The sequence below is a fragment of the Pinus tabuliformis genome, chromosome 5_1 (genome assembly GCF_031772625.1).
Source record: "Pinus tabuliformis cultivar Carrire ecotype Pingquan chromosome 5_1, CPIR1, whole genome shotgun sequence".
In the NCBI taxonomy this organism is placed as follows: domain Eukaryota; kingdom Viridiplantae; phylum Streptophyta; class Pinopsida; order Pinales; family Pinaceae; genus Pinus; species Pinus tabuliformis.
The window spans coordinates 519,485,587-519,773,944 of NC_142305.1; positions in this window are offsets into that span (position 1 = coordinate 519,485,587).

The window sequence follows — 288,358 nt, forward strand, 5'->3', positions numbered from 1 at the left end:
AATATGATCATGAGGTAGTTGACCAGGGAGGAGTTTCTCAATATTGGTGGACCATGCAGTAAAAATGAGTTAAGGAGGAAGGTTCTTTGGTTTATCTTCAAAGGACCTTGTGGACCTGACCACTCATGCATGAGTTACATAGAGGTGATGGAAGAGGTCAATCAAGAGGTGGTTCCTTCTCACCTTCTGAATGAGGATTCTGCTTCTATGGTTGAGGCCATGGGTTCTTACGAGGATTCCTCTAAGGAGCACAAGAATTCATGTGGAGTTGATGATAGTAGCCTAGATATGCATCCATGTATTGTGGAGGAGTATGATGAGCAAAATATTGTCCCCATGAGGGAAGGAGATGAGGGAGAAAATGATTGAATGATGATTCAACATGGAGAGCACATAAAGGAGCATGAGTTAGATGAGAAATATGATACACATAGTGTGCATGATGGGCCATTTTTGGAGGGTCAACTAGTAGCTCATGTTGAACCCATGTTGGAGGAGGATGAGAAGTCGTCCTTTGGGCCATCCATTGGCAAGGAGAAGATAGATGTACAGACAACCAACAGGGTTGTAGTACTTGCAGACACTTATCGTTAGGAGGTGTTGGATCCTAATAGGATACTTTTGCAGGAGGTTGATACACTGGAGGAGTGTGGAGTTTTGTTCAGATGAGGGAGAATATTTTGGAGATAGTGGTATTTCCATCTTTGGGCCTACCCATTTATGAGGTGAAAATAGGTGTAGTGGCAGTCGACAGAGTTGCAATATTTCTAGGCAACAAACCTCTCCAAGAGTACATAGATAGGGCTTGCAGCATGGGTTATCCATTTTTGTCCATTACAAAGACAGAGGCAGGGTTTCTTAGACGAATCTCATTGATTGACCAGGTGGAGCAACATGAGTTAAGCATGGACCAACATCACTGTAGTATACTTATTCCACGAGAAAGAGTCCATGCATTTGATCCTTCCCAAAGGTTGGATTGGTGAGAGATCATGTTTTGGTATCCTATTGATGGTGCAATATTCTTAGGCAGGGGCATAATACAACCGAGACCCTTAGACACAAGGAATACTACATGCTCTAGTTGGCAGTGGGAGTTAGGTCGATAACTCTTCAACATTCCATCCCATCATCAACATAGTAGGATTGGAATTGGTTTGTGTCAAGGGTTAGATTGGAGGGAAGTGATGAGTTGGTATTCAATTGATGGAGCAACATCTTTAGCCAAAGACATAGCACTGTTAGAGCCATGGGATAGGGGTGTTGATGATTGGATATGGTGGTAATAGGATCCAAGAGGATCTGTTGATGGCAAGATGAATCATAGTTTAGTCTAAGATCTAGGCATCAAGGATCCATTCATGGTTGGGTGGCACAAAGGCATGATATCACTTAGTGGTTTGAATGGCATCTAGGTATAGGTTCTCAGTTACACTAGACTGCAAAATTGGTCAAGGGATATCGATTGCTTGAGGGCAAGCAATATTGGGGCAAGAGGATTTGTGATGTTTCTTTTTCTAGTTTCCCTTATAGCATGGTCATGTTGGACTTCTAAGGTTGGAGGCAGCTAGGTCACAGGAGAAAGTTTACTCCATCAGCAGACCCAAGAGTTCTGGAGGGGATTTATGGGGTTTTGGAGAGTTATATGGGATCTAATGGATTTTTCTTGGCATATTCCATCATCTACACAACTTGGCTTTGTGATGTTCCTTTTTTGGTTTCCCTTATAACATGGTCATGATGGACTTCCAGGGTTGGAGGCAGCTAGGTCATAGGAGCAGATTTACTCCATTAGTTGTCCTAGGGGATTTTGGAGGGGATTTATGGGGTTTTGAGGAGTTTTATGGGATATGATGGCATTCACTTGGCATATTCCATCATCTGCACAACTTGGATTTTGTTTCATTGTATTTCGACAAATTTCAGAAAATAGGGTCACTATTGAGCTTAACACAATTAATTATGCTTAAGGTGGCGTTCTAAGAGGAATAATCATAAAACACATTAGTGTAATAGCTTGTTGGAACCAGAACGAGAATATCTACATCATGAGATGGTGGGAAGTGACTTTTAGTATCCTGAGGAGGGATGGTGGTCGATGTATTTTCCCAAATAAAAAGGTTATTTTAATTAAAATAAAAAGAGGGAAAAAGTACTAAGTGATTAAAATAATAATAAAAGAAAGGCTTCTAAAGGGGTCCATTAGATTTATAAAAGAGGAGGAGGAGACCATTTAAAGACATCTTAGAGTTGAGCATTTTTATTGTGGAGAGGTTTGGAGAACCAGGAGTTCCCAGCTTCAGCAATAGCCTCAGGACGGAAACACTCAGGTGATTTAGTGAGAGTGATCTACCCAACTCTCCCCTTGGTTAATTCATCCAAAATTCATAGGATAGCCTAGAAGTTTCATTTTAGTTTAGTTTTGGAGGGCCAGTGCAACATTGGAGCAGTTTCTTGAGGCCAGTTTTTCATCTCAGCTATATTAGTTGTATCTGCATGTAACCCCTATTCATATATTATAATAAAGATATGATTATTTTTGTTCATATTGTTATTTAATTGTAGTACTCTATTGTTCTATTTTACATGGAAATATTCTATTCAATGAACGAATTTTTATTTGAAGTGTTTTTGTTGAGTTAAATTCTGAGAATCTCCCAAAATTTCCCCTTTAGGATATTACAATATGGCACTTGATATAACTCCCAAGGAATGAAAATAAAGGAGGAAGACAAATGGGTATCAAGTGGTAGAGTGGTAAGCCACTGGTCCCAACCTCTTATCACAAGATTTAGTCTAAAGCACTTCGGTGCTTGACGAACAGTTGGATGCAGAAAAAATAATGAGGTAGAAAGCAACGAGCGACAAGTGACAGGGAAGCAAGCCCCCATTATACCCCTGTTGATGGTGTTGGACCTGCCAACATGTCAGGGGATCTCCTCAGTAAGAAGTCCCAATTAGACCTCAGACCATTTGGTGTAGGAGTCCTAGCAGTGGGTCATACAATAATGCCTTGACCACGATTTCGCATAGAGGCAAGTAAGATGTCCCTGTTGGTAGCAAGGATGTGACATATTCAGTAAGTCAAGGAAGGTGCATGAGTGGTTCTAACACACAATGGGTGAGGTGAGTGTGCCCCTTGGAAACCTGTGATAGCACAGAGTTAAGAAGGGAACACACGAGCAAAGACGCATCACAACATGGAAGGAAAGTTAGCAAGAAATCCAAAATGATGGTTAAACCAACAACACATTTCAGAAATATTCATACATACATATACATAAATAGCTACACATGCATGCGTAAGAAAATAAATACATATATCATTTAGTGTACTCAAAATAGCTAAAATACAATACAACATATGCATGAAACATGCTAGTTGTGTTATATTAAGAAGTGTAAGTTCCAATCATACAATACATCCATGTCCAATCACTAGTTCTGACAACAGAACGTTACAGCCACAACCGCTTGCTCCTCCAAAGAGATATACTAGCTCTGCACATTGGAGAAGCCAAGGCTCATTACAATACTATTCAATCTCTCTCTAAGATAGTCTTATCGAAAGCTTGGCTGAACAAAAGCCTATACAATGAGTTATGAGGGACCATATAGCAAAGGGTGGGGTGGCCCTTGACATTCCCCTTTGTGACAGTTCATCTACCTTCATGACTCTTCATCTACTCTATGACCGTTACATCCAATTATTGACACTTGAACTTACACTTGACAAGACGTTACATTACAATGCACATGTACCCATGTGAGACAAAATGGCTTGAGCAAGCCATGAAAGACATCACTATGACTCAGACAACTATTGGAAGACTAGCTCTTCGACATTCTCACGATGGTTGACAGTAGCGAACTGATGCCAAGCTCAGCAGTCCGCGATGGTGTTCGTGTACTCTAAGGTGACATATTTCTGGAAATGAACTCTTGCCTCCATAGCATTCGTGTACAATGCTCGGGCTCCTTTGTCCAACTCATCTGATAGCATGCGCATCATTGTCTTGAGTGCAACCGAACCAACAACATACTTGTGCATGGTGTCTGCACTGATTGACAAGTCTGGGATGGTGGCTATGCACATCAACTCGTAAAAGTATGAATCAAGCTCTAGTGGGACATGTGCCTTTGTCTTTGCCTGGGTGAGTGTCCCAATAGATGGGATCGCATGTGCATGCACAACAACATCCATACTCTTGAATACACATGCATGGGAAGCCTGTAGACTAGTGATGAGCTACAGGAGAACTTCATAGTTTCAGATTTGACTATGGATGCGTGCCTTCAGTTCGACTGCTCAGGGGCTTCATCATCTTAGGCAAGTGAAGCGGGGCTCCCTTGTATGTCATCATCCATGTTCGCATGTAATCAACAACAACATGCACGTTTGACAGGATACGTGCTCTTCTAGCACATCGTTGCTGCCAACTGTTGAGATGGACGACTGCCTTGTGCACGGTACCAAACTTGGAATACAACACCCGCACGACTGTGTCAAGGAATAATACTTCATCCAATATTTCCTTCTTCAATTCTTCTCAGGTAGATGTTGTAACCAGTTCTCCTCCCTGCTTGGACGTCTGTAGCTCCTTAGCCATTCAGTCGTATTCAGCTATCAAGAAGAGAACACTCGAGCTAGTGGCTTTGGCATATGCTTTGGTAGCATCGACCAATGCTGTTGGATGTTTGCACACATCAGACATGATCACTGGTTCCTTAAATTGCACAGGACATGTATGATCCTCTGGAGTTGACACTTTGTGAGATTGCACAACTCTATGTTGAGACTCGTCAAATGAGATGTTGTGCATCTCCTCCTATGGATTGTCTCCAAGGATTTCAGTGTCTCCTTGGTCACTTGGGACTTTCTCTTCTTCTAGATGTGGTGAAGCTGGTGGGTCAACCTCTTGGTGGTGAGGCATGAGGTCGATGTCTTGCTCTAACTCTTGTTGCTCCATATCTGTATCCATATGTTCAAGTGCTTTCTCTATCTCCTGAGCGAAGTCTTGCTCCTGCGATGGTTCACCCTGTCTTCCTGATGCCAGCTGTTGTGATGAGTTGACTATCTGTATGGGTGCAGTTTCATCTGTCTACACAAGTTGTGCCCCCTGCTATACATGTTCCTGCTGCGCTTCCTTCTCTTGTCTGCGCAACTCATGTTCCTTCCGGAGTTGCTCCTTCAACTCATGCAACTCCTTCTCTATTTCCTCCATTCTCCATTTCTCTCTCTGCCTTTGCGCATTTCTCTTGTCACGTTGTTGCCTCTTTGCCTCTATTGCCAAAGCTGCTTTTTGCACAAGTGAGTCTGCTTGGAACTGGAAACTTTTCTCTTTCTCCATGTTGTCGACAATCTTCCTCTTTCCCTTGTCGCGCAGTGGTATGTTCACCTCTGCTGTTGTTGCTGCTTCTGGTGCTCTCCGAGATGCTTCTTCACACTACTTCGCTATCCATTCCACAGCAAGGCTAACCAGTTCATTGAGTTTGGAGGATTTGTAACAATATCTCCATGGGTTTGCCTCCGCCCAATGACATGCCCCTTGGATCCAGTTAAACTGTACTCTCGCGCAGTGATCTTTCACAATACAATGTGGGTCATATAGATTGTAACTTCAGAGATCGAATGGATATTTCTTCATCTGCTTTTCTTGGACATCCGCATGCTTGAAACTCTATATCTCGTATAACCCGATCCGCAATGGAAGAGTGGGCCAAGGTGCCTTCTTCTTCTGGTGCAGCCTAGCTATCAATCTTGCCGAGATGTGATATGATACTTCCTGCATGACGAGCTTGTCCAAGGCAAACTTCGGTAGAACATGTAGAGGCTTCTCTGCACTGTACATCCATATGAAGGTGCCGGATGGTGAGGCATACCAATCAGCTATGTCAATCAGTGCCACCATTGCTACCTTCGACATGCAGGTTGGGTCCTATTTGAATATCATCTTGTAAACCGGGGTGAAAAAGTGATAAGATAACTGTGTGATAACTCCTTTGAAGTTGCATTCGGACAACATCATACAATAAGTGTTCACATAGCTCTCCTCCAGTGTCCATGCCCACTTCAAGCCCAGGAACTCCTAATGGGCACATATTTCATCGAAGATGTAAGAGGACATGTAGATTTATGTTTGCATACCTTTGGGTGGCTGTCGAAACCTTACCTGTTCCTTCAGCTATTGAGCCAACATGTTAGACTAGTTGCATGCTTTGCCTTCTCTGGCCAGTTGGTCCAACGCGATCACCCAACTATGTGGGAAGGTTTCCATGCTTTCTTGGCCATACAGACGACATGTGAAGATGACCAAGTATTGATATGCCTTGCGTAGTATCTTCGTCTTGTAGATCTGGTTGGGTGTCATCCTGAATTTAGCCGGCTCCTTTACCCATTTCTTCAAGATATCTCTGGAGTTGGAATTTCTATTGGGTAAGATGAAAGGTGTCTCCATGGTGATTACGGGATTCGACATCTGATACATCTCATCATAATCCTATGCCCTGAAGGTAGAAATATCCATCCCACTGACATTGCTTAATGTCATCATCTCAGGATCAATGTGTGAGACGATCCAATGTATCATGTCCGTGCATGACAGCATGAGATACCTGCATGCAATCCGGTACAAGCCGAACTTGTGGATGTTCACATAGACTTGGAGGTCTTCGAGGTCTTTCCCAAATGTGCTAGCAAATTCATCATTGAATCCTTGTCATTTTAGCTTGTTGTCCTTGTCTACAATCAACTTGGTGTCTTCATAGATTAGAAGACTTGTAGACACTCGCTCAACTACTGCTCTAGTTGCACTTCCATCAGTGTCCTATGATCCCGCTCTCTTGGCGGCCATTGATCCTGAACTACTAAGAGACGAACGAACAACTACTAGATCGGGAGACAAAGCGACATGCATGGCAAGAAATCTGCCGGCTAAAACCAAAGTAATCTTGAGGGACGACATGCAACATACTTGGGGATTGACTGGCAAGGATTACACAATTTTTCCTGGGAGGCTGGGAAAATGGTAGCCAAAACTATACAAAAGGTAGTCTGGGTTGTCTGGGGAGTTTGCCTTGCTGTTGGAATTGCACAATGTGAAATCTAGGCTGGCTTGCTGGCTACTGGAACTGTGTAATGCGCAATTTCAACTGGCAGTGGTTGCAAGCCTAGTGATTGCATTGCATAATTTTCTGGGCCAACAGTCACTATCCCTCAAAATTTCGCAATGCAAGGATGGAGGACAGTCACTGGGCATAAATGCGCATTTCTTGAGGGGAAGATAGAGCCTTCCCTCTTAGGATTGCACAATTCTGTGGGGTAGAGTCTGGGCCAAGGCTACCTAGACCCACCAACAGGCAACTGAAAGAAAATGTTAATGTGTATGCATGGTGATACTGAGTGTAAACATGAGTGAATGATCGTGCATGAAAACGGTGAATGAAAGTTTCAGAAAATGGAACAACAAGCATGTGGGCGAAGCGAGTTGATGAATCAGCGACCGTTCGTGCAAAATAGTTTCATGCATGCAACAACAGTGAGATGCTAACAAAAATTTAAAAGGTGCTAGTACAAGGTAGTATGCATGTAAATGACAACAAGCATTCATAGAAATCAAGAAAACAACACTCACATAAGCAAAAACACAAAAAGTGACAGAAATGCTGCAAAAGACAAGTTAAGACGGCTTACCTATGAATAGCTGAGCTGGATGTGTTGAAGAATCCTGGATGGGTTGTGGGATGTCAGAGCTCCAAGATCGTTGTGAATAAGTGAGATCTGAAGTGTCGAATAAATAAGTTTGAGGCTCATGACGCGCATGCCACAAATCTAGGAAACAATGACACTTGGAGGAAAGATTCTAAAATGACATTTGAATGTAACCTCCAGCTGCTAAAAATATCTCTCTAAAATCTAGGGATGCTTTTTGCATGTTGCTTTTTGTTATTCTGGGAAAAAGCAGCCATGCATGCAAGTCAAGTTTTCCTGGTCTCGAGTTGAACCGGTCAACTCAATGGCACATGCAACAGCCTGCCCAGTCGAGGGGGGGATGTACATTTCTGGGAGGGAGCTGGGCTGACTGCCGAGAAGGATTGTGCAATTTCTTCGTTGAGTAGCTGACTGCTGCCCATAATTGCGATATTTCTAGGCTGAGTAGTCCTTCTGGGAGGAATTGCGCAATTTTCTCAGTGAAGCTTGACAGGAAGATTTGCGCAATCCTGGAGCCCAGCAGGCTACCAGACAGAATTACACAATTTCTGGAGGGAAGGCTAGTTCCCCTCCAGAATTCCGCAATTTCTTGAGGGAGCCACTTAGCCTACAGCTAGACCAAGTCCAGAGAAACATCCTATGAGGGGGATGCAACAAGCTTTGATGCACATGCTAGCAATCTGCTAGAAAATCATTGAAGCTTGTGCACTTGACAATGCAAGACATGCTGTTGAGGAAGGTTGGTAGGGAGAATCCAAAACGAAGCTAAGGAAAAATTTTGGAGGGTGGTTGTAGCCGCTACAACAATCCCCTAGTCACAAGTTCCTTGACTTAAATACCAATGTGCTTATCAGATCGCTAGGTGAAAACTAAACTACATTCATCATAGTAATGAGCAACGATTGATGGCCAACAAACGTGGAGGGATAAGTGGTGTCTCCACGGAAGTTCTAGGTGGCACAATAGGTGGTAGGAAGATGACATGGCTCAATAAGGACATGACACATGGAAATGATGTGTATTGAATGACACATGGCACTCCGTGGTCCTTAAACATAGCAGTAGATTTAACCTTTCCGGGTAGCTAAGTGGGCCAATTACAGATGACATGTAGTTCCACCTAGAAGATGCCATGTGACATGATGACATCAACATGATCTATCAACATGGAAAGGTAATATGGGGAAGGTAAGTTGGTGAGGCATGTGATAGGTGTGATGAAACAACACAAGGTTGTAGAAGTACCATGTGTCATTCAGTGATTGGTTGAAGATAATGACAAGTAGGAAGTGGCGTATATCATGACCTCTCAGGCTATCAAGGCCTTAGAGCATCAGATTAACTAATACCAATGATGAGCGGTGAGTGGTGACTAGCGAGGGGAGGTCACAACCCTCAGTTGCAAACACTAGTTGAGAAAGCACCCAAAGGCCTATTGATCTATCATCCATCAAGGTATCAAAGAAAAATTGATGTAAACATAAGGTTGAGGAGCATAAAAGTGGTGACCCAATGGAGAAGTGGCTCTCAGCCGTATCATATCATTTCGTGCAACTAAATATAAGCCCTAAAGAGCCAAGGAACCAAGTCGTATTTGGTTCATCCATGCTATGACGATAACATAGATAAATGGAAAAGTGTGATTAGTCTACGATGTTGGCCTGGGGACACTCAGCTAAAGCTTAAGCTACCCTAATAAGGGATTATCCCTAATCCCCGATTGCATGGCCCTAAGTGAATAAGAAGTTTAATAAGATGAATGGGTTAGGGAATTGAGACCACGAGGATGTGACACGATGATGTGGTCCTATAGGCCAAGTTTTCATAGCCATTGAGGGCATTAGCTTCAATGTCTATTAAATGATGGTTGATGAGTTATTTTTTGACACTGTAATTTCCATGCTTTGAGGTCAACCTCGTTTAAAATTGTGATTACCCATAATTCAAGTATAAATATGTTGATTGAATGGATGGATAAGGGAGTAGTCTGGTGTGTGTTTAGGTAGTATTTCGTGGAGCAACACAATGATATTTTATGTAAGAACTATAGTGATAAATTACAAATAAGTAGGAATTCACAAGGTTGAGAGTGAAATTTTGGTTTATAGTTGTTTTTATGTTATGGAATGCAGGGTCAAATGTATTTTCGATCTACTGGGTTGAGGTAATTTATTTGAAGAGTTTGCTTAAAGGGCCAAGTCTATGTCTATTTTGAAGAAGAATAATCTATTGTATTACACAGGGCCAAGTCTAAGCTCATTCAAATTCATTAAGCAAGAACAATTAGTTCTCGTGAGTTTGAATTGAATATTAAACTGAAGCTTTTGGATCCAGTTTGAAATATTGTGAAAGGGAGGTCAATGGCATAACAAATTGAGAAGTTGGTGCCTTCAGTAGGTCGATGCCTACAAAAAAATTTAAAATCTTGTGGGTTTGATTGTGAAAATAAATGAAAGAAGGACTTGTTGGATAAAATAGGTTGGATCATATAAAAGATCAGGGAGTTGGTTCTTCCTTCAGGTTGGAGCTTGTAAAACATTAGGGAGCTGGTGCTTCCTTAAGGTTGGAGCCTGAAAGAATGAGGGAGTTGGTTCTTCCTTCAAATATGTGCTTGTAATTCATGGTATGGGTGTATTATTCTGGCTCGAGCAAGAAAAAATGATGTAACTATAATAATCATATATAAGTTTTGTGGTTTTCTCCCTTTATGGGTTTCCATTGCTGGTGTCTTTATGAATTTCTATCTTTTATTTGTATGGTTGACTTCTGAACAAATTAACATACTAGTTATTATTTATAATTGGCTGTAATACTAATTCACCCCCCCTCTCAATATTATTCTCGTTTCTAACAATGAATAGTTTCTTCTCATGTTGTATGGACCCATGATAAGTAGTAGTGTTGGTGTAGGTTAATGTTCAATGGATCCTACGGGAGGAAGGTGAGTAAGCAGAGGTGGATTTTCATCCCTAATGACATCATCTAAAGAAGAAACTATAATAAGATCATTAACAAAAAAATTGGGAGAGAAGATGACATAGATTCTAAAGATGGCTTGTAAGCTAAAGATATCACAAATGTTGAATTTGGTTCATAGGATAAAAGACATTCATCAAAATTAAAATATCTACTAGTAATAATTTTATTGAAATGAGGTTGAAGAAGTGTATAACCTTTTACATCTTCAGAATATCCAACAAAAATGCACTTCTCACTTTTAGGTTGTAATGCTTTCATTTTATCATCAAGAATGTGAGTCCATGTTTCACTACAAAACACACTAAGTTGGCTTACATTTGCTTTCATTTTACTCCATGTTTCCTTCGGTTTTATATTTTTTAAAGCATTTAAAGAGTGTGATTAATTATGGAATTGACACACTTAATGGCTTATGCACATAAATGAAAACTTAATCCCTTAGATTGAATCATATAATTTGTTATTTCCTTTGTATGTGGGATTATTTCTCATAGCAACACCATTTTGTTGTAGTTTATATGGAATTGTATGGTATATCTAAATGGCCCGTGTAGTTTAATAAGTTATAAATGTTTCGTTAGCATATTTAACTCCATTATCTACTTTTAATTTCTATAGTTGATGTGTAGATCAATTTTCCACAAAGGCCTTGTTGGCCAAAAACATATCTAAAGTTTCACTCTTTAAGTTTTAAAAGATAAGATCAAGTTTGTCTAGTAAAGTCATAAATGAAATTTAAGAAGTAATTGAACCCATATAAAGAAGGGGGGAGAATCATACCACACGAATCACTATGAACAAGTTGCAAATGTGTTTGGGCATGCCAAGAGGCCTATTTTTCAAAATTGACCTAATGATGTTTGTTGAGAACACAACCAACACAAACATCATCTTTGCAAGAATCAAGAGGAATACCAATCACCATATTTTTATTATATAGCTAAATTACTAAGCAATATTTTATATGACCAAATTGATGATGCCAATTTTTTCTTAAGTCATCACTATGAGCAATAAAAATTGATGGAAAAGCTAATGAACCAAAGTTGTCATATTGTTACAACCTCATAATGTTACCAACAATTCTACTTGCTGGGACATACTTATCCTTGATTACAAATTGGTGAGGTGAAAATTCTAAATTCCTGTTATGGAAATGGGGTCTTAAAATTTCATCAATTTCCAAAATCCTCGAAACCTAAAATAACATCGCCATTGCATTAATCTTGTCGAGAGATTTTTGAAGATATATAATTTTTCTCAATCTAAATCCCAGATCAAAAGTTATGACCATTTAAATATTTGGCCAATAACCTCTTGCCACATCATTAAAATCTTCCATGTGGAACCCACATGCTCCACACGTGTTTCCCATGTGGTACTCCATGTAACCACCATGTCATTCCCCAAGCAGGTTCATGTCAGAGCATCTCTCCCTTGGCATTCCATAGTGGCATATACCACATCATCACAACATGGTCGCACTGTATATGGTACTTAAAAAATGTTTCTGAGGTGAGACAAAAGTCTGCCCTCATCAAATGATAGGAAAAATTCCCATCTTGGCCTCCCATATCGGTGTGTTTCCTTGGATTCCATATCGTGCACAAAAAAAAGCTTGAGGAAATACGACTTTTCCACATCAAATGATAGGAAATTTCCCATCTCGACCCCATATCTTGCCCTATTTCCTCGTTCCTTGAACTATGGAATGTTGATTTTTGTGTAGCTTGGGAGGTACTCCAAGCCCTAGTATTCGAGGGTTGGAGGTCAAAGCGCCACAAGTAGGCTTGTGGGCTTAGAACCCAAGCCTAGTGTTTTTCACCCAATCATATTTTTGGAAATTCTGGAAGCACATTTCTACATGTGATGGCATGAGACGATAGAGAGCATAAGGAGAATCCAATGCTTCAAGAATCATTGAATTCTGAGTTGTACAAGTGGAGAAATAAATTTTTGAAGTTGACAAGTAATTATTAGTTTTCAAGTCATGTAGGCTTGAAGTAAAATTTGTCCAATAGATGTGTCTCTTCACTAATTCGTGGAGCCCTTTGTTGTGTATAAATAAAGGGTGAAGGAAAGTCATTTTATCATCCATTTGGTGCAACACTTACACATGTGAGGAACTTGTTGGAGAGGAGAATTTCTTTGCCCTAATCGCAACAAAGGAGAACAAATCAACATGGAGGAATAGGGACGTCTGAAGCCTATTTCAGGAGGTCATATTTCTCTTTGGAAGGCCGCAGGCCTATTCTTAATGGCCTAGGGTAGGGAGACTATTTGAGGGCTGAGTTGAGGGTAGGAAGACCCTATACTAGGCTGTCGCAAGCATGTAATGCCTTGCTATATCAGGCCATAGGCAGTTTAGGGCAGGTCGAGGTGATGGTAAGGGAAAGACTGCCAAAAATTACAACAAAGAGGGTCAACCACATAATAAAGGGAAATCCACACTCCTATATAGCTAAACCAACCAGATTTGAAGGCTGGATTTGGGATTGTAATGATGCCCTAACCAGGCCTACGTGGCAACATAGGAGTGGACCTCAAACAGTGAGTTGGAGATGTGTTATTGAGGTGTTGGATCCTAGTTTAGGATTAGTTTGATGGGAAGTTATAGGATACCTTAGGAATTGTTTGGAGGAGCCCACGTGGACTATTGGGAAGCCTACCAAGCAGGCAAGGTGAAAACATGCACATCAAATGAGAGGTAAGAGGACAACAACAAGGAGAGTTGCAGATGTTCCCTTGAATGATGGCTTGATGATGTCCTTGGTGAGGACATATTAATATGCCCAGATTTGTGCAGTAGCTCCTTATTATAGAGCAAAGGGTGGATTAGTGGAGTCTATGGGCAACCATGTGTAAGGGTATCCTAGTTGTGGGGATGCCCTAACTAGGAGCAGATGCTACAACATGGACTTGGTCACTCGTGAATTGTTGGAGGGCAGCGCGAGACAAGACCAAGTGTGTAGGTGATTAGGAACTTATGGTCTGCTGGAGGACAACGTGATATTGTCCAAGTTGGAGCCTGGTGAGAAACACCTTGATGGACAAAGGTAGTTGCGAGAGAGGAAGTTGTTGAGCTCACGGGTTGACAAACTAGAGGAGGAGTTGTGGAGCTCGAGACTTGTGTGTGGAGAAGGAGTTCTACAACAGATGATGGGTAGTCCTCCTAGCCTGTGATCATTGTGGGAGATGGCCATGTTGCAGTGATAGGTGGCAGCCCTTCATGCCCTTGTTGGTCTTCATTAGAGCAGCACAAGAAGACCATAGTGGGCTGAAGTCTGTGAGTAATTGAGGAGCAGACATGAACAACTCAACAAGAGTCTCGATGTGTTGCACCCTTAATGGACTAAGGCACAACTAGAGAGCAGATTGACAATCGAGGTTCAGTGGCCAGATGGACTTGGAGTATTGATAGAGGTAGGAGTTTCATATCAGGATTTGAAGGACCATGCAATTAGATGGTATGACTGAGGGGAGTTGAGAGAGTCGACTTCATCATCTAGATGGTCAAAGTATCTTGTTGAGGTTAGATTGGTTGTCGATGGATTAACACCTTGCCCAAATTTTGTATCTTGCACTAGTGGATGTATGAGGCCCATTAACCCTAGTACGAGAGCCCTAGACTATTGTATTATATCTTTTTTAATATAACAAAGTTGGGTTGAAAATTTTAAAAAAGTTGTCTATGTTCTGTGCATGTGTGATTTACTGTTGTTTATATTTTGCTGTGCAAAGTAGTATCATTGAGATTCTTGGTTTGGTAGCATCAAAGATTTTAAGACTCTAACCTAGACCCAAGGTCATATAAATTCAACATGGCACCCTTCCAAACTCCCAATACATAACCCCCTTTTACACAATTTGTAAGGAACCTCTCTCTGTGTTGGCATAAAATATCGTTGATGTCCCTTTAACATCACCCTTCCAAAACTCCCGAGACATAAACCCCATTGTAAGTCATTTGTTGAGAACCTTTCTCCATATTAGCATAAAATCTCACTGATGTCACTTACTTTTAGGACTTTTGACCCTCCAATATGGCCAAATTTGGTTTCCACATGGCACACCACTATGGCCCCACATTAGCCTCAGTACACATCACCTACTATCGTGGATCGGGTCCCACTGCTCTTGACCCTCTAGTGTAAAACAAAGATTTTATGTTGTATTACTTTGGTGTATCCCAAGTCTTGGGCCTCCATCCTTTGTAACTCTCAAATATTTGATGAAAGTTCCTCTTCACATTGTCTACTAAGCTTTTATCCATCTCGACCTTCCACAATGGTACACAATCTAGGGCTCCTTGAGATGGGACCCCTAGACATAGAAATTTCCATTATCTGTTGGACTTACCTCTTGTCTGAGCCTCCATCTCTTGGAAAAAACATATACCGCATTTGTGAAATACCCCGAGGTCTCGAGATCCCAAGGTCTCAAGAGGGAAAATGTCATCGTCCCTTGCCAATACAAGATCTCTGTCTCAACACGTAAAATAGCTCGTTTCTAGCGTTAATATGTGTGTGTTTATTTAGTGAGGACCCTCTAGCACTTAGTAATTTTTCTTTGCGTGACTCCATCCCGAGTTGTGTAATTTACATTGGGGCCTATCCCTCCCGAGCTTCGGTGACACACACACACACATGTTTATAACTTGTGTCATGTGGTTGACATGGCTATCCTTCATGAGCTTACATTTGATACAAAAGTTGTCTCTCATGAGCTTCAATTGTACGTAAATAAATAAATACAAATGCCTATTTCTCCTAAGCTTTACAACCCTCATTTTACCCTGCACACATATGATTATACTTGTATATGTATAACTATCTCTCTTGAGCCTACAATTATATACCTAGGATGAATTACACAAATCATATTTAATGAAAGAACTTAATCAACCACCAGGATTACACATCTTGTTGTATTCATGCAATTAGGCTAGATTCAGGATCAAAAAATAAGCATAGGAATTAAACCATTCCTAAGAAAATGCAGAATAGGTCAACATCCCATGTTCTTATAAGGAATCACATTCCTTAACAATAGTATATGTGCTTACCATTTCTCCAAAAATACACAGGACATCAACACTCCATATTCATATAGGAAATCACATTCTTCGGTGTTAATAAATGCATTCAATAAACACAAGAATATATATATATATCTCCAAGCTTAGACACACAACCTCACAACTTCCTTAAAACAATGTAGGGAACTCCATTCCATTATCTTTTGTAGGCTATACTAATGCTCAACATGCTCTCAAGCTTTCCCTTTCTCCAGTGTTTTTCTCATTGACATTTCCTTGTTCTAACCAACTGCTCCCTTGCTATCCATGTCCATATTTATCCCTTTTGTGTGATTATTCATGTTCCTCGTGGAACATTCTTTTGCTTTCATCCCTCTTTTCCATTCACAGGACTATTTGTGTCCCCCTGATCATTCTTGTTTCAAGAGGTATATTGAAACCTGGGTGTTTTTTTTAGAATCTCTCTTGTCAACTGTTAGATGGGTGCATTTTTTTTGGTCTTCGCCAACAAGCACAACTCAACTCCATCCACCCTCAGATCATGGATCTGTGTCCCACTCTTCATGTCATCAATTTAATAATCAGATTATGATTACATTACAAAATCAGGGGGAGTATACAAGGGGTGATACAGATAAGACGCTTTATCAATAAGTTATATATTAGAATAAGGAGTGGATGTTGCATTGAAGGAAAAATAAAAATATAAAGTGAATGTCCATGAGAAGAAGAGTTAGAAGAAGAATAAATAAGATGTATGTCGTGCTTCTTGATTACTGCATCTAAGTCTTCAATCTTCTTACAACATTTAGACTCTAGATGACCATTTCACCCACAAAAATTGCAATGTATTTTAGTCTTCTTGCTTTTCTATTTTGTTCTTTAGTCACCATTGGAGAGTATCAGCTAGCTAATAGGGTTTGAGGCCATTGTTTTGCATGTTGTTATGAGGATGTTGATATTTTGGATACTTGGATTTATCCTTACATTGGGCCACCAAGGCTTTGTTAGATGTGCTTGAAGTGTTAAACACTCCAAGATACAAAAGTTTAGCTTTCACTTTAACTAGAGAATCACAAAAGGGTTCAAAAGTGGGTGTTTTATAAGTAGCCTCTAGAGCTTCTCTAGTGGAGGAAAAAGTAGATACAAAAAGAATCTATGCACTACCAAACTTAGCAAGAATATCATATATACTTTGGTATTCCTTCTTTGGTATGTTTTAATCTTCAAGTAAAATTATAGGTGTTTTAAATTTATATAGATAATATTTAATATAAGAGAATATCACTAGGATTTAAATAAATCAATCAGTTTTCAAGCTCATTGGCTCAAATTTTATTGTGTTTACCAAAACTAGTTTCTACTATTGTCCAAGTGTCATCTAGTTTTCCAACTACTTGAAGGTGAAACTAAAAATCACTAGAGATGGAAATTTTGACTAATCCATATGTTTTGTCACTTTTATTATCCCATATTTCTATCTTTAAGGCATCAATGGGGGTTAGTTTCTTTTTCTAAAGGTAATATGATAAAGCCCTTTACTTCATATTTAATTCTCCATATGAAATTTCCATGAGAAGTATATTGCATTGGAAAGCAAAAATTCACTTGGAATACACATTAAAATACATAGGTAAGAAGGCTTCAAAACAAAAACTAATGGTTTATATGTGGAAAACTCTCGAAAAAGTAGATAGTTTAAAAAATAAGCACTGAAAACAATCTTCAAATATCAAAGTTATGTCATATTAATTAAGGCATAAAGAGTATTCAAGGTGCCATGTGGTAGTTAGAGATTGTCCTACGTGGTGATGGTTGCACAATTAGGTTGTTGAATTAAAGATAAATTTCATTACTTCTTTAAATTTATTTATAAACTCACTTTTATAAATACTCTAACTTCACCTATAAACTCAATTTTACAAATAAGTTACTTTTATAATAAGTGAACCACTTTATAAAACAAGTAATAGTTAATTTTGCAACGTAGTTAGTTTATAAATTAAAGTTGCAAGTAAAGACAAACTTGAAAAACAACAATAATGTTCTTTTTAGTGATTCACTTTTATAATTATGGTGAAATGTGCTTTAAAATAAAGTTATGTGATAAGGTAAAGTTGTAGGAATTTTTTTGAAACGTAATTTAATGAAAGGAAATGCTTAAAGTCACCTCAAGACTTATTATTTAATAAAGTAACTTTCAACTATGTTAACTAATACAAATATATAACAAATGTTATGAGGAAAATGGTTTTTTTTTTTAATAACTTTTTTGCTTGAAGTGTATGTTTACCTCAAAAACCCTTATTTTTGTCTACAAAAAGCTTCAACATAACCATATGTAAAAAGAAAGAAAATTAAATAATAATAATAATAATAATAAAACTGAAACTTTGGAATATCAAGGTCAAATATCGATTAGCTTCCTTGGAAGATGTAATTTTTTTTTGTTTTTGATATGCTAAGATCACATAAAGTGTAAAACAAATAGTATATACAAAAAATAAAATGCTTTCTACTATTTTTATAGTTTATTGAGATCACACACGGTGCATGGAAAAGGGCATACATAGATAAGAAATATAACAAATAGGGATTATAAATAGAAAAACTAAAATATTAACATAGTATAAATGGAAAATTTTAAACGCATAATAAGTTTTATGCTCCTAGATTTGACCAAATTGGCTATATCTTGGGAAAATTGAAACATTTTCAAGTGAAGGAAAAGTGTATCCAACTAAAATTAATGCTCCAAACATAATGGAATGGATCTTGTAGCCCAAGAATACTCATAAATAGTAGAAAACTAGAAATCATTTGATGCATTCAATGACATTAGTTTAGGATTTTGATTAACCAATGGAAGTGAGTCTTTGTATGAGCTTTAATACTATGTTCAAAAAACATATATTTCCACACAAGTTCAAACATTAATCAACCATCCACACAAATAGATCAAAGATCAATACACTAGTGTATTATGGGGTCAAAACCTCAAAGAGGGAAATAACCCATGAACCTAGCCAACACAACCACATGAGGAAATATATTAATGCAAAGGAAAAATAATTTACATATGAGTTTATCACAGTCGTTCATAAACAAATGACCCTCCATGCCTTTTAAAAAGAGATCATGACTCAATTAGGTGTTAAGCCATGAATCAATGTAGATGTTAGAATCGATGATGATATGAATGGTTAGTTCACTTTATGTCTAGAATATATAATGATCATTGGATTAGATAACTATAAATGCATATTAATGTATACTAAGGAAATGAACTTTACCTAAAGACTCAATAGGCGAAGTTGACCTTAACTACCTCCTAAGTGTCTAAACATTCTGTTGGGCAGAACAATTGTAACAACCCCAGGTTGATTTTCTATGTAGATAAAATAAAACCAAGGTCATAGGGCACGTATTCCAAGTTGAATGGTGGGTAAACATTATAATGGCATCACTTGTAGTTTATTAATGGCTATGGAAATTGGAAAAGGAAAAGAAGCAATAAATGGCAATTTAATTAAGGAAATACAAGAAAATAGGAGAAAAGAGAGATGAAATGACACAAATATGCAGGCAAGGGAAATTAAAGAGAAAATTAAGGAAAATGAAGAAACAAGGAAAAAATGAAAGCAAGAGACTGGACATCAATGATAAAAAGGCATCAAAGAAACAATTCACAACTTTTGTCAGTTTTGATTTTGATCACTTTCAGAAATTGAGCTCTAAGAGAAGAGAGAGGAAGCATTTGGGCAAGAAAGAAAGCAAAGGAAAGCAAGGGAGCATGGTACATGCATGTGGTTCTTTGGTTGTTTTGTTGTCATTTACATGTTATTTTCCTAGATTGACAGTGGTTTCAACCTTGCCTTGCCATTTCCTGGATAGCCATGATGTAATGGGTTGTCTATTTGATTTAGATTTGGATGGCTTGTAGATTTGGATCCTGGATAAGGTGGTCTTGGGAAAATTCCCAAGGGTCAAGGGTGGAGATGGGAATTATCTTGGAACTCTTGATGAATGGGTGGATATAAGAAAATTCCTTTGGAGTTTATGAAGGAAGTTAGAGGCATCCAAGCTTGTTTGATGTTAGTGATTTCTGGACTGATTTAGGTGAAATCACTGTGGTTGAGGGTTGAGGTGGTTTGGCCTCTAGAAGCCCTATTTGGTTCTATTTTGGTTTAACCCATATGATCCCACATTCATGCTTAGAATATGGCACGAGGGTGATTGGATGAAAGAGAGATTTGGTTCAATCCAATCTATGGTCGGGTGGTACGTGGAAGTCCCTGACTTGGTTGGATTTTGCATATGTTAATACGAGTTACTTTCTTATTGTGATTGATGAGAACATGTATTGGTTATTACGTTGATTTTATGGTTGAATTTTCATGGCTTCTATTCTAGTTATATGTTGGTTATATGGTGTGTTCTTACTATGGATCTTGTTCATGATTTGATAAGTTATTGAATAGTTAATGTATGCATGGGCTAACAAGTGTTGTTGCAGCTAGCTTGAGAGGGAATTGATCCTTATTAATAATTATTTGATGAATTTGAGAAGATTATGATCATATATGTATTCATGACTTGTAACTACTATGTTTACTACATTATTGATGAAATGTATATTTTATGACTAGCATGTTTTGAGCAAGATTTAGCCCTACTATTGATTTTTTAGACTTGTTATCATATTGGGCCTGATTTTAGAAAGTTATGGGAAGTTTTGGACAATGGCATATAGGCCAACCCTGAAAAAGTGGCACATATCTCACAATTGTTAGGACAAAACTGATAGATTTCGGACATAACCACATGCAGGAAGGCTTGTGGGTGTGGTTGGAGCCTTCCAACCACATGCACAACATGTCAGGGGTGTGGTTGGGATGTAAATCTTGTGAAAAGAATTTCTAGATTAGGGATTGATCATTAGGGGTGGTTGTCAGACTCCTGAGTGATCTGGTGTCCCTGAGGGGTGGAAGTATGTGTTTTGGTTAGTAAGCCCCACTTCCATAACTATAACTTGGAAGTCAGGTCATGTCATAGTAATAATCAACTCATGTTTACCCCGGAGAAGTTATAAAAGTGAGTAAATGTGGGGTGGAGTGTTATAGAGTGGTATCAAAGCAAGGTTGTAGAACTATGCCTTGGGGTACATGTAGATGGTTATGGTTATTATGCATGTAGTTATTATTATAACTTTGTATTATTATCATGCAAGCATCATGATGTTGATATGTGTTATTATTATAAATATATAGCTTGCTAATTTGGAATTAGTTGTGCAAATGCGATAGCCTCCCACAAGATTCACTGAGGTATGATTTCGATTATGTTTTCTATTTGGTTAATCTAACATGGTACATTTGCAAGAAATAGAATATCATAGATGAAGAGCAAAGTCATAGATTACAATTCACATGAATCCCCTTACAGTCTTGATGTGAAACCAGTGGAATGGGAAATGTCATTTGAGAAGCAAGGAGAAGAGTATTTTCCTAATAGCAAATACACCGAGGAGTCTGAGAGAAGAGATTCAAAGTTGCAAGGAAGATAATGATAGGTTGATTGAGCCAGAGGAAATAATTGCTAAGGCTCAGGAAAATCAAACAAAAGTTAATGTAGTGATTCTTCAAAGTCTTACAAATTTTCAGAAGTAGAGACATCTAAGAAACAATCATGGAGATAAGCAAGAGGATAAAACTAATGGGGAAAATGGTAGAAGCTCTTAGAGGATACACATGATGGAAAAACATGATACAGTCAGTGGTGGTAGATCTTTGGATACACCTGACATGCGGGCTAGCACTCATGGACTTTATTCTAGCTCTGGTTCAGAAAGACATCATCGTCATTATCACCCACATCCTTACAGGAGGAGTGAAAGGGGGTACTTTCTAGATGAGTTTAGAGAATCCAAGGCTACTGCTTTTGATGGGTAAGTGAAGAAATCAGAAGGTGTAGAAGCATGGTTGCTTGGGATGAATAATTTCTTCAGATTACATGATTATTCAGAGAACATGAAAGTGACAATAGTAATATTTAGTCTCAAGGGATGAGAAAATATCCAGTGGGAAGATGTTAAGCGTGTCAGAGGCATCAGGGAAGAGGAGCTGAGATGGCATGAGTTTAAAAGACCCTTTAGGAAGAAGTAATTGTCCAAGAGATATTATGATGGGAAGGCCAAGGAATTGTATGAGCTTAAGATGGGTTCCATGAAAAATAAAGAGTACATGACCAAGTTTATGTAGTTATTGAGTTATGTGCCCTACCTCAAGGATGAGAAAACAAAGGTCCAAAGGTTCATCAGTGGATTGGATTTACCGTTCAAAGATCAAATTGAGTATAATGAGCCCCAAGTATTGGAGGAAGTCATTGAGAAGATGAAGCATTTTTATGAGCAGTCTAATCACAAGCCTAAGTTTAAGCGTGACTGGAAAGGTAATGAGAAGACAAAAGGAAAATGGACTAAGAAGAAAGGAAGATCTCAGGATGCAGGTGATAATGAGAATTTGGGACTTCATAATAAGTTTAATGCAGCTGAGAGAGGACATGGGTCTCTGCCTGAGGAGCAACAGAATAAAAGCGATGGAAAGAAACCTTTGAGGTATTGGAATTGTGGTGGAGATCATCATAGGACGGATTGTCCATCACATCAATGTGGCAGGCCTCAGATTTACAATGCTCAGGAGGTACAAATAGTTGGAGATGTAGGTTTGGGTATTCTTGGGATTTATGTAGCAGTGGATAATAGGCAGGTAGATCATCAAACATCTATTATCGAGATGGAAGGTAAGCTTTGTGATCAAGTTGTTTATATTTTGATTGACCCTGGATCTAATTATAGTTATATTAGTGCTGACCTGGTGGATAACTATTACTTGAGTAAAGATTTGCATGCAGAATTTTGGTTGGTGTAGTTGGCTATAGGAACCAAGAGAAGAGTTCATCATAGGGTGAGATCTAGCGCATTTGAGGTTAATAGTATACCTACATTAGCACATATAAATGTGATTCCTTTGGGATCATATAGCATGCTTTTAAGCATGGACTGGTTTTCATTCATAGTACCAAGGTAGAATGATATGACAAGGTTATTGAGTGCCTAGAAGATGATGGGGAAAGGATAATCTTGCAGGGAAAGAAGAAACCTACATAAGTGAGATGGTTATGGTTATTCAGGAAAAGTGCAGTTGCAGTAAGGGATGTGTATTGTTTGCAATTCATATTTCTAGTGACAAAGGGAAAGATGCTGAGGATGATGAAGTCTTGAGGAGGTATCCTGTCTTGAAAAAATTCAGGATGTGTTTCCTACAAAGATTCTAGAGTTTCCTCCTCATAGGGAAGTGGAATTTTCCATTGTGTTGATGTTGGGAGCAGTGCCATCATCTAAGGCACCTTACAAGATACTCTGGAGTTGGTAGAATTGAAGTTGCAACTTAAAGAAATGCTTGATAAGGGATACATTAGGCCAAGTGTATCTCTTTGGGTTGCACCAATGTTTTTGGTAAGGAAGAAGGATGGTACTCTTAGATTTTTCATTGATTACAAGAAACTAAATAAAGTGACTATCAAGAACATGTATCCATTGTCATAAATTGATGAATTATTTGATTAGCTGAAGGGAGTTGCAATGTTTTCTAAGATTGATATAAGATTAGGTTATCATCAGGTGCACATCAAAGAAGAAGACATATATAAGACTAAATTTCACACAAAGTATGGGAACTATGAGTTTGTAGTGGTTCCTTTTGGTCTTACCAATGCTCTAGCCACCTTCACGTGTTTGATGAACAATGTGTTGCACTTATTTGGATAACTTTGGGATAACGTTTGTTGATGACATATTGGTATATTCAAAGAATGAGGAAGAGCATGTAGAGAACTTGGCAGAAATGTTGAGTTTGTTGAGAGAGCATCAATTGTATTCCAAGCTTAGCAAGTGCAATTTCATTTAGACTCAGATTCATTACTTGGGACATGTTGTTTCCAAGGAAGAGATAACACTAGATATAGAAAAGATTAAAGCTATCATTGAGTTGCTAACTCCTAGGAATTTGGATAAGGTTATATAAATCATGGGGCTAGCAAGTTATTATAGGTGAATCATCAGGAACATCTCTAAGATTGGCTATCCTATCACATCTTTGCAGAGGAAAGGGAAGAATTTTGAATGGACTGATAAGTGTGCAACTATTTTTGAGTAGTTGAAGCATTTTCTTACAAATGCTTCGATTTTGAAGATTATAGATTTTGATAAGGAGTTTGTGGTTTGTATAAACACTTGCAAGGAAGGACTTGGCAGAGTCCTAATGCAGGAAGGATGTGTGGTTTGCTATGAATCAAGGAAGTTGAATGAACATGAGAAAAACTATGTGACTCATGACCTCGAGTTGGCAGCCATCATTCATGCATTGAAGACATGGAGACATTATCTCCTTGGCAGGAGGTTCGTCTTGATGAGTGATTATAGTGGTTGTGGTATTTGTTTGACCAACCCAATTTGAATTCTAGGAAAGCTAGATGGTTGTCTACCCTCAACGAGTTTGACTTTGATATCAAGTACATTAAGGGCAAGGAGAACAAGGTTGCAAATTCTCTTAGTAGGAAAGTGTAGGTAAATCATATTTCAACCATGAGCTCTTATGGGATATATTTGCAGGCACAAATTTTAGATGTAGGGCAACATGATGAGAGGTACCAACAACTCAAGTAGAGGTTACAACAACAGGGTGAAGGTGATAGGGATGAAGAGTATCACCTGACGACAAATGGATTGGCTATATTTAAAAACATGATCTCTGTTCTTGACAGTCGCGAGTTAAAGAATCTTATCTTGAGAAAGTTTTATGTCAAGCCATATTCATGCCATCCGGGATAGAAAAATAATTTGACATATGTTAAGAAGTTCTACTATTGGCTGAATATGAAGAAATAGGTGGTTGAGTTTGTTGCAAGATGCTTGGACAATCAACAAATGAAAGTAGTGTAAGCATCTAGTTGGTTTATTGTAGCCTATTCCGATTCTAGAATGGAAATGGGAGGTCATTTCCATGGACTTCATTACAGGATTTCTGAGGACATCGAGACAACATGATTCCATCATGGTTGTGGTTGAAAAGTTGAGCAAGGTAGCTCACTTCATTGTAGTGAATTCTACTAATTCAACTAGTGAGGTAGCTCAGATATTCATCAGGGAGATAGTGAGATTGCATGGGGTTCCCAAGAATATTATATCAGATAGAGATGTCAAGTTCACTTCCAAGTTTTGGAAGTAGTTGTTTGTAGGCTTGGGGAAAAGTTATCTTTTAGTACAACTTATCATCGATAAACAAATGGAAATACAAAGAGGGTTAATAAGATTTTTGAGGATATGTTGAGGATGTATGTCATGCATAAACATAGGAGGTGGGAGGGGTATCTTCCACTAGTGTAGTTTTCTTATAATAATGGGTATTAGGAATCCTTGAAGATGAGTCCATTTGATGATCTCTATGGGTGGAGTTGTAATACTACTATCATCTGGAGTGATCTAGTGAATAAGGTGTTGATTGGACCAGATATGTTGACTGATATGGAGTATTAGATGCAGGTTATTAGGAGGAATTTAAAGGAAACAATGGACAAGTTGAAGAGTTATGTAGATCAAAATAGAAAATTCAAGGAGTTTTAGGTCAAGGAGCATGTGTATTTGCACATCAAGCCCAAGAGGATCTCCTTAAGGATTGGGTGATGTGCCAAGTTGGCACCTTGGTATTGTGGGCCTTTTGAGATCCTGGATAGGATTGGACTAGTGGCCTAGAGACTTGCACTACCTCCAACAATGAAAGCCCATGATGTTTTCCATGTTTCATTGCTTAAGAGGTATGTGTAGGATGTTGATCATGTGATTGATTGGTTTGTATTGCAGGTGGAACAAGAGGGAGAGTTCTATCTAGAGCCATAATACATATTGTAGCGAAAACAACTCATGCTCCGGAATAGAGCAATAGAGAAGGTTAAAGTGCAGTGGAAGCACTTTGGGCCCGATGAAGCTACATGGGAGATGGATGATCATATGCAAGCATTATATCCTTCTTTATTTGCTAGTCGAAGCAAATGAGTTTTTGATATATATGTATGTATGTATGTTTGTGTATGTGTGTCATTATAAATACCACATTGAGTTGTGTTATAAAGCTCCAATAAGTGATATGTTTGTTATGTTTGTCATGTTGTCATTTTTTTTAGTAGTTGTCATTGTAAATATTGCAACAAGTTGTGTTATAAAGCTCCATAGGTAGTATGTTTTGTTGGTCATAAGCATTATAGAACACTAAGGATGGTATTCCCCCAAGGGGGAGGGGTTTGTAACAGCCCCGAGTTGATTTTTTTATGTAAATAAAGTAAAACAAAGGTCATGAGACATGTGTTCCAAGATGAAAGCTGGGTAAACATTATAGTGGGAATCATTTGCAATTTATTAATGACTATGGGAATTGGCAAAGACATTGGCAAAGGAAAAGAAGCAATAAATAGAAATTTAATTAAGGAAAGAAAGGAAAATAGGATAAAAGGGAGATGAAGAGACACAAATATGCATGCAAGGGAAATTAGAGAGAAAATGAAGGAAACTGAAGAAAAAAGAAAAAAGAAAAAAGGAACGGAAGAGACTAGATATCAATGATAAAAAATCATGAGAGAAATTGTTCACAACTTTTGTCAGTTTAGCTTTTGATCACTTTAAAATATTGAGCTCTAAGAAAAGAGAGAGGAAGCACTTGGGCAAGAAAGCAAGTAAATGAAAGCAAGGGAGCACAAGGAAAAGCTTGGAGCATCAACTACAACAGGTGTACATTACAGATAACATGTTGCATATGTGATTTCCTTGCTGATATTTGGATGCATGGTACATGCATGTGGTTCTTTGGTTGTTTTGTTGTCATTGGCATGGGATTTTCTTGGATTGACAGTGGTTTCAACATTGCCTTTTCATTTACTGGATAGCCATGATGTAGTGGGTTCTCTATTTGATTAAGCTTTGGATGGCTAGTAGACTTGGATCCTGGTTGAGGTGGCCTGGAGAAAATTCCTAAGGGTAAATGGTGGAGATGGGCTTTCTCCTAAAACTCTTGATGGATTGGCGGAGACAGGAAAATCCCTTTGGAGTTGGTGAAGGAAATTGGAGGCATCCAAGCTTGTTTTGATGTTATTGATTTATGGACTGGTTTAGGTGAAATCAATATGGTTTATGGTTAAGGTGGTTTGACCTCTAGAAGCCCTCTTTGGTTCTATTTTGGTTTAACCCATATGATCCCACATTTATGCTTGGAATATGGCATGGGGGTGATTGGCTAAAAGAGAGATTTGGTTCAGCCCAATCTGTGGTTGGGTGGTACATGGAAGTCCCTGACTTGGTTTGATTTTTCATATGTTAATATGAGCTATTTTAGTATTGTGATTGATGAACATATGTACTGGTTATTACATTGATTTTATGGCTGAATTGTCATGGCTTCTATTCTGGTTATATGTTGGTTATATGGCATGTTTTTACTACGAATTTTGTTCACGATTTTATAAGTTATTGAATGGTTAATGTATGCATGGGATAACAAGTATTGTTGCAGGGATATTAAGAGGGAATTGATCCTTATTGATAATTATTTGATGAATTTAAGAATATTATGATCATATATGCATTCATGACCTTTTTTTTCCAACAAAAAAAGCAAGACTTCCTTCATTAAAAATGAGAAGCTACATATGTCTGTTACAAATTGATGTTTCCCTTGAGAAAGGGAATAAAAAATTGGTCTAATCAAGAGAGAACAGAGAACTAGAGCATAACAGATAAAGCAACAAAATTACATAGAAACAAATAAGAAAAACCAAACCCATTCAAGGGCACAGAGAGAATCTCACGAACTACTCTCGATAAAAAATGGGCCAGAGAAAATCCTACAAGACTATAACTCAAAAGATATTGAATTATGAATGGAACCATCTATCAAAAATTCAAAAAACATTCTTCCAAGGAAGAGAGGGATCCCACACTTCGCAAAAAACATGGTGGAAGGAAATATCATTGAAGGAGGGAAACAATGTTTTCCATCCAATGGTATAGCAAAGGAACCTGTAAAGAGTTCCAACTGTGCATCCAATCAATGAAAATCGTTGAGTCTCCTACGACTCTAATGTAATCTAATGCAAGCTAAAAAACACTATGAATTAATCCCCACATATCTACAATCTCCACCCGACAATTTGTACCACCCCCACCATGCCAATAGAAGCGAATTTCCCAATTCGGACAGAGTTTGATTAGAGCTCCACAACCATAGAGACCACTAGCTGAGGCTCCATTAAAGAAAACAAAAGGAAAGAAATCCCCCAGATCCTGGAAGTGGATAGTACTATGGGGATATCTAGGGGACCAAGGATCAATTTCAAGAAAATTACCAACAATTTTGACATTGGTGGAATGGCATTCTAGGGTCCAATTATCAAAGACAATGGCATTTCTAGAGTACCAGATCTCGCAAAGGATATACAAGGGAAGTTATCGATAGGGTCTTTATTTTTAGGCCAATACATGAGGCATTCAAATATGGTAGATCATTCCCTCTCAATCCTGATATTCAACAAATCCGTCACATAGTCTCAAATGGCCTTAGCACAAGGGAAATCCAAGAACAAGTGAAAATGTCTTCGAAAGTAGATAAACATAATTGGCGTCTACCAGGACTTTGAAATCCCCGTTTCATCAAATTCTCCCAGGTCAGGATGCGATTGAAAAGGGTCAACCACGTGAAGCATTTGATATTTAAGGGGGTTTCCCACTTCCACATAGGCACATTCCATTCGTCAAAGGGACTAGGGTGGGGAGATACATAAATGCATGAGTAGATTTCTTTGACAATTTTGTTTCCACCTGCAACTTGACCTCCCCATGCATGAAAATCAGGCCTATCAGTTAATATGATGTTGGCCTCAATAAGTTTGTGCCTATAAGCGTCCCATTCAAATTCAAACTCAGCAGAGGGACCCAATTCTAAATAATGAGGCCAAGAGGGGAAGGGGTGAGCATGAGGGATCCAATTCTACAGGCCAACTAAATGGTGGACACCCATCTAATGTAATGAAAGGATGATTTGGAGGGAAAGGTTTTGATCTCCATTCAGACCCTTGATCATATCCAAACCAATAAGGATCTTATCTCCATTGCTAACTTTCCTTCTGAGATTTCCACAAAGCCAATGTTTGGCTGACATCAAACTGCTCCAAATAAAAGACTTCTTGCGATTGGAGGGGGGCTCTAGCAACTACCCATTTCTTCAAACATTGATGCTAGAATTATTTCCCCTGGATGATTTCACTCCATAGACCTTGTACATTAAAATCCCTTCAAATATTATGTGATAGGAGTTCTAGGTTAAAATGATTTGTATTCCTCATGCCCTAGCCACTCGAATCTTGTAGACGAGCGACGAAATCAAAATTGATCAGGTGGATTTTTCTATAAGTTCCAACTCCTGACCAAAACAAATTGCAATGATAACATTGATTTTTTGGATGATTTCCAAAGGCAGAAGAAATAAGTGCATCCAAAACATTGAAACTCCTTGTAGGACATATTTGATCATGATCACTCGGCCTCCAAGAGTCAACCATATGTGGTCCCGTAAATATAGCATTTCCTAAATTTTGAATATCATCCAATCCTAATCCAGCATTTGATAGTTGCAAGGTTTTAGGAAGCATCCCAAATACTTGAATCCCGAAGACAGAGGGATAGATTTAATCACAAAGAGGGTGGCTATTTGTTGGTTGGTCTCAGAGTCTTCTCATCATTGATTAACTCAATTTTGACTTTATTGAAAATGATACCCGTGTATCTTCCAAATTTATATAGAATTAGATAGAAGGCTTCCCATTCATAAAATGTTCCAACACCAAAGTATAGGACATCCTCCAAGAATAGTAGATTCGTAGTAGAAGATGGGGAAGAGATCCTGCAACCTATAATGGCACCAAATATTTTTGCTGCTCTGACACCTCTATTGAGAGAATCCATGACCAAAATGAAAAGCACCAAGGATAGAGCAAATCCTTTCCTTAGTCCCCTAGAGATTTTGAATAAATATGTGGGATACCCATTGATTAACACTGCCATAGAAACCGAGGTCACACAAGCCATTATCCATCTGACATGACAATGAGGAAAGCCAATTTTGTGGAGGATCAAGAAGAGAAAATTCAAATTGACTCAGTCGTATGCCATTAGGAGGTAAATTTTCATGAGGTAGGCTTTTTTATTGATCAATTTGATCGAATGGATACTCTCTTGTGCAATGGATACGACATCTTGAATTCTCTTATCAAGAAGAAAGCCAAATTAATTCTGTTAGATATTATTTTTGAAATCAATTTATAGTTACAGTTGCAAAGAGATATATGAATGAAATAAAAAAAGCAGAGAGAATTTATTTTTTTGGAACTCAGCACCTGTTATATGTCCATAAACTCGAGATTCTTCAACCATTTGCAGCAACTCAGAATCCATAATGTCAAATAAGGAGATGAATAGCTCAAAAAACCATCCATATACACCCAAGAGTTTATCTTTGGACATTTATTTCAACAGGTGTAGGAGCTCCTCTTCAGAAACAGGGCAGTCCGTAAGACTGATGTCATCTTCATTGAAAAAATTAGGAAAAAGGCTTGCCAATTCTATTTTATCTAATATGTTATCCTCCTATGAATATTTGAATTGCGATTTGAAGAAATTGAAGGCCTCTTTGATTATGTCCTTAAGTGAGGTAAGTAACTTTCCCTCATCATTCCAAATATTCCAGATAGTTTTGGATTTTAGACTTCTGTGATCAGTTTTTTGTTGTAATATAATTTCCAAATCCATCGCATTTATAAAAGTTATGATCAAAGTTTCAAACCACTATAGTGGCTCATCATCAGGATGAGAAAAGATGTGAAAGACTGATCTCAAGGAAGGTTTAAATAAAGAGGTAAGGGATGGAAAAGAAGAGCTGACAGGAAAAAACCCTAAAATAATAAAGGTAAGGTCAAATAAATTAGAAGTGGCGAATGTATTTGATGTAAATGAAGGTTATAATGTAGTTTCAATATTATTATGAATCATAATAAATTAATAATGTTATATTATTATGATATTTGATATGTAATGAGATGTAAAGAGATATAATTAATATTATATGATATATGGTTGATAATTTTTTTTAGTTAAATGATATTAAATTAATAAAGTTATTAAAATGATGTAGTTAAATAAATTATTCATAAAGATAGAATGGAGAACATTATTGGGTGGTTTGATGTTTCTCTATGGAAAATATAATATTTTTGTCCCCGCCTTTAATCTGAGAAACCCTGCTCTTGAGGCACCAATCCTCCTCCTGGACTTTAAGAATCTTATTCTTTCTTTGTACAAGTTCCATTAAAGTTTTCATGAGGTATTCCAAGAATAAACCTGAGTTTGTGGGATCCATATCAGAGGAAATTTCATATTCAATCTCACAAAGTTCCTTGATTTGTTCCTCCTTGATTTGTTTATTGATACAGGCCCGAACCTTTCCCTTTAGTCTCTTGAGTTTGATGAAAATAGTCTCCATTTTTGAATTGATGACATAGCTGATTGGTTGATTCCAGGATTTTTGAACTAACACCTTAAAATCCTGCTCTTCAATCCATGAGTGATTAAATTTAAAGGGCGGGAGCTCTGTTCCACTACACCCCTCCATGGTAACAAGATTACATGATGGTTAGAGGCTTCTGAATAGAAGGATGAAGCTTCAAGAAAATCCATTCTCATTGTAAAGGAAGAGTGAACTAAGAACCGATCAAGCCTTTTCATAATGCCATCTTCTCTAGAATTCCCATTTATCTAGGATGATGTAAAGGATTTGGAATGATGTCCTTGAGAAATTTTCGATTAAATAGATCCTTAAAGTACTCAACCAGAGAATCCATCCTAGATTTATTCCCCCAACATTCTCATACATGCAAAGTTAAATTCAAATCCCCGACAACAATGAGTTGTTGCAAATCTAAGATGCCACTTCCATCAATTTTGTCCCAGAAATATGTTATGTTATTATAGGGTAATAAATGTTCAAGATTTGAATCATTTGGCTCGTCCCTTGACAATATCTTGATAATATGATTCTAGCCCCTATCTTATAAGATTTGAAGGAGCACCTTTTGGGATTGCATAAGGCAAGGAGCCCACGAGAGGTTCCAGAGGCACTAGTAGCACGAGAAATCCAAAGAGGGAACAATTTTAGCAGAATTTCACATGCCTTTTCCCCTAGAAATCATAGTCTTTTGCAAGAGAATTAGATTGGGGTCTTTAATTGAATAATGCAGTACAAGGATCTAAATGTTTGGGGAGATCCCAATCCCCTGATGTTAAAGGACATTATTTTCATCAGGAGAATGAAGAGTCGGGATGCTCCGCTCTAAGGTCTTGAGATTCTATGTTTCCCTCAGTTGTGATCTCATCCAATGATGGCCCATGATCAAAAGGAGGGAATAATATCTCTTCTAATGTCTCAGAAAAATGACCATTTAGCTTAGACTTTACAACTCTGCATAAAGAGATATTTTTGTATTTGGTCTCCTTTTTCTTTCTTATGGGAGGGTCTTTTTCCCTAATTCTTGTGGTTTATTTGTTTCTCTTTCTTGAAATTCCTCTTGAGTGACAAGGGCTCGAGACTCATTAAAGAGGCACCAACAATACACTCAAATTATGAATCCTCAGATGGGGGAGAAGGGTCCAAATTTAGTTTAGTTTTGTGTCTAATAGGGGATAGTAGAGATGATTTCCATTGCGCGTGATCAGAATAGACTTGTTGTGAAGATAGTGGTAGGGGATATTTCCCAATTTTTAAATGGATTAGGGCCTTCGATTTTGTGACATATCTACTTTTGAATCGATTATGATTGATCAATAGAGGGTTCAAATCCTGTTGGGGCGGAGTGGATAGGGAGATTCCGATTGGGAAGCTAGAGGAGCAAGGTCCCCAATGTTCCCATCTAGAATTCTCTATCTTTCAGGAAGTTGGTTGTCTCTAGTAGTCTTCTAATATTTATTAGAGTGGCCTCCATTCAATCGAAGAGGGAAACTCACAATTTAATGTCCATTTTTTTTGCATCTACTTCACCTAAATGGAATTCCCCAAAATTCCACCTATTACCTTATTGAAAAAGTGCCCTAGAACATTTCAATTTCCTATGGAAGACCACCTAAAATATCTACATCTACCAGGAACCACGCCGGCCTTTTATCTAGTAACCCAATGCAACCCTCATCCACATAATAAACTTTTGCAATCTTGTTAGCTATCTTTGTTATTGTCTTCTTAAACAATAACGCTAATGGAGAGTTTAGGGAGTTTAGCCCACACACTTTTTCTTTCAATTAGGGGAATTTTTAGATTGAAAATGGGCCTCCTAAGGAAATTATAAAATAATAGTGGAGATAATAAAATAAGATTTGATTACATCATCAAATTTTAGAGAGAAAAGAGAAAAAACTACTTTTTCAACTTGTATTTTCAATTTATCTTCCTATGGGTTTACTCAAATTTCGAGTGGTAACACTTGTTGGATGCAAAATTTGATTCCTAATCCAAGGAGTACCCATGTTGTATACTTTCGATGGACCCTGCTACACAAAAAATGAGAAATACATGAAAAACGTGATTGCAATCACATTTTTCATGTATTTCTCATTTTTCGTATAACAGTGTCCATCAAAAGTATGCAACATGGGTACTCCTTGGATAAGGAATTAAATTTTGCATCCAAAAAGTACTCCTTCTTGAAATTTGAGTAAAACCTTAGGGATATAATTTGAAAATACAAGTTAAAAAAGTAGTTTTATTATTTTATTATTTTTTAATCTTTTTACTTTTTTACCCCAAAAATGGTGAATCATCCCCCATGGTTGACAACATCATCTTCAATCCTATTGGTTCTTATAAATTTTATTTTGGTTGTACATTTTTCGTAGGAGGCCCATTTTAGACCTCAAAAGTTCTATAATGTGGGGTGTTCCATTATAGTGTTAAAACCTACGTTCCATTTCTATAGAATTAGTAAGCCATGTCCTTTGACCCACAACAATTCATGACTTGTAACTACTAAGTTTACTACATTTTTTATGAAATGTCTATTATGTTATTGGCATGTTTTGACCAAGATCTAGTCCTAGTGTTTATTTTTTATATTTGTTATCATCTTAGACCTAATTCTAGAAAGTTTTGGGTTATTTTGGGTAGTGGCCTATAGGCCAGTCGTGAAAAACTGGTACAAATCTTGCAACCATTGGCACATAATTGACATATTTCAATCATAACCACATGTAGGAAGGCTTGTGGGTGTGGTTTGAGCCTATTGACCACATGCACAATGTGTCAAGCGTGTAGTTGGGATGTAAATATTTTGAAAATAAGTTCCAGCTCAACGATTGATCACCAGGGGTGGTTGTTAGATTCCTAAGTGATCTGGTGTCCTTGAGGGGTGGCAGTATGTGTTATGTTTAGTAGGCCCAACTTTCATAAATGGAACTTGGACATTGGGTCATGTCATAGTAATACTCAACTCATGTTTACCCTAGAGAATTTGTAAAAGTGGGTAAACATGGGGTGGAGTGTTACAACAATTTTATTTTAAATTCAGAGCAATGGTTCCAACTCTCACATTAATTGTCAATCCGGGTAAATTTTGTTATTGAAAGACTATCACACAAAGTATATGCAAGAAGAAATGATGACTAGTGCTAATGAATCTCAAACTAAATCATTGTAATAACACTCTCAACAATCTAATCACTCTGGCTGTTACTCTCAAACTTTGCTCACACCTTTAGGAAATAAACACACAATTCAAAATAAAACCTCTCTGTCACACAATCACTCTTATTCAGAAAGAAATAGCACTCCTAGAAACCATTGACTCAAGCATATGTTGAAACTCACATTCAAATAAAATAAACACACAATCAATATATAACAAGAATTAAATAACAATCACACTAACAAAGGGACTAGTCCAGGACCTAAGTTGTTACACAATATAGAGGTTAGAATTATGCAATCATTAAACCATGAATAAGATTAACAATGATAGTAACAACAATAATACATGAATCATAAATGAGAGGAAATAAACCAATCAAGTATAGTACCTTCGTAACCAGTGATCCATGCTAAGAAGGAGGGCCCTTCATTCCTAGTAGGGGTTGGTACACTACACAACGCATAAACTAGTGAAAAGAAAGGTATGGCACCATGAATGATTGAAATTTGCATTAATCAATCATACATGATTACAATGTTGGTGCTCTCCCCCTCTCTACGTATGTTTATGTGTCTCTATATGTATCTCTCACACAGGTAGAGAACATACCTCTTTATAATTTTAGATTACAATGATAAGATCACCATGAGAATATCTTGATTCTCATGCAATCTAAATTGAGAATACATATTAACAGTTTGATAACAATTTCCAAAGTTAGGACAAAGTTGTAATGACTTTTCCAAATTACAATAATCATCTATAGAAAATCCTAATTGTTTCATCTGCATTGTCCATAAACTTATCCTTTGACAATTGAACTAACTTTGACCAACTAATTTCCATATTGGTCTTCATGACTGATTAAAGACGATCAACGTGTCCAAAATAAGTCTTGCATGTAACAATGATGCTTAGCGAGTCTTTGTCCTGCACTTGGAGAGATCCTGCAACAAAATTTAAATAGACCACAAACCCTGTAACAACCTAGTTGTCAGTTTTATGATTAAAATAGCCTAAAGTAGTAGTTCTAATGCCAAATTACAAGTAGAATTAGATCATAAGTATGACATATAAAAAGAGACATACTTAGGTTGTTAATGGTTGTTATGGTGACAAAGTATGTGTTGGGCTGTGTTATATTCTTTCCATGACAACCCCACACGTGGACCCTATATTAGGTGGGCGGACCTACCTATGGTTTTGTGCATGGATTTCACACATGGTTTTAGGCATGATGGTTTTCAGTCCATGGAATTTTGTAGATCCGGTTAAGGGAAGTACGGTTATGTTCTAATCCAGGTTAATGGATGCTTCGGCATGTATATATATGTATTGTAACATTGAAAGGAATATAATAAAAAATCAATCTGGTAGTCCCGGTTTTGGGATCCAGGGGAAAATATCTATGTATATCTATTTTATGTTTTATGCTCTCACCATTGTTTATTTTCTATTTTTAGAATTCACATCTAGGTAATTTTTGTACAGGGTTAAAACCTACATTTGGTAACAGAGCTATTTTGGCTTCAAGGGGATGCCTTTGCTGCTGAGGGGTTTTTCTTGGGCCTGTGGTAGACCTTGTTTAGTGGAAAGATAGATATCAACAAATTTAATGGTCATAGTTTTGAGTTGTGGAAAATCAAGATGGAGGATTTGTTGGTGGATAAAAATTAGTGGATAGCAGTAGATTCATGTACTAAACCAACATCAATGTCATCTGAAGGCTGGGCGAAGTTGGATCAGAAGGCAAAGATCACAATATGATTGTGTGTCTTAGATTCAATATTACTGAATGTATCAAGGGAAGCTTCGACAAAGGATTTGTGTGATAAGTTAGGGACTTGTTACTAGTCTAAGTCTGTGTTGAATAAACTATCCCTATGGAAAAAGCTATATAACATGAGGATGAAAGATGGAGACTCGGTGACAGAGCATCTGAACACATTTAATACTATGGTAAGTCAGTTATTATCTTTTGATATTAAAATTTCAGATGAAGATAAGTGCATCAATTTTTTGTGTTTTCTACCAGATTCGTGGGATAGTCTGGTTGATGCAATAGGTAGCAATGCAACTTCCTTGCAGTTTGATGAAATAGTCTCATCCTTGATGTCGAAGGAGATGAGACAGAAAAATATGGAGGGACAAAATGGTGATGCCTTGTCTATACAAGGATGGTCCCAGAGCAGAAACAAAAATAAGTCCTTGAGTGGGAGATCTAAATCTAGAGGGAGATCTGAATCTCCAGGAAAACTTGTAAAGGCATGCTAGAAATGTGGAAAGGAAGGGCACTACAAAAGGGATTGTAAATCTAAAGCTCCTGAGAAAGGAAAGGGATATGATGATGATCCTTCTGTAGAGGCGAAAACCACCTCAGATGAAGGTGGGGATATGTACTTGGCTTCTTCTTCAAGTACACATGTAGATCATGAGGCATGGTTGATGTAGAACTTTTGAATAATATGACACTTATTCACAGAGATTATCCCGATTATACACTATTGTGGAATACATGCATAATACATAACCTCCTCTACGTTGATCATCAATTTAGCAGCATTAAAAACAATGAAACATCAATCGCATGCGCACATTAACACAATATGTAACCCGGGGAAAGCATACAATGTTGATATGTGTGATTGATGCTTCTATGTTCGCATGTTATTGTTTCTGCTTCTGCAAATTGATGATCAACGTAGAGGAGGTTATGTATTATGCATGTATTCCGCAATAGTGTATAATCGGGATAATCTCTGTTGAATAAGTGTCATATTATTCAAAATTTTTACATGGTATCAGAGCTGGTTGATTTGTAGAAAAAGTTCTACATGGTATCAGAGCAGAGTTGATCATCAGATCTATTATTCAGAAAGTGTTTACATTTTATTTCTTCAAGCAGAGTCTGTAATCGGGCCAGGTAGCCTCTGGATTCATCCTTCTTTTGGAAGGTGAGATATCCGGTGAATGCCGATACAATCGATCTCTGTACAAGAAATACTTTGTTCTCACGAATTTTAGATCAGAAGCGGTTGAGTTTTGAGCTGGTGGAATGGAGCTCAAGGATAAACTCAGAAACATTAAGTGTGAGAATGGAGGCAGTATGCCCAGGTATCTCACGAAGTTCACCCAATGCCGGGATGAGCTGGGAAGTGTGGGGATGACTGTCGATGATGAGGACTTGGTGAGCTTGGCTGTCTTCCGAAGAGTTGGCATTCCTATCAGGACTCTGTCAATGGTCGAGAGAAATTGCCAGGATGGGAGAGACTTTGGTCGGATCTTGTGCAAGAGGAGATCAGACGGAGCACCAGAGACAGTTCTTCATCCATGCATGATGAGGAGAACTGTGCCTTAGTGAGTAAGGTGAAGAAGGGGAAGGAGAAGGGTTCTCTTTCCGAATCCAGTTCTTCCAATGATGGGAAGAAGGTTGACAAGTCGAAGGTGAGATGCTTTCGTTGTCATGAGGTGGGCCATTATGCTACTAATTGCCCAAAGAAGAAGTCCAAGAAGGGATTCGGGGAAGGATCTGAAGGTGAGGCACTTGCTTCATAGTTTGAGTTAGATTTCACACCCTTCGCATGCATGGTTTCATCCATGGTGGGAAGTGGTTGGTTTCTTGACAGTGGAGCTTCTTTCCACATGACTGGTGACAACGGTTTGTTCAGTACTTTGGAGGAGAAAGATCTCCAGATACTCATAGCGATGGGTAATGATGAGAAGTATAGTGTCTCAGGTGTAGGCACGGTTATTTTTCAGAGGGAGCATGGAGCTCGCCTTACCTTGACCGATGTCAAGTATGTACCAGGACTGAAGAGAAACTTGGTGTCGATCGTGATGCTGGAAGACGGAGGCTATGATGTAGTCTTCAGAAGGGAAAGGTTTTCCTTAGATACATCATCACTAGACAGGTGAAGCAGATTGGTTCACGGGTCAAGAACATGTATGCTCTTGAGGTTCAAGATGCATGCAAAGCCTTGAGCAGCGAGGCAACTGATGGAGACTTGGTGTTTGAGAGGGAACGTATATTACCTCTCAACATGTAGAGCTAGAAGAAGTCTCAGAGAATTGTGGAGGAGCCACGATTGGTGCAACGGCTTCAGGAGGTTGTGGAGCAGCCATAATAGGGGAATTTGAGTGGAGATCGAGTAGGGACATCTACTCATGCAGAGACCTCTAATAGGGGGAAACTTCGAGCCAGGTGGGTTGAGGGATCACATACAGCCATACCTCTAGGTAGGAGGTGGGGCGATATAGAGTGATCATCCCAAGGAGGAGGGGCAGGATCCTTGAGGTACCCAACCTCTTGGATGAGACCTTGCTACAGTAGCCCCGATGTGGAGTAGCAAGAACTGATTGATTGGGTAGAGATAGATGCAGATGGAGCGGCAGAGAGAGTGACAGTGCAGGGAATCCCAGGACAATGCATAGCTAGCAGGTTGCAGCAATGCGAGAGGCATAAGTGTTTTGCACAGTGCTAGGTGGCACAGAGAGGTGTGCAATGATGTGAGATGCATGGAGATGTTACAGTAGCGCAGATGTCAGAGAGGGAGCACTTGTCAGCAGCAGGTAGAGCTTCAGCATCAGAGTATGTTCCTAGCCCAATAGAGTGGTCAGTTGGGAGTGTTTTTGTTCCAAGTGTTGTTGGAGCAAGTGGAGCGGAGAATCATGTTGCATGCAGAACATTCCAGAGTTGCAGGATAGGGGTTGCAGATAATCCATATCTTGTTGAGAGGGAGTGTTGAAAATGCAACAAGATGATGGAGCTTAGTGGAAAGGAGTCACCTTCACTAAGTGGGCCCGCAGGCTATTTTTGGCGCAAAGTCTATTTTTAGACATATGGATCATGGTCTATGAGTTGTAGGATGCTGTTTATGGATGATTGGTCATGTCGGGAAAAATAGATGGACTTCTATTTTTGGTTCACAACGGAGTGATTAGAGTCTATTTTTAGACTGCCAGGCTAAAAATAGAAACAGTCAAATATTATTAGCCCTTAGTAATATTTGGACTATAAAATTTATCTTATCCTCTTGGAGCACTTCAGTTTGAGCTACAGATGTGGCACATGCAGCTGTCAGAAGGAAATACGCTTTCTTTGTGGGTCAGTTGAGCTATTGCATGCAGGACATCAGTTAGAACTCATGTGGTTGAGTTCGATGGAGTTGGATGAGCAGTTAATGGAGTTGTGTTCAGTTTGACTTAGTTGAACTAGTTGTATTTAGTCTAAATGATCAATAGACTAAGTGATGAGTTGTGTGAATTAGTTATTAATTAATTCACTAATTATTAACTCAAAATGTAACTGAAGAATACATCATTTAACTCAGTGCATGTACAGTTCAACAAGGACAGGTGTTAGAGGTTGAGATTGCTATCAGTTGTGACTATAGTTGTGCATGAGACTTTGCACAAGTGATGTATTGAGTATGCCCATGAGAATGCCCAGTAATATAGCCCGTGCTCATGTGATTTCCAGTGTGGGTGACTTTATCCAAGGTAAAAACGAGTTTGGTTCAGCCATTCTCATTCATTCTCAGCATGTATTGTGCAATGGAGGCAGACAAGCAGCAGAGGAGATTTGGAGATCAGATCTGAGATGTATTGTGTGTAACAGGTGGAGATAGTACTGAGTACTTGTGAGGAGTATTGTACTATGTTTGTTACATGTTCTCAATCAATATAATATACAGATAGTTGGGGTTTTTAGCAAGATGCTTTCCCCGGGAAAATACTGTGTTGATATGTGTGATTGATGCTTCTATGTGCATATGTTATTGTTTCTGCTTCTGCATGTTGATGATCAACGTAGAGGAGGTTATGTATTATGCATGTTTTTCTCAATAGTGTATAATCGGGATAATCTCTGTTGAATAAGTGTCATATTATTCAAAATTTCTACAGTTGATTGACTCCGGTGCATCCTTTCACTTCACACCCCATAAAGAGAGGTTCTGCGAGTATGAGAAATATGATGGTGGTTCATCATAAACATCAATTTAGACCAATTAATCATTTCCAATATTCTAATATACAATTTCATAAATACTTTGTCAATATTAGTAATAAAAATGACTATCTAGCTTAATGGGTTTGCTTAAGTTGTTAAGTGCTATGAATTACAACCAGGAGTCCAAACGGTCAAGTCCCTAGGTTTGGTGCCTTTGTGGATATTATTGAGCCTCACTTGTTGTCCCCACCAGGTTTGGATTCCAAAAATGCAACTGCTCGTTTTAACCCAGCTACCATCATTGGAATGAGAGGAAGTGACTGGATGGTCTCCTCAAGATGTGCAATCCATTTAAAAATAAAAAATGACTATTTACTTTGTTTAATATCCCATCTAACCATTTTGTCTTGTGGATGATATAATAAAATATATGTATCTACCCACTCATGTCGCTTTAGACGCTTGAGACATGAACCCCTAAGATACCTTGTTCTTGTACCTTTTGTAATTTGCATTGGTCATTTTCAGTCACGAAGAATGTCACCATATAAATTTAAATTAAATTAAGCTTTTATATATTATTCTAAGATAAGGTGTACTGACAATAATCTATCTAAGATATATTTTCCACTGGTATCTTCTTGAATAAGTCATCCTAATACAACAATGTTGTATTTTGTTTATTATAATTTAGATTATAGAATAAGTCACATGGAACCTACTTGAATAGGTCAACAAAATATCATAATGTTGCATTTATCTATTCATTTATATTTTAGAGAATGGAGTAAGTTAAAAAGTGGAGAAACTCAAATATTTTACAATAAGATATAACTCTACATGATTGATGCGAACTTTTACTATGAAAGTCTTATTTTTGATCTGGATTAGATCATTATATTGTTTTTCATCCACATCGATGCTCTCAGAGTGGAAAAACAACTCACATGACTATTTTTACCAGTGGGACCCAATTTGGCAAATTGGGGTCCGAAACCTTCCAAGAGCATTTTGAGGCATAAAATTATTTTTTTGGGGATAAAACTTTGATACTTTAGCCTGCCACATTTTTCACTTATTCTACACACAATGACCTTTCCAACGACACAAGAATCACCTAAATTAGAGACCATATGCAAAAGTTATACCACTTAGAAGTTGACCTTCGAGTTTTCACCACCACAATTTGAGAGGATGCCACATCATCCACCATTATTCATGGAAAATGGGATAGCCACATGATTATGATGAATACTACTCTAGAAAGAGTCCATATTGTAACTTTTTTTAAGATTTGAGGTAGTCAAACCTAACCACTAGTAGGCTATCGACCCGTGTTATAACCATACCACCAAGAGGAAAAGGGGTGCCATTCTTTTCGAGTGCATTTGTTCAATAGACGAGAAAAATATCCAGGAGGGATAGGGAGAGAGCACACTTAGAGGATTTTTGCACTATAGTAGCCCACAAGCCACATGCCATAATTATTTGTACTCACAAGCATTTTCTATTCAAAGAAAGAAAGCAAATTGACCTCACCTCCTAGCTTGGTTTTTCTCTCGAAAGGGTTTCCTAGGTTATGTCTTGTGTCAAATTATGGTTTGAGTGTTTTTATTTCATTTTTCTCTATTTTCTGCATAATTTTAATTTATATGAATACAAATTTAACATTATTTTACAAATCCAAAATATAACGAGAATATAACCCTAACAATGTAGATTTTAGATTTTTAAATATAGTTTTATCAATCTTGTTGTGATGAACTATCCTATGGAATATCCACAATAGTTTATGAATTATTTTTAGAGATTTTATCCCATTTTAAAAGGAACCTAAACCATCAAAATTGAAAGGAAATAAGTAATGTGGAGTTTTGGGAAAATGGGAAAAATACTTTCTACCTAAAACTTCAAAAATGTCATAGATAATGTTGTCATCAACAAATTATGAAGCTTTAGTCCTGATAACTTGCTTTAAATAAACCCTCATGACATTCATGTACATAGCTTATGAATTCAATAAATTTTAGTTGAAAAAAAAAATAAGAATCAATAAACTTGTGAATCTCCATGATTAATTCACAAATTCTCACTATTCTTCTAATTCTTTATAGGGATTTTGCCAAGCTTCTCGTCATCATCATATATTTTAAAATGAAGCCAATACAAAACATAACCATTGAGTTCTTTCAAATCTTTGTTGTGCTTTCATTAGGGTTTTCATCATCATCATAGGTTTTAGGACAATTGTCCTTCTTTTTGATTTGTAGAATTCTCATAATCAAATATCCTATAATAACCACATTATCCAATAAAACTAGTCCCGTTTTTCCCACATTCATCAATAAAAAATGATTTAGACAATCAACTAAAAATGGTTTAGGGATAAATAAGAAGAATGAAGCTCAAATACCCTTTAAGAATGGTATTTTCTTGATAAAGTCGACAACCCACCAAAAATAATAGAAACTCCAGAAAGAAATATAAGAATGCCGAATCATCGGCTGCTAAGGAATCCTATAAAGGTAGTGTAGATGCAAATATATCTCATGGAAATCTGCTCCATTATTGTGCAAAAGTGGAAGAAAACGGAGCTATCTTCTAAGGAGGAGGAAAAGAGAATTCAACATTTAAAGTACTCCACAAAAACTGTTACAAAATCATGGGGTTCATAGATGAGACTTTGACTTTAGAGATTTATAAGCGCTTGATTATTTTAATGAAATCATGATGAAATGGTCAATGGAAAGTGTCCAACGTGCCTACAAATTTTCTACTAGGTTTAACATGGTTGTAAATGGTAGTGCCTTCTTTCATAATCCTAAACTAATGCACCTACACAAATAATCAAATTCAAATTTAAGAACTTTTTTTTTTTTGTAAGAATTCCCTACTTGACACCTCTTCCTTTATTACCATCTTAATCTTCTTCTTCTTTTTTTTCTTTATTATTCCTTTAGTTGTTCATATTTTTTGCCTTCTTTGTCTCTAAATTGTGTAAATTATATTTGTTCTTATACTTTATTTATTCTTTATGGTCTTTATTTCATCTTCCAACTTCTACTTTGATTTATGCATTCTCTACAACTTTTCTTTCACTTCCTTCTTTTACTCCCATCTTACTTCAATCAATATAACCTACAAACCAATGCAACCTTTTAAATTTGCTTTCTAGCTTTGTGCAAAAATACATTTCACATTCATCTCTTAGCCAATTTGTAGCAATAACCCCTTTGTTGCTACAATCTTCTGACTTCAAAATTAAGCTTTCCAAAAAATCACAAAACTCAACATCCTCAGAGCAATTTGTTTCCACAAATTTCAACTTGATATTTTATTTCTCTTCCTTCCATAGATCCTGCTTCAAATCTACTGCAATGTTCTATGACAAAGAATGATAAAATACAACACTATTTGATGTAGCACATACATGACTAAGCCTATAATTAAGGCATCTTTAGACACACAATTCAGGGGATGGAAAGTATAGATTCAAATGAAATATAGATTATAGTATATTATTAGATTAAAATCAATTCTACTTATTTAGAGGCGATCTTTTATGAATTTATAGCTCCCACAATGGATTATTTCACACCTTTTTATGTAACTAGCCTTACACCCTTATGTTGTCAAAGCTTCATTACTCAATCACATGAATCTCTAAGACAATCCCAAGGCTCACTCACAAAGACTCTTACTTTACTTTGCTTCTAATTCTATCAACTACACTCATTCTAATCTACCACTTCTAAAAGTATTAATTCAATCTTATGTATTATTAAAAAAATCGTTCTAGCAAAAGGACATCGCAACCCATAAATTCTTTCACTATGTGGATTATTAGGAAACATGCAACTTGGCAGACATGTAAAAAATCCCTCATAAGATGTTAGCCATCTTTATTATGCCTCATCCATGATCTTCGTTGAGTATATTCTATATTTTGATGATTTCTTCATCCTACACAGTCTCTCTTAGTCCCTACATCATGACGAGCGAAACATTCTTTCCTATTGAGCTAGGATAATGAGTGAATAATTTCAGACCAGGTGATGTCTAGATGATGAGTGAAGTTCACCTCTATCTTTTTAACTCTTTGTGCCCAATGATAAGTAAATAATTCACATGCTCTTAGTGCCTTGATGATGAGTAAAGTGTTTTTCCATTTGTGGTGCCATAATGATGAGTGGAGCTAACTTTATATTCATATCTCTTGGTTTCCTAGTGATGAATTAAGTATTCATGCCTCTCAATTCCCCAATCATGAGTGAAGGGTTTCATGCCTCCTGGTGCCTAATTGCCTTAATGATGAATGGAATTCAATTCTATCTTATTGCCCCTTAATACATTGATAATGAGTGAAGTATTCATTCCTCTTTGTGACCTAACAATACCTGAAGTTTTTCACACCTCTTGATGCCTTGAAGATAAATGGAATTTTGATAATGCTTAAAGTTTTTCGCATCTCTTGATGCTTGGGAAGATAAATGGAGGTTTTTTATGCTTACCTTGGTGATGAGTAATGTATTTCAAATCTCTTGGTTACTCAAAACATCTTAAATATCTTGATGCCCAAATAATGAAAGGTGTACACTTTAATCTTTTTACCTCTTAATGCCGTAATAATGAGTAAAACATTTATGTCTTTTAATTTCCTAACCATAAGTAACATATTTCACACCTCATGGTACCTTAGTTATAAAGGCACCCAAAAATTCATGGATAATATTTTATCGATAAATACTCAAACATACACTGTGGCATGAATATTCTATCATTCTTTAAGATATTCGCATATAGTTTATGATGTCATAGTCACATCTAACATGTCAAACAATATGGGCATTTCAAACTTCGAGGGCTATTCACAAAAAGTAATCACATAGGATACCTATACATGCCCTTTTGTCGTATGTTTAGTCATTTTTCGCGACCAAAGGTTATTAATAAATAATTTCTTAGATTTTGATTAAATATTTATATTAACTATTTGAAATAAAAAATTAATTAATATGATAATTTATTTATATATTTTTAATAATATTTTTGGATTTTTTTTATAATCTCGTTGTAAGGGTTTTCTTCCATGTGAAAGTACTTGTACTTTTATAATTTTGTTTTCATTTTTGTCCTTATAGGGCTGCAATGTTTAGTTTTTTTCTGATCAAGGGGCGTTTGGATTTTCCTTCTATTTGTTTAGTATGTATTAATAAATAAAAACAATGTTAGAATAAGATTATATATTAGGTGATTATTACAGATAAGGTAATTGTCCAAAAAAGTATTGGTTTGATATGTATTCATAAATATGAATAATATTATAAAAATAGTATATAATAGTGATTATTATAATTAAGGTAATTGTTTATTTTTTTTTAGAGGTTGGTAGGATTATATTTTTATCATGTTTAATATATTACTTCAATTGGGGCGAGGAATTGGATTGGTGACTTTACATCAAGTGCTTTAACAAAGCACCTGATCACCGACTATCCAAGACCCCATGGATTTTTTTTTGAAAATTTAATAATATTGATTTTAGAGTTTTTTTTTTTTTTTTTCCCAAATAAACATTTAGGCAAATCTATCTGAAGAGTTTACCATCTTTCCGACATATTAGCAGAGCCTAACCTCGAGGGCTTTGAGGAGAATTGACCCATGGCCTCCCATTAACAAGGTGCTTTAACCCTGCAGGCTTTGAGGAGAATTGACCCATGGCCTCCCATTAACAAGGTGCTTTAACCCCGCGGGCTTTCAGGAGAATGGACCCATGATTTCCCATTAGCAAAGTGCTTTTAACCTAAGGGCTTTGAGGAGAATTGACCCCATGACCTCCCATTAACAAGGTGTTTTTACCCCAAAGGCTTTGAGGAGAATTGACCCTGTGACCTCCCATTAGCAAAGTGCTTTAACAACATGAACTTGACCAATTAAACTAACCCTTAAGAATAATTCATTTTAGAAATTAATATTTTTAAATAAATTAATATTTTTTTAGAATCTTAAAAAATTTGCATTAAAATTCTTCAAGTCAACACTTTTTTAATAATTAATTATAAAAAAAATCAAAAATCCTAATTAACTTAAATCTAACCCATTACAAAAACAACTACTAATTAAAATTAAATAAATAAAAATAAATCATTTTAAATATCTATCTTTCCAAGAATAGCATCCACCCTTAGCATCTATTTTTCCAAGAATAACAACCACCCTTCCCAATGTTATATCCCAATTGAAAGAAACACAAAACATCTTTTGTATATTAAAAACTGGACTAGTCCAAGCAAATATCCCTTTTTTTTAAATTTTTTAATATCTATCTTTAGTCAAAGCGAATATCCATTTTTTTAATTTTTTAATATTTATCTTTCCAAAAACAAATCTTATTATATTTTCAATTGATATTGTGTGTTTATTGCTATTTATGTTTATATTTTAAAAATAAATTCAATTGAAGAAATAAATTATAATATATTAAATTTTTTAATACATTACAATGTTTTATTTATTAATATTGGTGTATGGATCTTATTAAAGTTAATGTGAGTGATGAGTAAGCTCTTTCTATTTATATAATTTTTTTTGCTGAAGCAAGTATGGGTCTTTCTATATCATTGAGTCAAAAAACTGGTGTACAGTATATACAAACGTCCCCCGACGTCAAAGAAACAGAAAATAAATAAAATCTTAAGCCACCACGGGCTAAACCTTACAGCGTTACATCTAAAAGTTCGAGCCTAAGAATTAACTAAAAAACAAAAGTCTATCCCTCGGAAAGCCCGCGAACTTTTGCGTAGCCCCCCTTCAGAAAACCCAAACCAAAAGATTCGTCCCATCAAATCAAGAAGATCGACGGCAAAGGAGAAAGACGCAAAGCCAAAGAGACCAATGATTAACAGTCCTGCCCCACCAAGTTGCTCTGTCCAAGTCAACCGTTGATTCACTACAACTGAATCCAACGGATGAGAATGATTTCGCGCGGGACAAGAAGGTGCAACTTTAGTCAGCGATGGAGGGCGGTTTTCGGAACCCCCACCCTGCCACGTGTCGCAGGATGAAAGGGATCGCTGCGAAAACACCAAAACCATTACCACTTGAGAGCGGCGCGATCAGTCGAAAACCGCCTGGGAGGTGGTTTTGCAAATCTAGACCCCGAAATCTGAAAACACCAGTTGCCGAATAACCGAGTTCCTCTTGCAAATGTTAAACTTCCTCGCCTTGATTTGGGAAGTTGTGAGGGTAAGAGTCTTTCCACCGAGCAAAGACTTGTGGGAATCAAAGCGTTGCCCATGATGAACTGAGCTCTTCATCACGCTTACTCCTTGAGTCTGGGCGACCAGACAAGGATCTCTTCTCTTCAGAGACCAGCAACTCAGAAAATGAAGACACATGCAGGGGAAAATCAAATCGAGCTAGTCTCCATGGTTTTGAGTCTAAACACTTCCCTATCTTCTTCCGCCTGCTCGCAGCATAGAGCTCTTAGTCTGCTTGGCCGCAACTCCTGCCACTTCATTAACACATTATTCTCTATGCAGCTAACTCCCTGGTTGGCCAGAAGATCCACCAGCTTATTTGCCTTTCTACAAACATGGTGGAAATTGACAGTGCGTAGGTCCTGAAGATGGCTTTGAATTCTTTGGAAGACTCGAATTAATTTCCAATGCTTAGAGACTTTATCCGGCGCAGTTCCATTATGTATTTTTTGCACTTAGTTGATAATTAACTCCGAATCTGCCTCTATCATGACATTGAAACAGTTGTCCTGCTTCAGTAAATCCAGGCATTGTTCCATAGCCATTAGTTCAGCCATGTTGTTGGTGGCTGTACCTAGGTGGCAATGGAAGATAAAAACAATACTTCCCTCTGCATTTCTGAGGACACCTCCATACATCGCAGTTCTCGGGTTCCCTTTTGAAGCCCCATCAATGTTGTATTTTAAATAGCCTTCCGGAGGAGGATGCCAAAATTCCTTCTCCGTATCCAAAGAAATAACCTTCTTGTCTAGGCCTAGGAGGGTGAGCCCCTGCATCCCCAGCTGCCTGAGAATATTTAAATCTACATTTGAGGGAGGTTTTTTAGGGAAGTTGCGAACAATGGTTCCCACAGTCTCCTTGAGCTGTTTCAGGATTATCTCCAGCAGGTGTTGTGGGGGCTTTTTTTCCTCCTTAAAAATTCTTTTGTTCCTCTCCTTCCAAACGTTCCATATAATGAAGCTTGGTGTAAGAGCCCACGCCGAGTTTAGAATTTCATTATTCGAAAAATTTTTCCTCCAATTGATGAGGGTACTAATGATGCTTCCTCTGTCTCTATCAGATTGTTGAAAGATTGTAGCAAATAAGTCCCATAACCAGGATGTGAAAATGCAGTTGTTGAGTAAATGTTCCAAAGTTTCTTCTTGAGCCTCACAGAGCAGGCATCTTGAAGGCCCCTGAACACCTCTCTTCCTTATGTTATCCCAAGTCAGAATTTTCTTGTGGTATACTACCCACATGAAGAGTTTGATTTTCATCCACCCTTGGTGCCTCCAAAGGTTTTGCCAGATTTTGTCCGGAACCAGGGGATCCAGCTCAAGGAGAATGCTTTTTGCTTCCTTAAGATTAAAGGTGCCCTCTTTGTTATTTCCCCATCTCAGTTGGTCTTGTCCCTCTGCCACTAAGATTTTCCTTTGCTCTACTATTTTACGGAGCTCCTCTGCTTTTGTTTTCAGGACATTGTTATCTCTGCAATCTATGTTTCTCCAGATTCTCCACTTATCCGTAAGATGAGAATGATTCTAGAAATCCTTAACCTTTATTAAACCTTGGGAATATGACTCCTGTCTAAGATCAAGGAAGTCTTCTTTTAACATAATTGATTCTTGTTGCCACTTGTCTTCCCAGAAAAATGCAAGATTTTCATCTCTAATTTCCCAGAAGCTATTCTCTTGTACTAGTCTACTATTCTCTTGTACTAGCCCTCCATGGTTCTTGGGCTTACAAATTTTTTCCCAAGACACCAAGGCCCATTTCCTCTTAGTCTCCTCCCTGCCCCAAAGGAAGTTTCTTTGAATATTTCTAATTTGTTGAAGGACTCCTTTTGGAGCTGGGAGGGCTGATAACATGAAAATAGGGATTGCTTGAAGAACTGCTTTTGTAAGAACTAACCTGCCAGTAAGGTTTAAAGATCTGATAGTCCATTTACTGACTTTGTCCTGCAACTTGTTGATCAAAGGTTCCCATATACTTTTGAGCATTGGTTTTGCAGTTAGAGGGACTCCAAAATATTTGGAAGGAAGGGAATCCCTTTGAAAGCCAAGAATTCTAGAGATATTTTTCTGAATAGCAATATTGGTATTGAAGAAAAATATTTTTGATTTAGAGAGATTAACTTCCATACCTGAAGCCGAGGCAAAAATATTCATAATTCTTTTGTAGTTTGAAGCTTCTTGGACTGTGGGGATACCCTGTAACATGGTGTCATCTACAAATTGTTGGTGAGTCAGGACCTTACCATTATCAGTAAGCTACAGACCTTTGATCTTTCCTGATGTTTTCGCCTGCTTTATAGCTCTACCCAGTCCTTCCATCATGATGATAAAAAGAAAGGGGGAGAGCGGGTCACCCTGTCTGAGGCCTCTTGAGGGATTGAAAATCTTGAGGGAAAGCCATTAACCAATATAGAAAAACTAGAGGAGGTCACCAGTGCCATTACCCATCTGACCTGTTAGCCTCCTGTTGCAACAGGTGTTCATATTTCATGATTGACATTTTTACATGCCAAATATGTCATCTTTCATGCTACAAGGTTCCATATTTCCAAAAGAGGCCAAAGAAAAGGCCATGAAAGTGTGCCAGTCCAAGTGCCACTGCTGTATTCCAATTTTGATGAGTTTTTCAGTTAAGGGAAGGCCAAACAGTTTAATCTTGGCCTCCCTAGGTTTCAATTTCTTGTTTTAGAATATAGAGAATTGATATCTAACCAAACATCTTAATCTTGGCAGATTTGTAGATAGGTAGAGAATCAAAGGAGCCCAACTGCTTAATCTGGGCCCTTGGCAGAAATAAGGGTAGACTTAGATAGGAGGGCAGTCAAAAGAAAAATTGTAAAGTAGGGTCTGCAAGTCTAAGTGCACCCAATCCAAAAAGAAGAAAAAATGCTAGGTAAGTAGGCTGGGTAGGTAGTTTTTGAAGTTGCAAAATGTTGATATGTGATAAATTTTGTGTTTCAAAGTGTTATATCTTTTCAGATCACAAGTTGGAGGTAGTTTTCATCTGGAGGAGCTCAAGTTGGATATCTCTAACTTCCCCATTCTCCCTTATCCCCAAATCACTCACTAACTTCCCTGAAGAGGTCAAGATCTACTTGATTCCTCTTAGTTTCATCATTCTCCATATCAGTTGCCTTGGTGAAGATCTGATTCACTCAAGGATTGTTCATTCCTCCTCTATAAGTCACTTTTCCCCCTTAAAATAGCCTAAGATTCACACACTTAGCGCTTTCTAGTCACCTCCATATTAACTACTAATTCTATTATATAGCTCCCTATCTATCTCCCCTTCCCCTACAAAAACTATATAAATCCCAAAAAATATTATAAAATTCCCCTCCCTGGCACTATAGCCATATTTTCTTAAAATCCGGGAAAAAGCAGTCCATCTGGGGCTGTTTTTAGCCCATCTGTGTCCTAGTTGGAGTTAGTTTGACCTCTGGTCAAACTAATAACCTTTTCCCTTAACCCCAAAACCTGAAAAACCCATGTTTCCCCTTTATCCTAAGGTCTTTCCCGCAACACATTTGCCCCGCTCACTTTTAAAACCCCCAAAAACCCACATTTCCTAAGTTATTAAACCCCCACGGCGCTATATCAATATTTGAATTTGCGCGCGGGTCCTCGTCCTAACCTTCCGTCACCTTACCTGTCCCGTCGACCGTTAGATCTGGCCCGCCCAAGATCTATGGTGGGCAGGTGTATTCTCGCGCCAACCGCCCGAGGGTTAGCGTCCGGGAGTTCGGTGGTTTTACCGTCGTACTCCCGCCACGCGTCGCCCTCCCAGGTGTGGCAGAGCCCCCTCCTCCCAAACCGCTTCAGTGCAAAGGCGGTGCGCCCGAAACCGCCAAACCGCCCTCCCCTGAGTGACGTCAGCACCACGTCCTCCGCCCAGTGACGTCATTGCTGACATCATCAACCTGTGTCGGCCTCCTGCCACCGCACTGCCAAGTCACCCTGCCATGTCACTGCCACCGTGTAAATGCCACGTCACTGCCGTACTGGGTCCCACCCGCTGACGTCATCTTGACGTCATCAGCAAAAAAGGAGCAAAGGCGAAAATCGTGCTTAGGAAGCCCGGATTCAAATTCTGAGGCAGTTTTTCATGCGTGATTAGCGCCTAGCGCTAATCGCGCATGGCTACGGGAAATGGGCCAAAGTGGAAAGACCCTCATCGCGCAGCCCCCAGCAAGCCCGAAAGGCGCAGAATGACTAGTTTTTCTCCGCGAAGCATTTAGAAAGGGGCAAACGCAGTTTTTAAAGCAACAGAGGGCCGAACAACGGCCATTAACTATTGATTTGACAATTTCATACACAGCGAAAGAGAGAAAACAGCCCGATTCAACTGCGAAAGAGTATCAGAGGAAAGATGGAGCGGCAAAGAGTATCAGTTGGATGTTTTAATCAAAATCTTCATTGCCCAAGGCAGCTTAGCATTGAATGGCCTCCAACAAAGTCAAATAAAGCGGTGTAAGCCCATTAAAGCTCTCAAATCACAGTTAAAGCATTTAAAGCCGCTGAACAACAATGGATCAAAGCCCAAAGCACAGTTATTGCAGAAACACTGCACCAAGCCACCAAGGACAACACATTAACTCAGTTTTGATACGGCTGCCCTCAGCGCAGCTCAAAGATATTTTCTTGCATTTATTTCTGGATAGGATTAGGTTAAAGTAATCATTTTCTTTCAGACTTGTTTAGGTCAAGTTGTAATAGACAATTTTGGATATTTTTTCCCTATTTATACCACCCTCTAGATTGGTTTTAAGGGTTGGTTGGTTGATAATCTAGAGGAGAGACTCGCACGAGATATCTGAGATGTTTTACTTAATCAAAGATTGCTGAAAAGCTTTGGAGAAATGATTGTCTGCTCTGAGTCTAATGGTCTGAAGAATTGAATGTGGAATTCTTGTGCTGCAGTATGAATCAATAAGTGCTTCTTACCTCTGTTATTTCAATTTCATATAAGCTCAAGTTGCAGAACGAAGGATTGGTTTAGAATTTTCTTAGCTGCACTCTATGCTCAGTTTCTGTGGCTTTTTAATGTTTTCTTCTCGATTTAGGCATAAACATGAATTCCTTTGTGGCTCATGTTTGATCTTTTTCACATATGAATGACTGTTATCTAAGAATTCTTAACTGCTCCTAGATAGGGCTCATTTGTTTTCTTTCTGCTAATCTGAATGAGAGATTCTTAATTGCCCCTCATTCCTTAGCCTTTAATCCATCTCTTTTACCTTAAATAATTGTTTCATATACAACTAGCTTGCTCCATTTTCCTTCTGGCGACCAAGAAAATGCACCAGCAGTTCTACTCCTTGACTCCACGCCCAATGGTTCTAAAACTTTCATGCTGTCCCTGCCTCTTTACCTGAAAGTATCATCCTTCCCACCAAAACTTAAACAAAACCCCCTTGAACTCAATAGCTAGCCTAAAATCATCTTCAACAAAGCTAAATCAGAAAGAGAGAGCCCTCTCTGATTGCAGGTGGGCTAGAACCTATAGTCCAAAGACTGGTCTGTGGTTACCTCGGTCGTATCCTTTTGCGCTGATCAAAAGGACAACCTGAGTGTTAAAATGACCCAGTTATGATCAAATCCAAATGCAATTAGCATTTTCTTGAGGTAGACCCAATTTACCTTGTCATAAGCTTTGGCAATATCTAATTGCATGATCATACTCGACTGCTTCTTGCTAGTTAAAGAGTGCACCACTTCTTGCACTTGAATGTTGTTATCAAGAATTTGTCTGCCTTCCACATAACCTGATTTCTCCCCTCATATAAGAATCAGAAGCAAAGGCTTGAGTCTGTTAGCAACAATCTTGGATATAATCTTATAGATTACGTTGCATAGGGCTATGGGTCTGTATTTATCCGGTGTATGAGAAATCTCTTGTTTGGGGATTAGGGCTATGAAGGATGTGTTGAGCACTTTCAGAATGGTTTTGTTTGACCTAGAGTCCTCCACAACATTCAAAATGTCCTGCTTAACAATATTCCAGCAAGATTTGAAAAGTCCACATTGAAACTGTCCAGGCCCAGTGCTTTGCCATTCTGCATGTCTTTTAGGACTTCACTTAGCTCCCCTTCCGTTACTGGTCTATTAAGGTTGAAATTGTCCTCTGTGAACACCAGTTTCAGTAAATTACTAGTAACTTCCCTGATGGATTTCTCTCTATCTGAATTGTTCTCCTGTGTTATACCTTGGAAGTGGTGGATTAACACAGATTCGATAGCATCATGGGAGATCTGAAGTTCCCCTTCTTCATTCTTGATCGAAGAGATTCTGTTGTGAGCTCTATTGGCCATGGTGGTTCTATGAAAAAACTTGGTGTTACGCTCTCCTTCTTTGAGCCATTGAACTCTGGACTTTTGTCTCCAAAATATTTCCTCTTGTTTACATAGATTCTCCCATTCTTGATAATGTTTATCCGCTTGATCACTGATATCTTTATCAAAGCCTTCCTTGATTAGAGATTGGTTGAGAACCTGCATTTTGTTTTCAGCTACTCTATTTTCTTCAAAAATATTACCAAAATCCTTCTTGTTCCATTCCTTAAGCCGGAGCTTGATGTGCTTTAGTATTTTGTGAAGAAGATACATTCTGGTCCCTTGAATCTGCAAGTCTTCTAACCACCATTTTTCAATGTTGCTTGTGAAGTCTGGGTGTGACAGCCAGATATTTTCAAATCTAAAAGGTTTGTTCCTAGGAGTGCCTATACCCTTGATTTCCAATTGAATTGGCCAGTGTTCTGAGCCTCCAAAGGGAAGAACTCGCGCATTACCTCTTTACCATTCAACATAAGATTCTCAGAGATTAAGAATTTGTTTAGCTTTGAGGCAACAAGGGAATCTCCTCCCCTCCTGTTATTCCAAGTAAAGAGGCCAGTATTCCAATTAGTGTCAACAAGATTTATATTATCAAAAAAGGTTTGGAAATCCATGGAGTATTTACTTAGAGATCTTGTTCCTCCTTTTTTCTCTGAAAGAGATTTGATCATGTTGAAATCCCCTCCCATGATCCAAGGTATATTGCATGTCTATCCCTGAGATCCACCAGGGTGTCTAGAAACCTAAGTTTGTCCTCTAATCTCTGAGGACCATAAACATTTGTGACCAGAAAGGTGTCCCTTTCTCCAACTAGTTGAATAACATCCGATAAATAATTTCTGGAAGCCTCGTCATCCAGAATGCCTATTTTGTGGGGATTCCATAGAGTGAGTATGCCCTCTACTATATTCTCTGCTTTTACTTCAAGAAACTCATAGCTGCTGAGCCATTTGCTGTGAATTTGTCTTACCTTTTGAATGGAACATTTCATTTCTTGGATGAACACTGTATCCGACATTTCTTGTTTCATTCTATTACTAAGCATTCTCTGCTTTCTCTTACTCCCTAGACCTCTAATATTCCATGATCTCCACTTCATTATAAAAGATTTGTAAAGGAGTAGCTGGCTAGATCTTTCATATTACCTAAATCAATCATCAACTTTCCACACTCCATCAAGAGTTCATTCTGCTTTTTCCTACCTCTTTTCTTGCTTGGGTTTCTGGTAGCTAGTCCCAGAGTAGTTTCAATCGTTTTCACTCCTCGGTTATCCTGCTTATCTATGTTGTTCCCTTCCTCTAGCTCCTCAGTCTGCATTTTCCATAGAAACAACTGTTGTATTCTGCTGAGTTCTTCTTGAGGTAGCGAATCCACTCCCCCTATAGTTCCTTGCCTCAAGAATCCTTCTAGGTCTAGGTTTTCTTTGTCAAGAATTTCTAGTAGTTCATGGTCCTCTAGGTTCGTATCATTCTGGGTCATTTCCTGATCCATTTCTTGTTCAGCATCGCTCATAGTGGCTTCTTTCTGGTACTCAATATTTTGTGTTTGTTCCAGGTTTTCTTCCTTCTCCTTTTCTACAGAACTCCCTTCCATTGCTTGATCTTCTTTAGTAATCTCTTCCTCTTCCTGAAGCACCTGGAAACTGTTCTGCCTAAGATGTTGTCCTTCGCGCTGCTGATTTTTGGGTCCTCTTTTACCTCCTTTACTTCGATTAACCTCTTTCTGGAAGTTGTCTGATTCTTTCATTGTGTTGATTTTGCTTTTGTTTATTTCTTTGTTGAGCGGACAGTCTCTAAAAAGATGTCCATGTTCATGGCATTTGCGACATCTGAACGGAATGTGCTCATAATCTACTGTTTGCACCCATTCTTCATCAAAAACTTCCAAGATCACCTCCTCCTGTAGAGCTCCTGATAGATCCATTTCCACACATATCCTAGCAAAGGAGGTATATTTCCCCCTTCTAGTGGCTTCAGAGGCTTTAACATAGTGACCTAATTTATTGCCTATGGCCGCTAAAGATTCATTTTTCCAGTAATCAAGAGGTAGAGAATAGAGCCTTACCCAGACCGGTATTGAAGTGAAAGTTTCCCTTTCTGGAACAAATTTCATCATCCATGGTCTCATGTAGAGCCCCGCAGTAGCATAGAAGTAAGGCCCTCCTTCAAATATTCTGTCCTTGTCTTCAATATTTGTGAACACCACCGTAAAGAATCCCTTAGACCCTAGATGAAGATCTATGCTCCCTTTAGGTTTCCAGTGGTATTTAATCCACGACTGTAAAGCTTTTTCAGTGGGCCATAGTCCCATGAACTTACAGATGATGGCATACGTCCCCATGTGCTCCCTGTGCGCCTGCAGCTCTGGATTATTTAAAATAACCCTGGGAGTTATTTCTGCTTTGGGTTTGCAGGGTCCCTTGCTTTTCTTGTCTTTAGTTCCTTGTTTTTTCTCTTCTACCTCCTTATCTTTTGTGCCATATTGATCCTTAGCTATGGGTTCTTCTGTTTCCTCTTCCATAATTATTTTTCCCTCCACCCCTATTCCCCTAGCATTTTCTAGAGGCTTCTTGCCTTTGCTAGCCACGACCTCCTTGTAGGAGGGAGTGGAGCCCCCTCCTCTACTGCCCTTCATAAGTCTCTCTATCTGCCTCTGTCTACGCTGATCACTTTTCACCCTCCTCTGTCGCTAGCAACCCGTGGTGGTTTCTTTCTATTTATATAATTAGTTAAGAAGGAATTCGCCAATTAATAAAGTTATAGTTATGGTTATTGAATATGGTAAGATGTGATATATTTAACTTCAATGTTCAATGCTTTATATATATAATAATAATAATAATTAATAATGTGTATTTTATATTTATTTTTAAAAAATATAAATTTGATTTTTTTAAAATATAATAAAAACAATCTAAAACTAAAAAACTATATAGAATTTCTATATTTACTTTATTAACATTCACAATATCCATATTATATATAATTGAAAACATAGAACACATTACCTCGGTAAAAATATAAATAGATAAATTATGAAATAAAAAAATGAAAAGATTGCAAATTAAACTCAATTAATTCTCTTTTAATTTTCCTTTAGAGTAAAAATCTATTACAATGTGTTATAGTTTATTTTACCCACATTGAGTTAGTAGGGGAGACTTGATTTGTTGACTTTGATGCATAATTTTTTTATCTTGTTTTTGCCTCTTTTACAACAAACACGCTAGTCCTACACTGATATCCTACATCCAAACACTGCTTCACAGTCTACAACCCAGGTTCTTGGATGCAGGTTTGGCTTTCACAACTTGTGTCTTTGTTAAAACTTCTTGATTTTTCCATTTCCGAGGAGATTAACTCGACCTACTTGTCCATGAGTTGGCTAGGGGCCAATTATTGTAGAAGTTTCCTAACTTCTTGAGCCCCTAAATGTCCATATACATGCTCCCCGAGAGTGAAAAAGGCCTATATAATATGATCATGTTAAGAGGAGAAGAATTAGTCAGAATTTGTGAGAGAACTCTACCGTATTGTTTGGGTGCTTAGAGACTATCTCCAGGGGGAGATTAGGATTGGAAGCCAAGGAGGAGGATTCTCTTGTTGAAGGTATATTGTATTCATTTAGCTTATTAATGAAATACTATGATTACTCTTCCTTACATGTTGTGTTTATCATGTTTATATCTTGTTCATGCTAATCTGCCCTCTATGGAAGGAAAACATGTTTTGATTGGTTGTGCTTGTGCATAGGAGTTTTGGATCATAATTGCTAGGAGCGAGATCTTCAAGAAGAATCAAGTTCTCCGATCAAGGTTTTAGATCCAACAATCGTCATCGACCACTGAGGGTTCAAGTATGATTTATTGAGTTATTTAGCTGAAAGATTATGCATGAGTATGATTTACATCTAAGGAATTTCACTAATTTCTTCACACACATAGCCTGGTGGGTTTTGGGAAAAACCCATGGAGCAATAGCTCCTTGTACCAGATTCATTTTAGTTACAACACAATATATTAATTGGCCCATAAAAGATCCCCTTTGCTAGCTAAATTGTAGCTTTGGGAAGAACATTGACTTCTTTATTGAATTCCCCATAAACATGAGTACATAAAAATTCATCAAAATAATTTTCCGTCAACTTTAATTTCCAAATGTCTGGAAAAAATATTTGATAATTAATGTGCCCATTCATCCAATGGTTAAACAAATTATAATCATGATAAATAACCATTTAATTTCAATCGCGCGCGCTGCCTCTCTGCTGCAAACTAGGTCTGCCGCCTCTGCTCTGCGCACCCCCTGTGGCTGCTGCGTACAACAGCTCTTAAGCCCCTCGGCTCTCTAATGGACTCTAGCAGGGGTCTGCCTCCCCCACCTCTCCCCCCAGAGGTTTTGGCTTTCAAAATGATGATAGCAACTTGCATTAAGAGAACCACTTCCACCATGCAACAAAAATTCGTGAAGAAAATGGACAACATACCCTCTGTTGCACTCCCGGAAGAAGAAATGTGTAGAGCAGGTTTGAATCTTGCAGAAAGAGGCCTCATAGGCCAGTTCACTAGCCTCTGGCCTTCACCAAAATCTGTTGAAGAGTGGGTTCAGAGAAACTGGATCCCGTTAACCAAAGAGGCCATAAAAAGCTACTTTGTGGCAAGGGCTACTTCGTTTTCCTCTTCGAAAGTGAAAAGGAAAAAAGCTTAATCTTCAGGAACACACCATATTTTATGGGTCCACGAGGATTATATCTGAACAAATGGTCACCCGATTTTGACCCTGCTCAAGATGTTCCATCAGCTGTTCTCGTTTGGGTGTGTTTGCCCCATCTTCCCCTCCACTACTGGAACCAAAAGTCTCTTTAGCTAATCAACAACGCTCTAGGAAAATACATAAACCAAGCAGTCAAAAAAGATCAGTATTCATGTGCTTACATATGTGTCAAAGTCAATTTAGAGGAGGGACTGCCAGAAGAAATAAAGCTAACGGTTTCCAGATGGACGCATGTTCAAGAACTGGATTACGAACAACTCCCTTTTAAATGTAGACACTTCCATGGCCACGACCATTTTGCAAAACACTATAAGAAAAAGGTTGAGGAACAAGTAGAGATGCACAATGGCGAGCAATGGACCCTAGTCCAGAAAGCATCGTAGCAAAAAAAAGATAGGGGGAAAGTCACTCAGAAGGAGGCCCCTAACAGCGCCAAACCCACCGAAGAAAGGGGTCCAAACCGAAATGAAAAGAAAAGTAGTCAGGCCCAACCCTCAGAAATAATCCTAGAAAACGTAGACCAGGAAGGAACATCTAACTTCAACAAAGAAGACGAAGAAGCAAGCCACCCAGAGGCTTCCAAATGCAGCCCCTCCAATCCCTCGTATGCAGAAGTCACAAAGAAAAAGCCAGCAAATAGCTCAGGATCATCGGAGGACTAGATCAATGAGCGTTCGTCAAAAAGAGCCGAAAGGAAATCCCATAAAGAAGCAAGGGAGGAGGAAGCTGAAAGACTTAAAAATCAAGGCAACCATACCACAATAGAAATGTCTATTGGGAGAAATACTAGAACAAGGCCTCCTAAGGGAGGATCCCTCCCCCATCTGGTAAATAATGCATCTTGTTTCTTGGAACTGTAGAGGTCTGGGGACCCACATGAAAATAGAAGCAGTCAAGGATCTACTGAAAATCAAACCACCAGATAATCTCATGATCTAAGAGACAAAAATCGAAGGGCAAGCCCTCCTCGAAATCAGTAAGGTGAAGTGGAAGAAAATGCAGGCAAAGCAGTAAGCTCAAGGAGCTCTTCAGGGGGGCTGGCTACCCTATGGACAGAAGATCTCTTCCACCTGAACAACTCCTTCAAAAATCAGCACTGGATATTCACAGAATTAAAGCATTGTGCAAGTAACTCGACTATCTCACTCTTCAATCTTTATGTTCCAGTTCTTTACTCTGAAAAAAGAGAATGTTGGAATTCCCTCGTAGCATTCTTAGAGCAACATACCCCAATAAAATAATCCTTGCTGGAGATCTGAACATAGTTCTGAAGCCCAAAGAAAACAGAGGGGACAACAACAGTAGAGACCATTTGCTGCCTTTTGTAGAAGATCTCATCCAACAATGGGAGCTCCTTGATTTTAGCCCAATAAGAGGTCTCTATACATGGAAAAATAACAGGACAGGGGAGGAACACATATCTGCTCGTCTGGATAGATTCTTAGTTCAAAGCTCGATGATGATGAACAACAAGATAATCAATACAAAAATCCTCCCCAAATTAACTTCAGACCATAAGCCCATTCAACTACCCCTGGAGGATGAAGAAGACTTGGGTCCTCTTCCTTTTTGCTTCAGCCCCCTTTGGATTGAAAGGGATGGTTTCATGGAAACAGTGAAAGAAGCTTGGGCCAAAACAATCTCAGGATCACCATGTTATGTTTGGGAGAAAAAGCTCAAGGCAACAAAACAAGCCTTGAAAGAATGGATTAAAAAACCCGCTCCAAATCCAAACAACCAAAGGAAAGAAATAGTGTAGACTTTGGAGGACATACAAGTTGAAATGGAACACAAGGATATCACCTTAGAGATGATAGGAAAAGAGGCAGAAGCCTAACGCTCTTCCTTCTGCTCCTTTAGAATGGAAGAAGAGTACTGGAGAGTCAAATCCCATAGCCTATGGTTGAAGGCTGGGGATCGAAACACCTCTTTCTTTCATCGCCAATATAGAGCTAGACTCTCACGTAATCATATTTCGAAAATCACAACTGAAGAAGGGCAGATCTGCAAAGGGTTTGCACAAATAAAAGAGGTAGCAGAAAGTCACTTTAAAAGGCTTTTTACTGCAGGGACACAAGGTAGCGAGGAAGACTCAACGAAGCTCCTCTCAAACATCCCTTTCCTTGTTAGCTCAGAAGACAATCATGCTCTCATCAAACCCTTCACAGAGTAAGAAATAATTAATGTTATTTGGTCTATGGAACCTAATAAGGCTCCTAGGCCTGACGGGTTCACCATCCACTTCTACAAGATCTGCTGGGATGCCATTAAATATGACCTCCAGAAAATGATAAGATGGTTCTCGAAGAAAGCTAAGATAGGAGGAGGAACCAATTCCACCTACCTCACACTAATTCCAAAAGAGGTCAACCTAGAAACCTTTGCCAGATTCAGACCCATATCTCTATGTAATGCCTCCTACAAAATTTTGGTCAAGATGCTGGCAAACAGAATTAAACCATTACTCAAAAGGCTCATCTCCTCCTCCCAAGGAGGATTTGTTGAAGGTAGACACATCTTGGATAATATCATCCAAGTGCAGGAAACAATTCACTCAAATAAACAACGAAAAGAAAAAGGAATGTTGATAAAAATAGACATGGCGAATGCTTTTGATAGGGTTAATCACACCTTCCTCATCAAAGTATTACGCTCCTTTGGGTTCTTGAACTATTTTGTGAATCTTATAAAAGCCTATATTGACAATCCTTGGATTTCCCCCCTGGTTAATGGGTGCCCTACTGGCTTCTTTCATGCCTAGAGAGGCCTTAGGCAGGGCTGCCCCCTCTCTCCTTTTCTATACATTATGCTGGCTGAATCTCTGAGCAGAAAGCTCACTGCTGAGAGAGACGCTGGGTCACTACCTGGCCTCAGAATTTCCCATGGCATAGATCCCTTAAACCATGCCCTGTTTGCGGATGACTCTATTCTTCTCGGAGGAGCCTCTCTCAGAATTGCAATGGCATTTGACTCAGTCCTCAAATGCTATTGCAGGGTAACAGGAGCCTTAGTAAGTGAAAGAAAGAGTGAAATTTATGGCTGGAATATGGAACAACAAGAGCTCATGAGCATATCTCAGATCCTGGGCTTTAAAGCCTATGCAAAATGGGACAAGATCAAATACCTGGGTTTGCCCATTACAAATGGAATTAACAAAAGGGATCCGTGGAGTGACATTATCAGCAAAATCAAAACAAAAATCTCATCTTGGGGAGGCTACTATTTAACAAAAGGAGGAAAAGTAATTCTTATTAAAAGTCTGCTGTCTGCGTTGCCAATTTACCAAGCTGTTGTTCTTCTTGCTCCTAAAAATGTGATGGATCAAATATCTAAACTCTCGAGGGATTTTCTATGGCAAGGGGGGAAAGGAATCAGGAAAAAATTCACCTAATCAATTGGGACACAGTCAAAAGAGACATCACAGAGGGCGGTTTACAGATTCGTGATTCTGCGATGGTTAACCTTGTGCTTGGTGGAAAAATCTTGTGGAAATTGCATTGTGATCCACAGCACCCGGTCAGTCAATCACTCTTGCAAAAGTACGCAGATGGTCCTGTGCTACGGAATCTGCAAGCCTGCATCTCAGTTTACTACTCCCAAACTTGGAATTTATGCCGAAAAATTCTACACTTCTTCAGAGAGAAGGTGTATTGCGTGCCCAGAAATGGAAAGAAAACCTCTCTGTGGGACGATCGCATTATGGGTTGTGCTTCGCTATCTGAGTATGAAGACACCGCAGATATAAAGGAGTGGCTCCAATGTGCTAGCATCAATAGCATCTACAATCTTTTTAGGCGGGACATCAAAGGCAATTGGTGCTGCTGGGACTTCCATGGTGTCCCTGTTAGACTCTTGCAACAACAAAATCGACTCATCGAATTGCTTGAAGAGGCAGCACCAGTTCATCGAAGCATGAAGGACGCATGGGGATGGGGACACTCAGGAAGGTATACCACAGCTGCTGGTTACAGTGCCCTTCACCCAACAAAAATCAGTAATCATCCGCCGAGTTTCTGGAAAAACGTATGGGATCCTGGAGGTCTTCCCAAATTCAATTTTTTGCTGGTTACAGTGCCCTTCACCCAACAAAAATCAGCAATCATCCACCCCAGTTTTTGTAAAAAAGTATGGGATCCTGGAGGTCTTCCCAAAGTCATTTTTTTTTTTTTGGTTTTTGGTGCATAACAGAGTCCTAACAGGAGAAAATCTAGCCAAGGGAAGCTACGCAGGACCGCATAGATGTGCCCTTTGCAGAAGCAATACTGAAACAACTAAACACCTCTTTATTGACTGATATTTTGCTAAAGAAGTATGGGGCTACATTCTCCATGAACTCCAGATTGCTCCCCGAGCCATGATTCTGTAGCAGAGTTATTTGCCTCATGGAGCCACCTATATCCCCACAATATTCCCACTAAATCTCTATGGAACAGAATTTGGATCGCCATCCCCAAATACATATGTTGGCAAATTTGGTTGACCCGGAATGAACAGATTTTCAAAGAAATCTCTTATACTCCCTTGAAAGTAGCAACCAAAGCAAAATCCCTCCTTTTAGAAGCAGTCCAACAGTCTTACTTTAAAGAAGACCTCACTCTCCTTCCTAAAGAAAAGAGATGGTTGGATTCTCTTTCCCCTCTGCCTCGAAAGCTCCCTTAGGTCCCCCCCATTGCAAACCTTGAATGGAAAAGAGATTCTGACATCACTTTCCAAGATTGGTGGAGACAACAACATCTAACCTCGATTTTCTTTCATGGAGCCTCCAAAGGGAACCCCGGTGCTACTGGAGCAGGGGGTATTATGTACTCTCCGGATGGCTCAAGAAGGGATTGCTTTTGCTGGGGTATTGGGCAAAAAACCAACAATCAAGTAGAGATTCTAGCTCTCCTCAAAGCATGCCAAATTGCAAGGGAAAGAGGCATCAAATACTTTCAAGCATTTGGAGACACAGAAATTCTAATAAAAAAACTCAACACGGAGGAATTGTTCAATAATGCAAGCCTCAACAAAATTCTCAGTAGATTAAAGAGAACCCTCCTTGAATTCGACACCTACAAATTCTACCCATTCTAAGGAATTCGAATAGTGAAGTAGACCTCATGGCAAATAAAGGGTGCGCTCTTCAGAAGGGACAGCTCAACATTAATGAGGAGATATCATACAAATCTTGCTTCTCTTGACAGAATTGTAATCCATCCTAGCGTAAGAAATAGGAAAAGGAGAATTGTACTCTTGGTTATTTAGGCTTTGGCCCAACCATCTACCTTCAAATAAATAAAAAACATACCCGTTTCAGTTAAAAAAAAAAAACAAATTATAATCACAAAGTATATACATTTTGTTATTATTTTTCTTTTATATAACTCAAAAGAGATTAAAAAACCATGATATTAGCATGCTTAATAGACCCACCCTCCAAGCCTACTTTGAAATTCACCAAATGGTGATTCAAAAGATATAACCTATAAGACCTTAATTCTAAGCTCCATAAATAGCTCCATAAAAAACCACTCTTTGTATTCAACTTTATCCAAACTCATCATCTACTGATGGCTTTTTTGTTACGACATGATTGCCAATTAAAGTTATTATAAATCTTATTAAAAAAACTTGAAAAACATGAGTATTTTTTTCTTGAAAAATCGAGGCATTTTTAGCTCTCTAAATGCCCTAGGTTATAAAACATGGAAAAGTTTGAAATCTTTTCAATTCCTTTTATGAAACCACTTCTTCAAATATGAATCCAATGAGTCCCCAATCCATATTTTTTTGACAAGTATGTTTTGTTTAGCTTCTAATTATACTTATCATGCATACTGACATTTTGAAAACAAATGATCTATTATATTTTCATCTTCCCTTGATAAAAAGTATATCTCTCATCCACTCCCATTCTTTTTAATTGTTTCCATATCAAAACATGGTCCATTATAACAAACCATAGGAAAAAATCTAATCTTCTTAGGAGCTCCTATTTTCCAAATCTCCCTTCACTATCACTATCACTGTACTCCCCGATACTTCTAATTATACTTATCATGCATACTGACATTTTAAAAACAAATGATCTATTATATTTTAATGTTCCCTCGATTAAAAGTATATCCCTCGACTACTCCCATTCTTTTTAATTGTTTCCATATCAAAACATGGTCCATTATAACAAATCATAGGAAAAAATCTAATCTTCTTAGGAGCTCCTATTTTCCAAATCTCCCTTCACTATGACTATCACTCGACTCCCCGATATTATGAGAAACATAACTTTGTAACCTAAGGATGTAGTGTATTCACCTAACAATATGTTCTTAAACTAATCCAAAGTATCATCATCCACATTTAACATAATGCATCTTCTTTTTCAACTATTTACATAATCATTCCATAATACAAGATGATCCCCTCCTAATCCCATAGCTTGAGCATCTCTCCGTCTTTATTATCACACAATAATTAAATCATCATTTGTCATTTGATTTAAAGTATAATTACCTTGATTTTAAAGAGCTTTAGTTTTAGTTATTATTACTAGGAATGTAATAATTATAACCATTTTTGTTTGTTTGTCAAGTTGTTTGTGTCTTCTAGAGATGATTGCAGATTTAACCTTTTGCTTGAAAAACCACGACCCAAAAGCATCTATGCCATCAAAATCACCCGGGGATCACACCTGGCCTAAGCCACACTAGCCCTTAAAATGACTAGATATTTTCCCACAGAATTTCAAACTGATAACCTTCACATCACGAAATAACTTAAAAACATTCCATCATTGTTTATTCGATGTCCCATAAATAATTTAAAAAATAATTTTAAATAAAATAATTATTTTTTAATGTTTTCCCTTACTAAATTTAAAATTTATACTAAACTAAATAAATAACTATCATTTTTTTCAAACATTACTTTAATTTATATTTAACCTATAAAATAAAACTATATTAAATTTAATTTAAAAAATAAATTACAATACTTCAAGGTTTTAATACATCAGAATTAAAATATTTGTTAACATTGTTGAAAATGAGATATAATTTTTTTTTTTTACTTCATATGATCTTTTCCAAACTACTTCCATATTTGTACGAATGTACGAATATAGATGCATGGATCCTCCCAAGGCTAATGTCAATGATAGCTAAACTCCGCTAAATTTTTTATCAATGGAGGAAGTACGGTATCTTCCTCAACCCTAAGAAAAACATTTATGGAAATTTTGAATGACTAAAGTTATTGCTTTGATTTTTGAATGTGGCAAGGTGAAATGTGTTTTAATTTTAATGGTTTACTTGTAGATAAAGTTGTTTTTTTGGACATCTGGTTTTTAAATTAAATTGAATATATATATATTTTAATGAATAGTTGAGATATTAAGTTTTATATCTAATTAAATAGCTTACAAAATATTTTCATATAATTCAAAAGATAGGGTACATTGTCTTTTAAAGTTTATGTAGAAACCAAGACCAAGCATATTAATAATTCTCTTTTAAAATAAAAACCATTACAAGTTATTAATTATTCCTCAATTAAACTAGATTTACTAGAAATGTTATACCAGATCGTTCTTTTACCTCAATAATTATGGAACTCTCTACCGGTTGGATTATATCTTTAGACAAAGCATTAGCCTCTTTGTTTAATCTTTTATAAAAATGTGTGAATAAAAGTTCTTCACAAGATCGGTTACTAACTTTAGCTTATCACCTATGGAGTTGAGAAATTTATTTGAAAATTAAATGCGCCTATTTATCTAGTTGATAACCAAAGTAAAATTACCAATTATCTACATTTTGTTAACATTTTTCACCATTGCATAGTTCAAAAGACATTGAAGAGGCATTAGATCAACATGCTTATTAGACCCATTTTTAAAGCTTATTTTAAACTTCACCAAGTGATCATAAACAAGATGTAATGTTCCCTTTTTCTCCATTAAGACTTACAAAACCATGTTTAGCTCTATTAAGAAAACCCGCCCCTTGGGTTTGTCTATATCCAAACTCCCAATTTTCTTAAGTATTTTAGTTATACCATGATTGATATTGTAACACCCTCCTCCCACATCCACGCAAGTAACCATGCCAAACGAGGTAAACATGAGACAAGAGACTATTATGATTAAATTCGACCTCCTAGGTGCCCTTAAGGAAGTGGAATCAACGAAACATCACACATAGTCATCCAACATCATCAACATAACCCTCAGGAGACAAGTCAGCCACTTAGACAACCCGTCCCTGGGTCTCACTATTGTTCTAGACCTCTGAGGCCACAGTCGCTCTCATGCTATGGGCAAGGGAGTGACCATAGACCTAAAGTCGCTCTCATAGGCTTGCATGCCAACGACTGTGAACCAAACTTGCCAGTTTTGTGCCAATGACCTCGGGATTTAAGCCATTTTTTCAGGACCAGAGCCCAGGACATTGCCCATAATGGAATGAAAGCTTGAAATCAATAGAAGTATAGGGAAACAATGATGCAAAAGCAATAAGCTCAACAAGGCCTTAACCAGAACCCTACTAGCCATGACATGCATTTCGTCAAACATATCATCGACATGTAACCTACAGTTGTAAACAACATAAATAAGTGTAGGGATCTCATACTTATCTGAGAATAGCTATGAACCAGTGTTCCCTCATGCCATTTGTTGCGTATTCATCTATTAGGTCATAAACACATTATCCATTCATCTACAAGAAAAAACATGCTAAGCCATAAATAGCTGTTGTCACAAAATGTACATATAACCATCATAATAGCAACAGAAATACCATAAACATATGAACCATCAAAATTCATATATACACCAGTACATTTACACATGAAAATCAAGAGAATTCATTTCTCATCAACCAATGTAATGAACCAACCGGAGATGGGACTACCACGTTCCACCTGATCATAGAATGGTTGAGCCAAATCTCTCTTCAACCATTCACCCTTGTGCCATATTCCAAGGATGAATGTGGGACTCAAATCCAAAGAACTCAACCAAGGCATACTATTACAGATCCATTTGGGCACATCACTCCCATCATACAGATCAGTGTTTTAGGGTTCATCAAACCCTAATTCCAGTTGCTACATGCCCTAAACAAGTCACCCTTTTGAATGCCTCCTTCCCAGATAGTTTCATGACTAGAAGACATCCTGAAATGACCTCTAGAGGGACCAGCGCAGGTAGGCCCATGTAAGGGTGCGCTGCAAAGTAGTTGAGTCCATGCCAGGGTGCTCTGCAGAGCACTTAGGCCCTCTTTCACCTGTGCTAGGCGAGATTGAGTGAAATTCACATAGGGTTTGGGAATATTCTTATCTTTTGGAGTCATCTAGAAGTTTCCCTCACTTATCAACTCTTATGAGCTCGAAAATGGATGAGGAATGAGTTAAGATGCATCCTATCCTCTCATCCCTTTCTCCATGGAACTAATTCTAAGTATGGAAGGCCATTCAATACCCCCATTTATGACATAACCTCCTTCATCCTCCTATAAATTGAACACTCATCTAAGTGATCAACGGGCTGGAATATGTTGAATTGTAAGGAGATAATGTTGCTATGAGAATTGGCTTTGAAGAAAGTATTGTAACGCTACAAGTTTGTCATGCTTTTGATGTGATGTGGATGGGATCCAAGTTGGAGGAATGAATTTGAATTAGACGCAATGGTTGTAATTCCTTCTTCTATTCAATAAAGTATTTGAACCTTTTTCCATATGTTTGTTGTTATTGAACCAACTCACAAAAAGATAGAAAAGAGAGATCAATGCTTTAGAATTCAGCCTCTTCGAGGGGGCAACCTCCTTTACATTATACAAATGAACAATTATTCGATGATTCAAATGACAAAACCTCCTTTCTATATATAGGAGTCTAAGGAGTCACAATATAACCCAGCCGACCTAACAATAATAATATAAAGCCACAAAAATAACAATAGAGGGATTCTATGGGGCACAATAATAACAATATGGGGACAATAGGGGCACAACAATATTAATAAGGGATACAACTACAATAGTAATGGGGTAATCATTAGTATTATAAGGACCCAACATTCCCCTCTCCTCCAAAGAAGTGTTGTCCTCAACGCTTGAGTAGTTTTGGATGCTTATGTATAAAATTCTCATCCTCCCATGTGGAATCTTTAGCGGATAAGTTCTTCCACTTGATAAGATACTCCAAAATTGATCGATTTCGTAACTATCGAGTTCTTTTTTCTATGACTACTTCTGGTTCCAATATAATTTTTCCTTCCTTGTCAAGTTCTGGCAATATTGTTTGAACTGGGAGCTTGTCGCCTATAACCTTCTTTAAACATGAAACATGGAAAACTGGGTGCAATCGAGAAGCTGCAGGAAGCTCCAATTTGTATGACATAGTACTAATCTTTTGCAACACCTTGTACGGACCATAATACTTTGGTGATAATTTATTATCCTTCTTAGCTTGCTTGAGGGACATTTGCTTATATGGCTGTAGCCGTAGGAATAGCCAATCACCTACATCAAAACTTCTTTCACTACGATGTTGATCTGCCTGTTGTTTCATTCTATTCTGTGCCAACATGAGGTTATCCTTTAAGAGTTGGAGGACTTGTTGTTGACGTTCGATGTGATGTTCCACTGCTTAAACCTTAGAATTTTCTCTTAAATATGATGTGATGGATGGTGGCTGATATCCATAAAGTGCCATAAATGGGGTCATTTTTGTTGCTGTATGGAAGGAAGTGTTATACCACCATTCAGGCAGAGGCAACCATTTGACCCATTGTGTCTATTTATCAGATACAAAGCAACGACGATATCCTTCCAAATATTTGTTTACTATCTCAGTTTGCCCATCAAATTGAGGATGATAAGATGAGCTATGAGCTAACTGAGTACCAAGACAAGAAAATAATTCTGTCCAAAAATTTCCAGTGAAAATGGGATCTCTGTCACTTACAATAATCTTTGGGTTTCCATGTAGCTTTTGAATTGTTTCCATAAATGCAGTAGAAATTGTACTGGCTTTAAATGGATGTGATAACGCACAAAAGTGTGCATACTTGGTAAGTCTGTCAACTACCACCATGATGACACTCTTTCCCTCAGACTTGGGTAAACTGTGATAAAATCCATTGAAACCTCCTCCCAACGTTGGCTTGGAATGGATAAAGGTTGTAATAGACCCAATGTCTTAATTGTTTCAACTTTATTTTGTTGGAAAACCAAACATTCCACCACAAACTTTTGAATATATGATTTAAGGCCCTCCCAAAAAAATTCCTTCTTAACCCTGTGGTAAGTTTTTAAAAATCCTGAGTGCCCTCCTAAAGGAGAAGTGTGCAATTCCATAAGAATATTTTGTTTTAGCTGGGAATTCTTACAGAGGTATCAGTGATCTTTGTACCACAACGAATCATTTTTCCAGCTAAATGTATCAGACGTACTGGAGTCTTGCTGTAACTTTCGAATAAGTGACCACACTTCTTCGTCATTCTTCAATTCCTCCCTTGCTTCGTTTATCCAATTTGGTTGGATAATAGAAATGGAGCACAACAATGCTTCCACATCCTCATCCTTTCTTGAGAGTGCATCTACCACCACATTTTGCTTCCCTTTTTTGTAGATGATTTCAAAGTCATAACCCAACATCTTTGTGACCCACTTTTGTTGCTCTTCAAAGGATAATCTTTGTTCTAAAAAGTATTTAAGGCTATCATGATCCGTTTTTACCTTGAAGTGTCTTCCCATTAGGTAGGGTTGCCATTTTTTAAGTGCATGGAGTATTGCCAACATTTCCTTGTCATAAATAGCTTTGTGTAAAAACTTTCCCTTGATTGGACGACTTTCAAAAGCAATGGGTCTTTCATCTTGCATTAAAACAACACCAATTCCGTTTCCTGAAGCATAACATTCCACAATAAAGGTTTTTATGAAGTCTGGTGTAGCTAAGACTGGTGCTTGGCACATTGCCTCTTTAAGATGCTCAAAGGCCTTTGTTGCTTCCAGAGTCCATGAAAATGCATCTTTCTTCAATAATGTTGTTAGAGGTGCTGCTATTCTCCCATAATTCTTAACAAACTTACGATAATACCCTGTCAACCCGAGAAATCCTAGTAGATGCTTTATGGATGTGGGGATTTTCCATTCCTTAATGGCTTTAATTTTGCTAGGGTCTACATTAACTCCTTCACGAGATATAATATGACCTAGATATTCCACCTCTTGTACTCCAAAGAAACATTTGGATCTTTTTGCATATAATTGTTTCTTCTCCAATAGTTGTAGCACCCTGTCAACATGTTCAACATCCTTCCAAGACTTGCTGTAGATTAGTATATCATCAAAAAATACTAACATAAATTTTCTAAGGAATGGTTTGAAAATGGAATTCATCAAACCTTGAAATGTTGAAGGTGCATTGGTAAGGCCAAAAAGCATGACCAAAAATTCATAATGACCCTCATGAGTTCTAAATGCTGTTTTCGAAATGTCTTCAGTCTTCATTCTGATTTGATGATATCCTGAACAAAGATCCAACTTGGTGAAGTAAATTGATCCATGCAATTCATCCAGTAATTCATCAATGACAGGAATGGGAAACTTATCTTTAATAGTGAGTTTGTTGAGCTCCCTATAATCCGGACACGTGCCATGATCCATCCTTCTTGTGCACCAATACTACTGGAGCAGAGAAAGAACTTTGACTTGGTTGAATTATACCAGCCTCTAGCATTTCTACGGCCATACGTTCAATTTCACTCTTTTGGGCATAGGGATATCTGTACGGCCTGATGTTTGGAGGAACACTTCCTGGAATTAGATGAATAGCATGATCATGCTCACGAATAGGTGGGAGACCTTTGGGAGTCTCAAATACCTTGAAATGATTGTCCAAGACTTTTTGGAGATCTGGAGAAATAGATGATTCCAACATGGAAACATGTAGCGAACATAATTGTGCAATTACACCTCTTTGTTACTTTTTTAGAAGCTTTGTCATACCGTTAGAGCTGATTATCTTTCCCAGTTTCCCTGCAATACCCCTTAATTCAACTTCCTTTCCTTCCACAGAAAATTTCATGAAAATTAAAAGCTATTGTACCCAAGGATTTTAGCCATTGGACTCCTAGTACAACATCAGCACCTCCCATTGGAATGGAATGCATTGGGCTAGTCAATACATATTCTCCCATGGATGCTTGATATTATGGCACTTTCCAGAGCAATTTATTGTTCCTCCATTTGCAACCATCACTTGACACTCTGGTGCTGGATATAAGAAGCAATTCAATTTTTTTGCTACCTTACAATGAATAAAATTGTGGGTACTTCCTGAATCAATCAACATTATTACCTTTTTCTTCTTTGATTTGTCCTTCTATCTTGATGGTTTGAGGAGTGGTAATTCCTGCCAATGCGTTACAAGTTATAGTTGGATTCATTTCTTATTTATCTAGGCTTTGTTCCTGGAGTATATCCTCTTCTTTTGACCTTTCTTGCTCCTTTTCTTCTTCCTCTTCACAATCTATGTAGAATAATTTCTTCTTAGCACACTTATGACCTTTAGCGTATTTGCTATCACATCTGTAACAAAGCCCTTTTGCTCATTTTTCTTCCAATTGTTGTGGTGTCAACATTATAGGTTGTGGAAGGCTAGGAGCAACAACACTTCCATTTTTATAGTTGTGAGTGGTATGCTTCCTGGTTGCCATAATTTTGCTTTTCATTTTTCTTGCTAACCTAAATGCCTTCTCTAATGAATTAGGTTCCCAAAGGCGAACATCATGTTGGATATTATCCTTTAAAGACCCTATGAACAGATCAATCCTATGCTCCTCTGGAATATTTTTTACCCTTATGTTCAATTTTTGGAACTTCTCAATGTGCTCCATTATTGAACCCTTTTGTTTGAGACTTATCAATTGGCTAGAAAAAGTGTTGCTTTTTGTATCCTCATAATATGCTGTCAATTCTTTCGTAAAAATTTCCCAAGTGATAATTTGTTTACAAGAGAAAAGCCATTGATACCATACAAACTAATTTGGTTCCAAATATAAATTTGCAATACGTACCTTTTGTGTGTTTTGCACATTATTGAGATCGAAAAATTGCTCCATTTGTAATATCCATGTTGCGGGATCCTTGCCATCAAACTTCCTCATATTGATTTTTGGAATATGGTGGGTCTTCGATCCAACATTAGAGTCTATGGAATCATGATTAACATTTCTTTTGTTCTTATCATGAGTTTCCTTTACTACCCTTTCACCATTAGTGACCATTTCTTGTAGCAACTTATTCATATTTATCTTCAATTCTTCCATCTTATTATCCACGCCATCAATTTTAGCATCCATGCCATTCATCTTAGTTTCCATGCCATCCATCTTAGCTTCTACGCCTTTCTTTAAATAATCCATCTTAGCTTCTACACCTTTCTTTAAACCATCCATCTTAGCTTCTACATCTTTCCTTAAATCATCCATCTTAGATTTTGTTGCTTTTTGTGCAAGTGACACTTGTTGCACTTGGTCTCGTAATTTTGATATATCATGTTGCATTTCTTCCTTTTCCTCATGAGTCATGCAAGAGCTTTTAGGTTGCTTACTAGGTGTTTGCATTTTCTTTCCTCGGGGCATCAATTACCGATTCAAACTAATTTTTCAAACTAAGCTTATGCAAAAATTTAAATAAAACTACACACCATTTTTCACTTTGTAAAAGCTTGGTATTTAATCTGATGTATCTCTGTAATTTCGGATCATCTAGTTCTGAAATTGCGACCTGTAGTATCCCTCTGTGTCCTCTTTCCAATGCCACCAATCTAATCTATATTGGATTCTCCAAGGAAGAGTTATGCACAATCTCCCAAGATGACCTGATTATAGACTAGTTCAATAGAGCGAACTTGTACGACGTGCCACAAGTCACTGTTTCGACCTTTGGCTCTAAAAAATATATACAAGAAACTATAGTCTATCCTATTTCTATACCTTCTTACAAAATTTCAATTCGATTCTCAGAGAGAAAGTTATGATGATTTTCCCCAGGTCACTTGTTTGTAATATAATTCAAAAGTCTGCAAAAAGACCAACTTCCTCAGATCATATCTCCACAAATATAATGCAAAAAGATCTGAAATTCGGACCTTAGATTTAGCGTGATTTCTTCTCAAATGGTTTTTTTTTTTAGCTTCTGAAACGTCGTAGAAAAAAGTTATAGTGAAAATGCCACGATGACCTGTTTGGAGCAGCGAAACCCTAGAATCCAAAGCTTTGATACCAAATGTTATGAAACCAGCTCACAAAAAGATAGAAAAGAGAGATCAACACCTTAGAATTCAACCTCTTCGAGGGGTAAATCTCCTTTACATTACACGAATGAACAATTCTTTGATGATTCAAATGACAAAACCTCCTTTCTATATATAGGAGTCTAAGGAGTCACAATATAACCCAGCCGACCTAACAATAATAATATAAAGCCACAAAAATAACAATAGAGGGATTCTATGGGGCACAGTAATAACAACATGGGGACAATAGGGGCACAACAATATTAATAAGGGATACAACTACAATAGTAATGGGGTAATCACTAGTATTATAGGGACCTGTTGAAGCCCCGAAAATCGGGTCTACAACAAGGGGGATATCCACCCGGTCCAAACCTTGGTTAGCAGCTCCTTTTCCGTTTGGTATAGTGGGTCCGACTGGGGATATGGGACTAGTTTCCCCAATTTATGTGGGTGTGTGTGTGAAGAATTGATATTTCCTTTCTAAAAGTTCCTAAGTGAGATGCTCTAATTCTAACTCTAATCTAATAACATGCAAATTGTATTCTAATAAACAGAAATATCTAAGTCTACACTAACCCGGGGTGTAATCCTTCTGTTATGCGATCTAAAATGATTTCAGATAACAATCGGCAATAAAGATCATTCAACTGTTATGAGAAAATAATTCAATACAGATAAACCACTTCGTATAAAAAGTTAGACGAAACAGTTGTGAAAGGCATATCGCATAATAAGCTACTCATACATTAAGCATAAACAAATAGCTATCACCGTACAAAAGTGCCAAATGATAAATCAGGCATTCAAGCATCAATATATAAACAGATGAACATGAACATCACTTTTAACACAAAGGCAGAAATAGTTAAGAGATAGAAGTACCATTTATAACTAGTCCTACTCATGAGCTTCAAGCGATAATGATTTATCTCTTCTTAATCCAACATCCACTAAGAGTACAGAAGTGCAACATCAGTAGCAGATATTAAATACAAATATCAATAAATCCTGTTCCATTCATTCATCAAAACCTCCTCAGAGGGTACAAAAGTGCATGTTCTGGGGATAAGTTTTTGACAAATTTCAGGAACCTTCTCTAAATGCATGAGAAGGGTTTAAATACTACTAACTAAATCTAAAAATAACTTATTACAAAAATGTAGGATACGGTTTAAATGACCGTCCTCATTTCAGGCAAAAATAAAGCAAAATTAAAACTAATATATTGAATCTAAAACTAAAACTACTAACTATTTCTGTATCTGATCCTTGAAATCGCACGCGTTCAGCATTTGTTTGAGAAGAGTCGGCTGGCCGACTTCCGATTTTAGCTGTGCTAAAAAAACAGAATCGACAAGAGCTGGCGCCATCTTCTCGGCAGAATTGATGATACACTTGAGAGTCATGCACTGGCTATGTGGTTTTACCAAGTATGCCCAGTAAGAATCCCAATTCAACTTGGTTAATCTTTGGATTGATTCTGCCTTTTCTTGAGCCTTCTGTCTCCAACCTGTTTGTAGTTGTTGTACTTAAATACATACCATTTTGAAGATATTTCTGACAAATACCACTGGTTTTAGGATTCAAGTTTTACATTTTTATCTCTAGCGTTGCTTTCTTACAAATTTCTGGGCTTACAGGTGACTGGGCAATTAGAGGTTTTCCCTTTCAAGAATTTTTGCCCAACGATGCGCTAGGAAACTACCTTTGTTTCTTGATCCGGGCTTCCTTGGTGCGTTTTTCGCCTTTTGCACATTTTCTTTTAGCGGATATAAAGCTCAAATTTTGTAAAAATAATGATTTCGTAAGCTCTTGACCCTGAGTTTTAAACTGTCTATTTCTGATATCAGTGTTGTCCAGTATCCATTTAATCATGTCCGTGTATGGAAGAATTTTGGGCCTCGCCTCTATCTTGTGTAAGAACGAACAAGCTAGCTCTGTAATGGATGCCTCAGAAGAACTATGTGAGTCTGCAGTAGCCTCAACCTCCATCACTCTTGGATTCTCTTCCTCAAGTAGACTATACATGCCTTCCCAAGTAGCAATACCAGCGTCTCTATTACAGGCGGTGTCTGTATACAAGAGCACCATTTCTTTCTCTTCAGAGCTCGGGGCTTTGCCTTTCTTTCCCATAATATCCTTCGTACTGCTTTGTATATTTCTCTGTTCTCTGTTCCTGCAGTTTACAAGTGAAGTGAGAATAATGATAAGGAAAGGTGACGTTGAAAGTTTTAAATTCCAAAGACATATAAAATATACCACCTTACGTGAAATGGCTCCTTGATAAGCGCAAAACCATATTCCATTAATGACTGGCAACTAACTCATTAATTAGCATTAAAGCGCATAACCAGGTCTCGGTTTATGGAAAACACTTTTTTGAACAACGAACTTGAAAGATCTGCGATGAAGCGATTTTGCGATTTGCTTCGCAATATTGTAGATCGCAACATCGCAGAATCGCAACATCGCAAGTTCGCTCTATCGCTTTATCACCTGCTTGCTATATCGCAATGTCGCTTTGCCTCTCTATCGCAAAATCGAAATATCGCAATATTGCAGGAGCGTGGCATATGACAATTTTTGTTAATCTGTTTTCTGCGAAATGCGATTTGCGATATGCACCATCACATATCGGTAGTTTGAGGTTTTTTTGCGTAAGTGATTTTTTAGACATGCGATGCCATAAATGTTTTCTTAATGTGTAGTCTCACATTGCGATCTCGCAATCTTAGAATTCGGATTGCAAGGAGGTATTTATTATCTTTTTGCGATGTGATATTTCCTAAGGAATAATTCTACTTTATCATAAAACTTAGGCTTTTTTGATTTTTCAAAGGTATTTTCCTAAGTTTATGATGGTAAGTTTTATTAAAAAGGAAATACAAGCATTAATTAATTTTTAAATTTTTGACTAAGGGTCCTCACTTATTTAGTATTAGGAATAACACTAAATAAGAAGGGGGGTTGTTGCTGGCCACAACAATTGGCGATTCACTTGGAAGAACCAGTTATCTCTGCTTTTCTTTTTGAATTTTCTAAACTTCCAAAACAGAAAATTTTCCAGAAAATTAAACTTTATTGTAGAAAGACAAAGTACATTATGGTTTTACCTATCAATGATATTTTGTTTCTTCTATTTTCAACTTTGATTATCTACTCCCTCAAGGTAGTCCTTGTATCTACATCAGTCATTACTTGGTTTATAAAGATAAAAACAAAGCCTTCTCTGTAAATCAGTTTTGAATATGATTGTTTGTCGTAGGTAGAGCCTCTACTGCCAGCAGGCATTCATAGTCTCGACAGGGTTACTTGTTACCCAGCAATGATCCTGTATCCTACTTAGAGAAATATACGATTTTCAAAGAGAAATCAACATCCACACTTATCGCTTTCATTTTTCTTTTTACCCTTAAAGAACAATGTCTTGGTTTGATAGCCAATTTATGACACAGTCATTCACTTGATTTATAGCTTTGCTGAACAACCTGGTTCGTGATGAGACCCCTTGTCTTTTGATTGCAACAATATTGAGTCATTGCCCTATTGTGGTATGCAGTATTGGCAAATTCAGCAAGCTATAATATCTATGATCATGATAAGTCGGCTCGTGATGAGACCTCTTACTCTTTAAGTTAAAGTGTATCTTTGGATCATTCTCTGAACATTGTAGTTTCCTAGGTGGGGAGGAAGTCATTGTTTCCTTAAGATGGCTCTGGACGACAATAGTAGAGTTTTTGGAAAGAGATTTTCTACAGAGAATCTTCATTTTTGTTATTGATACCTTTCATTGGACTGATATAAACAATTTCCCACTAAAGGTTGCTTTTCATAAAAATTTACAAAGTTGAAACTAGTATCATTTCTATGCGTAGAGTCTTTAACTGTATCTTTCAATAATAATGATCAATTTTCTAAAAGAATTCTATTTATACAAGTGAAAAAACAAAATCTAAAAGAGAATTTGTGTCTTTTTCATGAATCTCAAATGTGACCATTTACAACTGGTTTTATTATGAAACTAAAACAACTACTCTACAAAATAGAAGAATGATCTCCTATGGAAAATATTTTTTTGAGGATCTGTCCGTTAATAGGTAAAGAATCTCTTTTTCCTGTTAAATCCTGTAACATGAAAGTAGATGGACCTATGACTTCTATGATTTGGAAAGGGCCAAGCCACATTCTTTGAAATTTTGTATGTTTCCCTTTTTCCTCATGATCTTTGTCCCATTTTAGAACTAAATCTCCCATATGAAAATCTTTTTTGGATATCATGTTTGAATCAAAAGAAGCTTTCACTAATGCTTGGTGATGAGCATGAGTTATTTTAGCCTGTTCTCATTGTTCTTCCAACTTAATTATTTCCAGCTGCCTTAGTTGTAAGGAAGAAGTTGGCACTTCATCAATATATTGAACCAAGGCTAAAGAGGGAATTTCCAAATGAGTTGGAAGAACAACTTCCTTCCCATAAACTAAATTGAAGGGGGAAGTGCCAATGGAAGCTTTCTGCGTTATCCGATCTGCCCATAAAGCATATATTAAAGACTTGTGCCAATTTTTGTGATTTTGATCAATGGTTCACTTAATGATTCTTATTAAGTTTTTATTTGTAGATTCAACTAATCCATTCCCCTGTGGATAGTCATTGGCGGAGTATTTAAGCTTGAAACCCCTTTTGAGTGCAAATTTAGTCATCGCATTACCAGAAAAATATGATGCATTATCAAACATTAAAGCAGAAGGCAACCTAAACCTGGTGATTATGAATTGATCTATGAACTCGATGATATGTTCAGCATTAGCCGTCTTCAATGGAACTGCTTCTACCCATTTAGTAATGTAATCTGTTGCTGTAAGGATATATCTATGCTGTTTAGAAGAGTGAGGAATGATCTCACCTATTATGTCCAATCCCCACTGATCGAAAGGATATTCAATGTTAACTGGTTGTAGTGGCAAGGATGGTTTCTTTTGTATCCCAGCAGCGGTTTGACAGACTTGACATTTCCTCATGTAGTTATGTGAGTCTTTGAATAATGTGGGCCAGTAATAGCCTGCGCGTAAGATTTTATGAGCAGTAGCGTCTCTAGCATAGTGTTCGCCTGTTGGCCCATCATGGAGTTCCTGCAAGACTTTTTTAGCTTCAGATTTCTTAAGACATCTAAGGAGAACAGAATCATAATTTATTCTAAAAAGAACATCGTTCACTAGCTGATATTGTTTGGCTTTCAACCTTAGAGCTCTTTTCTTGGTATGATCAAGGTTTGGAGGAGCGTATCCATTCTTTAGATAATAAATGATATCAGTGTATAATGACTCAGCATCGTTTAGGCTTACCTCGTACATTTGTATCTCTGGAGATGGAATTTCGGACATCAGCGATGCTCCAGCCAGCATTTTGCAAAAGCCTTGACCTTTTACAATACTTGCTGGTCTGATTTCTACGTCATATTCCTGTAAGGCAGTAACCCAATTGGCTCTTTTCTCACCCACATCCTTCTGTACTAGAAGATTTCTTACCGCTAGAAACGGTACTATGATTTTTGTGTGTTTTGAGTAAAAAAGGTCTGAAATATTTAATTGCTTTGAAAACAGCATAAGCTTGTTTCTCCACATCTGAATAATTTAACTTAGCCCCTTGTAAATTGGAACTGAAAAAAGAAATTGGGGCTTCTGCCTCTTCTTGATTTGCTTGAGTGAGTATTGCAGCATATGATCTATCAGAGGAAAATGTATATAAAATAAAAGGATCGGAAAAATTTGGAGTTGCTAAAGATGGAGCATTAACCATTGCTTGTTTGATTAGATTGAATGCCTCATGTTCATCTTGACCCCATTTAAAGTTTGAGTTCTTTTTAATCATTGCTTGTAAAGGAGACACGATTCTTGAAAAATCTGGAACAAATATTTTTACAAAGTTAATCTGGCCAAGAAAATATTGCATGGATTTCTTGTTGTGAGGTAGGGGTACTGCGGAAATCTCCGTGATTCTGTCAGGATCAATGTGAATTCCAGATTTTGACACTATGAATCCGAGAAGTTTTCCTTCACTTAATGTGAAAAAGGATTTTTTTGGGTTAAGTGAAATTCCATACCTTTGACAACGTTGGAAGATTTGTTTTAAATCTCTAAGATGATTGTTTCGTCTCTTGGAATATCCAGTTATATCATCCAAATAGATTACCACTGATTTATTAACTAACCCCTTGAATGCGATGTCCATGGCTCACTGAAATGTGGCACCAACGTTAATCAGACCAAATGGCATCTTTCGATATGCGTATGTGCCCCATTTAGTTCTGAATGTGGTTTTTAATTGATCATCGGGATGTACCAACACTTGATTGTATCCTGAGAATCCATCCAAGAATGACATTAATTCTAAGCCCGCGCTTGCCTGTAGTATTTGTTCCATGGGAGGCAAAGGAAAATTGTCCTTTTGGCAAGATTTGTTAAGATTTCAAAAGTCAATGCAGATTCTAATGTCTCCGTTTTTCTTTCTAAGAGGGACCATATTGGAAACCCAATTGGAATGTCGAATGGGAAAAATTATTTTGGCTTTCAATAACTTATTGAGTTCAGATTTGATCTGATTTTCTAGATTGGGATGGATCTTTCTCAGCTTTTGTTGGACAGGTTTTTCGTCGTCTATCATTGGAATAGTATGTTGGATGATGGAGGTGTCGTACGTTTTGAGTTCAACATAATTCCAAGCAAAGACACTTTTGTATTGTCTCAAGAGACGAATATACGCTAATTTTTCTTTAGGAGCTAGGCCAAGGCCTAGATTGATATTCTGTGGTTTGGTATCAGTTCCTAGATTTACTAATTCATAGTTCAAAGTTGAACTTTGGAGTTTTGAATTGGTAGATATTTTAAATCGATCTTTCAAATCATAAAGGTCTTCTAACTTGACTACTGACTTAGGTATGGCATTGTTAGTGCTATCTTGTTGCAATTGTCGGTCATGTTGGTCTTCGTCAATTATTTGATTGGTGTAGGATCCTTCAGATGTGAGGAAACTCACGATATCAGGATCGTCGTTGAAAATCCTCCAATTGGTAATGTTATCAGGAATAGATGGTCTAAAAATTAATTCAATTGAAAATCGATCAGGGCTAAAATCTTCTGAAGGAATGAGCTTGGAAGCTACGTTAGCTAAGAGGTCTGCACTAGCATTCTGGAGTTTGGGAATTGATGAAATATTAAATGCTATAAAGTGTTCAGTCAGATCTTGAACTAAAGATTGGTAATGTTTTAAATGACCTGATAAACAATGTATAGTATTACGTACCTATCTGATTACAATTTTAAAATCTCTGAAAACTTGAAGGTATTTGATGTCTAATCCGATTGCTTTGTATAACCCTTGGACTAAAGCCTCGTCTTCTGCAGTATTTTTGGTGCAATCAAATTCGATTTTGCAAGTTAGCATAGTTTTATCTCCCTCTGGACTTATTAACATGTATCCTGCTCCTGCTCCTTCGTTAGACTTAGAACCGTCAAAAAATAATTTCCAAAATAAAAATTTATTTACAGGACTATCTATAAAATTAATACATTTAGAACTATCTGTTTGAGAGAAATTTTCTACTTGAGATAAAACAGAATGTTCTAAGTAAGATGACGTATGAGCATTAAAATTTCCTAGGAAAGAATCCACTGAGTAGTTTCTAATGATGTTATTGCTGTATGCTACTGGTTCATTTTCTCCCTCCAGTTCTGTTACTATGTATTTCTGATGTCTTTCCCGCTCAACTTTTATTTGATTTGGTTTACCATTGTAGGGGAGCCACATGTGCGACCAGTCAGTTGCAAAGTATCCATGAAGTTTTTCTAACCAATCTCTGCTAAGAATTAAGCCATAAAATTCCGGAATATCAGCAACTAAAATGTCGATAACTTGACATACCTTTGGGTTGGATGACAACCTTATGGTAACCTGATTTAATTCGCCAATCACTTTGACTTGCAATCAATCTAATTGAACTATGCGCACAACAGATTTTTGTGGTTGAACATTCAATTTTGCACATATTGACTTTGGTAGAATATTCGATGAAGCTCCAGAATCCACTAAGCAGTTATGAAAATTTTTACTGAAAATTTCATAAGTAAGAAGAAATGGGGGAGTATGAGATCTCGATCTTCCTCCAATTAAGGTGATATCATTAGGATCAACTTTATTAATCGCATTAGTTGGAGGTCTTCCCATATCATGGGAAGGTTGAGAGATTACAGCGGCAGACAAAGGTGCAACTGGTACAGCATGTAATTCTTTCAAAAGTATCTTTTGCTGGTGTTTTAACTTGTTCAATTCATAAAAAGTGATATTGGCCCTAGTCTTTTTCATGTATTCTATGATATTATACTCCATTTCATCCGAAATGATCAGCATTTTAGATGGAGTTGATGGGTCTGTTTGGATTGGGCTGGTTTGAGTTGCTTTAGGTGTCGTTTTCTTGGCTACGACTTTATCCTTAGTCATCGAGCTTGTGTTCTTTGGCTTAGGTGTAGGTTGAGGAGGATCAAGTTGATTTCTACTGCGAGTACTAACTGGGGATGCCTCTTGATCCTCTTCATCTGGGAGGATGAAATCCCACATACCTTGTAACTCTACAACTTCTTCTTCATCGGTATGTTCCTCAGTAGCGATTTCCTCTTCTTCTTCTTCGGATTCAACACTTGTAATAGCGTTAGGGGGTTTGGAATCGGTTGAAGGGTTTCTTTTAAAAGGTCTGTACAACCTTTTAGAAAAAGTTTCTGCCACTTGTTTCTTAATGTTGATCATCTTGTTAGATATGGTTTTCAAAACTTTTTGTAATCCTTCTAAATTGAATGGATCTTTCGGTTGTTTTTCCTTGGGATCTTCCTTGAAAGAAACCTTCTTGGATTTTCATTCTTCTATCATGTTTTTCTTTTCTAGGGCCATAATACGTTTCTCTACTACTATTGCTTCTTTCATATTTTCAACTAAAGTTTTTTTGCTAGCCCTATCAACAAAGATTGCTATGTTTGATGGTAAAGCAGTGATGTACCATTCACTTCGCACCTCTTTGCTAGGCTTGGAAGCAGTAGGAATTTTGTTTAAGATTTTATTGAAATGTAAATTGAAATCTTTGATAGGTTCTTTTGACTGGGCCCTAAGGTTAGACAAGTCGTTTATCAGTGTTGCCGTAGACCTATCATCACTGAACTTAGTCAGGAATTGTTCTTGGAAAATTTCCCAACTAGTAATAGATCCAGACGGTAATGAGAAATACCATGATCCAGATGTTCCTTACAGAGTATAAGGAAAAAGTCGAACAACAGTGTCTTCGTTGGTAACTCCATTGAGATTTATGGATAGCATAAAGTTATTTATATGTTCTTCTGCTAGCATGCCTGCCTCAGGATTAAACTTAGGCAGCCATTTTTTAGGATGGGCCAGTAGCTGACTCAAGGGTGCAGGCATTAACACTGCCCCTGGGTTATTCCATGGAGATTGGGCCATCGCTGATCTATTAACAGAGGAAAGTGCAGAAGATGATCCCTGGTGAGAAGATGAGGATATTATGACTCCAGATGATTAAGAAGGAGATGTGGGAGTACCGGTGGATTGATGGAATATGATTTGAAGTGGAGGAGTGGATGGTTGACTTCGCGGTGAAGAGGATGAGATGGATGATGATGATGAAAGAGTCTCGCTATCAGACACTTTAGGAGATTTCCTTGCTCTCTTCCTTGTAGGTAGAGGTAACTTGGCTGGCTGAATGCTAAATTTTTCACTCTTTAATCTGGTAAGAGGATGAGCAGGGTTATATCGCGAAGTCATGCTGCCTTGAGATTTATCAGATCTTTGAGGAGATATAGAAAATTACTGAAGTTTGTGAATCAAAGATTCAACTTCAGGAGTTTCAATAGTAGATTGTTCTGAAATGTCAGGGTTTGTAGCAACCGCTATTGCTCTCGCGACTTCTGGCTCTGGATTTAAAGATTCTAAATGCAATGGAGAAGTCGAGGGAGATGGTGAGGGTGATTTACTCTCAGAATGGTATTTAGATTTAGACTTGCCTGCCATTCACATTTCGGGGCCCTCCTTCTAGCACCAAATATGTTGAAGCCTCGAAAATTAGGTATACAACAAGGGGGATACCCACCCGGTCCGGACCTTGGTTAGCAACTCCTTTTCCGTTTGGTATAGTGGGTCCGACTGGGGATATGGGACCAATTTCCCAATTTATGTGTGTGTGTGTGAAGAATTAATATTTCCTTTCTAAAAGTTCCTAAGTGAGATGCTCTGATTCTAACTCTAATCTAATAACATGCAAATTGTATTCTAATAAGCAAAAATATCTAAGTCTACACTAACCCGGGGTGTAATCCTTCTGTTATGCGATCTAAAATGATTTCAGATAACAATCGGTAATAAAGATCATTCAATTGTTATGAGAAAAGAATTCAATACAGATAAACCACTTCGTATAAAAAGTTAGACGAAATAGTTGTGAAAGGCATATCGCATAATAAGATACTCATACATTAAGCATAAATAAATAGCTATCACCATACAAAAGTGACAAATGATAACTCAGGCATTCACACATCAATATATAAATAGCTGAACATGAATATCACTTTTAACACAAAGGCAGAAATAGTTAAGAGATAGAAGTACCATTTATAACTAGTCCTACTCATGAGCTTCAAGCGATAATGATTTATCTCTTCTTCATCCAACATCCACTAAGAGTACAGAAGTGCAACATCAGTAGCAGATATTAAATACAGATATCAATAAATCCTATTCCATTCATTCATCAAAACCTCCTCAGAGGGTACAAAAGTGCATGTTCTGGGGATAAGTTTTTGACAAATTTCAGGACCCTTATCTAAATGCATGAGAAGGGTTTAAATAGTACTAACTAAATCTAAAAATAGCTTATTACAAAAATGTAAGATACGGTTTCAATGACTGTCCTCAGTTCAGGCAAAAATAAAGCAAAATTAAAACTAATATATTGAATTTAAAACTAAAACTACTAACTATTTCTGTATCTGATCACTGAAATCGCACGTGTTCAGCATTTGTTTGATAAGAGTCGGCTGGCTGACTTCCGATTTTAGCTGTGCTGAAAAAACAGAATCGGCAAGAGCTGGCGCCATCTTCTCGGCAGAATTGATGATACACTTGAGAGTCATGCACTGGCTGTGTGGTTTTACCAAGTATGCCTAGTAAGAATCCCAATTCAACTTGGTTAATCTTTGGATTGATTTTGCTTTTTCTTGAGCTTTCTGTCTCCAACCTGTTTGTAGTTGCTGTACTTAAATACATACCATTTTGAATATATTTCTGACAAATACCACTTCTTTTAGGATTCAAGTTTTACTTTTTTATCTCTAGCGTTGCTTTCTTACAAATTTCTGGGCTTACAGGTGACTGGGCAATTAGAGGTTTTCCCTTTCAAGAAGTTTTGCCCAAGGAAACTGCCTCTGTTTCTTGATCCGAGCTTCCTTGGTACGTTTTTCGCCTTTTGCGCGTTTTATTTAGCGGATATAAAGCTCAAATTTTGTAAAAATAATGATTTCGTAAGCTCTTGACCCTGAGTTTTAAACTGTCTATTTCTAATATCAACGTCCAGTATCCATTTAATCATGTCCGCGTATGGAAGAATTTTTGGCCTCGCCGCTATCCTATGTAAGAACGAACAAGCTAGCTCTATAATGGATGCCTCAAAAGAACTATGTGAGCCTGAAGTAGCATCAACCTCCATCACTCTAGGATTCTCTTCCCCAAGTAGACTATACATGCCTTCCCAAGTAGCAATACCAGTGTCTCTGTTACAAGTGGTGTCTGTATACAAGGGCGTCATTTCTTTCTCTTCAGAGCTCGGGGCTTTGCCTTTCTTTCCCATAATATCCTGCGTACTACTTTGTATATTTCTCTGTTCTATGTTCTTGCAGTTTACAAGTGAAGTGAGAATAATGATAAGGAAAGGTGACGGGAAAGTTTTAAATGCCAAAGACATATAAAATATACCACCTTACATGAAATGGCTCCTTGATAAGCGCAAAACCATATTCCATTAATGATTGGAAACTAGCTCATTAATTAGCATTAAAGCGCATAACCAGGTCTCGGTTTATAGAAAACAATTTTTTGAACAACGAACCTGAAAGATCTGTGATGAAGCGATTTTGCGATTTGCTTCGTAATATCGCAGATCACAACATCGCAGAATTGCAACATCGCAAGGTTGCTCTATTGCTTTATCGCTTGCTTTCTATATCGCAATGTTGCTTTGCCACTCTATCGCAAAATCACAATATTACAGGAGCGTGGAATATGACAATTTTTGTTAATCTATTTTTTGTGAAATGCGATTTGCGATATGCGCCATCGCATATCAGCAGTTTGAGGTTTTTTTGCGTAAGTGATTTTTTAGACATGCGATGCGATAAATGTTTTCTTGATGTGTAGTCTCGTATTGCGATCTCGCAATCTTAGAATTCGGTTTGCAAGGAGGTATTTATTATCTTTTTGCGATGCGATATTTCCTAGGGAATAATTCTACTTTATCATAAAACTTAGGCTTTTTTGATTTTTCAAGGGTATTTTCCTAAATTTATGATGGTAAGTTTTATTAAAAAGGAAATACAAGCACTAATTAATTTTTAAATTTTTGACTAAGGGTCCCCACTTATTTAGTATTAGGAATAACACTAAATAACAAGGGGGGTTGTTGCTGGCCACAACAGGACCCAACATTTGTATTGTCATATAATTCTTATATGTGTGAAATGTATCTGATTCCATTCACTTGTATTCAATAGATGTTTTTCTTTGATCGGTACTTTGTCTTCTGTTGGTGTTTACAAGTACTTCTCAAGCATGTTAAGTAGGAGAAGGAGCGATAGGATCGATACATAGGAGACAAGAGGAAAGTGGAACTAAAAGTAGGTCTTCTCATCTCCTTTTGTCTTATCTATTACTTATAGGAAAAGGCTAGTGTGATTTAAACTATTGTTTTAGATATGGCTACTTATCTAGGGGATTAGTATTTATCTGTAGATACCAAATTCTCCAAAACAAATTGGCGACTCCACTGGGGAAGATCATCCTTCCTAGTAGCTTATCCACCTCCTAGGACACTCTTGCAAATCTGAATTTTGTTCATTGATTGTATTTCACCTCTTTTGCATTGAAATTTTGGTCAAAGCTATGTCAAATTGCCTTTTGAAATGGATCACTGTCACCAGCATAGGCTTGTGAGGGACACAGTGCGCTACAAAGCACCCTTGGCTTAGGGACAGTGCTCTGAAGCACACTGTCTCCCATTCAAGGTTGCGCTGATCCTCATAGGGTCAGTTTCCCACCTTTGGAATGAGTTTTTGCCAACTTTTCTCTGTTTGTTTGCTTGTTGATTGATCAATGAATGTCATGTCTAAGAGAACAAGTTTCTATCTCCTTTTCTAGCCCTACTTTGAATTGATTGATTAATGTTTCTTAAATGTTTTCTTTGTCATTATAGATCCATAGTCAAAGTTAGAATATAGTTGATTAATCTTTGTTCAAAAGAAAGTGTCGTAAAAGTCTTATTTTCCTTCGAAATAGAATTGTCGTAAAGTCTTCATTCTTGTTTAAGATTGATTGATTGAATGTGCATTATTTTCCTTTTAATTCGCATTCACATTAAGGAAATAAAAAAGAAATACATGCATGTTGCATTGAAAAAGTTTGGGTGTGCTCATAGGAATAGTTTAGGGAAATTGTATTAGATTGTGCTCTTTGCTCTTTGATCAAAAGAAATCTGATTGCTCTATCACTAGTAGCTAGGATTTTCATTGTTAAATTGAATGGAAAGAATTCTTATCATGATAGTTGCATTCCTAGGAATTTCAGAATACATCACGTGGTGAACTTGAAAGGAAAATTCCTAAGCAAGATCAACTTAAAATTAACATCAATTTACCTAATGGAACATTGTCATTAACGAAAAACATTTAGTGGTTCTAGGCTAGAGACGTGTTCCGACATCATAAAACAAAGTAGTTGTCTCTAACTTGTCTGCAATACATCCTGAGTGTGATACCTCATTCCACGTACCTTCGACTATATAGGGTAGTGTTACAATACGTAAAGTATATGGGAATACTCTCACTATGCAGTTTTGCATTAGACAACGCTTATATGGATTGGGCCTCCATGTACCTTCGGGTATCCATCCTTAGGTAACCGAGTCGACCGCCTTGTACACTGTGATACATCGAACACAACATTCGGGGAGATTACCTGCCCGTAATTCTTGGTTCGCCGGGAGGTATTCTGCAGTTCACAGTTGCTTGGTAAACTTTTTCCTAGGTTACCCCTTTTTGTTTATTTCTTTTTTGATAATAAAATTAATCAGCAATCGTGGAGGAAAATCAACCCTTACCCCGTCGTTCGCGAAGAATAGCGAGTAAACCACCTTTTCCACTTGAAGCTACACCTATTTGGTCAAAGCGGTCTCATTTAAATTAGTCAAGTACATCAAGAACTTTTAGTTCTTCATCTGAATTACCCGAATCATCCATTTCGGTAAGTACTGAGACTCTAGTTACTCCAACTATTTCTGGTACATCCATTTCTGAAGAAGAAGTTTCACAATTACCTGAGGACATTATCATTGATCCTAGTGAAATAGTAACTGAAGTTGTTCAACAACAAGTTGATCCTCAACTTGAAGTTGCTCAACAAGAAATTACTTCTGAACTTGAATTAGTTTAATCCAAAACTTATCATAGTTCAAATAGAAGTTACCTCTGAACCTGAATTTGTTCAGGAACCTCTCCCTGAAACTGTTGTTCTTTTACCAGAACATCTGGACTTTGAATTTGAACATTCAGAAGTTGTTACTTTATCGGAAGATGATCAACCGGTTAACCCTCAGACACCAGTAACTGCTAAAACTTCCACTTTATCAACACCAGAAGTCTATTACAGACCAGATGGTGAAGTTCTTCCACCTGGTTTAATTTCTATCGAGGAAGAATTGGAAGAAGATACCACACCTGGAACCCTATTCCATTTTGGAACCGGCTTTATATTTACCCTCATACTCCTCATTTTATTGCTCCTTTTGATCCTGCTTCTTTTCAAGTACCCGTTGGTTCTTTAGGACAACTTTTTGGGTCATTTAACTATGGCTGAAAAACCGTCAACATCCTAGACTGTATCATTTGATGCAGCTGTGGTAGAATCTTTTGTCGCAACCTCTTCGATGTTTTCTACTACACCTGAGTTGCACCTATATGGTGAATCGTCTGTCCCGGTTGGTTACCAATCTTTATCTGGAACCCACTAAGGGGTTGCTTCTACACCATGGTCATCACCCATGTCCTCAACTAGAATTCTACCTGGCTCTTCTTTAACGGGAACTCAACAGTTTGATCCTGCATATCAATATCAAACTGGGCAATCTAGTCAACAACAACCTATGTATCCATTACATACTGGATTGCCGCTATATGGAGAGAAATATGATTATTCACCTTATCCTCCATATCTTGGAGGACCATCATATGGTGGTATCCCTCAGTATTTAGGTCAGCCTGGAATTTGAGTTTGTCAATGGAAACCAACAATGCCAATTCAACCAAGCCTTGCGTATCCAACACAACCAATGCAAACTGTGTCAGCTATTCCTACTACACCTGTTATTACCACTATACCGCATTCACAAGTTCAAATAGTTGTATCTCATCCTATACAAACTGGTCCTTCTACCTCACAACCATAAGTTTTGGGTCAAGAGGTCCAAGTTTCTCAAGCTGTTATACAATAATCGCTTGTGTCTGGGGTCCAACAACCTCAGGTTAGTATACCTTTATCTGGAGTGACTCAGGCTTACAATGGTATATTTTATTCACAACCTAGCCAACCTTTCATTGCTGGGAAACAACAATCGTTAAATCAACAACAGTTGTACCAACAACAACAACAGTTGATTCAACAACTGTGGCAGCCCCAATTTCAACAACCTCAATTCTAGCAATTCCAACCCCAATTTGGACCTGCTCAATAGGCTCAACCTGGGTTTGGACAATATCAAGCTTACCAAGGTCCTGGTCAACAAGGCTTTGCTGGTTATGGAGAATCGCAAATTCAACCTGGTTATCAACAAGCACCTTATGCTAGATTTGTTCAACAACCACCTTATCAAGGTTACCAAATTCAGATGCCCTATGTTGGTATGCAAAGACCTATTGCTCAGTAAATTCCATCATATCCTGGGTATGATCAACTTGACTTGAATCGACAGTTTCCGTTTGTAGCAACTCTAGAATTACCAGATTTAAACCAGCTCATTTATGATCCAGTCTTATATGCACCTTGGTGGCCGGTAATTCCACATAAGTTACCTTATGACATTATGAAATTCAATGGAAATCTTGGAGAAGACCCATCAAATCATGTCATGACCTTTCATTTGTGGTGTTCATCAAAATCTAAGCTTCTAAAGAATTCTAACACATCTGTAGTGTTGAATGGTCTGTTTCCAAGCCCGGAGACACATTTGGTTGCGACAGACCATGCTTCCACATCCCAAGTACTTATGCTATCCATTGCAAAGCCTAAAAATGAAGTTTTGGTGTCAACGAGAAATAAAGACTATGGAAATCCACTGTCATCATCGAATAATCAGGTCACCGATCAACCTAATCCTTCGACTTCGACTTCATCTGAAAATATTCCACCACCTATTGCACCAGAATTGAAAATAAAACCACCAAAGGGAGTTGTGCATAAATCAAAATTTAACCCTCGAGCTCAAGCAACTCAGAACTATAACATAGTAGAAGACCTTGCTTAATCACCTTCTTCTATGTTGACACTCGAGGTGTTACAAAATTGTCCCTCCCAGAAGCAGGTTTTACTGTCAGCAATTGGTGGAATAGACCCTACGGATTCCAATCTTGTGGTTTTTAACCATGCGGGATATACACCACAGTTACCGACACAATTAGCTTTCCTAATTCAAGTAAAATCTCTCAATAAGAATGTTCATCGAACTATTATTGACAAGGGGGAATCTACTTGCATTATGTCAATGAGTTGCTGGAAAACACTTGGTTCACCGTCGTTGTCATGATCACCAACCATGTTAAAAGCTTTCGACGAACAAACATATACTCCTTGTGGGATTTTGAGTAACCTGTAAATTGAACTAGGGGGCAAAACAATTACTGTTGAAGTTGAGGTAGTTGATGGACCCCTCGATTACAACATTTTATTGGGAAGGCCATGGGTATATGCTTGTGGTTTCCATGTACTTTTGTACTATTGCATTCCCTCATAAGGGTGGAATCATAGTTATGGATCAACTTGCCATCTTTGCATCTAGTTCTCAGGCTACGGGAAGCATTCCATTGGTACACGGACCCCCACTGTCACTTCAAAGTGTTGGTGTAGGTCTCTTTAAATATCCTTCCCTAATGGGTACTTTTACGCTACCATCACCATCTGATTTGGCAGAAGTGGCAAGAGTAGAGACTTGCAACATGATTTCCTCCACCTCATCTGATTTAAGGAGGATTACCAACAATTCTAAAGATGATAGTTATATTGAAGTTATGCCACTAAGCCCCATTGAGCTTGCATAGCAATCAATTTTTTTGGCTTGTGCGACAAACCCAAATCCAGTTTCACCAATTGTATGGGTAGACCATTCATTAGAATATAGTACTTCTTCGGACCCTTTTTTCACGTATATTTTCTACAGATGAAGGAATCATCCAATCAATGATGATAGGAGAAGAACCTTGGGAAGATTATCATCATCGTTCCCATCTTCCAGATGACATCGAAGATTATTCAAATGAACTAAACCACCCTTCAGTTGTTGATTTCCTTTCGAATTCTGTTTTTATAGACACAAAAGATTATGAGCGAAACCTATCAAATATTGAAGAAACGATTTCTATTAAATTTCAACCAAACCTAATGTTGTAGAAAACATTCATGTCGGCAAATCATGTTCTCCATTAGAACTTGATAATTACCGTACACTCTTTGCTGAATTTCGAGATATATTTGCATGGTCATACGAGGAGATGCCAAGCATTGAATCTAGTATATTTGAACATGAAATTAAAATGTATCCTGATGTCAAACTAGTACGACAATGGCTTCAATATGTTCATCCAAAGAAAGCAACTTCCATTAAAGCAGAAGTTGAAAATATTTTGCATTCTGGTTTCATTTACCCTGTACCTCTTACTGATTGGGTTTCCAACATTGTTCCTGTCATGAAGAAACAAGGGACAATTCGAGTGTGCGTTGATTATAAGGATGTAAATCAAGGATGTCCAAAGGACAATTATCCTACTCCTTTCATCGACCAAATTATTGATGAATGTGCCAGATGTGAAATATCCTCATTTATGGATGGTTTTTCCAGTTACAATCAAATCAATATCCGCTGACAGGACCAATCTAAAACAACTTTTATTTGTCCATGGGGCACATTCGTGTATAGGAAACTCCCATTCAGTTTGAAGAATGCAGGGGCTACATTTCAGAGGGCAATGAACTATGCCTTCCATGACATCAAGCAGATTGTTCAACCTTACCTTGACGATTTACTTGCTCATTCACGAAAGCGGGCTGATCACCCGCAACATTTGAGAGCAATATTTTTATGGTGCTGACACTACAAGATATGAATCAACCCACAAAAATGTGTGTTTCGTGTTGGTTCTAGTCTATTTCTTGGATTTGTAGTGTCTAAAGATGGAATTTGACTCGATCCATTAAAGGTTCAGGCAATTCTTGATTTGCCTCCACCTTCAAATCTTTTACAATTATAGAGACTCCAAGGGAAGTCTAAATTTCTGAGTAGGTTCATTCCCAATTATGCTGAGATGGCTAAAAGTTTTACATGTCTTTTGAAAAAAGGGATACCCTTCCATTGGGATCAGGTTGCGCAAGCTTACTTTGATGCTCTTAAAGATACATTGATTAGAGCATTATTAATGTATTCTCCAAATTATCAAAATGACTATTACCGTTATCTCACCGCTGCAGATACAACCATTGTTATGGTTTTAGTCCAAGAGGAAAATGGGATTGAACATTCGATTTATTATTTGAGCCACAATCTCAATGATGCATAAAGTAAGTACCCTTACATCGAGAAACTAGCTTTGGAAATTGTGCAAGATTTTCAGAGATTTCTCCATTACATCTTGCTCTGGAAGACCACTGTCATTTCAGATTGCAACCCTATGACATAAATTTTGTCACGTCAATTGCTGGGGGGAAATACTCAAAATGGATAGTCATTTTGTAGGAGTTTGATCTCGAATTCATCAAGTCCAAATCAAAGAAATCTCTCTTTTTCGTTGAGCTACTTTATGGCCTTCCCTCGACCTCCATTGATTCAACATTTGAACCATCGACTTTGGATGAGTCTCTGTTTCTAATATCATCATCTGACCCATGGTATGGGGATATACTAATCTATCTCTAGACCCAAACTTTCTAGCCTGATACCTCTCGCTTGCAACAACGACGTATCTGATACCAAGCCAAAGATTATCTGATCATTGGCGACACTCTTTACTGTCGTGGTATTGATACGATTTTACGGAGGTGCTCACACATGAGGAAGCCGAGAAAGCATTGAATGATTGCCATTCAAGTGCTTGTGGTGGAAACTTATCTGGATATGCTACTGCACAGAGAATTCTCCATGTCGGTTACTTCTGGCCAACTATATTCAAAGATTGTATTATTGTCGTCAGAAGCTATCACGCATGCTAGATCTATGACCGAAAAACTAGATTACCACCTACAACATTGCATCCAGTCGTTGTTGTTGGACCATTCGCCAAATGGGGCATTGACTTCATGACATGTAACCCCACCTTGGCCAGGGGGCATGGGTATATTATAGTCGTCGTTGACTATTTTACCAAATGGGTCGAGGCGATGCCAACATTAAACAACAGTGTCGAAACGGTCGCTATTTTCTTTTTTAACCATGTGGTTGCCCAGTTTGGTGTACCACAAGCCATAGTTACAGATCATGGGTCACATTTTCGCAATCACATGATGGCTGAGTTGACTGCTAAGTTAGAACTGTCACATGATAGTTCTACCCCTTACTACCCGCAAGCGAATGGACAAGTTGAGGCCATCAACAAAGTCCTAAAGTAGATGTTGCAAAGAATGATAGGGGTTCATAAACGAAACTAGCATTTAATCCTGTACTCTGCCTTATGGGCATATTGAACCTTGGTGAGAAATGCAACTGGATTCACACCCTTTCAGTTGGTGTACGGTTTGGAAGAAATCTTACCGATACAATGTGAAATTTCATCTCTCAAACTCGTGATTGACCTGTTACCCGACACTTTTAAAGAAGAAGCGCGTTTCTTGGAACTAATCCATCTGGATGAAACCCGTCATGATGCCACATTGGCTAACGAAGCGCATAAGAAATGAATCAAGGCGCAATATGATAGAAATGTCAAGCCTCATATCTTCTCAGAAGGAGACTTGGTCTTGCTTTATGATCAGGAAGCTGATAAACTTGGAGCAGGGAAATTTGAACCAATGTGGATGGGTCCTTATATTGTCAAGTGTGTTTTGGAAAAACGTGCCTACGAGTTAGTAGATAAAGATGGGATTCCATTGTCGCAACCCCGAAACGGGCTGTACCTCAAACATTACTATGCTTGATTGAGTGTAGTAAAACTCACTGTCTGTATGTTAGTGTGTGTCTTTTAGAGTATTTTATCTGGTTAATAATCCACTTTGCATTTGTTGCAGATGTTGGAGTCTTCGGAACCATTTGTTGGTTACGCCGATGGTGCTAGTCATAGTACGCAGAACCTATCTTCTGCAACATGGGCTATTTTCGCTCCAAGTGGCGAGTTAGTGAGTTTTCAAGGGATTTGTATCAGGCGATTGACAAACAACATCACTGAGTATAACGCATTGATCGAACTTCTCTCTGATGCCATTTCACTTGGCATTCGCGAATCATCGTTAGGCTAGACTCACAACTCGTTGTACTACAACTTACAAGTGTATATACAGTATGAAACCCAACAATTCTTTGCATGTTCCTTAGAGTTCGTATTTTGGAAAGGCATTTTGAATATATTCAATATCAACATATTTCCAGAAACTTTAACACATTAACTGATTCTCTAGCGAATTATGCATTAAATAGGCATTTGTGACACATGTAAAAGTAAATTTTCAATTCACATCATCAGCTGAATAGGATTGCACATAACCATAGAAAACTATGAAAGTAAAATAGATAGGTGTTTTAAATTTTTTTACAAAATTTGTGTCCAAGACACGTTTGGTCATCTGACCCAAAAACTCAAAATGCATGCAAAACATCCTAAGTAGATCTAGTGGTGCTCATGCTAACAGGTCACAACCTGTGCTATCATACGCAAAAGCCTCGCCTAGTGGCTAGGAACACCAATAGTGTGGCACTACAGCCTCATAGGTAACTCCTCGATTCGAACATCTAGAATACCAAGGGTTAATCCCTCTATGTGATCTTGCAACTCTACCAAGGTATCGCCCAAATACAAGTCCTGGAGAACTGCTCTCCCAATGTTTCTTCACGCTGTCCCACCTGCACCCTGTTGGTGTCCCATAGGTCAAACAATACCCACATATGCATGCATGAGAATGGTTTTAGTTTAGTCTTAGAAACATTAAAAACACAAAAAACATGTAGAAACTTGAAAGATCAAAAAACACTTTGGTCAAACAATTTACCTATAGCACCCCATTATGCTCCAACTGGTAGAATCAAATATGGATCTCCATGAAAATCCATCCCTGAGTATGGATGCTCCTCGATGAAAAGGTGTTGTCAATTGAGCCAACTGAAAAATGCAGTAAGATGATTGTTGACTGACCCGCATGTCGAGCCATCAATTCAACCTACCTCTGCATACGTGGATCTCTAGGACCAGCTACACCCAACGATACATGTTGTGGTTGCATCAGTGGGATTCTCTCTAAGGTAGAAGTGATTAAGATCGAACCATAGAAAAAATTCTTCGTCTTACCACTTTTTACCTTGGTCAGTTCTTTCAGTGAAGAAAGCATGACCTCACACCAGTTGAATACTTTTGGCTCTAGATACTCAAGTGCATACTGCATATATGATTTGTTTGCTAGATGTAGTGTCACATTGCCAGCCAACTTTGCGATTATGAAGAGGACCGTTCTCAAAGGAAAATCACCTACATCCTTGATGTTTATTTTCCCATCCTTGCTAGGTTGTGTACTTGGCTGACAGAACTGTCGAATGTAATCTCTCACAGATTCACCTCCACGGGAAAATCCAGAAAGTGAGACGGGGGCACCTTGCCTCGACAGTCCAGTAAGAAAGTAAATGTCATCAATGGTAATAGGGACCATCTTGTCCCTTATGTGAAAATTCTGATCTGTCAGATCCCATGCATGAACAAGGAACTGCAATAGTTCTATTTTTTTCCTCACTCTGGACAACTTGAAGTATTTGAGTAACCCATAGTTTTTGAGGGCCTCAACTGTACCCGGATTGTTTAGGGAAACCATGTCTTGTTGTTCATGCTCTCTTTCTCACCATGTAATCGAAATTCTGATTTGATGAAAGCCTGAAATCCAATCATAAGCTAAGTTAGGATCCTTTCCATGAAAAAAACAGGTTAAATTTTGGAGCAAATAGCTAAATCAAATTGGGGAAACTCGCCCAACGCAGCCCAGGCATAGAGACAGTGCATTGCAGAGCAGGAAACCTTCTATTTGGGTGCTCTTTAGCACTGTTTTTGGTGTGAAAGCCTGCGCTGATCCCAGGGCAAGAAAATGAAACCCCAGAGGCCCTAAAAAACCCTAAAACTTGCATGAAATAACAAAAGAATGACCTGAAAATAAAGAGGAGGGGTAGATCTCCTACCTAGTCTAGACGACACGAGAAATGGTCCATATAATATCTCGCAATCAGCTGATGAAGTTCGAGGTAAAAAAATAGCCTAGAGCACAAAACTGAATGGTAAGTTCCAAATGGTAAAATTTTATGGTAAAAATTTGTTTTATGTTTATTTCATGTTCATTAATCAAGTAAAAATTAGTATTTACCTATTTTTGCCTATAAAACAAGTATTTTTAGTCCATTTGGTGTTGTTTTGAGCAGGTTTTACAGTTGACTTATTATCCTCCTCAAGCTTGATAAAAAATAAAGAGGTACTGGTCAGCAATGACTGGGGAAAATGGGAAAAAGGGGAAAACCACGTTATGGTAGCAGGTCACTCTTGAACATGGCACTTTCACTCCATCACCATGACTATTTGGGTTTGGTTATCAGCTTGATGGTTATCATACCATTGGTCTATCATACCATCCATCACTTTGTTTTGAGTCAATGCTACCATTTCATTTCAGTGTCGCCGACATGTTCAAGAGAAGTCATTCAGTCAAAATTCATCCTTTGCAATACCATAAACCTTCATTTTCATGACCGCCATTCCTGAACCTTGTGTTGTCAGTCAATTTCCATCTCCAAAATCACTACACTCGTTTCATGTCGTTGATGTGGGATACATCAAGGCCCTCCTGCGACGAGTCAGTTCTTGTCGAAATTAGTACATTATCCAAGAAGTTGACTTAGAAACACCCTTCCAGTACCTTGAGGCTTGCATACATCAATCCTGGACCTAAAAAAGAGGCTCAGTTGGCACATAACTACCTGAAAAAGGCCACAGTTGCATGGAGGCCTTGCTGTGGGAGTGACTGGAGGATCTTAGTCATATGGAGGGGTTTTTATGGGAGAGAATAGGGGTCTAGTTCAGTAAAAAAGCAAGTTATATCAGGGGTTGGACTCCTGGAGGGGTTGCTTGGCTCCTAGAGGTTCTGTAGCTCCCGAGGAATTTCAGTTTGGTTTTGGTTTGTCAATTCCACTTCCTTAATTGTACTTGGGGAGTTAATCATATTATAGTAACTCTTCGTCAAATGTTTACCCCGGTGGACCTATTAGCTTGGGTAAATGTGGGAGGAGGGTGTTACAGGGTGGTGTCAGAGCATTGTTCACCCCTTGGATTTGATGGGCGGAATGTGTTTGTCATGCATACATGTTTTTTGCATGTGCTCCTTATGCTTGTGGTTTATGTACTTGTTTTGTATGCATGGTGGCGGTCATTGTTGCAGTTGTGTCACCATGAAGAGGATGATGGTGATCGTTGTTGGATGCGGTTGTCATGAGTGCATGTTGGATATAAATTTTTTATGCATGTCAATGTCTATATGTCATTATGCATGCATTGTCATGGTTATGGTATAGTCATGCATGGTAATTGGATGATGATTATATATTTCTATGATTATGTTTATGCATGTATTGTGCTAATTCAGTTGATCTTACAAATAGGATATCTTACCCTGAACTATAATGAGGTATGTTGGTTATGTTTATATTTTGGTTTAGCTAAGATGACATACTTACAGAAAGAAGATCAAAGATGACTAGAAAGATGGTAGAATATAGTTAATGAGATTCTCCCTATAGATCAAATGAGTAACATGGTGATGGGCACTCTCCTAACATAACAGATACATTGAAGAGTTTGAAGGAATAAATAAGAAGTTACAAAGTAGATAATGACAAGATCATTCAGGCATAGGAGAAACAAGTAGAGGTTAATGCAGTTATCATTTAGAGTTTGTCAGAGTTTCAGAGATAGGGACCTCTTAGGAATAGTTATGGGAAGGAGGATAGGACTAATGGGGCATATGGCAGTAGGTCTCATGGTGGGTACCGATCATATAGGGATGAAACAATCATAGATGGTAGGTTCTTGGACACACCTGATAGGAGAGGTGATAGACACAAGTTCTATTCTAGTCCTGGTGTTGACAGGTATCATGGTCATCATCGTTATCATCCTTACAGAAGGAATTACAAGGGATATTTTCTAAATGAGTTCAAGAAAGCCAAGCCACCTACCTTTGATGGAGATTTGAAGAAACTGGAAGATGCAAAGGCATGATTACTTGGGATGAAGAAGATCTTTGAGTTGCATGATTACAAAAAAAAAATGAAGGCAATAATAACTATCTTCAACCTCAAACGGAAAGAAAACATCCGGTGGGAAGATGTGAAGTGGGTTAGAGACATTAGAACAAAATAATTGAGTTGGCATGAATTCAAGAGACTCTCCAGGAAGAAATATTTTTCAGATAGGTACTATGATAGTAAAGCTAAGGACTTATACGAGTTAAATATGGGATCGATGGCAGGTGAGGAGTATATGACCAAGTTCCTGGAGTGTTTGAGGTATGTACTGTATCATAAGGATGAGAAAGCCAAATTTCAAAGATTGGTTAGTGGATTACCATTAGCATTTAGAGATTAGATTGAATATGATCAGTCACTTTAAGAAGTCATTGGTAAGTTAAAGCATTGTTATGAGCAATGAAAGTGCAAGACAGAGTCTCAACAAGGTTGGAAAGGGAAAGAAAATGCTAAAGGTAAATGGCAGCCACAAAGAACAAGACCCTAGGATGCAGGTGAGAAAGAGAATGTTGTTCCTTACACAAAGTTTAATGTAGTTGGATAAGGAAATGGGTTACAACTTGAAGGGCAACAAAATAAAGGTGATGGTATGGGACAATTGCAATATTGGATATGTGGCAAGGAGCATATCAAGAGAATTTTCCTCCTATGGTATCAGGGTGGTTGGCATCATATTTATAGTGCACAGGAAGCACAATCAGTTGGGGATGTTGGGCAGAACATTCCATGGATCTATGCAACATTTTATAATAGGCAGGCAGATCACCAAGCATCTATTATCGAGATGGACAGTAAGATTTGTGATCAAGTTGTTTCTATTTTTGATTGACCCTGGATCTAATTATAGCTATGTTAATCCTGACCTAGTGGATAAGTGTGGTTTAAATAAAGAAGTGCATGCAGAATATTGGTTAGTGCAGTTGGCTATAGGTACAAATAAAAGAGTTCATCATTGGGTAAGAGCTTGTGCATTTGAGTTGAATGGTATGCCTACATCAATGCATTTGAATGTGCTTCCGTTGGGATCATATAGTATGCTTTTAGGTATGGAATGGTTGTATCTTCAGAGGAACAAGGTGGATTGTTATGAAAAGGATATTGAATGCTTGGATAAAAATGGAGAACAAAGAATCTTGCAAGGTAAGAAGAAAGCTACATCATTCAGAATGGTTACAACTATGCAGGAAAAGCACAGTCACATGAAAGGGTGTGTGTTATTTGTGTAGAGTCTCAAAGAAGGTATGTTTTGATGGTTATTTCAGTATCTTTTTCATTAGGATGTATAAGCCTTTCTGCATTTTAAACTTAGATAATGACGAAACACGTGAGGTTAATAGGAAAAACTGATAATTGTCGTTCTTACGTGCAGGAAGGAGGAAAAGCAGAAATTAGCCATCTCAAAGGGAAAGACAAAGAGGAGCTAACTACTGTCCCTTTGACGGGGAACCACAAACAGACCAGATCAAAACGGACCAACCCAGAAAAGGAAGCGGAGATACCAGTTCAGAGCAGAAAAGGAAATAAGTGACTCAGGGTTAATGATTCTGCGAATCCCTGAGGATCTTAGATCCTGAGGGATCGCTATTTTATCTATTTTTTGTATCTAGATATCTCCGTCATCATCCTTATATAAGAGATAGCATTGTTGGCTATAGGGGAGGTTCTGTTGTAATTCCTTTTTAACAGATCAAGACTATGATCTTTATATCCTGTTAAGACTTGCTCTGCTGTAAGTTTATTTCATGCATTAATACAGACTTGGTTACTCTTTTATCTTTGATCCTGGATCAACTTTAAGCGGTGTACCCCTGGAGGCTAAGGGCCCGGCCCTGGAGGACACTTGCTCTTGTACCATTACACGTGGTTTCTGTGTGGTTTGATAATAGGCATGATCTGGTAATCTGTTGTGTTTTATGAACATTATATTACATGCTCTGTTATGTTTAACTTGTTTAATGTTCCTGCAAATTGAAGTCTTATATTGACACTGCATTATGTTACCAATTTATTAAAGTGTTGATTAGTCTCTACAGGATATTATCACTCCGGTACAGAATTCATTGTGATTGTGTTTTAACATTATGACAAGTTATCTTGAGAAGTCTGATTTCAGATGATTATTGAATGTTACTGTTTATATCTTGAGATGCAATCGCATGTGTTTAGTTAGATCAATAACAGAAGCATGTTTCTAGGGTTGTAATTCTTTTGAGACTGCAGGATTGATGTTTTGATTGGAGTGGTTAGATGGAATCACAGCTTGATGAACTTGGTTATTGCTTATTCCAGTTTCTATTCCATTTAGTTGCTATTCCATTTCTAAATTGCTGTTTCATTTCTGAATTGCTGTTCCATTTAGTTGCTATTCCATTTTTGAATTGCTGTCCCATTTCAATCGCTGGTCTATTTCAAGATTGCTGATTTGTTGTTTCATTTACTTGCCATTTCTTAAGGACAGACTCAGGCTGTAGTGAGTGTCAGCTTCTGCTATTTGGCTCCCAGACCTCTGATCTGCTCCCATCAGTTATGAAAGGGATAGGTTATTGCCACCAAACCCTTGGCTGATGTGCCGTTCTATTTCATCGTTATTTCCTTTACTTCCCGTTTCATTTATATTCATCAAGGACGATCTCAGGCTGTAGTGAGCCCCAGCATCTGCTACCTAGCTCCCAGACCTCAGATTTGTTCTCATCAGTTATGAAAAGGATGGGTTATTGCTACCGAACCTTCGACTGATGCAATGCTTGGTGTGATTTAGCCTTTTGAAGTAGTTAAGTTGTAGACATGCAACCATTTACTTTTGTAGCCTTTAAGTAGCTATACTACGAGCATTACTCTGACAAGTGCTAAGCCTCAGACTGAGACACTCTTTTGAAATAGCAAGACATTCCTGGATTGACATTCTAATGTGAGGTAACTAGAGGTGAAAGAGACCCTTTTTATAGCTCTACATTTTGCTGCCGTTGCCGGGGAAAGAGTGTAGCCATTTGTCTTTTTCAGGGTAGTGTACGAACCTGCTAGGGAAGAATTGGGTTTTGAAAACGGAAGGTAAGAACCTACGTACGGAGCATGTAAAAGCCCTGCTCCTTTGCCCGCTTTCCTGCAGAATTGCTGCTATCTTCTTAAGAAAGATTTAGTAGTTAAATTGAGTGCATGACTAAGCAGAAAAAGCCGGAGAAAAATCCCAAACCTTTGCCGAAGCCAGAAAAAGCTAAGGGGCCAGTGACCCTTGGTCGAACAACATTTATAGACGAAATCTATAAGAAAGCCGAATCTCAGCCTTCAGTAGGACCTAGGAAAGTTATTTACAGACAACCTACTAGCTCCCTTCAGGCCACAGGTTCACCATCTGTAGCCTTTGTTGAGTTGCATAGTCAAACTGACGAACAGGACTTTCAAGAAATTGAAAATTCTATTCCAGAGCGATTGCAAGAAGGGGATTTTAGTAATCTTTGTGAAGGAGAAGGGGAAACAGGGGAAGAGCCAAGATCTCCTCCTAGGATAACTCAGCCATTGAATAGCCCAGACAAAGGAAGTGCGGTAAAAATTATTATTGAAAAGATCCAATCCCCTCAGATAGGAATTCTAGATAGAGGAAGTGCAATTAAAACTAATCCTGTCAAAACCATTCCCGCTCAACCAAGGAACACTCTTCTAATTCCGGAAGGTTATTGGCATATATTTGACCCAATGGCTCAAAATCCACCAAACACCCAGACCTCTACATTGCAATACCCCATAGTGGATTCTGCAGCAAATGCCCCCATGAAAGCAATTCCCCTTCAACATATCCCTACATTTCACGGACTTACATCAGAAGACCCGGATGCATTTTTATTTGAATTTGATGTACTATGCAGGGGATATGACTACACCACTGACCCCCAGAAACTAAAACTGTTTCCCTTGACCCTGAAAGGGGCTGCTTTAAGATGGTTTATGGGATTAGGTGGTGGGGTTATAAATAATTGGGATCAAATGAAGGAATCTTTTCTAAGAAAATATCAAGATTACTGCAGGTCTAGAGAACTAAAAGATGAAATATTCCAGATGGTGGCTAGACCAAGTGAAACATTAGAAGAATATGTGGAGCGTTTTCAGTATAATTTGCAAAGATCGCCCTATGCATCATCACCTTTACTCGATAATGTGTTGAAAACATCATTAATAAGAGGCATGAAAGAACAATGGATTGAAACATTAAACATTATGGGAAAAGGGGATATTTATCAGGAAAATTTTGCTGACATAATTGATCTATGCATCAGGAGTTCGAGAGGCAGTACACGGATCAAACCAGCAGAACATGATCGGTTTGCAAGAGAAAACAAAATTTCATCAGAAGGAGTAACGCGGGCTGAAATCGGAAATTTATTGGAAAACTTTAAAACTGATATACTAGGAACACTGACTACACAATTGGACGTTTTGCAGGCCAAGCAAAAGCAAATGGAGGCAGAACAGAATTTAGCTATCTTCTGCCCCAGATGTAGGAAGAAGCATAGCCATAAGGAATGCCCACTAGATGCAGTCCAAGCATGCACCATTTGTGCAAAGGATCATTCGACAGAAAGTTGTCCCTCACTACCTGGACTAAAAGTAGTATATAAGGAGGCAGAAGAAGAACCAGAAACGGTGTACATGCTTAACCAGCGTCGTCAGTGGCAGCCGCGACAAACTGGTATGTTTTCAGATCCAACTTCTTCTTTTCAGTATCCCCAGTATAACGCTCAACAATATAATACATGGCAAAGCCAATTTCAGCCCCCGTTCCCAAACTGGTCACCACAGTCATATCCTTCTGTTAATCCATGGCTAAATCAGACGAGCCAATCCGGTTGGTCGAATCCTCCTTATCCCCCACCATATTGGCAAAACAACCCATATCCTCCACAATGGACTTCCCCTACTTCACAAAGTTCAGTCTGGCAGAATAATTGGCAGAGACCAATAAATCAACCAGTAGGAAATGTCCCTCTCCCTCAACCTACACTGCCAGCTTTACAGAAAAATCCCCAGGCTAATCTGAGACCACAACTCCCAGCCCAACCCAATCCCAATCCAAATAACAGACCGGTCCAAGCACTCCAAATTTTAGAAACACCAGAAGAAGGACCCGATCTGAGGGAGTGCAATGATCTTCAGCTAAGATCTAGGCGTATTATCCAAACAGGGGGAAATAAAATAGTTCAGATTGAAGATCAGTTACCTAGAGAACATCTGTCACAAGAAGAGGATGTGAATAGACAACAAACTCATAATCAAGCAACCACATCCTCTCCCCCGTTCCCAGAGCGTTTAGTCATACCTCGACCGATACAAAAATCTAATTTTGACATTATGGGAGAATTACAAAATTTGTACATAAAAATTCCATTCCTTCAGGAAATTCAAGACATTCCGATATACGCAAAAACTATTAAAGAATTGTGCATAAAAAGGCCAAGGAGGAATATAATGGATAACCCAAGAGTTCAAGTAGTCGGTACTTTATCTGACCTATTGTCAGGAAAGGAAACACCTATTAAGTATGAGGACCCAGGAAACCCAATAGTAACTGTTCAAATTTATGGTCAAACCCTAACCAATGCCTTAGTTGATCTTGGAGCTGCAATCAATATATTGACAACTGCTACTTGCCAAAAGCTAGGCATTACATCTGCAGAACCTACCTCAACTCTGCTAGAATTGGCCGATCGGTCTGTGGTTAGACCGGAAGGCATACTGCATGATGTCATGGTCTCGGTTGACTCCTGGGAATACCCAACTGATTTTCTGATAATAAACCCTAAAACCCGACTTGATGGACATCCACTGATCTTAGGAAGACCTTGGCTCGCTACCGCTGATGCCTATATCGGCTGTCGGCAAGGGAACATGATTATAACCAAGGGGGCGGATATCAAGAATTTAGTACTATATCCCCCAGCGCAGCCAAGTATCACTATAGTTAAAACTAATAGGCGCCCTGTATCATATCTGACTGACAAAATCAGATCTCCATTGACTATACAAGAAGCACTAGAGTTCAAAGACCAAACAGAAGATGATGCCATCAGTAATTTCTTTGTCAAACTGAACTCACATCTCGTACCCAGTGTCATATGATAAAAGCAGCATTTGATAACGAAGTAGAAGAGGAACCTCTGAAAGATGCACATGATCACACAATCTCTATCACTTCAGTGGCACATAGTAAAATTGTGGAAATCGAACATGGAAAGACCTTAAACATTAACGCTGACCTTACACCTGAACAAGAAACAAAACTCATCTATATTTTAAGAAAATATAAAGAAGCATTTGCATGGGATTACCCTGATATGAAAGGAATTGACCCGCAGTTATGTACACACCACATCTATATAGAAAATGATGCAAGACCTATTAGGCAGCCTCAGAGAAGACTAAATCCTCACCTAAAAGAAGTAGTAAAAGTTGAGCTTCAAAAATTTTTAGATGTTAACTTCATCTACCCTATCTCTGATAGTAAATGGGTCTCCCCGCTTGTGGTGGTACCAAAAAAGAATGGGAAGTGGAGGATCTGCGTGGACTACAGGGAGCTGAATAAGGCAACACAAAAAGATCACTTTCCTCTCCCGTTCATCGATCAAGTATTGGACACTTTGGCAGGGAAGAAATTCTTTTATTTTCTTGACGGCTTCAGTGGGTATAACTAAATACAGATTTCCCCTGAAGATCAGGACAAAACTACTTTTACTTGTCCTTGGGGAACATTCGCCTACCGAGTTTTACCTTTTGGTTTATGTAATGCCCCTGCCACATTCCAAAGGGCTATCCTTAGCATTTTTGCAGATCTAATAAATGAAGGACTGGAAGTATATATGGACGAATTTACTCCATATGGAGATGAGTTTGATCTAGCATTGGAGACACTAGAAAAAGTCCTACAACGTTGCATAGCTACCAGGCTTTGTTTAAGCCATGAAAAATGTTACATGATGATGATAGAAGGACTTATTTTAGGACATTACATTTCAGCAGCTGGCATTCAGGTAGATCCAGCCAAAATCCAAATACTTTTGCTTATTCCTACTCCTACTACTCAAACAGAGGTACGTAGCTTTCTTGGATTCTCTGGTTATTACAAAAGATTTATAGAACATTATTCACGTATTGCTGCACCATTGTATGCATTAACTGGTAATATTGATTTCTGTTGGACAGAAAAATGCGAACGTGCCTTCAACGATCTGAAGAAGCTCGTATCTACAGCCCCAGTTCTTCGGGGACCAAATTGGGATTTGCCATTCCAGATATCATCTGATGCCTCAGATACAGCCATTGGAGCGGTCCTTGGATAGGAGGAGGATAGAAAACCATATGCAATTTATTACATTAGCAAAAATCTATCCCCTGCTGAATTGAATTATACTGTCACTGAAAAGGAATTTGTAGCTGTTATACATGCTATCAATAAATTCAGACATTACATTACTGGATATCATGTTATTCTGTACACAGATCATTTTGCTATAAAATATTTAGCAAATAAGCCTGTCACAAATGGTAGAATAACTAGATGGCTGATTTTATTGCAGGAATTCGATATTACAATCAAGGATCGACCCGGGAAAGAAAACTCGGTAGCTGATTTCCTCTCAAGAGTGCGAAAACCAGTCGATGCAGCAGCAGTTGAAGATCAGTTTCCAGATGAGCATCTCTTTGTTGTTGCTATTCAAACACCCTGGTATGCGGATGTCGCCAATTACCTAGCAGTAGGTAAGTTACCAAAGCATCTAACCCCTAATGAGCGAAAACAGATCGTTCAACGAAGTACCAGATTTTCCTGGATTGGGGGTTATTTGTTTCACACAGGGGCAGACATGAAAATCAGAAGATGCGTTAGACAAGATGAAGTTTTTGATATATTGAAAGCATGCCATGACCAACCATGTGGTGGACATTTCGCTGATCGTAGGACTGCACATAAAGTATTACAAACAGGGTATTATTGGCCCAAAATTTTTAAAGATGCAAAGAAATTCGTCCAAGCATGTGATAGTTGCCAGAGAGTGGGACGCCCTAGTCACTCAGATGAGATGCCTTTGAAACCACAGTTAGTCATCGAACCATTTGAGCGTTGGGCTCTTGATTTCGTGGGACCAATCAACCCGCCATCAAACCAAAAAACATACATTTTGGTGGCAACAGACTACGTCACCAAGTGGGTTGAAGCAGAGGCCTTTCCCAGAGCTACAGAAGAGTCTGTTATACAGTTCCTGCTTCATCTATTTGTGCGTTATGGCCTCCCTAGAGAGATAATTACAGATGGAGGGCCACAGTTTGCTGGGAATAGAATAGCGGCAACACTCAATAATTATCATGTTCAACATAAAGTTACCACCCCATATCACCCGCAGGCAAATGGGCAAGTAGAAAGCAGTAACAAAATAATAGAGACGATTCTAACAAAAACAATTGCATCACATAGACGCGACTGGGCAGCCAAACTACCAGAAGCACTGTGGGCTTATAGAACAACATGGAGAAGCACTACTGGTCACTCACCTTATCAGCTAATGTTTGGAAAACAACCTATCTTTCCTATAGAATTTGAAATCCAGACATTACGAACAACACAACAAGTTGGTTTAGATTTAACTGAGGCACAGACTAATCGACTACAACAGATTAATGAGCTGGATGAAATTAGGCTCTCTGCACTTCAACACACTGCTCTGATACAACAGCAGAGAGCTAAATGGCATGATGCTCTCATTAAAAACAGAGTCTTCCATGAAGGAGACTGGGCTCTTTTGTATGACTCTAGATTTCAGGACTTCCCCGGGAAACTCCAGACTCGTTGGTTGGGACCATATGAAATTCAGAAAGTACATGACAATGGGACCCTTACCTTGACTACTATGGATGGTTCTGGATATACCTTCAAGGCAAACGACCATCGAGTCCGTCTCTATCGCAAACCACTTACTCGAGAGTCCTTCTGCCAACAACTACGCCAAGATTCAGATATGGAGATCTTAGGGGAGGAAGACAAGTCTTCCCCGCCTGTAACTCACTAAAAAATCTACTTTTCTTTATAATTTGTATATAACTTATCGAATTATTTTTGTACATATTTTTTGCAGTATGTTTTGTTATTTCTGCTGTTCCTTTTCCAAAAGGAACAACACTTGTGATTTTTGCTGTTCCTTTTCCAAAGGAACAACACTTGTGATTTTTGCTGTTCCTTTTCCAAAAGGAACAACACTTGTGATTTTTGCTGTTCCTTTTCCAAAAGGAACAACACTTGTGATTTTTGCTGTTCCTTTTCCAAAAGGAACAGCACTGGTGATTTTTGCTGTTCCTTTTCCAAAAGGAACAACACTTTTGATTTCTGCTGTTCCTTTTCCAAAAGGAACAACACTTTTGATTTCTGCTGTTCCTTTTCCAAAAGGAACAACACTTTTGATTTCTGCTGTTCCTTTTCCAAAAGGAACAACACTTTTGATTTCTGCTGTTCCTTTTCCAAAAGGAACAACACTTTTGATTTCTGTTGTTCCTCTTCCAAAAGGAACAACACTTTTGATTTTTTCTGTCCCTTTTCCAAAAGGAACAGCACTTGCAACTCACGATTTTTTGTGGTTCATTTTTCAAAAGGAACAACACTCGTGTGTTTTTGCTGCTTCCAAAAGGAACAACACTTTTGATTTCTACCGATCTTTAAAAAAAAAAAAGGGAACGACATTTCCTTGAAACTACTGTTCCTTTCTCCAAACGAACAGCATCTGTGAACTATTGTTATGACCTTCCTTGAAAGGAACATTACTCATACGATTTTGAAACATCTTGCTCCCTCTACCCCAAATAAAGGATGTTTATTGCTGATGTTCTTTCAAGTCTTTTGGAATATGGCTATAAATTTATGAGATTAAAGCAAAAACGCAGCATACCGAAATCACTAAATCATAAATCGCTATCTTTATAAGAAACTGCCCTAAGTTGGTGAAAGGATGTGGAGAAAGACATGCTTACTTATCATCTTTTGCTGCCATTGTTCTACTAACTTCGTTTTGATTGGTTATCTGTATTATGATGGTTCTTTTTCTTTAATTATCATATGACAATAGGATCAAAAGATCTATACCTTTCTATTAGGATATTAAGACTTCTTCCACCATTCCTACTCTTAAGGAGTGTTGAACCACCCTTTGTGCATAAACAGGAAAGGCTCTCTATTACAAAGAAGCAAAACAGAATTTCTAAAGACTGTCAAATTGCAGGATAGGAAGTCTCATTATGAGCTAGCCTACCATGATCATCAGGATGGAAGCGAAGTGCATTCCCATTAGGGCCACCACACCTGGGAAATGGTCCAAAAGGTATATCAAACAAATAATCCTTGGAACAGGAGGTCTCACCATGAGCCAGCCTGCCCACTATTCGCTCCTTCCTCGTGAATGGCATTATGACTAACTGGTCACCAAGCCAGCATAGTGGCCTACATTTTGACATTGCTCAAATGCTTCCTTGCATACACAAAGGACTATGGTTCCAGGGGTGAAACAAACAACTCTGCCAAGGTTATGGACATCTGTCGGCAGCAGAGCACTGTTAATGGTATTGAAGTCGTATGTTTACACCAATAGGTAAGAAGATTACATCCTTTTGCTTCTTATGCCGTGATAATTAAATTATATAATATTACCCAACCATATAGCGCATGACTATATATCATCGCCAATCATTACGAAGCTACTGACAGTGACCGCATGAGACCTTCTATTTATGGCAAATGTCTTATCCCCGAACTTCCATCAAATCACCGCAGCCCCATAATATTAAAAGCGATCTAACTTTTTACCTCGATTTCAGTATTACGCTGTTTTTGGCGAACATGTCATATATCCATAAGCTGTTCCATAAAGACCTCGCGGCAGAACAGACGCTGCTCCTTTATTTGACGGCTGGGACAGCCTATCACATTGCGGGGGGGGGGGGGAGGTAACCTCATCATTCCCCAGAGTACATGTCAGTCCGTTATTTGAAAAATTTTGTACTCAAGCACGGCATGGCTCAACGGTATGATCTTTTGCTATTTTTGTTTTCTTCTGCATGAGCTGATGTTCGAAGCTATTTCCATTGCATACGCTGTTGCATTTAAATTTGAACGAGGAATACGCTACCAGCTTCTCTGCGCTTCAACAAACAGCTGTTGTTCCTTTGAAAATTGGCAGTGAAACTATGGGAGGAAGGTTAGTCCGCCGAGAACCGCAAACATTAACTGTTTCGGCTGCAGCCCGAAGAATCCTGAAAAGAGCAGGATGGTTGACCTATTTCAACCGCCTGAAGGAGTCTAATGAAACAGTAGCAAGAGAATTTTTATAGAACTTACAGGAAGAATACTCCACAGTAAGAGGAAGGCGAATAGAAGTCACCAACGACATAATAGCAAGAGTCACGGGACTATCGGCCACGGGACCAGTATGGACAATAAAGAAGGAAAGGCTGCAGAAGATTTTGGAAATCTTTCAGGACGAGGGTCAGAAGTTGACAATCCGAGGAAAGGGGGTGCTACCAGCAACGCTAGGAGAGCCATGGGCGGAATTGGCAAAAATCATCCAAAGCTACATCACTTGCGAAGGCAGAAAAGACGTGGTAAGACCACGACATCTTAAACTCCTAGCTGTCTTAAAACAAAAATGTTCTGTGAATTTGCCTGCATTGTTGAATTCTCTATTGCATGATGTCGCACGAAGTATGAAGAAGGCACAACACGTAGAATCAGTTATTAGCCACCACGGATTAATTCGCTTGATAGTAAATTACAGTCTCACCTAGCAGCAGAGCAGCTGGGAAGAACTAATTGCTGTTATCAATAAAGGGACGGCCACATCCGGACGTCCAAAAAAATGAAAACGAGTTGATAACACACCCCAACGTCCAGAGAAACGAAAACAGGACACTTGCAAAGAGGTGCAACCTGAAAAACAATATGAAAAACGACCCGAAAAGCGGAAACATGGCGCTAGTACACCCGAACAACCTGAAAAGCGTAGAAAGTCAGCAAGGCTCGCAGGGTTACAAGGAGGGCTGAAGAAGCCCCAGGCAAGCACGAGCCAAGCAATAGAAATCGAAGATGAGGAGTCTGTAGAAACAAAAGTAGATGAAGAAAGCAGTGAGGAAACAGGGCAGTCTGCAGAGACAAAAACAAAAGGAGAAGATGCCGAGGAAGAAGAACAGTCTGCAGAAACAGAAACGGAAGAAGAAGACGTCGAAGGAGAAGAGCAGTCTGCAGAGGCAGAAACAGAAGAAGGAAAGGAGGATCCAGAGCAATCTGCAGGGAGAGAAGAAGAACAAGATGAGCAGACTGAAGAAAAAGGAGACGAAAAGGAAGAAGTTGAGCAGTTCGAGCAGGAGGAAGGAATGGAACAGCAGGAAGGGAGCCCATTACAAGACCCGTTAAGGGAAGATGAATTGGCCAACATTTTGGCCACTATGGGCGAATATGGCCAACCCCTGAGTCCATCAAACCTCCATGCCGAAGAGAAAACCCAGGAGAAAGATGCACCCGAGGAATTGCATGAAGAAGAGGCAGAAATAGAAAACTTGCCCGTTCATAATGAGAAGATATTAGAAAATGCTGAGCAGGAACAACCCGTTCCTAGTCAGAAGCCACCAGAGGAAAGTCCGGAGGAAATAAGGGCAGAAGAGGAATCAGCCCAAGAAATAATGGAGCCAAGTAAGGTTCTTACCCTGGAACAGTTACCTCAGGAAGAAAATCAGGAAGCCAACCACAATCCAAACCGTAGCGAACAGCCTGCTGTTCCTTCGGAAGAGATGATGGAAATAAGGGAATTACGAAGGGAAAAGTGGACATTGTTGAACATAATAGCCCAGCTTCACCAGCAGATTAGGATTCTAAAAGCAAGGCAAAGGGTGAAGGGGACTTCAAGAAGAAAAGGTCTGACCACACCAGTAAGGCCCCTTAAGGGCAGGAGGCGGAGGACCAGAAGCCGTCCCACTGCTCAAAACCCTGACAGAAGCCAAACTGCTGTTCCAAATGAAGCTGAAAAACAAACTGCTGTTCCATTTGAAAAGGAACAGCAGTGGGCTGGAGTTCGTGTTAAAATTGAAAAGGATGATAAGATGGTTCAGACGGAGGCACCACCATTGGGAGTAATAAGGGCTCTGAACTCGAAACAGCGTAATAAGAAAGTTCAAGTAAAGCTCCCGGCCTCCACGGATGCATGGAAGAAAGACCCGAAAACAAGAACCCTCCACCAACATTTGAAGCAGGCCCAACAAGAAGCAGAAAAGCTCAGGGAGCAAATGGTCCCTTGAGAAAAATATGAAGAATTACAGCAGCAGCTAAGGAACGTCAACTTATCTGAAAGCCAAGCTTTCGAAGGATGGCAAAGGGAACAGGAGAAAGCTGCCAAGGTAACCCGTAGATTAGATGTAGTTATCAAACAAATGGATACCTTGTGTTCTTTATATAATGATGTTCTAGCATGTAGAGCCCCTGCCAAAAATTATGCCCTATTTTTAATGGAGAGGTATTTACAATTGAAAATAAAGGCTGTTAAAGCAGGCACTCCTATACAGATTAATACTATGGATGATTTCATAAACTGCTGCAAACATTACGGGGTGAAAGTGCAGAGATTATTATGTGAATTTTACTTGCATAACCTTATACTAGAACAAGAGACTGAATTGAACCCAGGCCCTTTTTTGGGACATTCAATTGCAAAAATTTATCTCATTTGCAGTTAATCAAATTAAATGGCTCAAAGCTTATAACGCTTTTCAAAAACAAGAGAACGGATTAGATCTTTGGGTAAGAGCCGAGCCTAGGGATCCAGCGCAGTTATGGAGGAGTCATAGAAACCTTATGAGGGCTCCAGGAGTGATTGACGCGCTAGGACCCATGCATGAGGCAATCATTCGGCAGGGACTTGAATACTTTTGTTCTATTAAGGACCCTGCCATTAATGCAGCTAAATTTCGATATCAAGTATCTAATCCGAATATTCATTTCAAAGAACCATTTAAATACGAGAACTTTAGACTTGCTGCTAGCCGTTTTCCCCTCTATGGTGAAATTGTTTTGAGAGCCGAGCCATCCTGGTTAGGATATAGGTTCCGGAGTCCAATCATTTGGCATCCAACACCTGGATACCAAGCCCTATATGAGATGCCTAAGGGTCAGACAGGCCACTTCTTTGATTACTTAGTTTTGCATCACGGCTGTAGACCCTCACATGAGGTTCCATCTCCAGCTTACTCACTCACTGCATTGCATATCAACTACAATGTTTTCATGAGGTCATGAAAAAGGGTAAGCTGGGGGGTGTGTAGAGTCTCAAAGAAGGTATGTTTTGATGGTTATTTCAGTATCTTTTTCATTAGGATGTATAAGCCTTTCTGCATTTTAAACTTAGATAATGACGAAACACGTGAGGTTAATAGGCAAAACTGATAATTGTCGTTCTTACGTGCAGGAAGGAGGAAAAGCAGAAATTAGCCATCTCAAAGGGAAAGAAAAAGAGGAGCTAACTGTTGTCCCTTTGATGGGGAACCGCAATTAGACCAGATCAAAACGGACCAACCCAGAAAAGGAAGCGGAGATACCAGTTCGGAGCAGAAAAGGAAAGAAGTGACTCAAGGTTAATGATTCTGCGAATCCCTGAGGATCTTAGATCCTGAGGGATCGCTATTTTATCTATTTTTTGTATCTAGATATCTCTGTCATCATCCTTATATAAGAGATAGCATTGTTGGCTATAGGGGAGGTTCTGTTGTAATTCCTTTTTAACAGATCAAGACTATGATCTTTATATCCTGTTAAGACTTGCTCTGCTGTAAGTTTATTTCATGCATTAATACAGACTTGGTTACTCTTTTATCTTTGATCCTGGATCAACTTTAAGCGGTGTACCCCTGGAGGCTAAGGGCCCAGCCCTGGAGGACACTTGCTCTTGTACCATTACGCGTGGTTTCTGTGTGGTTTGATAATAGGCGTGATCTGGTAATCTGTTGTGTTTTATGAACATTATATTACATGCTCTGTTATGTTTAATTTGTTTAATGTTCCTGAAAATTGAAGTCTTATATTGACACTGCATTATGTTACCAATTTATTAAAGTGTTGATTAATCTCTACAGGATATTATCACTCCGATACAGAATTCATTGTGATTGTGTTTTAGCATTACGACAAGTTATCTTGAGAAGTCTGATTTCAGATGATTATTGAATGTTACTGTTTATATCTTGAGATGCAATCGCATGCGTTTAGTCAGATCAATAACAGAAGCATGTTTCTAGGGTTGTAATTATTTTGAGACTGCAGGATTGATGTTTTGATTGGAGTGGTTAGATGGAATCACAGCTTGATGAACTTGGTTATTGCTTATTCCAGTTGCTGTTCCATTTAGTTGCTGTTCCATTTCTAAATTGCTGTCCCATTTCAATCACTGGTCTATTTCAAGATTGCTGATTTGTTGTTTCATTTACTTGCCATTTCTTAAGGACAGACTCAGGCTGTAGTGAGTGTCAGCTTCTGGTATTTAGCTCCCAGACCTCTGATCTGCTCCCATCAGTTATGAAAGGGATAGGTTATTTCCACCAAACCCTTGGCTGATGTGCTGTTCTATTTCATCGTTATTTCCTTTACTTGCCGTTTCATTTATATTCATCAAGGACGATCTCAGGCTGTAGTGAGCCCTAGCATCTGCTACCTAGCTCCCATACCTCGGATTTGTTCTCATCAGTTATGAAAAGGATGGGTTATTGCTACCGAACCTTCGACTGATGCAATGCTTGGTGTGATTTAGCCTTTTGAAGTAGTTAAGTTGTAGACATGCAGCCATTTACTTTTGTAGCCTTTAAGTAGCTGTACTACGAGCATTACTCTGACAAGTGCTAAGCCTCAGACTGAGACACTCTTTTGAAATAGAAAGACGTTCCCAGATTGACATTCTAATGTGAGGTAACTAGAGGTGAAAGAGACCCTTTTTATAGCTCTACAATTTGCAGTGCATATTTCTAGTGATAAAGGTAAGGATGTTGAGGATGTAGAGTTATTGAGTAGGTAGTTGGATTTACAATAGTTTCAGGATGTGTTCCCCATAGATATTACAGAGTTACCACCTCATAGAGAAGTGGAATTTTCCATTGAGTTGGTACCAAGAGAAACACCAACATCAAAGGCACCATACAGGATGAGCACATAGGAGTTGTTAGAATTGAAGTTGTAGTTGAAAGAAATTCTTGACAAGGGATACATCGAGCCAAGTGTATCACCTTGAGGTGCCCTAGTGTTTTTCATGAAGAAGAAGGATGGTACTCTCAGGTTGTGTTTTCACTACAGACAGTTGAATAAGGTGATGATCAAGAATAGGCATCCGTTATCGAGGATTGATGACTTGTTTGATCAGTTGAAAGGGGAAACAATTTTCTCAAAGATTGATTTGAGATCAAGATACCATCAGGTACGAATTAAGGAATAGGACATCTACAAGACTTCTTTTTGGACTAGGTATGGGAATTATGAGTTTGTTGTAGTTCCATTTGGTGGCTAATGCTCCAACTAATTTTATGTTCTTGATGAATAGTGTGTTGCGACCTTATATGCACAAGTTTGTTATTGTGTTCATTGATGATATATTGATAGATTCTAAGTGTTAGAGCCTAGATTTACCTCAGGCTGAGAAAGGTAGGATCTAGGGTAACATGAAAACACGCTTAACCTGGTAGCTAGCCCTACTAGGTCGGGAGAGGGCTCTCTCCGGGTCAATCTCAGCAAAACATGATCTCTAAAGGCTTGAGATGACTGATATAACTACTGATATTAGGCTAGGTATGTGTGTAAATGAGTTTGATAGAATAAAATGATGTGTTTGTTGGCTGTAATGAAAAGGCATATTTTGGGTGCGGGGAATGAGGCTCAGTTTTGCAGAGATCTCAATGGGGCAAGGTAGGAAAACTAATTTGGCACTTCAAATTGAATGAGATGGAGGGATTAGACAGGTGAGGAGTTGAAGAGGGCAAGAGCAACCATGGATCCTCTCCAAACAACTGAAAACATCAAGAAATTAAATCAAACCTCAAGTAGAGCACTGCAATTTCAATGGATTCTACTTACACTCTTGTTTGATTTAGTTAGGAAGAAACAAGATAGAAAATGTCATACATAACACATAAACAAATACAGTAGAAAGCACTGTACCAAAAAAAAATTCCAAAGGGATCCCAAAGAGTGCTACAAACCCTGGTCTCAATTCCTTAGCCAAAATGCTGATATGAGCGTACAATGAAGCTCAAGGCTTTCTCAAAAGTCCAACCATGCTAATGACTGAAAACCCACATAATATAGACAAACCATAGCTCATCCTAGCCTCTGGGGGTTGAGCTCACATGTTTAGGAGATGTTCCAACTAATTCTAAACTGAGAACTAGAAATCATGCATTGGAACAACATGCCTCTAGAAACAAGGGAACTGATTCATTCAGTTTCAAACAACATTTTAATAGATGAATCTACCTCCATAAGTGAAAATTTGAAATATTTACATCATGATCCATCAATGTACATTAAATTTCATCACAAATTTGACATTAAGATGGTGAAAAAGTCAAGCTGGCAAAAGCTGGGCGAAAAACAAAATATACTTGGTCAAACTGGCAAAATTTTCCCTATGCGCCGCGCTTGATTTCTCTATGCATAGCGCCTGTTTGGAGCCACTTTTGGAGGCCTTTTCGGTGTCCAAATTTCCTCCCAGTGTACTTGATGGAAAGGTTTACCTGTCTCCTTTCCAACCCAAGTGAAATTTTTGAATTTGGCCTCCATTTTCCCCTCCAAAATTCAGTTCTCCCAACATTGCTTCCTGTGTGTCAAAATAGGGGCCGTAAGGTCATTTTTTGAGTGTTTTTGACCTTTTTGAGGGCTCAAAACCTGTCCAAATTTCTTGGCCATTGGTAGGAAAGCATACTTTTTCATGCCAAATCCAAAAATGCTGCATTTTTGTCATTTGGATGGTCCCATCAAAAGCGAGTGCCACGTGGCGCAGCGCATAGAGCAGAAATTCCTGTTTTTTGAGCAAAAAATTCCAAAAATGCAAAAATGCCCCAAATTTTTTGGAATTTGGGCTGAGTCTTTTCCATCAAGTATTGTGTTGAGCCAAGGAAGCCTCAGCCAAGATCTGAAGTTTATCTTGCGCTTTTTTCCTTCTCGATCTCTTCTTCAATTTTGCCTTCAAGCTCCTGACTCTAGCTTGGCACACCATATTCCTTGACAAATAATGATATGCCATGTTTCTCAACATATTCTTATCATTGATGGCTTTCTCGAACCTCCTCTCCAAGTGGATATTAGTCCTCTCCAACCAAGACTCACGATGCTTGCTAATGTGTGAGTTTTGTTGATGAGTATGAAGAGATTTATGGTGATTTTAGTTTCCTCCCACCAAGGGTAAGAATGTATGAGGGACTGTGGAGGGAGAGGGTAAGAGGGGTTTTAGAAATGTTGCTGACTAGAATTTTGGGAATAGAAGGGTTTGAGGGATAGTTTTTAGATTTTGGGATAACAATTAGGGTTTAGGAATGTGTAGCTAGGGTTTGGGATAATGGGAGTTAGGAATATGGGGTTAGTGAATTTAGGGATATGGGGATGAAACTAGGAAATGAATGTGGGAAAAAAAGAGTGTGGGAGTGAGGGAATGGAATTTGGCAGTAAAAACACAAACTACAAACCCTAAGCACTTGTTTTTGAGCAAAAATTGCAAGGAAGTAGGGTTTGAGTTTTGTCTCACTAAACCACCATAAATTTTAAGAAAAACTCATTCACTAGAAAGGGAAGAAAGCTTGACTTACTTGCACACCATAGGATTGAGAAAATCTGAAAATTTGAGAGAGTTTATGGGTGAAATTGGGCTTACAGCTCTATGCGCCGCGCCACAAACCCAATGCGCTGTGCCACCAAACCCAATGCGTAACGCTTTTTGCAGGAGACTTTTGGAGGCCTTCCTGGTGTCCAAATTGGGCATGGGATAGCTCGTTGGAGATATTATTGGGTCTAATTTCCAACTCAACTATAATATTTCAATTTGGAGTTAATTTGCCTTGTCAAAAATCAAATCTTCCAAGACTGGTCAAAATGTGCAAAATGAGGCTGCCTAAAGGCAGAGTGTTGTTGCAGTCAACTTTTGAAGGTCTTCCTCAACTCCAAATTGAGCTCATGATAGCTCATTGGAAAGACATTTGTGTCTATTTATCATTTGATGCATCAAGCAAGTAATTTGGCCAACCAAGCTATGAGAAAACTTTATTTTCACAAGGTCACTTCAGAGGTACATCAATTCTCTTGAGGCAACTGTATTTTTGACATTTCTATAAAACCATGACACCTGTGTAAAACGTGAAGGAGTTTTTTCTTCCTTGGAATATTATGGACAAAAATATCTCTTAGATTTCCCAAATTCATCTTTTATTTCTCAGAAACATCATTGGAGTAAAACCTATCCTGATGTGTGGAACAGGGGATTTATCGAAATGAAGTGAAATGAAGGGGATAAAGGGCTTCTAAATTCTTGAGAAAATTTTGGTAAGTAGGGAGGGATGTTAGAAAGTAGGGGAAAGTATAATTTCAAATATTGAATGAGTGGAAGGGGTCCAAAAGGGAAAAACACAGGCCTAGTCTAGAAAATTGTCAAGTTGTAGCAAGAAACTAGGGTTTGTGCGAAAATGAGGAATTTGGGGGACCTCAGTGATGGGAAGTGTTTAATAAGGTACATTAAGGATAGGGGAAGGTGTATGAACATTAGGATACAAGTTTTGCTTATTATTTTATCATCAAAGAAAAATTACCCTCAAAACCCTAGGAGAGGGAAACGAACCTTACCTAGGCACAACTGAAGCATGAACAATGTGTAAAATGACCTGGTGGAACTTAACATGATGATGAAAACCCCCTGAATGATGGTACACTTAGCTGAATGGTGATTTGGACCGACACTTGGACAACTTTGAAAGGAGTAAAAGCAAACCCTAGACCTAATACCTAGTGACCAAATTTTGCTTGAAGACTCATTGAAATGACAAAATTTGGCCTTGAAACCTTAAAATCACTTTGTAAGAGCATGTTTGATCACTGGAGGAAGGCTGCAAAGAATGACACTAACATTGGCTCCAATGGGGATGGTAGCTCCTTGGAGGTGCCAAGAACGACAGATCTTTGGGAGAGCAGACCAAAGCCTTATCCATTGGGCAATGGAGTAAAAAACTCAAGCTGAAATGCATGACTGAAAACTGATGACTTGATGACACAAACTGACTCTCACTCAACTAAAAACTGACTCGATACTTAAACACAACCGACAATATGGAAAATAGTGCTCAAAGTAGAGCTTATTCATCAAAACCTACTCTAAGAGTTTCATTCATCACCTGATCAAGTGAAATGAAACAACCAATGCAACCAAGTAAGCATTCTGACTACTGTTTGAATTCTCCACAAGTGCTTGTTTATGAACAACAAGAGAGAACTACTGAAAGGAAACTCCCATGAAAACTTGGAAACAGATCCATTGAATGATATGGATTCTCTATCCGCCTCCAAAAACATTGCATAAGGATCTTGAAGTTCATGCACACTGGGACTTAGCTCATCCAATGGATTACTTCACTTCTCTTCATACCATGAATGCAAACTTTGATCTGAGCTTTGTGACGAGACTCCTGCTAAAAATGACAAAGAAACCGGCTGCCGGATCAAGTTTGTATCAATACTTCTGTCAAGCTCACAGATAGGAGAAGGAATTTGACTGTAGACATCATCCAACACATCAGCTATTGGATCATGAAAAACTTGAAAAGATTGCTGCAACCCATTTTCTATTGTTTCTGATGATATTGCATGGCTTTCTACAGGCTGCTCATTTTAAGATATACTATACAGTTTTCCCTTCAGAAACTGAAATGATTCAAAACAAAATGGTATGGAATCATATTGTATCATTTGATCGTATGTGCCAGCTTCCATGTCTTCATCTGCAACTTGACAATCAATGGCATTCGGGGGCTGCAAATCTGGATATGAGAAGTCTTGAACAAGGTTTTCATTGCCCTCAAGATGGTCCAAATCAAAACTTATCGACAGTTGATTTCTGATTGCATGAATGTTGTCTCTGATGAATTGAAATGAAGCAAAACAAAAAGGCAAAGATCCTTCACTTACTTCAAAATTTGCTACACTTTCCTCATTACTGTCATAGCTGATATGCATCGGTTGATCACTTTATTCGAGTTACTGTAAGTGAACTTCCTCCTCCCACAAACTAGCTACTGATTTGTCTGCAAGATTAGCTTCTGTTTGGAGAACATAATCCTCATCATACTGATCAAACTGAGGCAAATTATCAGTATAAAACACATCATCAAGCATACATGTCATATCAATAGATCTCTCTTCTCCAAGATGATGTACAAAACAATCGTTATCAGATCTATGACAACTGGGATAAGAAACAAAATGTTTTGGATCAACAACTTGTTATTATTCAATCAGTGAGCCATGGGCTTGAACATCATACTCATTCCTTGTGGTGATCCTTTGCATCATCTCTTCCACTGCACTTACCAAAATGTCAAGCTTTACCTCTAGAGATGTTGACTCCTTTGGATCTGTGTTTTTCATCTCTTCTTCCTTCAACTTTTTCCTTCGGATCAACAAATGAGCCTCTACATCAACTACACTATTCTGCATCTCTTCAAGTGTTGCAAGATTCCTTTCTCTCATCTGGAACTCCATTTCCGGATCAAAGGAACCTGGGTAGTGCAAGAGAGCAGATCCAAGAGGAGGTCTTATATTAATCAGCATCGAAAAATAAACTTGGTTAAATCTGGAAAAAAATTGTTGTACTGTCTCCCCTGGCAGTCTTTTCAGCTAGTTATACTCTTCTATAATCAAGAAAGGGTTTTGTCTTACCACCCACCTGTCGAGGAAAACTTTGATGAACTGCTGGAAATCTGAGATGCTTGCATCAGGCAGGGTTTTGAACCAACTATTGACTTTGCCTTGCAAAGAAAGATAAAAAAGCCTAATACTGACATCTTCTTCATCAACTTAAAAAGGTCAAGAAAGGACTCAAAATTCAATACATGTCTCTCAGCAATGATGTTGTTGCATTCACCATCAAATCTTGGTAGATATAGGTCATGATTTTTAGGGAAAGCATGGGATATAGGAGGTAAAATCAGAGGCTTGTATCGATCTGGAATTTTACAAGGTGTAGGAGTAAATACATAGGGTATAGAATTAGTCTTGGTCTCTTGGGGCTCATTAATTTGAAGACGGTCATCATAAAATTCAGAAGAAGGGTCTTGATCAAGCTCAAAGGCATGCAAATCTTTGGTATTTACAATCTTCAAAGGGAAGGAATCAAATGCAGGCTGAGGATCTCTTAAACATAGTATACTTTGCAAAGCCTTCTTGACATTCTCGGGAAAAGAGAAGAAATAATTTAGAATAAAGAACAAAATGTCTTGGATGAAATTCCAACTTGAATACTTGATCTGTCCATATTGTCCTTTCATTTTTTTGTTGGTCAGGTTCATCCTCTAGTGGAGTCCTTGGATCTGATCTTGAAACTGACTTGGAATCGCCAGGTGAAGGGTTTCAGCCTTTCCGGTGTCTGATCGTTGTCCACCATCAAAAATCAAATCTAACTTGATACATGTTACTGGGGCAATGTGTAAGTCAGATGTTCAACTTATAATACTAGATCGGAGATTGACTGAAGTAGCTTTTATCTACTTATGCACTCACAAAGCAATGTACAGTTCGAAGGATTCCTGACATAACTTCAGGCTCTGTCTGTAGTTTATAAAGAAAACAACAATAACAAACAAAATTTTCTTCCCCAGTGGAGTCGCCACTATGTTAGAGCCTAGATTTACCTCAGGCTGAGAAAGGTAAGATCTAGGGTAGCATCAAACCATGCTTAACCTAGTAGCTAGCCCTACCAGGTCGGGAGAGGGCTCTCTCCGGGTCAATCTCAACAAAATATGATCGCTAAAGGCTTGAGATGACTGATATAAATACTGATCTTAGGCTAGGTATGTGTGTAAATGAGTTTGATAGAATAAAATGATGTGTTTGTTGGCTCTAATGAAACGGCATATTTTGGGTGTGGCGAATGAGGCTCAGTTTTGCAGAGATCTCAATGGGGCAAGGTAGGAAAACTGATTTGGCACTTCAAATCGAATGAGATGGAGGGAATAGACAGGTGAGGAGTTGAAGAGGGCAAGAGAAACCATGGATCCTCTCCAAACAACTGAAAACATCAAGAAATTAAATCAAACCTCAAGTAGAGCACTGCAATTTCAATGGATTCTACTTACACTCTTGTTTGATTTAGTTAGGAAGAAACAAGATAGAAAATGTCATACATAACACATAAAAAAATACAGCAGAAATCACTGTACCAAAACAAAATTCCACAGGGATCCCAAAGAGTGCTACAAACCCTGGTCTCAATTCCTTAGCCAAAATGCTGATATGAGTGTACAATGAAGCTCAAGGCTTTCTCAAAAGTCCAACCATGCTAATGACTGAAAAACCACATAATATAGACAAACCATAGCTCATCCTAGCCTCTAGGGGTCGAGCTCACATGTTTAGGAGTTGTTCCAACTAATTCTAAACTGAGAACTAGAAATCATGCATTGGAACAACATGCCTATAGAAACAAGGGAACTGATTCATTCAGTTTCAAACAACTTTTTAACATATGAATCTACCTCCATAAGTGAAAATTTGACATATTTACATCATGATCCATCAATCTACATTAAATTACATAAAAAATTTGAAATTAAGAAGGTGAAAAGGTCAAACTAGCAAAAGCTAGGCAAAAAACAAAATATACTTGGTCAAATTGGCAAAATTTTCCCTATGTGCCGCGCCTGATTTCTTCATGCGTAGCGCCTGTTTTGAGCCAAATTTGGAGGCCTTCCTAGTGTCAAAATTTCCTCCAAGTGTGCTTTTTGGAAAGGTATTCCTGTCTACTTTCCAACCCAAGTGGAATTTTTGAATTTGGCCTCCATTTTCCCCTCCAAAATTCAGTTCTCCCAACACTGCTTCCTGTGTGTCAAAAGAGGGGCAGTAAGGTCATTTTTTGAGTGTTTTTGACCTTTTTGAGGGCTCAAAACCTGTCCAAATTTCTTGGCCATTGGTAGGAAAGCATATTGTTTCATGCCAAATCCAAAAATTTTGAGTTTTTTCCATTTTGAGGCTCCCATCAAAAGAGAGCGCCACGTGGCGCGCCGCATAGAGCAAAAATTCCTGTTTTTTGAGCAAAAAATTCCAAAAATGAAAAAAATGCCCCAAATTTTTTGGAATTTGGGCTGAGTCTTCTCCATCAAGCATTGTGTTGAGCCAAGGAAGCCTCAGCCAAGATCTGAAGTTTATCTTGCGTTTTTTTCCTTCTCGATCTCTTCTTCAATTTCACCTTCAAGCTCCTGATTCTAGCTTGGCACACCGTATTCATTGACAAATAATGATATGCCATGTTTCTCAACATATTCTTCTCGTTGATGGATTTCTCCAACCTCCTCTCCAAGTGGATATTAGTCCTCTCCAACCAAGACTCATGATGCTTGCTAATGTATGAGTTTTCTTGATGAGTATGTAGAGATTTATGGTGATTTTAGTTTTCTGCCACCAAGGGTAAGAATGTATGAGGGACTGTAGAGGGAGAGGGTAAGAGGGGTTTTAGAAATGTTTCTAACTAGAATTTTGGGAATAGAAGTGTTTTAGGGATAGTTTTTAGATTTTGGGATAACAATTAGGGTTTAGGAATGTGTAGCTAGGGTTTGGGATAGTGAGAGTTAGGAATATGGGGTTAGTGAATTTAGGGATATGGGAATTAGGGATATGGGGATGAAATTAGAAAATGAATGTGGGAAACAAAGAGTGTGGGAGTGAGGGAATGGAATTTGGCAGCAAAAACACAAACTACAAACCCTAAGCACTTGTTTTTGAGCAAAAATTGCAAGGAAGTAGGGTTTGAGTTTTGTCTCACTAAACCACCATAAATTTTAAGAAAAACTCATTCACTAGCAAGGGAAGAAAGCTTGACTTAGTTTCACACCATAGTATTGAGAAAATTTGGAAATTTGAGAGAGTTTATGGGTGAAATTTGGCTTACAGCTCTATGCACTGCGCCACCAAACCCAATGCGCTGCGCCACCAAACCCAATGCGTCGCGCTTTTTGAAGGAGACTTTTGGAGGCCTTTCCAATGTCAAAATTGGGCATGGGATAGCTCGTTGGAAATATTATTGAGTATACTTTCCAACCCAACTAGAATTTTTTTAATTTTGAGTTCATTTGACTTGTCAAAAATCACATCTCCCAAGACTGGTCAAAATGTGCAAAATGAGGCTGCCTAAAGGAAGAGTGTTGTTGCAGTCAACTTTTGAAGGTCTTCCTCAACTCCAAATTAAGCTCATTATATCTCATTGGAAATAAATTTATGTCTAGTTATCATTTGAATCATCAAGCATGTCATTTGGACAACCAAGCTAGGATAAAACTTGATTCTCCCAAGGTCACTTCAGAGGTACATCAATTCTCCTGAGGCAAATGTATTTTTGACATTTCTCTAAAACCATGACCCCTGTGTAGAAAGGGAAGGAGGTTTTTCTTCCTTGGCCTATTGTGGACAAAAGCCTCTCTAAGAGTTCCCAAATTCATCTTTTATTACTCAGAAACATCATTGGAGTAAAACCTATCCCGATGTGTGGAACAGGGGATTTGTTGAAGTGAAGTGAAATGAAGGGGATAAAGGGATTCTAAATTCTTGAGAAAATTTTGGGAAGTAGGGAGGGATGTTAGAAATTAGGGGAAAGTATAATTTTAAATATTGAGTGAAGGGAAGGGGTCCAAAAGGGCAAAACACAGGCCTAGTCTAGAAAATTGTCAAGTTGTAGCAAGAAACTAGGGTTTGTGTGAAAATGAAGAATTTGGGGGATCTCAGTGATGGGAAGTGTTTAATAAGGTACATTAAGGATAGGGGAAGGTGTATGAACATCAGGATACAATTTTTTCTTGTGATTTGATCATCCAAGAGAAATTACCCTCAAAACCCTAGGAGAGGGAAATGAACCTTACCTAGGCAACACTGAAGCATGAACAAGGTGTAAAATGACCCAGTGGAACTTAACATGATGATGAAAACCCTCTGAATGATGGTACACTCAGCTGAATGGTGACATGGAACGACATTTGGAAAACTTTGAAAGGAGTAAAAGCAAACCCTAGACCTAATACGTAGTGACCAAATTTTGCTTGAAGACTCATTGAAATGACAAAATTTGACCTTGAAACCTTAAAATCACTTTGTAAGAGCATGTTTGATCACTGGAGGAAGGCTGAAAAGACTGACACTAAAACTAAGAATGAGGAAGAGAATGATGAACATGTTAATATAAGAATTTTTTTGGAAGAAATCACATTGACCAAATATTTTCAATGTGATTTCTTCCAAAAATTTTCTTATATTAACAAGTTATGGATCACAAAAGCTTGAATTAGAATGATGAATACTTAGCAACAATATTGAGATTTCTAAGGATGAATTAGTTGTATGCCAAGCTTAGTAAATTTAGTTTATTTCATAAAGAGGTACATTACTTGGGGCATGTTGTCTCCAAGGACGGCATCTCAGTGGATCCAGAAAAGATAAGAGCTATCATGGAATGGGAAACTCCTAGGAATGTGGATGGGGTAAGGTCATTTATGGGGTTAGTAGGTTAATATAGGAGGTTCATCAAGAACTTGTTATTAATTACATATCCTATTACATCATTGCAAAGAAAATGTAAGAATTTTGAATGGATAGAGGAATGTGCAGTTGGTTTTGAGCAATTCAAGCAATTGTTGAAAAATGCTCCAGTTCTTAAAATTGCATATCCAAATAAAGAGTTTGTGTTGTGTAAAAATGCTTGAAAAATAGGACTTGGTTGAGTCCTTATGTGGGGGGGACATGTGGTATGTTACAAATCAAGGAATTTGAATGAGCATGAGAAGAATTATGTTACACATGATCTTAAGTTGGAAGCGATCATCCATGGTTTGAATAAGTGGAGGGACTATCTTATTGGTAGGAGTTTTGTACTGATGAGTGGTCACAATGGATTGAAATACTTGTTTGACCAATTGAATTTGAATGCCAAGAAATATTGTAGAGCCTCTAACTTACACTTGATTATCCATCATTACCTACAGTTTTCCCTCACTCATCTCTCTCTTTTGCCTCATTTTCCTTGTAAACCTACCCAGATCATTACATTTGATGTCTTTAAGCATGATTAAGTGAACTTTGCTAATGTGTGACTGTTTTGTTTAGATTTTGACATATTTACAGAGATTTTGCAGCTGTCTGGCAATTCCGCAGCCATTCAGCGATTCCGCAGCCATCTGGTGATTCCGCAACCTTTTTGTTAATCTCAAGGTTCCACGTGTCATTTTGCAAAACAAGCCACATGGGCACGTGGGAATAAAGGTGCTCAAGGTTCCTGTGCTATTGGTTCGGTCAGCCACATCATCTACACCTCCGGTCAACGAGGGTCAAGCCATGGTCAACAAAGGCAGCTTAAACGGTGTTGCGTAAGCTGTTGGGTCACGTCAATGCAACTGGTGATTTGTCCGCGTTACGCAGGTTGTGGGAAACATAATCCAACACTGGATTCAATTCCCATAACGACCAGAACCTCCAGCTCATCCACAAGGCTTATGACGTGTTGCTGAACCTTTATTACGCATGACAGATTAGTTAATTTTCAGTTTCTAGCTTTACGCATTAGGCAATCGTTTAGATGCCTATAAAAACTTGCGTCTGTGTACGCTTAATGTTACTTTTTAGTTGCTGTGTTTTATGAACTTGTTATAATTTTAATGCATTTCAAGACTCTGTTTTGATAGTGCTGTTCTAGCACTCCTGACTGTAATTTTCTGCATATGGAGTAATAGAAGGCAGTGCTGTTCTGACGTTTTCAAATCCTTGAGTCTTCTTTGGGTTGTATGAATGGAGGGCCCCTGTTCATGACTGCCCTTGTATAGTATTTTATGTTCATATTCTTGCTATTTCCTTATTTTCCATTCAGCATTTCCTTTCCTTTGAAACATGTACAACTTGATTCACTTTCATTGTCATTTCATTTGCAGCATTCACTTAAACTGATCAGTATTGTTCTTTTGCAGGTTTTTAACCCGGGATTGTTTTTGTCTTTATGTATTTTCTTTATATCTGATGGTATTTTCAGTTGACAGATTCAAAGTTGCTGCCTTTACTTTATTTTCATAGCTGATTTCTAGTTTAGTTTCTCAAAGTTGTCTGCTAACATATTGATGGTCTCTTTATCACAAATTGTTCATCTTTTAGAGATCAGAATACTAATAAATTTCAGCTGGCTTTGAGTACTTTTTAGACTAATCTTTAACTACTTTCTAATCGTGCTTTACATAGTACCATATGTTAGAAGCAGAGAGTTAGGAAGAGCTGAACATTATAACTAGTCTTTAAAGTAGATTTTTCTCATTCTTGATCACTTTTTAAACTCATCTCTAGCTACTTCCTAATCGTGTTTTACACAGTACTATGTGTTAGAAGCAGAGAGTTAGGAAGAGATAAACATTATCATTGGTTTTTAAAGTGATTTTCTTACCTTTTATTTGCAGCAGCATGAATGGTGTCTAGTGCCATTAGAAAGTGGTTCTTTGCTTTCAGTTCATTTCAAGTTATTTATTTCTTTCAAAGCTTTTCCTTTTCAGCAAGTAGTTAGAAATCACCTTACACACACACTCACTCATCTGTTTATAAAAACTCCATTCCATCTTAGGAAGATAAATTAACCACAAACAACACCCCAAACGACAAAAAGCTCTAAGAGGTTGCTTAAGTACATATAGTACACCTTCACTTCATCAGCTTACGAGCCCCGGGTTGACAATTAATGACATCAATTTAGGAACACTAAATTGACTAAACATTTTGGCGCTGTTGCCGGGGAAGTGAAATTAAGTAGCCATATTCTTAGAAAAAAAACAACATAAAAATTTTCAAGGAAAGAAGTTGATAACCTATCAAAGTATGCTCTCCTCTTGCACTTCAAGGTGATCTGAAGGATCAGAAAAGAGAAAGTTATTGATTTGGTAGTTTCTTGAGTATGCTCTCTTCTTGCACCTAGAGTGAACTGGAAGATCAGAAAAAAAACTATTAACTTGACTTGAAGAAAAATAATAAAAAAAAAAATGACATGCATAGAGCTAGAGATTCTAGAGGAAGGTTTTTAGCTAGAGCTCGAAGTTCAATTTTTACAAGTCCATCTGCTTCAAGGGATAGACAAGAGACACCTCCCTTATCTCCAACCGACACTCCTAGTCCTAGAATTCCTGGAATTCAAGAGCCAAGAGTTGACTCTCCTACACCTTCTATTGAGTTTGAACCAGGAAGAGACTCTTCTCTCTCTCCTACAGAAAGACCAATTGTAATTGAGGAAGTAGAATCACCTGAAGAGGAAGGAGAAATCTCTTCTCATTCACCTTTTGTAGAGGAACCAGAAGATTTTGAAATCCCTAGGAGAATCATCATGGCAGAGGAAGAAGGAGGTGGTAGGGGTAGAGGTAGAGGTAGAGGAGGAGGAGGAAACAACAATAACAATAATGGAGGTAGAGGTCCCCTTGGAGGAGGAAATAGAGATGGGGATAATTCATTTGGGTTTCCCATTGTTAATGAGGATTCCCGAGCCACTATGAAAAACATATCACCATCTGTCCTCCCAAATTTCCATGGGTTAAGGACTGAGGACCCTGAAACATTCTTATTTGAGTTTGAAGTGGTGTGTCGAACTTATGACTACCTGGATGACTCTCAGAAACTCAAATTGTTCCCTTCAACACTGAAGGATCAAGCCTTGAAATGGTTCATGGGGTTACTCACTCAATCCATTAGGACTTGGGATGAAATGAAACAGACATTTTTGGATAGGTATTTGGACTATTGTATGCCTACTAATCACAAGGACGAGGTTTTTAAAATGATACAAAGAGAAGATGAGAGCTTAGAAGATTTACTTGAAAGATTTCAATATAACTTGAAAAGAGCAAAAATGAGTACCTTGGATGAAGAGACCTTAAAAGCCCTCTTATTAAAAGCCATTAGGGATGAATGGATAGATATCTTAAACATGATGGGGAAAGGGGATATTTCTCAACTTTCACTCAATGATATAGCAGAACTCTGTATCCATCTCTCAAGGGGCAAATCAAAAACTCAAAAACGGCCTAGAGATCCTTCTCTCCTAAGAGCAAATAAATCTGCAACAGGATCAGTAAGTAGGGCTGAAATCGGCAGTATGCTTGATGAATTTAAAACTGACATCTTAGGGAGTCTTAGTGAACAACTAGATACCCTTAAGATTCACAATAAACAAAAAGCAGAAGCTGAGGCTTTGGCTATCTTTTGCCCGAAATGTAGAAAGAAACATGCTTTAAGGGAATGTCCCTTAGATGCACATGTTGTAGAAACATGTGTAATTTGCTCAGAAACTCATGAGACCAAGGATTGTCCTTCAATTCCTGGCCTCAAAGCAGTCTTTCAAGAGGATCCAGATACACTTGAATCTCTCTGTTTTATTGCAAGGAGACCTTGGCAAGGACAACAGAATCAAGGGTTTAACAACTCTATGAATTCTCAATCCCAAACAAATTGGAATCCTTGGCAACAACCTTGGCCTCAACCTCAAAATGCTTTTCAAGCATGGATGCAAAGCATGCAAAATCCTTATGGGAGATTTGCTCAATTCTATCAATATCCTCCATCATTTCAGAATCAACAGGCTCCACAACTTCCAAATCAAGGTCAACAACTATCATTGCCATATCCTCAACAACAACAACCTCCTCCACAAAATCAAAATTCTCAACTAGCGCTTCAATCCCAGCAGAAATCAAATCAACTTCCCTCTCAGCCATTACCAAATCCAAATAATAGGAACCCTCAAAATGCTTACATGATGGAAGGTCAACCATTCCCTACCTATATGGTTGTTCCTCTCAATGAAGTATAACTCAGATCAGGTAGAATCTTAGATCAACCTTCTACAAGTGTTCAACAACCAAGCATTTCTGAGGAAGAATCTCTCAAAGTCAATAAAGGTTCTGAAGTATCACTTCAACACCAAAATATCCAAAAAGAAAAAGAAAAAGAATCAACCTCTACAACTCCCATAGTTGAGCAACCTACACCTTTAGCTACACCTCCTTTTCCTGAAAGATTACAAATTGACAAAGGAGTGGAAAAGCAAATATGGGTGCCTGACTATAGTTTCCTAGATGAATTGAAGAATGTCTGTATCAAGATCCCCTTGTTACAAGCCATTAAGGAAATTCCCATTCTAGCGAAGACAATAAAGGAGTTGAGTTTGAAGAAAACAGGAAAGAGAACCAGAGATACCAAAAGGATACATCTAGTTGGAAAAATTGCAGACATAATGATGGGTAAGATTACCACGCAAAAATATGTGGATCCCGGTAGCCCTATTGTCAAAACTCATATTAATGGGGTTGAAATCCCAAATACTTTGATTGACTTAGGAGCCGCTATCAACATCATGAGTAGACAGACCATGGATCAGTTAAAGCTTCCTAACCTTCTCTTTACACCTACTTTACTGCAACTTGCAGATAGATCAATCATTAAACCTGATGGTGTATTGGAAGATATTCCAGTCTCCCTAGACTCTTGGGAATATCCAGTTGATTTTATGATTTTAACTCCCAAGAACAATCTAGGAGGACATCCTCTTATTTTAGGAAGACCTTGGCTGGCCACAGCTGATGCTTTCATAAGTTGTAGGTCTAGGGACATGTATATATCAGATGGTAATTCCACCAAGAAATTCAACTTGTATCCTCCAGCAAAGGCAATAACAGAAATAGGAGAAGATGAGTGGGTTGATGATGAGGATACTATTCAACCTGTTCTAACCATCTCTGAAATAAGTGAGGATAGTCAAATGCTAAATACATTAGAAAATTTTGAAATGCCTTTAGAATATGACTCTACACAATTTCAGTTAGATGCAGACATTGAATATCTCTCCTCTAGACAGATGTCTCTCTTCTCAATGGAAGAGTTTGGTAGTTCTACAGTTGAAATCCTTCCAGGAAAAACATTGAACATTAACAAAAACTTGGAAAGACCACAACAAGAAGAATTAACTAAACTGTTGCGAAAACATTCCACTGCCTTTGCATGGGAATACACTGACATGAAAGGAATCGATCCTAAGACTTGTATTCATCACATCTATATTGAAGAAAATAGCAGACCTGTTAGGCAACCACAAAGAAGGATGAATCCAAACCTTAGGGAAATCGTGAAAGAAGAACTCCAGAAATTGCTCAAGGTAAACTTCATTTACCCCATTTCAGATAGCCAATGGGTTTCTCCCTTGGTTATAGTGCCCAAAAAGAATGGTAAATGGAGAGTTTGCATTGATTATCGAGAATTGAACAAGGCAACCTTAAAGGATCATTTCCCTCTACCTTTTATTGATCAGGTACTAGACACTTTAGCAGGTAAAAAGTATTTCTCATTCTTGGATGGTTTTAGTGGGTATAATCAAATTCAGGTAGCACCTGAAGATCAAGACAAAACCACATTCACTTGTCCTTGGGGAACTTTTGCCTACCGAGTACTCCCTTTTGGATTGTGCAATGCACCCGCTACATTTCAAAGGGTTGTACTAGGAATCTTTTCAGATCTGATTCATGATTGTGTAGAGGTATACATGGACGATTTCACAGTTTATGGTAATACATTTGAAGAAGCTTTGGAAAATTTGGAAAAAGTACTGGTAAGATGTAAGGAAACAAATCTTTCTTTAAGTCATGAAAAGTGTTTTATGATGTTTACTGAAGGGATTGTTTTAGGACATCATATTTCAGGAGATGGGATTAAGGTTGATAGATCCAAAGTTGAAGTCATCTCTAAGTTACCTATTCCAAATTGCCAGAAGGATGTTAGAAGTTTTCTTGGGTTTACTGGGTATTACAGAAGATTTATTGAAAACTTCACTAAGATAGCATCTCCTCTTTTTAAATTGCTTACCAAAGATTGTGAGTTCAAATGGGATCCTGAGTGTCAATCTGCCTTTGAAGCTTTAAAAACTAGAATATCTGAAGCACCCATCTTAAGGGGGCCAAATTGGAAACTCCCTTTCCACATTTCTACTGATGCTTCAGATACAGCTCTAGGAGCTATTTTGGGACAAAAGGATTTGATCCCTTATGCCATTTATTACACAAGTAAGAATTTGACTCCCACTGAGTTAAATTATACTGTTACAGAAAAAGAGTTCTTAGCTGTGGTACATGCGATTAATAAGTTTAGACACTACATAACCGGCTATGAAACCTTTGTCCACACTGATCACTCTGCCATAAGATATTTAATGAACAAACCTATCACTAATGGTAGAGTTACAAGATGGCTTTTACTTTTACAAGAATTCAACATTACTGTGTTAGATAGACCTGGAAAACAAAACACAGTAGCTGATTTCTTGTCTAGAATCCAAAACACTAATGAAGATTCTCCAGTAGAAGATAAGTTTCCAGATGAATACTTGTTTGCAGTAACTACCAAGACTCCTTGGTATGCAAATATGGCTAATTATCTAGTTACAGGGAAGCTTCCTCTACACTTATTTCCTAATGAGAAAAGGAAAATCATTCAGGAGAGTTCACATTTTTCTTGGATTTCTAATGAATTGTTCAAAACAGGGCCAGATTGTATAATCAGAAGGTGTGTTCGGGAAGATGAAATGCCTGACATCCTTAAGGCATGTCATGATGAACCATGCAGCGGGCACTTTGCTGACAAGAGGACAGCCTATAAAATCCTTTCTCTAGGATATTATTGGCCTTCTCTCTTTAAAGATGCAAAGCAGTACGTTAGAAGGTGTGACAGCTGCCAAAGAGTTGGGAAACCAACTCCTTCAAATGAAATGCCTCTATAGCCTCAGGTATGCATCGAACCCTTTGAGAAATGGGCTCTAGATTTCGTTGGACCAATTAATCCACCATCAAAGCAAAAGAAGTATATACTGGTTTGTACTGATTATGTTACTAAGTGGGTAGAAGCAAAAGCATTGCCTTCTGCCACTGAAAATTCAGTTGTTCAATTTCTTTTTGAGGATATTTTCACTCGTTTTGGTGGCCCAAGGGAAATTGTAATAGATCAGGGCAGCCAGTTTACATCTAAATTGATGGAGAAGCTGATGGAGGAATATAAGATCAAGCACAGAACATCTACTCCCTACCATCCGCAATCCAATGGCCAAGTGGAATCTACCAATAAAGTTCTTGAAGGCATTATCACCAAGACTATTCATCTTCATAGAAGAGATTGGGCGGAAAGGCTTCCTGAAGCCTTATGGGCCTATAGAACTACATGGAAGAACACAACAGGACATTCTCCCTATGAACTTGTTTATGGGAAGGAAGTCCTGCTCCCCATTGAGTTCCAAATCAAGACCTTCAAGATGGCAGTCCAATTGGGAATGAGCCTCTCAGAAGCCCAAAAACACAGAATGGACCAGCTAAATGAGCTAGATGAAATAAGACAAGATGCAATTCTAAGGACCGATCTAGTTCAGCACCAAAGATCTAAATGGCATGATCGTCATATCAAAGAAAGAAAGTTTCAGAAAGGAGATTGGGCTCTATTGTTTGATTCAAAGTTCAAAGACTTCAAAGGACAGTTTCAAACTCATTGGCTTGGGCCATATGAGATTGATGAAGTCTTTAGCAATGGAGCAGTTCGAGTGAAAACTATTGATGAATTTCATACTCCTCTTATTGTGAATGGCCATCGCTTGAAAATCTACCAAAAGCCATTATCAAAAGAAGAGTTTGTAAAGTTGTTTAAAGAAGATTCTGCAATCAGGTTGGTGGAGAAGGATTCTTCTCCTCCATCAGCCTAATCTTTGGTTTTTGAAAAAAAAAAGAAAAAAAAAAAAAAAAAAAAAAAAAAAAAAAAAAAAAAAAAAAAAAAAAAAAAAAATAAATGTATAAGCCTGAAAACCAATCTCTGATTGGCAGTCTTATGCAGAAAACCTGAGGTGAAAATCAGGGTCACCTGACACCTCATGTTTTCCAAAAAAAAAAATATCTCTCTCTCTTCCATCCCATTTCGCCATTTCATCCACTTCATTCACCATCTCATTCATTTAATCACTCTCACTCCACCTCATTTCTTTCCATCCATCCATCCATTCATTACATTTCATTCCATCAATAAAGTTATTTTTTTTAGATAACTAAAGTTGTTTTGTGCAGCCGGAGGGTACCACTGCAGTTTCCGCAGCTCTCTGCACCTGCATAAAAGAAACACAGTCTGTTTGAAAAGAAATTTACAGTTCAGAAGTCATCAACAATAAGTGGAAAAGAGTCATGCAACAACAATAAAACAATGAAGGGTTAGTGGCAAATGATCAAAGGCAATCCAAGCGCGGATATGAGGTATGATCTAAATCCTAAACTTACGGTTATCTCATTTTGCAAAGTTTCCGGGTTATGTTTCTTGCCATTTAATGTAATGATTACCAGTCTTTCCCATCATGCGACCAAAAATCCACGTATCCCCCACACTTATCGGTCCTGTTCATCACGATTTTGAAACTCAATTGCGGCTGCTCCTCCATTAAGATTTTCGTACCTAAGTAACGTAGACTACTGTACTACGTCTCTCTACGTCATAATCCCGCAGCCAAGTGTAAACTTATGACCGAAGCCTAAGGACCTAACCATTTCTACCCATCATTTCATAACCCTCCTACTCTCGTATCATTCCATTCACGCTGTTTCATTTCCACAGTTCCCTTATTCCGCTGTGCTCACTACGCTGCTACCTTAGCCATACTCTGTTTTACTTCTTCCTCTCTGCTAATTCTGATTATCAGTGAAAGTATGTTACGGCTGTTACATTAGAGCCGTAAATTTACTGTGTTAAGGCCACTGTTGAAGCCGTGTAACCTTTTTTCCAAAAGTTTTAGAACAGAGCCGTATAGCCAATGGGCAAACTCTTAAGAGCAGAACCAGAGGGTTCAAAATTTCTGGAGGGATATCCTCAAGTTAAAGAGGCTTTGCAGAAAGCAAACTGGCTCCAATGCATCCAGAAATTCAGAGGTTACCACAAAGAGGTTACGAAGGCCTTTACACGTTCCTTTAGAGACAAAGACAATCAAGTGGAGATAGGGGACCTAAAGTTTACAGTCACTGAGAGCAGTATAGCACAGGCCACTTCACTCCCACAAACTGGAGAAAGATGGTTTAAGAACAGATCAGTACAAGACCAACAGTGGAAGCAAATCTTAAAGAATCCAGGTATGGATACCAGCATTTTTACAAAAGGGATTCCTGTTACTTATGTCAAGGAAGAATGGACAAATTTACTTTTATTAGTGCAAAAATTCTTTACTTGTGAAGGAAGGTTTGGAGTTTTATATGTTTACCATGCCAAAGTCATGATGCATTTCTTAGGAGATGATATTAACCTTCCATATTTTCTACTCTCAAGTCTTAGAAAAATGTGTTCAATTGTCCAAAGGAACCCAAGAAACATTGAACCACATCTGTATCATCATGGTCTTGTTAAAATGCTAGTTGAGGAACAGTTGAAAGCAAAAAGAGATACCTGGGAGAGATTTCTTGTGAGAAACCATTTTGAAGAAGCAGGAGAAACCTCTGTGCCTAGAAAGAGTAGAAGAAAAAGAGAAGAGGCTACCCCTGAAACTGTTGTCCAAGAGGAAACTGTCCAAGAACAGATTGAAGAAGAAACTGATGTACATCATTCTGAACATGAAATCGACCCTGAGCCTGCTGTGGACATTGATCAAACAGCCCAAAGAATCATCACAGAAACCCTTTTAGAACTTGCCCAAGAAGTTGCTCAAAAGAGAAAAGAGAGTAGGAAGAAACAAAAGAAAGATAAAGGCAAAGCTGCAGCCCAAGAAACTTACCTTACTCCTGAAAATTCCAATGAAGAAGATACTCAGCCCTTAGCACAAAGGTTGGACCAACTCCATGAAACTGCCCTTTCCAAGAAGGTGGAAAAACAAAAGCAAAAAGCACAAAAAGAAAAGCAGAACATCACCACCGTGAGAAGGAGCAGAAGGATACAAGACAAAGTGGGGGCCACAAAGGGTAAAAAGTCACTCATCATTGACTTGAGCACACCTGAAAAGGTTGCTACAAGACCTGACTTGGAGAAAAGCCCTCCACACGCTGAGTATGTTGAGACCAGTCCTCCACGTGAGGAAAGTCATTTTGAGCATGAACCTGAATATGAACATGGATCCGAATTTGAGTATGAGCTTAGTCCAAAGAAGTCACCAGAGGTTGACCCAGATCAGCAGAAAGTTTATAATTACCTGGAGACGTTAGAACAAGCAGCTGCTGGTCCAAGCATTGTTCAACCTTTGGAGCAGCAAGTTCAATCACTGAAGCAAGAAGTATTTGAGCTAGGGTACTAAACCGCCACAACAAACAAGAAAATGAAAGACTGAAGGAACAGAGCAATGTGGACAAGATGGTCCAAGATAATACCATGCTTCATATGGGCCTTTGGCAAAAGGAAAATAAAAAGCTCAAGAAGAGATGCAGGAAGTTAAACAGAGCTTTGATCAATCTAAAATTCAGATGTTTGATGAAAAGACCAAGAGTCAATGCGGCCACACAGAGGAAGAAGAGAAGATTAGATGTCTTAGCAGAGGCATCTCAGCAGGTGGATTGAACAATGTTTTCGTTGCATGAGGACATGAAACACCCTCGTAGTGGGGGTATGTAGAGCCTCTAACTTACACTTGATTATCCATCATTACCTACAGTTTTCCCTCACTCATCTCTCTCTTTTGCCTCATTTTCCTTGTAAACCTACCCAGATCATTACATTTGATGTCTTTAAGCATGATTAAGTGAACTTTGCTAATGTGTGACTGTTTTGTTTAGATTTTGACATATTTACAGAGATTTCGCAGCTGTCTGGCAATTCCGCAGCCATTCAGCGATTCCGCAGCCATCTGGTGATTCCGCAGCCTTTTTGTTAATCTCAAGGTTCCACATGTCATTTTGCAAAACGAGCCACATGGGCACGTGGGAATAAAGGTGCTCAAGGTTCCTGTGCTATTGGTTCGGTCAGCCACATCAGCTACACCTCCGGTCAACGAGGGTCAAGCCACGGTCAACAAAGGCAGCTTAAACGATGTTGCGTAAGCTGTTGGGTCACGTCAATGCAACTGGTGATTTGTCCGTGTTACGCAGGTTGTGGGAAACATAATCCAACACTGGATTCAATTCCCATAACGACCAGAACCTCCAGCTCATCCACGAGGCTTATGACGTGTTGCTGAACCTTTATTACGCATGACAGATTAGTTAATTTTCAGTTTCTAGCTTTACGCATTAGGCAATCGTTTAGATGCCTATAAAAACTTGCGTCTGTGTACGCTTAATGTTACTTTTTAGTTTCTGTGTTTTATGAACTTGTTATAATTTTAGTGCATTTCAAGACTCTGTTTTGATAGTGCTGTTCTAGCACTCCTGACTGTAATTTTCTGCATATGGAGTAATAGAAGGCAGTGCTGTTCTGACGTTTTCAAATCCTTGAGTCTTCTTTGGGTTGTATGAATGGAGGGCCCCTGTTCATGACTGCCCTTGTATAGTATTTTATGTTCATATTCTTGCTATTTCCTTATTTTCCATTCAGCATTTCCTTTCCTTTGAAACATGTACAGCTTGATTCACTTTCATTGTCATTTCATTTGCAGCATTCACTTAAACTGATCAGTATTGTTCTTTTGCAGGTTTTTAACCCGGGATTGTTTTTGTCTTTATGTATTTGCTTTATATCTGATGGTATTTTCAGTTGACAGATTCAAAGTTGATGCCTTTACTTTATTTTCATAGCTGATTTCTAGTTTAGTTTCTCAACGTTGTCTGCTAACATATTGATGGTCTCTTTATCACAAATTGTTCATCTTTTAGAGATCAGAATACTAATAAATTTCAGCTGGCTTTGAGTACTTTTTAGACTAATCTTTAACTACTTTCTAATCGTGCTTTACATAGTACCATATGTTAGAAGCAGAGAGTTAGGAAGAGCTGAACATTATAACTAGTCTTTAAAGTAGATTTTTCTCATTCTTGATCACTTTTTAAACTCATCTCTAGCTACTTCCTAATCGTGTTTTACACAGTACTATGTGTTAGAAGCAGAGAGTTAGGAAGAGATAAACATTATCATTGGTTTTTAAAGTGATTTTCTTACCTTTTATTTGCAGCAGCATGAATGGTGTCTAGTGCCATTAGAAAGTGGTTCTTTGCTTTCAGTTCATTTCAAGTTATTTATTTCTTTCAAAGCTTTTCCTTTTCAGCAAGTAGTTAGAAATCACCTTACACACACACTCACTCATCTGTTTATAAAAACTCCATTCCATCTTAGGAAGATAAATTAACCACAAACAACACCCCAAACGACAAAAAGCTCTAAGAGGTTGCTTAAGTACATATAGTACACCTTCACTTCATCAGCTTACGAGCCCCGGGTTGACAATTAATGACATCAATTTAGGAACACTAAATTGACTAAACAAATATATATGGTTGGCCACTATCAGTGAGTTTCATTTCAAAATTAGGTATATTAAAGGAAAGGAAAACACAGTTTCAGATGCTCTTAGCAGAAGAGTGTAGGTGAATCATATAACAACTATGATTTCTTATGGGATGGATTTACATGATCAGATCTTACATGCAGGACAACATGATGATATGTACATGGAAGTTAGGCACAAGTTACAATAAGGTATAGGTGAACAGGATGTGGACTGTTGTCTTACAACATATGGTTTGATCAAATTTAGGGACATAATATGTGTCAGATAATAATGAGCAGAAGAAGCTTATCTTGAGGGAATTTCATGTTAAATCGTATTGAGGTCGCCCAGGATATCATAAGACATTGATAGCAGTGAAGAAGTTCTATTATTGGCTGAATCTAAAGAAGGAAGTGACAGAGTTTGTGGCAAGATGCTTGGATTTTCAACATGTACTAAAAGTAGAGTGTAACCATCTAGGTGGATTACTACAACTGATTCTGATTCTAGAGTGGAAATGGGAGGTCATTTACATGGATTTTATTACAGGTTTTCCTAGGACATCTGGACAATGTGATTCCATAATGGTTGTGGTGGACAGGTTGACAAAGGTAACACACTTAATTCCAGTGAAGTCTACATATTTAGCTAATGAGGTAGCACATGTCTTCATTAGAGATATAGTGAGGTTGCATGGTGTACTGAAGAATAATGTATCAGACAGGGATGCCCATTTCCAAGTTCACTTCCAGATTATGGAAAGAGTTGTTTGCATGTTTGGGTATAGAGTTGGTCTTCAACAAAACTTATCATCCACTGAAAGATGGAAAAATAGAGAGTGTCAATAGGATTTTGGAGTACCTGTTGAGAATGTACGTCATGCATCAATAGCGAAAGTGGGAAGAATATATTCCACTGGTTGAGTTCGCTTACAACAATGGGTATGGGGAGTCACTGAGGATGAGTCCATTTGAGGAAATTTACAGGCAAATTTGTAATACTCCCATCACTTGGAGTGATCAAATGAAAAGGGTATAGATAGGACCAAACATGTTGGCAAAGATGGAACAACAAATGCAGGTTATCAAGAAGAATTTGAAGGCAACATAGGACATGATTTTTTTTATCTATAATTTATTTATTTATTTTTTATGTAAATCAACATAGGTTATTTAAGGAGTTTCAGGTTGGGGAACATGTGTACTTGTGTGTCAAGCCCAAGAAGAGATCCTTGAGGATCACGTCATGTGCAAAGTTGGCACCTCAGTATTGTGGGCATTTTGAGATCCTTGAGAGGATTGGACCAGTGGCCTATAGGCTTGCACTGCCTCTGATAGTGAAAGTCCATGATGTTTTCCATGTTTCATTGCTTAAAAGATATGTAAAGGATGTTGGTAATGTTATTGATTGCTATGTATTACAGGTGGAGCTAGAAGGACAATTCCAGCTAGAACCTCATTGTATTTTGTATAGAAATATTCTCATGCTCCAGAACCAAGCAATTGAGCAGGTTAAAATGCAGTGGAAGCACTTTGGGCTTGATGAAGCTACATAGGAGATGGCTGATCAAATGCAGACTATGTATCCTTCTTTATTCGTTGGTTGAGCTGATGTATTTTGGTATGTGTTTTGGCATCGTGTTTTGGTATATGTATATATGTATATGGATGTAAATACTACCATGATCTATGTTATAAAGCTCCAATTAGTGGATGGTTGTCACGTTGTTATGTTTGTCATGTTGGGTTGCTTTTTAGTGGGTTGATCATTGTAAATACTGCATCGAGCTAAGTTGTAAAGCTCCATGGGCAGTATGTTTTTCTTTTCAGTGGTTTTGCTAGTTGTAGGTGTAATTAAACACCAAAGACGATGTTCTCCTAATGGGGAGGGGTTTGTAACAACCCTGGGTTAAAAATCCATGTAATAAGGTTCATAAAAGAAAAATAATACCAAGGTCATGGGACACTTATTCCAAGCTAAATATTTGGCAAAACATCCTAGTGTGGGTGTTCGTTTGGTTTATTATGGCTAAGGAAATTGGAAAAGGCAATGGAAAAGGCATTGAAAAACAAAGAGGCATTAATTGGCATTTTTATTTATGAAAATAATGGAAATTAGGAAAAAAAGGAAGGTGAAAGGTCACAGGATGCATGTGAGGAGGAGAATGAAGGAAAATAATGGAAATTGAAGAAAATAGAGGCCTCATTGATAAAAATTCTTCTGAATATTAGTTCACAACCTTTTGTTAGTTTAATTTTGGAGCTCTCTCTTTATTTTCTCTACTCTCTCATACTCTCATACACTTAGATTGTTCTTGTAACACTCTATCATTGGAGGAAGAAAGGAAAAGGAAGGACAAGAAATAAACTGGAATAAAATATTAAGCAAGGAAGAGTGGGATCAAGCGGCTACAATGGGATTACTTGCATGTATCGAGTTTCATGTATGATTTCTTGCTAGTTTTGGCATGCATGGTACATGCATGTGTGTACTAGGTTCTCTTATGTCATTGGCATGGGTCTTGCCAAGTGTGACAATGGATTTCATTTTTGTCTTTCCATTTCTGGATAGCCATGGTTTGATGGGGTTATTTTACTTGGTTGAGTTGGATTGTCGGATGGTTCGAAACTGAGTGGGGTGGTCTTAGAGAAAAATCACAAGGCCTTGGAATCCCTTGATTGGTAATGGCGGGATACATGGTAAATCCTGGTAGTGAATACCCTTGTTGGGTCTAGGAATCCCTTGACTGATAATGCCATGATAGATGGTAAATCCTAGAGGTGTATACCCTCATTGGGCCCAGTAATCCCTTCACCGACATTGGTGGGGTAAACGTAAAGACTAGAGGGTAGAGACAAAAAAATTCCTCACGGTTTAGGTAGAGAAATCCGGAGGCATCCATGTTTGTTTACAGCCTAGTGATCCCTTGACTGGTAGATGGTGAGATTGTGGTAAAGCCTACATTGTATGTTTATTGTTTGGGCCTAGGAATCCCTTGGTGGGATACACGGTAATCCTGCAGAAGCCTTAATTGGTTATTTTGTGAGTCCCACATTCATACTTGGAATATGGAACGAGGGTGATTGGTTGAAAGAAATATTTGGTTCAGGTAATCTAAGGTCGGGTGGTACTTGGAAGTCCATGTATACACATTAACGAGAAAATTTCTATCTGGTGCTTTCCTGCTTGTCACTCTACCGCTTGGAGTCGTTCATAATGTTTGTCCTCTTATTGTTAGGTGGTGGGCGGTGATTGATGACCCCACCTTCATAAAAAATGAAAGGCCTTAAAATTATTTAGCACTAAAAGGTCTTGCAAAACTAGTCCCTAACACATATCCAAGACCTCAAGGTTTTCCAAGTCATTTCACCATGGACCAATATTTGACTACCATGTGGCACTTCTACTACCTCATCATCTCAACGTCACAATTTCCACTATTCTTGCCACATCAACTACTACAACTAATCAGGACTTACCACTTGTCCTTCTGCCATGTGACTCGCCAAGTCACCTTCCAAACATTCACTTGGATAACTAAAAATTCCACTTCCACCTACCACGTTTCACCCTCACATTCTTCCATGTCATAATCATTACCACCTATCATGCCACATCGCTACCACATCATTTCCATGTGTCACCTTCATGTTCTACCACATCATCATCTGAGCCATGTCCATGGGAAAGTTTGCTAACATCATGCTATCATCATGGTGACATCATCATTCCATGTGGAATCCTCTAAGTGGTGCTAGGTGTTAGTTTCCATGTCATCTTGTTGAGTCACTTGCTATGTCAGTGCTGAATGGATTGCCACCTGTCATGTCACCCATTACCTCGAAGGTCATGCCAAGGGTTGCTACCTCACCACTTTGATCTTTGTGTGCACATGGTTTAGTCCCAACAATCCAATAAGCACCTTGGTGCCTAGGCTGAGCACCTTATGAATAGGGACTATAATCAAAGGCTTTCTACCCTATCACCTTCCACTCATTTCTTGCCACCCATTGCTGCTATCTATGCATTGAAAGGAATAGGTGGTCTGATAAGCACCTGATCGCTTTAGCATATCTCCCTATGATTAGGGGCTAGGATCAACGACTTACCACTCCATCGCTTTCCACTCGTCACTCTTCCTCTTGAGATGTCATTGTATCATTTAGCAATGATCTAGTGAGGAAGGGCCCACACTAGAACCATGACCAATTGAAACCTTGCTTAAACTACAAAAATTTAGCCTTAGTTTTGTCTTCATTCCTTGGGAGTTTGGTCAAGTTCCATATACCATTGGAAAAGTATTAGAGAGGAATCTCCAACTAAACACTTAGTTTCCTCATTTAAGCGAAGGAGCTGAAGAAGAAATGGCTTCAAAGATACTACCTTCATCCTTGACCCCAAGCTATGAAGAAAAACACACTAACACATCAATGTTAAACTTTGACACACTTATTAGGTTCCCCTTAAGCTTGATACAAATAATTCTTTGACATCAACGATAATAAATACCAACATGCTTAATAATTTCACTTAAATAAGCTCCCGTTGAACTTGACATTCCCTTAAATCAATGACTTGGTTAAGGTTTTCAGATTTCTATGGAGTTGATCTTGAATCTGAGATGCTGAAAATTCCACAGTAGAAATTTTTGAATGCCAACGTTTCGAGTCTATATTAAGACCCATCGCCAATACAAAGGTTGAGGAGAAGCAAAAGAGAAACAGAGAAATAAATAGAGAATAATCAAAATATAATTAAAGTACATTAATTATAAATATATTTAAATATATCAATATTTCTTTTGATCACTCTTTATTTATTTCTCAGTTTCTCTTTTTCTTCCTCTCAACCGTTTTCCTAATGATGAGCCTTGATATAGAATCAAAACATTGGCATTCAAAAATGTCTACTGTGGAATTTCCGACATCTTAGATTCAATATCAATGACTTGGACTTGACATCAATGAAAACAACTTCCAACAATTGGAATAAATGAAAACACCTTGCTCAACAATCTCCCCATTTGTCATTGATGGAAATGCCACCAAACATTGCTGGTCATTGATGGCAACACCACCACTTGGAAGCACTCCCCCTATCAAGCTAAAGAAACTGCTACTGCTTACGTACTCTGCCCCTTTGTTGGTGATGAATGACCACTCACACCCTTCAACATATCCAATTTTTTCTCATCTCCAATGCATCTCCAAAGTTTGCTTACTCTCCCCCTTTGACATGAATGGAAAAGAGTCTGGGTACTCCTTTGACCATTCTCCCCCCTAAAAAGATATAACAGGTTGTTGATTATTCTCCCTTTGACTGAAATCCTCTTCTCTTCATTCAATATCACCATGTCACTGCCTTTTAATTTTCACTATGCTCCCCTTAAAATTATACTCCTAATTTTGATCCAGGTCTTCTATTTTGGATTCAAGTAAATGAGTTGTATTGTTGTACCAATCTACACTTAAGGCTGCTCCAAAAGCCAAATATACTACGACACCAAGATCTCTTTCTATTTATACGAATTGACCAAGTTGTATTTCTATTATTGTATCATTGAGTCAATGCTTACTAATGGCTATTCCAAGTGTTAGAAAATTATATATTACGGAGCAATGGAACACATAAATATTGCAGAAACATAAACACAGAAAACGCACAAAACAAGAGAGACACAGATATACGTGGTTCACCCAGTTTGGGCTACGTCCACCCCGAACAACCAGTCCTTCCTTTCTATTATCCAGCAAAATGAAGAGACACAACCTACAGCAAATCCGCTGTAATATCCTCTGTTTTCTCTCACAGTCTCACCTCTCTGTTTCTTGCTCACAAAATACACATCTATCACACAGCCTCAAATACAATACCCTCATACAAAGAGAGGGGTTGCCTTCTAGGGAAAAAAACCCTAAACTAAACATAAGTTCTACCGTCAGATCATCCACCTAATGAACGACCCAGATTGACTAGAAATTACTATACTTTTACAAGGCAATTTTATAGCTGTTTTTAGCTTCAGGGGCGCTGTCCCCGAAACCCCCCGCCACCCCCTGGACCCCCCCTGCAGCGAATATTTTACGGGTAGCGTTTCCGCCCCCATTTCGAACTGGGGTCCTATGTGGTGATACCTTTGAATATAGAAGATAATCAGGCTCCACACCCAAAAATCTCTCACTTGGAGACTGATTGTAGCAACTCCACCGCTGCTCCATTTGCTGGACAATGACTCCTCTTTGGACCTGGCTATTTCTCATCTTCATCGTCATCCTTGAAGACCAACTGAAACTGAGCATATTCTCAGTTTCTCCCTGGTTACAACTTTTGTTAGCATATCTGCAGGATTCTGGCTAGTGTGTTCTTTTCCAGCTTCAACTCTCCATCTTCCAACACTGATCGTATGAAATGGTACTTGAGCTGTATGTGTTTAGTCCTGGAATGAAATGCTGAGTTCTTTGCAAGATGAATGGCACTTTGGCTATCACTGTATAACATGCCCATATCATGCTCCTTACCTAATTCACCCATAAACCTTTGTAACCAAATCATTTCTTTACTAGCCTCTATAGCAACAACATACTCTACTTCTGTTGTTGAAAGTGCAACAACACTTTGGATTTTTGAAACCCAACTGACAGTTGTTCCTCCAACAGTAAATACATATCCTGTAGTGCTCCTCCTGTTATCTCTGTCACCTGCCATATCTGCATCAACATATCCTTGTAGGGAGATGTTTGAACCACCAAAGCATAATGCTTGATTTGTGGTACCTTTCAAATATCTGAGAATCCATTTCACTGCCATCCAATGTTCCTTTCCTGGATTGTTCATGTACCTGCTTACAACTCCCAATGCATGTGCAATATCAGGCCTTGTGCAGACCATTGCATACATTAAGCTTCCAACTGTTGATGCATATGGAACTTTAGACATATAATCCATGTCTTCTTGGGTCTTTGGGCACATTTCCTTGCTAAGTTTGAAATGGCTAGCAAAAGGTGTACTAACTGGTTTCGCATTGTGCATGTTAAATCTTTTCAACACCTTTTGTATGTACTCATTCTGAGACAATGTTAATTTACGATTTTTCCTGTCTCTAGTTATTCTCATACCAAGGATTTGTTTTGCAGCTCCCAAATCCTTCATTGCAAATGAATTTGCCAATTTTCTTTTGAGCACATTTATTTCCTGCATGTTAGATCCTACAACAAGCATGTCATCTACATATAATAACAATATAATATAGCTGCCATCATTTTGCTTTTTCAAATAAACACAATGATCAGAGTGACATCTAGTATAACCTTGTTCAGACATAAACTTGTCAAATTTTAGATACCACTGCCTTGGAGCCTGTTTTAAGCCATACAAGCTCTTCTTCAACCTGCACACTAGTTTCTCCTTCCCTTTCACCTCATATCCTTGTGGCTGCTGCATATATATCTCTTCCTCCAAATCCCCATGGAGAAAGGCTGTCTTTACATCTAACTGCTCAAGATGCAAATCTTCAGCTCCTACAAGACTTAAAATAGTTCTAATTGAAGTCATTTTAACAATAGGAGAAAATATTTCATCAAAATCAATACCTTTCTTCTGTGCAAGCCCCTTCACCACAAGTCTAGCTTTATACCTCTGTTTTCCTCCATCTTCTTCCTTCAGCCTGTAAACCCATTTATTCTTCAATGTAGTTTTTCCTACAGGCAACCTGACTAAATCCCAAGTCTGGTTATGCATTAAGGAGTCCATCTCTTCTTCCATGGCTACCTCCCACTTCTTCCTGCTTTCAACCTGCATTGCTTCTTCATAGCATTCGGGTTCACCGGAATCAGTCAACAATAAATAATATAATGAAGGAGAGTATCGTTCAGGGGGTCTACTTATCCTGGTAGATCTTCTAACACCACTTTCAAGTGTTTGGGGTGCCTGTTGTTGTTGTGGTGGTTGCTGTTGTTGTGGTTGTTGATTATTATTATTTTCAGGCACCTTTACTTTTTCAGTGATTTCATCAAGAACTGTGTATTCCTTGTTTTCCTTTTCCTATTTCTTTTCCAGCAACTAATTCTTATACAAGACCTTTTCATTGAATATTACATCTCTGCTCCTAATGATTTTGTGATTTTCGTAAGCATATAAGCGATAACCAAAATGATTAACACCATATCCAATAAAGGTACATTTCTTTGACTTTGCCTCAAGCTTTGTTCTATTTTCTTTATCAATATGGACAAAGGCCTCACAACCAAAAGGCTTTAAAATAGAGTAGTTCACCTTTTTACCTATCCATGCTTCCTCTGGAACACCACCATCCAAGGAACTTGAAGGCCCTCTGTTTATTAGATAAACAGTAGTATCTACAGCATCTACCCAAAACTGTAAAGGCGATCCTGCATGCAATCTCATGCACCTTGCACGCTCCATGATTGTTCTGTTCATCCTTTCTGACACACCATTTTCTTGTGGTGTTCTTGGAACTGTCTTCTCTCTGCGAATTCCATGCTTTGAACAGTACCTATCAAACTCTTTGCTGCAATATTCACCTCCATTGTTTGATCTAAGACACTTCAATTTATTTCCTGTCTCAATCTCAACCAAAGCTTTCCATTTCTTGAAAGTATCAAATACATCAGATTTATTCTTAATACAATAAATCCAAGTTTTTCTAGTTGCATCATCAATAAAAGTAACATAATAACGAGAGCCAACGAGAGATGATACCTGAGCAGGTCCCCATACATCTGTATGCACAAGCTCTAATTTTTCATTCTTCTTTTCTTTTCCAACTCTAAGAAATCCGACTCTCTTCTGTTTTCCATAAATGCAATTCTCACAGAAGTCCAAATCAACATTCTTCAAACCTGGCAACAAATTCCTTGAGTGAAGAATCTTCATCCCCTTTTCACTCATGTGTCCGAGCCTATGATGCCATAATGCTGCATCTGCTCCTTTGGAAGTTAAAGCATTAACAGAGTTAGAAATACCATTGCATAAATACAATGTACCAACCTTTTCGCCTTTTGCTATTACCAGGGCTCCTTTGGTGACCTTCCAAGCTTTATCTGTGAAAGTTGTCACACAACCTTCACCGCCTAACTGCCCTGTTGAAATCAGATTTTTCTTTAGATCTGGAACATGCCTTACCTCCTTTAATAGCCATTGGTTTCCATTTTGCTGTTTTACAAGAACCTTACCCATTCCAACGATTTTACAGGGTTTATCATCACCCAGACGAACTTGTCCAAAATCTCCTTGAACATAGTCATGAAAGTATTTCTTATCAGGTGTGGCATGGAGTGAAGCCCCTGAATCTACCACCCAAGAATCAGTAATATTTTCGAAAGAAAGAATCAAAGCATCTTGTAACACCTCACCTGTCACATTTGCTTCATGATTGTTTTCTTGCTGTGCATCTCCTTCTTTTCCCTTCCGAGATCTACAGTCTTTCTTTAGGTGTCCTTTCTTTCCATATTTCCAGCACACTATCCCCGATCTGGACTTGGATCTACCTTTCCTTGATTTACTGTGATATCCTGAGCTCTTTCCTCTTTCCATTTTTCTTCCTCTAGACTCTGCACTCAAAGCATTTCCCGATATCTCACCGGAGCTTTTCCGTCGCATTTCCTCGCTAAGGATAGCACTGACAACATCATCAAACTTTAAAGTACTAGATCCAGAAATGGAGTTACTAATGGCCATTACCAAACCATTCCAACTTTCTGGTAATGAGCACAAGAATAACATAGCTCTAACTTCATCATCAAAGTTTACCCCTAGAGAACTTAACTAACTTGTAACTGTATTAAAGTCATTTAAATGGTTTGCAACAGATCCACCTTCCGACATATTCATATTAAATAACCGTTTCATAAGAAATACCTTGTTTGAGGCCGAGGGTTTTTCATATAGTTTCGACAACGTCTGCATCAAACCCTCTGTCGTGGTTTCCTTCGAAATGTTGAAGGCGACTGACGCAGCAAGGCACAACCGTATTGTTCCGAGTGCCTTTCTATCGAGAAGGTTCCATTCTTTATCTTTCATACCCGTCGGCATCTTTGTTTTTCCGCCCAATGGTAGGTATAGATCTTTCTGATACAGATAATCATCCATCTGCATCTTCCACAGCGAGAAGTTTTGGCCATTAAATTTCTCGACCCTAAACTTACCATCTTCCGCCATTGCTCCCACTCGAACCAGGAACCCTTCTTTCCTGCGAGTTTATCAACCAAATAGACCTTCAGCTCTGATACCAGTTGTTATAAAATTATATATTACGAAGCAATGGAACACATAAATATTGCAAAAACATAAACACAGAAAACGCACAAAACAAGAGAGACACAGATATACGTGGTTCACCCAATTTGGGCTACGTCCACCCCGAACAGCCAGTCCTTCCTTTCTATTATCCAGCAAAATGAAGAGACACAACCTACAGCAAATCCACTGTAATATCCTCTGTTTTCTCTCACAGTCTCACCTCTCTGTTTCTTGCTCACAGAATACACATCTATCACACAGCCTCAAATACAATACCCTCATACAAAGAGAGGGGTTGCCTTCTAGGGAAAAAAACCCTAAACTAAACGTAAGTTCTACCGTCAGATCATCCGCCTAATGAACGACCCAGATTAACTAGAAATTACTATACTTTTACAAGGCAATTTTATAGCTGTTTTTAGCTTCCGGGGCGTTGCCCCCGAAACCCCCCGCCACCCCCTGGACCCCCCCTGCAGTGAATATTTTACAGGCAGGGTTGCCGCCCCCATTTCAAACTGGGGTCCTATGTGGTGATACCTTTGAATATAGAAGATAATCAGGCTCCACACCCAACACCAAGAGCCAAATTCCTCCACTGACTTAACATGATAGGTTTCTTATGCTCTTGACTACTGAGCCTAATTATATTATCTACTTCTATAAGTTAAATAAAACAAAATATATAATATTTGCAAACATTTAATTTTATGTTTTTCTTGAGCAATAAAATATTCCTCAATTCATGCTACTGCTAATCATGCAACACCCCCCTAAGATTATGCACTATTATTCTCTCTAAGTTCTTGACATACAACTATCATTGGTAGTATTTGGCTTCTTTCTTCTTTACTTCTTCTTATTAACTATTCCCGTGGACCTGTATTTATTTCAATTCAACACCATCTTTTCTTTTGGGCTTTTCAACTCACCACTCTTCTCTTGCAACTCATCCTCAATGATTTCTATCGTCTTTCTATGTATTCCCCCTAAGATTATGCTATCTCCTTTTGAGAGGCTCCCTTGAGCCAAGTGATTGATCACTGTATAAATTGATTAAGTTGGATTTTAATGGGAATTTATCCTCCTAAGTAAATGTCTTTTAATTGCCTTATGTTTGACTGTGTGCAACTTCATATCTCTCTCTCTCTCTCTCTCTCTCTCTCTCTCTCTCTCTCTCTATATATATATATATATAGATATATATATCAGTTTAATTTGTCTCCAACACATTTAAGCTTTTCCTACCAAGGTTGTGATCAATTGTTTTTATATGTTCCATTACCATCTCTATTGCTCTATCTTGAGAGTTGCTCCCCCCGTGCCTAGGATTCATTTAATTTGTAACACTATCAACAACATGATTTTTATGGATAAAAATATCATCCTTTGTGATGGATTAATATGTTGATTCTACCCAAATTATGTTGTGACATGCTCTTACGTTGACCCTGGCTCTGGTCACTTCATTTCACACTAGTAACACACGCTAGTTGAAATGTTGCATAGGTCTCACGTCACACTCTTCATGGCTCCACTTTCCATCACAACTACATGCTCCAACATTGTTCAATCCTTTACCTCATATGCATGTCTAGGTATATTCTTTCTCATTCTTCCTTTGTGTATCATCCTCTGCAATCTGTACTATTTAGTTTATCAATGGGTTGTTGTGATTCTTCTTAATTCATCGGGCTTGATAATTCTTCCAACTCATGCTATCAAATGCATGATTGATGTCCCTACTACTACTGCTTCATTTTCTATATTATGCATGTATACTTATGTGAAAATTTTCTCTATCTATTGTAGTGCACCTTGTGAATATGACATGGTATGATGGACTACAACTGGGTATTGCTCCTTTTATTTTTAATGTGAATAAGAGATTGACTTCAATTTCTTATTGCTACATTTGCTTCCTTTTAATACATATAGATTTTATGGAATTTTGATTCCTTTTTCTATTTATTTTCTAGAGTCTTCTTCCCGAATTCTATATCCTCTAGAGTTGAATGGAAATTCATTTCCTCTATCAACTATTTGAATTACACTCAATATGTTGTTATTTAAACCTTTGACAAGTAGGAAATTGTTAGAATTAAAATTGAAATTATCAAAGACTGGATTTTCCTTTGCTGATGTATCATCTCCAATAACAACCTTGCCACCCTTGACCTTCGTTAGAAAGATAAATCTACTTTTATCTCTAGTCATATGATGAGAGCATCCACTATCTATATACAACTAATCATCCGTTTCTTGAGAACACAATGCTAGATTACATTCCTCTTATTGTTCTTCCATTATTTTCCATATCTTCCTTTCATAATTACATGAAGAAAGACTTATTGAGGGATTGATTGTTTTACCTTCACTCTAATTAGTTTTATGAAATAAATAAGATCTTGGTTGATTCATTTCTCCAATTAACATGCTTCCTTTGTTGTTGATATTAATATAACTTTGTTGATCCTTAGCTTGATTTGTGCCTTTGTTTGCATTGTTCTTCTCTCTTTTTGTGTGCATTGAGTATCTATTCTCAATATGTCATGGACTTCCTTCACTTTGAGCATAGAGTTAAAATCCATACTCTTATACCTTTTTATATCTCTTTTTTCAATGTATTAGCTCCTTCTTCTATTTGCTTTTCTTGAGAGGGAGATCTAATATTTCCATATTTACGCTCAACTTCTTTGTGCCCACAGTTGTTACATATGTAGCATTCAACAAGATCTAAGAAGGGGGAAAAGGAATTGTGATTTTTGAAAGAATCCCTCCCATAACCTGTATTGTTTCTTACATATCCATTCCTTGAGATATCATTTTATCTCTTGTTGCTATTACTCAACATATTCTGTTTTCTTACATAATATCTACAATCTATTGCCCTGTGTCCAAAAATATTGCAAGAAAAATAGTAGCCATAGAAAATTCTTTGATACATGGGAGTACTTTGTCTTTGAGAAGAGAATCCTATGAATATTTCATGGCTTTGTCTTTGAAGCGGATACAATATTTGCTCATTTTTCACTCGTTCTTTGCGACTATTCAAATTGTTGTTATAACCTTTCCTTTGATGTTGTTCAATTTTACTGCTATCCTTTTCCTTTTGTTGCCGCTCTTTATGGATGTTATAATCTTTCTTTTGTTTCTACTGATTTTCTTTGGCTACATTGCTATTAGGACCTTTGACTTCTTCAACATGATTTATTGATCCTGTGTCTTCAACATTCAAAGTGGTTGATTCTCCTTTATATCCTAGACCAGTTTTGATGAGAGGACTTTTCTGATTAATGAGAATTCCATCTATGATCTTGGTACTAATCTAATATTGATTTAGTTGATCATTAGCTTTTTGTAAATAAAGTCTTAGTGAACAATCTTAGATTCTAGTTTCTCGCAATGACTTTCTTGTTCATTCAACTAGTTTATCACTACTTCATTCATTTTTTTTGTCTTCTTATTGTTGGGTCTTCAAGATACAAATTTTTTCCTTTAATTGTTCAAAATATTGATCCTTATTCTCATAAATATAGAACAATTCATTCTGTCTTCAGTTTATCGCTATAAGCTTCTGAATATCTTCCAGAGTAGAAATAAGTTTTATTCTAAAATATATTTCTTCTTCAAGATATTCTTCTTTATTTGAATCCAATGTCTCTTCCATAAACATGAGTAGAATCCTTTCTTCATCACTGATATAGATAAATCTATTATCTTCTTCAGATGGACAATCATGAGAATTTTCCTTATTTTTCTTATGGGGTGTTCTTTCATTTTATAGATCTCCTTTATTACAACTATTTTTTCAACTTGCATTTGAACATTTAAAAAGAATGACCTATTCTTTTACAGTTACAATACTATAAAGACTTACTCATGGGTTGCACCTCAATAACATCTTATTCATCTCTAGCTTCATCCTCTGAATACACATTGTTGTTTTGATGATCAACAACTTGAGCACTTATGACAAGCGTGTCCTCTCCATGATATGATTCATTACTTGAGCAGTTAAGGCATTAAATCCTCATTGGTTCCTTTTGATTTCCTTCTACATATACATTGGAGCTTATATAGCATTCCTTTTGCAGCCTTACAATGTCTCACTTTATCAAAATCTGAAATTGATAGTCCACTCAACATAGCCTTCTCGAATTTTGTATTATGTTTGTCTTCTACAACCAACCATACTTCCCAAGAGATTTTCATTAAATAAACATTCATTCTTATCTTCCACATTGCGTAGCTTGATCCATTTAATAATGGTACTCCATTTGGAGTAAGCTAGTCATAGTTAACCATGGTCCCTGAAATATACCTTCAAGTGGTTAAATTGTTCCTGAAGGAACCTATTCTGATACTAATTATTAGAAATCAGGATTATATTGAGAGGGAGGGATGAATTAGTATTATGGACAATTTTAACAATTATTAATAATTGTTGAGAAATGGAAACAAGAAATTCCAGTTTAATTTGTCCTTGAATTACACTGTGAGTTAAAATAGAATTATTTTATCATAACATTTTAAAAATAATTAATTAAGTCTGATTAACTTAATTAATTTAGGAAATTTGAATTGAAATTATTTTAGAAGACATGTATATATATGTTCTCCCTAACTTATAGGAGTATAGGATGAGTTATGAATGAGTTGTAATTAGTTAACTCAAATTATTGATTTAATTCCAGTTAAATTAGTTCCATTCAGTTTCAGGAACTAATAGTGAGTAAACAGTCAGTTGGGACACCAGTGACCTAATTAGTGCTACTCTAGTTAACTAAAGATTCCACCATCAGAAACTCATGCATGTTGATTATGAGAAATACCCAGTTGAGACTAGAGTGTAGGGATAATGTACTATTTGTTTTATATTTTTCCGAGTTGCACTGATAGTGCATGGAATCAGGAACTGATCCTTGAGGGATTGTGCTATTTTTAGAGGTTTTATCTCCCTTTAAATACAAGCTATCCTTCATAGGAATTACACATTGGAAGAGAGACTTGGAGAGCTTGTGAAGAGGCTAAGCTTTTTCCTTGAGCTTGCTTATGAGTTGGAGATTGAATTTGCTGAGTGTTGGGATTTTTCTATAGAGAACAAACAGTGTAATTTCATCTTGATTTTCCTGATTAATACAAAACAGTTAGTGGGGTTTTGAGCTATGGCTTTCCTCGAATATTTATTGTGTTATGTGCCTTTGATTCTCTTCCTCTATTGATTATTATTTGCTTGATGTTTATGGGCTTCCACTGTAAAGAGTAGAAGTAGCTTCTTGTCTCTTGTTTTAGTATATTACATGAGCTTGTGAATCTACAAGTTTTTCTACATGGTACTGGAGCAAGATTGTTTTCTGGGCCGAGAGTTTGCAGAGAAGTTATGAGAATTTATATGCAAAATTTTCAAAAACAAATTGCAGATTTGGATCCCTTGGGAAAAGATACCCAAATCCAAAAAACAAATCGGCCGAATCAAATTTCGGATGAGGGAGATATCGTTGATTGAAAATTAGCTCCTTAGAGGAGATTTTGAAGTTTTGAGTTTCTGGATTACAGGTGAAATTCGAATTTGCATACATACTTCAGGATCGATAGCTGGCATTCCATGGGTTGAGGCTTGAGTATGCCTTGGAAGGCAACTCGAATTTTACACGGGGGCTTCACTGGAAGAGCAATACCATACCACGTGGGTTTATATTGGGGGATATATATTGAGGTAAAAATGACATAATATATTGAGCATATATTAGGGGTTAAAGGGTTTTTATATTGGAAGGTATAAAATGTTGGCTTTATGTTTCAAGTGTTGTCCTTGATGGCAACTCACTCAGAGGTTGGTACAGGTGCTCAGAAGTTGGTACAGGCGATGGCAACTTGATCAGAGGACAGATCTCAGTACAGCAGGTCAAGAAAGAGATATACGCAGGTTCAGCAAGGAGAATCAGCGTGTACACGCAGGTTGGCTTCATCAAAAGCGCGTGTATGTGGAAACGTACCTTTGGTCAGTGGCAGTTAGTCCTTGGAAGTTGTGCCTATGGTTTTTGGACCATAATGTCTCGACGGACGTGTTGATCCCTAGTTTCGAGGTTGATGGTATTGTGTTTCTATGGTTTTGGCTCTTGGTATTGAACAAGGCCTAAAGCTATATAAGGAGAAGATCACTAGGCAAAGGTGTATGAATTGTGTGTGGCTGACGCAGTGAGAGGATCTGGTATTGTTGGTTATCTATTCGGGACGCTTGGTAAGGGTCGGATCTGACAGCAAAGGCAGGAGTAATCATTTCTAGATCTGCACGCGGGTTGCCTTTGGAGAAAGCGCGTATACACGCGGTTTTGGTACAGTGAAGTAGCGTATGCATGATAAGGGTTGATATTTCAGGTTGTTGCTGATTCTGGTGGTTGTTGCAGAGATCTAGATTCTGGTTTGGGTTCTGTGTTCTTGATGACAGGGTTTCAGTGATTCGGTATTGGGTTGTTTAATGAATTATGATGCAAGTATAGTTGATGATTGTATTGTGGTAATGTTTGCTTTGTACTCTTGGATCCAGTCTGAAAATTGATGAAACGTGGTCCCTGAAGGTTGTAGGGTCAGCACCTACGTACTAGTAAATGGATCAGCTAGTACAAGAGCTGAGGGGGTTGTAGCTCCCTTCCAAAAGTAGTTGGAAAACGAGAGAGAGGGTTGTAGCCCTCTGCAGGTTGTAGCCTGCATACTGGTAAAGGACTGCACCAGTATATTGTAAAAGAAGTTTCTCATTAAAGAAAGAAAGAGACGAATTGCAGCAGGTGGTTTTCACCCACATTGGGTTTCCACCTTATATCATGGTGTTCATGTGTGTGGCTCTTGTGTGATGATTCTGTTCTGTTATACTGCACCTGTTTACTGCTAAATTGCTTAATAATGTTCTGAAGCATTTACTGAAGATAAGATTAACTGAATCATAAGATATCTGCATATACGCTAGTTGCTTTAGACACAGTCGCGTGTACACGCTGGTTCACTTAACAGAAGTCGCGTATATGTTTCTGAGTAGGAAATTGAAAAGGTTTTATTAATCTGATAATACTGATTCACCCCCCCTCTCAGTATTATTTCCAACAATTGGTATCAGAGCAGGTCCTTCAGAGGAAGCTTGATCGCTTGGAGGAAAAGATCCATCAAAATGGCTAATCCAGAAAGAGAGGCACACATCAGGCCACCAGTCTTTGACGGGAACAATTTTACTCACTGGAAGATAAGAACCACTGCATATCTACAGTCTCAAGGAGCAGAAGTTTGGGGACTCATAGAAGGAGGATACAATTTCCCATCAGCAACTCCTACAGATCCAGCAGAGAAAAAGCAATATGAGCTCAATGCCAAAGTAGTTAATATCCTATTGAGTACTTTGACTCAATCAGAATTTATGAAGATCATGCATCTCAAATCAGCTAAGGATATATGGGACAAAATCATTACAAGTTACGAAGGAGATGATCAGGTAAAAATATCAAAGCTTCAAACTCTCAGAATCCGGTATGAAACTCTTAAGATGCGAAGTAATGAAAGCGTAGCTAATTATTTCCTGCGTATGGATGAGATTGTGAATTGTATGAGGGATCTGGGTGAAGAATTTGAAGAAGTTGTCTTAGTTCAAAAGGTTTTGAGATCTCTGTCTACTAAATTTGATTCTAAAGTATCTGCCGTAGAAGAAAAGGAGAATGTGCGAAAAATTACCATGTCACAGCTTCACGGGATCTTAACTGCTTTTGAAATGCGACTAGAGGTACCACCAGAGGCCGCATTCGAAGTGTCAGAGGAAGAAGATGAGGTAAATTTTGTCAAGAATCTTGAACGTGGAACTGGACGGTTCAAAGATAAGCTGCCTTTCAAATGTTTTCTATGTGGTAGAGTTGGTCACTATGCTGCTAGATGTCCTCATAACAAAGGAAGGATATATGAAGAAGATGGTAGAAGCTATTATTCCCATATTAAAAGTTCATTTAATGATAGTGAAGATATTAGAAGTCTCATGGCGCACAATAAGAAGAATGCTTCATCCAATGATAGCGAGGATATTAAAAGTCTCATGGCACATGAAGAGAAGAATGCAGAAACTGAAGAAGCTGCCAAACTAAAAGAACTATTGGAAACAGAAACCAGGGTAAGGGAGAAATTGCAGGATATAGCAAAAGATCAGAGCTCAACTATTCAGAGACTTGAATCAAAGATCCTCTCTCTAAAAGAAGATCTTGAAGATCAAGTGATCAAACTAAAGCGACAAGTAGAAGAAGGGAGAAAAGTTGAAGAAGACCTAAGGAAGCAGTATCTGAAAAAGGAAGAACAACATCAAGTTGAGGTAAATATCTTGAAAGGTAAACTAGAAGAAAAGGATAAGCTTTTACGATTTCAAGATAGTTCTAAAGTCTTGGATGATATTCTTAATAGTCAAAGATCTCCTGCTATCAAGACTGGTCTTGGTTTTCATGAATATGTTGAAGGTGAATCTAGTTCACAAGGTGAGACAAGAAACTCTAATGAGAAATCTGAAATGCTCAAGGAACAACCAAGAAAAGAAATTCCTCAAGGAAGATCCTTTGCTCCCAACTATGGACGTGATAGACCTGAAATGCTCAAGGAACAACCAAGAAAAGAAATTCCTCAAGGAAGATCCTTTACTCCCAACTATGGACGTGATAGACGATTATTTCCTCCGCTGAATAAAGTTGAATGTTATGTATGTCATAATCTTGGACATGTTGCAGCCAGATGCAGAAGTAGGATGGTTCAAGAAAGATCATCTCATCCCAGGTATTTCAGAGGGTATTGCTTTGCCTGTAATGCATATGGACACAAAGCATTTGATTGTGATAGAAGGAACATGAAAAATATAAGGTGCTATACATGCAACAACTTTGGGCATAAAGCAAGGGAATGCAGAAGCGGATTTCAAAATTCAAGACAAGAGGACCATACATCCTCACAGTTGCAGGAATTGAAGAAGACAGAGACAGAAAGGTGTGGGATAACTCAGACAGCTGACATAACAGACACAGGGGAATCTGAAAGTGATGAAATTCAGTATTCCATCCTGCATACGCTGATAGACTGAAGACAAGTCGCGTATATACGCGAGTTACAGGCTGCAAAGTCGCGTATATGAAGATAGGGCAGCAGAACAGACCTAGGTTCTGTCATGGTTGGCTCAGGCTCAGGGGGAGCAGAACAGACTCAGGAAATGGTTCAGACATGGTTGGCTCACACTCAGGGGGAGAATATTCTTCAAATAATTCATTGTTGGCACTATGGTTAGAAGTTGATGATACATCTTGTTGTTTGATCAAAGGAATGATGATGCTTATGATACAGATCTGAATGGCTGGTCTTAGAACTTGCATCTGCTCAAGGGGAGCGTGGATAGATTGGTACACTTTGGCATATACAAAGGGGGAGCCAAATTAGAAACTTCAGCATGTACTCAGGGGGAGTATGGACAGCAGTATGGACAGCAGAAGGTATACCAAGGAAGAGAATATCTTGGTCCACCCTTTGCCCTTGATGTCAAAGGGGGAGAGTGACTTGGTGTGGTGGTTGCCATCAAGTCCAAAGGGGGAGATTGTTGGCTTTATGTTTCAAGTGTTGTCCTTGATGGCAACTCACTCAGAGGTTGGTACAGGTGCTCAGAAGTTGGTACAGGCGATGGCAACTTGATCAGAGGACAGATCTCAGTACAGCAGGTCAAGAAAGAGATATACGCAGGTTCAGCAAGGAGAATCAGCGTGTACACGCAGGTTGGCTTCAGCAAAAGCGCGTGTATGTGGAAACGTACCTTTGGTCAGTGGCAGTTAGTCCTTGGAAGTTGTGCCTATGGTTTTTGGACCATAATGTCTCGACGGACGTGTTGATCCCTAGTTTCGAGGTTGATGGTATTGTGTTTCTATGGTTTTGGCTCTTGGTATTGAACAAGGCCTAAAGCTATATAAGGAGAAGATCACTAGGCAAAGGTGTATGAATTGTGTGTGGCTGACGCAGTGAGAGGATCTGGTATTGTTGGTTATCTGTTCGGGACGCTTGGTAAGGGTCGGATCTGACAGCAAAGGCAGGAGTAATCATTTCTAGATCTGCACGCGGGTTGCCTTTGGAGAAAGCGCGTATACACGCGGTTTTGGTACAGTGAAGTAGCGTATGCATGATAAGGGTTGATATTTCAGGTTGTTGCTGATTCTGGTGGTTGTTGCAGAGATCTAGATTCTGGTTTGGGTTCTGTGTTCTTGATGACAGGGTTTCAGTGATTCGGTATTGGGTTGTTTAATGAATTATGATGCAAGTATAGTTGATGATTGTATTGTGGTAATGTTTGCTTTGTACTCTTGGATCCAGTCTGAAAATTGATGAAACGTGGTCCCTGAAGGTTGTAGGGTCAGCACCTACGTACTAGTAAATGGATCAGCTAGTACAAGAGCTGAGGGGGTTGTAGCTCCCTTCCAAAAGTAGTTGGAAAACGAGAGAGAGGGTTGTAGCCCTCTGCAGGTTGTAGCCTGCATACTGGTAAAGGACTGCACCAGTATATTGTAAAAGAAGTTTCTCATTAAAGAAAGAAAGAGACGAATTGCAGCAGGTGGTTTTCACCCACATTGGGTTTCCACCTTATATCATGGTGTTCATGTGTGTGGCTCTTGTGTGATGATTCTGTTCTGTTATACTGCACCTGTTTACTGCTAAATTGCTTAATAATGTTCTGAAGCATTTACTGAAGATAAGATTAACTGAATCATAAGATATCTGCATATACGCTAGTTGCTTTAGACACAGTCGCGTGTACACGCTGGTTCACTTAACAGAAGTCGCGTATATGTTTCTGAGTAGGAAATTGAAAAGGTTTTATTAATCTGATAATACTGATTCACCCCCCCTCTCAGTATTATTTCCAACATAAAAATGGAGCTCAAATTTTATGAAAAAATATAAAGCGTTATAAAAAATGTCAATGAAAAAATGGATACCTACAATATTTAGTGAAAGTAGGGGTTTTTTAAATTGGAAAGGTGTATTGGGTTCGTATTGGTAGGGGGTTAAAATTTTTGATTTTTAGAGGTATTTTCCAATATGTAGTCAAATTAGGGGTATTTTTTAGTATGCCACGAACGCACGTGATATGTCAGAGGTTCATTGAGTGAATCCCCCGTGGAATTTTATAGCCTGGAGGGATACGATGGAGGCTATGCTAGAATATAATGGCTTGAAGGAATTCATTGATCAAGAAGTCCCTAAGCCAGTAGCTACAGATGCATAGAACTTGGACGAATGGAAGAAGTATGTGGCAAAGGCAAGGTGGACAATCCTTGAGGGAGTTCGAGACCACATTGTCTCAAGTCTCCATGGAAAGGAAACTCCACATGCTATGTGGAAAACATTGATGGACTTGTATCAGAATAGCAATGATCAAAGGAAGTTGGCACTGAAGGATAAACTTCGTAAAATCAAGATGGAGAAAAGCGAGATGATTCCAAAGTACTTGACCAAGTTCACTTAATGTCAGGATGAACTGGGAAGTGTTCAAATCACAGTTTCCAAGGAGGATATGGTGAGAATTTCTCTTCTTGGACTCCCAAAGAGTTGGCATAGTTATCAGGACTCTGTCAATGGTTGGGAAAAGCTGCCAAATTGGGAACGAATATGGTCGGATTTGATGCAGGATGAGATCAGGAGGAACACCAAGGATGGCTCTTCGTCAAAGACTGATGATGAAGAGAACTGTACCTTAGCGATTAAGGCAAGGAAGGGGAAATGTAAAATTTCTCGTTCCAAATCAGATTCTTATCATGGAGGTAAGAAGAAGGACACGATGAAAGTTAAATGCTTTCATTGTCACAAGGTGGGTCACTTTGCTACAAATTATCCATTGAAGAAGTCCAAGGAGAAGTCCTCAGGAGGAGTGGTAGGTGAGGCTTTGGCCTCCCTTTTCGAATTGGACTTTTCCCTCATTGCATGGATGGTGTCTTCAATGATGGGAAGTGTCTGGTACTTAGACAGTGGAGCTTCTTTCCACATGACTGGCGATAAAGAGTTATTCAATGAATTAGAGGAGAAATATCTCAAGATGCATATCGAGATGGGTGATGATGGTAAGTATAGTGTTACTGGTGTGGGCACTATTACTTTTCAGAGGGAGCATGCATGTTGTCTTAGTGGGTCCTGACCCAGGTTCAGAGTTAGTTGTGCCAAACAAATCCCTACACTACTGGCCCTTTTGGCATCATTCCAAGGAGCGCGAACTGAAGTCTCACCCAAAGCAGTATGGGGGGATTTTGGAACCAAGTTTCCGCACCCAGAGATCAGTGTAATTTCGTTTTATTCCCTAAATCTTCCTTCGCACAATTCAATAATCCTTAAAGGCTTATCGATGTAACTTCTTTAATCAGCCTTTAGATCTCCGTGAAGGTCTACGACTATCTTTTGTGGACCCTGAATCAGATAATCCACTATTTACGTTCATCGAAGATTACTTATAACCCAGTAATTACTTAGATAACCTTAAGTGTTCGATAACTTCAACATACAACAAGATAATATTCGCGTAAACAGTTAACAATAATTGCGTTGATATAAAAGTATAAGTCGTGTAAAGTCACACAACAATACATCATTATTTCATAAACCCATTATAACATAAGGCACATTCATATAAACAGAAGTAAAGAGATAAACACAAGTATTTTTGCAAAAGCCTTCTTTATCAATACTCAGTTCTGCTTACCGACTCAAGACTTCCTTGTGCACTCAGCTACAGGGGTCCACGCCCTCAGTTGCGGACTCTACTCTGGCCTCTATGCACACAACAGTATAGCCTTTCTTCCTACTCTTCTCTGCTAACTCTTTAGACTTCTCCCATACACCAAACTTCATTACCTTGCCTTAGACATCCTAAGACACACTTATTTATACAATCCCATGGTCTGCGGACCAAGGGTAGATCTTCAAAAGCGACTCAACTTACATAAAAGAAGGGTAAAACCATTATGACTCTTTAATTGTCTATGCGCTCTGTCAGCACAAATTGTGGAGACTTTACATCTTTATACAACAAAACTTGGGCTTTTGCCCCAAAATTGACACTAGGGGACCCCATCCCAACAACCCCCCAACACAAAGATCGTGACTCGCCCTCGAGTCACTCTGCCGGTGCGGAGATCTTATTGTGAAGATCCCCCATCTCTACTTGCACCACTGCTACCTCAACCATGCTCTCCATGGTTGCTTGTTTGATTTGTTCCACCAGCTGCTCTGTGGCTGGTCTTGCACTCTCCTACTAGATTTTATGTTGCGTACTCTGCAAGTTCGCCAATTTCTCCTAAATGTTGGCGGAGACAATGTAGGCCTCATCCAACTGTTTGGTCAATTTAGTGTGATCTAAATTGCTATTTATAATGTCAACCCGGGGTTCGTAAACTGACGAAGTGAAGTGTACTATATGTACTAGATAACCATTTCCTTAGTCTTTTGTCGTTTTTAGTTTTTTTTTTAAGTTTGTTTTTGGATTTATCTTTCCCTAATGTGAGATGATGAAAAAGTGATAAAGCAAGTGAAATATGGATGATTATGGTGATCTCTAAGTGGTTTTTCAAACTTAAAAGAAAGAAAGCTTTAAAATCACTGCAATGAAATCAAAATAAAGACATCAAACAATGAACTAATGACATCGGCCCAGTATCTTTGTTGCTGAATGAAAATGAAAGTGAAATCTACACTAAATTCAATTAAAAGTAAGAACAACTAATCCACACTATTTCAACTCTTCAACTTAATCTTCCTTGAGAAAAGATATCATGAAGTGTTAAGCAATGTGAAATCTAAAAGAAGTTAAACTGCATAAAAAAGACTAATCATACTACTTTAACTTTCTTGACCTTTTGCCTTTCAGCTTACTTTACCCTGTGAGAAACAGTCATGAACAAGTCAAGCAATGTGAGATCTAAAGCAAACTAAATCAAGCTATAATGAGTGATATTCTGGTTCCCAATAAAGTTATCTGATTATAGAAAGAAATCGTTAACAGATGAATAGCATGATATCTAAGAGCAGAAAATAAATGTACAACTTAAGGAAATGACAGTACTGGAAATCAAACTTTAGAAAACAAGAGTCAGCGACAAAGACAAGATGATCTCGTATGCCAATAGTTATAAAAAGAAAAGATGAAAAATTGCCCCGGGCCGCCTAAAAACCTGTAGAAGACACTGATCAGTTGTAACCATAAAAGAGCAGCAATGAAAATGTAAATCAACAGGAATCAAAAGCTTTGTTATGTACAACTAATATACATGATGAAATAAAACGCAACATTTAAATGACAACTGTACAACTAATATACATGAACAGGAAAAAAATAATGCAAGAGTTAAAGGACAACTGTACAAGGCTTTAGTGAGCAGGGGCCCTCTGCCACTTCTGCCGATTCAACGAACAGCTACAAACTTAAGCTTAAACCAGTCTTCTCATATATTAAACAGAAACGTAAAAGTGCAGTGGGGAAATACAACAACTTTGAATTATATTACCAAATATTAACTTTTACAGCGTTCATGGACGCGTTATTTATAAGGAAAGAAAGCTAAACAGATTAACTAAATCTACGCTATTAACCACGCTGCCAGAGACACGTAAATCCTCTTCAGCCCGGATCTAGGTAACTGTCATCATGTTTATTAAATTTGAGAGGTATGGCTATTGGATTCACGCTATCAGGATGTCTTCGTGGCTAAGGACTGTGCCACGTAGCTTCACGTGCTCAAAAACAGAGCTACACAGAGCCGTGTCACCGCTGAACACTTCCGTTGACTATCCTTTGCCCCTTGTTTGACCGCGGGCTTTTATGGCCGTGCTGGATGATCTGGAGGGACACGTTCCATGTCCTTGACTCCCGTAACTTGCCCATGTGGCTCATTTCTTCAGAGGACACCTATAGCATCGTGTTTGACAAAACAGCTGCGGAATCCTGTGCTGGCTGCAGAAACCTGGGTTGGCTGCGGAAACCTGTGTCGGCTGTGGAAACTGAGAAGCTTCCGCAGCTGTCTGAAAAAAATACTAAACCAAACAACAGTCATCAGCGTAGTTAGAAAACCATGTCAAAAGCTCTAAAATACAATGATTTAATCAACTTGGTGGATGAAATGAGTGGAAAAAGAAGGCTGAGAGGGTGTATGGGAAGGTGCAAGTTTGAGGCTCAACACCAACCAAGGACCCAATCTACTCTTGAGGATTGCCTCTTTCTTCTACACTGCAACCACCTATGTAAGAAGGTGCTTCACCTCCTGTAGCTTAGCAAGGCGTTGCGCTGTAGCAATGGTGCTTGCCGTTGCCCTTACTTCATCATACTATGTATGGAGCTCACGCACTTCTGTATCAAGAGCTGTAGGGTGGGATCTTCCTGCAGAGCCGTAACGACCTACATTGCCTGCTCAAAAAGCACGGTGCAGTCTACCATTGTGGCATCCATTATCGCTTCGAGTTGTTCCCTGACCTTTGGCGGAGTTGAAGGCTGTGACTTCAACTCCCATTATGTTATCTTTAGGTTCAACTCGAACTAAATTTTAGCCACTTCTGTCCTGGTGTTGCGCACACCTATAACCAGATTTCTGATCTTTGCCTCCAATGATGCTTCCTCTTGTATATGCGGTTCAGGGACTGTTCGATAGGCTTCTGCCACTACGGCTGCAATTTGGGCATTCCGCGCTTGAATTTTCCTTTATGCCTCCAGTGCCTATGACTTCTCAGCGAACATTTTTTCATTGTTTACTCGATATTCACTTATTAGGCTGAGCACATGCTGCTCCTGAGCTCTGATCTCTGCTATCTTCCCTACCTGTAGCGTGTGCAGGTACTCATTGGGGAGTGCAACTAGGTTGAGGCCGATGTTCTTCAAAGAACTCATTATGGCCTTGTCATCGGTTGCTTCCATGCTCAAAGATCCATCTGGTAGCATGACTACCTAGAGGTCCAATGATCGAACCATCTCAACTGCCTGAGTGGTCCCCGGTGCCAAACTTGTTGATGTAGCACTGCTCTGCCCTACGCCTACCTGGATTCTAGTTGTCTGAATTATCAGCTAGCGCAGATCGTCCTTGATGGTGCTCAGTGCCTGCTGTTGGTGCTGCTCAAACTGCTACAACAGTTCTGCCATGGTATCGTGCACCTTGTCTCAAATCTCATCAAGGTTGCCATCTGTCAAAGTAATTGGGTCTAGCGACGGCTTGGTTGCTTTCGATTTCTTCCGCGACCCTTCCTTTCCTTGTTCCATGTACTATTTGACCCGAAAGGGAGTGCTATGCTCCTCCTGACCACCATCACCTTACTCTGATTGCTCCTCCTCCTCTATTTGGGGTGAAGGAGACTTAACACTACTCTCGGAGTCTCTCTCCTCCTGTTCGGTCTGCTGCTTCACGGCGCACTCCGCTTCCACCTGGGCCTTCTGCTCGGCCTCTTTTTTTCGCTTCTCAGCTAATTATTGAACCTTCTGCTTGACCGCTTCCTTATTCTTCTTCTCCACAGACTTACTAGTCCCTACGACCAAATCGGATGGAGAGTGCTACTCTATCGGCCAACGCTTGATGACTTCCTCAATAGCTCATCTGTAGCGAGGTAAGGCAGGTCAAACCATTTTTGTTGCGGATCCTTCCGTGCCTAGATGTATATGCGGTGGAAGTCAGCTTTGAACTCCACATACCCTGAAAGATGTTCAAATACGGTTGGTGACAACTGCAGCTTCTAGGTTATGGCCATGCGAATGCTCGCCTCCATCAGCACCTAAAAGAATTTGGTATCTGTGACCTGCACAACATCTTTTGTGGCCCAGAGAGATGCAAACTTTGCAGCCTCTGACAAATCTTTCTCCATGGGAGGAAACTGACTGTCCTCTAGTAGATCCCAAGTGATAAGAAAAATTGAGAGCAACATCCATGAATAGTGGAATTTTTTACTCTCATGTGCCTCTCGGCATTTTGTGAGGAACTCATTACAAAGGTAGCATGCACAATTGAACTGCACGCCCTTTGCGTACTGTGAAACCAAGGAGATTACTGGCCCTGAAACCTCGTCCACGCGGAATTTTCTCATAACTTTTCTGCAAGGATCTGTGTGGCAACCTTCACCGTGGGGTCAGTGATTGAGGTTATATAGTACTCGCGTGGCTTCTTCTCGAGCTTGAATTTATCATTCATTTTCGCTGCGAGGTCGCACTTGCTTGTCTTTCTGCCAAACTCCTTGGCCAGATTCAACCCTATGTGTAGAAACAACATGATCCGATGGATCAACATATCAGTGATGGGGATTGGTGCACTCAACCACAAGCATCTGTCATGCACCAGGAACAACAACTACTTAATGACAATCAAGTTGATATTGTAGCGATGGTAGTGGGGCACCCACAACAGGTTTAGTAACCCCAACTCGTTCATTCCGTGAATCCACTCCACAGGCTCCAACGCGGTGACACCAAATTATTTGTGTGGGGGTGTTAGAGTCAGTCTTGTCAGTCCTCTGGCAGAGATCAAACATGCTCTTACAAAGTGATTTTAAGGTGTCAAGGTCAAATTTTATCATTTCAGTGAGTCTTCAAGCAAAATTTGGTCACTAGGTACTAGGTCTAGGGTTTGCTTTTACTCCTGTCAAAGTTGTCCAAATGTCAGTCCATGTCACCATTCAGCTGAGTGTACCATCATTCAGAGGGTTTTCATTATCATGTCAAGTTCCACTGGGTCATTTTACACCTTGTTCATGCTTCAGTTGCGCCTAGGTAAGGTCATTTCCCTCTCCTAGGGTTTTGAAGGCAATTTCTCTTGGATGGTCAAATCATCGGCAAAACTTGTATCCTGATGTTCATACACCTTCCCCTATCCTTAAAATACCTTATCAAACACTTCCCATCACTGCGATACCCCAAATTCCTCATTTTCGCACAAACCCTAGTTTCTTGCTACAACTTGGCAATTTTCTAGGTTGAACCTGTGTTTTGCCTTTTTGGACCCCTTCCCCTCACTCAATCTTTGAAATTCCACTTTCCCCTACTTTTTAACATCCCTCCCTACTTCCAAGAATTTTCCCAAGAATTTAGAAGTCGCTTATCCCCTTCATTTCGCTTCATTTCGACAAATCTCTTGTTCCACACATTGGGATAGGTTTTACTCCAATGATGTTTCTGAGCAATAAAAGATGAATTTGGTAAAACTGAGAGAGGTTTTTGTCCAAAATAAGCCAAGGAAGAAAAAAATCCTTCAATTTTTACACAGGTGTCATGGTTTTAGAGAAATGTCAAAAATACAATTGCCTCGGGAGAATTGATGCACCTCTGATGTGACCTTGTGAAAATCAAGTTTTCTCCTAGCTAGATTGGCCAAATGACTTGCTTGATGAGTCAAATGATAACTAGACACAAAGATATTTCCAATGAGCTATCATGATCTCAATTTGGAGTTGAGAAAGGCATTCAAAAGTTGACTGTAACAGCACTCTGCCTTGAGGCAGCCTCATTTGGCACATTTTGACAAGTCTTGGGAGATTTGATTTTTGACAGGGAAAATGAACTTAAAATTAAAAAATTCTAGTTGGGTTGGAAAGTATACTCAAAGAAATTTCCAACGAGCTATCATGAACCCAATTTGGACACTAGGAAGGCCTCCAAAAGTCACCTCGAAAAAGGCGCGACGCACAAGGGAGGCGCGACGCACTGGGAGAAAATTTCCAGTGTAAATTTACACTGGCGCGACGCACTGGGAAGGCGCGGCACATAGAGCTTCCAAGGCTGATTTTTTTTAAAAATTTGCTCCAATATTTCCCCAAAATGCATGGATTGCCATTGGTACAAGTAGGTTGAACTTCTCTCATGGTTTTTCATCCAAGATTGATGGTTGTTGATGGTGTTTGATGAATGGTGAAGTGTGTTAAAGAAAACAAACCCTATCTCTTCAAACTTTGCCAAGGAGATTGCTGCTAGGGTTTTGTGTTGCAACTAAGTATCCCCTCACCTCATCACTTCCTAATCCCATACTCTCATTACTTCCCTTATTCCCCAAGTTAACATACCCCCAAAATTCACTAAGCCCATGCTCCCAATTCCCACATCACTTTTTCCTAAGTTCTATTCTCCCTATTCCTAAACCCTACCATTCCATATCACTCTCCTTCTCTCATTTCACTTGTAAAATCCTCAAATCACAATTCCCAAACATAGTCAAGTGACTGTCCTCACCTTCACTTGATTGAACCACATTTTTCCCACACTCCAATATACCCACTGTCCCTATTCATCACAGTCCCTTCCTACTTGGCACATATTTGGCATTGAAATAAAGGGTATCAAATTCTATTTTTCAACAAGTTGCTAAACATACACCTTGCATGGGCATTATGGATACAGACACTGAAACATCATATGAACAAGACAGTCATTTCCACCACTGAACTGCATGCACCAAGAAGGCATCAAAAAGGCAAAAGAGGAAAAAAGAGCATGATCGACTCTGGATATTGGCCGAGGCAATCCTTGGCCCACCATAACACTTAATGAAGAAGCTCCAGCCCAAATTTCAAGAAATTTGGGGCATTTTTGGGATTTTTGGAAATTTTTGTGCAAAAAACAGGGTTTTTCTCCCTGTGCACCGCGTCACGTGGCGCGCGCTTACAATAGGGAGCTCCAAATTACAAAAGATTTACATTTTTGGATTTTCCATGGAACATTATGACTGTTGGTGCATGGCCAAGAAGTTTGGGCCAATTTTGAGTCCTCAGGAGGTCAAAAACACCCAAAAAATGACCTCTCTGCCCCTATTTTGACACACAGGAAGAAGTCTTGGGAGATTGCAGTTTTGGAGGGAAAATGGGCACCAAATTCAGAAATTCCACTTGAGTTGGAGAGTAGACAGGCAGGGCTTTCCAACAAGAACACTTGGGCTCAATTTTGACTTCAGAAGGTGCCTCAAAAATAGCTCCAAAGTAGCGTGACGCATACAGTTTTTGGTGCAGCGCACAGAGACCCAAAGGCCAAAATCACTTCCGCTTCGCGAAATTTCGATTTGCAATTTTCTCCAAGTGGGCCCTCTCATTTACAATAAATTTTTCCCGGCATCAAAGGAAAAGTTTAGAAAGCATTTTTGGCTTCTATCCAAGTGGCCAAATGAAGGCGAACAACCACCCAAAAAATCTGCGCTCATATTTGTTTTTTTCTAATTGGTCCTCATAGAAAATTGAATGTAACTGCTGATGGTTGGCTCTTCATCTCCTGGGTGGATCGAATTTCTCATGGAAAAGCTTATTTATTGTATTGAGAGTCATTTTGTAAAAGGTTGGAATTTCTGGGAGCAGTGTGGAGAAAAAACCCAGTGCTCTCATTGTACAGTTTTGGCAGAGATTTTAATGAAATGATGCAGCTCTGATTCCTGAGATTCTTGTGGTATGAGTTTAGAAATGTGTTTCTTCTCTGTTTCATATGTACTTTGTTATGTTTACAGTTCATTCATGATCATTTCCAGTTGAATGTTTTTTTAGTGAGAAAGGTAGAATCCATTTTATTGCTTTGCCTTGGAAAAGCGTTCATGTTCTATGTGTTTTATTCTGTCTGAAAAGGATTCATCACATATGACCTTGTTATACAAAAATATCGTCACCATAATTATTTGCAGTCAGTATGGGTCTATCATCACTTGTACTGTCCTCCTAAGCAAGTCTCAGACCTCAGATCTTCAAATCAAGCTTTGGAAATGAGAGAAAGACATTAAAAATCAATGTAACTCTGGTTCCGTACTTTCTCTCATGGTCACCTGCGGTCCCGCACCTTCTGTGTACAAAAACTGCGGACCTGCCTGCTCTGTCCCTAACGGTGTAGGTGCGTACCCCTGTGAAAGTCAAAAGGCGCAAGTTTTATCTTAAAAAACTCACTTTGGGTTAATTCTAGAGGTTTCTAGAAGGAATTTTGACGTGGATTGTTCGCTCTGAGGTGGTTCATGCATCCCAAAAGAGAAGGAGCTAATCCCTTGATGAGAGGAGCTATCCCTTTGAAGGAGGACCTAGTAACCTCCCTCCATTGCACTATAAATACAGGCATTGGGCTGGTTGCTAGAGAGGTTAGACGCTGAACATTTTTGAGGGTAAACGCTGGTGAAATCAAGACTTCCTAGTTGAGCTTAATAGGAGAGATCACACATCTTTTTGGCTTCATTGGGGAGTGAGTGAAACTTGTCAAAGTAGAGGAGACTTCTTGCTGGACCCTGGGAGGAGCTTGTACAGCGTCAAGGCAAAGGTTGTAAAGTTCTTCTTCTTTTGAATTAATACAATCAAACTCATTTTTCTCAACAAGTATCTTATGTTATTTGTTTCATGGACTCCTTGACTTTCATGTTAAATATGTTTTATGCAATTGGCTTTTCAGGTGCTATTTAATTTGTTTGCCTTGTTTGTGTTTGCAGATTCGCGAAAAGGAGCTCACTTGGATCAAAGGAGCAAGGGCATCCACAAGCTTGCATTGGACCTAAGGTAGGCCCTAAAAGCACTTGTTTGCTATTTGTTAATCAAAGCATATTTAGAGAAAGATAGTGTCTGGTTGGTTTGCTTGTCATTAGGTCTTCTTTAGATTCTAGGATGGTCTATCTTGTCCGCAAGATCGACTTATTCTGTGCGACACCATCCATCTGGGCCAGGGATTTTATCCTTTTTGAACCATTTAAGTGTGCTTTCTAGTTCCCCCATGGAAACAGGTTTAATAAGATCATCTGACACATCTTGGTCAACAAAGTGAGGGAAAAGCCTGGCAATTCAAACTATTTCTGCAAGTGTGGCCCTAGGAGGAGCCTTGAAGAGCTGTTGGAAGTGTGAGTTGCCTAGATGTGCTAGTTGGTGAAAGGTATGGGTGAATTGACCATCCTCAGTGGGCATCTTCCAAATAGTGTTGCTGGCCCTTCTCCCCTTCGCATAATTATGAAAAAAATTGGTATTATCATCCCCAGCCTGTAACCAAATAACTCGACTCCTAAGGCACCAGGTCTCCTCACGATCTTTAAGAATTTTGGATCTCTGAGTCTCCAGATCAGTGAGAATGTTTTTAGCTTCATCAGATGTGAATCCTCATCCCTGCTCATCCAAAAGATCAGCCAACTTGTTTTCAATGTTCCTAAGAGTTTGTTCTTCCCGATATCTCTTGTTTTTATGCCATTTGATAGATAAACTCTTTATCTCAAGGAGATTGTGGTAGAATCCTTCTATTGGTGCACTAAGATGTCTTATTACAAGCAATCTCAATACCTACATTCATTATTAACCCAGTGAAAGTCTTTTTATCTCAAGAGTGTCAACACTATATATACAGTGAATTCAGAGGTCAATCTATGCTGCAATTGTTGCAATTGCTAATGTCTATTTATCTAAATTCAATCCAAACACTTCTGAAAGGAATTCATAACACATTTTTGAAGCTACTTAATCTATTCTGCAAGAAATTGAATCATAACGCAAATGGAAAGAATCACACTCGACAATCTAACTTGTAGCAAGCTAAGTGGGCTTGATTGTGGGGAAAAACTCCACAGTTAAGCGTGCTTGAGCCAGAGGAGTTCTGGGATGGGTGACCTCCTGGGAAGTCCTGGTTACCGGGTGCAAGCCCCGGAAGTGATGATTGATGCTATGTGATTCGTTCTCCACATTTCACTAGTTTCAATCCCACTTCTTCACCCCTGTGAGCATCACCCGATGCAATGAGTGCTAAGTGAACTATTCAAAAATCATGAGAAATTAGTCAGTTACGACTACCTCTCATGGAAATGGTCATACGTTTGAATGACTTACTTAACGCAGTTGAATCCCAAAAATGATATCTAATATAATGCACTGCGTAAATCCCCCATACTTAAAATCTAACTTGTATTGAAACTTACTCATTTGACATGATGGAAAGCTACGATAATTGAACAACAAGTAACCATATAACATCTCATGAAAAGAAATCACTCTAGCTTTGAAATATATGATAGCATTCGTTACCTTAGAATGAACAACAATCTGGAATTAACATACTCAATTCGAGAAAGAGCATCATGCATATATAATCACACATCTAAATCTAGAATCTTGACTGAACAACAACACAAATCAGAATTGTCAATCCTCACAATAATTAGAATGATACTAAGTTTGCAAACTACTAATAATGAGTAGTGAAGAATAAAAATAAATAATTATAACATAGTTGGAATAGTAAATCTTCTATTGACTGGGCCCAAAGTCTCTAGAAGTCCCCACTGTTAGATACTCAGAATATGATTATGAATTAAATGCAGTCTTCTTCATTAAAATCAATAATAGAGTTACAACATCACCAAGATGAAAGTATTATATATCCAAAAAGAATAGTTACAATCTGCGAATTCCTAAACTAGCTTTTCAACTCGCCTTACAACTTTATATAACATTTAGAAAAGTAAATAGATAAAAGCGAATCCTCAGGATCAAGGGATCCTGAGGATTTCACAATACTTGATCTGATTTCATCATAAAATAGCATTGGTCCTCTTGGTCTTCCGCTTTCTTCCATGCTCAGGACGTTGTATCTTTTCCTTTACTGACTGTTGTTGTCCTGTCAATTGAATAGTTATTGTCCAATCCGCGTTCCTGCATACAAAGATAGTGAAATTCAATTTTCTACACCCAAATTTATCTAATTTATTACTCATCGCTTTACCCAACTTCTGCTATTGTTTCCTCTATTTTGATCCATAAAACGAAGAAAAAAATATGAAGACAAATGCTAAATTGGGTTATTTACGAGGAGAAAACATACCTTTTTCTCATCCCAACACACTGCCCAGCTTACCTTATTGCATTTACTCATGCAATCAGATGGTTAAGGTGTAATTGAGTTAAGGAATAGGCTGGGTATACTTCCTCCTTGTATAGCCTGAAATCGTTTTTCTTTTTAAGCACTGCGAAAGCCTGGTTCACTTGTTGATCTATCAAGTTATAATCACTGCGGTACCCATATGGGGGATACCAAATAATTGGGCTTCTATATCGGCACCCTATCCACTCAGGGCCCATGCTCAAGACCATGTTGCTGTACTTATGTAAGCGAGTGGAGGCAGCTTTGAAATTCTTGAATCCAAATGGCTCTTTGTTCCTGATAGTATTGCTGGAGGCTTCCCATCTTTTCCTGGCTACAGATAAAGCTTCTTCTTTCATTTCTTGGAAGTAATCCTTCCTGAATTGTATAATGTCTATCTATAGCAGTCCTAATTGGCCCACAACACCAGTTCGTTTCATAAACTGTTTTTGCTGGACAAATAGGTGCAGGGGTTTTGTAGGCTCTCCCCTAACCCATAGGTCTATGCCATATTCTCATTTTCTAAAAGTATTATGGGTTTTGGCCCATTTGATCTGGTTAGTGGAAAAGGAAAGAAAGGCTTGGAATTGGATATCCCCTATGAAGGGGCCAGGATTGCTGTCTAATTCATCTTCTAAAAAGAAATTATGCATGTACAATTCACACAGGAGGCACTGTACCTGTTCATTATGCTCCTTGAAACACTTAACAAAATCCAGGGTGGTCTTAATTTCTACTGACTTGCCAACTTATCCAGTGTTGACCTTCAATAGGATATATCTCTCTAGTAAGAACAATGCGTAGTTGGTAGTAGGAGCTCAACATCTGAATAAATAGAGCAAACAGTCTCCAATTTCTCTTTAGTTTTCTGCAACTTGACTTGTTCTTTTCAACTTTCTTTTGTTCATCCTTATAATTTGCAAAAGTTTCATCCTCTGTGACCATGAGTGCCTCAAATTTCTTTCATAATTCTTGGTGTACTTGCAGGGGCACTACACTGTAATATTCCTAATTAGCCATGGCTAATTGGAATATTTGATTTTGCCCAATTTTTGCCTTCTATAGTTATTTATAAATAAAAAAGTGAGGACGGGGGACATAACTCACTTTAAGAATAAAAAGTCACTTCCTAGTAGCACAACGCTGTGACTTAAGGAGGAACCAAGGGGGCGAAGGGGGGACGTAGAAATGGGGCCCACGTAGACACATGGAGGGATTGCGCAGGAGGAAAGAACACATGGCAAGAGGGGAATCACGCAGGAGGAGGTGAGCCTAGGGATTGTGAGAGGAAGAGGCTATAAAATAGAGAGGAGCCCCCTCATTTTGGATCATTCTGGTTATGAGCATTTGTTATAGTCATTTCGACTTAGAGCACACTAGCTGTTTAGCTAGTTTGCCACACTGTTTAGTGCATTGAGTGTCTCCGTTTGGAGATCTCACCCTTAGCCCCGGGGGAATTTGAGTGCCTGCTCGGGCAAGGTATTTCCATTAGCATTCCAACAGTAGATTCATCAGCATTTCAGTAGCAATTTCATCAGCATTTCAATAGTAGTTTCATCAGCGTCTTTGACGAATTGCGTAGAACCCCAAGGGGGTGATTTTCGGGAGTCGGCCATTTCAGAAAAGCTTTCTGGGTTTTTCTAGGTTTTTTGAGTAGAGTCCGATTCCAAAGTTTTAGCCTATTCTGAGGAGAGGAGCATCCCCAAATCCTCATTCGATTTCCAGCAGCAACAGTAGCACAACAGTTTCCCAGCAGCTGGGACACAGATCAGTGTGAGGCCATTCTAGGAAAGCTTTCTGGGTTTTTCTAGGTTTCTTGAGTAGAGCGTGAATCCAAAGTTTCAACTTTTTTTGAGGAGGGGAGAAGCCCCAAATCATCATTTGTTTTCTAGCAGCACAACCGCAGCATCCACACAGAGAGGCCATTCTTGTCATTCTGAGAGTATTTCTTCACTTGCCTTGTGCAAGTTGAGGTGCCATCTGTCTAATCACCTCTTGTACTCATTTATTGCTCAGTATAATAAAATGGCTTAGCATTTATGGCTACATTTCTTGTGTATCTGTTTATGGTTTATTTGATATATATAGTATCATTGTTACTTGTATCTCTGTGAGCATTCTCGGTTATTATACCACTTGTGTGTTTCTATTATACTCTCAGACAGAGTTTAGAAAGGGCCAGGTAGTCTCCGGATCTCGTCCTCTTTTCAGAGGCAACATATCTAGTAAATGCCCTCCTAGTCCATCTTTGGTTGGAGTTTGCTTGTGTTTGGGGTATATTCCTGATATGGGATATTACAGTGGTATTAGAGCATAGATCTGGCTCAACTTGTGGAGCTAGAAATCTATGACACCATGGGAAAAGCCTTATATCTGTTACAGAGGTCAGAGGTATAGAGACACTGAGCGTAGGTTGGAGAATACCTACGAAGAGGGAGACTGTGTTTCGGTGGTGGACATAGAACAGGAGGAGCTTATGGTGGACGCATGACAGAGGGAGCTTGTGGTGGACGTAGAGTAGGAGGATTTGATGGCAGATGATGATGGGAAGAGATTTGCGGATATTCTCCTTAAATCAGTACAGGATCTGTCGAGGCAGATTGACGTGATGGGGCAGAGATTCACGGCAGTAGAGGCCAGACAGTGTGAGAGCCCACAGGATTTTTAGATCGGTGAGGGATCAGGTGCATCCCATCACTTTCCAGAGCAGTGTGATACTGTGCAGCAGGGGGCCTCACATGCCCCTACATGCTCTACCATGCGCACTTTCTTAGGAGCCAACACGGGGAACGTAGCCCAGTAGGAGGTAGAGCCCGGACATATGGGCAATTATTTTGCAGAGTACCAGGCCTATGGGCAGGAGTTTAGGGAAGCCCTCTCATTTAGAGATTTTGTTCAGCTCCAACGGGATAGTAGACCCCGCAACTATCACAAAGGGTACCGACATTACCATGATGGTGACACCCACCGTTCAGTGAGTAGATTACACTTGCCTACGTTTGATGGTTCATTAAAAAGTTCAGAAAAGTCTTGGGTGGAGAAGCTAGACATTTATTTCTAGCTTAACCAGATGTCGGAGACAGAGGCCATCAAGGTGGCAAAATTGCATTTGGATGGTGAGGCCTAGGATTGGTGGTTTCATGGGATGGTTACACTAGGGCACTCCACAGTGACGACATATGCAGAGTTTACCAGGAGACTGGTGGAGCGATTTGATCGGAGGGATCCAGAGCAGCATTTTGTTGAGCTGACAAGGCTCAAATAGACAGGGAACCGAGAGACCTACATTTCAGATTTCTTGAGGGTCTCTGTGATGGTTCCAGACCTATCCACTGCACAGAGGGTCTATATGTCTGTTGAGGGGTTAGCAGAGCCACTTTGGGGTTTAGTCCGATCCACTAGACTAGCCACACTCCAAGACGCTATCAGTAGGACCCGGGACTTACAAGGTGTCTTACCCAAGACCTGGAAACCTTACCCCCAGAGATAGACTTTCCAGTATAAGGGGGAAGGATGTGAGGATTCCACCTCCAAAGGGGAATCCAGGACGAGTACAACTTGATGATGATGCCAGGAGGGAGATGAAGAAGAAGCAGTTGTGCTTCACTTTTCAGGAGCCATGGGCACCAAAACATAGATGTGCTGCTAGTAAAGCACATTTTATTGAGGTCTTCTCCAAGAGCGGTGGAGAGGAGGATGACGAGGATGATGTGGAGGCAGGAGATAGCCATGCCTTACAAGGTCCTTTGCCACCACCACCGCCAACAGTAGGTGGTGCATCTTTTGCACCCATCGGAGGGGCCCTTGCAGCATTGTGAGGAGTTCCCAAGTATCTGACGCTACGCGTACAAGGGACAGTATGTGGCCAGCGCGTATTAGTTTTGGTTGACAGTGGGGAAACCCACGACTTCATTGATGCACAGATGGTTGAGTGGAGAGGTATTCAGACAGAGAACTTCGATGTGTTTTCAGTATTGGTCCCAGGAGATCAAACCATGACGTGTGCTCGTTATGTTCTAGAGCTTTCAGTGACGATGGGCACCTACACATTGACTGACCACTTTTTCATGGTCGATATTCTAGACACCAACATGATACTGGGTGTTTAGTGGCTCATCACTCTAGGGAAGGTCATGACAAATTGGAAGATCCTAGAGATGGAGTGGGATGATGAGGAGACAGAGAGGCATGAGAAGATATGGGGACAACACACATATCCACCTCAGACTATTTAGGCTCATCGGATGGAGGCAGTCTTCTGAGGCAAGGACTATAGGGCGAATGGTACATCTAGAGATACAGTCCATCCTTGACTGGTATGCCATAGTGTTTGGGGAGATTCTGCTAAGAAAGCCACCAGACCGGGGGTTTGAGCACAGTATCGAGCTTGAGCAGGGCATCCAAGCAGTGATCATGACCCCCTATAGGCACCCCAAGGCCTATCGAGATGAGATTGAGCGGGCTATCCAGGAGTTGCTAGCTCTTGGGCACATTCGACCGAGCACGAGTCCTTTTGCTTCTTCTGTGATGTTGGTGAAGAAGAAGGACAGTACATTGAGGATGTGCATCGACTACAGGGTGAGGACTGATCACAACAACCTCAAGTCCTTTTTGGAGTAGAAGAAGCTATAGGAGAGGAAACAGAAGTGGATCAGTAAGATCCAAGCATATGACTTTGACATTGAGTATGTCAAGGGTAAGAACAACGTGGTAGCAGATGCCCTTTCATGTAGACCAGCCACGTTGTCTCTTATGAGCTTGGATATAGATTGGAGGGCTCGACTCTTAGTAGAGTACTCCAAGGACAGGTTTGCATGTGAGGTTTTGGATGGGTAGGTGGCAGATGACAGGTACAGGGTGGTCGATGAGATCATCTATTACAGGGACCAGATCTTCTTAACTGAGGAGTCTTAGCTCAAGAAGAAGATACTCCAGGCATCACATGATTCACCGTTGGCAGGACATCAGGGGTTTACCAAAACCTACAGGGCCATTAGGGAGAGGTTCTCATGGAAGGGCCTCAAGGAGGACGTACTCCAGCACATCCGGGAGTGCGATGTTTGCTAGAGGAACAAGGGAGAGATGAACCATCTTGTCGGATTATGGTAGCCTCTTCCCATTCTGGAGGGGAAATGGGAGAGTATTTCGATGGACTTCATCACAGGGTTGCCCATGGTACAAGGTAAGGATTGCATCTTTTTCGTCGTTGACTGACTGACAAAGTACACACACTTTTTTGCCATATCCACACACTATATAGCAGCACAGGTGGCCGAGTTGTTCTTTAGAGAGATCTTCAGGCTACATGGTCTTCCTAAGACCAATGTCAGTGATAGGGATAGCCGTTTCATGGGCGGGTTTTGGCAGGAGCTTTTTTGGTTGGTGGGGATGGAGTTGACACCGTGTACCAATTATCACCCATAGATGGATGGGCAAACAGAGATAGTTAACAAGTGGCTAGAGGGCTACTTGCGTAACTATGTCAGTGGGAAGCAGTGAGCATGGTTGAGGTGGTTGCATCTAGGAGAGTACTACTATAATACTTCACATCACATGTCCATTGGTATGTCACCATTCTATGCTTTATATGGGTATCATCCTTTATCTTTTGCTGACGTGATGTTTGGTGATAGCAAGGCTCCCAAAGCCAAGATATGGATCCAAGAGAGTCAGGATATTCTCTGAGCTCTCAAGGATAACATGGCTACAACACAGAACCAACAGAAGCTGTATGCCGACAGGGGTCGAGTGGAGAGATAGTTCAAGGTAGTGGAAATTGTCTACCTACGGCTACATCCATACCGACAGTCGTCACTAAAGCAGAAGGGGGCTAAGAAGCTTAAGCCCCACTTTTATGGGCCGTACCGGGTGATACGCAGGGTCGGACAGGTTGCATATGAGTTGGAGTTGCCCCAAGGCAGCAAGATTCATAACGTTTTCCATGTATCATGCCTAAAAAAGGCATTGGGGCAGCAAGTGACAGTGACAGATGAGCTACCACCCATGGATGACGAGGGGCATTTGGTATTGCAACTGGAGGCTATCATTGATACTAGGGAGAGGCAGCTGCGAAGCAGGACGGTCCAGGAATTCTTGGTGAGGTGGAAGAATTTGCTGGATGAGGGTGCCACTTGGGAGAGTGAGAATATCTTACAGCATCCATCACTTTAGTTGCTTGAGGACAAGCAACATTTTGCCGGGGGAGACTGTAATATTCCTAATTAGCCATGGCTAATTGGAATATTCGATTTTGCCCAATTTTTGGCTTCTATAGTTATTTATAAATAAAAAAGTGAGGATGGGGGACATAACTCACTTTAAGAATAAAAAGTCACTTCCTAGTAGCACAACATTGTGACTTAAGGAGGAGCTAAGGGGGCAAAAGGGGGGCGTAGAAATGGGGCCCACGCAGACACATGGAGGGACTGCGTAGGAGGGAAGAACACATGGCAAGAGGGGAATCATGTAGGAGGAGGTGAGCCTAGGGATTGTGAGAGGCAGAGGCTATAAAATAGAGAGGAACCCCCTCATTTTGGATCATTCTGGTTATGAGCATTTGTGATAGTCATTTCGACTTAGAGCACGTTGGCTGTTTAGCTAGTCTGCAACACTGTTTAGTGCATTGAGTGTCTCTGTTTAGAGATCTCACCCTTAGCCCCGGGGGACTTTGAGTGCCTGCTCGGGCAAGGTATTTCCATTGGCATTCTAGCAGTAGATTCATCAGCATTTCAGCAGTAGTTTCATCAGCAGTTTCATCAGCGTCTTTGAGGAATTGCGCAAAACTGCAAGGGGGTGATTTTCGGGAGTAGGCCATTTCAGAAAAGCTTTCTGGGTTTTTATGGGTTTTTTGAGTGGAGTCCGATTCCAGAGTTTTAGCATTTTCTGAGGAGGGGAGTAGCCCCAAATCATCATTCGATTTCCAGTAGCAGTAATAGCACGACAGTTTCCCAGCAGCTAGGACACAGATTAGTGTGAGTCCATTCCAGGAAAGCTTTTGGGTTTTTCTAGGTTTCTTGAGTAGAGCCCGAATCCAGAGTTTCAACTTTTTCCAAGGAAGGGAGCAACCCCAAATCATCATTTGTTTTCTAGCAGCACAGCAACATCATCCACGCAGAGAGGCCATTCTTGTCATTCTGAGTGTATTTCTTCACTTTCCTTGTGCAAGTCAAGGTTCCATCTGTCTAATCACCTCTTGTACTCATTTATTGCTCAGTATATAAAATGGATTAGCATTTCTCGTTGCATTTCTTGTGTATCTGTTTATGGTTTATTTGATATATATAGTATCATTGTTACTTGTATCTCTGTGAGCATTCTCAGCTATTATATAACTTGTGTGTTTCTATTATACTCTTAGATAGAGTCTGGAAAGGGCCAGGTAGCCTCCGGGTCTCGTCCTCTTTTTAGAGGCGACATATCTGGTAAATGCCCTCCCAGTCCATCTCTAGTTGGAGTTTGCTTGTGTTTGGGGTATATTCCTGATATGGGATATTACATACACCCTCTTTATGCCAAGTCAATTCCTCTCGAGTCTTCACTAGCTCATTCTGCAATTTCCTAATGGCCACTTCCCTTACCAAGGGAATGTAGGTAGTCATCTCATCTATCTGGACCTCATCGTCCCTTGTTTCCATTGGGTCAGTCTGAATAGAAGCCTCAACCCCTTCCCGAATCATGCAACAATCAGCTTGGGTGTTTTCTTCAGTATCAGTTTGAATGGCAACATCAACAGTAGGGAAGTCCGTTTGAGTTTCCTATGGGCAAACACAAGGATCCTCTGTCTACATTTCACTGTCTTCTAAAAGACATGGCTTTGTTTGGGTTTCTTTTGAATAAACCAATAGGGTTTCAGTTTGGGTTTCAGCATCTTCCCCAAGGAAATATTCAGTTTGGGTCCCTGTGGTCTCCAATTCTACTTTCACTTTCTTAACCCTGACTACTTCCTTCAACCACTGTCTTAGCTGCTTAATTATTTTCTTTTGCCTCCTATATTTCTTGAGCATTTTCCTGAGTCTGTCCTTGTATGTTTTCTTTGTTGTGAGGCTTCTGACTGGCATTGGTACGAGTGTATTTACTTCAGGTCCCTGTTCAGGTGGAATTATATCAACATTAGGGTGTGGTTCTAATGGGTCTATGTCCCCTTATGGATTTTCACCTTCTAGGTCTCTATCTCCATGAGTTTCCTTCACATGAGATGCCAATGGAATGGTGTCTCTTGAGCAACTATTGTTTTCAGGGTAATTATCATTTTCAACGTCCACTTCAAGGTGGGCCTCGTCCTCTTGGGACTTCATAAAACTAGTGCTCCCTGGTTGACTTTCACCTTCCAGGGTCTCTTTTGTAGGGTTTTCCTTAGCTGTGGGTTCCAGTGGACCAATAGCTTATGCTTGATTTCCTTCTCTAATGGTTTCCTCTGCATGCATTTCTGCTTCAAGGGGCTCATCCATAGGAAGAACTACTTCCCTTTATTCTTCCACAATATCAGTAAATGAGAGCATTTCATCATGACTAGGACTACCAATAGGGGCATATTGGTTGGGGGCATAATTTTTCCCTTCAGAATTTTGGATTTCTCCCTTCGTTCACAAAATATCCCCATGTTTTCCCGCACTCGGGTAACCTCTTCCTCATAGTCCTATAGAGAGACATCTTGTGGACTTGGAGGGGGTATGTGAGATGGCCTTACCTCATCTATTTGAACTAGGGTGTGTTGCTGTGACTTTACCCTTACAGAGAATCTTCAATTTGTTGGGCCCAAGGCCAAAGAGGGATTCTTCCTTTTCTGTGTCCTTTTTGGACCTGTCACTCTTGGCCCTCAACGTTAAATTGTTGGGTTTTCTATAAGTGGGGCCAGAGTAGGATTCAAAATGTTATCCCAGGTTAGCTACTACTGGGCCAACCCATGAGTGATGATTAGTTTGATCAGCCCATGATGGCTAATGACTATATGTGGATCCTTCACTTTTCTATCCCGACGGGCAACATCATACAACACATAATTTAAATAAAATGGCAGGCCAACTGTAATTTTCTGTTTTAAAATGGCTAATAGTTTAAGTTGGTGAGGTTTTACCACGTCCTGTTGTCCATCGCATGTGATGTACCTCTGTACAATGGCTGCCAATTCCTGCCATGGCTATCTTAGAGCTATAGGGTGAACACCTTTCCCTTTTAGCACCAATTTCTCATCTAGATCCTGAAAGACTGTGACGACTTCCTACAGAAGAACATGTTTGTCTGTCCATCTTATTCCTTTTGCTGGTAGTCCAGTGACTTCAGCTATGATTGCTTCAGAGACCGTTATGTTCTTGCCTCTCACCATTGTGTGGCCATTTTGCAAATTATGTAGAAATTCCAGTGTCACCTCCTTGTGAAATCCCTGTAATCTGGTTAAATATTATAACTAGCCAGTGTGCTCAAGAATCGCTCGAGCTTGGTCTGATACCCTAAGCATTGTGGGTTCATTTCGAACGGCCTTTCCTCCCATGGTTGTTGTTTTTCTGTGGCTGGTTCACTTGCCTACACTTCTCTCACACTCTCACTATTTGGAACAACAACAGAGAACGTTAAATCTTTTAACAGGAGAATGACGTTGTTTTGAGAATTAATATCACAGACAATCAAGTCATTTGTCTCGTCAACAATCTTTGACGCAAGATCATAATAAATTCACATGTTGTCCATAATGGTTGCCTTTTTTCCTCCAATCAGAAATGGTTTGATAATTATTACACATACACAATCATCATACTGTCCTTTAACTGGAAATCAATTTAATAATCATCAAAGGACTATCCATAAATTGTCACACATGTTGTTCATATGCAGATCATCCCCCCTCCAATCAGAAGAGGGCATCCACATCTGCCAAGCATGGGAAAAACAAGAGAAAGCATCAGTAAATCATAAATGCAAACAACCAATCAATAAAAGAAGTGCAGTATACGACAACGGCAATCAAAGCAGTACATGTCAACAAATTTGAAGTGCCCGCAAATTAAAATAGAAATTTAAACCATTATGTCAAAAATATTTTTACCTTAGGTGGAAAAGTATCAAATGCATGATTGACGGTAAGTATTAATGACTGTCATTAAAGTGATTGGACAAATATGATATAATGGATATAAGATATAAGTTACCATGCATGTTGGCTTTTTAGGAATGTCGTTCAAATGGGAAATTTTCCTTTAGAAACGAATCCATGGGGGGTAATAGGATAGAGAGAATTTGGCAGTGTCACATAGTACTTCAATACCACAAGTAAAGCCACTGCTACCAGTAGGCATCCATAGCCTCGACAGGGTTGATTTTTAACCCTTCAAATGAGCCAGAGTCCTCCTTTTGATTTTTAGATGTTTCTCTCTTTTCTTGCTATAAAGAGATCATTATGCTGGCATGGTAACCAAATAACCATATTTCCATTCACCAGGATATAACAAAGTGATCAGGCTGGCTTGTGATGAGACCCCCTATCCTTCTGACAATTTTAATTATCAAGAAGTCCATTACCTTGGTCTGGTGGCCAAAATGGAATGTTACCCATTACATCCTTATGATCATGGTACGTTGGCTTGTACTGAGACCCACTATCCTCTTTAAGACAATGTTTGTTTCATTTTCATATTTCTATATTTTCGTATTTCGATATTTTTATGCTTTTATTGTAAAAAGAGGGAGTCTCATTTACTCCTTAAGAGTCAGGGATGACGTAAGAAGTAAAAAAAATGCCAATGTAAGTTATACTTTTACCCCCATATCATCATATCAAAGGGATTTACCCATTTGAAAGTGTTAAAAATAAAACGACATGGTATTAAAATAATAAATCATTTTATGATGTGTGCAAAGGGAAGATATTCAGCCAGTCATTTTAGATATGCACCATGTCAGCTTTTGAATAAAGATAACCATCAAAAGGTTTTATAGGTCATAATGGTATTAAAATTACTGTTTTTCTTTATCTTAGGCGCAAATCCAACTAGATGACTTTTATTCAAGACATAAAAGAGAAAGAAAAAGGTAAAAAGAATGACCAACGATAAAACAACAAAAAGAAATCATAGTTTATTCATTATATTGATTTAGACAAAACACACACAAAAAGAAAAATCGGGGCTCTTCAATTGATTGAACAACAATCGTTCAATCGATTGAACATCATACACTTAGAAAGTGTTGTTCGATTGATTGAACAACAACACAAAAACCCAAAAAGTGATGTTCAATGATTGAACAACAATCGTTCAACAACACAAAAACGCAAAAAGTGTTGTTCACTTGATTGAATAGAAATCGTTCAATCGATTGAATAGAAAAACACATGGAAATGCAAAAAGTGTTGTTCAATGGATTGAATAGCAATCATTCAATCGATTGAACAACAAAATCGTAAAAACACAAAAAGTGTTGTTCAATTGATTGAACATCAAAATCGTAAAAACTAAAAAAGTGTTGTTCAATTAATCGTTCAATCAATTGGACAAAAAACATGCTAAAAGTTCTATTCACTTTATTTAACAACAAAAACACAAAGTGCTATTCAATTGATTGAACAAAAATCATTCCATCGATTGAACAAAAAACACGCAAAAAGTGATGTTCACTTGATTGAACAGCAAAAACACAAAGTGTTGTTTAATTGATTTAACAACAATCATTCCATCGATTGAACAACAAACACACAAAAGGTGTTGTTCAATTGATTGAACAACAATCCTTCAATCGATTGAACAACAAACACGCAAAAAGTGATGTTCAATTGATTGAACAACAATATGCACACAAAAATAAGTATTGTTCAATTGATTGAACAACAATCGTTCAATCGATTGAACAAAAACACAAACAAAAAAATAAGTGTTGTTAAATTGATTGAACAACAACACACATGAAAATAAGTGATGTTCAATTGATTCAATAGTAATCGTTCAATCGATTGAACAACAATACACACACGAAAATAAGTGATGTTCAATTGATTGAACAACAATCATTCAATCGATTGAACAACAATATACACATGAAAATAAGTGTTGTTGAATTGATTGAACAACAATCATTCAATCAATTGAACAACACCTACGAAACACACCCAAAGACAAGAAAAATCCTCATATTTACATGGTGATGCCTAACTAGATTGAAATCAACCGTAAAGGAATATATACATTATTTACAACTAAAGAAAAATGCAATTTCACAAGAGAAAAGTTGTCGGGTCATCACTCCCTGTAGCTAAAATTTGCATGGTGGGGTCATCACGTACCTATTGGCAAAAAGACTCCTTGGTGAGTGGTTTGTGATAAAGACACACCCAATGTCCATTCACCTTGAAATAATGGCTAGACCCATCAATGGTAGTCAAGGTGAGAGTACCATTGTTATGTACTTCTTGAATTTCATAAGGGCCAAGCCACCTTGTTTGTAACTTGCCCAGAAAGTCCTGGAATCTGGAGTCATAGAGGAGTGCCCAATCTCCTTTTTGAAACGTCTTCTTTTTTATAAGACTGTCGTGCCACTTTTCCCTTTACTATTGAATAACTGTAGTATGTTGTAGATCAAGTAGTTGATCCTTGTCCAATTCGTTTATTTGTTTAAGTCGCTTGGTTTGGGCTTTTGTTATATCCAGTCCCACTTCCTAAGCTGTTCTTAGAGCCTTTATTTCCAATTTAATAGGAAACATAGGTTCTTTACCAAACACAAGTTGGTATGGAGAATATCTAGTAGTATTTCGCCAAGTGGTGAGATAGGCCCACAAGGCATCTAACAGTCTAGCAGCCCAGTCTTGCCGATGTGTTGAGACTGTCTTGATCAGAATTTCTTCGATGACCATATTGGTGCTTTCAACTTGCATGTTTGCCTACGGGTGATACGGGGAAGTGATTCTATGTGTAATGTGGTGGTTTCTAAGAGTGGCTGTAATATTATGTCCTACAAATTTCCCTCCCCCATCTGTTATCACTTCCTGAGGTAAACCATACCACACGAATAACCCAAAAAGGAAATTAATTACAAATTCTTCTATAGCTCTTGGCAAATCTACTATTTCTACCCACTTCATCACATAATCTATGGCAACCAGTATGTAGGCCTTTTGGTTTGATGGTGGATGAAATGGGCCAACAAAATCCAGTGCCCATCATTCAAAGGGTTCTATCACCAATTGGGGCTGCAGTGGCATTTCATTGGATTGACCAGGTCAGCCCATCCTTTGGCAGCTATCACAAGCCTGGGCATATTTCTTAGCATCTTTAAAAATAGTGGGCCAATAATAGCCCATCTGTAGTACCTTATGCCTTGTCCTATGATCTGTGAAGTGTCCTTCGCAGGGCTCATCATGGAAAGCCTTCAGGATGTCATAAATCTCATCCTCACGAATGCATCTGCGTATACACATATTAGACCCTGTGTGAAAAAGGTATCCACCAATCCAAGAAAACCGGGCACTGCACTGGACAATCTGTTTTCTTTCCCTTGCTCTCAAATGCCTGGGCAACTTCCCTACTTCTAGATAGTTTGCTACATCTTCATACCATGGTGTTTTGACTGCTACAACAAACACATGTTCATCTAGAAATTGTTTGTCCACTACCAATGGATCATTTACCTTTGGAACTCGAGATAGAAAATCAGCGACTGGGTTTTCCTTCCGCTAAGTACCTAATGGCGGCATGATCAATATACAGAAAATTCTAAAGTTGTTTATGGCATAAATGACATCTAAGAATTCCTTTTCTATTATTGTATAATTAAGTTTAACAACAGTAAGATTTTTGCTGATATAATATATAGCATAAGGCTTTCTATCCTCCTCTTGGCTGAGGACAATGCCTATTGCTGCATCTGATGCATCCATGGATATGTGAAAGGGCAGTTCCCAATTAGGTCCACATAATACTGGTGCTGTCGAAACTAGTTTCTTTAAATTTGTAAAAGCTGCGTGACATTTTTCAGACCATTTAAAGTCAACAATTATAGTTAAAGCATATAAAGGCGTAACAGTCTGTGAACTTTTTTGATAAACCTGCGATAATAGCTTGCATATCCAAGGAATATACGTACCTCCGTCTAAGTACATGGTGTAGGTAGTAAGAGAATTACCTGTATCTTTGTTGGATCTACTTGTATCCCTGCTGCAGAAATGTAATGTCCCAGGATTACGCCTTCGGTCATCATCATGTGACACTTGACATTGCTTAAACATAGCCTGGTAGCAATGCATCATTCCAAAACCTTCTCTAATGTTTGTAGTGCTTGATCAAATTCATCCCCATACGGGGTAAAGTCATCCATGTAAACTTCAAGCCCTTCATTTATTAGGTTAGAAAAAATGTTGAGTATGGCCCTTTGAAATGTAGCTGGGGCATTGCATAAGCCAAATGGTAATACTCTATAAGCGAATGTACCCCACGGACAGGTGAAGGTTGTTTTGTCTTGGTCTTTAGGGGCAATTTGAATCTGATTGTAGCCACTGAAGCCATCTAGAAAGGAAAAGAATTGCTTCCCTGCCAGAGTATTAAGGACTTGATCAATAAATGGAAGAGGGAAGTGATCTTTCTGAGTTTCCTTGTTCAATTCCCGATAATCTACACAGATATGCCACTTCCCATTTTTCTTAGGGACAGCTACCAATGGAGAGACCCATTTTCTATCTGAAATGAAATAAATGAAATTCATGTCCACCAGCTTATCTAGCTCTTCTTTTACAATATCCTTGAGATGCGGATTCAATCTCTGCTGAGGATGCCAGATAGGATGAGCATCTTTTTCGGTGTAGATATGATGCATACATAAATGTGGGTATATTCCTTCATGTCAGGGTAGTCCTAGGTAAAAGCCTCTTTATATTTCTATAGGACCTGAACGAGTTTCTGCTATTGGTCGCTGTCCAGGCTATAATTATGTTTAAAACCTTGATTGGTTCGATTTCAATAGGTTTGATATTATGAACATCTATTGTTTGGATATGCTGGTCATTAGTATCTTTCAAAGGGTCTTCCAAAGCTTCATTGTCAAAAATTGCTTTTAACATTTGACATTTGACATTGTTCACATTAGCTGGTTGATTGATAAAGTTATTGATAACATCATCTTCAGTCTGATCCTTGAATTCAAGTGCCTCTACGACTGTAAGTGGTGAACGAATGCTTTATTCGAGGTATGTGGGTGGTTGTTTACATATTTTTACAATAGGTAGACTTGGTTTGGCAGAGGATATAAAACAAGATTTTTTACAGCATCCCCTTTAGCGATAGTCATGCTGCCCTCTTGGCAAACTATGTAAGCATCGATTGTTACCAACCAAGGTCAGCCCAAAATAAGAGGGTGTCCATCCAATCGACTCTTTGGGTTTATAACAATAAAATCTACCAGATACTCCCATGAATCAATATAAACTGTAATATCCTATAAAGTTCTCTTTGGCCTCACCACCGAATGATCAACAAATTCTAGCAGGGTGGTGGTTGGTTCCAGAGCTGTAATACTGAGTGTCTGACAAGTTTTTGCTGTTAAGATGTTAATGGATGCACCCAGATCAACTAGTGTGTTTGGAAAGGAGCGACCATATATTTGAACTGTAACAATGTGATTCATAGAATCTTCATATTTTACTGGAGTTTCCCTTCCCAAGAGTAAATCAGATAAGGTCCCTACAACATGAATGGTGGGTGAGGTTTTTTCTTTCCTCACAGGCTTCTTTACACATAGCTCTTTAATTATTTTAGCATAAATATGAATATCTTGGATGGCCTGGAGGAGAGGAATTTTAATACAAATATTTTTTAGTTCCCCTACAAGATAAAAATCTGGATAAACAATTGGTTTAGGTATTGTTAGCCTTTTGAGGAATGTGGGGAGAAGTGACTACGAGTTTCTCAGGATCTTTATGCTGATCTGTATCCTCCTTGCTTTATTTCTGTATCATTTGAAGTTGATGTTATATGTACAGGTGGGGTTTCCAATTCAATTAATGGATGGAATCTATTTTCCCCAGGGGTAATGATACGTCCCGACCTCAATCAAAGTTTATTACATTCTTTTTGTTCAATCTCATAATTTGAGCTCTCGACAATTTGCACTAGCTGAACTGGTCTGTTATTGGAATTCAGATTCGATTGAGCTGGCAATTGAGGATGCAAAAGAGGCTAAGGATTTTGATGTAATGGATATGGGCTTGATAATGCAGGTTGAGGTTGAGGACTTGTTCCCATAGGTGTACTGGATATCCCCAATGGTCACTGCCAATTTGGAGACCAGTTTGGGTTTTGAGAAGTAGAGGGAGGCCACTGGGATGGATATGGATTACCTTGCCAAATAGGAGCAAAAGGAGAATTTGGCCGACCATTTCCCGGAAAGGGATGACTTGGCCAAGGTTTCGTAGGGAATGGCTGGGATTGCCAATTCAAGTGAGGTGATTGGCCTTGCCATGCTTCCCCTCTGTTCTGTTGCTGATTAAATGGTGAAGAAGGAAAGAATTGGGATGCGTCTTGTGACATACCTGTAGGTTTGGCCTGCCATTGTTGACGCTGGTTCATTAAGTATACTGGCTCTGTCTCTTCTTCTGCTTCTTTGAAAACTGCTTTTAGCCCAGGAAGTGATGGACATTGTTCAGTGGTGTGATCCTTGGTGCAGATGGCGCATATCTAAACCATTTCCAATGGAAACTCCCGTTGGTTGTTCTTCTTCCAATAGCTTGGGCAGAAAATGACCAAATCCTGTTATGCTAAAGATTATTTCTGTTTAGCTTGTAGGACATCCAGCTACATTGTGAGGGTGCCCAGGATGTCCATCTTGAAGTCTTCTAGGAGGTTACCGATTTCCATTCTTGTTACGCCTCCACTGTGTGGTTTGCTTCCTCTGGTTATAGGATCTCGGCTTCCTGACCCTATGCATGTGCTACCTCATGAACACCTGATACACAAGCGAACAATTTCATCATAATCTTCTTGAGAAATATCTTCTTTCCCCATCAAATTTAGAGTTTATATCCATTATTCTTTCATTCCCTTAATTAAGATAGCTCCCAATACTTCTTTTAGTAAAGTGATGTGAGGGAATCTCTCTAATTTATAGTGAAACCATTCGACATATTCTTCTAGAGTTTCATTATCCTTTGTAGCCATCTTAAAGATTTCATCTTTCAAATCCCTAGCCTTGCAAAAGTCCTGGTATCTTGTGAGAAAAGTGGTTTTCATGTCATCCAAAAAGTTAATAGTACGTCCTCCTAGACCCATGAACCACCTCAACACTGCTCCTTTCAAAGTAGAAGGGAACAATTTTAGTTTTTGAGGGTCGGTGGGAGGGAAAATTTTAAGGATAGAAAATTATCTTGAAGCTTAAAAACATTGGCGAATCTCACTAGTCCCTAATATGCAAACTATAAAATGTTTATTCATATATTTGTAAAATTATTCAAGTTTATAGTGATTTGATATAGATTCTCTATATAATGTTGGCGATTTTTAAGGTAAAATAATTTTATATTCTAAAATTTGGGCGAATTATTTTTAGAAAAAATGGAAATTAGCGAATCTTTTTTTGGAAAAATCATGGAAAATTAGTCCAACTACAAATATTAGCCCCTAAAATTTTCCATGGTCGGTGGTATAGTCATATCCTCTGCAGAGGAAAACAAACTCGAATAAGAAGGTATCTGGATCCTCCAAGATCATCCCATGCAAAGTTGGGATGCTTTGTAAGGGAATAGCTTTCATCGGGGCACTGGCCACTTGGTCGACTATGGGGTATTCTAATGTCGAGGTCTCACATTGAGGTGGTAGATTTTCCATTAAGTCAAAAATGTGCCAATATCCTTTAGGGACTTCAGGGGGTGCTATTTGAGTAAGCAGAGAATTCGCAATCCAAGTTGGTTTTGCAGCACTGCCTAGATCTGGGATTACAGGAGATCCTTGTTTAGACAATTGAGGTCCTACCTTAGCAGTTTCACTGGTTTCTCCCTCTGCTTCTTTTAAGTTGCATGATTTTCTCTCTTGTAGAGGATGAGAATGTAAATTTTCTATACCCTGAAAACTCTATTCGTATCCTTCAACATGGCTATGAATCTCAGCGTATGTTGCAGATGGTGAGCCTGCTGCCTGAGGGATTACAATAAGGATTTTTCCAGTGATAGTTTGGAATCCTACTAATGCCTGAGACTTTTCTTTTATTACGATTTCTTCTATAAAATTTGTTCTCCCTAGGCTCACTGATCCCTTGGGTTTTTTGGATTTAGGTGGGGGGTTTTGATCTTTTTCTATCTTTCTATTCCTAGTCATTCATAAAAAAAACTATATCTATTTAACCTCTATGCTTTTTGCTAAAAAGCGAGCTTATGAGCTAGCACTTTACTTGCTAGTCATGCAAGTCCTTACCTCTCATTTTTAAAACCCAATTCTCTTACAACAAGATAAAAGGAAATCACTTTGAAACACTCTCCCTAGAAACGATGCCAAAATGTTGGTGCACTAAGATGTCTTCTTACAAGCAATCTCAATACCTACATTCATTATCAGCCGAGGGCAAGTAATTTTATTTCAAGAGTGTCAATGCTATATATGAAGTAAATTCAGAGGTCAATCTATGTTGGAATCATTGCAATTTCTAATGTATATTTATCTAAATTCAATCCAAACACTTTTGAAATGAATTCATAACACACTTTCAAAGCTACTTAATCTATTCTGCAAGCAACTGAATCAGAATGAAAATAGAAATAATCGCACTTGACAATCTAACTTGTATTGAAACTTACTCATTTAACATGAAGGAAAGCTACGATAATTGAATAGCAAATAACCATATAACATCTCATGGAAAGCAATCACTCTAGCTTTGAAATCTATGATAGCGTTACCTTAGAATGAACAACAATCTAGAATGAACATAACCAATTCAAGAAAGAGCATCATGCATATAACATAACCATTTCAATAAAGAGCATCACGCATATATAATCACAGCTAAATCTAGAATCTTGACTGAACAACAACGCAAATCAGAATCATCAATCCTCACAGTAATCAAAATGATACTAACTTTGCAAACTAATAATAATGAACAATGAAGAATAAACATAAATAATTATAACACAATTGGAGCAATAGATCTTCTATTGACTAGGCCCAAAGTCTCTAGAAGTCCCCACTATTAGATACTCAAAATATGATTATGAATTAAATGCACTCTTCTTCATTAAAATCAATAACAGAGTTATAGCATCATCATGATGAAAGTATTATATGTCCAAAAAGAATAGTTACAATCTGCGAATTCCTAAACTAGCTGTCCAGCTCACCTTACGGCTTTACATAACATTTAGAAAAGTAAATAGATAAAAGTGAATACTCATGATCAAGGGATCCTAAGGATTTCATTATACTTGATTTCATTTCATCATAAAATAACATTGGTCCTCCTGGTCTTTCGCTTTATTCCATGCCCAGGACATTGTCTCTTTTCCTTTACTAGCTGCTGTTGTCCTGTCAATTGAACAGCTATCGTCCAATCCGCGTCCCTTCATTGTCTCTTTTCCTTTACTAGTTGCTGCTGTCCTATCAATTGAACAACTATCATCCAATCCGCTTCCCTTCATACAAAGATAGTGAAATTCAGTTTTCTATGCCCAAATTTATCTAATTTGTTACTAATCGATTTTACCCAACTTCTGTTGTTGTTTCCTCTATTTTGATCCATAAAACGAAGATAAACATATGAAGACAAATGCTAAATTAGGCTATTTACGAGGAGAAAACATACCTTTTTCTCGTCCCAACACCTTCTGTTATGGATCTCCCCTAAGAAGGTGGATGAGCATGCCAGTAATCATTGACCAATTTGATGTAATCAGGGTCCATCAACCAAGTAGAATTGAATTTAAAAGGGGCTCTAGGCTTCGGGAAGGGACCTGACAGTTCTAGGAAAATAGGAGAGTGATCAGAGATGCCACCAGATCCCACCCACTGTCGATAATTTGACAAGGCTCTTACCAGGTGTTCCTTGATTAAGAATCAGTCCAATCACTTTGCCAGAGATGCATCTTCAGTTCTTCTGTTGCACTAGGTAGGTTGTATATTATTCATGGGGATATATATCAATTGGTGATGCTCTAGAAGTTGTTCCATGGTGTCTGATAGGGGGTCCAATTGTGCATTGCATCCCCAAGATTCCGCATGTCTGATAGAGAAATTCACGTCCCCACCCAGAATAAGATTTTCTAAATTAGCCAGAGATAAATTAAGAAGATGATTCCAAAATTCATCTCTGTTAAGACAGGGGGCATAAACATTGATAATTCTGAAGTCCATGCCTAGCTCCGAGGAATAAATGTCCATGCCAATAAATCTAGCACCACCCCCAAGTTGAGCTAATCTTGATAGTGCGGGGATTGATGCCCAGTGCAATGCCACCAGATCTTCCAATGACATCAAGTGCATGAAAATCCCATCGTGGATTCAGGGATTGCATGATAGAGATGACCTGATTGGCCATGCCTAGGGTTCTTGTAAGTATATGATGTTGATAAGCTCATAATCTAGTAGTCTTCTGAGGGCTAGTTTTTTAGCAGGGCTAGCCAACCCTCTACAATTAAAGGAGATCCACTTCATGGGTGAGACTGGGGGAGGGTATTCGATGCTCTAAGAACCCTGTCAAGTGTAGATTGCCTACCATGAGCCACATCCACCCCAGCCTGGATAATAGATTTAGATATATAGGAGTGCTAACCCTGGGGAGCTTGGTGATTTTAGGAGGGGAGATCAAACCAATCCCAACATGCTCAGGAGGGTGTGACACCTGAGAGCGAAGATTGTAGGAGTGTGAGTGTCTTGAGGAGGTTGAAAGCTCCAGAGAAGGAGATGAGATAGTCAAACCAGGAATAGAGGGCGGGGTGGTCGAGTAGGATGGAGAGTGTAGGTCCAGAGGGAAAGTAATAGGGGAAGATGAGATGCATGGAATGGATGCAAAAGAAACATGCAAATGATGTGTAGAACTAGATAAAGAAATAGTAGATACAAAGAAGAGGGGGAGGAGTACCTGATGAGCCAATGGCCGCAACAATAGCCCAAGATCTCATTGTAGGCGGGGAGGGAGGATAGGGAGAGATCGACGATGGAATCTAAGTAGATCTACAAGCCGTTGTCTTTGGACCTTGTGACCGAGGAGTCTGGCCTTTAGTAGATGAAGGTGTTGCAGGAATGACATCAACCGTGGCTTTGGAGGGGGAGGAGGCAGAGATAACCAGAGGGCACTCTTTATAGAGATGACCAACCTTGTGACACCTTCTTCATCTGAATGGCACCCCCTCATAATCCAGGATTTGGATGCGAGTGAATCTTCTCCAATGTAGTGTAATCTACTCCTCCAAACCCTCTTTGGTGTCCACGTACACCAATATGCAAGCCATTGATTTGTTGCCGGATGTAACATATGACTTGGCATAACACAAGAAAGTACCAAACACATTCCCAATTTGGGTGAAGATGTCCTCAGACTAGAAGTGAAGGGGGAGGCCAGGTAGCCTAACCCAAAGCGGTCCTGTGCCCAATTGTTCCCACTCAGGGTCGAATAACGGGCTCCATCTCTTGAGAAACACAAGGGCCAGTCTGATGTGCCAGCACTGCAAGAGCACCCATGAGGTGTAGTCCTCCCTTTGAAAGCTAAGTGCGAACCATCCTCAAGCCAGGGTGGTAACAGTTGGGAGCTCCTTGAGAATATTTCCCCAAATTTCCATGACCCAGAGGTGCATACGAGCAACAATGTACGCTCTTCCTCTAACTCTGCCCACCAAAACCTTATTTGCAGTATCCACAACATCCCCCATTTGCACACCTTCACTGAAGCAGAGGGACAGATCCTTACAGGAAGCTTTGACGCACTTCAATTTCTTATCTTTGCCGAAGTGGGGTGCTGTTGGGTGGTCTTGAAGGGGATCCTATGAACCTGTGTTATCCTTCTGAGAATGATGGTTACAGGTCCGAGGGTTCACAACTGGAATGTCAAAACAACTAGACAAAGAGGTTGATAGTCCAAGCTCTACGGAGGTATGCATAAATGGTGGTGAATCCGGTGAGTGTGGAAGGAAATTTGGTGCAGATGCAAACCCCATCGTCGAGGGGAGGGTAGAGGAGGATGGAAAATGTGATGGATCCAGAGGCAGTGAATCGAAAGATGGGGAGGGTGGGATGAGGATGCAAGTAGGTGTAATGTGGCCGGAGAAAGGGGAGGGAAGTCAAGTCCCAAAGATGCAATAGAGAGATTAGATAATGGTACATAGGGCATGGATGGACCAGGATTATAACAGACATGCGACAATCCTGACTGCAACGGAAAAGGCAGACCTAGGGACCTAGTAACTGACACCTCCAGAAAAGTGCTATGGTTAGACCAGATGGATTCGTAGGGATTTGGATCCATCGAATAATCGACAATGTCCTATTCCATTTCTGACATTTTTCAATCAATCCCGGGGACAGCAGGAACGTACCGTGGAGCAAATTTGATAGCGATATCAGAATGGATACCTAGAAAATCGTGACGGTGAGAATGCCAATGCATCAGGGGAGATGGTGGTGTGTAGCAGCAAAGTCTGCAGTGTAGGGTTGAAAATGTGAAACCCTATCCGTGCTCCTTCAGTGATTCAGATCGGAGCGCCATCCTCGAAACCAACTTGATAAATTGGGTTATATGCAAATACAACCAATATAGTTGAGATGAAAAGCTGGCCTCGAAACATTTGCTCCAATGTTGCACCGACCTCCCAAAACTGAACTAAAATCAATCATTGCACCTGTGAACTTTGGCTAAATCCACCCAGGAGATGAGGTGGTTTTCCATCCACTCTCACCAAAATCAACTGAGGGTTTTCATCCTGGGGCTACCCATGAAGTAGAGAACTGAGTTCTCAACCTCTCATAAAGAAGTAATGTCAAGATTGGTTTTTATTCCTAAGTAAAAACTAAAAACTAAGTTAAGGAAGCATGAAACACAAATTTTAATATATTCACACAAGCTTAAAATGGAAATCACACTGACTTGACTTAAGAATAATTTGGATTGGGCATATATTGGGATTTATCATACAAATCCAAGTTCTCTATGTAGTCATATTCAAAATATCAAGCTTTCACTTAAATATTGGGAAATAAAAATGATCAAAGGAGATTTTAATCAAAGAGGATGATTAATGTGCTAGGACCTTCCTTTCTAGTGGAGGCAAGTGGACACACTAGTAGTCTTGTAATATATGTAGTTAATCTTGACCCAATACTAGTTAAAGGGATGAGAATTAAGTGCAACCTTCCCCATCTATGAGAGTGAAGATGAGCGATCAATCATATTCTTTTCCTCATCTCTTTAGCTATCATGTACTTGAATCATCATTGTATTCAAGGAAACCGACAAATTAAATAAGAAAACTATGGTGTTTTAAAGATTCAAGGTAAAAAGGAAAAGTCCTCCAGAGGTTGGGGCCTTCTTCTCCTAGTAAATTGGTGAATGACACTCAGGGTGCCTTGGTTACATTGACCAATTAGTTTGGTTTACAAACAAAAACTGAACTATGATAATCAACAATCAGAAATGACATTGAAATCTATGATCTATGAGCAGGGATATGAGTTTAATGATGCAATGGAATACTAATGCAGCTACTATGATTTCTTATCAAATGTAATTATGCTAACTATGACAATCAAACCAAGTTATATCTAAGATAACCAAACCAATAGTATATATAATTAAATAAAGGTGTTTTATTCAAATTTAAATATGTCTATTCAACATATACTATTATAACTAACATACTATGGTAATTAAGTTTAATATAAATTACTAGTAATTTGTTGCTAGTGATTAGTCACTAGTAATGAGTATCTAACTAGTATTTATAGTAACTATGATATTAACTCAAATTATTCAAATAATAACTAACTAATGATCCTTAAATCTATTTAAACCTTCAACAAATAAAGTATTCCATCGATACAAAATTGAATAAGTATGACTACTATGCAAGATTGAAAGAATATGACTACTTATGCTAGTTGTCTTTGCTATATAGTCAGCAGATAGTCAACATATAAAACTCTATTATGACAACATTAAGATCTCTAGAAAATGGGTATTATAGTCCTAAAACAATTAATAAATAACACTTATGTATAATAGTCTAGAACTAGGTTTTAGAGCTATTTACATTATGTCCAAAGAGCTAGTTTCACAACTAGATTTGAATTTGAATATATAGGTATGTAATAAATGAATATAAACATAAAATTATGATGGAAAACAACATAAATCAACAACTATTTACCAAGATATTTTCACAACAAGAACAAAGTGTACTAGCTCAAGATATCGTGGCCCTCCATGGCTCAACCAAGCACACAAATTAAAACTAGAAGTTAAGACTTCAACAACACTTCATATATTAATAAAAATTATTGATAACAAGTGTGAGATCCAAATTCAAAATCTAAGTTTGTTAGGAAAATAATATTTGAAAAAAAGGCATGTCTCCTTGTCTTTATAGGTAATAACTTAACCATCAATCCAAAATGTTGGTTCAGATCACCTACAACCTATTCTAAGGGTAGAATATGATCCATTTGATCCTTCTAGCTACTAAAATAATGGATCCAATCTTCAAACTTCGAATTTGAGTAGTTTTTGGCAAATTGTGATATGTTTTAGCTACTAGAGTGTCCATGTTGACTAGGCATCTCAGGGTAGTTTTGGTTCGAATGAATAGGACTTTCACCATATTGGAATACCTACAATAAAAATCCACATCTTCGTTTTTAATGAACTTTCTTGTAAATAGGACAAAGAATGATGAATTGCAAAATCTACCAAAATATGTAATTATCTTTTACAGTGCATTTAATTACAAGAAATTTAAAAATTTAAAATTTAATAAAAGTGCCTTAGGAAAGTACTATTAATGGGAAAATATGATAGAATAATGTCCAAAATGACTATAATAGGTGTTTTTAAAGCTAAAGGAGTAACATAAGCCATAGAAAAACTTTGTCATAAAAGAGGACTGACAATAAGCATGTAGAAATCACGAAATGTAACATAGGCTTTGGATAGATTTGACTTCAAAATTATAGTTTATTTCTTCTTCATATTTATATGGTGTAAACCATCTTGGGTTACCCTACAACATCATGTATTTCCTTTCTTTAAGAAACCCAAACTACTTTTAAGAGATTTTCTCTAAAGGTATTCTCTTAACCCTCATGCTATAATTTTTTCCAAAAGTTTGTGTATGCTAATACACACAAATTTTGTGCTAAAGACCTTAAAGGAACATATATCATCATTTACATGAATGAGTGCTATAAAGGTCGAATTGAAGGTGTCTATTACCTTTCACGAGACCCGAACTTCTTCAAAACCCTAAGGAAGTAGTCTTCCATGTGGTTAATAGAAATATATGAAGAAATAAATAGACCAACCATTTTGTTATGGATTTATGATCCTTTTCAAAGGGTGCAATGAAAAGTTTTCATTCCTCCTTTTAAACCCACTCCATTAAATGTTGATTTTCCTCATTAGACACAAAAATTTGAAAAAATGAAGCAATCTTTAATATCTACGCTATGTTAGCTCTTTGTAAATAACTTGAAAGTGAAGGAACCCAATTTCCATTGTATTTAAAGTTTCTAGATTTACTACTAGTTTTTTTATTTCTCCCAGATTATGTTGATCCTTTCTATGGTTTTCAAAGGCATGAAAGAATTTTTTGTTTTCATCAGATGTACACAACTAGAAAACCCTACACTTGAATCCTCTTTCAAGTCACTTATAATTTTCCAAATCCAACCTCTTTATATTTTCCTTCTTTTAATCATCAAACGCCCACAAAGATTTTTTCTCAAACACTTCTATAGTTTTTCCTTCCACCTCCTTTAGACCCTCATCCAACTCTTATGTTTCTTGTTAGCTCAATATTTCACTACTAATTTTACCTTTTCCATAGTTTTTGCAAATACCATATTATTTCTAGTTCAGAATTTAAGGAACTTATTATTTTCTAGGTTTATACATTTTTCATCTTCTAAAAAGCAAGGCTAGACTTGAACAAGATTCTTTTGTTAGAATATTTTCTAATTTCAACCTATCTAATCTCTTGGAGACACCTTCTTTTCCTAGTCTTTTGTTTTTCCAAGTAGGTGTCTTTCATAGGTTACACATCCACATAGCAAACTCATCCTATCGTATGCCTAAAAAACTCATCTAATATGTCAACTATTTTTAACTCTCCCCATACTTCAATGATATTAAGGGAAAATATTAGGCCTTCCCCTATTATCATCTTTTTCCATTTACAACCTTTTCCCCCTGTACACAATATTGAAAGAAGTAGTTTTCCTAAAATGTATTTATGTTCTCATATGGTCTTAGCGATTGACCATTTTAGTCTTCTATCCTATATATTAAAATAAATATATAGTACAAATGTTTGAGGTAAGAAACTATGAGTTTAGTATAGTAGTCAATTCCTTCCTCCTGACAATGAGCCCACCAAAATCTCCAAGATCACATGCAAAGGAAAAATCCCACTCTAGAATCTTTCTTATCAAAATGATCATATTTTGATCTCCCCCCAATTGTTTTTTGTAGAAAAATTGTACTAGCTTTATGCTTATCCATAAACCTAGCCATGGCATATCTCATGGAGGGAGTGCCTAGCCTCCTAATATTTATGGAAAAAATGATAATTTTAAACCTTGGGAGGGGTTATTCCTAGTCTAATAACCACTTTATGTATTTTTGTCTTCCTTACTGAATATCATCTATAGATTCCTTGTCAACAAGTTGAAAGTCGTATTTCCTTCCTACATTAGGGTTATTATGGTTTTCAACTAGGTCTAGTATGAGTCCTACTTTAATGCCTTCCTCTCTTTGAGGTACTTCGCCTTTCCTTGGCCTTAGGACATATCTAAAGTTTGAAAACTTTTGAAAATCTCCCTCACTAGAGGATCTTTTGAGGTTTGAAGGGATTTTTAGGTTTCCTCTTTCATCAAGCACCTACTAGATCATGGGTTAGGGATATTTTGTTTCCTTTTCTTCAAGATGTGTAAACCCTTCCCACCATTGTATTTATAATTTTTCTCAAAGTTATTTGTACCCAATAAAGGAATTGATCTACTCAATTATCTTATAGTAGGTTAGTTACTTTTATCCCCAAAGTCCACATTGATATCCTTTAAAATATTAATATCATTAAAATTTCCGAAGTGAAAATTAACTAAATTAGCCTTTGGATTTGGTCTTAGATACATCTCCTTTTCCTTTTTTCCATTACCTCCTTTATTCTTAGAATTGATCCTTGAACAAAAAATAAGTTGGTTGTTAATAATATCCACAAAGATATCCATATATTTCTCATATTTAGTGCCTAATTCCCTACCACATTCTTCTTTGGATTCCTTTTAAGTCCAAGGGAATTATGTGTTTTGTTTCTCGTTAATTCCCTTACATTCTTCTCCTACATCATCTAGTCAGAATTTAAAATCTTTGAATCTTTTCATTGCCAAAATTTCTGTGGTAAAGGGTGTAAGAAATATACAAAGACATGACCATAAATATGTCTTTGCACACACCTAAAAGGAATGTGAATGTAACCAAATACTTGATTATGATATTTCCCCCAAAGGACCATCTCTAGAGTCTCTGAGAGCCCCTTTAATAGTTTAATATTAGCTAACACAATTTCTACACTTATATTCACATATATTTTTAAAAATATGTCAGCCTCCAACATTATTCCTATTTTATTCCCATTCCCCCCTAATTAGGGACATATTTGACCATAGTTTTATGGGTAGCCCTATAATTTTTATCTAGACAGGCTACCTCTAAGAAGCTACAACCAAGAAGGAGGAAGGAGCAAATAAATATTGCACACATTGCAAGAAGGAAGGCCATGACGATGAACATTATTGGAATTTGCATCTAAAGTTGAAACCAAAGAGATTTGGTGGAAAGGGAAAGCAAAAGATGGTGGAAAACGCACAACAGGAGCTTAGATCCAATTCTAGTGATGAGACATTAATCACAATAGTGGGCACACAAGGTACTCTTTCTCTTCATGCTAATAAAATTTTGAATCACATGCAAGTACAAGTTCTTAAAATGGGCCTCTTGTTAATGAACGAAATAGAATTAATTAAACATACTAAAGTGGAAACCTTGTTTAATCCATGCTCATAAGAAAAATTGATTTTAGAATCCTTGGTTAAAAAATTAGGATTAGATACCAAGCCTCATCCGAAAACATTCCCTCTTGGTTGGGTGTGTGATAAAGCACAACTACATTTAACCAAGCAGTATAAAGCTAGAGTTGTGATTGCATCCAAACTAGTTGATGAGGTTGATCTTGATGTTGTACCCTTGGATATCTATGATATTTTATTGGGGAGTCTGTATTTGTATGAAAGGAAAGTTGTTTTATTTTGCCATGAAAAAATGTATCGTCTCACGAACGATGAGGTGGAATACATTGTTAGATCTCATCGCGCTAAAATCAGTGCAAGTCTTGTAAGTGTAGGTTAGATGAAGAGATTGATTAATTCCATCAAAGGATGTATGCTTATGGTTGTGAGAGAAAATGATGTTGGGACATATGACACTTTCAAATGTTGTGATCCCACTCATAAAAATGAATTGAATGAAATTGTTTCTAACTATGATGGAATTTTTCAAGAACCGAGTGGGTTGCCTCCAAAGTGTGAGATCCAACATGAGATTCACTTGCAACAGTATGCTCCTTTACCAAACATTGGTATGTACATGTTGTCATCTATCGATATGGAGGAGATAAAGAAGAAGATATAGGAATTGTTGAACCAAGGGGTCATAATACCAAGTTATTCACCATTTGGCTCACCTATCATGTTGGTGTTGAAAAAGGATGGCACGTGGAGGATGTGTGTAGACTACAAAGCACTCAAAAAAATAGTGTTGAAGAATCAGTACCCTCTCCCTCTCATTGATGACTTAGATCAATTTAAAATGATATCTATTTCACAAAATTGGACTTGCGTAGTGGTTATCATCAGGTCAGGATTGTATAAGAGGATGTATGGAATATTATATTCAAGACAAAACATGGGTTGTTTGAATGGATGGTGATGCCATTCGAACTATGCAATGCACTGACCACATTATTGAGGGTATGAATGATATTTTTAGGCCTTTTCTTGATGATTTTTTACTTGTGTATCTTGATGACATTCTTGTTTACAGTAGGACATGGGATGATCATGTGTGTCATGTTAAAAAAGTGTCTGATGTTTTTCAAAAAGAAAAATTGTATATAAAAATGTTGAAGTGTGAATTTGGTAAGACCTGTTTAGTTTACTTGGGTCACATTGTTGGTGATGGACAATTGAAAATATATCCTTCTAAAATTGATGTGATTGTAAAGTGGCCTAAACCCACCAATGTTATAGAGGTTCGTAGATTTTTGGGTGCAATACAATATTGGAGAAGGTTCATTTCCTTCTCCGTCATTGTATCCCCCTTACATGCATTGATGAGTGTGAAGCAAACCTTTCAGTGGGGACGAAAGCAACTGAAAGAATTTGATGCACTGAAAGAGAAGATCAACACCACACCAGTTTTGGCCTTACTTGACCTCCAACAGACTTTTGAGATCGAGACCGATGCCAGTGGGTATGCCATGGGAGCAATATTGATGCAACAAAGGAAAACTTGTATGTTACCATTCAAAGACATTCTCCCAAGCTGTTGTGAACTATCCCACATACGACAAGGATTTGTATGCCTTGGATCAAAGCATGAATTAGTGGAAGCACTATTTCACCAGTAAGGAGACCATCATTCAAACAGATCACCATCCCTTGCAGTACCTTCAGTTGCAGACCAAGCTTCAAGAGGCATGCCATTTCATATGGATGGGATTCCTTCAGTAGTTTCACTTGGTGATAAAATATAAGAAGGGAACCAACAATAAAGTGGCATATATGCTTTCTCACCCTCCTATTTCTACATCTATAGTTTTACAAAATGCCTCTTTATCATTTGAAAGTTATGTTGAACAATATGTTGATGATGATGATTTTAAGGAGATTTATGCAAAAATGGCTCATGGATCACAGGTGGATAATTACCATTTGCAAGGAAAGTTGTTATATCACCTTATTAAACTTTGTATCCCCACCAATGAACGAATACATGTAATAAGAGAGGCACATACCTCTCTTGTGTCAGGTCATTTTGGTGTAGGTTAAACTTTGTGTCATTTGGATAGGTTGTGTTATTCGGCTCACATGAAAATGTTGTGACTCGATATGTAAAGGGATGTGTGTTGTGTTCAGTTAACAAGCCATCTAATAGAAAATTGGAGCTCTACACACCACTCCCTGTTTTGAGTCGTCCATGGGAAAGTGTGTCAATGGATTTTGTAGCCAGTTTTCCTTTGTCTAGGAGAGGTCATGACTATTTGTATGTCGTTGTGGATCAATTTAGAAAAATGAATGTATTAATGCCTTATAAAAAGTAGGTCACTGCAGAGTAGACTACTCATCTCTTCTTCCAATTTGAATGGGTCCACTTTGGGCTTCCCACATCCATTGTGTCTAATCAAGACTCTGTCTTTCTTGGAGAGTTTTAGACGAGTTTGTGAAGAATGATGGAGACCAATTTGAAGAGGATCACATAATTTCATCTACAGACCGATGGAAAAATAGAGGTTGTCAACCGCACAATGATACATTTACTTGAAGGCTATTGTGGCAAGCATCCCAAGTTGTGGGATGAGAAACTTCCTTATGTACAACATGGATACAACTTAGCAGTGAATTCATCCACACAGAGCTCACCATTTGTGACATTCTTTGGTTATTTACCAAAGGATACTTTAGAAATGGTCTTTGGGAGAGATGAAGATTCCAATGGGAAAAATCACATGGACAAAGCACGAAAGTTCATTCAGTGAATTCAGATGATTCATCACGGAGGACATAAGTAGTTGGAGAAGATTCAAGCTCAATACAAAGCCCAAAATGACAAGCACCAAGTCTATCACCAGTTCTAGGTTGGAGACAAAGTGTGTCTCCACATTAGCAAAGACATAATGGAAAAAGAAGTTGCGACCAATCCGATATGGCCCATTCACTATATTGGAGAAGATTGGAGATAATGCTTTTCATCTCGATTTGGCAACATACATGTAGATGTACTCAGTGATGAACATTGAAAATTTGAAGCTTTATGAGCATCCATTGATCAGGGACACCTAAGAGATTAGAAAAGTTCCTAAAATGGATAATTTTTCACTTGAATACTTGGAAAAGCTACCAGAGGAAATCATTCTCGACAGGAAGACCAAGAATTCATGATGGGGAGATGTGGAGTACCTTCGTATTGGCTTCAAAGGAATGCATCCAAGTAAGGCTCGATGGATGGAAAAGGAGAAAGTGAGGGAGAAATTCCCTCACTTTCCAATTGACTGATAAATATTTTGGTGGTCCAAAAGCTCATTAGTGGGGAGGAATGATCTAGGTGGATCTAGAAATAGAAGTGGCCTTGAAAATAGCTCAAAAATCAAAGTCATTAGATGGAAGTGAAACTAGGACCATATTGTAGTGCTTGTTTCCCCGATTCCAACGGTGAAAATGTCACTCAAATCCAAGTTTGGATGCTCGAGTTATAGATGGTCAACTTTATGGTCAAACTTGGCCAAGTGGTAGTCACTAATGAGGAAACAATTTGGAAGAATCTTGGTGAACAGAATCCGGTGGTTAGAACATGCAAATTTATTGCCTCTTTAATTTGTCTAATATCCATTATTTTCTGGTGGAATATTTTTAACTAGTGTGTTATAAAAAATTAAAAAAAATATAATTTTTGGGGTGGTGGACCACCAAACCCACCACCCCACATCAGTATTATATTATATGTATTAGGTGGGCAAGCCACCCTTAGTGGACCCGCCCAACCTTGGTGGAACCGTGAAAAAACATTTCCACATATGTATTAACTGCCAACCCTGTTCAATTCAAGGTTACCGATTGGTCACATTAAAACAAAACCATGCCTCATTTAAACAAATGGTTAACCGTATATGCTATGCCAAGACTTGAAGATGGAACCACCACCATGCTACACACCACCACCACCAACAGGTCAACGATCCCATGTTGGTGGCTCCATCGTTGAATGTATATTTAAACTATTCATTTTCCATTGGAATCAGACCTTCGAAAGGTGGACGATGGAAGCAGGAGCTACCAGGGGTGTGCAACCTTGACCAAGGGAATCCAGAAGATGCTAAACATATTCCTTTAGAGGGGTAGAGGTGCCAATGTCATAATTTGACAAGTTTATAGTCAATTTTACATTTGCACACCACAAATCCAAATTTGTTGTACATTTCTCGAACCGAGGTCTCCATTTTCAGGTTGTCATCCGAATTGGAGGTATAAGGGTAATTTTTGTAAATTTTCTTGTAATTGATTTCTTTGATTCCACTTAATAAAAGAAGGCCTCCCCACTTTGAGCAGGGCTGAGAGACGTAGCCCATGTTGGGTGAACTTTGTAAGCAAATTTTTTGTGTTCCTTTGATCTCATGGTTTCTTTACGATTTCCGCTTATTTTTCATATGTTAAGTTACTTGGTTAACATGCTCTTTTATATTCAATTTTGTATGCATCCTTGAAGTTAAAAGATATGGATCAACTTATTACAGAATCAACTGCCTACTACCATGCCAATTGATGAACTGAAGGAGGAATCCTTTGAGAAACCTGAGAATAATCCATGGAACGATCTATGCTCTGCCGATTCTAACCCAAATTATGTGAAGGTTGTGGAAATCATCCCATCCAAGACTCGAAAATAAACCCTTCTCTCTTGGATGAGAAATAAGAGGAATCATGTACATTGCTGAGGCAACATCTTGATGCCTTTTCATGGGACTACAAAGAAATGAAAGGGGTGCATCCCTCAGTTTGTACTCATCATATCTACATCAAGGAGGGATGCAAGCCTATGTGTCAACTCCATAGGAGGATGAATCCTGCCCTTATGGATATTGTAAAGGAGGATCTGCAAAAGCTAATGGATGCAATGTTCATATACCCCATTTAAAATAGTGAATGGGTGTCCCCTCTTGTCATAATACCTAAGAAAAAGAGGAAGTGGAGAATTTGTTTTGGTTAAAAAGAACTTAACAAGGCTACACAAAAGGACCATTTCCCATTTCTTTCATTGATAACGTCATAGACGGCCTTGAAGGGAAGAAATTATTTTCCTTCATACATGGATTTAGTGGGTAGAACAAGATTCAAATTAGCCTCGAGGACCAAGATAAGACCAAATTCGCATGCCCATGGGGGACCTTTTCCTATAGGGTCCTTCCATTTGGTTTGTGTAATGCTCTTGCTATTTTCTAGAGGACAATATTGAGTATCTTTTTCAACTTTGTGCATGAAATTGTTGAGATATATATGTATGATTTCACCCCTTATGGGAGTGATTTTCCGGATTCCCCTTCTAATCTATGTAAAGTATTGAGGAAATGTATTGAGATGAATCTTTCATTGAGTCCCAAGAATTGTGAATTTATGATGAATGTGGGGACTGTCCTAGCCTATTTAATATCCAAAGAAGGGATCCAGGATGACCCTAAGAAAGTTGCCATCATTAGAAAGGTTCTTACCCCTCAAAAGCAAAGGGATGTTAGAAACTTCCTTGGGTTGGCTAGATATTACAAAAGATTCACCAAGGACTTCAATAAGTTGGCCTCACCCCTATTCGGATTGTTGGCTAAAGATTTAGACTTTTTTTGGATATGCAAGTGCTAAGATGCATTTGAAATGTTGAAATAAAAATTGACCATTGCACCCATCCTTAGAGGCACCAATTGGGCATTGCCTTTCCACATCCACCTAGATGCTTTAGATAAAACTGTAGGGGAAACCTTTGGACAAGTGGAAGACAAATTTACTTATGCAATATACTTCATCAATAAGATCCTGTCTAAAGTTGAACTCAGCTATACAATAACTGAAAAGGAGCTATTGGCTATGGTGCATTCTTTGAATATGTTTAGGCACTATATCACTGGATATCGAGTCCTTGTTATTATTGTAACAATTTGATCTAACTATTGCTGAAAAGCCATGAAAAGAGAATGTGGTTGCAGATTTTTTGTCAAGACTAACCTTGCCTGTAGGAAATGAGGAGATAGTAGATGATAAAATTCCATATGAACACCTCTTTTCCATCTTCATGCTATTTCCTTGGTTTTATGACATAGAAAATTACTTGGTTGCTGGGAGGTTCCCTCCCAATATATCCTCTAGGGAGATGAGAAATATTGTTAGGAAGAGTTCCCCTTTCACCTGGATTGGGGGAAATATATTCAAGTTGGGGCTAAATCATATTCTAAGAATATGTGTGAGAGAGGAGGAGGTCTTTGACATCCTCTTAACATGCCATGATGCACCTTGTTGGGGCCATTTTGTTTCTAAAAAGACAATATTCAAACTTCTACAAGTTAGATACTACTGGCATACCCTACATCAATATGCAAGGAGGTACATTGTTAGATGTGATGAATACCAAAGGATGGGAAATCCTACACCCAAGGATGAGTTGCCCCTACAACCTCAAGTGACTCTTGAGCCATTTGAGAAGTGTGGCATGAATCTCATTAGTCTCATTAATCCTCCATCTAAGCAGAAGAGGTACATCATTGTGTGCGCTGATTACTTGACCAAGTGGGTTGAGGCAAAGGTAATAAGTGTAGTAACCGAGTAGAAAGTGGCTCAATTTGTAAGGGACAACATCGTTTGCAAGTTTGGTTTTCCGAGGGAGTTTCTCATTGATCAAGGGAAAAAGCTCACCTCGAATTTGATCAAAGACATTATGGAGCAACACCACATCAAGAATAGGAAGTTCACTTCCTATCACCCTCAAGAAAATGGGCAAGTGGAGGTTACAAATAGAGAATTGGAGAATATTTTTACCAATCTTGTTAGTATAATTATAAGGGATCAAACATATCGACTTGTAGAGGTCACTTGGGCCTGCAAGACCATTTGTAATACCACCACTAGATTTAATCCATTTGAATTGGTTTATGGAAAGAAATCCATGCTATCCATTGTGTTTGAATACAATACCTTGAGGATGGAAACACCGTTGGATTTAGGCCTCACTGCAGCACAACAAGAAAGGATTCTCTGGATCAATGGTTTGGATGAGTTCAGATTGCAGGCTCTCATGAAAACTGAGGTAGTCCAACTGTAGAGAAATATTTGGCATGAAAAACACATTAGGGGAAGAGCCTTCCAAGAGGGTGAGTAGGCCCTTTTGTATGATTCAATTGTTTAAGGATTTCAAAGGGAAATTGATGACAAGGTGGTTGGGCCCCTATCTATAGAAAATTGTTATGAAAATGGGTTTGTCCAAATCATAAAAATCAATGAGGAATGTATTCCATTGCTTGTTAATGGCTACCAGTAGAAGTTATATAACAACCCTTTGTCAAAAGAAGAGTTTAAAAGTTAAATAAGGAAGGAACTGAATGTAATTGGGAACCTCACAACCCTTAGTTCATCTAGCCTCTGATTAGCAAAAGAATGTAAAGACAAAAGAAAAAAAACAAAAAAAAGAGGAAAAGAAAAAATTAAAAATAATAAAAGGCCTAGGTGAAAACATCCATGAGGCACTTAAGGCCAACTCTAGGGTTGAAAACCCCCCATAGGTGGCCCAAGAGAAAAAAACAGAGAAGAAAAATAAAAATATCCCTAGGTGAAAACCTCCTTTGAGGCACTTAGGGTAGGCCTGCAGATTGAAAACCTCTTTAGAGGCAACTTGCAGGTCTCAAAAAAAAAGAAAAAAAGAAAAAAAGAAGAGAAAAGAATAAAGAAAAGATAAGGATAAAAAAACACAGAGGTAAAGGAGCCCTTACAATAGTTCTACTAACAAATTTTTGCAACGTTCCAACCATGGTCAAAGAACAACAAAAAAGGGAAGCAGGGGGTCCAAATTCCACCTTTCCACTTCCCAAGATAGATTCTTGCATGTTCTTAATACCTTCATCCATCTCCCTAAATTCCTCCATCATTAGGCACCCCATCTTACTCAATTCTGCCTCAACCCTACAGCTGCTACATGATTATCCTAAATTGCTACAAGATTGACCAGAATTTCTACAAGATTGAGATCAACATTGGAAAAGGGGTTAGATCTCATGTTTTGCTTTTGGAAATCAAGGGATATGTTCACCACACCTCCATTACCTTATATCCACATCACTTAGCCATTTTTCCATCCAAAACTTCACTCCTATTCATGAAAAAGACTCTATCCCTACCACTTCTTCACGAGTTCTCACCACCATCAAAATTTCCAGTCCTTGTAAATAGGCTCACCACAAATTATCCAAGCCTATGATCGTATTTCATGAAGAATATTGTAATTTTGGAAGGGTATGCATGACTTGTACAGGAAAAAATCCAATCTTGTAGAAACCTGCACAAACCCTATAGAACTACATCCAATGACACCAATAGCTCTTGAATGAATACGTGGCCATTTACAAGTATTAAGAGACCATCCTTGAGATCCTAGGAAGCCACAACAATCTTGAGGAGAAAATAAAAAGTCATTGATCACCTTTAATAATAACAGATCTATCCCTGAAGAACCTACATTTGAAGGCTTCACTCAATCAAACCCACATCAAAGAATATCTATAAAAATTATATGTTTTGTGTAGTAAAGAACCAGTATGAGAGATAACAACTCCATAGACCAGAATACCGATCACTAAATAAATAAGCATGTATCAAAACCATCTCGACATCACCAGGTAGGCTCAGGAATGGCACTCCTTGCCTCTTCCATTAAGCTCATAATGGTTCAAAAGTGTTTTTAATGGATGAGGGACAAATATTATTGGATGGAGGTGGAAAGTAAACTTTGCTACCCTTGGGAAGGTAAAGTTTTGTTCACTCACCTTTCATGTAACGTGGAAAATTTAAACGAAAGGGGGTGATGATTATGAGGAGTGGGGGCCAACAGTCCAAAAAAGGAAATACGTGTATGAAAGGTAGTGGCCAGCTCGCAAAGTGCACTAACCCCACAACCACAAGTGGAAATAAAAAGGACAGGCCCGACTTCAGTTATACTGAGGAGTTCATTCCCAATACGGTTGGAAAGGCACACTAAGGCATCAAGAGGTGAGCTAGATATGACTAGGGGGTCACTAGGGTGCTACAAAGAAGCTACAAGGTTAGCTAGAGGTGCTATAGGATCAATTTTTTTTACAAGATTGCAAAATATTTTCTATAGGATCAGGTTAAGAAAGGAAAGATGGTCCAAATCAACCAAATTCTTCCTCCAATTATCCACAATCCTAAAGAAATCACCTGGGGAAGGGTAAGTAGTGTTTTTCTTTCCACCTTTCATGATAAAAGATGAAGAATATTTAATTGAAATTATTCATATGTAGACATCCTGTAGCAAATCCATGTAGGATTGAATTTCCCTTTAAAAAAAATTATTTTTACATGTGTGAGATAAGGTGGCAACATAGATAGTCTACTTGAATTTTGGCCTAAGCTCCTCCTTCCAGTGACCAGAGGAAGAGTGACAACCCTCTTACCCATGTTTTGAAATCCTAGGTTGATAAAAACACAACCTACATAAGATTTTTTTTGAGAAATTTGAGGAAGAAATTGTAGGAAACACGAGAGGGGTTTTCAATAGAAGTGAGCCCATAGACACCAACTGAATTCATCAACGCCCTCATTTTAGAGATATCTTCTTGAGCCATCAATGGATGAGATTTTGTGAAGAATTGAAGGGGAATGATGATGAGACAACCCATGAATTTTCCATGGCCCTTCACTTTCAAGGGGAAGACATTGCCACCACTATTGTTAGGGGGATTTCCATCCATGTGAACAAAGAACTCATTATCAAAGTAACCACCATACCCTTAGGGTTAAATGGGGCAAGGAAGATAAAACAAAAGCAAACACATCTAAGAGAAATTTCTTCCTCCTTGGAGATAAGCATGTTGAAGAAAAAAATGGAGTAAGAAGGGAGAGCCTCCCTTACCCTTGGGATGAAGTGGCCTATAACATCCTCAAGTACATATCTTGTGAAGGGAGGTTGAGTGTTATATATGCCTATGAATTTAGGATACTCTATGAGCTAAGGTTCGAAACAAAATTTCCCATTCTAAGCAAGTTCAATGTTCCACATTTCCTCCTTCAGTCCATGATTGAAATGAGCCAGAGGGTGAGGGAAGGGACACACTAGTACATTACCAATCATGGCCTCATAAGGCTCATTTTTATGAATGCCTTAAGCCACCATAGGAGCTCTGTGTTGTGGGTTGATTTTGTGCACATGGATAGGGAGGCCTTCATTGAAACACAAGCACAAACCCTGACACAACATGAAGAGACCACAAAATCTAGTGTTGGAGGTAAGCAAGAAGTAGATGAAGAGACTAAATAACAAGGAGACGAAGATGAAGAGAAATAAGAAGAAAAAGAGGATGAGGCTATAGAGAAGGAAGAGTAGTTTCAAAGAGAACTTGGAGAAGAGAGGACATAATAAAGAGGGAAACAAAACGTAGCAGAAGAGACCCTTGGAGAGCCCTATAAACCTCAGAAGAAGGGAAAACAAAAGAAGTAGATAAGACTCTCAGAGGGGAATACAAAACTCAAGAGGAGGCATCCCAGGTAAGGCCCCTTTTATTTTAAAAGAAGAAAGAGCACTGGGATCAAATAAGGGAAGTGTCAACCTCCTTCAACAGTCCGAGTCACAATTCATCAACCAGTTAGGCACTAAGAAGGAGATTTGGGATGAGGTGAAAGGAAAATTGAGTAGGCCACTCCTTCAAAGCCAAGGGAAAGCAACCTACCCATGAGAAGGCCAACCACTAGGGAAGTCACAAACAAGAAAATCAAAGCACAAACTTCCCTGCCATAGGAAAGAACATAATTGCTACAGGAAAGAATAGAGTTGCTATAAGTTGAGGAAAAAGTTCTACAAGATGAGGAAAATGTGTTATAGGAAGGGAAAATAACACCTTAAGAGGAGGGATAAGGTCCATAAGGAATCCAAGAGCCTTCTCCACAACCTGATCTTGCGTCCTAATACAAGTTTATTGAAGGAGGAAGAATTATACCTAAAAAGTATATAATTCCCCTTCTGTTTGAGTTAGAAAAAGACATAAGAAGAACTCATCGATGGATGCAGATTGAAAAATCCAAGAAAGTAGAGGATGTGGGATTCATGGATAAATATATGTACCAAATGGGTAAGTAAATCGCTTACTTGAGGCTAAAGGAATCATTCATGAAGGAGAAAATGCATTTAGAAAACAAGAGGCTAAGAGAGAAACTATAGGAAAAGGAGGCATAACTTGCTACCATGGAAATCTTGTTTATGGAGGCCATCCAAATCACATTCCATTTTCCTCAAAGAACAATTGTTGGAATTCCAAATCAAGGCATTGGGAGAATATGGTTCTCTACCATTTTAGGGTTATAGGAGACTCATTGAATTATGCTAGTAGGTAAGCATTGAGGATAGGGCCAAATTGGATGAATTTTATATGCATAACATGATCCTAATAGACATGAACTTTTGGGACACCAATTAAATATTGGAGGATGCACAACCGATGACACTAATCTCTTGGCTGGCCCATGAAGAAACAAGGGATGAGTAAGTAAAGAAGGTTATGGCCAAATAATCAAGTGATCCCTTATACATTAGATTAGAGTTAATATGCCCCACGATTGTCATAAGTAACCATAACATTATCTTTGCAAATCCCAGATTGACCCCTTGCTACCTAGAAACACAAGAAAAATCCATCCTCTATTTCGAATATACCTTTAGGCTATTGGGGACTGAGAGTTTGCAGGCTTTCCAAAGAATATGGCATGCTCTACCCCACAATCTAAAAATCAAGGAATATCACTCCCCTAAAAGGTTGAGGAATGCCCTAGAGAGGACCCCATTATACAAAATAATTATTCAAAGGTTGAAAATCAATTGGATAGGGCTAAAACTTATTCCTCCCTTTCTATTGGGCCTACAAGAGAGAAGATATAAAGTAGAGGAACAAAGGGAGTGGAAAACCTAGAGGCAAATGCAAGATTCTATCCACAAGAAGGCATACCATCTTAGATGCCTTGGGATGTCAAAGAGGCCACCAGGGCCATGCATGAACTACATATCAGTGAGTAAGTTTCTAAAAGGGTGAGAAACACTTTTAGAAATGGAGTGATGATGGGTCCCATCAAGAGGTATCTTATAAGGCCACTTTTCCATCCTCCAACCTATAAATTTTTCTTTTCTCGCATTAATTAACGTATATTTGGCTATAACATTCTTAGTAGGAAGGCTAAAGGGTGTTTGTCATAATTCGTGGCCTAATGTGGTTAATGTGTGGGAAAAATATATGTTTGAGTGCATTTACTATGCAAAGGCACGTTTGAGGCATCTAGAGGAGATGTAGGAATATTGCCCCTTTCATTTAATCTCCTTCAACTTGAATTGATCCCTAAAATCACTCATCAACAACTCGAGGTATACTGGAAACAAATGAACTCAAGTAATTGCAAGGATATAAGGGAGATATATCCACTCTTCATGAGATTTTGGAGGGAAACAATCCTCTTTCCAAGGAGGCTATCACTTAGTCATATTTTTATAAATCAACAAGTCTAAGGGCTCAGTAGGATTCAAAATTTTAGAGCAAAGAGAGCTACTAAGAGTGAAGTGCTTAAGACTATCATTTTCATTTTTATTTGCATGATGTATTTGAACTCCATCCTATGTTAATGAAATGTCTACTGTTGTTTCACATCTGAGCTTTTTTAGAGGGTTGAGTCCCCTTGGGTTAGGACCCAAACCAAAGGCTCCAATCTCTCTTTATGTATATTATTTATGCATTATTTTAGTAACAATATTTCCTTCTTTGTTTGAGTAGAAGTTTACTTTCCAGAAAAATTGTGGTTGCAGGCCTGATTGCCACCTCTCTTGTAGGAAGTGTGGTTGAGGAGTCTACAACAACAAGGCAAAAATATGTGGTTTTGTTTATTTGCATATTTCTCGGCTTTATCTCATTGTTTTCTTGCATACTCTATTTCTGTAATCTACAAGTTAAAATCACCTCTCTCAAGCTTTCATGTATGTATGTACCTTCAAATATATCAAAGCCTCATAGGAACACTTGAAAGTAACCTTAAATAAGCCTTTCGGTTGTCCAATTTCTATAGTACACCAAGAATGGTACTTAGGGAGATGATTTTCATGTGCCACAGTATAAAGTAGCATGAATAAGGGTATTGTCTATCCCCTTTAGAGGTGTCATGAAAGTTTTTACCAAGTACTATTATTAGAAATCCTCAAGTTTATTAAATACCATGATGCTTGACACTCCTTTCAACCTTAGGACCTTGGAATCCCAAGGGCCAAGATTTTGTAGGATAATGTGGTTAAGAAAAAATTATGGAGCCTACCCCTACCATTATGGGAAATATATCTAGAAATAATCCTTGTGTCATGTTGATCACATTGGTATATCTCTTAAGTAACCTTTTTCTTTTGTGGACGTGACCACCTTGTTTTGGGAAACCTATCTCAAAATCCTTATTGCATGGTTCTTATCATATTTATATAAGTATCGGATAAATTTTTTTTGTACCCACAAACCCATGACATCAAATATAACATTTTCCATGGAGAGTAGGGTCACAATTATAAAAAACAATCAATTAAACTACTAATTCACACACAAAGGTGGAAAAGGTTGACATCTTGGATGCTAGGGAAAAAAAATCTACATGATGGGTTTTAAGAGATAAAAACCAACATCTCTATATTGGTTAAAGAAAAATATTGTTAGTAGGATCTCTTAGAGCTATTATATGGGGTAAAATCCTCCAATGAAGCAGCGCGTTAGCAAAATGCATACTTTCATGATAAAATTTGCAACACATATTTCCTAAAGTATATTTAAAAACATTTGATGGTTTATACCCAATAAGCGAGGTTACCAAAATGGAGTGCTACTTCTCCCTTTAAAGAATTATTTATCATATGATGAAATTTATAGTGGGAGTGCTATACTTGTATATGGAATATGGAAGTAGTGGAAATGGCTTAAGAAATCATGTTGGGGTTACATTTCCTAAAGGTATTTTATGAAAACCATACATGTTCATTTTTAGAAAAACACTCATTATTTGAGTTGGTAAACCAAGTTGCACCAAATAGGAAAATTTGAAGATATTATAGTATCCTTTAAGCTATTGGAAATCTAGATAGAAGACATGATCAACTCTTTCTTTAAATAATGTTTTATTAGTTCCCAAAGGAAGAGATTTGAACATTAGTCTAGATGAATCACTTAGCTACTTGCTTTGAGGCCTCTCAATGAGTAAAATAAGCACACGTATTGGTCAATGCACAACCCAAAATACCCATTTTATTGAACACACATGCCCCCATATGTTAGATATAACCATCCCCTTGATCTTCCAACCCTTCAAGCTCCACAAGCTAAGCTAGGAAGAAGATACATAACACACATGTCTCAAAGTGTATTACAATTGTGATTAGAACTATTTCCAATTGCATAAATGTAAGGAACAAAACTATTTCAAGACATTTTCAATGAAGACACTATTGAGCTAGTTTTACTTGACACTGCATAACTCCCTCGGAAATAAATTTCCTTAGAGCCTCATTTTAAGGAACCCCATTTTCTTCTCCATGATTTATTAAAAAAAATAACTTCCTTTACCTCTAAGTAGATTTATTACATTAACCATGGAAAGGTGATTATTTTAATTTATAATGGCAACACCCACAATTCTCTTTATCAACTAGTTGTAGGAGAAACCCACTGTTATGCCCACGATATTCATTATTTTCAAATTATGATAGCCAATGGTGGCATGATGGAATGTGGTGGAAAATGTGAGAATGAAAACTTTAAATCATGGACTATCAATTCAAACCCCACATATTCTCTATAAAAATCAATGTTTATGATGTAGTTATTAAAGCATAATGGTTATGAAAATTTAGGTCCATTACCATGGATTTCAAATAATTATACCCAAGCTTCTATAAGGAAGGCCATAAAAATTCCTTGGAGGTACTTAAGTGCCTCCTCAAAAATTATTATCTCCCACCATATTGAAGGGATTTTGAAGAAGGGCCTATCCAACATTATTACCTTTTAGTGCCATCTAGATTATGGACAGCCACAGCATAAATTTCACCATGCTTTCAAGTTGGTCCCAACTAGGCATAAATAAGTAATTAAAACATCTTGTGCTTAACCCCATTCAAGTGGCGAGAATGATCATTGTATTCTAAGAAGTAAACCATCCAATGAGCATCATTATTGGTATGCTTTTCCATGAACAAATGGGATTGAAAGATTATTTAGGAACTATTGGAGCTTGGCATCATCCTTCCCAATCTTATCCCTTACTCATTGTCGAGTATTCATGGTATAAAAAATGGTAGGAGTTAGAATATATGTCCTAAATTTCATGCTTTTAGTAAGTTACCCATAAAATATAGATTACTTTCCTAATTATTGATGATCTCTTATATGAGATTCATTAAGCCAAGTTCTTTGCTAATCTATAACTTTGTCTGGGGTACCCCCAGAAAATGGATGAAGGAGGTAGGATTTCTAAGACAATTGAAGGACAATATGGAATTTTCGAGATGCATTTTGATACTTTCAATAGTCCATCCATATTCAAGGTCCTTATGAACAATATTTTTCATCCCTTTTCCTATGTAAGTTTATGCCTTTATTCTTCCATAATACAAAAATTTATAGAAAACCTAGGAAGCACATGTGGACCATGTTTAGAAAGCCCTCCAACTACTCTAGGGTAACTTGTGGTTCCTCTAGAAAATATTCCAAATGAAATTTTGGTGCTTTTGAAGTGGATTACTTAGGCAACATAGTCAGTTGGGATAGGGTGTAATTGGACCCAAAGAAAATTGAAACAATGTAGATTGACCATGCCTAAAGACTCTAAAAAGATTATATGGTTTTCTTAGGATTATGATCTACTACAAGAAGATTTTTAAGAATTGTGGGTGAATTTTCATCCCATTAACCACTCTGTTAAAAAATAATTCGTTTGTGTGGAATGATGCCATATAATAAGACAATTCGACTTTAAAGGAAGCCTTATATACTACCATATGATATAGTGTTAATTTAACTAGCCTTGGAATGTGATCCCCAATAAATGGTTTTGGAGAAGTTTTAATGCAAGCGGGGTGTGAGTTGGTTTTATTGTAAATGATTTTGTAACAAAATTTAGGAAATTCCACCTAAAGTAGAAAAAGTATGGCTATCCTTTATGTAGTTAGTACTTCACACCCATATCTCATTGGGTGTTGCTTCTATATCAAGATGGATTATCATGATTTGAAGTAATTCATGGATCAAAAGCTATAATCACTATAAAAACAAAAGTGGTTCACTAATACTTTATGGTTCAAGAATGGAAAATAAAATGTTTTGGTTGAGTTTTTGGATTTGTCTTTGATTTAATCCTACTAATACCTGATTGGTTTGGAATGATCTGACAACATATAATTTGCTAATGACATAGTGGCTCAACTTAGAAATAGACTTTAAGGGGGACTTGACAACTCTAAGGGATATGTTTGGTATCAAAACCTTTTGATATAAAGGATGTGTTTTTCTAGTGCAAAATTATTCTTTAAAATAAGGGTGTTAGAGGAGTTGCATTCATCACCAACAATATTGTTAGTGTGAAAATTCTTGGAAAGTGTACCAAAAATACTTCACTTAAGTCACTAGGTAACAAGTGACCCTAAAAATAGGTTGATAGATGTTGTTGATTCATATCTACAACACAAATAGAAAACCTACAGTAAAAGTAGATACGATCGAGAACATAAAGCAAGAATATAAAATATCCAGTATAATAACCTAATTGGAAAGAATTTTTTGAATAAATAAATATTTTATTAATAACACTTGGTGAAGGAGATCTACAGATGGGTCTATAAGTCCCCCTCTGTGGGATGGGTCCTTTGATGTCCTTGATGCTTCAGAAAATGATTCTCTCTCTCAATATGTGAAAAACCTAGACAAAAGTAGAGAACTCAAAATGGGAGCTCAAAGAAAAAAGACGATAATGTTGACGATGATTATGATCATGGTGAAGAATGAATGAAAAACCCTCCTATTTATAACAAAGTATTGAGTTAATCTCAAAAATGGAGAATAATAAAATAATATTAACCAAATTTAGATCTAACCACTTGGAATACTTTATTATATTTATTGGAGAGGGAAAATATATTTAAAATGGTTAAATTCATTTTTTTTAGAAATAATTAACAAATGAAATGATTTATTAATTATTTTGCTAGAATTAAGAAAGGTGTGAAATCAAAATAATTATTAAAAAGTGATTTAATGATTATTCTAATAATAGAAATAAAGAAAATTAAATAAATAATGATTTATCTAATTATTCTCATGGGTTTTTTTATTCAAATCAAAACATAATTTAATACAAGTGGTTTACTAAATTATTTTCTATGGTGAAAGTGATTTTACTATGGTAAAATTAAATTTACATGGTGTATTTCAATCCACCTAGTTAGAAATAACTAGGTGATTATTTTTTGGTGATAACATTTTTCCCCCACACATATGAGTGTTAAGAGAAAATTGTATGACCGAAATACGTTGTAGATTACAGTTCCACAAGACACCAAAAGGGGAGTAAAAGAGAGAGAGATAGAACTAAAGCAAGACAAGGACGAAAAAATAATGGACGGGGTGAGACCTACTAAACTGATAGAAGTCTCCTTTTATGTGGTAGTACATGATCTCAAATGAGGCGGGGGAGGCATACCATTACCTGCCGAGATAAATGTGTACAAAGAATATTGATGAGCCCAACAATGTGGGAATGAGCTAAAAAATACATGATACATTACACATAATACACTGGCATTAGTGGGCCAGAAAATAATACAATGGATCCCATATACATAATGTGCTTGAAAAAACATAGGCTAAGACTAAATACAATAACATTTGAGTAGATGAGATGTAATTCCCCTGAAGTTGACATGGGGAGAGGGGGATCACAACTAAGGAATCCCTACTAAACAGGAAAGGGATATGAAGATCTGAATGGATCATCTGAAGGAGACATCCATGCTGTGGGCACTGCAAGCGACGAAAACCGAACCCATCAAAATATGCGGAACTACATCGGAGGCTGGATGAACATTTGAGGTTGTCCAGGCATGTGGGGGGATACCTGAATGGTCACCTCCTCACGAGGTCTAAAACATCTCATACATACCTAGGAATCATTGGGACAATCGTCTGGATCATGGAACCGTCAAGTGTATGAATCTCAATCATGCGAGAAGCAGTTGATGTTAAGCACATGAGAAACAACCAAATCAAAGGGAAAGAATGAGTCCCTTTGCCTGATCTGAGGCACCGAACAAATATGAAAGTTGGAACTAAGGTAAACCACCCTCTAAACTTCTCTTCTAGAATAAATGTGCTAAGGTCGATATAAGAAGACCCGTTAGAGTTAAGGCAATGAGGAATCCTCAAGAAAGGCATGAGGGAACATAATAGAGTGACGAATGGACTAACATCAGGGATTATGATGGGGCGAAACAAGATGAGTGGTAGACTGATGACTTCGCTTGTCAGAGAATAATAAAAATGGTTGACCTAGCAGTGACTAACTCAATTCCAAAGGGATGGTAAATGATTCAAATGGGGGTTCGGTATAGATGAAGTAGAAGAACTGGAGGCAAAAATGAGTAAAATGGGAGAATGTGACATGACGACGAATGAAACACTATAACGGGACTCAAGGGGACTTAGAACAGACTCCATAAATACAAGGGTGACACATCTAAGATGATCTGAACAAGGGTGACTCGATGATTCTGCCACATGGGAGAGGCCCAGAGGGGACCATGACAACATGAGTACATGATGGTTACTAATGACAAAAATTGAAACCAGATTCAACCAGTGAAAAGGTAAAGTGGTACTAGAGTATGAGTGTCTCAAATGAAGGGATTCAGTTTTAAGAGGTGACAAAGTGAGACTTCATGGGAAAAAATGGTTTCCCAGTGAAGTGTCAAATTACCAAAAACAAAGAGAGACCCATTATAGAACTCGGTGAGAGATTTCCAATGGTGTTGATGGTTCGTTAAACAAAGATACAATTTGGTCGTAATGGGTGACAGAAAAAGCTAGGGTTTTTCCTATAAAAGGGTTTTTTTCCTCCAAATCCAATTCATTTACATAGTGAGCTGTGGAGAATTTGGAGAAGAGGTGTTATCGGGAAATCTAGTGTCTATGCAGAGCTGCTAGTCCCACTAAGGCTGGTAGCTACCTTAGAAACAAACAAACTAAAACCACTTTCATTTTCCTTTATGAGAAGTAGATAAGAGGGGAAAGAAGGAGACCAACCTCTGTCTTGCACTTGGTTCCTTGCTTGATTCCTCTCCCTTCTGATAGATCTTCGCCACTCGCTTCCTCGCCTACCCAGCTTCAAAGAGCACCTGTAGGATCAAAGCAGCATAACACTATCCAAGAACATAGATCTACTATCATAAACAATATAGGACCAAATATATATTGACCACACAAATGCATATATCATCAATCATACAAGAATGTGGAGGAAAACTTGAATAGCTTCATTAATAATCAAGAATAGCAATGAGGATTACAACCAATTGTTCTGACCCAACATCATCCTCTCAGCAAGAAAGCCCTTCTTCACCTCATGAAAAGCTTAGATCACCCAACACTATGATGTTACACCAAGAAACCAGTAGCACTTCCTTACAAGATACAAAATTCCAGCTTCTGGATCTCTGGGATGAGGGATCCATATATAGATGTTTGTAAGGGGGGTGAGTCAGCTTATGAGATTTGATTAGTGTCCTCTCTCTGATAGTTCTTGATTCCACTTGGAGATCGATGATCTCTTACTCATCCCTGGGCGAATGTAGAGAGGCAAGTGTCACAGGAGAAGTTTATGGAGGATTCCATGATCCTCCACCTCACAGATTGTCCCCGCCATTTGTCCACTCTCACCCATCGCACCCCATAGAAGGGCTTTTCAGTATGCATCGCACCCTTCGTGTGCATTTAGGTGGGATGCAGTGCACTTTGACCATGGAGCAGGTGAGATGGTCCAATTTTGACCAGTTCTGAGTAGTTTTTCATGGAGAAATTCCGGGAGATGCTGTAATCAGTTGACCTTGTTCTTTTAGGGCTTGGAACAACACTTTTAGGGACTTAAGAGCCCTTGTTTTATGGACATTTATGATTGGGGTTGCAGTGCCCAAAAATGTCTATAACAGTTGCCCCCTAAAGCATGAGGTCGTTAATCTTTTTGATGTCGGGTGAAATGCTTTATCGTGAGGATCTGAAGTTTTTTCGAGCTGGAAGGCGGCCTATAATAAGATAAAATACAATACATTATCTTCATAATATTTTCATGATCTAGCTGAGGCGGGCATTCCCATGCTCAGCTTTATAAATTCATTTTCATGTACATAAGACAGACAATCGTCTGTGTGCAGACTGATGATTCTGGTAGAGCCATCATCCCTTAGGTTGGATGATTATCTATGCAACAATGATGTACATTTGATGTCTTTATTTTCCTAAATATATATCGCAACCCAGATGGATGAAACTAGATCCGGGGTCTTCAATCTCATTCGATCTTCACTCAAAGTACAAGTCGATCCATGTGAGAGATGTTCTGGAGTCGAACATGGAAAGACATTGCCTGATTACTAGCCATTGATGTAAGCTATTAACAGGTGCGAGAGGAATCACCGATAATGATGATGACCCTCAAGGTACTACAGTACAATTCACATGGTGTGAATAAGGGACTTGGCGTCGAACACCACGCAAAATATTTCGATCGAAGGCCATTGATGTAAACCTGTCGCCGGAAGTGAGAAACTTGCCATTGAGGCATGCAAGCTTCAAAGTACTGAAAAGGTTGTTCCTAGATCGACTTCTTGGATAATGAGCTGATGTCAAAAAGAAGCAATTCGTCATAGGAGGGCCTTAGTGAATCCCACATCAATGACACGGAATGGAGCAAATGATTTTAATGGAGGTGAAAATGATCTGATGACATAAGGTTCAGGGTGGTGGTCATGAAAGAATGGAGCGTAAATGTATTGCAGTGGATGAGACACAGGTGAATTCTCTGAGTGACTTCTCTTGAACATATCGGCGACACTGACATGATGGATTGGTAGTGTTAACCCCAAATAAGGATGGTGTGATGGACCCTGGTGATATGACCAGTGAACGGAACAACCCAACCCGACTCAGATGCGAAGTGAAAGTGTCATGTTTAAGAGCGACTTGCTACCAATAAAGTTTCTTCAAGTTTTCTTCCCAATTTTTCCCCAGTCATTGCTGACCAGTACCTCTTTATTTTTGTCAATCTTGAGGAGGATAACATATGTTTGTTCTATAATTTTCCCTTTGGGCAAACCCATTGCTATGTTTTAACGAGCCTAGCGATAGTGAAACTCGTTCTTGTCTTTACGGACAATTTTGTCGCTATTTGGTTTTAACGAGTTTAACGACAAAGATAACTTGGTCCTTTTCAATTTTAGAGAGTCTGAAAAGGGACGTAAAGAAAACTCCAATAATCCTTTTTCGTCATATAATCCCTTGAGTCTGAAAAAGTATAAAACAATACAAAAAGGATGAATTTTCGGTACTATTAACGAGCCGAACAAAATGAGCACTCAATCGTTTTGTGTAATAATCCCTTAGGTCCAAAAAGATTAAAATCTAAATGAGGGATAGCACTTCCGGTCACTTTAACGAGCTGGAGAGGGCAATTACTTGGAAATATTTTCATATTTTACGAATCAAATGAAAAGAGCTTAAAGGAGACTCGTTTTTCAAGGAACACGTGATAAATTTGGGTAGCAACTAATTCCAGGTAAGGTTTGGAATTTTCCAATCACGGTAGTGTCACAAGGATGGCTAACAGGATCACTCTTTGCAGCTGTTCCTCAAAAGGGTAAATAATCAAATGGAGGTGAATGATCGGCCAAAACAGAGTGGAGGTGATGATGGGAACACGACCAAGGCTTCAAAGGTTGATGATAATACATTCACGATGGTTATTTACCAGAAATTGGTTCATTTTTAATGAGCTTAAACTTTGGGGGAACATTTTCTCATTGCTTATGTTTATTTTTTAACGAGCTTGAATTCCACGTTAAAACTGCTCGATATAATGGTCATTGATTACCTTGATTTTACCATTGACAACTTTGTTCCTTCAAAGGTTGTACTGCCTGCTCAATTGCTTCATCAAACTAGTTAGAAACACACAATATATGTTTGAAAAATGAGTTAAAACACTAATATTTTACTTGAATTACGTGAAAAGTAATTTAAAAGTGCTTTTTACCTCTCATTTTACCATTTCATTTGAACTTTGGCTTGTTGGAGCTTTGGAGGTGCTTTCCCCCTTGATTTTCACTAGCTGATTCCGGGAGATTCTGTGGACAATTCTTGGCGCCGTCTAGACTAGGTAGGAGCTAAACCTGAGATCTTCAATTTCATCCTTTCCTTTCTGAATTCTGAGCATGTTTTCTGGTTTTTCTGAGCCTCTGGGGTTTGAAAAACTCACCCTGGCTCCATCACACCGCTTCTATATCGAAAGGTGTGATGCATGCTGGCTTGGCCATTGCCCAGTCAGCATGCATCCCACCTAGAACACTAGTGGGGGTGCGATGGGTGCAAAGAGGGAAATTTATGCGCAGTTTTTCATGGAAATTTTTGCCTGTTTTTCACCAAATTAGGATCCTGACTCTTCTCTTGTTTGTTTCAGAGATTCATTGGAGAAAAATGCCTGTTACATGGCGAGAACATGAGCATGAAGAAGAGGACATGCTTTCTTTACATGATCCGGTTATGGTAAATGCACTGCGGAACTGTGGCCTGTTCAAGTTTTTCCGCATCTCTAGCATGAGGCAACAAATCAACTTGTTGCAATATTTTCTCGATGCATGGGATCCTACCACCTAGTTGTTCCAGATTAGGGGCAAGTCCATCCCCTTGACTGTTGTGGACATCTATTTTTTGTCCGGCTTATTGAGGCAGGGTGCCCCTATCTCATTATCAGGTTCGGTCCATGGGGGTGAATATGTGAGAGATTACATTCGCAGGTATTGCAGAGAGGGATCTCATCCGAGTAAGGACGACAAGATCAATATTCGAGATGTCACTGACAGGTCCCTGAGGACTATTCTATTCACTTTTTCTAGACTGGCTGGTAGTGCGGCACTTCACGTGGCCAACAGGTCTTATATGCAGTATGCCTTGGAATGCCTTGAACCAAAGGTGTTCAACTGGTGTGATGCAGTACTCTCTATGATGAAAGAACAACTGACCAAGGTGAAAAATGGAAGATTGAAGAACTTTGGATATGGTTCTATTTTGAACGCTTTTTCCTTGGAAAATATCCCGCTGATGCAGCCGTAGTATGTTTCACTTGGTTTACCTCCGCCGACTGAGCCATAGATGCAGAGATGAGTCGCCCTTATGGCTAGAAATGCTGGTCAGTCCCAGGTTTCCTTTTTGATACCTTTTTCGAGTGGTTCAATCGTCAGGAGATGGTTTTTTCTGAATATCCATATGTCGGTATGGATTTCCAGGGTGACCTGGATTTGGTACTGCTAGCTGGCGAGCAGTGGGGTGTCATCGGTAAATTCTCTGACCATATCTCTGTTTATTGTTTCTCTTTATAATGTTCTTGTGCTTTCTTCTATCAGGACTAATCAAAACTCATGTGCTCATGCAGATGTTGGACCAGTCTGGCCAGTAGTACGCCTGAGAGTGCTAGCTGCCGCTCCAATAGGAGAGGCTATGGGAAGGGCTATCCTTCGCGACCTTGATGTGGCCGAGACTCTTTCAGCATTGCAGGATTAGGTCGAAGGCCTCACTCTTGGTATTTCGGATGTGAGGACTGACGAGCTGTCCCTGAGGTTGCAGTGACATACTACCTGCGTGCCGAGTCGATGGACTAGGCTTTTACGCATGATTGCACAGGCAGTGACTTGTTATCACCGACATCATTAGACTAGGGTGCCCCCTAGCGTTTTGAGTTTTGGGTCATTTGACCAATTTTGTCTTGGTTACAGAACATTATGTGTAAACCATAAAAAGTTATATATATATATTTTTTATTTTCGGAGTTTTATTTTGGTTAAGTTACATGATCCTGATGTAAATACTGATGAAATGCTTCTTTTTATAAATGTTGCAAATGTCTATCTAACACATAATTCGCCAATGAATCTGTTAATGTGTTTAAGTTTCTGGAAATATGCTGATATTGAATAAAACCAGTTTGCCTTTCCAAAATCTTGACCCTTAGGAACATGCGTTAGATAGATGGATTTTGGACGGAGTAGATACCAATGAGTTGTAGTATGACGAGCTGTGAGTCTAGCCTGACGACAAGTCGGCTTATGCCATGTGTGATGGCATCAGAGAGAAGTTCTATCAACGCGCTATATTCAACGATGTTATTTGTTGACCGACCAATACATACCCCTCTGAAACTTACTAACTCGCCGCTTGGATCAAAAATGGCCCAGGCCGCAGAAGATAGGTTCCACGAACTACGACTCGCTTCATCGGCATATCCAACAAAAGAGTCCAATAGGTTCAATATCTGCAACAAATGTAAAAAGTGGATTACTTGACCAAAACAATTACTCTTAGAGAAAACAAAAATGTAACAAAAGCATATGGGTTACCACACTGAATTATGCGTAGTAACGCTTAAGGTACAACCCGTTATGGGGTTGCGCCAGTGGAATCCCATCATAATCCATTAACTCATAGGCTCCTTTTGCTAATACACACTTAACAATATAGGGGCCCATCCACAAAGACTTGAATTTACCTGCTCCCAATTTATCAGATTCCTAGTCGTAAAGTAAGACCAAGTCACCTTCCGAGAAGACACGGGGTTTGACATTTTTGTCGAACTGCGCCTTGACTCATTTCTTATGGGCTTCATTAGTGAAAGCGGCATCATGACAAGTTTCATCCAATTGGATTAGTTCCAAGAAACGAGCCTCCTCTTCTGAAGTTCCGGGGAGAAGGTTGACTGTGAGTTTGAGGGACGAGATCTCACACTGAACTGGTAAGATTGCTTCTAGGCCATACACCAATTGAAAGGGTGTAAACCTAGTTACATTCCTTACCGATGTTCGGTATGCCCACAAGGCTGAGTACAGGATCAGGTGCCAACTCCTCTTGTGGACTCCAATCATCCTTTGCAGCATCCGCTTCAGGACTTTGTTGATTGCTTCAATTTGTCAATTGGCTTGCGGGTAATATGGAGTAGAGCTGTCATGGGACAACCCCAGTTTGGCAGCCAATTCGACCATCATGTGATTGCGAAAATGCGATCCATGATTTGTGACTATAGCTTGTGGAACGCCGAATCTGGCGACTACATGATTGAAAAAGAAAAGGGCAGCTGTTTCACCGGTGTTATCTAATGTAGGCATTGCCTCGGCCCATTTGGTAAAATAGTCTACTGCAACTATGATATACCCATGCCCCCCAGTCGAGGTGGGGTTACATGTCATGAAATCAATGCCCCATTTGGCGAATGGCCCAACAGCAACTATCAGTTGTAGGGGTGCGGGTGGTTTTCTGGTTTTGCTATCGAAAATTTGACATGCATGGCAACTTCTGACTGCAGTTATGCAATCTTTGAACATTTTTGGCCAGAAGTATCCTGCTCGTAAAATATTTTGCGCCGTAGCGTAACCAGATTGATGCCCCCCACACATGCCTGAATGGCAATCATTCAGGACTTTTTCGGCCTCCTCAAGGGTGAGGCACCTCCTTAGAACTGTATCGACACCACGATGGTTAAGTGTATCACAGACGATCATGTAGTCTTTTGATTGGTATCAAATACGTTTTTGTTCCGAGCGAGAGGTATTAGACCTATATTTTTGGGTTTGGAGATAGATGATTATATCTCCATACCACGGATTGCTTGAAGATATCAGAAACAAAGATTCATCCACAATGGTTTCTTCGGATGTTTCATCGTTGGATGACGATGGGAGATCGCATAGTAATTCTGCGAAAACAAGGGACTTCTTTGATTTGTATTTTACAAATTCTAGAAAACTCTTGAAGAATTGCTATCCATTTTGAATATTTTCCCCCCAGCAACTGTCGCGACAATATATAAGTCATGGGGTTGCAATCTGAGAAAATGGTAGTTTTTCGAAAGAGGACATAGTGTCGAAATCTTTGTATCGCTTGAACAGCTGTGAGAGCCAGCTTTTCAACATAGGAATATTTAGTTTCTGTATCGTTTAAGTTTCTACTCAAATAATATATAGGATGTTCAATTCCGTTGTCTTCTTGAACAAAAACCATTGCGATGGTTGTATCTGCTACAGCCAAATACAGGTTAAAGTTTTTTGATAATCAGGAGCATACATTAATGATGCTTTCATTAGGGATTCTTTTAAAGCATCAAAGGAAGCTTGCACAACCTGATACCAGATGAAGGGTACTTCTTTTTTCAATAGACGTGTATAACCTTTAGCAAGTTCCGCATAATTTGGAATGGACCTCCTTAGAAAGTTTGCTTTCCCTTGGAGTTTCTGAATCTGAAGCAAATTTGAAGGTGGAGGAAAATTTATGATTGCCTGAACCTTACATGGGTCGAGACAGATCCCGTCCTTTGAGACTACAAAGCCAAGAAAACGACCAGAACTGACACAGAACACACATTTTTGTGGATTGAGTCATATCTTGTAGTGTTGGCAACGTAGAAATATCGCTCTCAAATGCTGTGGATGATCGGTCCACTTTCGCGAATGAGACGGAAGGTCGTCGAGATATGGTTGAACGATGTTTTTGATGTCATGGAAGGCATAATTCATTTCCCTCTGAAATGTTGCCCCTGCGTTCTTTAAACCAAAGGGTAATTTGCGATATGCAAATGTGCCCCACAGAAAAATAAATGCAGTGTTTGACTGGTCCTGAGGGCGGATATTTATTTGATTATACCTGAAGAACCCATCCATAAATGAAAAGATTTCACATCCGGCGCATTCATCAATTATCTGGTCAATAAAGGGTGTAGGGTAGTTGTCTTTTGGACAAGCTCGATTTACATCCCTATAATCGACACACACTCTAATCGTTCCTTGTTTTTTCATCACAGGAACAATGTTTGATACCCAATCGGTTAGAGGAACCAGGTAAATAAAACTAGCATGGAGAAGTTTTTCAACTTCTGCCTTGATGGCAGCGGCTTTCTTGGGGTGCACCTGCTGTAGTTGTTGTCATACCGGTTTGAAATCTAGATACATCTTGATTTTGTGTTCAAATATATTCGAGTCAATGCCTGGCATTTCATCATATGACCAGGTAAAGACATCTTTGAATTCGCGAAAAAGAGCGTTATATATTTCTAGTTCTGAAGGAGAACAACATTTGCCGACATAAATATTCTCTACAACATTCGTTTTGGTCGAGATATTTATGGCGATAGTCTCTTCAATATTGAACAAGTTTCGCTCGGAATCCACCGTGTTTACATTATTTGATAGGAAATAAAAAACTGAAGGATGATGAAGGTCATCAGGATTATCTTCTTGACAATTCAGAAGATGGGAACAATGGTGGTAATTTTCCCATGGCCCCCCGTCAATTGTCATTGACTGAACAATTCCTTCGTCGGTGTAATGCACTTGCGACCAAGGATCTGAAGGGGTGCCATATTCCTTAGACCTATCTATCCAAACGCTTGATGAGCGTTGATTTGGGTTTGCCTCCCATGCCAAAAACATTGATTGCTACAATATTTCTATTGAACTTGGAGGCAATACCTGCAGATGATCCATGTTAATATTGTTTTCTGAGATCTTTTGAATGGAAGATATCATATTGCAGGTTCCTACCGTTGCCACTTCCGCCAGATTGATTGGAGGCGGGAGAGCAAAAGTTCCCATTAATATAGGGTCTTTTAGTAGGCCTACTCCGATATTTTGAAGCGAATGGGGGCTTCCATGGATCATCGGAATGCTTCCTGTAACTTGGGAACTATTGGGGAGAAATGTTTGTTGGTCGATGATTGTAATTCCTCCTTGAAAAGGAAATGCAATCTTCCTAAAGTAGGTCGACACAACCGCAACCATAGCATATATCCAGGGCCTTCCTAGTAGGATGTTGTAATCGAGGTTTCCATCGATTACTTCAACATCTATTTCTACTGTTTTCCCCCCCAGTTCAACTTGCAAGCTACTTAGAATCCCAAATGGGGTATATGTTTGTCCATCAAATGATTTTAATGTCATCGAAGATCGCGATAAGGTTGGAGATCCTAAAGTTTTCCAGCAACTCATCAACATAATACATGTAGATTCCCCCCATCAATAATTGTTCTATGAACAGTTTTGTTGAGGGCTTTCACTTGAATGAGGAAAGCTAGTTGAGCTGGTAACTGAGGATCATATCCTTTGTGATTAAAGGACACAATATTAGAATCCTTTGGGTCAATCCCACCTATTGCTGATAATAAAGCCTACTTTTGGGAGGGGAAATTTTGCAGTACCTCAAGTGTTGACATAGCGGATGGCGATTGGGCCAGATCTTCCACTATATTATAATGTTGTGCTGCTCTGGCACGAGGATTAAATGTCGACTTGTGTACTACTCCCTTTGGCGGTTTATTGTTAGCTCTGGAATGATGGGCGGCGCAACTTGTGTCGAAGTTGTTGTCGAACTACTAGGTTGATCTTTATCCTTGTTGTTCGATAGCTGTGGATTCCCATAATCTTTATTCCTTGTCATTATCAAAGCATCATTCTGTTGTTTCGAAACCGATAACATCAGCACTTGGGACGGGGAAGCATTGTCACTAGCAACCAGATTTGTTCCTGGATTTGGAAACGGATCAGTTAATACCGCCGAGGTTTTCGAATTTTTGAAGAATTTTCTAAGCTCAGCTTTATATGGACAATCTCTTGTCCAATGATCCTCATCACATATAAGACATGGACGATTTGGTTTCTTGTCTCCAGAAGGGTTTGCAGAAGATTTTTCAGGTGATGATTCCTCCTGATTCTCCTTCTTCCCTTTGTTTTTCTTCTTGCCTCCTGGTTGCTTGGTTTCTTTGCCTTTGTCAGTCGAGACGGCATTTACTTTCGAGGCGAGAAGTTCTTCTTTTGCATTTTGACTAGAAATCTTACGGGCCTTTTTAGATGTAGCCTTTGTCGATTTCGTGTCTATCGTACCAATCACGCCATCGCCGGCATGAGAGTCATTGTTCGATTTAGGAGGGGGAGGAACGGAAAATTCCAGCCTGGGAGTGTCAGGGATTTTATCGTAGAGCGTGCCAGACTGAGTATAAATCAAGTCTAAATATTGTGCACGAGCAATAACTTGCTCTTTAGTGACGACTCCTCCCTTTGCCACATCTTCTGTAATGGAAGGTAATAATGACTTAATAAACCATTCAGCTAAAAGTTGATCAGGAACATACGTTTTTACCATTAGACGACGACATCGCCACTCATGAATATGATCGGATATGTGAGTGGCCGTTGTTTTCTTGAAATTGGTAAGAAGTTCTGCTCCCGTTTCGTACCTTATGGGTAACTAAAAATGGGTTAAAAAGGTTATGGCTAGGGTACTGAAGTTGTTAAACGAAGCTCTAGGTAATTCGATATACCATTTCATTGTCGGACCAGTTAACGTTCTCTGAAAAAGGCAAAGCCTAATCGAATCATCGTTTAGGGTGTTTGATGAACACCACAGATGAAAGGCCATCACATGATTCGACGGGTCTTCACCTAGATTTCCATTAAATTTAGGAATATCTGACGGAAGTTTATGCGGAATTGCTGGCCACCAAGGGGCGTAAGCAATTGGATCGTTCGTTAGCCGATTTAGATCCGGTAACTCTAAAGTTTCCATGAAGGGTAACTATTGATTCAGGTTTGGTGAAGCATACCTAGGATAAGATGGAATTGCCTGAGCAGTTGGTCTTTGCATACCAGCATAATGCATTTGATGTTGGTAACATTGGTAAGGTTGATGGGCATAACCATTGTAGAATGGTTGATTTTGACCGTTTTGAATATACTGCTGCCCATTATTTGCAAAGATTTGTTGCTCAGATCCTTGGTATACTTGTTGGAATTGCGGTTGTTGGTATTGCACCAGCCATGGTTGTGAAGCCATGTGCTGTTGTCCAACATTGGCCGTTTGACCAAGATGAGGGGTAATTGTACCCGTTTGGGCCTGTGTCATTCCACTAGTTAGCGATTGTGGTTGAGTTGCAGGGACAAGAGGCTGTTGCATTACAACCTGAGAAACCTGAGGTTGGCATACAATAGGCAACGCTTGTACTTGCGACACCGTCACAATAGTCGGCGTAATTGGTATATTTGACATAGGTAAACATTGTTGCATCGAATATACAACTCTTGGTTGTTGAGGCAGTATTGGTAGCCAACCGCTAGATGTAATTCCAGTTTAACCTGAACTTTGTTGTGAACTCTTGTATGGTTGTCCTCCCAGAGGAGACAATGAAAGGGTATATTGCCCCCCATACGGCGGTAATCCGGTGCTCAAAGGAATTGTTTGTCCTTGAGGACCGGACTGCCCAAATTGACATCGTGAAGGATCAATTTGTTGAGACTCAACATAAGAGTTCTCAGATATTATTCAGGATGAACAAACGGGAACGGACCATACTATCGAAATAGCCCTTGAGTAGGCCCCTTCCAGTGATTGAGAGCTAGTTGGGACAGATGGTATGCTGGCGAACATTGTTGGAGTGACAGCAGGAAGTTCTACCGTCGTTGTGTCTGACGACACAGTCCTAGATGTCGACGGTTGTTCAGACATTTCTAGTCTATCCAAAAGATTTCCTAGCGATTCTACAGGAGCTTCCGATAACGGTAGACTAATTTCTGATTTAGAGGGATATAGGGTGATCCCAACTCCAAATTGCGATGGAGTACTAGATGGAGGATCCTCCACAATCTCTTCTATAGCAATCATACCATGTGGAAGAGGTAGACCGTCAGGTCCGTAAAATATTTCTGGTGCCAAAGAAGGTATAGAATCTATAGCAACAGATGTTTGGGGAATAACACCTTCCGAATCAGCTGTAGATGGAGCTGGTTCAGTAATACAAGTGTTTACCTTCACACTAGGATCAACCCTACTATCCTTTGGTGGCTGCGGAACTTCTTCTATAAAGGCAGGGATACCAGAAATGTTTGGAGTAACTGGAGTCTCCGATGGTGTTGGAACACTTGTTATAACTTTACTAGGGGATTTGGAACAGGTTAAACGAGTTCGCTTTGTCCGTAACATTTTTTATTCTGGAGACAAAAATGGTTGACTCGTAAGTCTCTGCGAACGACGGGGTTTCAATTGACTTTCTTCCACGATTGCAGATTACTCGATCAACTAAAAATAAAGGGGAAATATGTTTCCGAATTAAATGAATTTTAGATGCTTTGACACAACTTGTTTTTTCAATTTTTAAGAGTCGAGAAAAAACAAAAGATGACTCTAGTCGCCTTCGACTTTTAATGAGCCTGAAGTGACAAGTGCTTAGATGGACCTTTTCTTTTAAGGAGTCTGAAAAGGAACGAAAGAGACTACTCTGGAAATCTAGACAGAGGGATTACCAAACCAATCGCAAAACTGTAGAATACTTTTTATGGTACGACAGTCAATCTTCCCGAATGCTGTGTTCAGTGCATTGCAATTGATAGGGCGGCAGACACGGCTTCCTATGGATAAAGGATAAAGCCTATTGTGGTCTCCAAATATATACTCGACGGTACGTGGGAGCACAAGTCCGTATTGGCACTTATCGTCTCAAAGTGGAGGAATCACCCAACCAGCGATGAAAACAACAGTTACCAGGCTTTACGACGCCGGAATACGTCTCTAGCCTAGACTTCTAAATGTTGTGCTTTAGGTTCCAAAGTGTTTTTAGATTCATTAAATTTATTTTACAGTTGATATTGCTTAAGAAATTTTCCTTCAGATTCACCACGTGATGTAGATGTACAATTCCTAAAATGCAATCTAAGATGATAAACAATCGTTTAATCTTCTTTTTGCAATGAAAATCCTAGCTACTAAGGAAAGAGAGATGATATTCTTTCAACATAGAGCAGAGAGCACACACTGTATGCACTGTCCTAAATCAAACCAACAAACAGTCTAAATGCAAATGCACATGCATGTATTTGTTTTCAGCCTTCTTAATGTGTGAATGTTAAAAATAAAGCTAAGCGCAAATCTGAATTATTTTTCAAAGCGATATTATTAACAAGTTTCTTTTCAAGACAAAATGAAGACTATGACGACACCTTGTGATTTGGAATTGGAAACTTGCTTTTGACACTTCAAAAACTATCAATTCAAATCAAATACAAGAGTAACAGTGTAATCGACTATCAAGAACAATTGGATTCTCTTCTATGACTGAAAACGACACTTGCGACACTTTCAAATCAAGAAACGACAGTTCAAATACGCTATTTCTTTGTAAAAGAGAACTGAAAATGGATCACAATACATAAAAACTTTTACAGTTCATTGCATAATGAAGGCGGAGTAATGGCAAGGAAGGGGGGTTTCAACAGAGGTATACTGACTACAGACAGTAAAGCTCCTGAATAGAGCTAAAAGGAGTGAACACAAAAACCAAAATCTAAGAGCAGAAGAGGTCTTGCCTGATCAGCGCACCTGTAACACAGGGAAAATGAGATGCAGCGCACCTACTACACATGGGAAGTGCGATGCATCCAGATTCCAAAGAAGAGACAGTGCGATGGTCCAGGGACGAGACTTCAACTGGGTTCCGAGTCACAGTTTGCAGCTCAGTTCAGGGATTTAGGCCGAGCAAGTGGTAATCAGTAAATAAATCACAGGGGTAGATCTAAGGAGGTTACTAGAGCCACCACAAGGGCAATTAGGGAGCTTGTAAATCGATTGTTCAATTCATAAACAAAACCTGGAGATAGACTGAAGCAGCATTGATCTACTTTGCACTTGCATGGCAAATGCAGTTCGAAGGCTAGCTGGCTTGACTTCAGGCTCCTTCTGTAAGTTTATAAAGCAAACAAATGTAGACAAACAAACAATCTATTCGGTCCCCCGCAGAGTCGCCATTTTGTTATCAGGAAATCTAGTGTCTATGCAGAGCTGCTAGTCCCACTAAGGCTAGTAGCTACCTTAGAAACAAACAAACTAAAACCACTTTCGTTTTCCTTTATGAGAAGTAGATAAGAGGGGAAAGAAGGAGACCAACCTTTGTCTTGCACTTGGTTCCTTGCTTGATTCCTCTCCCTTCTGATAGATCTTCGCCACTCGCTTCCTCGCCTACCCATCTTCAAAGAGCACCTGTAGGATCAAAGCAGCATAACACTATCCAAGAACATAGATCTACTATCATAAACAATATAGGACCAGATATATATTGACCACACAAATGCATATATCATTAATCATACAAGAATGTGGAGGAAAACTTGAATAGCTTTATTAATAATCAAGAATAGCAAAGAGGATTACAACCAATTGTTCTGACCCAGCATCATCCTCTCAGCAAGAAAGCCCTTCTTCACCTCATGAAAAGCTTAGATCACCCAACACTATGATGTTACACCAAGAAACCAACAGGACTTCCTTACAAGATACAAAATTCCAGCCTCTGGATCTCTGGGATGAGGGATCCATATATAGATGTTTGCAAGGGGGGTGAGTCAGCTTCTGAGATTTGATTAGTGTCCTCTCTGATAGTTCTTGATTCCACTTGGAGATCGATGATATCTTACTCATCCCTGGGCGAATGCAGAGAAGCAAGTGTCACAGGAGAAGTTTCTGGAAGATTCCATGATCCCCCACCTCATAGATTGACCCTTCCATTTGTCCACTCTCGCCCATCGCACCCCATAGAAGGGCTTTTTAGTATGCATCGCACCTCCCGCGTGCATTTAGGTGGGATGCATTGCACTTTGACCATGGAGCAGGTGAGATGGTCCAATTTTGACTAGTTCTGAGTAGTTTTTCATGGAGAACTTCTGGGAGATGCTGTAATCAGTTGACCTTGTTCTTTTAGGGCTTGGAACAACACTTTTAGTGACTTAAGAGCCCTTGGTTTATGGAAATTTATGATTGGGTTTGCAGTGCCCAAAAATGTCTATAACAGGAGGAGAAGGCCCTAAATATTATGGAGATTGTAGTGGAAAAACCAATCGTCGGAATCGGGATCTGCAAGTTGGAGATTGGTGGCCTAACCATACTCATCATTTTTGGTAGTTTATATTTTCATATTAGGGCTTTAGCTCTCTGTGGGGGACCCCTGCTCATCCTCACAGTCGATGCGCACTTTTGGGGGCCAGATCTACACCCTGGAGCATAGAAATGGGGCCCACAAGTGCATCTAATGTAGTTTTGAGGAAAATACTGCATTCTAGGCTTAGAAGATGGGCTGGACTAGTGGTCTTCTAAAAGCTAAAGCTGATTCTAGGTCATGGATGTCTTTTACTTTTGTTGTGCGCAACCCAACTTGGCCTAGATTTTGATGAAGACTCCACATTTTGGGAAGTGAAGTGCGATGTAAAGGATGCAGTGAAGCGTGAAGTGGACTACATAGTGGAGCACTGAAGTGGACCGTGCATTAGATATATCACGCGGTATATGGGCTTCGGAGTGGGTCGAAGCCCCTCCCTCTTTGTTAAAAGAATGTAATGTTGTAAATGATGAATGGTTTTCAGACCATAGTAGCTTGTATTAGGGGAGTCCATAGTATATGGATTATGGTATTGTGATGATATATCCCCCGATTTAATTCTATATATATAGATCAATAATAAGAAGAAGAATCTTCTTTATGTTCCAGATTTATTTTTATGGTTGAATTAAGGTGATATTTAGATTGGGGTGAAGGAAAGGCTCTACAGTTGAGTGTGCAGAGGCCTAAGTTTATAGTTGAGTGCAAAGACTATCCGCAACTAAGTGTGCAAGCCAAAAACTGTTTGTCGTACAAATTCTCTATTATAAGAAACATTTCTTGTGGACTTAGTCCCACATTGGGATGAACCACAGTAAGATCTGTGTCTTCATGTGTTTATTTGCTTATTATCTATTGTAGACTAGTAGTTTTATTATAGTTGCATTTTATTACAGCACAGTAATGATCAAGTATTTATATTATATGTTTTAAGTGATGAATGTAATGTGGCGAAGTAATGTATGAATGCGAAGTAATATATGTATGATAAGTACATGAAAACAAAAAAATACCACATCGCGTCATCCCTCAAGGCTGTAGAAACCTGGTTCTGCATCCTCCCATAGTCACTTTGGGTGAGACTCTGACCTACTACAGAGTAGAATCCTAGAAAAGAGTAGAAGATCGCTACGACACACTTCTGACCAGTGTCGCAGAGAAGATCATAGAATTGAAGATACTAGCGCAGATGGTCAAACAACCCACGTAGATAGAGGAATGGGTTAGAGAAAAAAGGTAGATATAGACTACGCTTGCAGGGAGGCTAGCACAGATACCTATAGGAGCCTTACAGTTTGAATCTGCCAAACTACAACAACATGCTAAAGAATGGAAGCACATCAACATGAACATCATATTAGTGTCGTTACCAAGACTACACAAACTACACTTAAAGATTATAGAGGATCTAAAGCTGCGGGAACAACATACATCAAAGCTGAATATACAAGTAGAAAAAGAGCGAGATGTGCTTTGGAAGAAGCTCGAGTAGGTGATGCAAGAAAAGGATCAAATGGTAGAAGAACACCAGAAGATCAAGGAGGTGGTCGAAGCCACATGTAAAGAGATTCTTGACCTTGATGTCCAAGAGGAAGATCCAATAGAAGAAATGTCGTGAAGCTTGGCCTTGCAGTGAAGGGGTATAAGGACAAAATTGCCATAGTGCAATTCAAGTATGAAATGCACATTAGTGAACTGAAAATGAAGTTGCAACCAACTACACCACAGGAAGTACTAGATCAAAGGGAGACAGACCTAAATATTGTAATGGCCAACATCTCTACAACATTGGAAAACTGTAGTAAATTGTTAGACGAAAGCTTGAAAATTTCGACTTCAATGGAGGAAGATCCAAATGTACAGAAAGTACAAGAAGAAATGTAGTAGAAGCAACAACAGTTGGAAGAAATTCGGGCATTTCCAAAGATCTTACCCATCTAGTAGAGGCTCGTGAAGATCAATGAGAGTACAACCCTCCAGAAGAATATTGAGGAACTACAAAAGGAGTAGGTTTTGATAGAGAGGACTCAACCTTGGCAGGATGAGGCCCTCCAGTTATCTCAGGCAGTGGATGAGAAGCTTCAGGAGCTTTGACAAAGGGAAACAGTGTTGGTGCAGAAGGCTACAGAACATGTGACAGAGACATTGATGGAGGAAGCATGCAACTAGGACAAGCAAGTGACAGAAACTCTGCAATAGTTCAACCAGGCCTACAATAACATCGCAACAAAAATAAGAGGCAAATAAAATGAGTGACTCGGGACGAGTCACATGTGAGTGTTTGGGTTCTATTGGGCACAACCCAACTAGGACTAGATTTTGATGAAGATTCTGCATTTTGGGGAGTGGAGTGTGAAGTGGACCGTGCAGTGGAACAACAAAGCACCCAAGTGGACTGTGTAGTGGAGCAGCAGAGCGCCAAAGTGGATTGTGCAGTAGATATACCATGTGGTATATGGGCTTTGGAGTGGGTCGAATACCCTCCCTTTTTGTTGAAAGAATGTAATCTTGTAAACAATGAATGGTTTTTAGACCATAGTAGCTTGTATTAGGGGAGTCCATAGTATATGGACCGTGGTATTGCGATGATATATCCCTCGATGTAATAGTATATATAGGGATAAACAATAAGAAGAAGAATAATATTTATGGACCAAATCTAAGTTTATGGTCGAATTATTGTGATTTGTAGTTTGGGGAGAAGGAAAGGCTCTGCAACTAAGTGTGCAGAAACCTAAGTCTACATCTGAGTGTGTAGACTGCCTGCTGCTGAGTGCACAGGCCAAGAACTGTTTGTTGTAAAATTTCTCTATTATAAGAAACAATTATTGTGGACATAGTCCCACATTGGGATGAAGCATGGTAAAATATGTGTCTTCATGTGTTTATTTTCTTATCATTTGTTGTAACATAGTAGTTTTATTATAGTTGCATTTTATTACAACGCAATAATGATTAAGGGTTTATATGATATGTTTTAAGTGATGAATGTAATGTGGCAAAGTAATGTATGAATGAAAAGTAATATATTTATGTTAAGTAAACAAAAACACAAAAATACCACATCGCATCATCCCTCAAGGCTGCAGAAACCCAGTTTTTCATCCTCTAATAGTCACTTTGGGTGAGACTGCGATTTGCTTGCAGGGCATTGTCAAAAGGGCTAGTGATTGAGGTTTTTGTTGGTGTGTAGCAAAGGATTGAACAGGGGTCAACCCAACCTAAGCTAAAAACTCTTGACTGAAAAAACATAATGATATATTGTAGGCGTGGTAGAGTTAATGATATTATGGCAAGAATGATATTTTGAGGCCCTCTGTGCTAAGATTCAAGGGAATCAAGTAGTGAGAGGGATGCTGGAATAGTATGGAATGCTAAAGTTCTTAGAGAACCATTTGATGAGGGATGGTGAGCCCTTTTTGTCGAGTATGGTGAGTTACTAGGACCTAGATAAGAAGGCCTTTGTAGTACAATGGCACATGATCAAGCTCATGATCCAAGACATATACTTTATGACAGGACTGCCCCCCTTGGGGGTGGTAGGGGAGATACATCCAGTATTGCCTCGTGGGAGGAAACTTGATGAGTTTGTTGAGTGTCATTGTATATGGTGTAGCCATGCAAAGGGTACGACCATCTGGGTTGATGACTTGGAGAGGCTTGAGACACGAGCTATAGCCGCAACAGCATTATGGATATATGGTAGCCATGCCTTCCACCATATCACTGGAGGGTAGATGATGCTGGTGGAGAGTGTGTTTGGAGGGACCTATTGTAGGTGAAACCAGATGATGCAGTCATCATTGAAAAGACAATTGACATTATGCAGAAGGAGGACCAATGATAGTTTCTCATTTGGGACAATTTTCTACTCACTCTTCTTTGAGAAGATCCCCACTATGCGACCTCATGTTCAGATCCATGATGGGGGCCCGCAAGATCCCAGGATGTGTCGTTGGGGGTAGATACTAAGATGAGGAGGTGGAGGGGCAGTCATACAAGTGTTCCGACCTAAGTGTTTTGCTCATTGGGACCAGATTCCATTATACATAGATGACTATGCATACAACAACATGAACTATCAAGGGGATCCTGACTTAGCACATCCACGAGGACGAGCATGGGGAGATGATGCTAAGTGAAAGTTGATATATATTTTATGCATTTATTGTTTAAGAAATATGTGTATGTTGTACTAATTCTAAACTGTGTGGTATATAGAATAGCACTGGTGAGGCCAACATGATATGCGAGACGAGCTACAGTGCCTGGGGCTGTAGATTAGGGGGGAACCTCATCATGATAGAGACCAGATGATGGTGCTATACTGGAGGATATCCAATGTAGATGCGACATATTATTGACTAGGGTGATAGAGCACGAGTGGCATGAGCTAGAAGATCGGTATATAGATGAGTGCAGAAGTATTCCCTCGGAGTGGCAAGGAATCATGCAGTGCATGGTCATGACTGTTCAGGGCATACGAGATCTATGGGATAGGGGAATGGAACCATTGGTTCGAGAATCTCTAGATGATAGTGATTAGGCATAGGGACATGTGGGTCCCAATTTTTGTTTTATGATAACATGCCTATAGCATGTCGGATGTATTTAGAGTAGTGGACTCAAAACATTGTATGACGATACATATTTATGATTATGCATCATTTGTGTGACGATTTTGGTTTGACATTTGTTTATGGATGTCTTCTTACATGTTATAAATGCCAATTTAGAATGTTATTTGCAATGGTATCTACATAGTGATTTTGGGCTCTAGGCACATGATTGAACGAAATGGATTCAAATTCATGCACAAAAATATTAACTCGTAGAGATTTTCTAAATAGGACAGGATTATGCACACGATAAACACCATTAAATTGCATGACAAGTAGCAAGGAATCTAGACAAACATGAAGGTGAAGGATGCGGCGATCAAGGGAATTGACTAACAAACCTATCACAACATCATATTCGACCTAGTTATCGGTGGAAGATCCAATGCAATCATCGTTGGAGTGGACTAACAAATGCAAGGGGGTGAAAATGGCCCAAGTTTCCAAGGCAAGATTCCTAGTGAAGAAAATCGCACCATTGACAAAACTGATATAAGGTGTGGATGATGGATGCATATGAAAGACGTAAGAAGACAATGTGTAAGAATGTGGGTGATGCAACCTACCAGAATGCAAGAAGAAAGAAAGATATACACACATTTCGATAGGAAATGTTATGGGTAAAATTTCTTGAGGTAGAGTTCATTTCGAGGATTGGGAAGGATTTATCCTTCTAGACCCTCTAACATGTATGCCCCCTTCCCCAAACATTGGGTGGAAATGTAATGGCCACAAGGTGGATGTGGTTTGAATTTGTGGGTTTGAAGTAATGGGTTATTGAAAAATTCGACCTCATCATGAATGAGGTCTTTGGACTCCACAACATATTAGTCATGGGTTTGCTATGGAAGGAAGTACGCACGATGGGACATATCATCCCAAGGGTAATAAGGGGTGGTAATAGCTTCCATGATGTCTTCATCAGAATAGAAGATGGGAAGAATGGAGGAAGAAAGACCACATTATGGTGAATATCTACCCGAAGCATCTTCATTAGAGACAAGGTTCACATATGCATCATCAAGGTTGGGAGACATATGACTAGTAGATGGAATATCTACCGATGTTGAGACTGGGGTGTTCATCGAAGAAGGTTCAAAAAAATCACAAGAGGAGACATCAAGGGAGTTCCAAGGTATTGAATTCATGGATGATGATAGGTAGAGAATAGAAGCGGTACTATTCATCATCTCAACATCAAGGGGAGGGATCACAATGGGTGTTTGAGAGACCTCATGTTCCGGTGTAAGAGTGGGACCAGAATCCGTAGGTAAAGGAGAGGTGGACTCATTACGAGTGACCTATAATTCACGAAGCACTTGAAGTGTATGGCGAAAATATTCGAGACGAGGATAATGATGGGAATAGTGGCCATAGTTATCACGCAAAGCACATGGATGGTTTTAGCATAACGATTAGATCTTCTTAGCTGACTCAAGTAAGGTAACATGGACCTTAGGAATGTTAGAATTAGGGAAGCTATTAGTGACCACATCCTTAACATTAGGGAGCTCAAGATAATTATTTGTGGCATGACTGAAAACATCACACAAAGAACAAGGCAAAAAAGGCTTTGGCGGCTTAGGAGGAGTTGGAGTTGCTGGGGGGGCCTTATCTTGGGTTCCATTTTTTGGGGGTTTTCCACCCTCACCAGATGTTTTTGCAATAGGAGTAGGCTCATGTTGAGGTTGTTATGGAACTAAAGCAAAGGTAGGGGTAGGAACAAGTCATTGGACCAGGGTCAAAGAAATGTAAGGCTTTATTTGATTGGGTGGAGTGTTTTTTTTTTTGGTGGGGGGGGGGGGGGGTGTCGATCTACCAGCCTGGGATCCCTAAGGTAATATTGGGTAAACTCAATGTAGCCATGATAGGTGTAGAAAATACTCCAGGAGGTGGAAATAAGAAATATATTTTACCAGAAGGATAATGGCATGGAGGAACAACTCCGTAATGGTTAAGGCCTAGGGGAACGGTTCTGGGTGGAAAAGGATTAGGAGAGACACCAACTGAAGGAAATGACCCTTGAGGAGTAATACCAATGGGATGGGTTGAGTTAGGAACAACAGGTTGTGGAGGTGGAGTCTATTGTGAGGGCCATTAGGGGAGTTTTGAGGTATAAAATGGCCCCCCTAGGGAAATTATAAAATAATAGTGGAAATAATAAAATAATATTAGATTACATCATCAAATTTTAGAGGAAAAAAGAAAAAACTATTTTTTCAACTCGTATTTTCAACTTATCTCCCTATGGGTTTACTCAAATTTCAAGAGAAAATGTTCATTAAATGAAAAATTTGATTCCTCATCCAAGGAGTACCCATGTTGTATACTTTCGATGTACCTTGCTATGTGAAAAAACGTGACTGCAATCACATTTTTTCATGTATTTCTCATTTTTCGTGTAGAATGGTCCATTGAAAGTATGCAACATGGGTACTCCCTGGATGAGGAATTAAAATTTTCATCCAACGTGTACTCCCACTCGAAATTTGAGTAAAAACTTAGGGAGATAAGTTGAAAATACGAGTTGAAAAAGTAGTTTTATTATTTTATTATTTTTTAAATCTTTTTTCTTTTTTACTCCAAAAATGGTGAATTATCCCCCATGGTTAACATCATCATCTTTAATCCTATTGGTTCTTATACAGTTTATTTTGGTTGTAAATTTTTCTTAACAGGCCCATTTTAGACCTAAAAATTCCCCTAATGATACCAAACCATTTGTGGGGAGTCGATGATGCTTGGGGCATGCAAACACTCAATGAGCTAGACTTAGAAGGAGTAGGCAGTGGGCCATGGTAAGCACCAATAAAAGTGGAATATTTATAGACTCCTGGAGAGACAGATGAGATGGTCTTATTGTCAGCTAGAAAAGAAATGTTGGACTGAGGTGAAGTCCGGGCTTTTGGATCATAGTACATCAACTGATCAATTGTGGCGATATTTCCATTATGGGGAAATCACATCTTATGATGAACCGAAGATGCGATAGCTAACACGGCATAAGTATAAATACGACCCAAATGGATGTAATAGTCTAAGGGAGCAGCGATGAATTCAATGTCAATATAGACGATCTTGCCAGAAACTATGACTGGGCAGTTGTGATATAAGCCAAGGGACTGTGAAGGATGACCATCCTAGGCTAGAAGAGTGATGGTGGACGGGGATAGGTCAGGGCAATCAATTTTCTTCCAAACACTGGAAACCATCACACTTGTGGAGGCACCTTCATTGATGATACACCACTAAACAATGGAATTTCTATTGGAGACTAGTATTTGGAATGCAACAGATGAAGGTAGGGGAGGATTTTTCAACTGGTCAACATGAAAGACAATCATCTAATCATCTTGAGGATCCACGACACCCAAAGTAGATAGTAGAGAATTTATTTGTGATGGGCACGCCTGGAGGATGTCTAGCATTGACATGGAAGTAGGAGACTCTGCCAAGTCATATACTATGTTATATGTATGGGCATCTTTGGCAGAAGCATCATTTCAACGTAACAAAGCATTGGGGATCTTGGGAATAACCTCAACATCAGGATGAGGGATCTGTAAGGTACCATTGAATAAATAAAGAGGCTCGATGAACACTTTGGCTTAGGACTCAGTCACTTAGCGGGTGGCTTGTCATACTGACACAATAGAGTCTGAAGGTTGAAATGATTAGTATTTACCTCATCATAAGAATCTAATAATAATGGTGACTAGATGGTGGAGCTGGTTGAGCTGCCTGACCTTGTGTAGGTTGGGTAGCTATATATCCTTGGTGAGGGAAAGGATTGGTAAGCATGACCGATTGAGATGAAGGAGGCGGGGGAGGAGGAGCGATGGGCTACAATCCTCGAGAAGTTGGTTGAGCTTCCCATACTTGCCACATTTAAGGTAAAAGAGGACACTCATGGGTATAATGACTATATATGCCACAACAAGCACAATGTTTGTTCACATGAAGACCCTCGTTTTACTTGGGTTGACTGCATTATTTCTGGGTTGCGGGATGAGGTTGAGGACCATGAGGGGAATTGGGTGGAGGACCCTAGTTACCTTGATTACCTTGAGACTATTGGTTCCTATTACCCTTCCCCTTGTTCCTTTTCTTGGGGTTAGGGGGATTGGGTCCACTCCACTGAGCATACACTTGTCCCTCTGGAGAAGGTGGTTGCTACGTTGGAGGGGGAACAAGCACGGGGGGTTGGGGTGCTGGTGCCAAAGGAGCTAGAGTGCTAGGCTATGCATATTGATAATAAGGAGATAGGGAAACATTGGTATAAATAGGTGGTGCAACAAATAGCCCTGACATTTGTTGATATGGATGGGGATATGCATATGGCGTGCTGGGACCTAGATAAGGATTTCCCTGACGAGGATTCGGGGAGGGATAATTGTAAGTGGAACTAATTCCTCCTTGAGGTGGAACATAAATCATATGGGGTGGAGCATATGGATGGGGGTGTGATATGGTTCTAACTATGCCATCTGTGACATGATATTCCCTCGGTGCTTTAGCAACACTAGGCTGAGGCAGATCTAGGATGACAGTGTAAAGCATAACTTGATTGGGCGTAGATTAGATGAAATTTTAAGGTTATTTGGAGTGCCTCTTCCTCAGACCGGGGGAAGTGTAATGCAACATACTTAGAAATGGGGGCTAACAACGATCTAAGGAACCAATCCATATAGACTTGGTCTTCAAAATCAAAATCTCTACATATACTCCTTTTACGACATTCCTAAATGTGGTCAGAAACACGAGTGGTAGAAGTTTGATAGAAAGAAGTCAAAATTTTGGTACTGGTATCATAATGGAGAGGTAACTAGAAATATGAAAGAAAGGCTGTGGTAAGAGTCTCTAAAGTGGAATAATTTTCTCTAGGTTCATCGACATACCACTTAGGAGCAGCTCCAATGAGCGTGTGTTGGAACAAATGAAGATGGATGGAGTCTTCAGTAATGGAATTTGATGAACACCACATATGGAAGGAGCGAACATGATTAGTTGGATCTTCTCCAAGATTACTTTCAAACTTTGGGATACCTTAAGGGAGTTTAGTAGGCATATCTAGCCATGTGGGATCATGGAGAAGAGGATCATTAATAAGTTGGCTAAAATCTGGGAGACTTAAACCAGCCATAAAAGGAAGTAAGGGAGTAGGAGTGACCACACCGGTGGGGGTTCCATTGGTGGGGGCACCCTGGTTAGCACCTAGGTTACCACCCTAGGTTCTTGCACCCACATTGGTGCCTAACATGGTGGTGATATGGGGTTGAGAAGATGCGGAATCAAAGGATGAACTAGATGAATCAGCAAAATTAGAATCATAATCAGAATGATGACTTGATGGAGGATTGGGAGGATGTACTTTAACTAGAAGGGGAGGAGTAATATTCCCTAACAGTAACTAAGGGTGATGACCTCGAATTCTATCCGAAAAATTCCTTTGAGGCGCAACGGTGTCTAGACTAAAGGGTGATGATAGGAATAAAAAGAGCAAAAAGAAACAAGAAAGCACCTAGTGCAGTGGTGCCAAGTGTAAACTAACTATTTTAATGATGTCACTCTAATACAAGAAAACACATCCTATTTAAGAAGAATACCTATAGCCTATAGGTGATCTAAATCCTCAAACAATCCTATATCTACTATTTTAGATGGCCTTTAAAATACCTTCTTAGTTGATGGATTTCGATCCCCGCAAGCAGAGATATCCAAAGAAAGGTGGGGTAGAGAACCAACTACTTCCCACAACAAGTCCTATAAGTTGTTTTCCTAAGGTTGGTCACTATGGTTACCTTCATCACACGGGGGTGGTCAAGTCTTGAGCTTTTTGGTAGTCAGCCACCACACAAAATTCCCTGCGATGGGTTGGGTAGCCCCGAGGAGAACTCCTTGTATGATGCCATAGCCTAATCCCCTCTGAATCAAGTTTCTGATGCGCTTCGACTTTGACTGTGGGATGGTGAAGTATTTTAAGCTCCCTAATATGTCAACTTCTATGTCTCAATGAAAGTGATCGATGGGTGTTATTGGAAGCCTATCCCATCGACCCTACACCTACACTACAAAATTTTTTTGGCCCTGATGCCCAAGTGGGATTAATCTATGTGTGTTGACTTATTAAGGTGTACTGTTACAAGTCTTGGCTTGGTGGTGTTAACCAAGCTCACATTCGCTTAAGGTGTGAGTGTGTGAAAATAATGTGTCAAGTGGATGAGTTAATTAAGCATGTTTCACGATGCCCTGTGCTGCTGAAAGTAAAATGATGAAATATTGTAAATAAAATTGAAAATGACATAAAACAAATAGCCAATCAAGCACACAAAACCCCACCCACAAGGGCTACTAAGTAGCCAAGCAAGAGAGGGAAAAAAAGCTACCTAAAGACACATAAAGAGGCCAAAATTATCTAATATCAAGGGGATTGGATCTAAAGGCTCTAAACTTAATTGTAAATGATGCAGATAAACAACAAAACTTAGAGGTGAAAAATGATACAAAGGATAGGTATGAAGCTGTAAGACCTTGGATGCATAAGGAGATCCTAAGGAGGGAAGGAAAACCCAAACTCTAAAGGGAGAAAAGGTAAAAGAAACCTATCCAAAATATCTGAAAAGTAATGGATAAGATCTAAAAATTAGTGGCTGAACATGCTGAAAACCCTAGACTCCTCACTCAACAAATATCTTCCTAACAATGTGGAGGTGTACTCTAAACCATAAGGGGATTTTTCCTTCCTCGAAGAGATAAATCATGTGGATCCAAGCATAAGGGAGACTGAAAAACAGAAGTGAAGTACCCAAACCAGTCTATAGATAGCACTCTTGGTAATTCTGTAAAAAATTTCTGAAAATGGTACAAAACATAGGTACTGACCTGTTTATGAGGAAAACACAGTTTTCTAGCCAAAAATTGCGCTCTGCAACTCACTTATGGAGCTAAAAAGTGCGCTTTTCTCCCGAGACTCTCAGTTGGAAAATATCACATAGATTTTGTCATCTCCTGATCGACTAGTACCTGTGACATGCGGAAAAGACCATAAACCCACCGGAATCCAAAAATTTGACAAAATAGGGTTTAATACTATAAATAGAAATTGAGAGGCTAAAAAATAACTGTAAAAAAACCTGAAATTTTCTGAAACTTCAGTCACCCAAGAACATTGTTACACTAATGGAGTTTCTATTTATTGAACGACAAATGTGTAACTAAAGACCTAGTGGAGTCGCCATTTGTTAGTGTGAAAATTCTTGGAAGGTGTACTAAAAATACTTAAGTCACTAGGTGACAAGTGACCCTAACAACAAGTTGATAATTGATGTTGATTCAAGTCTGCAATACAAATAGAAAACCTGCAGTAAAAGTAGATATGATCCAAAACATAAAGCAACAATATAAAATATCTAGTATAATAACCCAATTGGAAAGACTTTTTTGAATGAATAAATCTTTTATTAATAGCACCTGGTGAAGGAGATCTATAGATGGGTCTGTAAGTCCCCCTCTGTGGGATGGGTCCTTTGATGTCCTTGATGCTTGAGAAAATGATTCTCTCTCTCAATATGTGAAAAACCCAGACAAAAGTAGAGAACTCAAAATGGGAGCTCAAAAAAAAGGCAATAATGTTGACGATGATTATGATCATGGTAAAGAATGAATGAAAAACCATCCTATTTATAACAAAGTATTGAGTTAATCTTGAAAATGGAGAATAATAAAATAATATTAACCAAATTCAGATCTAACCGCTTGGAATACTTTATTATATTTATTGGAGAGGGAAAAGATATTTAAAATGGTTAAATATCTTTATTTAGAAATAATTAACAAATAAAATGATTTATTAATTATTTCGCTAGAATTAAGAAAGGTGTGAAATCAAAATAATTATTAAATAGTGATTTAATAATTATTCTAATAACATAAATAAGGAAAATTAAATAAATAGTGATTTATTTAAATATTCCTAAGGGATTTAGTCAAATGTGACAAGGAACAATTATTTAAATAATGATTTAATAATTATTCCTGGAGAAAATTTGTTGGATTGTGTTATATTCTTTCCACGACTAGCCCACGTAGTTAACTGGGGGGGTTAGAGGGGGGTGAAGCACCCCCTTCGTTGCCCCGATTGGGGGGGGGGGGGTCACAGGGGGTTTGAGGTGTACCCGTAACCCCACTTTATGGGGTCTGGGGTAGCGCCCCGGAAAATTTTGGTTTTGGACCCTATGTTAGGTTGGGCAGACCCACCTATGGTTTTGTGCATGATTTTCGCACATGTTTTTAGGACGCGATGGTTTTGGGTCCATGGTTTTGGACGCAATGGTTTTTGGTCCATGGTATTGGATGCTTCGACATATATAAATATGTATTATAACATTGAAAGGAATATAATGAAAAATCAAGCTGGTAGTCTTAGTTTTGGGATCCAGGGGAAATTTCTGTGTATATGTGTTTTATGTATTATGCTCTTGCATTGTTTGCTTTCTGTGTTTTAGAATTCATATGCAGCTAATTTTTGTACGGGGTTAAAACCTACAAAATTAAATAAATAATGATTTATCTAATTATTCTCATGGGTTTTTTATTTAAATCAGAAAATATTTTAATAAAACTGGGTTACTAAATTATTTTCCACAGTGAAAGTGATTTTACTATGGTAAAATTAAATATACATGGTGTATTTCAATCCACCTGGTTAGAAATGGCTAGGTGGTCATTTTTTGGTGATAACAAATATGTTTATCTAGATTTCATAAAATCCTCTATTAACAAGCTAAACACATTCTTTTGGTAAGGCATTAACGGTGGCATCCATACTTTTGTCACTAAGTGTGAATCTTGTTAATGGAACAAAGGTGAAACATAAAATACTCCTAATACATTGCAACCACTATCTGGTTCGACATTTTCATGGATTTTATAGTGGGCATCCCAAAATATGGCAATAAATCAAACATCATGGTGGTCATTGGATACCTCCCCAAATATGATTATTTTTTAGTACCTATTTATGCCTTCCATAGTTTCCCAAGTCTTCATGGATGATATTTTTGTGTTGGATTATGATCCCAAGCTTAACTTGGAAATTATGGCATGATTCGTTAAAATTCCAAGGTAGTCATTTGAATATGAGAACAACTTATCATCCCCAAATAGATGGTCAAAATTATGTGGTAAAAAAATGTTTTGAAATGTAGTTATGATATCTACATTCAATCAACAACACCAATGGGTTTAGTGGCCAAACACCTCCTTCAACCAATTTACATTTACTAGATACATCTAACATATAGGAAGTGGATTGCACACTTAACAATAGAGGGACCATTTTCAAAACAACTAAGGAAAATTTAATTTTGGCTTGAAATCAATGGAAGCAATGGGTTGATTGACATCAGTCTAAGCATTTTTTAAAGAAGATGATTAGGTGTTCCTTCATCTCTAACCTTGTAAGATGAACTCTTTCATTGAAATGGGATCCTTGAGGTTCACACCAAAATTATGTGGGCCCTATTAGACACTCTTATGCATTGGCCTAGTTTCCTATTGATTAGTTGTTATGATTCACTCCAATTTTCACATATCCTTTCATGTTTCTTATTTGAAGAAGCTCATAGAGCCAAATTGCCAAGCCTAAATGAACCTCCTAGAGCTTGACGAAGAGGGTTCCATTTGGTTATAATTAGAGGTACTACTAGCTATAGGAGAACGTTGATTATTCCAATGGAAACTTTGAGACGTTATAATGAAGTGGGAGGTTAGATGGCTAGATGATGCCACCTAGGAACCAACAACATAACTTACATAAATTTCCACATTTCTATCCTTGAGGACAACATGGATTTTGAAGGAGGGCATGATAGGGTCCTCCACTAACCTCCATGGTGTGGGGCTATTAAGAGTTAGTTAAGTAATACATGAGGCCATATTATTTGAATAAGGACCACTAGGTAAGTAGATGGTAGTTACTCGCATAAATTTCATCATTATTAAATAACCCAACTAAGTGGTTGGTATTCATTAGTGATATAATCACAAGCAGTTAGGAGAGAAACTATTTATAGTGGTAATAGGCTATGTAATGGGCAATATTGTTGTTAATCTACTATAAATTTACTTATACAAGGTTACTCCTTCAAAGACACTTGTGAAAATTTTTATCTCTTTTTTGGATTACCATGTAAGTGTTATATTTTACAAGTTTTACATTATTATCTCTGTTATTTATTTTTTTGTAAGTTGAGTAGGACCTTTGTTTCATTCATTCATAATTCAATCAGGTTACATCATGATGGATCTTCCATGACCTCAAATTTCCCATTGGGAAACCATGTATGATGGCCATCCAAAGGCGTTATAAGCCAACCAAAATCGAAAGCCTTTAAGTCTATCAAATTTGTCCTGGTAGGCCTTAATGTCTAAATCCACAAGATGTTTTTCATACTAACCCTTGAGATACTTATCTATATGGATAACATCAAAAACTATTCAAAAATATGACATAATAAAAAACATTAACTAGTCCTCAGAGGACTCAATAGGCACAAGATATTTTGCGCTAAACCTTGGGATTTCAGAGTTATGAGAGCACCGAAGGTGCTGTTCAATTCGTCCCAGTCGGACATTCTGCTGTTGGACTTGGAATTGGATAAGTTGAAAGTATTTCTAGATCTCCTACAAGGTAGGATCAATCTATATGTATTCAGAGGTGTGCATGATAGCTTTGGCCACCTGATTTTTCATCGTTTGGTATAGGTGTATGTTCTGTTTATATTGGGTGACCCTACCACTGGTATTGCCTAGGTCAGGAAGCAGTAACTCACAATCACCTTCTTATGCCGGCTCCTCATCTTGGTAGGTAAGATCGGCCTCCCAACCTGCTATAACCTATTGGACTTGTTTCGAAGTTCCCCTTACATAAGCATACATGAAGGCCCTGTTATGCTGAGCTTGGGATTTTCATCCAACTTTCTTGGGTTTTTGAGAGGGGGATTCCCCTCTCGTGACTTAGGAGCCCCTTTTCCAATTCTCTTGTGGCCATCCACAACTGGTTCTCCTTTCACAGCTTTCGCTCGAGCGATATTTAGGACAGTCACCTGGAAAACGATGGAGTCTCTGATCCTGAACCATGTCCAAGCAACCACCCACACCACTACAAATGGTCTAACTCGCACGTAATTGGCACTTGAGACAATATTCAATAGGATAAGCAAGATTGATATAATATTAGTCCTTGGGTAATGACAAGAAATGTCAAATAGACCAGCCAACCTCCATCGACGCTTCCTTCCTTATGTTACCACACTCTACCCATCCATTATGCAAAGTAATGAAGTTCAGAGATGAATCACAGTGTTCTCAAAGGAAAAATCCATGACTCCCACCGTAGGCCACCCTCCAATTTGGCACAAAACAAATATATATGAAACTAGAACAACAATGAGACATAGCATATGTAGCAACTGTGAGGGCTTTACATAAATCCATTCATACTTAGCATAATTTCTTACCAAACCACCCAGACAAAAGCAAAAGATTCCCATTCTCTGGAGCAAGATACCATACAAGACAGAGACCGACTCCGAAAAAAATAATTCAGAATAGAATGTACGTTTCCCAATATTCTTGTTATGTGAAACAACAACAGTAAAAAATAAACGAATCCTTCGAATTACCAAGACCATAGACCTACAAGAAATCTCCATATTTTCAAAACTTCGATAGGAGAAAGGAAACAACACATACCCTTTACCCTTCACCTGGCTGTCGATGCCAGATCCTCCCATTTGGTCGTAATTGATTGCAAACCACACCCCCATAAATCTATCCTCGAGCTGGCTATCATGTGGAGAGATAATGAAACACCCCATGCCAACAATTAACCAGACACTCAATGCTACCTTCTCTGTATTACTCTGTCGGCATGAGTTGTTGTCCTTCCACACCATGCACATGTTGCCAGCTATACCCCCACTCTCACTCCACTTGCCGCCGGTCTGACAGGGCCTCATTTGTTCATAACTCATATTAATTTCCATAATCTTTGTCTCGGATGGGACTCCTTGATGGATTGCACCCCGATTGGGGTATCTCTTATTTATTTAATATAGTTTATATTTCTTGAATAATTTCTCAATAATTAATATTTATGCTAATTAAGTACATTATGATAACTAGGTAGAACTTTTTCCTACAATATGTAACATACTCAGAAATTAGGGAGACAATGAATTTTCATATCAGAGACTGGGAATCACAATTTTAGGAGGATGTAGCGGTATGTACAATCTCTATTGGAAAAATGACATGGGTAATAAGAAGATGGTTGATAGAAGAGTTAGAGACATGATTATCCCTCGATTCAATGTGAAGGGGACTAGAAAAAGTTAAGAAGTCCAAATCTATAGTTTAATACCTACCAATACAACACTATATTTAACTATCATAATTTCTTATGTTATTCTCTAGAAATTTGGTGTACTAACTTTATTGTAATAATAATAGTAATTAAGTTAATTGAATGTCAAAAATCACACACCTCCTCACCTCATAACCAATCAATGCATATAATAATATTAATAATTAAGTTAATTGAATGTCAAAGATCACACACCTCTTCACCTCATAACCAATCAATGCATATAAGTACATGGTTTATGAGGTTCATTATTAATATCTTTTTAATACCAATAAATCATTATATAATATTATATTATATGATTACAAAAATAATCTATTAATCTCATTAAGAAACAAGGACGGTTAATTCCATTTGGTATCATAGCTAATTGTTGGACAATTTTATGGGTTAGTGCCATAAACACACTTGGGTTAATTGTACAACTGCAATCGTTGTTTTGAATTAAGTAATTCAATACAGTGGTTTTGTCAATTATTGCTTCATATGTTACAACCATCACATTGATTTGTACATTCAATGGTCATATTTCCTCTTGTGCATAAACCATAGGCATTGCTGCTCCAACCATCTTTTTAGTCTCTGTACATTACAAATAGGATTACAATCCAATTTTCTTAACCCCATGTGAATTTTAGTTTTTTTTTGGTAAATTACCTTTTTAAAAGAAGAAAACAATAAATTTAAAACTAAAAAAATATACACATAATATTCAAATTAAAAGTACATTAAATTGGTCTTGCAAATTGTTAAAGACAAAAATATACATTTTGAGGTTCACCATGATGGAGATGAATCCATTAGCACCAAAAAACTTGACAAATTAATAAAAGATTCCAGAATACGATGGGTAGAGTTAAAATGGAAGGAAAACAATGGTCACATATGTGGTAAGAGAGAATCAATATACATTTGAAGATAATGGATAATAGAGAAGCAGTATAAATCTCAAACCTCATTAATGAAATGACTAAAGGTACAATTCAAAGTCTAACAATGGCCAAACACCACCAAAAGTGTTATTAGCATCAATATCATGCACATCACAAATATAAATGAAGAAAAATAACACAAAAAAGAAATGGTAACTTGAAAAGAATAAATACAAAAATGGAGTATAAAATATATTAGGTTGCTAAGACCCACGATGCAAGAAAAGTTGAAAAAAAAATATATAGTTCTACTCAAAACCATGATAGAAATTACAACCTAAGCCCTTGAAGCTGAAAGGAATCAAAAAATATAGAAATGAAGTGGTTCTTGTAAATTTTGGTAGTACCTATAATTGTATAGATGTCAAATTCACTAAGCAATTAAATTGTTTTGTGTACCCTAACAAGGACCTCTTAGTTGCAACAATTGATGGACAAAGGGCCAAGCAAGTAGGAAGACATTGGTAACATATGTGTTTAAATAGAAGAACTAAAAATAGGAATATTTTATGATTTCCCACTTAATGAGATGGATATAGTACTAGACATTGAATGGTTGATTTAATTGGTCTCCTCTACCTCAAACCTCAAAAAACAATTTACGAAATTTAATTAAAAGAGACAAAATTCTAAATTATATGGGATTGAAATAATCCACTCTTAACAAAAATGAACTAGAAAAAGGGCAAGAAACATAAATCAACATACAAAAATGAAATAACTAAAAGTATATTGGGCTCCTATACTCAAACCTAAAAGAACAATTCATGAAATTTAATTAGAAGAGACAAAATTCTAAATTATATGAGGTTGAAATAGTCCACTCTTAAGAAAGGTGAACTACAATGGATGGAAAAAGGGCAAGAAACATAAATGCACATACAAAAATGAAATAACTAAAAATATATTACTAAAGAGCATCAAAGCGATGCTAAATAATAACGTAAAAATACCTCAAAATATGATTGTGTATAATATAAAATAACCTTGTTAATGCTTGAGTTAAGAACTAGGCCAAACCCTTACAACAAGACAAAAATAAAGATGATGTCACTAACAAAATATTCTTAGTTAGAGATAACCTTATTGATCCGGGTCTAGGTGTGACAAAGGACCCTTCCAAGACCTTTTACTTTCGTGATGTGTTAAATTGCAGTTTTAAAAGAACATAAATGAATACATTTGCATGCTGTAAAGAAGAGGAACATGATAATCATCAGCACATGAAATAACAAGACGTTGATAATGGAGTTCGTCCAGGAGGGACTATGTCTCCAAGCCCTGGTGTCAAGATGGTGTAGGTCGCTGCATTAAGTGTTGTCAATAGTGATGATGTACATAAGAGGTGACGTCTCTATCATACAAGGAAAATGCCCTCACGCAGGAGTGGCTCCAAGAGATGTTCTGCTACAGGAACTCTCATCCAAAAGGACTCCTATTAGTATGACCTAAACTCATGCATGATGATAATGAGCATCCTGCCAACATGGCATAAAATGGATCTCAATGCAAACATACATGGCAACACATGAGTATCCCATCAACATAATGACAAAGTGATCTCAAACAAGACATGACGAATCATGACAACAAGTATATTCCACAAATGATTCCGCATCACATCAAGCAGGAATCATGAAACAAGTAAGAAACAAGATCCCTCATCAAACATCAAATAGGGATCTGTGCAGCACAATGCAAGCAAAAGAAGTACATGAACATACTGCATATACCTCACATCTTGGGGCCATTTGAAGAAGAGGATGTCAAACTGTTGAAGCTGGCCATACCATCAATCTCGCTGTGTCGAATCTCATGGAATGACTACTCGCATGTTGAATGTTGACACCTGCACTCCACTTTGAAAAGTGGCTGAAAAATGAAATGAGCAAATGGAAAATCTGAATACACCATCATATTTGTGGCACTGAATAGTGCAAAATCGACTGTCAAATTTCTGAATTTTGAGAAAGTGAAAATCTGGGGCTTAATGAATCTTTTAGATTCCTAAAAGATTCCCTCCTCCAGGTCCTCTACAAATTGGCTGCTCAGATTAGGAAACTTACTGCGCCATTGGGTTTGTGTCGCTGAGAGGTGTAAGATTGACATAAATTTTTTCCAATTTGGACACTGCAAAAATTTCACCCTCTTGAGAATTTCACTCAATCATGGTTCCGCTTGCAATAAATTAATTAAAAATTACAGTTTCGGTTTCCGTCCCTGCTCTTGGTTCCTCCATGCCTTCTAGGTGCATTGAAAAATCAGGTTTATGTAAACTTTTGGGCGGAGTTTACAAAAATGGCCCACCGGCCTGTTGGTAAAAGAGGTAATTAGTTAAAGGGAGGTCGGGGGATCAAATCCCAACTCCCAAAAATCTGCGTATTTCTTTTGATCGGGGTCGGGTCTGCATTGGGTGGTCCACCCGTTAATTCCCCACTATTTGAACGTTGGCGCATTAATTGGGGGTTTGTTGGCACGGTTTTTTTTATTTATGGGGCGCCGTATTAAGTGGTGACACAAGGGGTTTCGTGAGGGTGCCAAGGAGGCGGGCCGACCACGCTGGTCAGGCGGGTTCAAGCCCCGCCACCCTCGGTTCATTTATGGTAACGTTGTTATGTGGGGGGGGGCGTGGGCCAGGTCCACCGGAGGTGGCCCACCGACCGCCCATTAAAGTTATGTTGTAAGGTGGTTGCGGGAGGGCCGACGGGGGTCATCGCCCATCAACCCATAAACAAATTTGTTATGTAATATATCTTTGGGGTCCGGTGGTGGTGGCGGGGGTCATGGCCCACCACCATATATATATATATATATATATATATATTTTAAAAATTAATAGTCATTTTTCAAAATTTGAAAAATGACCGAAGGGGACAAATTAAATAGGCCACAAATTCGCCCAAAATCTGGCCCAGGTTGGCCAGAATCTGGTGGCCAGATTTTGTCCAAATTGCTGCCTCCTTAAGCCTGCCCAGTCACCCAAGTCAACCTGAACTTTGACTGCTCCTAACTTTCGCATACAGACTCGGTTTGACGAATCGTTCACACCATTGCGATTAGGACGACGAGATCTACGCTTTGGCCCTAGTTTGAAAGCATTTTGATCACTTTGATTTTTGAGCTTCCATAAGCCCTCTTTGTCCTGTGTGTGTCCCTGGAGCCACCTGGATCACTTATTTACCATAATTTGAGAATGAAATATTCTTTGAGGCATGACATAGCCATAGTTATAACAATGTCAATATAGTAAATATAATTATAATAATAATGAAGTTAAGGAAAAGTGAAAGATCACAAACCCTTCCTTTTATGACTAATCAATATATATAAATACATTATTAAAAAAATTATTGTAAACATCAGTTCATAATAATAAATGATTTCAATAATTTAATACATAATTAATTGCATAAATAATTTTTCAATCTTCAAAGTAAACTAGAATAAATTTATCTTAACTTCAGATCTACCAATTGCTGAGAGGAATAAAATCTCTCTAGATGCAATCCTCTTTTTGAATGTAAAAGTTGAGGAAATATTTTCATATTTGATTCTTGTTGGCTCTTGGTAGATTTGGAGTTAAGATGAATCTATGTATTAACTATGAAAGATTTTTAGATGTTGGTTTTGAGCAACAAACTAATAAAATGTTTTAACTATAAGAATATTTTGAAATGTTACTTGTCAAGTACATATTAAAGATTGAAGAAATTACAACTCACCCTCATAGATTGAATTAGAAATAACCTATTAATGGAATAATAACTCTATCACATGCTCTCTCTCTCCACACACGCGCGCACACACACACATATTTGATGTAAAATCTTTTACTCAACATGTATATTGAAATATTTGTTTGTTTTTTTTACTAGGTTGCCCATTTATTGAATGGAGTAATAATGACCAACCCATAGTGGGAGAAGAATTATAACCAACTCATAGTGGGGTGCTATTATGAGGATTATGCAAAGCTCTCTTGAGCTTAGATGCCACTTAGGATTGTTTAAGTCCCCTAAAGGGGATTCCATCCTCAACCCCTACCCATGAGGTGAAATATTTAATCTGTAACCCACATTTTTTTTATGTTATTAATATTTTTGAAATGTTACATATCAACTCCATATTAATAATGAAATAAATTACACATTAGTTCACAATAGAAAATAAAAATATAAGAATTTTTTTAATTTAAATTACTTTATTTTTCTCCATATAAAGTTGATGTAAAATTATATTATTGCCACTCTACAACTTAGTATGGGGGAGTTGTTGTCATGTAATGTTACATTTAGAAATAATAAAATAATGTTTAGATTGACAATTAAAAAAAAATCGATGTAAGCCATAAATAAATAAAAATTACAATTTCGACTTTATTTTTCCATCAACCTTTATATAGAAAAATAAAGTAGTTGAAAATAAAAAAAATTAATTTACCCATTTAGTATTAATGGGGATATATAATTCATTCACTAATTAATATGGAGTTGACAAATCACATGTAAAAGTTGATACTATGTGATGTGTAATTAATGTTATTGACATGCAATATTTAAAACAAAAATATATTCATCATTAGAAAAAAAAACATAAGTTATAAATAATATAATAATGTAATTTAAATTAAAAATATACATGTACAAAATATCATATATATAGAGAGATCTTATTCCATTAATAAGTTTTTCTAAATTCCTTTAATATCTACTAGCTTAACTATGGATCTACCAAGTGCCGAGAGGAACCAAATATATTTTCACTCTCAAATAGGTTTGCATCTCAAGAGATTTTATCGATCATAGTGCTTCATAGATCCAAAGTTAAGATGGATCTAAGCTCATTTAATATTGGCATTAAAATATTTTAGTTATGGCCAACACTTAATTTTATTTTTATTTTTACTAATGTTATTAATATATTTTTGTTTTAAATATTACAAGTTAATTGAACATAGAATGAATTACACATCATGTAGTATCAATATATATCTCCCTCATGCTAAAACAAAAATTATTTTTTCAGTTTCAGTTACTTTAAGTTGATGTAAAATCAAAATGGAAATTGAATTATTTTATTTATGGTCAACATCGATTTTTTATTACTAATTTTTAATTTGTTAATGTAAATATTATTTTATTATTTTTAAATTTAACATTATGTGATAACATCTTCCTCATACTAGGGTATGGAGGGCCTCTAGAGGTAATATTTTTTATAAAATAATTTATAATATATGCATATTGACATTAAAATATTTTACATAACATGTACATTGACACATTTTATTTATGGACTAGGTTGTCCATATTAGAATGATTTTTTTATTATTAATATTTTTTTAAGTATATGTTAATATTACTTAACCTTGCATATTAAAATATTTTATTAATGACCACATTAATTTTTATTATTATTATAAATATTTTATAAATGTTACATTAATTTTATATTAAGATTTGAATGAATTACATATCTTTTTATTTTTATTCTTATTAGGAAGTGCTTGTTATTTTTAATTTTATTTTTTAACTTAATTTTTTCTTAGGACATTGAATATTTTATTATATAGAATATTAAAATATTTTCCTTTAAAAGCCTTGAGAGTTAGCTCAATTGGTTGAGTACCTTTGCTATTGAGGGGTCACCTTTTAATTCTCTAGTCACCTCTAGGGTTAGGCTCTCTGATATCATTTGATCTATATTTTCACTCTAAAATAGGTTTGCATCTTAGGAGATCTATATTTGCACTCTAAAATAGGTTTGCATCTCAAGAGATTTGATCCCTCCTGGTGCTTCATAGATCCCGAGTTAAGATGGATCTCAGTTGGTATAATATTGGCATTAAAATATTTTATGTATGGCCAAAACATTTTGATTTCGATTTTGATTTTTTTTAATGTTATATATATATATATATATATATATATAAATATATAAACTTTAAGCTGATGTAAAATTAAAATGGAAATCGAATTATTTTATTTATGGCCAACATTGACTTTTTTATTGCTAATTTTTAATTTTTTAATGTAAATATTATTCTATTATTTTTAAATTTAACATTACCTCACAACATATCCCTCATACTAAGGTACAGAGTGCCTCTGGAGGCAATATTTTTTATAAAACAATATATAATATATACAAATTGACATTAAAATAATTTACATAACATGTACATTGAGACATTTTATTTATGGACTAAGTCGTCCACATTAGAATGATTTATTATTATTATTATAATAAATTTTTAAGCATAGGTCAATATTACTTAACCCTTGCATATTAAAATATTTGATTAATGAGCCACATTTTGTATTTTATTACTATTCTGAATATTTTATAAATGTTATATTAATTTTATATTAAGAATTGAATGAATTGCACACCTCCTTATTTTTATTCTTATTAGGAAGTGCTTAATATTTGTAATTTTATTGTTTAACTTCTTACTTTTTTTCTTAGGACAGTGAATATTTTATTATATAGAATATTAAAATGATTTCCTTTAAAAGCCTTGAGAGTTAGCTCAATTGGTTGAGTCCCTTTCCTATTGAGGGGTCTAAGATTCAATTCTCTCAAAACCTTTAATGTCAAGCTCTGTGGTATCACTGAGTCCATAATAGATTTTTCTAAATTCCTTTAATATCTACTCGCTTAACTATGGATCTACCAAGTGCCTAGAGGAACCAAATATATTTTCATTCTAAAATAGGTTTGCATCTCAAGTGCTTCATAGATCCCAAGTTAAGATGGATATAAGCTGGTTTAATATTGGAATTAAAATATTTTATTTATGGCCAATACTTTTTTTTTAATGTTATTAATATATTTTTGTTTTAAATATTACAAGTTAATTGAACATAGAATGAATTACACATCATGTAATATCAATACATATCTTCCTCACACTAAAACACTAATACAACTTGAGTGGCTCTAATGGTTAAGAGCATCTGTTTCCTCCTAAGAAGTCACAAGTTCAAAACCAAAGGGGTAGAACATGTATGCCTTAGTAGACTTAGTATTCAAATTGGTGTCTGGCTTGGCCCTAACCTCAAAAGTGGATAATAATAATATTTTTTTTAGTTTCACTTTTGATAGTAATAATACTTTTTTTAATTTCACTTACTTTAAGTTGATGTAAAATTCAAATGGAAATTGAATTATTTTATTTTAGCCAACATTGATTTTTTTATTTACTAATTTTTAATTTTTTAATGTAAATATTATTTTATTATTTTTAAATTTAACATTACGTGACAACATCTCCCTCATACTAAGGTATAGAGGGCCTCTTAAAGTAATATTTTTTATAAAACCATATATAATATATACATATTGACATAAAAATATTTTACATAACATGTACATTGAGACATTTTATTTATGGATTACCTTGTCCATGTTAGAATGATTTTTTTTATTATTAATATATTTTTAAATATACATCAATATTACCTAACCCTACATATTAAAATATTTTATTAATGACCCCCCCCCACACACACACACACAGAGATAGTTATTATGAAGATTTTATAAATGTCGCATTAATTTTATATTAAGAATTGAATGAATTACACATCTCCTTATTTTTATTCTGATTAGGAAGTGTTTGATATTTTTAATTTTGTATTTTTTTTAGGACAATGAATATTTTATTATATAGAATATTAAAATATTTTCCTTTAAAATCCTTGAGAGTTAGCTCAATTGGTTGAGTCTCTTTGCTATTGAGTGGTCACATGTTCAACTCTCTTGACACCTTTAGGGTCAGGTTCTGTGGTATCACTGATCTCCTATTCATGACATCAAAATATTTTATTTATCACTAAGATTGAGTGAAATATTTTTACAAAATTGATTTATTGATGTTTTATAATGTTTTTAATTAAAACTAACTAAGCATGCATATTCAATTTTTTTTCATTATCGCTGACATTGTTTTTCTATTTAGAGAATATTTTATTTTTATTTTAAGACGTAGGAGTCCAGAAACCAACATCTCACTCATATTTTTATTTCTAAATATTTTATCACTTTTTAAAATTTATATGAAATTACTTTACGTATTGTGACATCATAATATTTTATTTATCACTAAGATTGAGTGAAATATTTTTACAAAATTGATTTGTTGATGTTTTATAATGGTTTTAATTAAAATTAACGAAGCATGTATATTCATTTTTGTTATTCATTATAGCTGACATTGAAATATTTCATTTATCACTAAGATTGAGTGAAATATTTTTTTTTTACGAAATTAATTTATTGACGTTTTAAAATGCTTTTAATTAAAACTAACTAAATATGTATATTCATTTTTGGTTTTCATTATAGCAGTCATTTTTTTCTATTTCGAAAATATTTTATTTTTATTTTAGAAAATACATTTGTCAACTCTACATTCAACATGGACAAAATCACTGATCATCCTCATACTAAACTACAAAGTACTAAGCTATAAAATATACTCTCCATGCAATAATATTTATTTATCTTATTTATTATTCCTATAACCATTTTATCTTATAAATGGTTTAATAAAATCCATTTACCCATGGATGCCATTATAGATACTTGAAACATATTCTATAAGATTCATTTTTCATGCAAGTCATTTAATTTGCATTGGCCATTTTTGGTCACCAAAGGATGTTCTCATAAAATTATAAATTAATTAAAACTTGAATAAACTATCTACCTTTTAATTTGCATCGGCCAATTTTCATCACCAAAGGGTGTTATTAATTAAAACTTTGCATAAATTATTCTTAAAAAGGGTGTAGTGACGATAATCTCTACAAATTGTCATGGGTTTTACAAATGGTAATTTTTTGAATAGGTCATCCCAAGTGCCTTGATGATTGTATTTTATTTGTTAAATTTTAGGATTCGTTTGAGTAGATTATTGGGATATCATAATATTATATATTATTTATTTATTTTTATATTATAAAATAAAGTAAGTTTTAGAGTCTTTGTGTTAAAAGTATTAGTAATTTTTTATTTGTATATTATAAAATAAAGTAAGTTTTAGAGTTTCTTTTTATTAAAAGAACTAGTAATTTGTGAGGGTTTATATTCATATGATATAGGGTTGATTCTAACTATTACCACTATAATTTTTAGGTGAAATCATGTGAGTCTCAATGCATGATTTATTAACTAAATCCATGAAATAGCTTATATTGCATAGTTTACATAATACTTCATAACAAAACTCTCACCAATTAAACTATAATAAAAAACTTGAAACAAATTAAATTCATTTTTTTTCAAAGATATATATTTTTTTAATTTAATTTTAAATCTAACATTTTTTGGTCGAGATGCGCTATACAACCCAGTGTGCGGGCATGTTGCAGTGGTGTAAATCTTTGTAAACATTTAACATTTATATGTCAGCTCAATTAAAAATAAAATTGAAAGTTAAAAGTAATATAGAGCCTAGTATGAGGGAGATGTTGTACTGTACATGTGTGTAAACATTTAATAAAAATAATAAAATTCAATTTGTTATATTGTAATTTTGTTTTGTAGGCAACTTAGTCCCTCCAAATCAAGTTAGAAATTATGCTATGGGAAAATTTGCATAAATAATTATAACTTACATTGGTCAATGCTAAATTAATAGTGGTGTATAGGAAAATCATCCTATAGGATTTCTTTGGTAGGGCTAGTAAATTGAGATGTGAAGTTGATAAATAAATTGCTTGCATGGGTAGAAGAACTTGCATAAATGTTAGTGGATAGTAACCACTAGTAAGTCTAGACATTTACAATTTTAATCCTACATAAGTGCTGAGGAAAACATTAAATAATGGTGGTAAGCACCTTCTACCCTCCCTTTCTCCCTCTACAGTCCCCTCTCCCCCCTCCTCTGCTCCCCGCCTAAGCTGATTCATCCCCTTGGCCTCTCGCTGAACAACCTCTCATGGTTGTGCTAGCCGAAGACCCCTCCTTAGTTGGGGAAATGACGAGTTTCTTCTTTCTAGTTGCCTCAATGCCTAAGTTTCAAAAGTTGGGCCCTTCACGCTTTATGAAAAAGGCAAATGATACTCTGAAGATTGAGATCCAAGCCCCCAAGGACCAATCTCGTGCATTGCAGCTCGCTCACCGTGGCTATTGATCTAAAGATGATATGAGGTTTTCATTGATGTCAACCCAACCAGCACTAGGGGCTACCTTGATCTTGCAAGGGAATTTTGACTTGACAACTTGCTCTATTTTGATTCAAGGATTTTCTAGATAGATTCTACTCGTCGAGATGTTTTCATTGATATATGGCATGCCAAGTAATTCTTCACGATTTTAGAGATATTCATGTTTGAAGTTAGTAACCCCAATTAGTGGGCTAAAACCCTATGAGGTTGTGGCATGACACTCATAATTGGTTTTTGTCATTAAATAGTCATTGATTAATATTTTTTTAAGCTCCTAAAATCCCTCCATCATTCTCTATAGAAGCCCCTCTCAACTCTATAAAAAAATTCCCATATATCCTCCAAATGTAGCGATCGTGGAATTTTCGCTATAACTTCATTTATGAGAAGTCGTGGATTCTGAAATGAAAACCCATTTGATTCAAAATACGGATTAACATCGTGACCAAATTTCAGAGCTTGATTCGTTATATTTTCGGAGATATGATTTGTGGAATCTAGGGTTTTGGCAGGCTCTCGAATTTCATCTCAAAGAAGTGACCTTGGGAAAATTGTCATAACTCTCTCTTTGAGAAGAGGATTGGAATTCTGTAAAAAGTGATAGCTAGTGCATGAACTGTAATTTTCTGTGTATCAATTTCAGAGCCGAAGGAGGAAACAGTGACATGTGGCACACTGTACAAGTTCACTCTACTAAACTAGTCCATAATTAGGTCATTGTCAGAGATTGGGCATAACTTTGCCTTGAAGAGTCCAAATTGGGTCAAACCTGTGGCATTGGAAAGAAGACTTAGAGGGTTACGATAGGATTGAAGATCACATATTGGGGATCTGAAATCACAGAGATACATCATATTAAATATCGTGCTCCTAGAAGGCAGGAATAAACTAGATCAAGGACTGTCAAGGGATGCAAAGGACTAAACTTTCTATGGCAGCAAAGAGAAGGGTGCAGCAAAATGATGCAACAGAGGTAAGATACAGTTAAGTATCTTCTGTATATGCATGTTCATATCTTAATTGCATTAGGTTCTTTGTATTCTAATTTGTTGTTTTTATTTAGCACTAACATATGCTCTACAGGATGAGGTAAGTGTTGCTATTATCATGTCATGGGTATTTCCTTGAAGACTTTTTGTAGGTATTATATATTCGTCAAGAGAAAACTCAATGCATAATATAATGTTCTGAAGAATGAGAAAGGGTAGCATGACAAGAGCAGAAATCAAGGTGTAGAACAGCAGCAAGAAGTTCACCACATGAAGTCTTCAAGTGGGAAGCACTACATACAGACATTGTTAAAGTATCATTGTACAGAATCATTGTAAAAGCATCATTATAAAAGTTGTACAAGTGTCTATCTGCAAAGAGTTGAAGAGGCAGTGTCGGGAGGTCTAGGATCATCATTAGGTGGTTGTGTCATAGTTGGGGTTATGGTCTAGTGTGTCTTCTTCTTCTACATCATTCTATATCATTGTAAAGTGGACCATTTTCCCTAGTACGGGAGTCCATTCTTCTTTTATTCTTCTATAGGGTGGTAGGGTGGTGCTAGGGTGAGTTGTAGCTCATTGGGTGTTGGGGCATCTGTTCAGTTGACTACTGAAGAATCTTGGGCATTGGAGTGTCCATCCAATTGGAGCTGGAGAAGAATGCTTTTCTAGAATTCTAGGAAGTTGTTTCTTTCATTTCAGTTTGGGCTGAAGATTAAAGAATTTATTAGAAAAGCGTTCAGTGGTTTTTGACCTAGAGTTGGTTTTCCACCTAAAATTTTTGTGCCTCCTGTGTTCTTTTATTTACTGTTATTTGATGAAAAGAGATCTGGGTATAAGCCCAAAATCCCCTTTCTTAAATAAATCTTAGCCCTTGACCTGTGGTTATTACCCCACAAGGCCCTATCGGAAGCATTCTAGGCTATAAGCCTTCAAACCATGGACTTACATTAAAATCCTCCCCAATACAACTATCGCACCTTTACATCTATCGGAAGCCACCACCCATCCACTCTGTTAATTAATAGAGATTTGAAGCCCCGCACCCACATATATACAAATACATGGGAAACACCTTAAAACCCCACTGAGCCTTTTATAAACAATGGACTTACATTAATATTAAATCACGCCTTTATCAGAGCTTAACCATCCTTCGGAAACCTTACAACATAGGCATTAAGCCTTAAAACCCCTTCATCCACATATATAAAAATACACGGGAACAACGTAAGTCCCCGGACTTCAAAGATTATAAGCCCGCCTTTATAATGATCGGCGGGTTCGGCTATCGACGCTCATAATAACCAATAGATTCCAACCTCCGACGTGATGCGGACCCGACACCCCCTTATACTCCTTCCTATATGGATTTCGGATCCGTCATATCGGCGGATTCATATCGGCGGTTTTGTAATGTGGAGGGTCTGCGGACCCGACACTCCTTTAGGCTACTCTCTATAACGATTTCGGGTCCGGAACGTCGGGCGTTATCGCGGCCTCCCCTGTTTGCGATGCGATATGTTCTTCGGACCTGACGGTCCTTTATACTCTGCCTTATAAGGTTTCAGCTCCGGGAAGTCGGAGCTTTCCCATAGCAATACTAAAGGCCCTCTTTTCCGATGCGATAATTGGGTCGGACCCGATATCGCATGAACCAATTCTAACACAATTTCACGTCTGCCACACAGTCCCGCTTAAGGGAAATATCATTAATCCTCTGTGTAAACATAAACACACTGGACTTTATATAAGGTCTTAGAAAGGCCGAGAATGCAACAATAAAAAGGAGATGACCACCAAGGCTTTAATCAAGCACTATTCGGGGAAAAAAAGGTAAATTCATTAACTTCCGATACACAATAAATAGACTATCTGATACGCATACACACTAACAGAAACCATTAATTCCCATACTTTGATAAACAATCACAAGGCAGGCACTTCATATGTGCTAACATCATCAGGAACGCTACATATATTTATATAAAAGCACAAGTTGCATTCGAGAGACTTGAACTCTCGCACAACCACACACACACAGGCCAGATCTTTCTCTCTGATCGCCTCTCTTCCTGGGCCAATTATCAACACTGGTGGCCTCCTCTTGCCTGTAGGCTTGCATACATATATATAATGACCATTGATATCAAAAGCCTAAAACTTTTACATGCATAAATATATGGTAAAAAGCCTCTTGAGGCTTTATTCCATCTTTTTCCTATTTTAAAACAAGAAAGCCTCCTTATCCACATCTATTTCATTTATGCCTAAAAGCTTTCCCTTACTCCTAGAAACATGGGACTACTCATGTTCTTATTTATTTATTTGAGAGCATCTAATTAAATGACATTTAAATACTACTTTGACTTGGAACTTAGGAAACTAATTTCTAAAATGTACGACCCCCTATGTCTATTATTTACAATGATTTCCCTTGGGCTGAATGCTCCAGCAGATCTGGGTATAAGCCCAAAATCCCCTTTCTTATTAAAAATCTCAGCCCTTGACCTATGGTTTATATCCTACAGGCCTTATCGGAAGCGCTCTAGGCGTTAAGCCTTGTATAACCATGGACTTACAATTAAAACCCCACTTTTATAACTTTATCGGGCCTTCATATCCCATCGGAAGCCACCACCCATCCGCATTATTTATTAATATCCTTTGGCTTTAAAATCCGTGCCACATATATATTAATATACGGGAAAACCATATAATTCCTGCTCCAATTAACACATGCGGATCTCAAATTTTATATGCCCGCCTTTATAATTATCGGCGGGTCCGGTTATGGGCGGTCACAATAAATTCTTATCCCCCAATCTCCAAGCGCGGTGCGGACCCGACACACCTTATGCTCCCTTTTATATGGATTTCGGGTCCGATATATATCAGCGGTTCACTGTTGGCGAGTTATAACGTAGTGGGTCTACGGACCCGATGACCCATTAAGAAACTCTGTATAATATTTCGGCTCCGGCTGTCGGGGCGTACAATTAACTTGCGGACCTGATATGGCTTTATATTCTGCTTTATAAGATTTCGGCTCCGGAAGTCGGAGCTTCGCAATGCTTGAAGGCCCTCTCAGACCCGACGCCCTTTATGCTCACTTCTATAATATTTCGGCTCCGATAATTCGGAGCTTTCACAAGACAAATATAAAGGCCCTTCTTCGATGCGATATTTGGTCTCGGACCCGATATGGGTCTGGACCAATCTTAATGATATTTCCTGTCCATCTCAATGCTCCGCTTGAGGAAAATACTATAATTCCTCTGTGTATACATAATTATATACCAGCTTCATAAAAAGACTCAAAAAGGCCGGCGGAAGCAGCAGTGAAAGGGAAACTACCTTGAGTGCATAAATCAAGCATCATGCGGGAAAATTAAGATAAATTCATCAGCTTCAACTCATAGTAAAACCAAATATCCGATACATGCATACATACGTCCACTTAACATAAAACCATCAATTCTATTACACAAATGGAAAAGCTTTCAAGAATAATGCTTCCGATTAGTCCTCTTCTCACTCTAATCACAGAACACGTACTTCCTATGTTCTGACATGATCAAGAAACTCTGTTTATATTAATATGAAGGCATGAATTTACATTGAGAGACTTCGGTCTCATGCACACACACTCCCAAGCCAGATTTTCCTCACCAATGGCCTTCTCTCTCACAGGCCCGATTATCAACACTGGTGGCCTCCTCTTGCCCGTAGGCTTGCATACATATATATAATAACCATTGATATCAAAAGCCTAAAACTTCTACATGCATACATATATGGTAAAAATCCTCCTGAGGCTTTATTCCATCTTTTTCCTATTTTAAAACAAGAAAGCCTCCTCATCCACATCTATTTCATTTATGCCTAAAAGCTCTCCCTTACTCCTAGAATCATGGGACTACTCATGTTCTTATTTATTTATTTGAGAGCATCTAATTAAATCACATTTAAATACTACTTTGACTTGGAACTTAGGAAACTAATTTCTAAAATGTATGACCCCCTATGTCTATTATTTACAATGATTTCCCTTGGGCTGAATGCTCCTGCATCAGACTCCCAAGGTAGAAAAAATTCATGATCTCCTGATCATGTGTCTTCTATTCATGATCTTCTTGGATCCCACACTTTATTTTGCAAGTCATCGTTTGTTGTTTGTTTCATTTCTCAAGGTCTCCATATCCTATACTGGTTTGCTCCACTGGCTGCACTTTCAAAATCTGTCCTTGTCTTCATTTTGCTGCTACTACTTCTCTTCTTTGCTGATGTCTGCTGCCTTTGAGATTCCTTTATCATCAGTCTTATGATGTTTTCAATCTCTATGTCCAGCCTTTCCTCTGTATGGGAATTTCCTTGCCTGCTGCTACTGTCTTCAAACTCTATTATTTCAGCTGCTGTAGCTGCTTTTGCTGTAACTGTTGTTACTGCTCTTCTTGTTTCCAACATTGATACTGCTGCTGTCAATGTTGCCTCATCTGCCACCATTAATGTTGCTAACATTAATGTTGCTTCAGTTGCCACTATAGATGTTGCTCCACATGTTGCTTCAGCTGCCACCATAGATGTTGCTGACATTGATGTTGCTGCCTCCCAAACTTCTTGTCCCTCTGCAACATTCTTTGCCTCATCACCTACAAATTCTTCCTCAGGTTCAAATGTCTCCAGCAAACATTTCAGCCATTTCTTTTCAAGCATTTCATCAACATGCTGTAAATTTGTTCTAGCATAACCTTCATCTTCTCCTTCGACAATCTTCAGTAACTGTCCATCATCATCTTGATTGATTCTGGCAATCAAATCAAGTTCTTTAACCACTGTAGCTTCATCCTGTACTACTGTAGCAGCTTCAATATTTTGTCCTCCAATCTTCTTTTGGCTATACAGAAAAGCCAACTCTCTTTTGTCACCCATGGTAACAAACCTCTGCTTGTGAGACATGACTGTCTCATCTTCTTTCTGCAACTGTTCTCCTCCTTCCAAGACAATTCCAAATGATGGACTGTCCTCCTTCTTACTTGTAAACACAATCAAATTGTCAGCATCAAAATCACAAGATCCACTGGTCTCACTTGTCGATTCAGTCACCAAGTTTTCTCTCTGCAGCTCCAAGTCTTTTTCAGGACTCAGAAAATCTTCACTAGCTCTCTCCTCAGCTTTCTCTGGCAACACTTCAGTATGCTGCTCTGAGTTCTTTTCCGACTCCTCTATCAGCACATCAGTATGCTGATTTGCCTTCACCATGAGACTATTAGCTAGTCTCGCCTTCTTACCATCTTCTGCTTCATGACTGTCATTCATAAAAACTCTCTTCCCTTGCTTCTTCAACAAATTAACCTGCACATAAGTCCTCTGTCTCTCCAACTCTCTTCTCTGGAGATCTAGTTTCCTATACAATTCAACAACTTCATTAGGAGTAGAACTTGGAAACTTCACACGATTTTCCATACCTTCCCTAGTGCTTGACCCATCATCAGCTGGTCCTTCTCTTTCTGCATCAACATCCTGATTAGACTCCTTCGTCTTCATCTCCTTCTGAGATCTTGCTAACTCATCATCGATCTGAATAGCCTTCAGATTCAACTCTTCTTGAACAAACTCTAAAGCTTGTTCATCTCCCTGTACTGTACCTGCAAACATGCACAACTCATTAGTTTTTAAATCACAAGAATTTTCAGTCTTGATTGCTTCCTCCATTATTTCCTTCTGAACAAATCTGCATTTGGAACCTTCAATTTCCATCTCTGGCTCAAGAACTCTAAGTTCCTTTTTTAGCAAGGCAATCACAGTTTGCCTCAACTTCCTTTGCAATTGTCGCCAAATCACTCTCTTTCCCTTCAGTGGAAAGATCCATTTCTTATTTTGATTTTCCTGCTCTTGCAGCCATTCTTCCAGTACCTGCAATTGTACCTTCATTACTGCAATCTCTCTTTCTCAAACTTCTGCAGTCATCTCATCTCTGTGGCATTCCTCTGAACCTCTTCTCTGATCCTCCATGATCATCTTCTCCAGCTGTATATGAGATCTATCTACCTCATGCTCTTCCAGAACAGAATTTTGATTCTGCTGGTCTTTTTCCTTCTTCATGACAATATCAGCCAATTGTCTTTCACCTACAAACATACACAAATTGTCAGATTTAAAACCATGTGACCCTTTGGTCTTACTTGAAGTTTCAGTCTTCAAGTTTTCATCTTCACTATCTCCCAGACATCCTCCTTGTTCTGGTTCACAAATGGATTCTTCCATTTCAACTTCCTTGAGTTTTCCCTTCAACCAATTCACTTCCTTTTGTTGCAACCTTCTCTGCAACTTATGCCACTTTACTGGCTTATTACTTAAGACAAAAACCTAGTCTCTTGCTTTCCTCAAGCATTCTCCTTAATGCATTGAGTTGTTCTTTTAATTCAGCAACCTCTTTGTCAATTTCCTGTTGACTCATCTTCTTGCCATTTTCCTTGGCATCCTATTTCTTATGTACTCTACTGTGGCTTTTTCCTGAACCTCTGCTATGAATATTAGTAGTCATCTTCTTCTCTTCTTTCTTCATGAGCTCCTTTGTAACAAGCCTCTGCAACAGCTAGTCCTCCTGGCTGCAATCTTACCTCACTAAGCTCTCCTCACTTAGTCTTTTGGTAAGCACGGGTCCTCTGTCTGGAACCTCTTCCTGAGCAACACCTTTGCTCCTTCTAGGCTTCTGCAATCTCCCACTCTCTCCTGAGAACACTTCAGTTGTCCTCTCTATCCAATTTCTTATTGGATTCTTCAGGTTCACTACCACTTCTCTATAAGAGTATTCTCCTTACTCTGTCTTTAAGAACACATCTGTTCTTTTCACATAGCTTCTCTTGCTGTCATCTGTGCATTAGCATAAACACACATTCTTAATTTAAAACAGAACATAACATATTACCTCCATTCTTCTGCACCTTGAATGGCTTGTCCTCTGGTTGGGTTCTTAAGTCCTTTTTTTCCCATTAAGCAATCTTGCTTTCTCTTTCCCTTGAGGAATTCTCTATTCCTGTTCACTCCAAGCTTCTGCTAGAACTGCTACATCTCCCACTGTAGTCTTTTATCATTCAGCACATTACCTTTTCCTGTGTGCATGTTTCTCTTCAAAGAAATCTTCCCTACTTTATTTCTGTTCTGACAGTAATGCTGCCTTTACCTCAATCTCCTCTGATACCAACTTTTCTTTTATGGAATTCTTCTCCCCGCAAGAAATTTCCCTGCTCTAATACCACTTGATGAAAAGAGATCTGTGTATAAGCCCAAAATCCCCTTTCTTATTAAAAATCTCAGCCCTTGACCTGTGGTTTATATCCCACAGGCCTTATCGGAAGCGCTCTAGGCGTTAAGCCTTGTATAACGATGGACTTACAATTAAAACCCTGCTTTTATAACTTTATCGGGCCTTTATATCCCATCGGAAGCCACCACCCATCCGCATTATTTATTAATATCCTTGGGCTTTAAAACCCGCGCCACATATATATTAATATACGGGAAAACCATATAATTCCTGCTCCAATTAACACATGCAGATCTCAAATTTTATATGCCCGCCTTTATAATTATCGGCGGGTCCGGTTATCGGCGGTCGCAATAAACTCTTATCCCCTAATCTCCAATGCGGTGTGGACCCAACACACCTTATGCTCCCTTTTATATGGATTTCGGGTCCGATATATATCGGGGGTTCGGTGTTGGCGAGTTATAACGTAGTGGGTCTGCGGACCCGACGACCCATTAAGAAACTCTGTATAATATTTCGGCTCTGGCTATCGGGGTGTACAATTAACAGTCCCAAAGGCCCTTGCGGACCCGATATGGCTTTACATTCTGCTTTATAAGATTTCGGCTCTGGAAGTCAGACCTTCGCAATGCTTGAAGGCCCTCTCGGACCCGACGCCCTTTATGCTCGCTTCTATAATATTTCGGCTCCGGTAATTCAGAGCTTTCACAAGACAGTTATAAAGGCCCTTCTCCGATGCGATATTTGGTCTGAGACCTGATATGGGACTGGACCAATATTAATAATATTTCCCGTCCGTCTCAACGCTTCGCTTGAGGAAAATACTGTAATTCCTCTGTGTATACAGAATTATATACCAGCTTCATAAAAAGACTCAGAAAGGCCGGCGGAAGCAGCAGTGAAAGGGAAACTACCCTGAGTGCATAAATCAAGCATCATGCGGGAAAATTAAGATAAATTCATCAACTTCAACTCATAGTAAAACCAACTATCTGATACATGCATACATACGTCCACTTAACAGAAAACCATCAATTCTATTACACAGATGGAAAAGCTTTCAAGAATAATGCTTCCGATTAGTCCTCTTCTCACTCTAATCACAGAACACATACTTCCTATGTTCTGACATAATCACGAAACTCTACTTATATTAATATGAAGGCATGAATTTACATTGAGAGACTTCAGTCTCATGCACGCACACTCCCAGGCCAGATTTTCCTCACCAATGACCTCCTCTTTCACAGGCCCGATTATCAAAACTGGTGGCCTCCTCTTGCCCGTAGGCTTGCATACATATATATAATAACCATTGATATCAAAAGCCTAAAAATTCTACATGCATACATATATGGTAAAAAGCCTCTTGAGGCTTTATTCCATCTTTTTCCTGTTTTAAAACAAGAAAGCCTCCTTATCCACATCTATTTCATTTATGCCTAAAAGCTCTCCCTTACTCCTAGAATCATGGGACTACTCATGTTCTTATTTATTTATTTGAGAGCATCTAATTAAATCACATTTAAATACTACTTTGACTTGGAACTTAGGAGACTAATTTCTAAAATGTATGACCCCCTATGTCTATTATTTACAATGATTTCCCTTGGGCTGAATGCTCCTGCATCATTATTACTGCATAAACATTAATAATAATTGAAGATTAAATAATTCTCTGAAAAGATTTAAAAGTGCTAATTGTAAGAAATGTTGATTCACCCCGCCCCCCCCTTCGTATTTTCCAACAATTGGAATCAGAGCTTGGTTCCTTTAATAGAAGTTTAACAACTAGAAGGAGATCATGGAGCATACCAAGAATGGTGTGCCTCTATTCAATGAAAATAATTATGCACTCTAGAAATGAAGAATGGAGGTCTATCTCTTTATGCAAGGTTACGAAGTATGGGACACTGTTCAAAATGGCTTTACACCAACCACAGATGAACAAGGTAAGAAGAATTTGGTAAATGATGCAAAAGCAAAGAATATTATTATCAGTGGACTTATTGAATCTTCTTATCATAAGGTGTTGGGTTGTAAAACCGCCAAAAATGTATGGGACAAGCTTGAGAATATATATGCAGGTGACTCAAATGTTAAAGAAGCAAAGCTTCAAATCTATAGAGCAAAATTTGAGCAACTCAGAATGAAAGAAGATGACAACATTGTTGCATACTTCCAACACATTGATGAAATAACCAACACTCTGGAAGGATTGGGAGAGCCTGTTGATGAGAAGACTATTATACAAAAGATTCTTAGAACGTTACCAGGAAGATTCAACCCAAAGGTATCAGTCTTAGAATACAGTGCAAATCTGGACAAACTCAGCAAAGAGGAATTACATGGAGTTCTCATAGCATATGAAATGAGACTTGATGAAGAAGAGGGTACTTCGCATCTAGAAACTTTGTTTACTGCATCTAAGAAAACCAATAAGGACAAACAACTTTCAAAGGCAAAGACCTGCACCTGCACTTGCAAGTGTGAAGAAAAGGAAGATGATGAAGAAGGTTTTTCAGATGGAGAATATGCTTACTTTACGAGAAAACTAAAAATTGGTAAGGGAAAATTCAAAGGTAAACTTCCATTGATATGTTTCGGTTGTGGTGAGGTTGGGCATTTCACGGCAAAATGTCTAAACAGAAGTGATGGAAACTCAAAAGGAAAGAAAGGCTTTAAGAAATTCAACAAGCAAGGCAATAGGAAAGGATTCAGAAGGAACTTTTTCTCTAAAGAAGATAGCCCATCATCCGATGAAGATAGTGACAGTGAAGAAGAAGCTGAGAGAGTACTATTTATTGCAAAGCAAAATCAACAAGAGGTATCAAACAACAAAGAAGAAGGGTTGTCCATAGAAGAATTTTCTGAGGAGGCAATCAAGCTTATAAAAGAGCTCAAGGATGAGAAGATCTGTTCCAGTACTATTGAAGAACAAGTTCAAGGTCTCAAAATTGAAGTTGAAGAACACAAATGTATTGAAGAGTCACTTCAAAAGAAGTTGGAAGAAAGCAATCGAGAAAGGGAAGCATTAGATGCCGAAGTAGTCTCGTTGTGTAAGGAAGTGAAGAAGGGAAAAATTGTCCAAAACTATGCCAATAGCTCAAGGGCGTTGGAAGAACTCATCAACAATCAATGATCTTACAATGACAGAACTGGCCTTGGTTACAAAGAAGAAGAAGTAGGGCCTTCTACAACAAAATACAATGAACCTATGAGATCTGACAGGCATGTAGACTTCATTGGACAAGATTCTCAAGAACAACCTTGGAAGATCCCTGATGAAGATTTCCATCCAAGTACCAACATATTTAGTTTATGAGAAATTTTTCAACGTAAATCACATGATGTTTCATTTGTTGACGTGTTTCGAACTAACCAGTGTGGTTCATATTCAGGATAAGTTGAAGAATCAGATCTGTTGGAAATAATACTAAGAGGGGGGGTGAATCATTATTATCAAGTCAAATATTTTCTTTTTCAAACCCAGATCATATATGCTCCTTCAGTTAGATAAAACTGCGTATATACGCAACTACAGAGAAGGAAACCCGCGTATGCAATGCAAAGTTATAATTTAGTTTATCTTACTGATGTTGATCATTAATCTGTGTACTAGGATCAAATAAGCAGTAACCAGAAATAGTAAAACAGATCTGAAGACAATCACACACACAAGAACACAAGATATAAGGTGGAAACCCAATGTGGGTGAAAACCACCTGCTGCAATTCGTCTCTATCTTCTTTTAATTAGAAACTTCTTTTTACAATGTACTGGTGCAGTCCTTTACTAGTACGCAGGCTACAACTTGTAGAGAGCTACAACCCTTTCTCGTTCTCCAGCTTCTCCTGGAAGGGAGCTACAACCCCCTTAGCTCTTGCACTAGCCAAGATACTAGTACTTAGGTGCTGGCCTACAGAAGGCCACAACCTTCTTTTTCTTCCAGGGACCACGTTTCATAAATTTTCAGACTGAATCCACATCAATCAAATATCAAGAATTTCTGCATCAACCAATCACCTTTTCACCAATCAAAATTGAATCAAAATAAACAATTCTTTGACAGTTGTACCCAGAACACAGTAACTGTAACCACACACACCAATTCTGAAACCAGACCACTGCAGCAATAAACAGAAGCAGCTAGAACAAAAATTAAGAGATGTACGCTACTTCACTGTTCAGAAACCTGCGTGTATACGCTTCTGTGTCAAAGCCAACCTGCGTATACGCTTCTTTCCCTTACCAAAACCACGTGTATACACACCTTCGCTTCACTGAACCTGCGTATAGATCTATAAAGGATAATTCACTCTATCAAAAATTCAGACACTGATTAGCCCAGAGTATCAGATTTATAGATCAAGCATGCGCCACATATAACAGATCAAAATCATACAAAGATACTATCATTCAAGCCTTAAGATTATGACCCATCAATAGAACTTATCCTTCTCTTTGCGCTAAGGTTCCTCCTTCATTCAGATCCAGATCTGCACCATAACCCCAATCACCAATATTTCAGATCTAGCACTTATTAGATATTCAATTAATTCAGATGATACTTTGCCAAATGATCTCCTTCCTCTTTTATAGTCTTAGGCCTTTCACAATACCACGGTCCAAAACCATAATAAAACAATACCATGGACCCAATACTTGGGATCAACACTTCTGACGAGATACCATGGTCCAAAACCATAGGTTCAAATACCAAGGACTAACTACCACGGTCCAAAAGTAAGTTCTCCAAAATATACGCGCTTTTCCTTTCGTGAAAGTGTGTGTATATGCATACGTGCCTTTGTAACGTCTAACCCGCGTGTATACATGCCTTAGTCTAGGTGAACCTGCGTATATGTCTTTTCTTTCATTCTGAAAGCCTGAACTGAGATCTGTCACCAGAGAGAGTTTCCATCAAGGACAACACCTGTGCCATAGCTCCAAACTTGTGCCATAATGCCAACAAGATCTAGGTTGCATGTTTAAATAGTCAGAGCAGAACATCTAGTGGCTATATTTGACTAGGCAACGACTATATTGAACGGGTAGGCTAGACCAGCTAACGGCTATATTTGACTAGGAAATGATTAGATGGATTGGACCAAGGGATAGGAGAGCAAGACTATATTTAATTAAAATAAAAATAAGTTACAGATTTAAATGATTATTAAATCAATAGTAAGTTAGTTATTAAATTAAAAGGGGGTTTAAATTTAAATAGTTAATATGAATTTACATTTTTTTTAATTGTACGTTAGTTTAATAAAAATTAAAATCCTCTTTGTTAGAATTGTTATAACGATCTTATTAATAAAGCTATTAAAATAAATTAGTTTAAGTCTTATATAATAAGAATAGTTCTTTTATATTTTAAATTTATTTATTTATTTGTTTATTTAAATAAATTGTTTATTTATTTTATTAATATAAATTAATAAGTCAAAAAACATATTTAAGCCTAATGTAGATTGAATTTCAATATCAAAATAATTTTGTATAAAACTAATTGCTTAAACTAAATTGCTATTTAAATATCTTATCCTATAAAAACCAACCCACCAAAGAGGATCAAAGAACTATGGCACAAGAGAGTAGGTTAAAGGATAACAAGGGGAAACTAACTTAAAAGAAAACTAGAACAAGCTATAAAAAGAGGGAGGGGAGGAAGGGAATAACACTACTAGGAAGTGAGGGTTGGGACCCAACAACTACTAATCTTCCAGCCGTCCTCTCTATTGAGATTGCTCGGCCTTTTTTCAATCTCAAGGGCTTCCCTAAATTTTCGATGATGGAACACTTGGTCATAAAGATGTAGAATTTAGCACGTACCCTAGGAACCAATACAATTCTAGGAGATCTATCAAATATGAACCTCCCAAGGCTCAACGAAGCATCAATAGATTTGAACATTTAAGAAGTAATATTGAATGTTACAAATGTTGAAACTTTGGACACATAGCCAGAGACTACAGACTTGAAAATCCTCCAGAAGAATCTTCGAAGCCACAGAATGAACGAATATGGAAGAAGAAGAACACTGATAATTGTGCTCTCGCTCTCAGGGCTCAAAACAACAAAGATGTGTGGTATGTTGATAGTGGTTGCTCAACGCATATGACTAGATATAGAAATAAATTTGTATCTCTGAAAGAGAAGAATGATGGAAGTGTGTCCTTTGGAAATGATGGATCCTCAAATGTTATAGGATCAGGTACCATCAGTCTTGGAAGCAAAGATGCTCTAGCCAAGAATGTTATATTGGTTGAAAACATGAATCAAAATCTGCTCAGTGTTGGACAAATGTGTGATCAAAGACACACAATGCTATTCAGTGCCACAAAATATGAAATCAGGAAAGGTAGGTATGGTAAAATTGTGGCTACAACAAGTCAAGCTCCAAACGACATATATGTTCTAGATGAAGCAACTAAAGCATGTTGACTAGCTAAAGAAAATGAAAGCTGGTTATGGCACAAACGAATGGGTCACATAAACTTTGACAATCTTGTCAGGATAAGCAAAAGGGAAGCAGTACAAGAAATGCTGAATATCTCAAAACCTTCCAACACACTATGTGAGGCCTGTCGTCACGGTAAGTAGACAAAATTCGAATTTAAAACAAAAGAACACTTTGCATCACATCCATTGGAATTGATACATACTGATCTATGTGGTCCTATGGGAACAAAAGGCTTAGATGGAGAATTGTACTTCATGTTAATGATAGATGACTATACCAGGATGACAGCCGTAAGTTTCCTAAAGAAAAATACTGAAGCATTTGAGTGCTTTAATATCGACAAGGAGTTGGTTGAAAATGAAACCAATTTAAAAATAAAGTTTCTAAGATCAGATAATGGTGGATAATTCACTTCCAAATTATTTCAGAAATATTGTGATGAAAATGGAATAAAAAGACAATTTTCAATAGCATGGACACCTCAGAAAAATGGAGTTGCTGAAAGAAAGAACACAATCGTACAGGAAATGGTTAGAAGAATGCTGAAGGACTCAAAATTGGAAGACAAATTCTGGGTTCAAGCAATTGATATGGCAATCTTCATTATGAATAGAAGCCTTCTCAGAAATAATTGCAATAAGACCCCATATGAATTATGGAAAGGAAAAATGGCTAATGTAAAATATTTCAGAATCTTTGGAAGCAAATGTTATATCAAAAGAGAAGATCAAAAGTTGGGTAAGTTTGAATCGTGTGTTGATGAAGGTATCTTTGTTGGTTACTCATGCAAAAGATTGGCCTATAAATGTTATAATCTAAGACGAAAACATATAGTGGAGAGCATAAATGTTACATTTGACGAAGATATTGTTCTAACGAATAATGATGAGGATCTAGAATCTTCGAAACTTAAGACAGAGGCTGAAAAAGGTACAGAGAAAATTCTAGAACAAGAAGCAACTGTCAACCAAGAAGAAGTAAATAATGATCAACAATATATACAAGAACAACAACAAGAATCTCCTCCAAAGAGAACAAAAGAATGGATTCAAAAGAACCATCCATCAAATCAAATCATTGGTGACATAAATGAAGGAATTGGAACAAGAAAAGGTTGACAACTTCGTTCATCACAACAAGCTCACATTGCTTTTCTAGCAACCTTTGAGCCTAGTAGTTTTGAGGAACCTAGCCAAAATGAACATTGGGTAGTAGCTATGAATGAAGAATTGGATAAAATCGAGAAGAATAACACCTGGGAACTAGTTCCATGACCAAAAGATAAAAATTTCATTGGGACTAAATGGGTGTTTAGGAACAAATTGAATGAAGATGGACAGGTTACCAGAAACAAAGCAAGATTGGTTTGCAAAGGCTATGCACAAGTGGAAGGAATTTATTTCGACGAAACATTTGCACCAGTTGCCAGAATGGAATCCATCCAAATGTTTCTCGCCTATGCATGTTCAATAAAAATAACATTCTACCAAATGGATGTTAAGTTTGCATTTCTGAATGGAGAATTAGAAGAAGAAGTTTACATTGAACAACCTAAAGGTTTTCTACTATCAGAAAAACAAGACTATGTTTGCAGGTTAAAGAAGGCTCTGTATGGTCTCAAGCAAGCTCCTAGAGCATGGTATGCTCGTCTTGACATATATCTTCGTCAACAAGGGTTCAAGAGAGGTACTGCTGATAGAAATCTTTACGTACAAATAGATAAAGATAATTTAAGAATCATTGAGGTATATGTGGATGATATAATATTTGGTAGCAATGATGATCAAATAAGTAAGAACTTTTCTACAAAGATGCAAAGTAATTTTGAGATGTCTTTACTTGGTGAGTTGACATACTTCTTAGGGCTTCAAATATCTCAGCAAGAGAAAGGAATATTTATATGTCAAGCCAAGTACATCAAGGAAATTCTCAAGAAATTCAAAATGGAAGATTGCAAACCCGTCCTTACTCCGATGGTAACAGTTTGCAAGTTAAGCATAGACGACTCATCTAAGGATGTGGATCAGAGGTTGTACAAATATATGATTGGTAGTCTTCTATATGTAACAGCCTCCCGACCAGATATTATGCAAGCAGTTGGACAAGTAGCAAGATTCCAAGTAGCACCAAAAGAATCACATATTATTGCCGTTAAAAGAATTCTTCAATATCTAGAGGACACAACATAATATGGCTTGTGGTATCCCAAGGGAAAAATCTCATTATTCAAGCCTTTACAGATGCATATTGGGTAGGAAGTGTTGATGATCGTAAGAGTACTAGTGGAGCAACATTCTATCTAGGTGGTTGTCTCATATCATGGTTGAGAAAAAAGCAAACCTCAATCTCGTTATCTACATTGGAAGCAAAATAAATTTCAGCAGAAACATGTTGTACTCAAGTCCTTTGGATGAAACAAACTTTGCAAGATCTTCAAGTACAATTCAGTGACCCTATTCCCATCTTTTGTGATAACACCAGTGCCATCAACATCTCCAAGAATCCTATCATGCATTCAGAAACAAACACATTCCGATAAAATATCATTTTGTTAGAGAACAAGTCACTAAAAAGAATATCAAACTTGAATATGTTGGTACAAAAGAACAAATCCTTGATATCTTCACTAAACCTTTACCTTGTGAAGCATTTGAATGTCTTCACCAAAAGCTTTGGATTCTCCCAAGTTCTCATTAGATTTTCCTTATTCAAAAAATAAAGGGGGAGTGGAAGTGTGTACAGGTTCACAGGATGTTTGTGTTTCAAAGGGAGTTACCCTTTGCCATTGATATCAAAGGGGGAGAGAAGGCAGTAGGAAGAGGTGCCTTGATCATAGGGGGAGTACTTGTGTTGCCATCAATACCAAAGGGGGATATTTTTGATCTAAAGATGATCTGGGTTGTCATTGATGTCAACCCAAGCAGCACTAGGGGCTACCCTGATCTTGAAAGAGAATTTTGACTTGACAACTTACTCTATCTTAAGTCAAGGATCTTCTAGATAGATTCTACTCGTCGAGATGTTCCGTTTATATATGGCACACCAAGTAATTTATTTGGTCAATTCAGAGTGTCCTAAATTGCTATATTAATTGTCAATCCGGGAGTCGTAAACTGTTGAAGTGTGGCACACTATATGTGCAAGATAACCTATTTCATACATTTTGTCGTTTTCGATTTTTAGCTTGTTTTTGGGTTTATCTTCATTGGTTTCCTAATGTAAGATGGAAATTCTAAAAGACAAGTATGGATAAAAGTGTTCAAGGCAATGATGTCCTTTAAAATGATTTCCAAAACTTCAAACTTGCAAAAAGGTTTTAAAACATGCAATGATGAAATTAATTCCTAAAAGAGAGTGAAAATGTGCCACTATTCTAATTGAACAAACAGTGGACTATTGATCATGAAACCCAGTATCCTTGCTGCTGTATAAATATAAAAGAAACTGAACTCAAAGAAATCCAAAAAATGCAAGCAAAGTAAACTAAAGTCAAATTACATCAACTCATATTCTGACCCCTCACCATTCGTCTCGCTCTGGCTTTCGGAGGTAATCATAAACAACTTGAGCAATCTGATATCTAATTTGTAGAAAATAAAACTAGTATCAAACTACACACTCATACTTCAATCCCTCACCATTAGTCTCACTATGGCTTTCGGAGGTAACTAAAAATGACATGAGCAATTCAATATCTATCTTGCAGAAAAGTAAACTAATATCAAACTACACACTCATACTTCAATCCCTCACCATTAGTCTCGCTATGGCTTTTGGAGGTAACTGAAAATGACATGAGCAATTCAATAACTAACTTGTAGAAAAGTAAACTAATATCAAACTACACACTCATACTTCAATCCCTCACCATTAGTCTCGCTATGGCTTTCGGAGGTAACTGAATATGACGAGCAATTCAATAACTAACTTGCAGAAAAGTAAACTAATATCAAACTACACACTCATACTTCAATCCCTCACCATTAGTCTCGCTATAGCTTTCAGAGGTAAATGAAAATGACATGAGCAATTTAATATCTATCTTGCATAAAAGTAAATGAACAAAACTGAAATAAATAAAACAGTGCTGGAACTAAGAACTAAAGAAAAATAAATCAGCGGAAGGAAAAGAATAATTCCATGTCATTAGTCATTATAAAACTATGTGCAAATGCCCGGGCTGCCTACTGTAATATGAAACAAAGACACTGATCAGTTAACAGCATTATAAAGCATAAAAACTATGGATAGCAATCAACGTGAATACCATAAGCAATGCAATATATACAAGTGAATGATTATGGCATAAGGAACGTAAAGAAATAAAGCAGGAAACTATACAACAATAAACAAAACCTCGGTGTGTACAGGGGCCCTCTGCACAACCTCGGGCAATCAGCTATCAACCACGAATTGAGCTTATAAGCAGAGTCTTCTCATGTATTCAAAATGCAGTCATAACAAAGAAATAAAGTTACGGCACAGTGGGCTCGTTAACAGTCAAAATTACATTACAAAAGCTAGCTATTATGCATATGAGAACACATTATTTATAATAGAGGATGGCATAACTACTTTCCTAAAATCTGCGCTGATAAAAGACACGTGAACAACCACGTTCAGGAATATAGCATTATGGTAACCGTGAAGATTAAATCTATGGAGGGTGGCTGTTGGATTCTGCTTATGGAGCAGTCCACAAGTGTCTCCTGAGATTTAGGAACGGCCACAAAAGTCTTCACGTGGTGAAAAACAGAGTTCTGTCACCGTAGGACTCTTAGGTTGACCACCGCTTGACTATCTTTGACCACAACCTTCTTTGGTGAATTCGACTGAGTGAATAGGACTCGGTCCATGTCCACGTCATTCCCAACTTGCCCATGTGGCTCGATTTGCCTGAAGACACCTGCAACATAGACTTTAACAAAAGGCTGCGGAAAGTGACAAGATTCCACAACTTAATGAGAAAAAATCTAATTCAAACAGTAGACACAAAACATAGTTAGGAAACCATTTTATATGCCCTTTTAAACTAATATGCAATGATATTGATAGTTTAGGAGGTCCATGTAAGTGGAAAAAGTCTAGAAAGGTGTATAGGAAAGATATAATTTTGGGACTCAACATAACCCCACTGTGAAGGTGTTGCATGTCCCCATGCAACCAAAATTTTGATCATCCTCCCTTTAGTCCATGTGATCTGAAGCTTCTGCCAGTACATCCAGTCCTCTTTTCCTCTTCCTTGGTACTACTACCATCCTGGGCTTCCTCATTAAACATCTGAATTCGAGACTGATCAATTCCCTACTCAACTTCCTGCACTTTTTCTTTAATTTCCTGTTCTTTTTCTGCCACAGTCCCAGATGTAACATAGTGTTGTCATGAATGATCTTTTCCAATCTGCTTTGCTCCTTTAATGCTTCATTTTCATTTTTAATATGTATATTTAAAACCTCCAATTCAAAGACTTCTTGTTTCAAGGATTGGACTTGAGCTTCTTGTGCTGTATGAGGCTGAGTGGATGACGTGCTTGGACCTACAGCTGTCTTCTCTAAGGATTCTATATAATCATACATCTCCTGTTGATTTGGGTCCACCTTGGGTGTAGCCTTTCTTGGGCTAACCCCAAAATCCTGTTGAAAGGGACTGATTTAAAACTCTGGCCGAGAAGGACTCATGTCAACATCTGGCTATGAAATGGAAACATGGTGTGGGCTATGGTCAAGAGAGGTTGCTGGAGGCTTTTCTGGGGTTTCCTCCCCCAAATCAATAAAGTGGGGCCCTTTGGTTTTTAATTTCCCCTTAAGCCTAGAGCTTCTTCTCACATGCTGTGGACTAGTATCTTCCTTCATACCCATACCCTGTTTTTCCTTTCGTTTCTTTTTGGCTGAAGCTGCTTGTTCTTTAAGATAGGCTAACCTTTTGGACAGTGTTTGGTGATCTTCTTTTTGAGAAGGCTCTGCAGTTTGAGATACAACTTCTATGTCTTATTTCCTTTTTTATTTTTCTTTGGTTTCTATCCTTGTTCTTTCTAGCCTCTCTTCTTGATAAACTTCTTTGGTTTTGCTAATAGGAGGATCTTGAATTACTGAACTTTTCTTCTTTCTCCTACTCCTTCTTGGTGTACTACTTTCAGGTGCCTCGGATGGCTCTTGAAAGTAGTTTCTCACCAAAAACTATTCCCAGGTATCCCTATTTTTCTTCAATTGGTCCTCAATTAGAATTCTTACAAGCCCATGATGATACAAATGAGGTTCTATGTCTTATATATCCTTTTGGATTGTTGTGCACATCTTTTTCAAGCTCAGAAATAAAAAGTAGGGAAGATTGAGGGTTTGGTTCTCTAAAAAGTTCATCAATAATCGAGTATGATACATGTACATTTCCCCAAAATGGCCTTCACAAGTAATGAACTTTTGAATGATTAACAGTAAGCTGGCCCACTCCTCTTTTAAAGCATGAACAAGAATTCCCTTTTTGAATATAGTTACGTCCATACCTGGGTTACGTAGCATGACTCTCCAAGCCTGTTCGTCGAAACTCTTGTTCTTGAACCAACGTTCACCTTCTTGGGGAAGTTTTGTAGTAGCTGCTATGGATGCCTCAGTGATTGTAAGCTTAAGGTCCCCAATTTCGACCACCTGGCCATTAAAAGACCTCGCAAAGGCCTTGGTAATCTCCTTGTTGTAGCCTTTGAACTTTTGAATAAACCGTAGCCATTTTGCCTTCTTCAGTATGTCTTTTATTTGCGGGAATCCTTCTAAAAACTTGGGCCCTTCCGGTTCTACCCTCAACAGCCGACCCATTCTTCTTTCTCTTCTTAAAACTCGTTTGCGTGAGGATGGTTTAGCGGAATTGAGATGGCTAGTTATGGGAGTGAACAGAGTCTATGGAAAAACAGTGACTGTGAGCAAAAAAATAGAGGACAGACAGTGGAAATGAATTCATGAAATGGGTGAAGGCTCAAGGTGGAAATGCAGTTGTGATGTCAATAGAACAATAGGGGGAATAAAGTACATTCAGCAGGATTTTAAATTGGGTGGCCGCAGAGTAGATATGAACACGTTTATGAAACGACTGCGGATTCTATGCGGCTGAGAAGATCCGTAGTCAAATCGACCACGTCATGATTACAGGTGGAGTGTTAAGATGTAGCCAACACAAATGAAATCCGAAGGCTAATCATAAGACCATTTGGAAAATAAATTCATGGTTTGTGGAGGAATGTCGTGGAATGGTTATGGAGCTATCACGGCAATCATTGCATATAGTGGAGCTTATGGTTTAATAACTATGCAAAAATGTGTTTTGATTTCTATTTGAAATAAACTTTTACTCGTACCTTGGATTTTTTCCATTTGTTTGTCCATGATCAACTGCTCCTTATTGATGCCTTTAGGTGCTCCATGTCTTCATAATATGTCCTCAGTCATACTTGCATTTTGATTTCATGATTATTGAACTAACATCTTGACTGACAATTTGAAAAATAGAGTGGTGGCTGCGGAAACTGCTTCTGGCTGCGGAAACTGATTCCAGCTGCGGAAATGGATACAACAACCACTTAACTGAATGAAGATGGATATATGATAACATTCTGAGTAAAATGGTCATGAAAGAAACTTTTATTGATGAAATGAAATGAAATGGATGAAATGGAGTGGGATGAAATGGAGTGGAGTGAAATGAAAATGGAATGGAGTGGAATGAAAATGAGGTGAAGTGAAATGAAAATGGCAGAGAAAGAGAGATTTTTTTGGAAAATATAGGGTGTCAGGTGTTCCTGATTTTCACTCTATATTTTCTGTATAAGACTGCCAATCAGTGATTGGTTTTTAGGCTTATACAATTTTTTTTTTTTTTTTTAGAAGAAAGGAACAAAGGCTAGGCTGGTGGAGAAGAAGGATTCTTCTTCACCGGCCTTATTGCAGAATTCTCTTGAAACATTTTGACGAATTCCTCTTTTGAGAGTGGCTTATGATAGATCTTTAATCTGTGGCCATTCACAATAAGAGGAGTTTGAAATTCATCAATGGTCGTGATTCTTACCACTCCATTGCTAAAGAATTTTTAAATCTCATATGGCCCAAGCCAATGAGTCTGAAATTTACCTTTGAAATCTTTAAACTTGGAATCAAATAGTAATGCCCAATCTCCCTCTTGAAACTTTCTCTCTTTGATGTATTTGTCATGCCACTTAGCTCTTTGATAGTAGACTAGATCAGTTCTTAAGATGGCTTCTTGTCTAATCTCATCCAGCCCATTCAACTGCTCCATTCTGTGTTTTTGGGCTTCTGATAGATCCATCCCCAACTAAACTGCCATTTTGAAAGTTTTGACTTGAAACTCAATGGGGAGCAGGACTTCTTTCCCATAAACGAGTTCATAGGGAGAATGTCCTATTGTATTCCTCCATGTATTTTTGTAGGTCCATAAGGCTTCAGGAAGCCTTTCTGCCCAATCTCTTCTGTGTAGATGAACAGTTTTGGTGATGATGCCTTCAATAACTTTGTTTGTAGACTCCACTTGGCCATTTGCTTGTGGATGGTAAGGAGTAGATTTTCTGTGCTTGATTTTGTATTCTTCCATCAGCTTTTCCACCATGTTGGATGTGAATTGACTTCCCTGATTTGTCACAATTTCTCTTGGAACACCAAAGCGAGTAAAAATATCCTCATAAAGAAAACTAACAACTGAATTTTCAATAGCAGAAAGTAATGCTTTGGCTTCTACCCATTTAGTGACATAATCAGTACATACCAATATATACTTCTTTTGTTTAGATGGTGGATTAATAGGTCCAATGAAATATAAAGTCCATTTTTCAAAGGGTTCGATGAGTACTTGTGGTTGTAATGGCATTTCATTTGGAAGAGTCAGTTTCCCTACTCTTTGGCAGCTGTCACACCTTTTGACATATTCTTTTGTATCTTTGAAGAGGGAAGGCCAATGATATCCTAAAGAAAGGATTTTATAGGCCATCCTTTTGTCAGCAAAGTGTCTGCTGCATGGTTCATCATGACATGCCTTGAGGATGTCAGGCATTTCATCTTCCCTAACACATCTTCTGATCATAAGATCTGGCCCTGTTTTAAACAATTTGTTAGAAATCAATTAATATTTTGAACTCTCCTGAATAATCTTTCTTTTTTCACTAGGAAATAGATGTGGAGGTAGTTTCCCTGTAACCAAATAGTTAGCAATATCTGCAGACCAAGGGGTCTTAGTAGTTATTGCAAATAAATATTCATCCGGAAACTTATCCTCTACAGGAGAATCTTCTTTAGTATTTTGGATCCTATATAAGAAATTAGCTACTGTATTTTGTTTCACTAGTCTATCCAACACAGTAATATAGAATTCTTGTAAAAGTAAGAGCCATCTTGTAACTCTACCTTTAGTAACAAGTTTGTTCATTAGATATCTAATCACAGAATGATTAGTATGGACAAAAGTTTCATAGCCTGTTATATAATGTCTAAACTTATTGATTGCATGAACAACAACTAAGAACTCTTTTTCAGTCACAGTATAGTTCAACTCAGTGGGAGTCAAATTTTTACTGGTATAGTAAATGGCATAAGGAACTAAATCCTTTTGACCCAACACAGCTCCTAGAGCTGTATTTGAAGCATCTGTAGAAATATGGAAAGGAAGTTTCCAATTTGGCCCTCTCAAGATGGATGCTTCAGATATTCTTGTTTTCAAAGTTTCAAATGCTGATTGACAATTAGGATCCCATTTGAATTCATAGTCTTTTGTAAGCAATTTGAAGAGTGGAGATGCTATTTGGTGAAGTTCTCTATAAATCTTCTATAGTACCCAGTAAATCCCAGAAAACTTCTAACATCTTTTTGACAATTTGGAATAGGAAACTTGGAGATGACTTCAACTTTTGATCTATCAACTTTTATCCCATCCCCTGAAATGTGATGTCCCAAAACAATACCTTCAGTAAACATCATAAAGCATTTTTCATGACTTAATGAAAGGTTTGTTTCTTTACATCTTATAAGGAC